Genomic DNA, 243,793 nt, shown 5'->3' on the forward strand with positions numbered 1-243,793 from the left:
CGACGTCTAGATCGTCACTCTCCTGTTGCCCGCTTCCGAGACTGATGAACATCTTCACGTAAGCTCCAGACTTGTCCTTTTGAACAATGTCAAAAGGCTTGGTTTTACCTTTGCTGCAATACAAAGGTACAAATTTAAGAAGTTTAAAAACTACACTTAAAAAAGAAATTGTTTTCATTATACGTAAAGATTCAGTTTTCATGGTTGTCAGTTCATCTCTCGAAGTAATGAAAGGCACAGACAATATTTCGTTCCATTTTCTACATGTTTTATTTACTGCTATGTTGATTTTGTTAAAATTAGCAAAATACCATGCTTGCAATTACTAAACCCTACTTAAACATGTATAAATAATGTCTTACTTTAAAGTGTATCTTTACCCCTAAATTATTAAGAATAAGTGAAAGAACTGCAATTCAGTATTCTATTCACTAACACTCTGAATAAATAGGTTAATAAGTAAAAATATAATGCATATTTAATGTTCTGGAATAGGAGTGAATCAGCAGTTCTGGAAGAAAGCATAATAAACTTTTTTTTTTCTTTTGGTTACGAACCTCCGGCAGATTAAGGAACCAACAGACTGAGCAGCCGGAGAACAATAGCTTTATTAAAGTATTTTGTCAGACCCATTGATTCCATTGATCCTATTGAGCATTTTCAGAATTTTTAATGTATTTTTCCTTTATGTACGTGTAACTCTTTTCTCTGAGCATTATAAATTTATTTTGAGTAACATGTAACTGAATCGCTACTCTTTCAAATATATATACATATATATATGAACCACATGACCAAGGACAAGCTTTCATGAGAGGACTTCTGCAAATTCTACTTAGCATTTCACGTACCGATAAAATGCTGAGGTAAAATCACATCCGGTGAAAGCGTGGAATGCTGGGAGTGCCCGGGAAAGGCCCATGGAGATCTCATCTAAGTTGACAGCAATATTGGACACATTGATGTATCTGCGACTGTTTCCCATGCCGCAGTCCATTACTACATTCTTTCTGGTGCTGACCTCTGGACGCTGTTGGCCAATGTAACCAATCAAGATGACAAGGATGTCTGTGTCCGAGGCTCGGACCACAATGTTTTCTTCAGTGATGTGAGCCACGTGGAAAACAACGAGGGTGTCGGCTTCCTCGTGGTCCCCTTGAAGATGCAATGGTTTGGTAACATCTACACAACTGCCTTCTCCTGATGAGTACTTGTAGCATTCGCCACCGAAAGAGGCGTACAATGTCTTGCCATTGAAGAAGGGCAAGTAGTGATCTTTGCCCCACTCCTTCAAGAGAAACTGTGCCAGTTCATTCTTGAACACTCCATTTGTGAGGAGCTTTTGTCCACTTTGCCTCAGAGTCTGCTCTGCACCACGGATTACAAATGAAGCGTCAACGGCTCCCCGCAGCTTCCTTTCGCTGTCCTTGATGGAATTCTCAACGTACTTGTCTAAGCACACATGAACTTCATCAGCTCTACAGGAAAGTGCCACCGAAAGCAAGGTTCGGGCAATGGATCCATACGACACACCTGTGTTCATTTGCGAAAGGACAGAATGCAACAGAAGTCCACCGTCATACACCCTGGCGTAATTTCCTTGTAGATCTGCGTCGGTGATTTTCTCTGTCTGAATGGATTCCAGCTTCTTCTGTAAGGCAGATTTGTCAGTTTTTACGAGCATCCCATCACAGTGTGCCAACGCCAGCGGGTAGGTCGTAATCGGATTTGATACGACGTGTAGAAGGTCAAACGATGTTTTCTCCGCAATAGCCACAATCAAACGAACGAACACATCTCTCAGACTTTCAGCTTTCAAGATGGCTTTTTTGGATGCCGGAAGCCTTGTTTTGCTACGTGCATTCTGAGAAGCGAAATTTTGGACACGAATCCGTTTTAGTGGTTGAAGGAAACGACAGCTGTTATCAGTCCACTCCTCTTGGAATCTGTCTCTTTGATCCTCACCCCGTTTGAGTGTATTCAGAAGATATTGCTCGGTCTCCTTTGACGCTGCCTGGCCGGTGGCTATGTTGACTAATGAAGAAGGAGGATCACTCCCGAACGGGTTACAGTATTCATCCACCCTGGCGCTCAGCTCACCCATATCCTTATGGTCACGCTTCACCCGAGGGAGGCTGCACTGAGCTGATGCTGATTGCCCATTTTCCAGTCCAGCGAATGTCTTAAGTTCCGTGACGGCCATTGATCGCTGAGTCATGGCCAGTGCCCAACGACGGACTGTGTTCTCAGAGTTCCTGAATGGTACAATGCCCCTCGTGATAGATGCGGCATCACGGTTTACACTCTGTTCGAGAGAAAGGTCGACGGCCGATCTACTGTAGCTGTTTTTGGTCCTTCGTATGGAGAATGCACCTTTTCCGAGAAGTTCACGGATTCTGGGATCTGACGTCTTGAGCTGTTGTAGATACAGCATTCCCCATCTAGCATAATTTGGTCTGTTCAACGAGAAAAATACAGACAGCATCATTGGGAAGATCCTGATGTATCCATCTACATCATTCGTTTTCACACACCTCTGGATCTCTCTACGCAGCCGATTGATGAAAAAGATGTAGATGGTCCAAAATTGAGCCGTTGGTCCAAGACTCCCGCCAAGGACAGACTTGAAGTAAGTATTGTACATGGCAAGGTGTCTGGTTACTGTGGAGTCTGAGAGTCTTGCATTAGCTGATTCTGGTTGAGCAAGAATCGTGACCATCACCTCTTGGAAGGCATCCCTGTCTTTCTCGGAGAGGTCTTGAAGGAAGCGATCGTACAACTTCTGTTCAAGGACAGTGGCAAGTATCTCATGGATCCGTGTGCATCTATTGTAGAATTTACCCTTGATGAAACCGACCATGGAACCTTCTGCTAAGACACCAGCATCTGAGATGATAAATTCTACTCCACTGTCATTTATAAATGAACCAACAGCCCCGTAGAAAGCTAACTCGATGTGAAAATTTCCCAGCATTATTAACAGCTTGTCAAAGACCGGTCTTTCAAGAGCTTGAATGCTGTATGCTTTCAGTGCAACTGCCAAGTCATACGTAACGACGGCAAAATCCTGGCCGGTTGCCTTGGCGACATTCAGTGTTCTGACCATCGTCTCTCGCACAATATCATTGTTGGTTGGGGATCTCGGGATTGGGTCCATATAACAGATTCGTTGCAATGGTAAAGGGTCGTCAGTGTACTTGCTCATGAACCCAGCGAAAAGAGGTGCGTTGTCATCTTTAAGTTTCAAAAACCAGTATAGCTCAAGGGGGCTAAGGCGAAGTTCACTGCCATCAAAGCTTTCAGGGGTTGCTTGATTTTCTGTGCAAGAAGAGGATGATTGAAGATGATTGAGAGTTTTGCCATGGGATGTTTGAGCTGATGACGTGGGTGATTGACTAGGGGAAGACACTCCGTCTGTTGACTGAGACCCTTGCCTCGTTTGCTGAAGAGGTAGCTTTCTTTTGATTGATGTCTGAGATTCTGACGTGGTTGACTGACTAGGGGAAGACACTCTTCCTGTTGACCGAGAATCTTGCCTTGTTCGCCGAAAGGGTTTTCTTCCAATTGATGCCTGAGTTTCTGACGTGGTTGACTGAGACACACCGTCTGTTGACTGCGAAGCCGAACTGGATCGCTGAAGAGGGGCTGTCTCTCCATCTAACGTCTGAGATGATGACACGGATGACTGGATCGAGGAAGGTAACTCATCTATCGACTCTGTAGACCGAGATGTGGTCCTTGATTCCTGAAATAAAACTGTTCCTCCTCGTGATGTCTGAGATCCTGACGTTGTTGGCTGATAAAGGAGAGACGTTCCATCTGTTGACGCCGACCTTGATTGCTGAAGAGAAAAGGTCTCTCCAACTGATGGCTGAGATGCCGACGGAGAAACAGACTCTTGACTAGGGCAGGAAAACAGGGCGCTCTTAAGAGATTTTCTGAATGGCGGTATATCTTGGTTCTGCCCGACAAATGCACGTCGATTCTTCTGTTCCCGATAGTTGAATGGTGTGGGACTGATTGGAAGTTTCTCACCTTGCTCCACATTCTGGTAAGTATGCCCAACCGTCGAATGAAAGGTTGACTTCCCGTCCAGTGTTTCAACATTGGCGTCGTTGTTGTCCCATACACAGCCAGTTGCCAAGTCAGGTTGGAGTCTGATCCCATCTGGAGTGTCTCGCTGATCTCCTACGACCGAATACGCAAATTCAGTTTCAAGGCCTTTCACCTCACTGTAACTGATACAATGGCCGGATCTGTTCAGAATCTGCATTGTCTGTTTGGATCCTGTCAGTGACGATAAGCCCAGACCAACGACTGTGTGCTTCCAAGGTTTAACGTTTCCATGAGTGACGTTGAAAATGGCATCTGAAGACATAGAAGCCACCTTTCGCTCCAATCCCTCACTGCATCCATCATCAATGTTACCAGTTGATGTGCCACCAAGGAGGGTCCTGAAGAACAAATCAAATTGCGTTGGTATGTCTGGGGCACTTTCCTTCAGATTTGGAACCGTTGCCGGGTTCGGGGTTTTTGTCTTAGGCAATTTTAAGATTTGAGATCTCAGATGAAGCGCGGCCCATCGTAGCTTGTTTTCCTCTTGACTTGTAACAGCATTTTCTTGTAGGCGACCCTTGGCTTCATCTTCAGTGATTGCTGAACTATAAAGGAAGTTCCCCTTCCTGAAATCGTAGAGTCCGACAGCAATTCTGTCTTCAAAGTGATCTTTCACTTTTCTCGTCAAATTTTGGGACGTGTAGGTTTTGATACTTTCCTTGTCGCCTCCTGCAGTGACATACTCATTTCTGTACATGCTCAGTAGATCACCCACTATCAGGGGTTGCTCCCTTTCAATCAACTCCTTCTGGATGTACGAGATTACAGACTTGAATGCTTTTTTATGAGTCAAGACTGAGCTCCCTGTTTTTCATCATGTTCCTCTGTCTCCTTCATGAATTGGACACGACATGATTTGTGATACTCTGCTTCTTTGGCGATCAAATCAACTCCAGTGCGAATTAAACTTTTGATGCGCTCGTTCAATGACCGTTCAGCCCTCTGGGCGAGGTTCTCACAACCGGCAAGTGTGGCTATCTTCAGTCTTGGCTCCTCTTTCCCTGATTTTTTCTTCCTGCTTTTTCCACAGAAAATACAAGTTCCTTTCATCAAGCCAAGTGCATCGGACTTCAGCATGATACTGCATCGTCTCGTTCTGATACATGTTTCTTTGGGGGTTGGCTCATCATCATTTGGAGTCTTGGTTTCCTTTGAACGCTTTACCGCGGTAAATTTTCTGAGACAAGAAGGATGATATCTGTACGACGGATCACAGTCACTTTCACTTAATACTCGTTGTGTGACACGAGAGTATTTGTCGTTGGTCAACAGTTTCTTCCGCAGAGAAGCAGCACGTGTTAGGCTATTCCATGTCATATCAGAGATTGCTTTCAGTTTGTTGTCTTCTGTTGACTCATCACAGATGAAGCAATGTGGAACGTCTTCACTGTACGTCTTAAAACAAAAATAATAAGATAATAAGCTTTTATTTTTTGAAAGCCTGAAATGCAAGTCTTTCGGTACAGAAATTTGTCTTAAAGAATAAAACGAGTAAATCTTTATCAAATGCATAAACATTTAATGCGCCTTCTACATAGGTGTTGACATTCCACACCTGTTAGTCATAGAGTTCTCTCATTACCGTATACATTTCCATTTTGTACCACAGTACCAGTGTATATTACACTGTTGTACGCTTTTCATGTCAATGAAATAATTCGGTCGAACATTATGACAGTTGCTCTGGGTTTTTTTATTATTGTTGTTATAGCAAGAGATGTACAAAAAATGTACAAGTAACTGCGTTTCTGCGTAAATCAGCTCGACATGAGTGCCAGCGCCTTTTTGCTAATCAAGATATTTCACCTGATTTTCAGCCATGAACGAATCATCTGGATCCATTGCTCCCCCTCCCTGACTGTCCTCTTCAGTAGACATTGGCTCTTCTCTGTCATCCATACTTGTGATTGCCGCTTTTTAACCGGAAGATCAAGCAATACATGTATTAAGCTTAAAGATGATGATGGGCATGCGGATTTTCTTGTACTCTTGCACTCTAGTGAATGACTAATTCTAAGACACTAATCACAAATAGCCTGATAACGATTATCATCTCAAAATAAGACTTAATATCTTGTCTTCACACAAAAGCTTTCTGTGCGTTTGTGTATGTGCGTTTTGTGGGGATAATATTTTTTTTAAACTTTATTTACTATAATCCAGACTCGGGTAAATGGAAAAAATTGAAGCACATAAAACACTTGCCTGAGAACATTACACTGTCCTCAGTTTGATTAAGTTAAGTTTAGGTTTTTGGGGTGGTTTTTTGTTAGGTGTCTTGACAATTTCCTACTCTTCTATAATCGAATGAATGTGAAGTGTGAACAACAGGGTAGCGTGCTGTTGGATGAGCATTTCCTACTACCTACATTTCTTATTCCACTTTGTTTTATGTATAACGAATGTACTACTGTATGTATGAAAACACTTCAGTAAGTACAAAACATTATTTTCGTTATTATAGTTGTCTTTGTATAATTATCATCGTCTTCATGTATGCACAGAGCTGCCGACATTGGGATGATAAAATCCAGTAGATTTCGCGGAGGTATGATTTTTCGAGGGAGCGACGGAATGTTGTCCCACGGCGGGGAGTTTTGTGTAGCACGACACATGTTTCAGAAACATTAAATAGTAACTGTCAGTTGTCTATAAACCATCAACACTGTTTGCTGATAAATTAAACGCATATATACCTGCCAACATTTTGAAATGAAAAATCTTACTCTGATTGCGCGACCGCGATATGCGAGCGCAGAAGGGTGGGGTCCAGGGGCCCGCCATAGGGCCCCTGACGGGGTCCAGCGCCCCCTGCCCTGAAGCTCCTAGGTTTATGGTAGTTTGAACTGGTTTAGCACGCTAAATTCAAGGGTCAATGCCCCTTTAAAGCTCCATAGGGTATAAGGTTTGAAATCACTAGAAATGGACAATAAACATGGAAGACAATTGTATGGGTCTCTAATCTCAATTCTAAATAGCGCAATTGATCAGCTATATGAATTTGGTAAACATATGCATGTATCATCTGCCGACATATTTTATCATTATTTAAAGGGCACAAAAGGTAGGTACTAGGATTGGAACAAGTTCAGATCTGGTGTTTGTCAGAGAATCTCACATGAAAATGTAATTGTAGGACTATGTCTATGTAAAATGTAGACACCAGACAGAAGATTCACAGAGACTTAAATTTTCAAGCTCATGGGATAGGCCATTCTGTCAGTCTATTTTCACACTATGTTGACATTTCTTAGTAATCAAAATACACCGGGAAAATGAGGGGGATGCGTTACAACATTTACATGTACAGGTCTACCAATAACAGGGAACACAAAATAACTGGAGCACAGTATAAAGTTGTGCACCTTCCCTATCGTTGCGGCCACCACCAGTAAATGGACCTGACCTTGCTTGCTTTCTCAACATAAGAATTGGTGAAGTTTGCTTGGAAAACTCACTTACATCATAGTGCATAATAATGGAAGGTCTAGATCTACTGCAGATCTCAGTACGTAAATTTAGGCCTACTGGTTTTGATTCTATCAAGCACAACTATGTAAAACTTGCGCTTGCTGGCAATTTTGAGTCCAGAAATATCTTCTCGAAGAGGGGTCCTGCATGGTCTGTGTGGTTGCAACGGGAAGATTATGCTCCCAAACAAATCCTGTGAATAAAAATTCTGTTTTGCTCACATCTTCTTCCTCCTGTCCAGCAGCAATGCACTACCCATCCAGGCAACAGTCACCAGATTACGATCAACGAAACATAAACACATGCACGTGCTTTCACGTGTTGGCAAAGACCGGTCGACCCTTCACACTGCAAACTTAATCTTTGGCGGTGTTGGTAAAAGCCCCTTGAATAAGCTGCTTACTTCAGACTAAGCTCACCATGTATTAAGCCATGGAAGATCGCTCACTAGCGCTGTGCAACTCATGTGCTTTTCTATGGGAAAAAGTCCCTGTTCTTTCAAGCGATACACTAAAGTTAGCTCCTGAATTCCTGATTTTGCTAACCAATTTGAAAATCGTATATTGTAATTTTGAACAGGATAATATGATAGTCGATACGCAGTCAGTAGTAGTGCTCGCAATATGCATTAGAAGAGTGATCAGTACACCATTCTTTTCTCGTCAAGTTGGCAATTGTTTTCAATAAAAAAAGAAGAAAACAATATCGTTCATATTATAACCTTCAAAAATGTAAGAATCCGGGAGATTTTGAGCATGTGTCAGGAGATCGGGAGATGGGTTGATTTTTCGGGAGTCTTCCAGCAAATCCGGGAGACTTGGCAGCTCCAATTCAATCAAATTCAGATTTATTTCTGCTTTCAGGTTTTCAAAAGGAAAACGTTGTAAAGCTGCGAAACAAATTGCAAAGCATAATTCATAAAAATGAACTTTTTTTTTTTCAAACAAGATAATCAAAAATAGAAGACACAGTAAAATCAAACGTACGCATTTCATGTGTTTTATTATTAGATTCTTACCTCGTCAGTTAGCAGACATAATCAAGAAGATGACTTCAGCACGTGAAGCAATTCTTGAGAAAATCAGTTAATGCTTCTGCTATGTCTATCCATTCCGGAGAACAAGCATGTTGAGAACAAACTGCGGGTTAACCAGAATATAACGCTCCAGCAACACTTTAAAGTTACATTCCCGCTCTTGTTTCTTGCATTGTCTGGTGGGTAGGGGCATCAAGAAAGTGCCCTCATCAATACTAGAGAGTGGCAATTTCCTTTACGAAGATGACATACATTTGTACTCATATCTCATTTAACTTGGCGATAAATAAAGTGTTCATCGTCGTTACGTACCATAATTCATGTATTGTGATGGTAGTTTTGATAATTTTGGTGTTGGCGAGTGTTTGTGTGTGTGTGTGTGTGTATGTGCTTTTTTAAGTATAGATAAAGCTCATTCATGCAACTGTTGAGTATAAAGAACAAGTTCTAGTGGGTTTCACGGGGTAACTCTTCAGATAAACTAGCCAAACTGAAAATTGGGTCTTTGAAGGCGTCTGGCGGCTGTGCCCCACCACTTAAAACGTCTGGCAACGGTCATGCACATATCCTGTAAGTGTAAAGAACAAGTTCCAGTGGATATCAGGAGGTTACTTTTCCAGCTAGGCTAGCCTAGCTGGAAAAAAGTTGGGTCTTTAAGGGCGTCTGGCGGCTACCCCCCACCACTTAAAACGTCTGGCAATGGTCATTCATTTATCCTGAAAGTGTAACGAACAAGTTCCAGTGGGTTTCAGGAGGTTACTTTTCCAGCTAGGCTAGCCTAGCTGGAAAAAGTTGGGTCTTTAAGGGCGTCTGGCGGCTACCCCCCACCACTTAAAACGTCTGGCAATGGTCATTCATTTATCCTGAAAGTGTAACGAACGAGTTCCAGTGGTTTTCATGGGGTTACTTTTTCAGCTAGGCTAGCCTAGCTGGAGTTGGGCCTTTAAGGGCGTCTGGCGGCTACCCCCCACCACTTAAAACGTCTGGCAATGGTCATTCATTTATCCTGTGAGTGTAACGAACAAGTTCCAGTTGTTTTCATGGGGTTACTTTTCCAGCTAGGCTAGCCTAATTCTGGGGGGTCCTTTTTTTGGCCCTCCTGGCCACACCCACCACCGATGACCAGCCAGACGTGCATTTCCATACTCAGGGGCACATGTACTAAATTGCTATATACATAAAAATTGGTAACCTTTTCAGCTAGGCTGACCCCCGCTGGCTCCCGGACTAAATGTTAGTTATTCCGAGACACACCCAATCCATATCCCTATGGATGTTCGTCAATCCAAAATGATGTAATGTCCGTTATATTCCGAAGGATTGTTAATCCGGAAATGAAAAGATGGTGGCTACTAACTAACCGTCGGAATTACGAATTCCTTTTCGGATTAACGGAATGTAAAATCTTAAGCTCTCTAAAGTGTGTCAAGAAGAGTTGATATGGATGGAGGAGAGATTGCGTGGAATAAAACTGGAATTCAAACCTTTTTCATGGTTACTATGCGTAAATTTTTGGTTGCATTTATGCCATCAGTTTCCGCGCTCGAAGTTCAATTGTCTGGTTTGCATCAAGCTTTGACTCTGTCATTAATCTCATAACTATGCCTCAACACACACACACACACACACACACACACACACACACACACACACACACACACACACACAAACACACACACGCACACAAATAATGATAAAGTATTTAACAATAACAATAATGACAATGAGGACATTGATATTGATGATGATAAAAATAATGATAATGATAACGATAACGATAATGATAATGATAATGATAACGATAATGATAATAATAACGATAATGATAATGATAACTAACAGATTTTAATTCCCTCTCCCCTCTCTCACTATCTCTTTTTTTTTCTTGTTTTATGCTTAGATTCATGATATCCTGATGCGTCCCACCATGCAGGATAATTAACTTAACTGAGGAGAAACACAAAAAGCACGTTATTAACCGCCACAGTTTCCAATCGAAACACAGCTCCGTCAATGCTTCTCGGATGATTGCCATGAAACAAAAGGAAGAAGTTGCAAAGGACAGTGTGATGCCAAGATAATCAGAATCCTATATCTAACATAAACGTATTGTATTTCCGAAGTTGTGCAAGACGAATACGTATCTATCACAATTGAGTGGAAGTGCATTTCTAACTAAAAGGGAATGAAATATGTTAAGGGTTTCTGGCATGAGGCAGTATAGGTCAGTTACACCGCAGTCCTTTTTGTTGCTGCTATTCTCTGCTCTTTCCTTACTTCGTGGCATTTTGGTTTTCAATCTAACTGCTACGAGTAATCATATTTCACAACAGGTAAGTAATCACACCTGCCTATGTTATGTACAGCATCATTTAAGATGAAATTGTATGTCAATTATTAAGTTGGTTGAAGGAGGTGCTCTGCGGTGCGTATGGACGGGGGTTCCGGGCCTATTCGTGAAAGTTTCAGACTTGGTCATGATATTGTTTTTTTTTTCAAAGTTTATTACATTTAAAACTGAGATTTAAAAATTGATTAAATTACTATTATGATGGACAAGGTTGAACCCCCCTTTTTTTCATAGTATGCCTTTTTCAATTTAGCTACATGAATGCTACAATCCACTTCATTAGTAACTTGTATTTCAATGTTTGTTGCGTGATCTTTAGTCTTGTTTTGAGCGTTGTGTATGCCTCTGTTGGTTTGTTCATGTTTTGTAGTTTGTTTTCATCGTTATATTGTCGCTTGTCATGCATGTACTTATGTTCTCAATCAGCCGTTATCTCCACCCGTTTATCGCGTCCCGCTTTGCATTTTAATAAATGGCAATATAATATTTCCCACACTGGAGCTGGTGCTCCATGTTTCATACTTACGGCAGTTACCTGGGACCTCTTCCGTTCATTACGTTCATAAATGCCTTAGAAATGCATCCAATAGTCTATCTTTTCTACTGTTTGCGGAAGACTCAAACCTATTTTTTTTTCGCATTCAGATCCTCACACTTTAATATGAAATATGCTTCATTTTGGTGAGGTCAAACAAACTATCATGAAACCTGCATGTTTGTTAACTTTTTAAATAGTCTGTCTAATAACATAGTATGTATTAAATGATATACATTGTAGTTATAAATGAAGTTACATCAATGCAGTTTTCAGATCTGATAATCGGTAATAAGCTTCAGTGGCAGCCACATATTGATAGTGTTGTCACACAGTATCTCGTAAAATTAGTGTTATCAAAGTTATATCTTATTTTTACACCCACAACCTCTCACCCCTCTTGCTTATATTATACTCAGCTTTAATTCTACCCTATCTTAATTATATAGCTTGGGAAACACTCATTCAACTTATTTCGAAAGACTGCATCTCTCCAGAAAAAAAAAAAACAAAAACTTTGCACAATTTGCAACGTATCTTGGAGATCTCTCAGAAATGTTTTATTCTCCGAAAACAAGATTGAAAGACCACTGATCTTTATCATCATCATCTTGGCCAATGATGTACAAACTCAGCAATAACTCATATCCTGTACCATTTTCACTAGCATGTTTGCGAGAAAGTACTCCTTCCTAAGATACCCAACTCGCGCGTCACGTTAACGGTTAATGAATTTCATTTGCCCGTAACTACAGGACTACATGTATAAATGATTTACTCAATCTACATTTCAGTTATCTCTGTGATAGTTTAAAAGCGGGTCCATGTCTAACTCCTTTCAAAATCAATTTGAAGAAAAATTACCTACAGAAATTCGTCTGAATCTTATTATTAAAAGATAACGTTTTATATTTCAACATTATGAAATCGTAAAGTTTTGCTGATTCTTTATTAGTTGCATAAGAATGGGAACATCAAACTTCTTTTTTTTTTTTTTACATCGACCATCCATTAATTCTTGCCTTGTTATTGTCATCTACCTTTTAACTTCACATCACATAACAAGTCTCTCTCTTTCTCTCCTTCTCTCTCTCTCTCTCTCTTCCTTCTTTTCTGCATGACAGCGACCTACATAGTGTAGGGATTTGTCCAGGGTTTGCTAGTTAATTTGCTACCTTGGTTACTTCATGTAATGGAGATTTGTAATTCCTCGTTTTATGTTTAAAGGTCAAGATAGTACTAGTATATCAGTGATGTAATTTGTTTTATCACCTTATAGGGATGGCAACCTACAAGTATTGCTTTATAAGTACACTGTATTCCTCCCAATTTTAAGCATTGTTATTATCATATTCAGATTGTTTTGCAAACATTGTATAAATGTTGTTTACTGTACAATTTAATGGTAATCTATGCGCTCAATTTCTGTAACGTATGCTTCTGTGGAAATGGGAAAAAATAAATGAATGAATTATATGATTTTTAAAATGGAATGTTGGTCATTGTTCAGGGTCTTGTATACAAACTTTTGCAACTCTGATATATTGTCTCATAAAGTGATATTCTTGGAGAACATGATTAGATGTTCTTCAGACATAATGTTGCATATGTGGTGTCACTAATTCTGTGTTAAAGACATGAATCAGAAAAAACTATTCAGCATTAGTAAGATTGATTTATACAGGAAGCGTCTAGATCAGCCTCGACCATGGTGTCAACAAACGTATATGGGCACACGATGTAAATGGCGTTCTACGAAAAAGCGAACCCTTAGAGCGACCATATCGTTTCATGCAACCATAAAGATTAATGGCAATTTTCACGAGTCATGTTCGTTATTCCGAATGTTCGTTTAATAGTCCGAAAATGTTATTCTGAGAAGGTGCGTACTTAACGAACATTCAGAATTACGAACCTATTATTCATTTTCGGATTAACAAATCTTCGGAATAACGAACTGTAATATATATATATATATATATATATATATATATATATATATATACATACATATATACATATAACGAAGAATAAACCGGTAATGCAATATTTCGCCAATATAGAGTTTATTGAGCAACTCAAATTTTCTGTGGCTTCCATCCACCTTCTTCAGGAGTCTCGACGCGGAATGTCAATGTCAAAAAAAAAATACATATACATATACATATATGTATATATATAATATGTGTATGTATATTTATGAATATACTGAGTAGCATATAAAATTATGTACACTAGTTGATTAGGTATACATTATAGATCGTACCACGCTGAAAGTCATAATGAACAGGCCAAAAATGATGCTGACTCAAAGTTTGATGAGATCATTCGTGATAAAAAGTGCCTATTGTATTAACAAGCTTTAGTGAGTGATCATAATGTATTGAATGAACAGATGCTTTACCATGAGACAAATAGAAAACAGTGGATTCCCGTTATAACGAAGTCCTCGGGACCGACTGTTTTCTTTCCTTATATCGAAATTTCGTTATAGATGCCCGAACAAATAAACAGTAAATAAAAACATGGATTGTGTTGCGGCCTGAATTTTCTCTTCGTTGTAACCGGAATTTCGTTATAACTGTGTTCGGCAGTGCACTGTATATACCTCAATAAAGAGAGGAAAGGTGTGAGTATGCCTCTCTAAAGAAGAAATTATGTCAACTGTGAGAACAGTGTTTCTTACTGAATGACGACATGGTCAGATACTTCATCTTGTCAAGTCGACTTGATGTTCATATTATGTCGACTTGTCAAGATATGTGATCACCGTGTCGACTTATCAACATTTGAAAAGTCAACATAGCGATACAGATTATCACGCCTAGTCGACTTTTCAAAAAGCTAGTGTATGTCGATATGTCAGAATATGTAGGCCTAACTCATTATATTGTTAACTCATCAACTTTAACAAGTTGGCATGGTGACATACATTATCTTGCCAAGTAGACTTCCTAAAAGTGTATGTCAACATGCCGATATACATTATCTCGCCAATAATACGCTAAACAAAATATGTCGGGTCGACATAGCGACATGAATTAACTTGCCAAGTCAGCTTCCCCAAAAGTACTGTATGTCGACACAGTATGTCGACATAGCGATTTTACATTTATGGACCTGCGGAAGCTTCTACATTACCGTATGTCCCCCCCCCAAAAAAAAAAAAAAAAAAAAATTAATAATAATAATAATAATAAATAAATAAATAAATAAATAAATAAAAAAAATAAAAAAATAAAAAATACTACGGGACCCTCCGCAATGATATCTTTAAAAATACTGAATCGATCTAAATACAAATTCAGGATATGAAACTAACTCATTGTCCACATCTCACAGAAAACCCCATTCGATTTACTTCTGTGGTCACAGAGAAATATGGAATTTTGTAGAGGATGCCGGGAATCTCTTCCCTCCAAAAGTGCTAAACTTGGAAGAATCAGACTCATGACATGCTTTACAATTAAATATCCATATTTCTCTGTGACTGCTTGTCCAAATCGAATGGGGTTTTCTGCAAAATAGAGCTAAAATGTTATATCTTAAGACCCTGAAATAACATTTACACAATATAATCATATTGGGTGTTATCAATGCGAAAATCTGATTGTAATTCTTTTGGGACATACTGTATAGTAGTAAGTGCCATTCGGCTTCAGGCCCGAAACTAGGATTTTTTTTTCTCCTTTGGGTGGGGGGGGGGGGGGGGGGGGGGGTCAGAATTAGAAAAAGTGAACCACTTCCCGGTTTAATCACCTGACAAGCATAAAAAGAAAAAAAAAAAAAAAAGGTGGAACCCCTGAACACGCCCCCCCCCCCCCCCCCCCCCCCGTAGTTACAGGCTTGTTCGATGGTTCGATGTTCCGAAGGTTCGTTATCCGAATAGATCCTACACGACTTTTTGATTCGGATTATATTACATTTTCGATGGTAGGATATCACAGGTCGAGATCACTGGGGTGACAAAGCATACCACCGTGATAAAAACAACGTCTGGGACAGCCCTGGGATCGAGGGCCCTAATAAGAGTAGTAGGGGGGGGGGGGGGGGTGCGTGCGTGGTGGGGTGGTACCGTAACAGTTGTGCCTTTTTAACAGGAAACAGGCGCTGGTCGCTACTTTCCAGCTGATCCAAGCCGGTGTACATCTCACGCCCACCAAATTGGTAAGTCGAAAATATGGCATAATATTGAACCCTCATATACGCAGAGGTCTTTTGTAATCACTTGCATCGTGTCACAAACGGTGGCAATTCTATGACTAGCTGAACAGACTTGAAAATTTTGAGACGTGTAGTCCCATACCTAGCAAAAAGTAGATGTATAGTCCCATACCTAGCGATTAGTGTAGGGTAACCAAAAACCCACGAGTCTCGTCTCGATAGTCTCATATATAAAACCATGATCAAAGTTGTAAATAGTTGATCGTTAATGAAAAAATCAAAAATATGTGGGGAACACTGAGTTCAACCTGTGATGACAATGTCAATGAATCGGCAATAAGTTCAATACTGCTGGATAGGTAGCCCGACCTGACGGCACGTGACGCTATACTAATATGGAAATTTATATGCTGTACGAACAGACTACTAGGCTACATACAGCGACTGGGCTGTGTATAGTTAGGCAATAGGTAGATCTAATTTACTACTAGGCCTCTGCAATCTATGTTAGGAATAGGTCCTATTAACCCCGGCGCGGGGCGCTGTATCGACTATCGTTCGGGTTGGGGTCGCTGTATAAGTGTAACTATACACAGCCCAGTCGCTGTATTCGCACAGCGTAATAACACTGACAGCGTCTGGTCGGGCTAGGGTCACTGGTGCGGTTAAGGTCCTATGAAAGTTGGGAAAGAGATTCTTTTGCTCCTGCTAAGTGCTAGGGTGCATATATGTATATTTTTTGTGTGTGTTATGATTTATTTGTAAAATATATATTTGTGTGCATACGTACATGTCGCATGAAATCTATCGTAACCTCTATTCTACATAAATACACACCCACATTGTAATTACATATGTACAGTGTGAAGGAGCACCCCGGGGTTAGTTATCCCAGGCTCGGGATGCTCCTTGTACCAGTATACAGTTTTATGGAATGCTTTGTGTTAGGGCTGGTCGCAGTTAGTATTTATTATGTTTGATTTGTCTTATCATCCCACAACAGTCATTAGACCACAGCACTCTTTAGAAGTCATCACAGCCATGGAGAGATGGGTAGGTAAAGTCGCCTTGGTGACAGGTGCTTCGGTGGGCATCGGAGCAGCAACAGCTAGAGCTCTTGTCAGGCAGGGTATGACAGTCGTTGGATGTGCCCGCAATGTGGACCAGATCAAGGTATGACTTGTTATTTTGCAACAAAGACACAGTGACAACCAAAGCAACCACAAAACCATTAACAACTGCTATAATGCAACCACAGTCAACAAAACAATATTGTAACAACATCATATAATTCTTGGTTTACCAGTTAGCTGGATTCTAAAACCAAAACTTATAGTTTTGAAATGATGTGTAACTTATCAAATTTGGGTGATCCAAACCAAGTGAAAGAAGTGATATAAAGTGTAGATTCTGTAACCCTTGAATGTTTCTTCAGACAAAAAGGGGTTTTGATGTGTCGGGACCAGTTGTTGAACTGCACAGACTAACTCTTTATCTTTGATACAAACTCACACACACTCAAAAGTCATATGAAGCTGTGAATAGCGACTAATGCTGAGAGATTATTAGCTTTGCATAGCCATCGGTGAAAGCTACATTGTTTTTTTATACGACACCTTTGTCGCAATCAGGAAATTGTAGGTGCAAATCCCACCCCATTGCATATGCCCATGGTTTTTGTCATGGCATTTACTGTAAACACTGAATAATTGGTGATTATTTATGCTGATGAAGGGCTATTTGTCAATCAGTTGCAATAAAGGGAACTCAATGCAAAAATGATTATTTTTCAAATTGACACAATTGAATCATATTGAAAGTTTTTTTTTATCATTGTGATTATTATTATTACTTTTATTTTCAAATTAGACAAGTACAACAGACCAAAGAAATTACATAAGCATAAAGGACATTATCTTGGGCATGAAAATAGAATGATACACAACTGTTTAAGATGGTGAATTTTTCTTTTTGGGTGATGTTTTTTCTAGGGGTATCTCAGACATACTTTTTAAGGTTAATATTACGTAAGTGAGTACAGTGCACTCCCGTTACAACGAACATGGTAATAACGAAATTTCGTTATAACGAAGTAAAACTTCTGGTCCAAAAATTATCGCCATTAAAGTTGATGGTTCAAAATTCGCTTATAACGAACACGGTTATATTGTAACAAAGTCTTTTCCGAGCCCCACTGACAAAGAAAAAGAAAAGAAATGCACTTCGTTATAATGAAATGCCGATCGCTTTAGAAAATATGTAGTGGAACAACCATTTTTATAGCGTCTCTGCATGGGAGAACACTTCACATCACCGTGTGTTTGCTCCGTGTGTCACGCACAGTTTTAAATGTAATATTTAAACAAAACTAAAAAGGTACCATGCCATTTCACATTGTTTTCCAGTGTATGATGAGTATTCAACAGACGGAATATACTACGCGTGGTTTCCTTGTTTTTGTTACATATTGTATTTGTTCGGTTATAGCGAAATTTCGTTATAGCGAAAGAACACTGCCGGTCCCGAGCATTTCGTTATAACGGGAGTGCACTGTACTGTAAAACCAGCAACATTTGCGGCATGAAAATTTCGCAAATTGGAGCTGACAGCCTTTTTCGCGTCACAAAACTTTCACAAATTGGCAACTAGAATTCAATGCACTGTGAAGACAAAAACTTTTGCGTACATTGCATTTTCGTGAATATTTGATCCTTGCAAAATTGTGAATATTTTGTGCGCCCGAACATTTCTAGTTTTGCAGTGAAGGCAAATAAATGAGTGTTGAATGTGTCACACTGTCATTCTTTTTGTGCAAACAGGCGATCCAGAAAGAACTGGAGGCGGAGTCTGCCACGGGCCGGTTGCATCCCATCCAATGTGACCTCACCAAAAGGGATCAGATCTCTGCCATGTTTGAGGAAATTCGGCGGGAGCACAAGCTCGTTCATGTTTGCATCAACAATGCTGGTCTGAGTTTTGATGGTTCCCTCATCAGTGGAAGCCCTGAAGATTGGCAGACCATGCTAGATGTATGTCATCTGATCTTGATAGATCCCAAAGCTATTGTCATTGCTAATAGTGTCATTTCACATGCATGTTTTATTTTTTTTATACCAGAGGAAGACTCTGCATCGATTTTTCCCTTTTTAATTTAGCCCTGATTTACCATTTTGCATTAAAAAAGTACTTATTCTCGAGATTGTACATATTTATCATAGAACTTCTTTATTTTTAACTTTAATATTTGGCACATGCAAGTATGTATTATTTTGAAGTGTTTTTGAGCAAACTCAAGCTTACAAGTGAGGTTCGATGATTATCCTTTTCCTGTTGGTTTCATTACAGTACAAAATATATACTAGCATACAAAAAAAATAATCAGTACAAAAGAGTATAACATAGAGGATGGAATAATGACTCCATTCCGTTAATATGCTAGGCACTACAATCGTCCAACAGACAAACATTGACTTGTTTCCTCTTACCACATAAACTCACACCAGAAATCCTTTCTTTTTCAGGTGTTTATACTTTCTGTGCATGAAGAACTTTGTCAAAGTTGTCTGAAGCATGAACATAATCAAATTAATTAATGTCTATGTGGCTTTGTAGCTGCTCGTTAAAATGAAACCAGAACAGAATTCTAAGTGTGTGTGTAAAGACTTGAATGCCTCGTTTGGTTATCTCCCCCTCCCCCTTTTCTTTATGTTAGTGTATAGTCTGTGATCCAAATCTGGTTGTTGCTTTAATACTTAGGTCAATGTCATGGCTCTCTGCATCTGTACTCAAGAATCAATCAAGATGATGAAAGAAAACGGATTCGATGAAGGACACATCATACACCTCAGCAGGTAGAAGTCTTGCCTCATATTTAAGAATTATATTGTCTCCCGAATTAACATGATTTTTAGAAGACACATTTACATGCCACAACCATCAGTAAATTAGGTGAATGCTCACTTGTTCTTTCGTAGAGTCATTCTCATGAAATTAATACATATCTCAGCTTTCAGGGGTTGTTGTAAACAAAACCTCATATAGCCTGAAAGATTGTTATACACTCAAGTCACATTATTTTGTTTCTCTTTACGTTGGCATTCATGTTTGAGTCTTTCACAGTGAGACATTTCTGAAATCTCAAACAGACTGATGTCCTGTGAGCAATTAACCATCAAGACTTTCAACCTTATTATGCTGACAGAGTTTAATGGAAATTGACTTCTTTTATGAATGAAACATGATTACAGTCTTTGCCATGCGTTTTCTGAATTACATGTTTATCCTGATGCTAAAGAAATGCATTCAACCAAAAGTAACCTGCCTCTTATATTAACTTGCCTTGATTTCACTCAGTATGTCAGGTCACAGAGTGTCTGGCCAACACTTCTACTCTGGCACCAAGTTCATGGTGAGGGCGTTGACAGAAGGGCTTCGAAAAGATCTGCGAGCGATGAAGAGCAACATTCGTGTCACTGTAAGTGGTGATATGTATTGCGTTTGACATTGCAGAACTACATGTATTTCAAATTGCTACTCAAGATTGTTTTACCAGTGTATTACAGGATCCACAGTATATCACCCTAACACTATTGTTTTTGTATCAGAAGTGCAAAGCAAAATCATCTGAAAAAATAAATAAAAGGGGGGCTAAATAGGCCCCCCTCAAATTTTCATAGTACTTTTAAAATGCAAAGTCTTTTGCTGAAGTTTCACGATTTTTTTCTTTCACATCTTGTGCATATTTGAGACCCTATTTGCAAAAATCGAGGAATGCTTGCCAACATACAACACATTTTGGTTACCAATTTCACCAAAAATGACAGTTCCAATGATCTGATCATACAATGTATAGGTTTTACAAAAAGTGTCGTCAGATGAATGTTTTCTCCTGGTTTTTCTCAGATACCATCCCTTTTAGTTATTACATGTACAGTCAAACCTGTCTATAGCGGCCACCCAAGGGATATGGAAAAAGTGGCCGTTATAGACAGGTGGCCGCTATAGACACTTAATCCAACTTTGTGTGCATTGCCTACATGTACGTGTACATGTATCATGATCATCGTTGTGTACATCTATAAATACTTACATGTACATGTATGTGTGTACGTATGCACACGTATGTATCATGCATAGAACAATGCCGGTGTTTATGAAATTGTTGCACAGTATAGCATGTGCACAGTCATGAAGAAAGCTTAACACTAGTGCATTATTATGACTGAATGAGTGATGAATACAACGGTGGCGATCACTGAACGTTGCCCAGGAATGACTGGCACGGCTAAAAAGCAGAAAAACATGCTGAATTATCGGCTCGGCTACGGCTCCATCGGGTTTTTGGCCGCTATAGACAGGTTAAAATCTACCGCGGGAAACAAAATTTGTAGCCGCTGGCCGCGTTAGACAGGTGGCTGCTGCTAAGGCAGGTTTGACTGTATTAGCTTTTCTAGATAAAAAGAAACAATGAAACACAACAATACACCAAGAAATATGCAACGAATAATCATGCAAGGATCGAGATCTGTTGGGGTGTGGCTATACAATTTTACAATAGCATGGGCTAATTGCAACCTTATCGATCATTTTATGTGGCATGACATTTCTATTGCAGTCACTGCAGACTGTTTTTCATACATTTAGGAACCAGACACCTTGCTTTGATTGCATGAGATTTTGAATGATTCTGTAATGTCATCACAGAAAGAGAGAGGGATAAGGCTTCCCTCAACCAAGGACAGGCCTTCTGTCTTTTGAGTGATGAGATTAACATAAAAATTATGTTGAATTGTATCTGACATGACATTCTTCGGACTTGTCAGCCCTGATTTAAAGAATTTAAAGCTCAGTAACAACAGAAGCATTTCAAATGTTTTTTGTGTGTGCTTGTTAGCTACAGTGTATCTCCTTTGTAGTTTCTGTTAGATGCCTCATCCTTGTTTTTTTTTTTTTTCTTGTGCAGGAGATTTCCCCAGGTCTTGTGGAAACGGAATTCAGCCCCCGACTTAGGAGGGAGGACCCAGCAACCCACGACTTTTACAAGAAGCATCAGGTAAAATGTCCAAACATACACCTGCAATAGTCAGCCGTAGAAAGCACAGTACATGTGGTGTTAATGTCAGTCAAAGTAAAATAGGTCAGAATATGTTCAACTGTGACAAAATTTTGAACTTTGCATGATTGGCCTATGCTCTTCAGCATCCAGCTAACCACTTTTTATTGATCGTTATATTATGTTTTAATGTAGATGATTTTGTAACTCAAAAATGTTTGTGTTGTATGCCACATTTGAGTGAGAATGTCTGTGCATGTGACAGGACAGGAAGTGGTCTCAGCACTTGGAGGGTATTGAAAGGAAGAGTTCTTCTCTTCACAGATATGATATTGTAATTGTCCTAGAGAACAAAACCAACCATTTAATTGTGCCTAAACTAATGATACTTGTCTCAGATAGATACTTGTAGTTTCTTTAACCTTTGTTGTTGATGAATACAAGTTGTATTTCAAAGGTACTGGTCATCAAATTGGTTGACAGCATTCATGTTTTACTTGACTGATGACAGTGAAATAGAATTCTACATCAAATGAGAAAAATGAAAGTTGAAAGAACTTTGATCTGTCAAAAATATCTTCAGTGCCAATCAAAATAAAATCATAATTTCATTGCTATTGAAAGGCCATTGAAGTTAAGTCATCACTTTGCAATCACTGTAACTTGCAAGTTAATGTTGGTTGAATGTTTGTTTTTTTTTTCAGTCATTGAAAGCTGAGGACATTGCCAATGAAGTGGTTCACGTCTTGCAGCGACCTCAAAATGTTGAGGTTAGTCACGCCAAGGAGGCATTCCTTTTGAATCTACTAATACCCATGACAATCAATCTTCACTCCATGTTCAATCTGACTGTTTTCGATAATGGTAAAATTAAGCTGACGCAATAATGAATGTCTTTATCAAATTCCGGGGGGAATGTAGGAAAGAAATATTAAAGAAGTGAGATGTTTTGGAAGCTTCACATTTGTCGCAAAACAGAGATTTGCCTTGTACAGATCAGATGCGGTGATATCATTTCCTCATTATTCCCCATCCACTTATCCACAAATCTCCATCATTTTTATGTCTCCGTCACAAAGTGTTGCTGGAGGCATTTTGTTTTGGGATTATCGGTCTGTCCACCTTGAATTGATTTTGTGGATGCCCGTAACTATGTCTACAAGGAGCAAGATTGCATGCCATGATTATTGTAGGCTACATATTTTGTATCCCTGTATTGATTGATTTTCCCCCTCTTATAGCTTAGTGTAGCGATTTGTTCATGGTGTTTGTTTCGGGTTAGTTAGAAGTTATAGGTATCCATGTCTTAGTGTCTTTTATTTGTTTGTTTTTTTCACTCTTTATGGATATTAGTCAATCAATCATTTAATTTGTTGTATTATGTGTGGGGAGAATGCACCCTACAATCACTGCTTTTTAGCATTCCTCCCCATTTCCAGCATTTCTGTATACGTGTACTTACAATATTGTGTAAACTTATCCTTTATCTTGTATTATGATGATATTTATGCGATCAATTTCTGTAAAATATTTATATGTTTCTGTTGGAAATGTAAAAATGAATGAATGAATCTTCCTCTTCTCTTCTCTTTCTGTTTTATACTCAGATTCATGATATCCTGATCCGTCCCACCACACAAGTTATGTAACCTGGCTGAGGAGAAAACACCAAAAAGCTCAAATTCCACTTGCCTTAATGTTAATAGCTTCAGCCCCTCATTGCAGTTGTGATGTTGATGAGGACATTGTCATTTAGACAAAAGGAAGAAATTGCCAAAGCAGCATGACATTATGATGATTAGAATCCTATCAAGCAGCAATATGCTGTGTTTCCAACACAATCCTATATAAGTGCATTATCATCAAACAAGGAATGAAATAGGTGTATGGGTATTAACCAAAGAGATTATACCACAAGAGGGCGTAGTCCAGTGGCAAAGGCAGCCGCGAAGGAGAGCTGCCATTTTGGGTTCTGGGAGCTGCCATTGCACGGATCTTGTTCGTTTATTGAACAGTAGATGGCAGCACACTGTTAAAATGCACTCGACTTGAATATTCGACGTAGTGACCTTGCGCTGCTTTATAGTTACATCACAATGGTCAAGTAATCGTAATGTTTAAACATCATAATGTTAATGATGTTGTTTGATTTTATGGCGTGAGTTGGTATGCACGCGAAACAAACGTCATAATGCTCAAACTGCTCTTTGAGTCTACACTCAATTTCCCATTGTTTATTTTGTGAATAACAAATAGGTCTGGACTCTATGAAATGGTTCAAATGATATGATATCATTGTAGAAACTTATATCTAAACATTTAACCACATTGCTTTTCTGAAAATTAAAATATGTTATGAAGAATAAAAAATAACTCCAGATATAATATGAGAAGATATGACTTGAACGAAGACTGAAATCAGATGCTTGAATGTGAGGGTGCGCTCCCTATTCAATTTTGGATGCCTCATTTGTATGCACGCATGTGGCGACTGCCAACTGTATAATAAAAATCTCTTTGATAATAACCAATAAGTCTTCAGAGTGGAATCAAGTAACAAAGTAATTTCCAGGATATGATCAATAAAGTTGATTCATTCTATAAGACTGTATTGCTATTCTATGTTATGGTAATTTCAGTTCTATGTATAGTGGACTCTCACCATGTACTGTATAACACTGATATATCAAATCTAGTCATAGCAGAGTATATTTGCAGAGTAGTCATAACAGATTCCATAATTTCACTGTTTAATGCATTTTATTGTTTATGCCACCATGATGTAACAAATCGGAACACCATGAACGAAGATTTTCCTCTCATATTGTTTGTTCCAACAAACTTCCAATGTATAATACTTCATATATGTGTCGTTTTATGCAGGCTTTTCTTTTTGGTAGACTTTTTCAGTAACCCCTTTCATGGATTTTTGTAATGGGTAAGAATTGAGGCAATGCCTGTAAGGAAAACATGGAGTAGATGATATGCTCCGAGTCATCAATTTTCCACATCTGTTGAAAGACTAATTTTTCTTTTCATATGAATAAGCAATAATTTGAGGCGGATGGAATGAATATATCAGTTGTTGGATAGGCAGATGAACTAAGGTATCATGGTGCATTGCATTATCACACAATAATGCCAATACTGATTCTGATGAAAAATCTAAAGAAAACATTCATCGCAAAAGTGGATGCCCTATTAAGCAGATTGAGTAAGTGATAATTGTGTTTGAATGGACAGATCACTTATCATGTGATATTCAATAATTATGACTATGTTGACATGGATTTCTAATGACTAAGGAAATACAATTAGACCCATAATACTTGAATCAGCAACAAATAAACATGTACATGTACTTCCAGAAAAAGCAAAACAAAACATTTTGCTGCAAGAATATGAAGTGCAGATAGCACAAAGTGCTTGGTCATGTTGGATGTCGCATTTGTGAATTACATCATTTCAAATATCTTATGAAATGACATTCAAGATACAATGTGATTTTTAAAATGGATTGTCCAAACTTTTGGAACTTTGATATGTGTAAGGAGATGGATCTTTTGAAAAAAAAAACAGTAGATGAAAGTAAGACTGTTTTAAAAATGATTTGTGTACATGTATGTTTGTGATACAGCTGTCATAGTATTTTCTCATAAAAGGCTTTAGAATAAAATACTTCAAAAGGAAGGGAAAGAAATAGTATGACTTTAAAGAAAAATTATTTCAGTTGTGAGTACAGTGTTTCTACATTATTTTTGGACAACGATTTAAAATACACAACTTTTAATACAGTGTACATTATGCAGCATAGCCCCTGTAAACTACAAATGCATTGAAGACATTATATCAGGCTACTTTGAAGCACGTCTGTTGGACACAAAACTGTAGGGCATTTCATTTAAGTACTAGAATTGATATGCACATTGTGTTTTATTGTCCCCGCCGAACGAGTTCGAGCAGGGGACTATCAAACGGGCTCCGTACGTGTGTGTGTCCGTCCGTCTGTCCGTCCGTCTGTCCGTGTGTCCGTCCGTGTGTGCGTCCGTGTGTGATCAAAATGTTCAAAATGCTACTCCTTCGCCATTTCTAACCCGATTTTGATTCTGTTTGCTTTATATGATAGCACTACATGGGAGCTTTGAAACTTCTATACAGAATTTCAATTGTGACGTTTGACCTTGACCTTTGACCTATATTGTACATTTTGCTTCAAAATGCTACTCCTTCGCCATTTCTAACCCGATTTTGATTCCGTTTGCTTTATATGATGGCACTAGGTGAGGGCTTCAAAACTTCTACACAGAATTTTGACCTTTGACTTCTTTGACCTTTGACCTTGATTTTTGACCTATATTGTACATTTTGCTACAAAATGCTACTCCTTCGCCATTTGTAACCCGATTTCAATTCCGTTTGCTTTAAGTGATGGCACTAGGTGAGGGCTTCAAAACTTCTACACAGAATTTTGACCTTTGACTTCTTTGACCTTTGACCTTGATTTTTGACCTATATTGTACATTGCCTACAAAATGCTACTCCTTCGCCATTTCTAACCCGATTTTAATTCCGTTTGCTTTATGCGATGGCACTAGGTGAGGGCTTCAAAACTTCTACACAGAATTTTGACCTTTGACTTCTTTGACCTTTGACCTTGATTTTTGACCTATATTGTACATTTTGCTACAAAATGCTACTCCTTTGCCATTTGTGACCCGATTTTGATTCCGTTTGCTTTAAGTGATGGCACTAGGTGAGGGCTTCAAAACTTCTACACAGAATTTTGACCTTTGACTTCTTTGACCTTTGACCTTGATTTTTTTTTACCTATATTGTACATTGGCTACAAAATGCTACTCCTTCGCCATTTCTAACCCGATTTCGATTCCGTTTGCTTTATGTGATGGCACTAGGTGAGGGCTTCAAAACTTCTACATAGAATTTTGACCTTTGACTTCTTTGACCTTTGACCTTCATCTTTTTACCTATATTGTACAATTTGCTACTAAATGCTACTTCCGGCGGGGACATATATTACGCACCGCGTAATTTCTACTTTTCCTTGTTTTGATTGTGTTTTATCGTTTTCAGTACATATACAAACCCACACTTGCTCTAACAAAACAATATGAAATCATTAACAAATCACAAACATTGTTGCATATGGAATGAAAACAATAGTGTATTGCATTGCATACATTTACAGAGTGCTAAAATATATTTAAAACAAGCACGTCTTTGAAAAAGTATCATAAATCAGTAGTCAAAACCTTGACGTTCAAAATCAAATAGAGTTGAAAATTAAGTACATGTATCAGAAAGGATGAAATTAGTTTGAGAGAAGAATGTATGTATGTCTATGCATTGTTCTATTTATGAATCACATGCACACACATAAAACAAATACAGTTCAAACTATTTTTGTTGTTTTTTGTATGATGTACCTTGCGGTATACAATGTTGCCAAAAAATGTGTTTGTGTGATGTGCCTCTACATAAGTTTGTGTTTGTGTGTGTGTCATGCACAGGCGTGTCTGTAACATCTTTTTTCCCTCGTACTGCAATATGTTTTGACAACATAATTCAAAATTTGATTATGATATCAACCTTGGTATGAAGAACTTTGATAGAAGAATGAATACACGCCTGCGGCCAGCATCATTATTGCAACAATATCTTTGTCAAGAGATGACGTACTTGCGATTCAGCTCCTTTGTTTCTACATTGTATTTATTTTTCTTGTTGCCCAATTCCTCTTACACTCGCCCAGTTATTATAATATTATATGAAAATTCATATTCCCCGAGTCCTCAGCAAGCTGCAGCAGGTTATCGTGATTCGTTACCATGGCATCCATTATTCCACGGTGCCCAGGTGACAAACTTGACTGTGACCCGTTGGCACGCTTTCGTGGAGAATAGCTGGCGGAAATCCCGAGGTTATACGGAAGCAGATGCCCTACTGCATTCAGATGAACTTAATATGAAAGCGAACAGGAGTAAACTGAAAGAGATTTCCTTTTAACAAAAGAGAGAGAGAGCGAGAGAGAGAAATGATGTATATATATATATATATATATATATATATATATATATATACGTATATATACATACATACATGGGTGAGAATTTTGAACGATGTACAATTGCCAATTTTCGCACCTTATGACATTCTTTCCCTTAGAACACGCCAGGATGATCTAAGAAACCAGATTTTTTCATGTCATCTCAAAGATTGGCAAATTTCCTTTCAGGAAATATATGGTTTGGTTGACTTTTGCCTGATATTTTTCATTTGACAAGGACTTACAGCGTAAAAATACGGTAAAAACGCTATTTTCACAATAATTTTTGTTTTTCAATCCAATGATGTGCATTTTTAAGCGCACGTGGCATCTAATATCTGACCATGTTCTGGATCTGACATATCATGGGTATGAACCATAAAATTATAAGAACTTTATGAGCACGTATAAAATCACAGAGAACAATTGAAATATCAAAGTCCTAAACAGACGAACGTCCGTGGTGCTTTTATTTCTATCGCTGCTGCAAATTCTACTTTGTTTTCCCAACTGTAAAGTATACGAAAATTAGGTGTTCCACCTAATGAACATATCCTGCAAAAATTGTTCGTCTGCTGGCTGTACATGGGACGTAATATTCTTTTATGCAAAATTATACTCAGTTTTCGTCACGGACGTGCTTCCGCTATTTTCTAATAAAGATCGTATCCCATTAAATGCTATTGGTGATATTGTTCTGAGTCGTAATCAACTAAGATCTACCCACACGATAATATGTTTGTTTTGAGTTTCTGTCCATCCTTTGTCAAATAGGAACCGAAATTATATTTTTAGACGAACCTCCGAGAAAAAAAGAACGTCCGTGATGATTAAAACGTTTTCGAGTGGGACACCATCTTGCTTTGATGACGAAGATGCATTTTGCCTTTGGCTCTCTAGCCGAGGAGCTGTATGTTATTTTTGGAGCGGACTGAGGCTTGTCCGCAGTTTTTGGACCATGCAATTCACCGAAAACCAAGCAAATAATTAATATTTTCTCTGAAAATTCACCTCCTGATCCCCTCTGAGCAATACATATGTTGTAAGGATGTCAAATTTCTTATAATTTGCATTGACAATACCTTTTCGAATTTTTGAAAGAGTTAGGAAGGCTAGGTACTCTCTGCCAATTAGTTATTCGTCCGGGAACATGACCCTATCAGTAGAACGAACGTCCGTGACAATTCCAGCGAACGTCCGTGACGTATGCAATCCCTTCGATAGGGATAACTTGTCCCGAAAGTGTCCTGTATTCTTTAAAACTTTTAGCTCCAATAGCCACAAATAAAGTTTTACAAAGTTAATAATGAGTTTAGGGCAGTAGTTTCAGAATTTTTAAGGCGTTATGTAATCATGATGAAGAAACAGTTGAAAATTTACTCACAATTTTACGCTTGTTTTCCCTCTAATTATACAAAAACAGCTAAACACTGAAAACAAAGTTATAGGAAAATGGAATTTTGCGTAATCTGTAATTTCTGTGCATTTAAATTTCTTTCTAATGAGGATCTGGAGACAATTTGTACTGTTACAGGTTCTGAAAGTTTCGCTCACGGACGTTCTGTCCGAGAAAGGAAATTGCTGATAATTACAAATATATCACTGCACATAAAGTTAATGTTAGTCGAAAATATTACCAAATCACCGAGCCGCTCATACCCAAAAGTGAATAATGTTCAGCACTCAATTTACTTGTAATAACAAAAGGAAAACGTTTTGGTCACGGATGTTCGTTGGTAGAATAAGTCAATGGATTACATAGTAGGAGAAAGAGGATCAGTGCCACTTTTAAGCGACAGGTGCGCCAAGTGTTTATCTTTTGAGTATGGTAGCTGCCGTCTCAAACAGAACACATCCAGTTTTGGCCTCCATAACGGACGTTCGCTGTAATTGTCATGATATTAAATGCCTTAATTCATTCTTATTTTTCTCTTCATGACGATTTTTCTCTCATTCCCTCAATAGCCTGGACATAGCCTGACCAAACAGAAAACAGAAACAAAACAAAACAAACCAAAACAAATCCGAAAAGTGCTACGTAATCACATGCGGGATAATGACGGAAGAAGTCTGTAATGGGCATGTGTTGAATAAAAAATGGAAAAGTTTCAAAAGGACGTGGAAGCAGTTGAATAAAAATGACTGAGAAACAGAGAAGGGATCGAGCTCCAACACACAGAGAAAAGAATTGCCAGTGCACTCCCGTTGTTCTTGTTTGTTTATGTTTTTTTATTCATCGAAATGCCGTCACAAGCGAACAAAAATAATGCAGTATACAGTTATTGTCTGATGAAAACAAACAAATCCTCCGCTTATCATCACATGGTGTTGTTTTATACTCATCAATGAAAAGCAATGTTCATTTGTAATTCTTTCCAAGATTTTTTTTTTCATTTTACATTTAAGAGACAGAGAGATCGTCAATTTGCTTGTGCTTTTGTGCTTACTTTGAAAACACATGTTAAAAAAAGTAATGATTAGGAATAAGTTTAAGGTTGCACTTTGATACGTTCGCTCTTCCTAAGATTCGTTACTCCGATGTCCAAAGGTTTGTTATTCCGAAAATTAAAAAAAAAGTTTGTAGTTAATCAAGGAGGTGTGTTATTAAAAATTTTCTTATTCCGAAAGTTTGTTAGTCCGAAAAATAAATATTAAGGATCATTATTTTAGGTCCGTTCTTCTAAAAGTGGAAAGGGCCTGATATTCGTTTAGGTGAAAACGGTTATTATGAGGTTTTGAAATTTGGAGGATTTCAGTTGTTAACTTGTTTCTCCACATTTGGATGCTAAAGCGAACATGATTTTTCATGTTCCAATTAATAAACCTTTCGATTAACCTTCGGAGATTCCTATCATTTACCGAATAAAAAAGCTTCATAATTATACGAACTCTATCAATTTTCGTATTGACAAACTGTATGAATAACGAGCCTCCGAAATGACGCGCTACAATATGTTTGTTATAACAAACCATATTGTATAATATTGAAGTCACAAACATCCATCCAAGTAATATGGACTTATTGTGTCTTGTTATGACGAAACCTCGCAGTACGAACCTATTATCATTTCTGACTAATATAATAATACAAATTCTCCTCGGTAACTGTGTGTAACACAAGGAGCAAACATAGAGGGATTTCTTCCCAACGTATTCGTTTGCCCTCCCCAGCTAAACTTCGTATTTCTATAACGGAGCACATTTCTGTTGTCTTTCTATGTTAATTCTTTGTCATAATTTTAGCTGGGACCATGTTCGTTATAAGCAAATTTTGCATTGTAGACTTTAGATAACAAATTTAGGACCTGAATCTTTACTTTATGATAACGAAATTTTGATATATATTCGTTCTCAAGGATGGACTACGTCACTGAGATTACATGTACGTTTGTACGTTCATTTACGAGAGATGGAAAAATTGTTTTCTTTGATTCCTCAGTATGAGAACATAAACAAGCTTATATAATTGAGAATTGGTAATATCTGTTCAGGATTTTGCAGAGGAGTTTGTTCTCGACATGAAATTGCTGTTTGTTGTGAGTAGAATGCGTTTCCAACTCAAGAGAGCTGCATCTTGTTTGTTCCGAACGTCCGTGAGCTGCATGCGAACCTCCGTAATGAAAACTATGCTACATTCGTTGGGTTATAGAGACTGCCTAGATCAGATACATCTTAAAAAGGTATGTTATTATTTGGGAGTGGGGATTGAAGTATGGGATAGTGAAATAAGAGGTCAAGATATTGAGTTTCTGTAAAATGCGCGTAAAGTGGAGAAAGTGTTTAGCGGAAGAGCAATATTTCAACAGAAACGACGAATTTAGTTAAATCATCAGTTGTCTACCATTACGTACAGGTTAAGAGTACAAGCTTAATATTCTGCAAGCACGTACACATGTCCCTTAAGATATTTTGTTAGGATTTTGAACTGAATCAGATCTTTGCAAACTATGTTAAATGGTATTCAAGTGTATGTGCTGTACTATTCCTCACGGACGTTCGCTGCTCTGGACATGGTAAACTTCAGCGGTGAATAAAAACTTGTTCCTCTGGGAAAATCTTAGTATAATTGGGTTCATATTAAAGCTTGAGTTATACTCTTTCAGGTAAGACGAATAATTTGGAGAATTTCCTACTTTTTAAATTTTGCCTTGTTTTGGCTCAATTGTACATCGTTCAAAATTCTGACCCACATACATGTATATAATTATGCATTGACATACATATACATTATTATACCAATTCTAGATGAGCAAGAAGAAGAATTTTAATTCTTATACAAATACAAAGGTCCCTCGCTTGGGAGAGGGATCCCCCTGACACACCCTCCCCTCGCTTGCCTGTTACCTAAAATGTTGAACGTATTCTTGCACTCCCATGAAAACATTTCTGTAAAAAAATTGACGTAAAAGCGTCTCTCCCCTCCTTCACATTCATGGCCAGGTATAGTGATCAACCTGAAAGATGTGGTTGACATCTCCAGCAACACAAATTCGAGAAGGATGATGCTGAACTGCTATAGATAACATTTAAAAACAATACCGCAGATGCGCAAAGAAGAATAGAAACTTTTTTGCTTGGCTAGCCTGTGTCTATAGCCTAAGTCAGACTAAACTAACAAAGGTTAAAGAAAAGAAATCAATTGATTTCTACATATGAAAATATAACACTACCAGACCGCACCCCGCAGTGGGATAGGGTCTGGGAACGGTATGTTTTCACAGGAAGGTCCACTATTTCCAATTTGACCAACAACAACAGCAAATCCTACTACGAGTCTTTGATGTATTACCTGGGCCTTGTGCGCGTGTACGTCTGATATCGACTTAAATGTACATCGACGTCTAGTTATGCCACTGTATATACTCGTCTCTTATATTATGCAAGGGGGAAAAATCGATACAGCCATTTGGTGAACTGAATAGCGCTACCCGTGCTTTCCATTAAGCGACCTCGAAATTGAGTGGTCGTTACTAGAGATCAACTCAAATCAAGAGAAACTCGTTATTTTTCGTTAGATTTGGAAAGAATTTTGCAGCAACTTTGTATGTCACGTCACTACACACACCCAATCTGCATTTTTCATAAACATGTAGCTGATGAGCAAAAGTTGCAGCCTAAATCAACGGGCCTATAAATGTATGTCTTTTGGGGTCTTGGTTTAATGCGTCATTGAGATGGTACTCATTAGGAGGCAGATTTAAGCGATATGTATCAGTTTGAACTCAAAATACGAAATATATTTTTCATATGTTATTTTGTTGCCCGTGCATATCGGCGGCGGCACCGCGAGTCGTACGAAAAAGAGACCCTGGCGTCTGTTGCTATGGGAACACGTCAAGCGGACTCGCCGTTTCCTCTCGATCTCCACTATTTTTCCGTGCGCGCACGCACCGACGGTGCTGGCGTACGTAACGTACAGCGTCAATTTTTTAGTGTGCGTTCTGTATGGCCTTTACCACTACTAACGCATTGCATTCCATGCAATGAATGAATACAAATATGCATGCAAAACGTACAATGTTAGTTGTATGCGAGGCATGCAGCATAGCAGCTACATGTAGCTAACGAAAATACGGTGATCGATTGATTAACGACCCAAAACTACTCCGTTCCGGCAAGTACTTTGCAAGTGTCATGTTACTTCCTGTAATCAATTAGGCAGCACGAAGATGTAAACTAAGGTGAGTGAGTTAACGCATTGGAGACGGTTAGCGTTAGGTACAAATGCAATAATTTTCCATCGTCAAAAGTCGAGTCGCTAGTCGCCGGCCGGCTGCTACCCACCCACATACTGGCCCGACCACGTACAAAATTGTACCTACGTACAGCGACTGGGCTGTGTATAGTTACCTACATACATAACCACGATATTAACCAGAGTGAGCAGTGTCAGAGTGTCAGTGATATTCAGTATCCATCTCATCTGTGACTGTTGGTGTTGGCAATCTACATATGTGTCTGTTGCTGTCTGTGCAATGCCAATGGCTTGGTAATGCAGGTGGTTGGTACTAGCGACTGGTTGCTGTCTACCCAAAGTCCCAATATTAAATGTCTTGTTTTATTCTGATAGCCATATTAGTCCAAGCTCTAATCCCAGAGCCTACACTAATGTACCCCTAACATTACACTCCAGAGGTCTCACTATCATTAGGAGAGAGACAAATTTTGGCCTGCTATCACTAACAACAGTGTAACACATCATTTGCCTCAATGTTTTGATATAACATTATGACATTGTGCTTGTTCTGCCTGTTTTTATTCAGCGTCAAGTGATTGGAATTTATGTGACAGTGTAGATGACTACGAGCTGCAGCACAATGTTCTGTTTCAACTTCAAGCGGCGTCACAAGCTTTGAGGAGCCATACCTTGCCAAAGTCAAAGGTCAAACATGGGATCAAATGGGAGACCCTCTTCAATTCTCGATTCCCCTGGAAGGATAGGTATGTTTACATTCAATGTAATGTACAATCTTAACCAGAGTTATCCGTTAGGACTGGAAAAGGTGGTGTTGTTTCTTCTTCTCCTTTAATTAGCAGGTAATCAAATTGTCCAATGCCCCAATAGACTGGCTCACTGGACGGTGACATCTGTCCTTATCCAATAAATGGTGTTTGTTGCTATAATTTCAGCACAGTTTGCACTTCTACAGCTCTCACTATTGCAAGGTTGTCTGTATGTTATTAATGTGTTTGTTTAAATTGTTCTTTGATGTTTGATTATTGTGCTCTTCCATCGAAATGTCTTTCACGTACATTTGTATGTATTACTACCTGAAATAACATAAGATTTAAAACAGAGGACTAAAAGTGACTGATGAGATATAATGTAAATACAAGACAGTTTGATTTGTCCATTCAAAATTGATAGCATGTTGACAATCAGTTTATATGCATATTCTTGCACCAAATATTCAAAGACGTACAGTACATAAAATTAAAAAAAAAAAAATGAGAGGAGGTCATAGGTTCATGAATATGTGTAGCATTTGCCACAGTGTTTGTCATTTATTGTGTTCCATTAGAGAAAGTATTGTAAATACATTGTAGCTGTTCAAAATGTTAAAGCCTATCAGAGAAATGGCAATCCTGAACCAAGATATCTCTTTCTGTTGCAGTGCTTTACTTTGCTGTTTTGCATTGTAAGCAATGATTCCCAGTCTTGTCTAGGCCTACAAGATGGTGTGCTTATAGCTTGTGTTTAACAGCAGAAAGATACAGGTACTAGAATCATGCTCCAGTTTTGTGCTTTCAGAGGGGACCCAAATGTAATGATCAGTCCCTTTTTAAATCAGAGTAGGTCATATCAATCAGATCAGATTAATCAGATCAAAGCAGTTTGCTCTGTGCTTTTGACATCTCACATCACTTTGGAAGAAAGATAGAAAGCTAAGATATGAGACTGAATGCCTTCCCTGGGACTAGAAGAGATACAGCTGTACATGTACATGTACAGCAGAGCTGTAACCCATCTCGGTGTAATGATGGCAGTACCCTATCTCACACAGGTGTGCCTACCCCTTCAAGTACCAGGAAGGCGATGTTCAGTGGGTATAGTGAGGAGACACGCCCCACCACAAATGCACGTAAGAAGCGCAGGAAAAAACCCATCAGTCTCAATGTGACTGCCACCAAATATGAAATCGGTAAGTGACCTGTTTCTCTAACCTTTAAAGGCATAATTTACCACTTACAAATGAAACAGAAACCTGGCATTAGTGCTTTAAATGTAACTTTCTAAAATGTGAGTTAGGGAAAGAAACAACCACTGTAAAAATTTGAATCAGTAAAATTGATGTGAAGTATTGTTAAATATACAAAATGTGAACAATAGTTATCATAAAAATGTTTCCAGACTGAACTGTCTACTGTTACGGTTTATTGAAAAAAAAATTACTGATATCTCCTTAATATATTTTAGGCTTTATTGTGAAAATTTTATATGGTAGAATGTTTTGTGGTACAATAGACCTATTGTATGCATGAATGTGATATCTTGAACATTATTTAAATCACTGCTCCCAAAGGTAAACAGAACCTTTAAGATAAGATGTCATAAAATGTGAGTGCTGGCATGGCACTTTGTAGGTTGCAAGATTTGTTATGCCGTCAATGGTGCAATTTTCATCACATCTCAAATTTGGATCGACTATGTGGTCCTTTTGATATTATAGTCTGATTAATATTTGTATCTTGTGGTCACCTCAAAATTTGGCGGGAAAAAATGATGGTGTTGGAATGTGCCGTCATTTGCATAAAAGAGTCCTGAACCATTGCGAGAATGAACTCTCTGAGAAGTTTGCCAACATTTTTCTGTAGTTCATCAGAATACAGTAGGTGAATACCATACAAATCTCCTGAAAGTAGTTCAGATTCTCCCTTGAAGTTTGCCAACATTTTAATGTAGGTCATCAGAATACAATGGGTAATTACCATAAAAATCTCTTGAAAGTAGTTCAAATTCTCCTTTGAAATCAAAGAATAAACTTGTTTGAACAATTTATAACACTGTCCGTCAATACTTTCTCCTTCCACAGTGAGGACAGTCGCCCAGCAGTACGGAACACTGACCATCAAGGATGATGACCCAAATTGGTAAGTCTGACAGTTGGCAAGCTGACCAAATGTTCATGCCATGTCATTTCATGCACCTGAAATGAATTCATGTATTATGATGATAGAGATGTGTTTGTTAAAGAGTGGCCATGAAACAAATGTGGACACATGACTGTAAATGTTGAAAATTCTGTGGTGCAGAAATTGTGCACCCCATTGAAACTAGCATGAGAATTACTTACAACACGACAAGTTTTGGTTGATATCAATTAGATTTCATATGCAGATATGCTGTCATTTGCAAAAGCACAAATAATGGACCTAACTGATGTTTTCCTGGTGAGAACATAAGAAGCTTCATATTTGTCTTTTGTTGAGACTCATATGTTGACTAAATGTGGAGTCTGCATCTTTCTTTCCTTGTACTCAGTTTCATGTTCTGGAATGACACAGCCATCCCCCCTGACAGAATTGCAGAGTTGAAGCCCTATCAGGTGAGTTTTGATTGCAAACACTTGTACTACAAAATAAGACAATTTATTGTTAGATAATTCTTTGAGATACATGTATGCACAACCTTGAAGACGTTCTTGATAGACGACTGGAGTAAGAAGAGGCGGCTGCAGCAAGCCTAACTTGAGTTTGAATACAAAATACTTTGCAGAGGCATTGAAGCATTGAATCTAATCTTAAGAGTCTAGTTGTTGCCTTTGATAATGTTTTGAAGATTTGCTAAGTACAAAGCTAGACAGTGGCTTTAATAAATATTAGTCTTGTATGGACAGCAAGTGATCTCTTTTACTTCACATTAAGATAAACATGACATATTGCATTTTATAAGGGAGATCCAATAGTTGATATCTGTGTTGTCACTAACTTTATGCTGTTTTGCCTTTGATTGCTATGAAAGGATTTGTTTTTATGACACATCACTGCTGCAAGCAATAACAGGATTTCAGATGATGCTTTCATTGAGTCCAAGTGAACATATTTGATGTTCTACTCTTTCCTTGTTTACATCTTGGTTGTAGCGAATCAACCATTTCCCAGGAATGGGCGAGATATGCCGCAAAGATTGCCTGGCGAGGAACATGTTGAAGTGAGTAAAATTACGTCCAGGGCAACAGAAATTTAACAAAATAAATGTTGCATAAACTTGGCAAAGTAGATCCATTCTAAACGTACATGTACGGCATTGTAAGTGTCATTGATTCTGAAAGCTCTCTGTGATGTTAGGATGAAGTAAGAAAAACTTGAATATGCATTTGTGTTAAATGCCCATTCCACAATTTGTGTGGAAGTATCATTTTTGCATCTACTGCCCTTTTTGTTCTGATTCATTCTGGTTTATGATTTGGTTTCAATGGTGCAGTCAATATATTCCATTTGTCCATGAATGATAATGAATGCAATTGAATCAGCATTTCTCATTCCAAGGATATACATGTATGCATGCTTATGAAAGGATTGCATGAATGCCAATTCAACCTGCACTATTTTTCCTCAATTGACATAATTATGTATCACCCGTTGCATTCAGTCTGTAACAATCCTGAACATGACCTGGTTTTGTTTGGCATTAGATGCTGTCTACACCATATCATCAATGCTTCTTTACCCCTGAGTCTCTATATCCTTCCAGCACTGCTCCTGGTTGATGTATGTATTTGTATGGTGTATGGTATATGTTTTATTGTTCATTGTCCTGCACAGAATGTACAAGAGGCACCCAGATGACTTCAGCTTTGTGCCCAAGACCTGGATCTTCCCAGCTGAGTATTCCTCTTTCCAGAACCATGTCCACGACCTGAAGAGGAAAAAGAAGTCCAGGACCTACATTGTCAAGCCGGCGAATGGATCCATGGGTCAGGGGTATGTTGTTGAAAAATGAAACAAACAAACAAAACAAACAAAGTAAAGTTAAGCCCATCTTGTCATGTACCAGTGATAGTTTCCCTCCATGGCATGCCCACAAATTTTCCATATTCTTTCTCTGGAGAATATAGGAAGGCATTCAAGTGGCTTAAGATAAGTTTCATCTCACTTTAACTGTGTAACTGTTTTTGTCTATGATATGTTGAATGCCAGGGAATATTTATTTATGTATTTATTCAGTTTTCTTTACCCAGGGTAGCCCCATCAGTGGTTTACACACTGTTATCCTAGGGGGCCCTGCAACAAAATGACAAAATATAACAGTTCAACAAACACAAAATAGTGGTCATTCAAACACAAAAACAAACACAATAGTGGTCATTCAAACATGACTGCTAAAACTCAAACAACTTATGCATGTTCCAATTGCCTTGCTGAAATAATCCGGTCTCACAGTTTCTCAGTCCAGAGCCTATGGGAGGCCACGTTAGACTTCGCCTCCAAACTATTCACATCTGTCTGTGTCACCCTCTCTGTTTCCAGAATAATGCTGTTCAGGAACGGCGAGAAGATACCCCCTCAGGATCACATGATCGTCCAGGAATACATGGATAAACCCTTCCTGCTTGAGGGCTTCAAGTTTGACCTTCGAGTCTACGTTCTGGTCACCTCGTGCGATCCACTGAGGATCTTCCTCTACCCGGATGGACTGGTACGAATGGGCACAGAGCAATACGTGGCCCCAACAGACAGCAATATCGTGAGTCATTCCTGAGTTGTCGTACACTTTTGAATAGAGCTGAGTTTAACAAAACTTTCTTTTGAACAACAATATAACTTAACAAATATAACTACATAAAACTACATAAATGTACTACTAGTCACAGACCACTACACACACAATTATGTGAAATATTTTTGTAGCTTTGTTGGTGAACCACTTTGGTCTCTGCCTATAAATTTTAACTCTTTATGTGCCATAGTGCAGACCCCCTGTGCGCCACATTGTTCTGAGACCACAACAACCCATATGTGCTTTTGGAAAACTTTCTGTCTTGTAAAGCCATGTAACTTTTTTATGGAAGCGCTCAAGCTAGAAATGCAGTCAGCAAATTGTAGACAAATATGTTAGCTGTGCTGTGATGTAATGTGACAAAGCTATAGATATGATGCTTTCAATGAACTGTGGCGTATTGCAATTTATCAATCAGTTTGTGGATGATTGTGCATTTGAGCAAAATATGAAAAGTTGGCAAATGGTTGACTGAGTTAGGCATGGCATGTGGATATGGCACACAAAGGGTTGAATAAAGCCAAGTGCAGCAGTTTCAGAGACAGAGAGACACACAAATGAGAGATATAACTTGTGCGTCTTTGTGAGTCTACCATTTATGCACAGGTGTCAAGGTTTACATTGCAAATCAGCAACTGAAGACCTTTTACAGTACGCGCAATAGAAAACGCCCGACGAAAGTGCGTCCAAATTTCGTCCCAACGCTTTTTTCGTTGTTGATTTCGTCGGGGACGTTTTCAACGCTTTTTGCGTCCAGACTTCATGGACGGATTTTGGACGAATTCAACGAATTCAACGAAATCCCCGAACGCTTTTCCGAAGCTGTGGACGCATTCAACGCTTTCAGCGCTTTCAACGCTTTCAACCCTTTACACGCGATCACACACACACAGGAAAGTTAGCTCTGGGTAAATCGCGAATTGCTAGCTCTTCTTTCGTCGAAGTTCTCTAGGTTTCCCGTCCATTTCTCTCATTTTCTCTCTTTTGCTTTCGTATCATTGTATCCCTTTCTTTTCAGAGTACAATCATACTTTAGAGAGTATTTTTTCTCATTTTTATTAAGTGATTACCGTGTTTGCCACAATTTGGGGTGAGTTTTTGTTCGAGTGTTTGTTGAGTTTTTCGATTGAACGATGTGTCGATTATCTTCGTGTGTGCGAGAATATCGTACCCACTCGTTTGTTTCCGTGTAAGTATTTTTACCGTAAAGTGTCTTCATCGTTCGTCTTCACGCATCGGGTTTTCACCCTAGTTTTCCTCATCGTAGTTTTCCACATCCATTTTTTTTCCCGGTCCAAGATACTCTGTGTATTTTCTGCTACGGTAAAATGCCATCGTCGATATTTTTTGTGTATTCATCGTAGTTTTCCACCTCCATTTCATTTTTGTGTGCAAGATGTGTAGCTAGGTCTGCGATGTCTGAATCGTTTACAGATGTGTTTTGTGAGAGTATTAACCACGATGATTTTGAGGATTTTGAGGGTTTCGCGGTGGATGAGATCGACTGGAATGATAGTGATAATGATAATGAATCTACACTATCTAGTGGTGTTGATATAAGAGCTCTTATGATGATGCAATTTATTTCGTGTGACCGACCATCATGACGTTGGCGATGACGAGTACGAAACGAGTAGCCTATACATGTACAATGTAGGCCTGTAATGATCTAAGACGAGAGTGACACTGACGACATGGCCTGGCCCTGGGGGCTGTTTTAGTGTTGCCTGCTGAGTAGGTGTTCCATTCTATCCTTTCAGTTATCTTTCTATCACTTTCTTCTTTTGACCCTGGATGGAAAAAAAACCCTATCTTGCCATGTAAAGACAGAACACATACCATCATGAAATATCATGACATTACTAAAGTAATAAAAGAAATAAGTAAGCGATGAAAATTCTTGTTTGTAAAATCATAAATCAAAGGTGATTTCATATGAACCAGCTCTTTGAAACGTATTTAATTTGCCTATTGATACTTGCTTTGCAAGTATACATTTTCTCTCCCATGGACTTTGTGTCCCCCCTTTTTTTATGTGCTTTAATGATTATTCTAATTTGTTTTGTCAATATCATCATTATTGCTGTATTAATATTACCATACTTTGATATGGTTAATTGCATTTGTTGATTGACTCTAACTTTCATTTTGTTGCCTCCTCTTGGTGCTTGTACAGATCCTTTCTAGGGCTTGCTGTTTGCTCACCCCCCCCCCCCCCCCCCCCCGCCCCCCTTTGCTGTTGCTATTTCACTCTTTACCTTTCTTTGTCTCTCTGTTGTTCCTTATCTTGTTTGATGTTGCCTCCATATTCATCCTTTTCCTTCAATGGTTGCCCCCTGGCCCTCACGACCATTACTAACCTTCCCCTGCCTTTTGTCTGTCCATCCTCCTGCTCTAATCCCCCTCCCTTTACCTGTTGGGCTCCTTGCCCATGACATCCTACCCTCTCCTTTTGTTTTCTTTGTTCCTTGTCCCTTGCCTGTTCCTGACTGTTCTTGTTGTGTGAAGTCGCTTTACATGTGTGTGGTTGCTTTTTCTGCCTATTTGCCATTTTGCTTCTGACGAAGATTCTGCTATGATCGAAAACTTAGGTCCCTTTTGACTCTATCCTAAAAACATTCATGTACACTCCCAAAACTTGCTGGGCTAGTAATGAAAACTTCCATTATCTAGCAGGGGAGAGGGAATGCTTTCATTTTCTCAAGAGAGCTTTTGTGTGAGAGAATGCAAAACTTGATTGAGTGTTGCCAAGTTGTTTTCAAACTTCTTCATTTTATTTGATCTTAAGCATAATCACTTTCGTAAGTACATGTACAGTATTACGATTTCTTCTCCCCTGACTGTAATCGGAAAGTTTGCCATAAGGACGATCGCTAATGTGTTTGGATGTGCCGATATGCGAAACACGTGGTTCAAAAGAATGCACCATGTGCTACTTACAGTTGTACTGCCTTAAAGGTTACTGCAAGTTGAATGGATCGAATGCGCCATAGGCTTAGTTACGGTAAACAGTTTACGTTCGATGCGAATAATTATTACGTCTTTCAGGATCGAGGAATAATACACACAAAACATGCAAACAAACAAATCCACGAACGAGTGTTGATAACCAAAATTCATATGAAAAGTAATAGGCAGTTTTGATGAGCGTGAAATTTTATTGTCATGATTTTGCCGTTTAATCGGGTGGTGGCTGCATCACATAGGACATCTCAGTGAATTTGTCTAGGCATATGAGACTTTTCATATAAATCTGTGATTGCATTTTTGAGTGATTAATCAATTCCTTTTTACAGTTCGGGAACCAGAACATCAGAACATCTTTGCAATGATTCCTTTAACTCAACTCACCCGCGAGTTCTTCGATCGATATACTACACCAAATGCGCGCATTCTTTCGTCTGGCACCTGGGGTCTGGCACGCACCTGGTTTTGTGGAAATTTCCACAAAGGGAGAGGGTGGGGTTTTTCCAATCCCAAGAGACCGCATTATACACAAGAAGACAATCTCGTCGCTTCTATCATTTTCCGTCACTCGTGTTTTCCCCTTATTCTTTGCTAATAATGAACATTTCGATTGAACTTAACGATGGTTGTTCACACGTGGTTCCTTTTGTTGTGAGGTGTAGGTATTTTCTTTTTTTATCATTCTTGGGAGGGGAAAGAAGAGTAAAAGAGGGAAAACTTATTTAAATAAACGAAGGGCACGTACGCTCAGCATCCACAGCAAGCCGTCTTTTACATCAGCATCGTTGATTATCATCACTTGCACTATCATCAGGCATCACTCGGATAATTTTGTCCTTTTTTTTATAAACATTTAGAAACACGATCACCATCACTCGAGATAAACACGTAACAGTGGCAGATCCAGAGGGGGCGCATGAGGCGCACGCCCCCTTTATTTATCGTGGAAAAAAAAAATAGAAGTGAAACCCGGAAGTGGCACCAGAAATATTAGTTGCGCCCCTCCCCCCTCCTGTACAGAATTCCTGGATCCGCCCATGCCTGTACGAAAATAAATGTCAACAGACAAAGTATCAACAACCTCCCTGACAACCACATAAACATTACCACAGAGCACACCGAAGCGGCTGGCATCAAACACCCTTCGAAATACTGCAGCAAAGCGCGAAATCGCCGTTACGAAAATGCATGTATATATACACAGTGCGAGGCAATTGAAAGATTACCTTTAAATATTTCAGAATATGAAAGGAACAAATAAAGTGATATGAAACGAAAGAAATCGTACACCAAACGAAAGGTATAACGACCTCCAATAGGCCCTTAGCCGCAGCATATCAATAAACATGACGTATAAGCACACGGAATATGCGTGTTTCGGATTCCTCCCTTCTATATTTCTTTCCTGAACTATTCCCAATGCCCGAATAAAATAATGACTAGTTTGTTACACTGATTTCTTCTTCTGAGGTAAGGAAGTTCGTTCGTCCGAAAACAAAAGGATTGACACTCCGAAGGTTTGCTAATCGGGCAATGCCCCCCCCCCCCCCCCCAAAAAAAAAACAAAAAAAAACAAAAAAAAAAAAAACAGCCCACAAAATGCTCGTTAATCAAAACATTGGTTAATAATGTTAAAGACGATAATAATAATAATAATAAAAATAATGATAATAATAATAATGATAATAATAATAATAATAATAATGATAATAATGATAATAATGATAATAATAATATAACAATAGACAGAAATAAAACAATATATGGCCCCCTATAGCAGTTACCCGCAGCATGATTACATTTTCGAATCAACAAACATGGATAGGCACAAGGAATATGCGTGTTTCGGATTCGAAATAACGCCGTAACCATCGGAATAGCGCACCCGTTTTCTTTTTTTCGGAATAATGAACACCACGGAAATGAATAAATGATTTCAAACTAAGAATCCATCGTAATTCTTGCCTTAAAGATTTTCCTCCCTTCTATATTTTATTCCTGAACTATTCCCAATGCCCGAATAAAATAATGACTAGTTTGTTACTCTGAAACATGGTGTTGTGAGTTAAGGAAGTTCGTTTATCCGAAAACGAAAGGATTGACACTCCGAAGGTTTGCTATACCCATCGAACAATGGGGGAAACAAAATAATAGTAATACATTTTATTTTCACACTAGGTACGAACATCTGTACAAGGTGTAGGGAATTTGCGTGTTACGGAACATTTTATCACTTTCGCATCAGCGAACTTTACGTGCATTGGGTACTACAAAAATGCCTCCCCCCCAAAAAAAAAAAAAAAAAAATTGTATATATAATTACACCAACGCTTGAGCATAACAACAAACAAGCAATCAAACAAACAAATAAACAACTTAAGATTTAATCTCATAGCTGCTTTGAATATTTCACGTTCCGTCTGCATGACTGTATACTTCTTTTCAGAATTATCTCTCGCTTCCCGCTTCACAACTAGGAAATAAACGATGTCAAACTACAGGTATATAAGAATTAAACTTATTGTCTTACTCTGAATATAAAATTCATTATTTCAAAAGTTCGTTTATCCTTGAATACAACAGGCTCGATACTACAGTACTCCGAAGGTTTGCTAATTCGACAATAACGCACCTATCCAATCACAAACATTCGTGCATTTTCGAATTATGAATCATAATTTGACTATCACATTTACGAACATCTATTTTTCGTGTAGGGAAGTCGCGTGTATCTGAATGTTTCATTTTCGTCCTAATGAACCTTATGGGTGCATGGGTACAACGAACATGAACCTCAAACCCCCCCCCCCCCCAAAAAAAAATAAAATAAAAAAAGAAAGAAAGAAAGAGCCAAGTCAAACTAAGAATCAGTCTGAATTAGTCGCTTTGAAAATTCCACGTACCGTCTGAATTATCTCTCTGTCCAATAAAGAAATAAACGATATCAAACTATAAATTGTCTTGTTTTGAATATTATTTTTTTTTTTTTGCTTTTCTGGGGCCCGTTGCATAAAACTTACCATTGAATTTCAATAGTAACTACCGTCAGCATCAATGATTATAAAATTTACCGCTGATTTAAGACTTACCGCATAGAAAGGAGCGGTAAGTCCAGCGGTAAGGGTTTTATGCAACAGGGCCCTGATTCAATAAAAAAAACGGGCAATGTAACGCGCAATTGCTGAAGAAAGAAAATATATTTAATGACCAAATAACGGCGAACAAATCCTTCTAATTTCTTTTTTCCTCTTTTTGGGGGTTAATTTTCTTTCTATACTCAAATGGATTTTACGTACACGCAATTTTAGTGAAACCATTTTCTTTTTGGTCGGCATTCTACGATAAGGTTCCTGTGGGTTCCTGTGGGTTCACCCTCGCCAAAATTGCGTGATTTCTCTTAAATACTATGAACCCGAATGATCTCTGATTGGTAATTTAGTCTATTTCATGATCAACAGTTGTTTATTTTCTGCTTGTAAAAAAAAAACAACAACAACACGTGAACAATTAGTAGGCCTTATACTGGGTCTTGTCATGTATCGTACATCTCTGTTTCGTTCAGCCGAGCGAGCCATGCCATGGCAATTGCGACGCACATACGGCGCACTCGCCTTTCCCACACGTGCACATTCCCTAGTTACATGCAGCCCGCATACCAACATGTGATGTATCAGGTGACTTACAAATGCAGTGAATAATCTGCTAACGGTGCCGTACTTACAGCTAGGGTAAGGGAAACTAATAAAACTTTTACAAATTGCTTCAATGAAAACGGCATCGATGTATGTATACATGTTACCATTCTTAATAGTATTATGTGAATCAGGTGAATTCCACGCCTGTCTACTGTTCTCATTCCCGACCGCTGTGCTACTACTAGTACTTGTTGAGTCTAATCTTGCAGTGATTCTTGCCGGCTAGCGGCTGTGGATGTGGCCACTACACACACACGTGTGTACTGTATTCCATGTGCGCCTTGGATCACGGACGCTTTTAACGAAATTTGGACGAAACTGCCGAGCTCCGAACACGCATTTTCCGAACGAGTAACGCATTTGCCGAACGAAATTGAGCGGGCGGTCGTGCGTGAAATGCGTCCACAAAGCGTCAGAATCGTTGCTACTGGATCGATAACGAAATTTCGTCCAAATTTCGTCCAAATTTCGTTGCTACTCGATCGATAACGAACTTTCGTTGGAAAACGAAATTGACGGAGGCGTTTCTTATTGCGCGTACTGTATGTACATACATTATGTATTAAAAAAGACTTTCTCCTTGGTCCTTGGGCTCCAAAACTTACACACTCAAATAAAAGTTAATATCAGAAATAATGCTATAAATGTCAATTTTATTTCAGATTTTGGATTTCTGTGAGGTAGGACACTGGTTGACATGTTCTTTCCAATCCCATGTGCATCCACCAAATGCAATAGTGCAGTGATAGCTAATGGTGAAAGACATTAGGGGACAGCTCACTTTGAAAAATGCATGTACATTGCGTTAACTTCATTATTTCATTCTATGTCTGCAGGATCAGCTCTTTATGCATCTCACCAACTACTCCATCAACAAGAAGAATGCTAATTTCCAGCGCAGTGCCGATGTGAGTACAGGCAGTAAGCGTTCCATCTCCTACCTCACAGACTACCTGCGGCGGAAGGACTACGATGTTGCTGCAATGTGGAAAAATATAGCTGTAAGTCAAAGGCTAGTCTTCTTATGGCATCCTTGTGAAATTTATAATGATAATTGCAATGATGATGTGATTTATTAAGGGTGGCCTCATTTGCCTTTCTGTAGGTTCCCCCATGCATTACCTTATAGCTGACTGACATGCCATTGAAATACCTGATTGACTCTTTGTTTTGTTTTGTTTTTTCAAGGTTTTTTTTCCTTCATTTCCCTTTTCTTCTTTTTTTCTTTCTTCTACTCTTCAATGATGCTCTTTTGGAAGGATCATTTCATTAAAGCGAACTAAGGAATGGTTGAGCATCCCTATTATGGTTATCAACATGACTCAAGTTTCAGTGATAAATAAAGTGATACATGTTTAAGTATTGTTTACCATTGGGAGCAGTAATTTAAAAGAGTTTAGATTTATCACTTTTGATGCATATGTGTAGGTCAGTTGTATCACAAAACATCCTACCATATAAAAATTTTTCAATAGAGCTTAAAATATAAGAAGATATCACTATTTTTCTCAATAAACCATAACTGTAGATGGTTTATTCTAGAAAAAAAAAATTATCAAAACTATTGTTCACATTATGTATATTTAACAATACTTAACATTGATTATTTTGACTAACATTTTCACATTGGTTGTTTCTATCCCTAACTCGCATGTTAGAACTATTTTGAAGCACTAAAGCTGGGTTTTTGTTTCACCTGCAAGTGGTACATAATGTCTTTAACCATTGAACCTTTCTTGTCTTTCAAAACACAACAGGACGTGCTGGTGAAGACTATCATTGTAGCGGAGCCTCACGTGCTCCATGCCTACCGCAACTGCCGACCGGGAGTCAACGCAGGTCACGACAGCGTGTGCTTTGAGGTCCTCGGCTTTGATGTGCTGCTTGATCGGAAGTTGAAGCCATGGGTTCTTGAAGTAAGTCACAGGCTCTGTTGTGTTTAGTTTGCTCCATGTGAAAAGGAAGCTGGGAATTTATATTTGAATAGAAGGTGGGGAATTCGGATGGAAAAGATAGATATGCTTTTGTCTCATTCACATGGTCTAACTTTAAAGCTGCTGTATAAAACCAGAAATAAGGTGTAAGCTACATATCGTACAAGATTTTTTTTTTACACTGAAAGAGTTGTTTCTTTGTTAGAAAAAGGTATTATTTTATTCCTTGCTCTTTTTCAATGTGTGCATCATCATGTTCTGAAGACCATTTTCCCATGGTCTAATTGGAAGAATTGTGCAAGTGTGTGGTGTATTAAATGAGAAAGTTTGTGTTAGCTTTTTGTCTTTGTGTGCTGCGTGAGTATAGTGGACATGTTGTTTTGTAACATCCTGCGCTGCTATTTGAAGTGAAATTGTGTTCAGTCTTCTTTCATATACCCTTTCACCCCTCAGATACTCTTATCCAGCATTTGCATGTAATAGATGATGTTTAATTTGCCCCAGGAGCTTTGACGATGAAGAATTGATAAACTGAGTTACATCTTGTTTTGCCCCCCGCTGTAGATCAACCGCGCACCGAGCTTCGGCACTGATGAGAAGATTGACCTGGACATCAAAGGAGGCCTCCTGAATGACTCATTCCGACTGGTCAACATGAGGGCCTCGGACAAGAGGCGTGGCATGGCCGCACAGAAGGCGGAGTCCCAAAAGAGGTTACTGCGCCCCACCAAAAGGCTGTCCACTGAACAGAGCGTGAGTTCCTCGATCTCCGTGTGGTCTGTGTCTCTACCCCTTTATGTCCTTTGAGTGTTAATTGGCACAGAAAACCCCGTAGCATTGTGTACACTGTCCAAAGTCCCTGGCAAATAAAAGGTTAAGTTGGTTGCCAAACTTGTCATAGCCGTAAAGTAAACCATGGTGTAGGGTTGTAATGAAGTACTAGTTTGGTTCTTTGACAAAGACTACTACTTTCCTCTTGACTTAAGTCAGCTATTACCTGTCATCTATGTATGATGGAAGGAAAATGTGATAACTGTGATAAAGAGAAAAAAAACAACATAAAGTCTGTGCTTTCCAGTTGACCAAATATCTAACAAGTAAACTATGATGCCGTATTCAGACCCTAAGTGTTGAACCAAATTTTCAAGTACCATCCTCTAGTGCTTTAGGCACTCTTTGAGAATTGAGGCCACAGGTCACTTTTGTTTTTAGATTTTTAAAACATGAGCACAAAGACTTGAAACTCAGTTTAGGATTCAGCTAGGTGAGGTTCCCTTGTCTGCTGTGTGGTATTGTAAATGCAGAATTTTTTGCGCAACTTTAAGCTGGCGTGAGTTCTAACACCCATGAAAATATCTTCATAATTTTCTCTACGCATTTTGAATGTTTTGACAATTGCGCAGTGTTATTAAAAAAACCACGAATATGTTTTTTTAGCCACTCATTGCGAAATATCAATCGCGCAGTTGTATTGATGTTTAGAGGAAGCCACAACTGAGCCCTCAAGTTTACTCACACACCAAATATGTGAGGATGTAATTGAAAGGATCTGTTGTTATGTGTGTCATGTTATGTTTTGAGGAACGTAAAATAAAACCAGCATTAAACAATTATATTTCTCAGCTTCAGGCCAGCATCAGATCATTTTATATAACGCCTGAAGAGATCCTTGTCATTTGATTGGTTGTTTGACATTGATCATTTGGCCCATTTCACTATGACGTCATCATCCGTGCAATTGCGACTCCATTTACCGTGCAATTTTGGATCCATACGATTTGCTCCATTGCACGCTGGCTGAGAGCCAGACACACTACGCGTGTAAAATGCTTGCGTTTGCGGTGTGTGTATGCGGCAGCGCGCTAGCGTAAAGTGCTCAGTGAGCACTCTCGCCATCTCAGATTCTCTCTTGTTTCTAAATTACTAAAACATCAAATGACAAGGATCTATTTTAGGCATTATATAAAACAAATAATAAATGTTTTTCATTTGTGCAATGGACAGAATATTTCATTCCGTGAAAGATGAAGCGCCTCGTTGAATGAATCATTTCATCTTTCACCTCGTGAAATATTCTGTCCATTGCACTCATAAACATTCATTATTTGTATACTAATCATCTCACATAGAACCTGGTCTGGTGCTTGTGATGGGATGATTTCTTTTAAATCTAATTTGACAAGCTAGTCCCACAAATTATACCAATCATCAGCTTTCAGATATCATATCATGCACTTCAATTTGTCAATAGAGGGCACCATTTACAAATGTCCTCAAAGTCTCACATGTGTAAATCTAATAGAGCTGCCTGAGTCCCATCATTTTTGTCATACCAAAGATACTCAACTATATTTGGGGAAAAAATTATGAAAAATTATCAATACAAGCCTATTAAAAACTAATTAAGTTTGATTGATAAAGGTGAATCCCTGTACAAAATACACCCCATTTGGAGGGTAGATATGCTTTCTTTTAAGTGATTACAGCAGGTCTACATTTGTCTTTGCGTACATACAGGAGACACATTAATTTTTTTGACTGATAAAATTGTAGTTTTCCTTTAAGTGTTCCCTGCATTGGGTTTGACAGGGTAAACTGCCCTAACAAATTTTAGGACTGGAGTTAGAAAGTTGGTCTACTTAGATATTAAAGATTAAAGACACTGTACTTATGTGTATTTCATTAAAAAAAAAAAAAATTGACCTAAAACATGTCTATTGAGAATTATTGACAGGTGTAAGCCCTCAGATGATATGTGTATGCTTTATCTTCATTGATATGTCAATACAGGAAACAGAGAGGCGGAGGCTAGATGTGGAGCAGCGAAAGATTGAGATTCGGGCGAAGCTGGCCCAAGTGCGGCGAGAGAACGCCCGCGAGGACTACGAGAACCGCAACATGGGGCGCTTCAGGCGGATCTACCCTCCCCAGGACCGGTTCCTGAAGGAGAAGTATGACCAGCTGATTGCGGAAGCCTTTGAGGTCTTCCTGTCGGGGCGTGCTGCCACCCTGCAGAGGGATGCCTGCCATCTCATGTCTGGCCAAGTTCAGGTAAAACATGACTGACTGCATTCAGCAAATTATCAGTGAATATCAGATGCATTATTTTCTGACCATTGTAATGGTCAAAGTCAAAGTATATTGTCCAAAATAATCTCAGTATTGCATGGTGATGATAATCCAAAGATCTTATAATGAGTAGGTGCTAGAGTACGTAGTATGCATATGCCCTGTACCTTGTTTTGTGAGCGCACAGGGAGGCGTTAGGTGGTAGGCTTGCCCCTAATGCTAACACGCTAGCATACGAGCAACAGAGGAGCAGCCAAATCTAGAATTGCGCACTCAGGTAAAAGTTCAGATACGCGCTGTAAAAATGATACTTGAGGGCGCAAAGTCTGTTATTATTACTAAGTGGGTAATAGCAGCATTACACGAAATCTCAGACACCATTCAATTGTTCACCCTCTAGTGGTGGTGAGGAGAAAAATCTCTTTGTGAAAATCATGCAAGAAATACTGATAATACGACATTTGACAAAAGGTACCAGGAAGAAGCATTATGCTAATCAGACCTGATAGCTGTCAGAGCTTACACTGTTTCACAGTAAGTGAACAGTGATGATGAGATATAATTTGTGTAAATTACACCTACATATCTCAGGAGTATAAAAGATCACATTTGACTGCTTAAACAAGTTTAGATTCTTACAAAAAGAATTACTTGAAGTGCATATGGTCAGCATGGATAACAGTGATAGTAACCTAGGCAATGATGATGATGATAATGACAGGGTGTACTGATGATGATGATGGTAATGATGATTGTGATAATGTTGAAGTAAACAGCAATGCTGAGGGTGATGATGACTAAAGCATGTCTTCTCAGTTTTGCTATTAAACAAGTTGTGTGGAATTGAAAGGAAATTACAATTTTAGAAAGAAGTATGATAACTTGATACACTGTTGCTCTCTCCATACAAGGAAACACTGGAGAAATTATTTCAAATGTTTTGATTTTCATGCAAATCACTCCCCCCCCCCCCCCCCCCCCCCCCTTCATGCACCTACAGGAAGATGAGCTTCTGGACATGTTACACCAATGTGACATCACAGACTCAAGTCCAACTGGAAGTAGCAAGGGCTTCAGAGGACCCAAGGTATGGAACTAAGTCTGGTGTCGTATTCAAGAATTGCGTTAACGTCATTTATGGCTCTCATAATCGCACATGATTACCAATAATCACAAAATCAGTAAATTCTTGCCCAAGATTAGAAATGATAAATGCCGTAGAAACCAAATCAATGAAATACATTTTGATGTAGCAAGAGGTAGAAAGATTGATCATTGACTCTCTTATCTTTACAGCCATTGTCATCCATGCCAACCGTTGTTAGCCATGAGCAGGCTGAAGACGATGATGATGAGGATGATGAAGAGGATAACGATGAGGAAGAGGAATACGGCGAGTATTCTCCCCCCGGGACTCCGCCCTCTGTGCAAAATGGCATGGAGACCAGGGCGAGGGATTCTGTGTCCCTAGACGGCCGACCACCCATCATGCCACATGCCCCGCCCCCAGGAACAAGGCCACCCTCGGCGAGATCACGCCCCGCCTCCCGTACGTCGATGACGTCGTTGTCGCAGAGGCCGCATTCGGCCCAGCGACCGAGATCCGCCAGACCCCTCTCTGCTTCCAACAGCGGCAGGAACACAGCCTCATCACAGAGATCGAGGTCTCTGACGAGACCCAAATCGTCCACCAATAGAATCCCTTCTTCAGGGCTTAGTGGCTCAATGGTAAGATTTCAGTCACAGATTTCTCTACTTTATGTAGCCTTTGACATGTGCCCAACCACACCCATTCCAAATCATGAAGCCTGTGAGGCATTTATTGTTGTCTCAGAGAATCTCTATTAAAGATTTTAAAAGTCATAGGTTATGTACAATGTAGGTAACTTTACTCAGAAATTTTGCATTTGTTTGTCGTGTATTTCTTGTTTTCTGCTACATGAAAAGTTGCTCATGATTACAAATTAAAAACATCATGTGCAGCTCAAATGTCTAACCATCAGAATATCAGTTGCAATGCGTATGTTTGCAATTCATGACACTTCTTTATCCAAAAGGTTTTGACAGGAATGGAATTATCATCAAAAGGTCTAGTCCCAGAATACGTAAATGACTTCCCACAGGCTGGCCAAGCAGTGCACTCAATGACTGCTAGACGTTCTTCAAGTCACCAATAGATGCGATGATCCAGTGAAATATAGGATATCCCAATAAATTCATCTGGGCTGGACTCTGTTGACTGCAGGCTGAGCATTGTACAATCTCTTTAAACTCTACAAATTGTAATTATGCTAAAGCTGGGCAGTGTCTACTTCATTCATTTCCTTTTTGTCATAGGACGAGAATATGCTGTCAGCTGCATTCCAGCAGAAGCAGGAGGACCACACCAAGAAGATGCTGCTATCACTCACAGACATGCGCATCAAGTTTCCCGGAAAGACTGATGAGGAAGCAGCGGTAATCCTCGGCCAGGTCAGTGAACTACTCTTTTCCAATGAGATGATGTGTGTTTACAAAGAGTATATCAATGTCATTTTTTATTCATCCACATAGTGTGATAGTGACCTGTAATTAAATCTGTTTGACTGGACATACTGGTGAAAATCACAAAAGAGGACAGCTTCATGGCTTGTCCGAGTCACTTCTGTCTCTGACTGGCTGGCGAGCATTTAGCTGTGATGGATGAGTGGGCAATGTTACTTCCAGTCATAGCTAAAAAGTGACTCTGACAAGTCAGTAAACTTCACTCTGAGATTTTTACTAGTAAGTCCAGTTGAACAGATTGGATTCCATGTTGTTATTCACAAGGATCTACGAGTAAAAAAATAAAAGTTATGTAAAATCTACAAGGAAATTCTAGGTATGAAGCCTAATTACACAAAAAAAAAAAAATTGTGTCACATGGGCGAGGGAAATTGATGCAAGATATTCATTTAACTAAGTAGAAAGAAAATCAAAGGGATGGAATGGTAGAGGCTTCATCAGAATCAGAAATGAAGTAAACAAGTTTTGGAGTTCTCAGAGTTTCACATGTTTTCACTTCATTTTCATGTTTGCAGTATAACCTGGTCCCCGTTTCATAAAACTTGTTATCAGTGACAACTGCCACATTTCTATGACAAATTTGCTCTAAGTCTATCAGATGCAAGGATTTCTGTAGCTTATAATAACAACTACCACAACTTGTAACTGATAGCAAGCTTTATGAAACGGAGCCCAGATCTGCTGAGTAGCTTTGAGGATGATATTATCAATTCACAAGTCTCCCCTGAATTTGTGCAGGAAAGCATGGTAAAATCTGTTTTTGATGAGATAATTCCCAACTGTTATTTCATTTCATTTCATTTCGTTAATACACCCTATATGTGACCCTGCACCACAAAACCAACAAAAAGGTGCCAGACATGGATTTTTAGTTAAGGGCAGATTCTGAAAGAGCACACTCTAAGCTTTAAAATGATGTATAACTCAATTCAAATGGCCACCCCTAACCTACCTAAATACTGGAAAGAAAGCACACATTCTTGAAAAGTGTGAACTGAGAAAAGAGGCTCTGAAGTACACGGTCTATTCAAGCGCTTAATCTTTACCAAGCCGTGCTAGCTGTGCCATGAAAGGGACAAAACACAGAATGTAAACCACCAGAACAATAACAATGAAGAGATTATCAGATTAAGCTGAAATTGAGCACATTCTATTGACACATTCTGCCCATGATTAATGCTAACTTTCAAAGCAGTAGCGTCATCCTTTCTGAAGTTATCAGACTTGAAAGTGAAGAGTGTGCAAAGGATTTCAAGAGATGAAAAGTGGCCTCTAAGACATACCTGATCATTCTACTCTTACCCCAAAAAGGGTTGTAGAAAAACTGCTAAAAACTCACTTTCCCATTCACGTTTAGATCCCAAACTGAAGAATAATGTAAAAGAAGGATAGCTCTTTCAGAAAATATGAAAAACTCAAGATTGACTTGGTTGAACCATTTCACCTTTTCTGAGTCATTTCGTAAAATCAAGGGGTGAGACTTTTTATTTGTTTTGTGATGCACGGTCACATTATATCCTTTACTCCCACAACTAGTCAGTGGTTGGATATAGTGGCACAAGAAATGTTACTGATTTCATGTCAAAAAGTGATATTTAATGAAGATTTATGTGTAGGTCACTGGGAGGATTATGAGGATTTTGACATCATCAACTCCCTATATTTGGCTAATTTGTGATTGCAACTTTGATGACTGTTGTGTGAAAACATGTGAGACTATGAAATGCTATGACTTTCTCATACTTGGTCATTTCTCGTGATGAAACCCGATCCATTCAGTTTCATTGTGTTTGACTTTAAAGCCGACTGGAGGATGATGTGGTATTGCACAACTGAGCCAAATGTTTAAATGCTGTTTATCCTCAGGCTATTTTTAGCTTTCCGTTGTTCCTTGATATTTTTCTACATTGTCATCTTTTTGGTGCACAGATCCACGAAAGCTGGAAGTACCACAAACCACGGATAGCCTCTTACTGGCTGGTCAAACTGGATTCCATCAAGCGGCGCAAGGTCATCGACATCGTGCGCTCCAACGTCAAGGCGCTGATCCAGCGCGTCTGGCGCTGCGCAGATGCGGAGAACGTCCGACTCTACCGCATCGTGACCAAGGTCTTTAACCGGCTCCTGTGGAGCCACGGGCAGGGCCTTTGGAATTGTTTTTCTACCTCTGGGTGAGTTGTGGGTGTACAATTGTATGATGGTTACCAAGTGGAGTAAAGTCTTTCCTACCAAATTCACATGAAATCTGAGGTTTGGCCCACAAACTTTTCCACAACCACAACCACAACCCAAGGCTGATACTCCTTTTATAAACAGGACCTGGTCCACTTTACTTTAGAAATTTGAAAACACATTATAAATATTAGCTTGGTTGAACTAGCCAGAACTAGCTGAATTTCGCAAGACTTCCCTTTCGTTCAGGATAACTCACACTGGTCTCTACAAAATGTGGGATTCCATTCTTTAGACCTAGTTTCTCTTCCTCTCTGTTCTTCATTGTTTGTCCTGTGTCAACCAGCATGAGTTCATTATACTTTATTACTTGGCCAGAGAAAGGGAATCGTGACAGATACCTGGTAATCATAATGATTACACAGATGATTTTCAAGAACACAACCATGGGATTTTTGTAACATAACATATCTGCTTTAAACCGCGTGCTGTAATTCTATATGCACGGTCAAAGTTTACAATGCCTTTTCTGGGTGCTCATGTGTGCACCATTGTTGAACCAGTTCTGGTTGAACATGCTGTTATTCTTTGCTTCCTGTGTATCATTCATGTTTAGTTTCACTCATTGCATTGTATATTCTGTTGACAAAAATGAAAACATAGTAACTGCTTGAATTGAATTGAAGAGAATTTGCAACATTCCTGCAGCCAAGGAATAAAAAAAACCAATGAGTTCACTGTAGTGGATTATGATTTCATTCTATGGCTGCATTTTTTAATCTCTTTATGTACCCCGACACTTTGCTTCACTTGCCAATTGTTTACATCAGTATTCAGTAAAGCCTTTCAAGTTTTTGACCTACAAACCTGTTGTAATTGTAGAAGCCCACTGAGATGTAACAATATGCCTCAGTCCAATAGCAGGCCATGGTGACACAATAGAGAATAGGAGGATTAGGTAATCTCTGTTCATTGACAATTAGTTTCCAGACATCTGTGCCATGTGGCAAATGGAGCGCTCTAGTGAACATGCCAATCAGCGAACAAAATAATAATGATAGTAATTATAGGGGGTATTTATATTGCCCTTTACCACTCAGGCAGTAAGGATTAAAGCAATGTACAATTTATAACAAATGGTTAACGGAGGATGCAAGCACAATACATGATGTGGATTATACAGAAAGATTTCTCTTCATAACATTGGCTTGATTCATTGATTCTTTTCAAAGAAAAAAAAGGTATATCTTGAGTGATTTGTATGCTCTGTGAGTGGAGAACATGTTTCATTTTTCAGTTTCAGTTTGATTGTACTTCTGCATTTTCTGTGAAAATCATGCATTGATTAAAGATACATGTTTGTGACAAAAATCTACATAATATATGTTCACAGTGTAATAATCAAGGAAATATTTAAAGTAATTGACCACACATACAATGATATCATTGAAGTCAACAATGCACTTATTTCCAGTTTTTGAGAGAATAGAAATGAATGAAAAATATAGGAGTCTTTAGAATTTTGTCTTAATGTTCATGGAGACAAAAATAGAATTACGCAAGAAGACTTTGTGACTTTTGCATAGCCGTGTACATGCAGTCCAAACAGATCAACTTGGAGTCATGCCAACTTCCTCAATTCCTCAATTCCTACCCTCACCACACACTAAAAAACAAAACTCCCAAAAAACCATTAAAGAAAAAATGATGTCTCGATAAGAAGAACTCAAGAGGAAGTAGAGATTTGTCATGACAGAAACTAACAGGAGTTACAGTGCACTCCCGTTATAACGAACACGGTTATAACGAAATTCCGGTTACAACGAAGTAATATTTAGGGCCACAACATTGTCAACTCTATGTATTTTTATTGTTTATTCATTCGGTTATAACGAAATTTCGATATAACGAAAGAAAATAGCCGGTCCCGAGCACTTCGTTATAACGGGAGTCCACTGTATAAGGAAATGTGCTGAAGCTAACACCCCCTTTTATTGCTACACAAGGAAACCATATGTAATAACATGCAACATTGGTGTGGCTTTTTTTAAACAGAAATATAACATGCATCCAGTATGAGGTTAATGTTATGAAAGCTCATGTCATGATCCCTGATCTACATACAATGTTCTTTTCTCTCTCTCTGTGTTCAGCTAAAGAAAAAAAGAAAAAGAGAAAACACTCTCTGTAGTTGGTGAAAGAACAAAGTTAGCAAGTTCAGAAATGACAAGTATTGCCATTACCGGTAAATGGCATTTGATATGTGGTTTAAAAAAAAAATAAACAGTGACTTTGTGACATGGAAAGACTAAGGAAAAACATGTGATGTAGAATAAAGCAGCTGTTTAACAAATAGGAAATAGAAATGTTAAAGAAATGGAAGAGAGAGATTGGAAGAAAGTAAAAGAAAGTAGAAGCAGTAGATAGATAGATAGATAGATAGACAGATAAACAAAGAGAAAGAAAGAGAAAGAAAGAGAGGTGAATGTTCATGATATTCTCCCTAATTTCAAAATGTTACATCTTTGATATGCCAAATTCACCTAAACCAAAAATGGGAAAACAAAAATCACTATCTTGCATGCACACATTTGAAGTATATGTTTAGTTCAGTTGTACCACAAAACACTCTACCATACAAAAATTTTGCAATAAAGCCACCAATACAAACATATAATTAGATGTCACTAATTTTCTCAAATCGTCACGGTGGCGGTTTATTTTAGAAACAGTTTTTAATGAAATTGTTGTTCATAGTTTGTTTACTTAACAACACATAACGTGGATTATACTGATTAACATTTTCATGTTGGTTCTTTTTATCCCTAACTCACATTTTAGAACTATTTTGAAGCACTAAAGCTGTGGGGTTTTTTTTCATCTGCAAATGGTAACAAGAGGCTTTAAGATTGAAGTTTGAAAGAATATTTAAGCCCTGTTGCAAGTTTTGTTGGCTGCTGGAGTAAAATAATACTATCTTTTCTGCCACGCGGCACCTTTACGTATTTGGTCATATGAAATCTTTAGATGCTTTAGGTTCATTTATCATTGATTGTTTTGTTGTTGTCTTTTAAAACCTGCAGGTCATCGTGGGAAACCATCTTCAGCAAGAGCACGGATGCGGTGACCGAGATGGAGCTGGAATGCTGTCGGAGAGTCGTGAAGCTCTGTCAGGACTGCCTGCTCATCGTCTACCAGTTTGCTGCTGAGACCAAGAGCAGCCAGCAGGGAGGTCCGCCGTCGTCAGCTGCGGGAGAGGGCCGGACCCCCCACCAAAGGTAGGCAGTCCCATTCAATCAGACTGTTTTTGTTTTTTCAGGAGAAAAAACAGAGACATATGAACTCCTCTCCAATCTGTGAAGTGTTCTCAGTTCTAGTGGCATTTTTGGATTGAATGAGGTAACAATAAGGACTTTGCATCAGCTGAATTTCACTGGTAGATATCACTGCTCATTTGATAGGACATTGTTCATTTGTTAGTGCTTGTATTTATAAGAGCTTTTGAGACATTTTGGAATCACATGAGGACTGCTTGAGTCATATCAAGGAATGTTTTCGCTATACTAAACTTGTCAGATACACCTCTAATCTCAACGTCCGAGACTAAAAAGAGAACAATAAGATTTCATGCGTGCAATAAAAGATGCAGGAGGGAAGAGTTCAGAATTCTATTCAAATTGTCCATGACCATTCTACCTTCAAGGTCTGGTTCATCGTGGGGCCCACCGACGAAGATTGGAACGTGGAACACATCCAGCCCCACTGCCATGGTCCCCATCAGTCAGCGAATGTCCAGACTCTACCCAAGCAACTCACTGGAGAAACTGTAGAGTTGAAGAGAGGGGGCCACATGGCAGTTTTCTGCGTCACTTCTGGTTCATGCACAGTAAGCGGGGTAAGGAGTGAAATGACTTCTGCTACCGGCAAATTGTGTCTTCATCTTATTTGACTTGGAAGTCTTGACAAACTTTGCCCCCCCCCCCCCATCCTCTCAAACTGCAGACATCTATGTATGATGGGGCACATGTATGAGTGTGTGTCTGTATGCACTGCTTGAGTTAATGCTAAATAGAGCTACAGAGGGCAGGCTACATCAACTTACAGTGCCATTCTAGGATGCAAGATGCCATTACCAAGACATGGCAAGCGACCTACCTCCATCAAAAGGGCGTGGTACACTAACCAGTTGGCCATGAGAATGACCTTTTGCATCTCATGGAAAAAACACAAAGCTGTAAATGTTTCTGCTTTGATGTATTTGTCTTTTCATGCTGTAGCAAAATGCCTTAATTCTAGATAGGAACTGATGATTCCGTGTGAAAAATGAGGTTTTACATCGCTTTCTAGCATAGTGTCATCGAAGGGAACATCATAATGATCACCACGGTCTTGTTTCTCTTTGCAATGGCGCAATGTGCTCGATGCTTGCACATTTGATAGCCTGTATGCTGGAGAGTGGTCGTAAGTCGCTCCTGTTGATGTTCTGTTATAAATCTCTATGGCTGGGAATCATTCAGCAACTCATCATGGCATGATGCCACGGTATCTTCAAAGTATGAAAACAGAAGGGAAAATAGAAGAGGTGCAGATATTTATATCTATTTCCCTTCAAAGTTATCATTTGTAGAATTGAGGTGAATGCTGGGTTCTCGTTTGCTCTAGATGTCTTCTTCGTTTCACCAAACTCAAATCGCGCATTGAATTTTTTTTGTGTCTAAAAATTTAGTAGTGGAAGCATTTGTATAGTGCCTAAGTGTGTGTGAGCTCAATCATTTTCAGTCTTTCAGCTGCTCATCAAAATTGTGCTTCCGAAATCAGTAAAAGAAAGGAGAGTTGGGAGGGGAAAGAGAGGAGAAATGTATGTGTAGGATGTATTGTAGGATTGAGAATACTGTTGTTTAATGCCCAAGCTGTATAAAGATATAGAATGCCAAAGTGTGATGTCATAATTACCATTCATCGCCATGGAAACTGGTTCTAAGCAACCTCACTTGGCCCGAGTGTTTATGTGTGCAGATGGTTCCAACCCCAAGCTATAACAAGACTGTGACATCATCACTTTGGTACTCTATTGCAAGAGACATTATCTGTTGAGTCTTGCCTTCATTGTCGTCAAAACAGAGAGCCCAGGTGATATACTGTATGTGTGGTGTTTTCCACAGAAGTTAGTGTTTTTCTTGGTTTTTTTTCCTCAAGTTACTCGTTATTTGTGAAATTAAAGGGTAAATCCAGTCCAAATATAAGTTAAGTCTGATAAAAAGAGTAAAATCTTATGAATTCAACAGTAGAAATTTGACTGAAATCAGATGAAAAATACGGAAGTTATGACATTTTGAAGTTTTGCTAATTTCTTCAGAACAGTTCTTGTACAGTGGATATGAATATGCAGATGAGTGAGCTAGCCATGTCATACCCACACAATTTTCCATTGATTGTGTACATAAAAAATAATGAAAATTCAATGTTTCTGTCATTTAAGTCTGAAGTATGGTGTTATTCCTGGTTGAATAACTTCAGAATAGTGATCAGTTAGATATATGAGGATTTGAGCCTCGGGCATAATTGCGTTCGAGTGAAAAACTAAATTTTGAAATTTTATGTAATAACTATATGGTAAGTTGTGAGGGAATGCCATGCTCACTTTGCCATTTGCATATTCATATTGACCGTTCAAGAACTGTTTCCCCCCCCCAAAAAAAAAAAAAAAAAAAAAAATAGCAAAACTTCAAAATGTCATAACTTCCTTATTTTTATCCGATTTTGATCAAAATTATACCGTTGAACTCGTAAGATTTTACTCTTTCTTATTAGACTAACATATATTTGGACTGGATTTCCCCTTTAATAGGACATGAAAACACTGCCTCCCATAAACACAAATCCCGTGCGAATTGTCTCCTAGGTTGGAAACTGCAACCTGATCTTGTGAAAAGAGGTGATGCCTCTTTCTCATTTCATCTGTGTTCTCAGCTGTGCATTCAGCCACTTGAAAGTATCTAAAAGTCACAATTAGCAAAATATTATACTCGCGCAATATATGGAATATGCAGTAGTACCCTAGAATTAGCTGATTCTGTTTCATGATAACTTTATCTTTGTGTTTGTTATACTGCACTGCAAAAGTATAATTAGTGTTTGTTTGTTTGTTTGTTTGTTTGTTTATTTGTTTCTGATTGTGTGTTGTGTCCTAGATTTGATTTGATTTTGTTTTGCTGGTATGGCTTTTTAGGCAGTAATTTGCATATGTGAGTTTCATGTCCTCAAAGTTTTTAGAAATGTTGGAGGGCTTTGTTTTATTTTCATTTGTACTGAACATTTCTTTGTGATAAACCATTATTATATGAACCAAGCACCTCCAACTTTACCATGCTTAGTCTCATGCGGTCAGGCATATTTCACCTTTCTACTGAAAATCTTTTACCCCCTTGATTTCTAGTGACATAATAATTTGAATATCCCCACGGTACTGCATTGAAGGAGACTGGTAGAATTATCAAATTTTTAGTGCTATTTGATATAATGCATACAGAATGCTCCAGTGATGTAGGTGTGATCACTGTAGCTTCTTGTGTCACAAGGTCCTGTGTGAAACCGATCACCAATAGACTGGTGACTGAAGAAAATGTGATGTTAACTCTTTATGTGCCATGGTGGAAACCCTGTGTGTGCCACATTATTCTGAGACACCAACGTAGTCATGCTTTGTGAAAACAATTTTTTTTTTAAAATCCATGTACCTTTTATAGATTTCTGTTGAATTGGAGATGTAGTGAGCAAAGTTGTAGAGAAAATGCCAAGCTTTTCTTTGATGTAAATTGTAGGGCAAATCTATGATTGTTTTTCTTTCGAATGCCCAGGAGCTACATTACTGTAAAGGCATGACTTTTGCACACAAAACAGTGACAGAAACTTGGAATTTACACGCAAATCCAGTATGGAACACCACTTGCTAGTCAAGCATCACATAAAATGCAAGCAATATGTGAGAGGAAGGGAATCGCAAGAAACACTTTCATTGTGGTGTAGCATTTTGCGATTTATCACTTTGTTTGGGCGGGTTTGTGTATTTGAGCAGAATATGTGAAGTTGGCACGCCATCGATTGAGTCGGCCGTGCGAACGTGGCACATAAAGAGTTAACGGACCAAGGTGTGCCAAGAAAACTAGTGTGTGAGTGAATGGAGCAGGTTGGCGAACTACCGTATGTTAAGAGTATAGAGACTCTGGTCAGGTTCTCATATGTCTACATACTATCAGCTCTGCTGATTAGAGTTTAATGCGCTGTGTTGGGGTTTGGAGACTTTACCGGAATGTCTGAAGGAGTTGAGCAGAAGTGAGGGGCCAATGTGATGCCCCGAGTACAGGTACTATACACGTGTATATTATGAGTGAATGTTACCTCAAGGGAGAAAAGTGAAATCTGAAGCATGGTGTGGATTCCAGAATCTTTCATACATGATGTAGGTGTGTGAAATCGTCAAGCTCTAGCTGTATGGGTTCGATATGCAGTAATGGTGTACCTCAATTTCTGATGTTATGCATGAAGATGAGATTCTATAAATTTGTACGTAAATGTATTTTAACCTGTATGTTAGATTAATATCTATAACATACGCTAATATTGTGTTACTCTTGTGGAGCAAGTGGTCCCTTCTGTGACTATGCAATATATGTCATTTGAGGTCAGTAATTTTGTGGGCTGATTTGTTGATCTCTTCCAACTTTTGTGAGTTTTTTGTGTGAGTTGTAGTATGTTAAAATCTGGTCGTTGCATTCACTTCAGTGTGCAATCTCACACCGTGTTTAAATCGGCTTTGAGAGATCAAAGAACAGCATACAAAAAAAACTTTGACTAGCAGAGGTTTCATGAACTTAAACCTGAAATAACAAATTAATGTACTTTTAAAGGTTCATGTGTTTTCCAACAATGATTGTAGTAGCTACCACATATCAGGGCCGGCGCAATGGGAGGGGGCTGGCCTGCTCCCCCCCCCCCCCCCACCCCCGCCCCCGTGACATTTTTGCATAATACATATAAGTCCTTACCACTTGGTCCCCCCCCCCCCCCCCCACTTTTGCACAAGAAGTGGCACCAGAAAATTGCGGTTGAACTTATTTTATTGTTTTATTTTATTCTTCTTTTTTTTTGCTTGTCAGCTGATTAAGCCCGGAAGTGGCACGAGAAAAATGTTATCTGAAGTGTCTTTCCCTTCCATGCTCAACATGAATACATGTCCCTGTTCCCATAAACTGGGCCCCCCTCACTTTCAAAAACGTAGCACCAGCCCTGCATTATATGCAAATGAGATGAGGTAATAATGTCATTGCCTCACAAGTTTCCCTTTGACCTTATTACAAATCTTCACCAGAATTCTCTTTCTGACATGAAGTCGAGAAGGAAAATTTGTATTCATTCCATCGGTTACTTGGTGGTGTTGCAAATGACTCTGAGATCATTGCTCCATGGTGGAAAGAGTTGCAGTTTCTGGACTTTTGACCAATAATATGATTTTTGTAGTAATTTTGTAGACAAACTAGTAGGAGAGTTGATGACTTACCAGTGTGGTAGGCCTTATAAAACAAGATTGTCACAAATTGTCTATTAACTTTCGGAAGCAAAAGGCAGCAGTACGGGGCATGAGGAGACATGCCATGTGGGACTAGGATAAATGTTAAAGCTACCTGATATTTTGTGAATATGAATCAAGTGTGAACAGGTCCTGATTACCTCTGCAATGGATTGGCATAGTCGTGTTGTTTGGGTCTCTACTGCATACGGATCAGTATTGCAGAAAGTAGCGACCAAGATGATATTATTTGGTCTCTACTGCTTACGGATCAGTATTGCAGAAAATTGCGCCCAAGATGATACAGTTGGAGTAGACAGCAAACACAGTCTTGAGGAAAGGTATTAATAGTAAGTCTTTCACTTTCAATATCACAGAAAGCCACATGTGCAGGACATATTTGTTATTTCTGAAGATTTATCGCTAACTTAACAAGAGAGTTTGGAAAATCCCTACTGTTGGATTTCCATCAGATTAGAGGTCCACAGAGTTGTTGTTTTTTCCTTGACGTAGTCAGCCAAAGCAAACGTGCCAACATCCCTGTCGTACGGCGGCTCCTATTGCGCAAGCCAGATGCAAGAACGGAGATAATGATGCAATGCAAGACCACTTGTCCACAGTGTGGTTATGTCAGTGTCATGTAAAAACATCTGAGTGTGCTTTTCCAAGTAAGAAGGCTTTTGTGGCATATGGGTAATCTTTGTGACCACATTTTGTTTTGTGAAGAGTGTAATTGAGATGTTTCTCATGATTTGGTTTTTGTTACCTTTTCCTCCATTATTTACAGAGGGTCCAATTGGTAGTTAATCCACTGTGCGGGACAATTTTAGTTGTATAAAAATGATTTTAATAAAGGATGGTCACCAAACAATTTTTAAGGTTGCAAACTGTATAAATGAGGGTGAATTAACCAGACAATGAGCAGCATCTATCATAAACAAAATGACAGTTGCTGCAAAGCTGCTCATAAAACATACAACTGGTTTGCAGTTTCCTTTCAACCCGTATTTAGTTGCATGTAGGTCAGTTAAAGGAACATAGGAGGCCTTGATGGTAATAGAAAATGTGTCAGTGAAAACCACATTGAGCGATCAGACCTAATGTCAATCTTTCTGCTATGAGCAGACTTTGGACATGGATGCTTTGCACGGAGGTGAGCAGTCAGTCAAGCAGTGTGGCAGTGAAAACACTTCAGCCGATGTGAAAATCATGTTGTTGTTGTTTTTTAATTGCTTTCCTATGTCACTGCAATAGGAAATTAAAAAAAGGAGGAAGGTCGTATGACATTTAGAAGTAGCTAAACCTGCATTTTTTTCGTGAAAACAAACTTTAACCCCCAAAAATGTGTAGCAAGCTTCTTGCAGTGTGAGTGTTTTGTTAAAATTGCAATGTTTAGTTGAATGATGCAGGATATGAAGTGGCAAATTGTGCATGTGTTACATAAAGGTGGTTTTAGTGTTGCTCAGTCCTCCATAGGATTTGCACTCGTATTTGCTTTGAACTTAAAAAAAAATGACCTTGTAACCTCTGTACTGCTACTAACAGCTCTATAAATCTGCAATACACATTTGCGTTGTCACTTTGTTCTTGACAACACAGTGGAAAGGTATCAAAAATGACATCTAAGCTTGACATACTGGCACAATCCAGGGGTGTACAGGAAAATTTTTGTACCACTACTTCCCGACACAGGAAATGACATTTGCCTCCACAAACCCACAAATGTCAGCAGTGCACACTGGCAAAGTGGTGCAGTGGTGTATCGTACCATGTAGTTGCCACAACCCTCAATTGATGCATTCTCTTTATTCTGCTTTATTCAACATACAATATTGTCACAAAGCTTTAATGCAGTTGTTGAAGCAGAAATATTATCTATGATAGTAGATGTATACTTTTTTAGCATTTTAATGTGGATGAAAAATTGTTCAACATAGCTTGCCTTTCAGTTTTGATATTCCATATGATGACACATTAGTACTTAAAATCAAAGCTGTGAGGATCTTGTATCAGATTGTGTATTGATAATGTGATATTTCTTTTCCTTTTTATTTGTGCAGCTTGTGTATTTCTTCCACTAACTTAGATAGAGGTGGAAGGAATTCTGCCATTTAGTTCAATTATGGAATTCTTTGCATTTGTCATGGTATTTTGGTAAAACAAGGTACAAGTATATGTAGCTGAACCTATATGATTCTGTTGGAATCAACTTTTAAGAAACTTTTAAGAAAGTGCTGTGTTTGAATATAAGGGTATTTCTTATCAAACTGTTTCATATTTGTGTACTTTGTAAATTAAGATGTGGATAGATTTATATATATATATTGATAGGCTGACTTTAAATTTTTCTGAAATGTGATGTTGAAATTATATTAGATTTTAGGGCCTGTATGATAGCCTACATGAATAATGTGGTAAAATTCCACACTAATAAGATGTTAGACAAGTATTTGGTGATATTTGTTTACTCTTTATAAAGATGTTTTCATATTTTCAATACTGTGTATCTCTGTGGAATTATACTAACTATGCACTGATACGGCTACACAGCGTCAGATAGACTTATGTTGTGATAACTAGAGATGCATTGTTATATTGAGAACACCTCTTTGTGCACTGTACACAGGTCAATGTTAAAGCTGCACCATAATTCCCCCCTCTCTCTGTATCCACTTTTTGATTTGTTTTTCTCATTTACGTGGCAGTCTCTTGCCTTTAGATTGACTTTGTAATTTTACTCTGAAAGCAATGTGTATTGTTCTCCTGTAGTATGGTTCTTGATATGTTGAATTATCAGTAATAGGGATATATTCTCATGTCACTCACTGTCAACCTACTTGGAGAAAAAACAAAACCACCAACAATATCGCTCACTTTTTGTAGAAAAAAAAATAGATATGCTGCAATACCATACTTTATCCTCTCTGGTTCCATTCAACATTTTAACCAGTTGTCTTTCTTTCCAATAAAAGCAAGCAAGCTGTTTTATAGAATTTGCCATTACTGCCTACCTGCTGTTGTTTGTTATTGCCTGTTTTTTTCAGCCATGATTTATGGTTCCAGAGTTTCCATACAAAAAAAAAAAAAAATTGTTTCTGCAAGATATGATATACACTCAGCAAAAAAAAAAGAAAGAAAGTAAAGGCCTTTTCAAATTCAGATTTCTCATAGAATATTTGGCTGAAAGCTAATGTATTATATACCATATTGAAGGTAATTTAATTGGCTATCAACCTGGTAGGTCAACAAAAAAGGGAAACTTTACACATGGGTGAACATCATTGTTTTTCTTTTCCAGGGCACAAAAGTAAAAATTGCAAAACTGAACAAGTTGTCATTCATGCGTATGTGCTCTTCCATAGAACAATAAGAACAAACAACAAATTTCACACAAAAGAAGCATAAATTAAGTTGCCAAAATAAACCTTTGATCTCTATATCTTTAAAGCCCAAAAGAACAAGGAAGGCTAAAAATAATGGAGGAAAATAAAACATCTTATGTCAAATCTAAATTCAAATGATATAAGAGAAGAAGTAAAAATTAACAAAAATGGTAGAAATTTAAGCTTTTTTTCAAATTAGGAAATTGTAAATAATGTTTGGTTCTTGAAATTGTCACATGGACTCTTAAATCACTAGATTAAAAGAAATAAATAAAGAGATTCTGCTCATTTAATCACCTTTATGCTTATTATTCCCTATGTCATTTGAAGTTTGACTTGACAGAAAATTCTTATTTTTCCCTTTAGTTTCCCACTTTGTTTTTCTTAGAGGTTATGAAGAAATAGAACAAAAACTTATTTTTCCTATTCCATTCATGTCTCTCATTGTGTTAAACTGGTCTTTTGTTGTCAATGTTATCGTGAAGGGCATTTGCAAATGAAAGAGAACATGTCAATTTTTGCAATTTTTGATTTCGTGCCTTGGAGGACAAAAACGAATGTGCTCACTCATGCGTAAAAGTTTTCTTTTTAATTAACCTATTAGCTTAATAGCCAATTAAATTACCTCTAACATGGTATATAATACATTGGTTTTCATAAAATTCTTCTATGAAAAATATGAGCTCGAAAAAGTGTTTACTTTCTTTTTTTGCTGAGTGTACAATGTACGTATCTATATCTATATCTATATCTATATCTATATCTATATATACTGATATTGTATTTTTGAATTTATTTATTTGTTTGCATTTGATACATTTGTGAACATACACACACATACAAATATGTACATTATATTACGTTCCTTTATTTATATGTACATACAGTATAATTATGTATACATAGAGTGCAAGGAAGAGCATGTACCTTGTGCAAATGCAGTGCTGTTTTTTTTTTTTTTTTCAGAACAACCATGTACTATAGAGAAGGAAGAAGAAATAGGTGTTACAACTAGATTTTAACAGGTGTTCACACGCCCACGAACACCCAGCTCAGCGGCAACTCAACTCAAGCTATGATCAAGCTAAAGACTGGTCAAGCTTTCGGGCTAATTAAATTTAGATTAATGGACCAGGGCCCTGTTTTATCAAAAGATAAAATCGATTTTGAATTTCCTTATCACACAGTCTGCTATAGATGTAAAGTTGAAATCAACTATATATCACTTTTAACTGTTCATAGAACAGGGCCCTGGGCCCTGTTTTATGAAGAGTTAAAATTGATTATAAAGTTGATTTCAACTGTAAGTCTATTGCAGCCTGTGTAGTAAGGAAATCTAAAATCGATTTTATCTTTTGATAAAACAGGGCCCTGGTCCATTAATCTAAATTTAATTAGCCCGAAAGCTTGACCAATAACATGCTTGTTGAAATCTCTGCTGTTACTGTTCCTTCCTTTTTCTCAATAATGTACGTCATACAGAAACTTACAAACATGACATTATTTCAAATTTTGCTACAAGAAAAAATGCTACCCCACCCTTTGGAGAACGTAGTCACGCATAAAATGCCGTCTAGACAAGAGCAAGTGTATTCAACAGATGGCACTGTTTGTAGGTGACATCACATCTACTCTTAGGTCCAAATAGTCCATCATATACATAACTATCATTCAAGCTATCATGGCATTTTTTCTTCTTAAGCTCACCAGACTGAGCCAACTTGAAGACTCGTGTGAGCTACGGGGATCATTCATCTTCCAGCGTCCGGCATGCGCTGGGCGTGAACTTTGCTTGTTTGTCTGTGCTACTGAAAACCTCATCACCAATTTTCATCAAACCTGGCAGGGAGCATTATATAGGGTGATACAGAATCTTAATTTGTTCAGATTGGCACCATACCCCCCCCCCCCCCCCCCCCCACCCCATACCGAGAGTACTAAGGGTGTCCAAATCCCCCAAATTAACGAATCTTTTTAAAAATCTTCTCTAGAATCAGAGGTGATAGAGCTAAGATACACATGACTGTAGAGTAGTTTCAAGATTCTTCTTGACAGGTCGAGCCCCCCCCCCCCCCCACACACACACACACACTCACACACACATACACAGTCTGGTCGTCGTTCTGTTGCATATACTTCTCCAGGTTTCCAGCAATTCACACACACAAAAAATTGCACACATTAAAAACTTGATGTAACATTATGCACAACACATTTTCACAAGTATTGGACTGTGTGTTGCCATAATGACTGTACATGATTGTCCCATATCAGGAAAAAGCTTTCAGTTGCAAATTGAAATTTTTCTCCAGTCGTGGGTGACTGTCATTAGAAATTATTGTAAAACGAGGAATGTTCACGTGCATTTTAATTTCGCGAATTTCGCGAGAGCGGAAATTAAAATTCACGTGAAAGTTCTTGTCTACACTGTAAGCATTGAATGTATAGATGCCGTGAAAAGGGCCGTCGGCTCCAATTCGTGAAAATTTCATGCCGTGAAAATATCGTGTTTTTACAGAAGTTCCTTGTTATGGCAACAGTGCATATGGCCCTCGATCAGGAAAGAGCCTTTTAGATGATCTTTTTTCAATTTTGTGAGCAGTTCAAATCAACTTTGATACCCTTGTTGAGTTTGATGCAAATTGGAACAGAACAAAGCTGTATTGTACGAGTATTGGAAAGTGCGTTTCCAAGGCAACAGCACAGTAAGGCCCCCACGTCAGGAAAAAAAAAATCGCCTGTGTCTATGCGTGTAAACTATAGGTTATTGGATACGGAAATTGAATACCGAAATCAGGAAAAGGTTAGGTTATTGGATACAAATGCCAGTCAAAAAAAAAAATGCAACCATGTATTGGCATATACTTGTACTGACAAATGAATAGAGGAAAGAAAACTGTAAGCATGGTAAGGCTCTTGAAAAAATACTTTATGGCATTCGTAGTATTCCCAAATCTCACACATGCAGACTGCACAAAACACACACACACACACACACACACACACACACACACACACACACACACACACACACACACACACACACACAAATGCACATGAACGCGCTGCACAAAAACAAACAACAGCAAAAAAAAAAGCACATAAATCCACACAATCACTAGTAAATCACTGGACCTGGTTTTGTGCAATGATTGTTGCTTTCTCTTACAAATTTTGAATTGTATTTGGTTTGAATAACGTTAATAGATACGAAAGATAACAAACTAATGTGACCAAGAGTATCACGTAACAACATGTTTATCTGGATTGAAATAGGATGTTTATGAACTCGACAACCCAGCACATTCGTGAAACAAAAGGCGTTTTCACATCAGCCCGATGTTTCGAAATAGCGCGCTATTTGATAATGTGAACACAAATTAGCGCGCTATATAATTTCTCGAGAAAATTTCTCGAGTCCAACTCGGGAAATTTTCGAAATAGCAGGATAATTAATGCGAACTAGCTCGCTATTTGATAATGTTCGGGCTGATGTAAATAGGAAATGAAATAGCGCGCTAATTTGGGATCGCGAAAAATATCTCGAGCTTGGATTTTTATCGGGCTGATGTGAAAACGCCTAGTGAGGTCGTTTTCAGTGTCATCTGTAGACCTATTCAGTTTTGAAACACTGTAATTCATGTTCATCAGAATGGGGGGGGGGGGGGGAGGGGCTTCCAAAATAAGAAGAAAGATGATTCAATTGGATATGCAATGGATGACTCATGGGCTTTGCTCTGTCAGTGCATAAATCAGTCACTGTATTGCTTTGTATAGGCATACTGAAGTTGTTATTCTTGAACAGCGCCAACATGTGTTCAGCTTGCTTGATTGCTTGTGCACGACGCGATTCACGTCTCACACCTTCAAATATTCGCGTGCTGTTCGTTAGCCCCTGTTCCACTATCCCGTTCTCGCTATGATTTGACAATTTTCTCAGATCGGGAAGGATCGGGTAAAACCTCAGCCGATCTGGACACAGTACGATGTTAGAACGCTCTAAGTACGCTGCAGTTACGACTAACACGTGCTTGCTACGCTCTTACAACGATGATCGGGAATGGGGCATTACGATCTCTGCGGCTGCAGCTATACGCTTTAGAACGATGTATAGCTACGCTGTCAGTGCGATGTTGCCGATGTTATCCGATCGATGCACGTTGTATCTACGCTCTGAACGATCTATACGATCTTATCACGCTGTCACCCCGTTCAGAGAGCTGAAAAGTGCCCGATGTGCCCCGATGTACCCCGATTCGACTGTCGATCTGCAGTCAGTCAACTTATTAGCATGCAGATCCGAAGAAATATACTGTTGACCACCTCGAAGAGGTTCCTCAACTACCGGTTCTTTTGCACCGCATTGTTATAAACAAAGACGTGCTGATTTTTCCAAGGCTTTTTCTTGATGTCCTTGCTTTTATAGTCCGTCTTCCTCCAGTTGTAGATGATTTCATATTCTTCAAAATTCTGCTATGTCCTCTTCCTCCTCTTTAAGCATCACGTGCAGTCTCTCTTTCTTCGCCTTTTGTGTAGCTGCTTTGCTGCTTTCTTCTCTTCTTTTTCTTCATCTCTTCTCCTTCTTGAGTTCCTTCTTCTTCTTCATGTTCTGCCCTGACAGGTGCAGCGACAATGCCATCCTCCTCCTCAACAGTTCTGCCTCTCGATCTCCTTGATCTTCTTCTCGCAGACATTTTTGTGTAAGTTTTCTTTCCGTTCTTGTGCCCATGTTACTACGCTCAGAAAGACCTTGTTACGCTCATCCCGCTGCGTTTACGCTGTCACTACGCTCTCCCCGCTGCGTTTACTCTGTCACTATACGCTCTCCCCGCTTGCCGTACGATTAAAAATAGGTCAGTTTTGGTCGGGGGGATCGGGAAGAAATTTTAAACAGGTTCAAAATTTCTTCCCGATCTGAAAAAATGCCCGCTCCAACCCCGACCTCCACACGCTGCTGCTACGATGCTTCCGATCCCCATACGCTTTTGCCGCTCTCTCCCGATCTGCTAGATCGGGACAGATCGGGGTCCAGATCGTGATAGTGGAACGGGGGCTTTATTCCGAAGGTTCGTTATTCCGAAGCTTCGTTAATCCGAAACACACAAATTCCCTATACCTATTAGAGGTTTGTTAATCCGAAAATGAAAAATGATTCGTTAATGCAAACATTTGTGGAATTATCCCGAAGGTTCATTATCCGAAAATGAAAGAGGGTTCGCTATTCCGAAGGCTCGTTTATCCGAAAATGAAATAGGGTTTGTTGTTCCGAAGGTTCGTTAACCCGAAAATGAAAAAGGGTTCGTTATTCCGAAGGTTCGTTGATCCGTCAATGAAATAGGGTCCGTAACGAACCTTCGGAATAACGACCTCTGTTTCATTTTCGGATTAACTAACCTTATTTCATTTTCGGATTAATGAACCTTCGGAATAACAAACCTTATCACATTTTCGGATTAACGAACCTTCGGTATAACGGATCTTCAGAATAACGAACCTTCGGAATAACGAACCTTCGGACTAAAGAACCTTCAGAATAACGAACCTTTGGAATAACGAACTGTAACCAAATATTCGGGTGTTGTTCGTTATTCCGAAGGTTCGCTATTCCGAAGGTTCGTTATTCCGAAGGGTCGTTAATCCGAAACACGCAAATTCCCTATAGCTACCTAGAGGTTCGTTAATTCGAAAATGAAAAAGGGTTCGTTAATCCGAAAATTGTGGCGTTATTCCGAAGGTTCGTAATTTCGAAGATTGGTTAATCCGAAAATGAAATTCGGAAGAATGAACCTTCGGAATAACGAATCTTAGGAATAAAGAGCCTTCGGAATAACGAACCTTCGGAATAAGGAGCTGTAACCAAATATTCTACCTCCATCCATGTGCTAAGAATTTAAAGAAAAAAACAAAAATTATGAAACACACGAAAGATTGGATGTCTTTAGTGTTCCTTCTATGTAGACCAACTAATTTCACTCCAGTCCTAAAATTTGCATAGGATTCTCCTCTCCCCTTCTCTGCCCCCCCCCCTTTCTCTCTCTCTCTCTCTCTCTCTGCTCAAACTACGCTCGGAGGTCTTAAAGGGGAAATCCAGTCCAAATATAAGTTTGTCTGATTAAAAAAAAAACAACAACTTTCGAGTTTAACGGTAACAATTTGACTGAAATCGGATGAAAAATGAGGATGTTATGACATTTTGAAGTTTTTATAATTTCTGCAAACAGTTCTTGTACAGTGGATATGAATATGCAAATGAGTGAGCTAATCATGTTATATAATTCACCCTCACAATTTTCCATTGATTATGCACAAGAAAAAATGACGAAAATTCATTTTTTTTTTTGTCATTGAAGTATGAAACATGATGTTATTCCAGGTTGATAACTTCAGAATAGTGATCAGATAGATATACCAGGATTTCAGCCAAGACCATAATTGCGTTTGAATGAAAACTAGACATTTTAACGTTTTATGTACAAACTATGTGGCAAGTTGTGAGGTAATGATATGCTCACTTTGCCATTTACATAATAATCACTCGTATTGACTGTTCAAGAACTGTTTCCCCCAAAATAACAAAACTTCAAAATGTCATAACTTCCTCATTTTTCATCAGATTTCGACCAAAGTTACCGTTGAACTTGTAATATTTTACTCTTTCTTATCAGATTAACTTATATTTGGACTGGATTTCCCCTTTAAAGACAGACTACGGTTTCACCACTCCAAACTTTAACGTGTTTTCTGAATTTACGCTGAAGCAAATGTATTAGATTATATTCATTTAGTGAATGAACCAAATTAAACCAGAGCTACTTAGATTTAAAGCTCGTATGACAATTTTTAGACATTTTTACACCTTGAATCCCGATTCTTTTGTCTGTAAGTGAAAGATTATTTCTCAAAGAAATTTGTGGTTGTGACCGGATGCTTGAGGCCAATTGGCCTTTTGCTACTTCCGCTGCGTCCATTAATTACATGCTTGTCTCTCACGTGTTATCCAAATGCCTAATACCATGTACGGTCCATACGTCACGTCTGTGTGTGTGTGTGTGTGTGTGTGTGTGTGTGTGTGTGCATGTGTGTGTGCGTGTGTGTGTGCGTGTGTGATAATATTAAAAAAAGTGTAAAGTGAAATGCGACTGCAGTATCGATGATGAAATCGATTCTCACACATTAAATAAAATAATACATTTATACCATGGATGACTTGGGATTGTAAAGACAGTATTTATTCAGATAATAATACTTATACAAATAAGGGTCAATATACAGTAAACGGATAAAGATATCAGATATACCCTTTAGGAATTAAGACGTCTCGTGGAATAATATTGTGGCGAAGCGCTCATGCATTGCATTTTGATCAACTGGTAAACCTTAGAAAACCTGAATAGAACTGAGCTAAGTTTAAATGTAACATTCATTTATTCAAATGACTTACTCATTCCATATTTCGATTTATATACATACTGAATTAATGCAGTAAACTCCAAGAGACTTTTTTTCTCATTTTGTTGAGAATTTTGCAGCCTTGGATGCTTTTGTAAGACACTCATACAGGTTGGTCATACACATCCATACGCACGTGCACTCTTTCCATAACGTCATAATAACAATTTTGATGATAATAATAATGATATTAATTATCATTAACATTGTTATTATTACTATTATTATCATTATTATTATTATTATTATTATTATTATTATTATTATCATCATCATCATCATCATCATCATCATCATTTTTATCATTATCATTATAGCATGATGATGATGAAAAAGATAAAGAACAACACGTACTGCACATACGCCGACCAGCTTCGAAAGGATTAACGTTAACCCCACATCAAGAAATTCGGTGTTCTGTCCGTCATTTAGGGCTTAGGCCGTCATACCAGTCGATGCTAAGAAAGACTTATGATTTCGTATATTTTTCTTACAGGTTTAAGGGAATTTAAATAAAAAAAAAACGAAAGCAAGACGAGGGCTATGTGTTTTTCTGTGTGGATACAAAGGCGAGATCAGGTTCGTGTGGTATGAAATATGTGTTTGGAAGTTCTCTTACGTTGGATGAAATAACTTTGTTTTCAACACCTTTCACTGCATCGTTACCCTAGAATAAAGCACGTGCTTGATTATAGAATGATGATAGTGTACAACGTGTTTGAGGAGGCATAACCAATATTCAACCCAAAATTTTCGTACAATTAAATGTATAGCTCTTATATACAAATAAAAAACCTAATAGTTATTAAATCTATGTACAATTAACATAGAATTACTGTTCAATTACACTCATACAGGCACCCCGCTCCATTGAGGGGTGACAAAAAAGGCAGTTTCAGTAGCCAGGTTGACACACATTATCTCCCGGTCATATATGCACATTACACGTATGCATTATACGTATGTGTGTTTACTATACGTCATCCTTACGGATATACAGGATATATTTAATCAATCTTTTATTTACAAAGTACACTATACTACACCGTATTTACAAGTTGCATAGAACATCGCGATACTGATGACGATCACACCTACTCTGTAAGCGGCGATCACCATCTTCGATCAATATGGCAGTTATGATCGTTAGCTGATTGTCCATTCATTTAATCGTTCAACCAACAACCTTGCGGTCAAACAGATCGAATGAATCAACTTACTCTAAAGTAATTATTATGCATATTCTAAATACTAGTAATCACAAACATTTGATATACACACATTCACAGACAACATATACATAAACTATAAATCCCAATTTGAAATCAACGACAAACAGAATATTCGCACATCCGCATGTAATAGAGAGATACATAAAGAAAGAAAGAAAGAAAGAAATATGTATAGATAGATCTGATGATATAGAACGATATAAGATAGGTAAGTAGATAGATAGACAGACAGACAGATATAGTACCTGCAGTACAGACAGACGGGGAGCTGAAAGATAGGCACACGGATAGGTAAAGCGATCAACAGATAAATCGACTGATTGGCAGATAGATTGATAGATAGATAGTAGGATAGGTAGATAGAGAGATAGACAGATAGATAGATAGATAGATAGATAGACAGATGGATAGATAGTAGGATAGGTAGGTAGATAGATAGACAGATATATAGATAGATAGACAGATAGATAGATAGACAGATAGATAGATAGATACATAGATACATAGATAGATAGATAGATAGATAGATAGATAGATAGATAGATAGATAAATAAATAGAGACAAGGAAGATAAGAGAGAGAACTTAATAACTTCAATGATCCGACATGCTTAAAGATTGCACAATGCTACATGTACCTACAAAATAGGATGTATAGGTATCATCTGACGACAAAAGACAATCATTGAGTTAATAATGGTCAATAACGTAACGCAGTGAGTTTTCAGAAGAGGTAAGATAGCTTCAGTAGACCTGCAGGCCAAGATATTCCTGTACGCATTTGTATTGCACTCACAAATTTAAGGCCAAACATGTCAAAGCTGATGCGTAAAAAGCTACATCGTCATGCAAAAAAAAAAAAAAAAACACACCATGTATTGTCATTGATTGATTGACGTCGTGGTCGTTGGTTGTTTTCATGTCAAACACATCTTGCTGTAATGATATACACTCCAGAGTGACGGAGCCAAAGTGATTTTCTCTTTGAACCAAGCTTATGACACCGACGCACTCCCACGCGCATGCGCACGCAATATCCATTTGTTTTGTATCTTAGGAACTGTTTGTCCAAAATGTTCCCAAATTTTGTGTGAACTTGACCAGATAGACGTATCTCAAGATGAATTCAAGTCCATATGATGTCACCCCCTCAGTAAAGTAAACTTAGCAATTTATATCTCACCGTCGTTCAGACTATGGTACCTTTCGGCACTGCCTTATTTTGTCCAATTTCAACTTAAATATTTAGAGAGCCTAATTTTGATGTGAAGTGGGATCATCTTATCATATTATCAAATTGATAAGAAGTGGTTTGTCCCCCCCCCCCCCCCCCCGAAGCTGCAGTGCCCTTATCCTGGATGTAATTCCCACGAAGGTATTGTGTTTTGACAGGCTTGTCTGACAACGACCAGGTTAAGAAAACACAGTTTGATACTGACAGGAAGACTACAAAATGCTTTCACACGGGGTGAAAAAAAAACATCGACAGTGAAGGGATGTGAAAGTATTCGAGGCAGACTTGAATCTCCACCACCCCCCCCCTGCTCTCAAATAGAATTGAAATACACTTATTGTTATAATTATATATATTGTATATATACGATGTGTATTCTTTCAAAAATGTGACATTCAACTGTAAATTTACACCACCACAGTGATATCTTCTCAGATACTGTGAGCAGATACCCAAGGGAGATGCTTTTCACGTTTTATGATAAAAAAGGAATTTGAAAATAATTGCATAGATGATACAAAAAGATTAAAATCCTTTAAATGGCCTCAACAATCCTCAATAAACAACACATTCATAAGCCACACAAGCACACACGCCCCTCCCACACACACACACACACACATACACGTAGACACATACATATAGACACACGAACACACGCACACACTAAACTATTTCCTGCTCAAAGGCTAAATATCACATGGAAGGCACTATGACATTAAATCAGTTTTTGAAGTATACAATGTATACAATATATCTCGAATCAATATGACAAAATATACCTCTGTAAAGAAACGAAAATAGACGCTAAATGCTATTTGATACCAGTTCTACAGTGAAAGACGAATACTTTGTAATTTACTATTCATGTAGTTATTAGCACGCGCACCCGATTCTTATCAGGAAGCACATAATGTGACTGCCGATAGAGCCTCGACATGTGGTAGCCGTCGATCATACCACACCGCTGCTACCGCTCTTGTTGCCACCTCCACAGCAGCATTTCCTGAAGCAGCAGTAGCAGCAGCAACAGCAGATAAGGTTGACGAGGAGGATGCCACCGACGACGCCGACGATGATGACGAGCCAGACCTGGCCGGTGCTGAGGGCGCCGAAGGTCGACTTGCAGCACGATGGCTCGTTGCAGCACGTCTCAGGGCACGTGTTGTTGGCGACCATGCAGCGGTCGTTCTCGTGCGCGCAGCAGTCCGTCGGGCAGGTCTGCCTAGACTCCGTCCCGTCGCAACGCCCATCGCCGCAGAAGGCCGCGTCCGCTGCCGACCTGGCCGTGACAAATAGTCAAAATTGGAACGGATGAGTTTATCGAGGGAACATTTTATGTCATGAATAAAGATATTGATGTTTGGATTCTGATAATCATGATGTGAGCTTTACAAACGACTTAGTGGATTCATAATTATTATAGTAATCGCCAGTGCTTCCCCGTATTATTCTTTAATTCACTCATTTAGTATTGTCAAAGCTCAGTCCAGCACCCCTTTAAAGGTATTATTTACCATTTGCAGAGGTAACAAAAACCCTAGCATGGTTCAAAAAGTTCTAAAATGTGAGTCAGGGATAGGAACCACCAATGTAATAATATAAATCAGTATAATCAATGGTAAGTATTGTGAAATATACAAAATGTGAACAACAGTTATAATAAAAACTGTTTCCTAGAATAAACCGTCTACAGTTATTGTTTATTGACAAGAATAGTGAAATCTCCTTATATTTCAGAATTACTGCTATTTGTTTTTTTTTTTTTTTTGGTGAGTGCAGATCTTATAACCTTTAATCGGAAACGAATGAAAATATAACTAGCATATTTAGCATCTGCAACAATATCATCAACATCTTGGTCCGTTACCATATTCGTCAGCACTGCTATGCTAGTATGGACACATTACCATAAAGACTGTAAAATATTTTACCACTCTGAGCATCATCATCATCATCATCATCACCATCATCATTACCATCATCATCATCATCATCATCAGCAGCAGCAGCAGTAATATCATTGCCATCATCGTCAGCAGCAGAAACAGCAAGAATACCATCATCATCATCATCGTCATCGTCATCATGCACCATCATCATAATAATGATCATCACCACCAATCTTGCACGATCAAGAGCCTTACCATCAACATTACGATCACCCTAATGGTAACTGATACTACCACCGTTGCTTCGGTTTTACGTAATCCACAATGCGGTTGATCATAAGAATTCTTCATTTGGTGTTCACTCGGAAAAAAAAAAATTGATGGTCCAAAAACAGAGGAATTTCTGCGGTTTTTCTTACCCTCTCTTCTCGGCTTCAAAAGGACAGACTCCCTTGAAACATTCCGTCCACTTGAAGCAGGACTCAGAAGTCAACCAGCGCCATCTATCGTCACATCTGTGCGAAAGAAAAAGCGAGAACATACAGATTAAAACTTAATATCCAACATAGATCATTCTTTCATAATTCATAACCAGGCCGCTGTAGGCCAGCCATCTTCACTTATGAAAATAAATCTGATGTTTGACGCCATTTAGCGACAGATCATGGGAGAGATAGTAGAAAGCATTGATTATAACATTTAGTCAGAATACGTTAATCATGCCGTCTGTGAAGACTTAGGCCTGCCACACAACCACCTGCTCGAAAAGTCACAGAAAAGGTAATATTGAGAAGAAGTTCGCGCACGTAATAACTCAGAATGCCTGTGCCAAGGTGCATGATACATACGCTCGATCACGTAAGAGCCACAAAGGTATCGTAAGCGAAAGTTAGCTGTCGCTTTGCTAGAGATTTGCAAAGTCCATTCCTATCTTCTACCGCGTCCAATTCCTTGCTTTTCAAAACTATTAAAAAGAAAAGTAAGGCTTCTCGAGAACCTCACCCTGTGTATAGGTGTGAACACTGTCACTCTCCCACTGACTCTGACGCTCGAGTAATTGCGGCCTAGCGTTTTTTCGTCCAAAAGAAAAGAAAAAAAAAAAGACAGACTTAATTCGTGCAAGAGTTCAGTTCCCGGGCTCTATCACTACCAAAATCGATTTCCTTATTCGGTATCGGAAGTCTGTCAATCGCTGACAATGCTAATTTGTCCGACCTGACCTGGATTCTTCCGATCTGAGCCTAGCTGTCAAAACAAATAGAATCCCAAGGATAATATAAAAAAAAACAATGGAAGAAGATAAAAGGTCGGAAAACAAAAAGAAAAGAAAAGCAAGGAGCAGAAGGTGATCGCTTTGTTTCGATAGCACCAGAAAAAAAAAATGATAAGGATGACTAATCTGATATAGTTCGAAAAGAAGTGAACGTCTCAAGGCAACACGTGAGGTATTTGACTTTCACAACAAAAATTGAACTGGATCTTCCAAGTTCCAAGTGAAGAAAAGAACAAACTTGGATTCTCTTGGTTTGTTTATTCGTTTGTTTGTTTGTGTGTGTGTCAGTGTATACTGTTTCTCATTAGGGCTTTTACATGGCAACATACATTTTCGTGTATGTGCCATTATGGCCGTAGATCAACATGTCTAAACAATCATGACAATGCTTCGAATATAATAACCTCAAAGTGTATTGATGATGAATTCGAACATCACCTACACACGAATCGGTCTCTTAGTATTTTAAACTATATTCTTGCCACAATATATATGATTTCGACTTTCTCTCGATTAGCGAGAGTGGTCAAAATACTGGTTGACGGAGTTCTCCTTTGCATCAATGTTTCCTTTGGTTAATTTGTTAATGTTTGATCTAAGTTGTTATTTTTTCTGATAATAACTTATACATATATGACCTGTCACTTTGGTTGAACCTATAAATCGGTGTTTGGATTTATGGCTTTCGTATTTCATTCAAAATAATTTGTACGCCATGCGGATCACATGATCCCTCATATACAAGTACCTTTATCAATTTGTTTGTTGATGTATGTATTTATTCATTCTTTTATTTATTTATCTATTTACACTTTACACTTTTCTTTATTCATTGATACATGGAGCTGATTAGCAATGTTTCTACTGTAATATTCTCTTTTAAATGGTATATCTATTTATCAATTAATTCATTTTTGCATTTATTATTATCATTTCTTTTTTGCATGCACTGACTTATTTATAATCATATCGTTTGATCTTCTGATGGAGTTGGGGCAAAAAATGTGGCCTGTTAGGTGTGAGAGGTATGCATTCTTAGTGAGAATAGGATAATAAGATATCAACTTGTCTCATCCAACTCCAAGGCATATGTGGCTGTAGCAAATATTATTCTGATCACACTGACTGAAAGAAAACACACACACACACACACACACACACACACACACACACACACGCACGCACAACGACAAACCCTTTCTGTGCCAGGAACTTTGGACAGTGTGTACAATGCTATGGGGTTTTCTGTGCTAATCTGCACTGAAAGCACAGAAATGATTAAAAAAAAAAAAGAAGACAACTTCGGAGGACACGCCGATTCATCTGACCGGTCTTCCGTGGTCGTTTATACCGTCATCAATCTGCGATGAATTGCTCGTTTGTACGGTATCATTACACAAACATGGCAATTTCATTCCTTCCTAAGCCCAAAGGTGACCAAAAAAGTCGCCCTCACTGATAAACCAAAAGTTACTAACGCTGCATTGACTTCAGGAAAAATGGTGACGCAAACATTTAGATAAGCCAAAAGTGTTGCTTCCGTTCGGAAGGCATTGCTCTAGGATTACCACATTTGAACGGACAGGTGACCAGGATAAAGGCAAGCATACGCCTACAGAGCAAAAAGTTTAAAAAGGATTTTTTTTTCTTCAAGAAAACGGATAATTGAACGGACTCAAAATCAGGAAAAAATTACACAAAGGAAACATCATATTCAAAATAAACCAAGAAATGTCAGGTAATATCCTCTTTACTTCAAACATGACGAAGTAATGCTGGCATCACTGAAAACCTATTAAGCAAACTAAACAAGGCTAGTCTGATTTATATTCTTTAGTTTGCATTTCGCTGAAACTTTGAAGCAAGTTCAGTATTACAAAAACTGCTGTCAGTCGAAAAAAAGAGGGGTGAGAAAGAATGCTTTTAGTAGTTTTTGGAACCATGCACGCTGCGAATTTTCAAAGAACATTAAAACAGCCGGTGCAAATGAAACCAGTTGCATGATCTCGTTTAACAGGAATACCGCTTCAAGTACGTTGGCCAACTATATCGCATGTCAGCTTGTTTTTATTCAAAACATTTCATTGACAAGCGGAAACTTCAAATGGCAAGCCCTATATGCTAACTTTATGGGTTGACCTTTTTTCAGTTCGGCAGCTCGGAAAATCGCCAAGACAGATTAACCGACTACCTGGGAAGAAAACAGCTGGATTTTTTATGTTGTTGGTTAGCTTTTTGTTCATTTGGTGTATTTCTGAGCAGCTGGTAGTTACGGGGAGGAATTTGAAATCAGGACAGATCGGACAATGGCCATCATCTGAGATTTTTTGGCTGGGATGGAACAGGCGATCTGGGATATGTGTCCAAGTCGAAGTAATACAAAGACTGCTAACTAAGCAGACAGACGAGAGAGGGCGGTATTTCTTCAATGTATACGAGTAGGTCGAAAGCGCGCCATCTTGTCACTTACTCTCTACTTTAATTGAGATTGAGATATCAAATACATCACGACAGTGAATCGAAGCACACCCTTTTCCTGCCAGCTCACGCCGCGGGAGCGGTTGACATTTAACGTTGCCATGGCTACAGACAAGCTAAACAGCGACCAACGAAAGATACACGTCAGGCGTGACGGGAACACGTAAAAAACAAAACAAATCGAAACAAAAACAACAAAATAAAAAGTTCTTTACAGTCTCAGAACAGCGCCCAAAGTCATTCCATTCGCAGGATGAATATGAAACATGCATGTTGTTAGAACATGTATTGAATGTAATGTATTCACTCATCAGCGATCGCTTTTGCAAAACTGTGACAAAAATTTCATGTCCTCGAACGATTAGTCACGTTACGGGCCTAGAAATGTTGAGATGTTCATGAAAACTCGTATATTCTCTCAAGCAACCCTACTGATATTTCCACTCGCTCATCACGTTTTCTCTGTAAGTTTAGATACCTCTCAAACAAAGTCAGAAATTGATTCATATGACAACAGAACGGGCAACCGAATCAAATACAATGTATACGTCACTATACGTTAAAAGATCCAGCGACGGAAAATTGATAGTCTCTAAGATATTCACAGCCATGGTATATACATGGGATTTAACCGTTTGACTTTTGTCAAATTAAGGAATCTGTTTTGTGCCATGGATATCCGTGACACACCTCATTTCGGTCAGACAGATATCACAGGTGCATGTTGTACGGAAAGGATATCGACATGCTCACAATATACAAGCAGTCTGCCAGAACATGTTAAATCCAATTGCCCACTTAAATCCACTTCGTTCTCATTAGCTATACGTTCATTAAATTATGTGCATTGGTTGTAAGTTCGAAGTACAGAACTGTAATTAGTAATCCCATTGACCATGCATTAATACCATTACCTTCAGATTCCCAGACACTCCACAGCTCCGTTTGTGAAAATGGAGGCCCATATCTAGTTGTAATTAAAATACCTCCACAGTGCCTTGTTTGTGACAACACACACACCAGGGCCCTGTTTTATGAAGAGTTAAAATTGATTATAAAGTTAATTTCTATCATAAGTCTATGGCAGCCTGTGTATTAAGGAAATTTAAAATCGATTACATCTTTTGACAAAACAGGGCCCAGGGCGATAGAATTAAAATGGCTGCAAATACCAAGCTTGACTGCACCAAGCCTATAGCTACACAAATCCCTGTATACTAGCCTGACTGGAGACCACAGGCCTATACCAAGCCTAGCTAAACAAACCCACACCAAACCTAGCTAAACAAAGTCTATACCAAGCCTAGCTTTAAAGCCTATACCAAGCCTATCTAAAGACGACATACACCAAACCCTGAATAAAGACAGTTTACACCAAGTCTCGCTAAACAAAGCCTTATATCAAGCCTATAGCTGAAGACAGGATCCGCTAAGCTATACATAGACTGATTTAAGACAGTTCATACCAAATCTAGCGAAACAGAGCATTACCAACTAACCGAAGATTGCCTATACCATGGAGCTACAAACGTTCGTTTGTAGCTCCATGCCTATACCAAGCCTGAGTAAAGACAACGTATATTAAGCCTACACTGCAAAAAGGAAACTAAACACCGAGCTGGTGTTAAATTTCCGGTGCTTATTCATGGTGTTAGACTAACACCTCCGGGTGTCATTTCAAAATTTAAAATTGTTTTTTGAATAGTTTCTTAGTTACTGCACTTCTTGTTAATTTTGAACTTCAACAAGACGATAAAGAATTTTCCGATAAAGTACTTGATTTTTGAAAAAAAAAAATCTGTAAATACATTTACACCACAGTAACACCAGTTGGTGTGGTCCCCTATTGAAGATGGACGGGTGTTATACCATTGAAATTAACACCACCAATATCAAATCAACACCATGCGGTGTCATTATTGAATTAACTCTAGCGCAGTGTCAAAAATATCACCAGCCACAGTGTCAAATTAACACCACGAAGTGCCAGGCGAGCACTTTTTAACACCGTCACAATACATTTTCTACACCTGTGGGTGTGGTCCTCTATTGAAGTTTGATCGGTTTAGATTTAATACCCATGGTGTTAAATCTAACACCGATGTTTTTACAGTGTAGTTGAGCAGACAACTTAAATAAAACCTTACTTATTCTCCGCTAAAGACCTCTTACACCAAGCCTTGCCAGAGATATAGAATTCATCAACCTTAACTAAAGACCATTAGCGAGCACAATTAATTTTTTCTTCTGTTAGAATAAGTCACTATGAACGCTAAGTCTCGTGCATGACAATAAATTAATTTGAGTATACCACCTACAGACATTATTTGATTGGCAAATGTTGCATCGAATCTTCGTTGGCTTCGCCAGACATATCCGACGGAAATCAAAAACAATCTAAAAGTTGACCTGGGGATTCTTCTGATTCACAAATTTGAAGCCTAGATACTTTGAAGGAATGTTATGTCATCACGTTCTCTACTCTGTTTGATAACGCAAATAAAGATAGCAATAAGGATACAACAGCAATATCTATTATGCTACCATGAATTGCTTATAATTTATGTATATCAGCCAATTATGACGCAACTGAAATTAAGGTAATGATAATGATTTATGAATATAACATTGATAATGATAACATAGCATGTAATTTCCCTAGGGTAGGCTCTCCCTATAGTAGGCATTGCTCTAGAGAGCCGTGATCACTCATGAAATGCCAGGTACCTGCGGAACCCATTTTGTACACTTGGGTGAAGACAGGGACCCTGTCATTTCCGCTAAACCACATAGGGCCTAGCTCGATTCCCCCCCCCCCCCCCCCCCCCACACACACACACACAAACACAAACACACGTTCTGGTCTGTCTGTTTGTCTGTCTGTTTGTCTGTCTGTCTGTCTACCCCCCCCCCCTCTCTCTCTCTCTCTCTCTCTCTCTCTGAGTTACTGATTACATTTTCATTTTCCTTTGCAAAAAGAGGGGCGATACATGGTTGACACCAGGATTGACTGACACAATAAACGACGTCCCTATACAACATCCATTGGAAACCGAGAAGAACCAAATGAAGAGTTTGTTCGCAAAAGCCGATAAGTCCATATTTGACAAATGGAGATATTTGCGATTAAAGGTCAAGAAAAATAAAGAGAATAATAAGAAAAGTGTTGCTTCTTTTGACCATAACTTCAAAAATGTACCTTTATATGTAGTGACCAATATATCATTTAAAAGGTATTATTTTGCACTTTATGTCAGAGACCGTAGTTCAAAATCTTCAAAAATGGACATATCGGTTTTTGCGAACAAACTCTTCAAATATATATCAAGATAGTAAACACCATATAATTCCTAAGATGGATAGATATATGGAGTGTTCGAGACTACTATGATGAATATTTTCTTTCTTAGTTTTACAGAGATTTACTGGAATATAATAAAAAGGTGATAGTGAGGTATTGAAGCATGCAGAACTTCCTTTTACACTCATTCGAAATGATCGGCTTTTTAAAATCCCGCGATGCAACACGTGCTACACAGTTCAGTGGCACATCAGATCGAACGCTTTTAACTTGCAGCCGAATTGTTGTTGTTGTTGTTGTTGCTGCTGCTGCTGCTGTTGTTGTATTTGCCATGTGTGGACCGTGACAAATAAAACTAACTCTTGCAAAGGGATGCAAAAACCGATGACTCCTGCCTGTTTATGGGCCTGAGAATAAAAACGTTCTATTTTCTGGTACCTCACGAAGATTTCTGTCATATTCCATTCCGTTCTATTCCATGTTATTCTATTTCATTCCATTCTGTTCTGTTCTCTTCTCTTCTCTTCTATTCAATTATTTCTCTATATTTTATACTTCATTCTGGACCTCAAAAATTGTTACTGTAAACAACTACGAGTAGCTAATTAATCACATTGTGAGGTTAAAACAACTGTCACGTAAAAGTACTTCCATGGTTGTAGGCATGTTTTGTGTTCTGTATCCGCCCATGCGCGTCGTATCATTCACATTAAAGTCACATTTTTTTTTTTACTTAATTGACCCATACGGAGTCAAGGTCCCAAGATGCCATGAACATCATATGCAAACGGATCGTTCATGGTAGTGACAGGGATAATGCTGATTCTACCACTTTGATGAGTTTTTTTGACGCCGGTTTCCGGCCTTGCCGGTATACCGCGATGGCCCCATGATAGATTATGTTATCGTCCTCAAAAGAGGTCGAGCGAAACTAAGATAGTCCGTTTCCTGTCTAGGTATAATACCGAAAGTGCATGATGACGGATTCCCAGGGCAACAGAACCCTTCATCTTGGGGGGAGGGGGGGGGGGTGTTTCATCAGCGTTTGTCGGCGCTGACAACTGTCGGCGCTGACCAATTTCAGCAAAATCCTTGGTTTTGATTGGCTGAGATGCTCTGGTCACTGACTGTTACTATGGTGATTCAAGTTGTCGGCGCCGACAAACGTTGATGAAACACCCCCCTGGAATCACACAATTGCCAAGGTACATTATTTGTAGCTAATCAGCTGGATGTGTGTGAGTGTGGTTGTTAAGGTGTGTGTGTCTGTGTGTGTGACACGATTACAGCTATTACTCATTTCAGTAAGAGCATTGACATACTCAGATGTTGCTTGGCTTTTTTGTTCGATCGTCACATTCAGTCACAGTTTTCAAGTCTGAGTACAATTTTCGGTCAAAATTAGCATGGATATACAGATCATCGAAAAAAACTTCATATCGATGTCATCAGAAAAATTCAAGGCACAAAAGAGCTCTGGGTGTTAAACGTCTGCTACAGAGATTGAAATGCGATATAGAGCACGGCCATAGTTGTCTTCTGTTGACGAACATAATGTGAAACAGACTTATGAGAATATTTTTTTGTTATTTTCTGAATTTTGGATTTGGCGTTACTTTGATGAGTGCTTAAAAAATGATTACTAGTTGCAAATACATGTTTACTTGGTTCAGACATAATTGACTCTATTTGCCAAAGCACAAACAAACACACCAAAATAGAGATACAGGTTCTGTTTAAGGAGCTGCAACATTTCTTTTGACAATCCTCCTCCCCCTCCCCCCCCCCAAAAAAAAAAAATACGCTCAAAATCCTCATTGATGCATAGTTCAAAAGCTTATTAATGCGGTGGTTTGTTTTTTTTTTTTAAAGATGAATAGCTGTGAAAGTTGAAGAATTAGGGAATCGAAAAGACTACAAAGCAGAATATAATCATATGTTTAGTGTGTAAGAAACAGAAATTACCGATCCTTCCAGACACCTTTGGAAGTCGGCCATCTTAGCCGTGCGCGGTGCGTGCGTGCGTGAATGGCATGCATGTGTGTGATGTGTCGGTTTCGCTACTGCGAACATAGCCACGTGAGGGCGCTTGTCATATCGAATGAAATATGGCGAACATATATGGCACTGCGGATAGCTGAAAAAGACTTTTTTTCTTTTTTTTATCACGTCGGTAATGAAGTGAGAATTACATTGATAAACTTCGGAAGTGAGAGTGTAAAGTTTCCTATGTTTCTTTACAGCTTCCGTGATAGATAACTCAGTATCGCTGTATGATATGTAGCTCTTATTCATTCTTTTTAAATACCGGTTTTCCGTGATAACGATTATGCGTCAAGCAAGAACGATTAAATTGCCATAAATATTACCAAAATGTTCCGTCTGCAGTTTTGGCTCAAATTTGGTTGTTTCTCGTTTGGGTCCATACAGATTCAAGAACAGCTTCAACGCAATGTTTGCTTAAACATCGAATTCATGATACACCATCTGCAGAAAAGAACAGGGGAAAGACTGAAGAGGACTGTAAAGCGCAAAGCAATGGGCGCAAAAGATAAAGGTGGCAATACAATGAAGGGAGAAATCTCCACTAACAAACTCATCTAGAATAACCGAAATTTAAGCTGCATTTTCTTGCTATCCTGCAGTTTTATTATCTTGCAAGTTATCATGGATTTCTACATGGAACAAGGATATGAACGAGGACTACCAAGAAAAACTCGATTGTACAATATTTGTGCAAAATCATACATGGCATGCATTACAAAGATAACGCCATTTTTGCGACAATACAATATTTCTATTTTTCAGACATTCTTCAGGGGCAGATCACGGCGGACCGGTCAATTGGTCAATGTCCTTTGTTCCTTATGCAAGCGAGAGTGTAATAGTTCCGGTTGGCGGATTAACCTTCAAACTTTGAAGCACACCGGAAGTCGCGGAAGAGAAGAAGTTCTTACTTGTCACGTTTTTTGTTTTGGGTTTGTTTGTTTTTTACCGTTCACTGCCATTGTGATCATCTTTTTTTTTAATCTTTTTGGTTTTATTTTTGTATACATACACGATTCAAACTGATTTGATGTTGAAACCTGCCACCGTTGAATTCTATGATTCCGCTGATTAACTTTCCGCGCAGTCATCATATTGGCTGTAAGCGTGGCTCTCTTGTCTACGACACCGAGTCCCTTTATACCATGTTATTATGTCTCCGTCAAATCTTCATTCGACTGTAGAAGACCCACACTCGCAGACTCGTAGTTGCATAATAATCATTAACACCACAATTATCATCGTAAGGAATATACTTCATGTGACCATCTACAGACAAAATACCTTCTCCTGGTCAATTATCAATCCTTATACCTTCCGCCATATCAGCTGGCGTTCTATATGGACCGCAGTTAACCCATAGAGGCCCTATGTATAACAAAAAGTAGGCGAGATATATGAAATCGCTTCAAATTAACGGGGTGAATTGCGTTTCACATTATTGACATCTTCACCACTACGGTGTCAAATGAGACTTCCGGGTATTTGCCGGTGTTTTGCCCATTAAAGGCATAATTCACCATTTGCAGATGAAACAAAAACCTAGAATTAGTGCTTGAAAATAGCTCTAAAATGTGAGTTAGGGATAGAAACAACCAATGTAAAAATTTGAACCAGTGTTTATCGATGTTAATTATTGTAAAATATGCAAAATGTGAACAAGAGTCATAATGAAAATGTTTCCAGACTAAACCGTCTACAGTTATGGTTTGATGAGAAAAGTAGTGATATCTCCTTATGTTTTAGGCTTTATTGCAAAATATTTGTATGGTAGGATGTTCTGTGATACAACTGACCTACACATATGCATCAAAAGTGATATCTTGAACATTTTTAAAATCACTGCTCCCAAAGGTAAACAGGACCTTTAAGTATCTCTTGACAATGGTGAGCATGTGCTCCCTGCCCAGACGGAACCTTTTATGGGAGCGAATTGCCACTCTCGTCATTGTGGTATATTACATAAATATCTATGTTTTGACACTCTGCGACTGTCACCAGCTGGTTTATAATTACACAAGCGACAGAACGCTCGTCAGCATCCGTTCATTGTTTTCAGTCAATGCATAATCGCACCAAGGAGGTGTCATACACTCCTTGATCGCACTGACCCTGCTCTTCGAGTATACTCAGTAACTCCGGTCCAGCCCACTTGAATCTACAAGATGCGGATCGGACGTGCGGCTCGCGTACAGGATGAGTCGCAAATTAGCATGATGATTAGCGTAGCTTCAGTGTGAGGTCTGCAACGGTGAGAGGATGGTTAAAAGCTGTTTGTGAACATTCACCCTCAGTCATCCCTAAAAAAGGTACGGTATAAGAGAAATGTTTTCCACCCGTCTTACGAAAGTTGGTTACGGTTTTACCTTCTCAAAGAAAATAGATCAGAGCTAGGTTATCGGGGACAGTGTTCGGTTACATGGGTTTTTTTTTTTCGTTTTGTTTTGTTTTTGTTTTTATCATTTGAAACAACAAAGATTTTCTCTTAACTGTATTCATAGCGGTTTCCTCAATGATATGACAATCATGCAAACAAAACAATGCTCATACTCAATCACAGGTAGTTTGAAGGTCATTATAATTAATATAAGAGATATCATGTATCTTATTGGGGGAGGTTGGTGTACCGGATTAGGTTCATGATATTGGAATCAAACCAGGAAAAAGAGAAAATGCACGCCACTGTTATAGGAAGTACTTTTCCAAAACATTTACTCGACGTCATAGAAGCGCATTTCGCCCCGTACCTATCAATTTCTGGGTACGCCACCATTAAGGATGTTCGTCAGGATTTCCACCATGTCGCGATCTTGACCCTCGATAACGAAGACATAGTGTCAACCACGCGGAAGCGTAAGAATCACAGTGACAGAGTGTTTTGGGAAAGATGCGAAAGTTTAGACAGGAAACCTGGACGTGTTGCGTAACGGACTTCGTATCATAGCAGCTCATATATTTAACGACAAAAGCAAAAAACAAAACGAAATAAACACAAAACAAAGAAAACAAATACAAACAACGTTTACAACAACAACAACAAACCAAAACACTGGTAACAAAACCAAGCTTAACACACAGGTAAAGGTAAAACAAAAAGAAAACAATTATCAATAAAATCATTAACAACCAAGCAAAAGAAATAAAAAGAGGAAAACCTATAAAACACGATAGAATAGTAAAGAACACCCCCTAAATAAACAAATACACAAAACAATGCCGGTAGCTGTTGTGTCGTATGAAGTGATGATTTATGTCCATGGTCTTCTAGATCAACAAGCGTCTATTGTATCAATTAGCAGTTTTGACAAAACTAATGGATGCTAAACAGATGATCAGTACATCATTATCAATTGATTAAAACATCAAAACAAACTAAGGGTGCCTGACAAATAGATTGGGCATGTAAGAAGCAGATGTCATACTGTTATATTCCCCAATATTTGCTTTTTATACTACAACCGTATGCTATGAATTGTGTAACTTTATTACAAACATGTTTTGTTTTGTTTTGTTTTGTCTTTGTTTAGGTTAAATAAAAAACAAATAAGATGCGAACTAAATCGAGAGTATATATATCATAATAATTATGATCTGGAATGATTCATGGTAATGTGGTTTCCCGTGTCATTGCATGACAGTGATTATGCAAAACGAGAGTGGATGAAAATAGACCTGGACCCCCCCGCGAATGGTACAAAACATGATTTCATTTTCATGTTCCGAGGATGAGTTAAACCGGAAATGACTCTTTGCAGCATATTATGACAAATTGTCAGTCGTTGAATTATAGTCTTTCAAACATACAAACAAACAAATAAAAAACAAACCAGCAAACAAACAAACACAAAAACTAATTTTAGCTAATGGACAATTGCAACAAAATCTGCGTATATCACAAATTGTTTTAATACCGGTACTAATGATCATGATTACTGTTAGGCCTGTACGCAAGTTCGTGATTATTTTCTTTAAGAAGCACTGAACTGTTGACTGACCCATGAAATTGGATTTTTTTTAAACACGTTAATGAAAATATAATTTCTGATAAAGTAAAGTAAAGTACAGGCATCCAATCACGGACTGCCTCAGAAAAGAAAGTAAGAAATTCGTAAACTGTGAATGTGACGACAAAATATAATTTTAGTATGTACAGCACAGACCCAATCTACATTGATGAAGTGAAATATGTATATCCTTCAGTCTTTTGACATCTCCATCATCTTACTTTGGATATGCACAAATCAGAAGACGCCCAATCATCTGACTTTATTTTGCTTAAATCAGAATCTCATGATTTAGATGAAGAATGTCATCTGTCATTTCAGGTTAGATCATAAATTCGCTATTAAAGAAAACCACGGAAGTATTTCCGGCTATATGGTTTTCTTTTTGTTTTTGTTTTGTTTGTTTTTTTCCAGCTTTTTTCCCTTTTGATTAGCCCAACAGGAAACTTGCAAGAATCACTTCCTATCAGGCAACAAGATTTTGCTGTTTAATTGTTAGTCTATTTGTCTTATTCTGTTATTTGGCGCTGCTAACACACACACAAAATGTTTTTCTTTTCTCCTCATGTAATACACTCGCCTTATTGTTAGACACATGTTGACTCATATAGAGGGGAAGTATTCAACATGGTATTAGAACACTTTATTCTGCCAAAGACCATTTTGTCTATTATTAGCCATTTTTTATACTGCACTTTATTATTTACATTTAGGTCTTGTCCTCGGCTATATAATTGGGTTATAGTGCTGGTGTACCAGCGTTCATGCCTCGGGCACAGTGTGGTTGGAACGTAGGATCTGACTAACAATGGTATTATTTAAGTGGTGATTTGATTCATAACGAGCAGCTGACCAAACCGGCGTCTTTCCTGTGAGTAAGAAGATGTAGGCCCTACTCATTGTTATCTTTTACCCAAATTGGTCACATATAATGTAATTAGAATATAGGAAATTGGGCAAAAAAAAAGGAGGGGGAGATAAACTTCTTTCTAATGAGGTATAAATGTCAAGAAAGACCGAAAAGCTTTTTGCGTGGGGAAACGCAATTAAACATGTTACACAAAGTAAAAGAGCAGAAAAACAACACAACTTTTCGTTCTCAACATTGCTTTCACATGCATTCCATGCAATTGTTCACTAAAAATTGATTTGTAAATCCTCGTAAATTTTCTTATTCAATAATTATATTCTTTTAACCCAAATGTCCTCTTTCATATATGTACATTTGTACGTATGCATGGATGTACATGCTGTGTCTGGCAGAATAGTATTTAAACGCTATCTTTCAGACGAAATTATTATGTAAGGCAACTGAAATAACAATTATCAAATATTAAACGTATAAACTACTCGTTTGCACGATTTTTTCCTCTTTTTTTTTGTTTGTTCTACTGGGGTCTATGTATGAAATGAATATCGGAAAAGTGGCCCCCAACATGAATGCGGCCATATTGGGCTGTTGTAGAAATGACAACCATGAATGTATGTTCCCCATTGACAGTCATACGAGAGCGTGTTGAGTGCGTGATGGGTCTTGTGCATAGTAGTCCTTCATGCTGTGGGCGACATGAGCTGCTGTAAGTCGTGATAATTTTGTTTTGTCACTAGCAAACGGGAAATATCTATTAAGCGCTGATTCGGTGGCTTAGTACGATGCTCCTACATCGAGTGCCCTGCTCTTCCGCACTTAAAGTCTAGGTATAGTCAGCCCCGTAGTCAGCAAGTTTCGCATGGAAGCGATAATACGTACAGACTGTTCTACGCAGCATCATGACAAGTGCCTGACCTTGCGAGTAAAGAGATCTCACACGTTTTTGCATTAATACACGGTAGACTGCTGCAAGATACTTTAATGGTTTGGTACACTGAAAGTTCACGATTTGGCCCTTTTTAGTAATTAAGTAAGATCCATAAAAGAGTAGATGACTGTGAAGTCTATATATGTGAATACTCTGAGCATTCATTAGTGACATTACAATATTAAAATGCAAAATTGAATCATTGAAACACGGGAAATATTGAGGACGGAATAAGTTCCAAACGTTATTGTTGTAACGACGTTGCTACCATAGAGTTGAACATATTTTTGCACCTTTGTATAAATTTCCAAGTTAGATCAAACTTCATTTACGAACAGAACATACATTCCTAACTTCAATAATGATGATCTTATTCGACGGGGTAACCTCGTCAATGCCAGCACTAACTCAACATTTCTAGATGCCCATTCTTACACCTCTTTGTCAAGACAGACCGAACGAGATTCGAACTCGGGACGTCCACTTTAAGAGCACAGGGTCTGAACCTCTGTACCACGATGTCTCCCCAAACAATGATGAAGTTTATAGTCTATAGTCACTTTCAGGTGATATGAGTAAATTTGAAATTTCTACATCTGTTCATTTTGGGTGGTCTTTGTTTTAAGTTTTACAGTTTAGTTGAAACTCTGTACTAGCCGAATTAGCGTCATTAGTTGTTTACAAAATGTATAGGGCAAGATTGGACAAGTTAGTATTCTCTGTTCAAGTTTTTTGGATGTCTTCCTTTTTTTTGTAGCTCCTAGTTTGCGCAAAATTTGAATACAATATGCAACTATCTAATGAGAAACAAATGTAGCTACTCCTGTACTTACACCCATTCATACTTTGCGAGAGTGCATGTTTTGTTGTTGTTCTTCTCTTGTATCTTTTTTTTTTTGCCGGGGGAGAGAGAAAGAGAGGGGGGGGGGGGGGGTTCAAGGAACCCTTTGACGGGAAACTTTACAGTAACCGATTGTGTCATTGTGGTTTAACCCCACGAACCGCCATTCTAAAAGTTCATAAACATAATACTCAATCAAGTTGCCGGAAGTACGTATATGACAGAGTTCGACCTTTATGTTTATAATGTAAGTCATGGTGTCCTACATGTAGGCCTATATTTGCGATGCATATATGGTGACACGACATTTGCTCCTACCGTGAGAGTAATTGCCCCCGTCTTATCTTCTCCAACGACCTAGCTAGGTTTATTAGGGTTCGGATTATATGCTTGTGGGTAAAATTTGTTTGGCTTATAGCGTACAGATATTTCATGGGAGCAACCAATACTTGTCGCAGGAGCAAATGTCATGTAACCGTATAGATATCTACGAATTCAAATACACACATACTCATGCATTCACATGCATATACACACAAGAAAGAAAAAAAAAACTCTTTGTATTTCGTTTTTTTGTAGGTTGTTTTGTTTTGCTTTGTTTTGCTTTGTTTTGTGTTGTTGTGTCGTGTTGTGTTGTGTTCTGTTCTGTTCTTTTTTGTTTAGTGGAGGTCACAGGAAGCACCCGTGGGCTTCACTGAGTGCTACCGGACACGGAATGACGATATATCGTGGGAGAAAGGAAGAACGTTACTTTTATTTTTTTTCAGGAAAGCTGCTGGCATTTCATGTCTGGTCTTGAAACTAATCATTCAGAAGGAACATATAGAAATAACAAGCCTTAATGTCGATACTGAGGAAAAACAGGAACAAATATTTCCTCGTAATTTGAACTCAGAGATGAAAATGCTGTCATAGATATTCTTCTTTTTATTGTTATTTGGTTGGCTTGCGGTTTTCTATCGGCATGCCTGACTGAAGCAGAATTACAACACTCTAATCGCATTGTTAAATCTCAATTCAGAGATATTATGTGTTAAAGCGTATAAAACGTCTGATAATAGAGATCAGTGTTTCCTTTCACGAAAAGCAAGATGTCGTTATCACTTCAGCGTGTCTCTGTGGACAAATCATTGATCACACTCTAAGAAAAAAATAGGTTCAACTTTGCACCCTATGCCACACTATAGAAGCACCTATACGGGTTCAATTTTACACCTTTCTGAGCAGAAAGATGCAAAATTGTACCTTTAAACGTGTTCCTAGTGTTGCACTGGCACGGGTGCAAAGTTAAACCTAACAATTTTTCTTTCTTTTAACAAGCTATCATCTTCTTATAAGTCACCTCGTGTTAATGACTCATAAATTGGACCTTTATGATCCTATAGGGCAATCGGTATGTGAAATTACGACCATTGTGTTGATTCGAGAGATGGGAAAGCAAAATATCCATCGTCTCTGAATTCCAAAGGTAGCGGAGAGATGATGCACGATACAATCGTCAGCCCGTGTTGTTGCTTGTAAAACGCGATAGCAGCAGAATAAGGAATGCGAGTTGGGGAAAATTGGCGAACTTATAAGAAAGATTAATACAACATAACATTACATGAAAGTAAGAGAAAGCGCCCCCTCACCATATACGCAGAGCCTGTGACATTTGATATCTTCTGTTAATTATGATATCAAGAGGAACATTATAAATTCAACAAATCGCAGGCCTCAATGTCGACCTTCGGCTGGCATGCTAATAACGCCATGCTGTACGTGGGAGGATGATTAGAGATTGGTCACATGAAAGCTGGCATGTTGCACCCGATGTCGACAGATACCGCTCGCGGTTACCATGGCGACTCAGCTATTGATACGGAAAGGGGGAGGAGGAGGAAGAAGAAGAGGGCGAGGGGAGGAAGAGGGTGCGAGTTATTATTTAAAAAGATACATTTCGACAACACCTTTAGCAGCGAAGCCTCAGTGAAATAATCAGGGAACAGTGTTGCTTGCCTGTTGTTGGTGGATGGTATGGTTTACATTGAAGGACATGAAAGTTGAGGAAAATGATAAGTATGTTTAGAACCAGACTCATTCCAGTCTGGTGATTTTAACTTATTTGACAAGAAAAAAACAAAAACATTAATGGTAGCATGCTTTGGTCTGTCGTTGAACCTTTCATCTTTTGCAAGCGTAAACTACAATTCCTGAAACATAACCGAAAAGTCTATCGCGTTGCTGTTTGATCGTAAGATAAACATTTCTTTTTCGACGTATATATACTCTAAAAGTCTACCAAGGATTCAAGCAAGAGGAGGAAGAAGAGCCGATTAATACCGAAAGCAACACTAACCGTTGCCATGGTGACCGAAACAGATGACTCACACCGTCTTGATAGGGCATGGTCAAACTAGAAAAGGAGATTCATTTGTTTCTTTTTTTTATTACTTATGGATAAATCCTTTTCTTTTTCATTTTTCCCGCAGCCGAAGAGAGAGAGAGAGAGAGAGAGAGAGAGAGAGAGAGAGGAAGAGACGATCTAACGCCCGCCGCTCAGTGTTCAGTCCTATGCGTTTGAGTACGGGATCACAGGACGATGCAGGATCGAATCTTCGCTCGAATGTCTTGTTTTGCTGTGTCTTTCTTCACTCTGGTGAATAAAATGGGTTCTAGCAACGCTTGGATATTTCAGATCGTGCAGGTGGGACAACAGCGCAAACACATTGAGAGTCTACCCTAGGCTTTTTTTTTTTTTTTGCAGAAAAGCAAAATTATGGTAGTGCTTGAAGTGTCCACCCTCAAGTAGTCGCTAGAGCAAGGAGGGCAAGCGCGCAACTCCAATAAGTGCGATTTCGTTCGATTTTGTTCTCCGCGTACACTGACGCGCAGCGCAGAAAATCGATTGAATTCGTCGCGCTTGCGCACTAGTGACCATGGAATTTGTGTGAGGGTATTTGTAGTAGAAACTGTAGAAGCAGTTTACAATGCAAGTGTGAGAATGGTAAGGTAAAAAGAAAATAGTCAATTTTAGAGCTCCATGTTGAAGTAAAGTGTCAGTAGGTCTCATGAAATTAATGAGCGAGCGACAAGAGCAAAGTTGTGGACGCGCCATGCGCAGTTTGGCATCAGGTGTGTGGCAAAATGACGATACAGTTCGAAGGCGATGCCGCACCCAACGGTCCCAACCACACCAGGTCCTTGTACAGGCGTGCATGTGTGTGTGCTGCAAACTGTCAATACACATGCACAAACATACACGCAAACTAAAGGCAACCTGCAGTGAGCCCTTGGAAGCACGTATGATTATGTGCCATGTTACCCTCGTGCCCCCAGTCTAGAAAATAATAACAACAACAGAAACAAACAAACCGGAAATCCAGACAAGTCATCCCAAGAACCCTCTACCCACACTCCAAGTCCGGCCGGAAACACTGTCATTTAAGTGAGTTACAGTAGTTTCCTTCCCATGTAACATGTCACTTTTTGGCAGGAGCGATAATTTGGCTGGGTGCACAGGTGCACTGTTTGATATCCCATTACGTTGGGATTTTTTATTGCTAACATTACATTCAATGAGAAAGAAAAAAAGACCCACAGTGAGAAATTCAGCCTTAGAAATATAACGATCTTCAATTGTCCGAAAAAAGGAGGAACGCGGTTGACATACACCACATATATTTTATTGAGCTCGTCGAATTATTTCTTTTTACACTTGTTTCATGTTGCATTGTTCCACTGAAGCCTCAGGTCAAAATGAGACATTCTTCGCTGGTAGCTTCACAAGGAATAGGGTCAAATCGTATCTCACAAAGCTTTAATCAAGACGGTTTCATTGCTAAATCCGCCAGTGCTTAGCTTTTACCTTTTCCTTGCGTTCTCCTCCCCCGACAGGCCTCCGCAATAAAATGGACGCGTCTCATTAATGCGGGCGTAGGTTTTCCTCGCTGGGTCACAATCCCAGTTTACGACGTTCTGCCATTGAAAGATGAAAACGAAGAATATCCACAATCTTCCCCATTACTCAAAAAGTTCTCAGAAATGGATTGTGGGCATTGTAACATTTTTTTTTTTTGTAGATTCAAGTTTCCCTGTGGTTCGTAACGCCTATCATAATGATTTAGTGAGACCAAATATAGACAAATTAATTGTTTCCACAGAAGTTTTGATAAAGACATGACCCCGTATTTCACAACCGGCTAATTATCATCTTATGGAGAATTTGCTTTAAAAACACGATTGTTGGTATGTTCCCACCATTATTGCCATCGGCTCAATCCTGGTGAGTTTTCTATCAGTTCCGTATTTGACTGAGACCCCCCAAAAAGAAGTGTCACGAAGTTATTGCTTCACTACAAAGGATTATGGCAATATGGTGAAAATGAAAACAAGGTCAACAAATTCAAGCAAAGAAATAGGCATGCAAACAAAAGACTTAACCAATCACACGGCAGTTATAAGACTCAACAGTTAAACACATTATAGGGTTAAACAGGGGGGGGGGGGAGGAGACAAGGAATGGGGGAAACTGTACCAGTGGACTTGTGATTGTCGTTCCTTCGCAGCAAGCATAGTAATATACGTCCGTGTCTGAAAGGGACAATTCCGATATCTTGCAGGTTGGATTGGCCGGCGTTGTTGACCCTGTTCCCGTTCCCTGTATGGCTAGCGCTGTCCCCATACGCTCTGTTCCCGCACCCCTCTTCTCCACTTCCGCTCCATATTCCGTCGCGTCTAGAAGGCTAAATTCAGATGTCAAAAACACCACAAGATTGACGATAAAAGTCGATGTCCGGATATACATTTTCATTTTCTTGTTCCCCTCCCTTTCTCACACACTCCGTGTTTCACTGTCAGCGGGTAAAGTTCGATTTGTCAATCAAATCAGATGAATGTGTTTCGATGCCAAGTGCGACTTTGACACTCCGATGCTCAGAAAGAAAAATAAACGATTAAATATCAGTCAATGACATAGAACACGGTTGCGTGCATTAATTCCACATCACTTTTATTAGCTGCTGGTCAGCATGTACAACAATGTACCACAGTTTTGTTCTGCACCACACTCAACTTCTACCGTGGTTAAGTAGGCTTTCCGCAGACGGCGGCTGTGAACGGAACAGACAGAGGAGTGAGTCAACTTTTTCCACCAATCAGCATTCAGCATGATAGAGCACTGCTAGCTCTGCGCCTGGCTCGGAAGTCAGAGGGTGCGTAACTGACACGGGACAACTTACGGTAGGGAACGCTGCTTTTATGAATATTATATAAAGTGTAATCGGCATTTTGTTCATGTATTTCAATGAAAGCTGCATATGGTAAAGACTTCTAGGATTACAGAGAAAACATTGTGGCCTTGGTAATACCGACGGATGATAAGTCACCATAATCGCAAACTTGCGGATTAAGATTTCTCCGTTTTTTGTGATACGTAATCAAACATCGCACAATCGTAGAAATCTTTTTCTGATAATCTGTCGATTTACTTGCAATGAACAGTACGTCGGGAGTTAATCGCCAATATCATCATGAATAGATAGACGCCAAAACTAAGAAATTCTGGTGCGTGGCTCAGAGTCATGGTCTCGAGAAGTGTTTACAATACTGTAATAATAGTGTCACTATAGGCACTTATATGTAAATAAAACCAAGTCAAGATGTTTCGGTTTCAGTTTCAGTTTCAGTTTCAGTTTAGTTTATTTGCACCAAGCATTAAAAATATACAGAGCATACAATAAAACATGAATGTACAAAATGAGATACAAAAAGAGAAAATTCATAGGACATACAACATACAATAAGAAATAATGTGGCGGTATGACTACATACAAAGACAATGCCATTGGTGGGGGAAGCAGCAAGAAAGGAAAAGTCCTTGTGAGTAGCTGACCCGTGTACTGTAACATACATACCTTTGACAGATTTAAAAAAAAATGTCAGTTAAGTTGACAAAACAGAACAAGTCAAAAAATGCAATCATTACAAAACAAAGCTACGGAGGTATGGACGATAACAACACAGAAAACAGCAACAACAAAATATGCCTTGGACTAGCTATGTTTGTAATCTCCCAATAAAAAAAAAAATATATTTGATTTTGAAATTATTCAAAGATTTTGAAACCTGAAGATAGGTCTCTTCAAAAACTATACGATCCCTTTAACTATCTCTGGATGTTAACCCGAGTATGGATAGGCCTACAAAGTAACAAACCTCCGACGGTAAAGACAGGCTTACTCCTTTCTCTACCATGTATGTTGGACAGTTTGTACAACCCTAATGGGTTTCTGTGCCAAATTGATACTCAAAGCACACACACAGGGTTAACCGATACCGACATGTCATAGTTTACCCGTTGCTGAGTCTAGTAGGAGCAAGACGATATGCGATCTCTATAATGTAAAGTCATATGTCATGCGTAGGTCCCACTCATCAGCGAGTTTATTATTCACTTCTGTCTGAGATCTCTGGCGTCTCAAAGGTTAGGAAAACACAAACTTGGCACTCTGTCTTGGCAAACCTTTAGTACTGTCCATGACTACGATAAGCATGGCCGGTAACACATCTTAGCAGTGCAAGAGAGCACGTTGCTTCCATACTTCGTGCATTGTAATTAAACTCGGGGAATCCCCGTTATTAATAATTGTGTGAGTCAGGTCTTTATGTATCTTTCATATCTGAAAACTATTGTTGTTTGATTAGAAAAATGAAAACGTTAATCTACCGCTATTGATACTACTACTACTACTACCACGTCTACTACTACTACTACTACTACTACTACTGTACTACTACTACAACTACTACTACTACTACAGTAACTACTGCTACTACTGACTACTATACTCAATATCAATTTAATCAGCAACGCATCTTGGTTAATAAAAACATGTACAAAGCGGAGGTTTGTAGATAGATTAAATTCTCAGGTTGCAAGCCATTTTTTCCACTGTTAGTGATGACTTGTTATGTGTTTCACATCATTACTGACTAATATACGGTAATCACTTAAATAACGTCCATTTACAGAAACCCTTCTAGTACTGTATCATTCTTACCCAAGTAATCCTGAAATGACTCGTAACTGGAGTGATTGCATAGTTAAGATATTACGTAAAGGAATTTTGGAAGACCTAGGTTATCATTGTGAATACTCCTGGCTTAGCAACTAATAATGTATGCACAATATATCAGTTTCATCGCCTTAAAGGGGATGGCTAGTAACCGATCAGTAGGAATGCTGAGGGATGATTGTTCTAATCCTTGTGGGATTCATTTAAGAGTACATTATATATCTACTGTTGTGTGAAAATTATTTGCTTCAGAATGGTCTCATATTCGAGTAATGTGCAGATTAATGCCCCGTCATTGACCAGGCACGCTAACCTGGAAACATTAAACTGCACATTACATGAATATGATACCATTCTGAAGCAAATAATTTTCACACAACAATAGATACATTCTGTACTCTTAAATGAATCCCCACAAGGATTGGAACAATCATCCTCCAGCATTCCCACTGATCAGTCACTAGCCATCCCCTTTAATTAGGAAAATTTACAACTGGCTAAATAAAAAGTAAGGATTAACATCAAACAATGCATAGAAACTGGATAAGACGAAGAAGACAATCACATCACAGTGACGAAAGTATTTGATGATTTCTGTTGTCGTTACAGCTACACTGAGAATAAAGAGAAGAGAAAGAAAGACATAAATTGCACGTTGATAGTCCACATATGGTTACATATTGACCATCATTTACCACTTCAGCATGTGCAGTAGGCTGAGACGAGACGAAATCGTGACTAACGCGAAGCGACGGGTTGTTGACGAGAGCCCAATGGGGTGTCCTGTCTCAAGACTGACCTAAACACGAATACGGAGGGCGCTCTGACTGTTAAAGGGAAGCAGTCCTGAGATTGTCACTGTACTGATAATTAAGAAGAGTAAAAAATATAACCTTTCACCAATTTATACGCGTGGACATAAAAAATTGTCTCCGTACGCGATTTTTAAAGAATAATTTCTGCAAGCTATCGTGTAAGAGCCTGCCAAAAGGTGCAACGTCATTGATGCCCTACTCTCAAGTTGACAGCCGTGCCTCAGAAAACCAATTTAAGTGTTCAAAATGATCATATCTGATTTTTTCATAAAATGTGACAATATGTGGTTTTATTATTTTGCTGCATTGCTGCATTGCTGCATTGCTGCCACATTGCTGCTCTCCATCCAGGAGTATAAATGGGTACCCGGTAGGATGAGAAAGCTTATGTTGGTTGATAAGCATGTGCGCGCCTGTAAAAATGGCTGCGACTGGCTGGAATGCTCCCCAGGGAGTGGAGAATGAGCACTGTTAGTGCTGGTTGGAAATAATGTATCCAGTGACCGGGGTAATGATAGTCTGTAAAGCGCATTGAAACCCTGAAGTGTGTGAAATGCGCTATATAAAAACCAGCTATTATTATTATTATTATTTCAAACAAAATATTTCAAGCCTATTTATATATACAATTAATATAAAAATAAATAGTAAACATGTATTTATAAATAACTAGGGATGACGAGCAGAACACCGCTGGAAAGAGATGTGCATTGATGACGTATGACTCTCCGCCAAGACTTGCTCATTTGCAGAGTCACACTTTTTTAACCGAAATGTACGAGCTTATTTAGTGATTTGAAAGTTTGTTTTTGATGAAAGTAGTTCATTGGAGGTACCAACAACAACATATTTTTTTTTTTTTTTTAATTTCGCGAGGACTGCGTCCCTTTAATCATCAGACCGGTCCGTTCGATTTGTCCTTGATGCGGCCGCGGCGGCAGCAACACTTCTTGCAGCAACAACAACAGCACAAGCAACAGATGAGATTGATGAGGAAAATTCCGCCTGCGACAACAGAGAGAACGATCAGCCAGAACTGGCCGGAGCTGATGTCACCTACAGACGAACTGCAGCACGATTTGTCGTTGCAGCAACGCTCGGGGCACGTGTTGTTGGTGACGACACAGAGGTCGCTTATGAGCGGGCAGCAGTCCGTCGGGCAGGATTCGCTGGACTCCTTTTCGTCGCATCGCCCATCGCCGCAGAAAGCCGCATCAGCTGCAGACCTGATCAAGTGAAGTCAAAACATATATCAATAAAGCATTATTATCTTTCAAAATTAGACATTCCTACACATTCATTAGTTATTTGAATTAATCAACATAATGATGGGCCACTTCTGCTGTCGCATTTATTAAATCAATACAGAAACAGATAAACACACATTTTGAAACAAAATTTGTATAAACACACACACGGACACACACATAGCCCTTTACCATTCCTATTTGTGTATGTGTCTATGTATGATTTAATTTTCGATGCAAGATGGTGTTTCGGTTTACGGATATATGCCAATCGGCATTGTCTCTAATAAACTTAAAAAAAAGAATGATCTGGACCTATAGCTCACTCTCCTATCTTTACACAAAAGGAGGAACATTTGGCACCTACCGAATGCACCCCCTTTATGTTTTGTTCATGTTTTCTGCCTTAGAATAATCTGCTGGCTTGAAAAAAAAAATGATACAAAATCCAAAATTTCTCACCCTTCCTCGACAGCTTCAAACTCGCAAACACCCTTGAAGCATTCCGTCCACTTGAAGCACGAGTCTGAAGTCAACCAGCGCCATCTCTCGTCGCATCTGTGCCAGTATTGAGAAAACAAAGAGCTAACTGATGAGCGAGTGACCATGGGTTTGTGCCATGTTGCGTCATTGGGGAAAAAAGTACAGTCATTGAGAAACAAAGTGGAGTCACATCCGAATGTTCACAATAGTCATTCCGTATTTTGCTGTTTACATTTCCACAACGCTGTGTCACAATTTTAATTAGTAAACATTGGAGGGAAATTATTCGACATTTTCTGTAAACTAAAATATTTTTCCATGAAATCAGATAATTTAACAATTCTAATTGGCACTTTTCGTTGAGTCACTTTCCCTGTCTTTGGGGTTTTCAAAGAATATTATTGAAATGATCAAGTCTTACATATGCAGAATTATTTACCAAACCGTCAGCACAACGATTCATCACATCCTTATGATTATAGCATAAATCTAACTTGTATAGCGCCAAATCCACTCTGTACTCGTATCTTATATAATAGTAATACAGTGTATAGCAAAAGCCGTAGCATCAGATAATTCAAACAGTGTAGTTCAATACCAAAAATGCTCCCCTGTAAGTGCGCTATTCCAAATCTTCTGCTTCATGATAATATTTTTTTCTCATTTCTTATGCTCATGTAGACTTTGATTCTTAATAGAGTAGAATCAGACGAATAGAACCATAAAAACTTTTATCAAAATCGGTCGGGATACAATGAGAGATTTGTGGAAGTTTCCATGTTTTATCCATTAAAAGAAAAAAAAACCCCGCATGTTTGAAGATAAGATGAAATCGTCATCTCTTCATACTCTCCGATCGCTTTGCCAAGATATTGCTATCATCGTGTTTTTGGTATAGAGTCCAGCACGTGAAAGCTCGTTTTCACCTTAAAGTCGTACCTGATAGGTTATTACGAGCGACAAGAATGCAAAAGTTTGGCGAGAAGAATATATTTGTTCTAATTGTCATGTCCAAAATACAAGGATAATTCAAGATTTGTGTATATTCAAACAAATTGATGATAAGATCATTTCTGCGTATTTGAGTATATAATTACAATCAAAATCTTTGGGATCCAATAATTTTCGTACTTTATTTTGATATACAACCTTTCTCCATAAAGCAACAGCCAGCAGACTTCAAAATATCGACGTACTTTGTATTTTGTATGTTTCCTTGTTTCAGTTATTCTTTCTTTCTTTCTTTGTTTTGTTTTCTTACACATGCTGGCGTCTATACGATGAATCAAATGGAACGTTGCAAAGTTTGCAAATTGTTACTAGTTTGTACTCCAAGTCAGATCCAAAGGCATGCGGGGGGGGGGGGGGAGGGGGAGGGGGGGGGGGGGTGACTGATAATCATACCTTCTCCGTGCGTTCCTTTCTCCCGAGATTCCACCACAATAGAACGCCCGACTCTCATCAGTAATCTCTGAAAAGGATTTCCTTTCTGGGTCACAGTCCCAGTTAACCACTTCCTGCAGATTGTAGAAAAGAAACAAGTAATGATGATGATGATGATGATGATGATGATGATGATGATGAGATAGTAATAGTTCTTAAAATAATCATAAAAGTAATGATGTCATGATTACTAATGATTACATCATCCCTTTTGGGATACTGCTTCAGTTCAGATAGCATTATCGTTTCTTGTATCAGAAAGCTTTGTTACATAATTCAAATATGCTAACATCGGTATGAATAGTTACCCATTTTCACAGCTTGACCCACGAGGGACATTGCGGATTAGGTATCTTGCTGTTCAACTGTAAGAATTCAACGGTCTGGATTCGAACCAAAGAACCCGACATTTCAGCGTGCTGACCCTTGTCCATTGCACCAAAGTGCTCCTACTATGGGAAGCCTGTTTTCGCTATCTATCCCTTCCCTTCGGTATCTAGTACGTACCGGTTAACCCTTTCTGTGCCAGGCACTTTGGACAGTGTGTATAAAGCTATTGGGTTTTCTCTGTCAGTTGGGACTCTTAGGACACAAAGGGTTAAAGCGAATCTTTTACCGACTGGAGGTTCGCCATCTTGTCCCGCACTGCCGACAGGTGCTCGCGGATCCTCCCCACTCTGAATAGTTGTATAAGTGGGCGGTGTTTTACGTGTCAAACGGGGCAAAGTCATTGGCTTATATTATTACTAAGATCATTTTTAACCAGTTAATTAGTTTAAGGGGATGGTATAGCAATGGTGGAGACGAGGATTGGGATTTGAACTTTTTGTGAGATATAAAAAAAAACCACCTACTTATAAAAATTAGTACAGAGCTGAGCATGTACCATTTTAAGAGGAGTTCAAAGTTTATTTGATGAAAATCGTTTTTGGAATAGCTGAGACATCCAAAAACAAAGTAAAACAAAGTGATCATAATAAAAGGTGGGTCCCATCTTTTATTAGGATCGCTCTTTGTGGATATCTCAGCCATATCAAAACTGATTCTCGTCAAATAAACATTGAAATCCTTTTGAAATTACATACTCTTTATTATATTACATAATTTATAAGAGGTTTCTCATCATCTCACAGAAAAATGACGGAAACCGGAGCTTAGGTCTCAACCAAAAACTATACAATCCTTTTCAAATAGATGAAGCGTTATAACTGTTGGAAAATAAAGCTTTCATGAAATCTAACGATGCAAACACAACATCCAGAAAGAAAAAAAACGATCAAGAATTCATCGAAATAGACTTAAACAAAAGCAATCCCAGTGGGGCATTTCATCAAGCATTTTGTCAGATATTTTCTTTTCCACCGAACTGTAATAAGCTACAAAAAATCCTTGCATCTGATTGGTTAAGAGCAGATTTGTCAGAAAAAAAGAAAATATCTGACGAAACGTCTGATGAAAATAACGCCAGCATCGTCAACAGCAACAACAGCAACGACCAACATTCCAAACAAAAATGACAAACACCCCCACCCTCACCCCACCCCACCCCATTTCATAGGCATACCTCTGGACTTGCCCTTGTGGTTCCTTCGCAGCAAGCGTAGTAGTAGTGTTGGTTCGAGAATGATAACTCTGAGACTTTGCAAGTGCCACGGGCTGGCGGAGCGGCCAATAGCTGCGTCGCTCCGTCCGCTGCGAGGCGCCGCGGGACGAGCAGGAGCACGTGTACGAAAGGAACAACGGCCACTCGCAGCATGACGAGATAACTTGGTCTGTTTTTCTTTGCCTGAAAACTATTCCGTGCACAAATGATGAAGTGCAAACAATCAAACAAGCAAGACGTATAGAGAGGGTGAGAGATCCAAGATGGAACGATTGATAATGATAATTGAAGTCGGAATTCACTATGTCTCAAACATTCAGAATGCGCGGTATAAATATTTAATCATCGCTCTGCCTATTCAAGATCCGGGGGAAAAATGATAATTTACTGACGTGGGGAGGACTTTTAAAATGATCCTTTTATATCATCCAAAACGGAAAGAGAAATGAAATTACATCAGATGTAGAACGACGACAGGAAAAAATAATGACGAACAGTTTAATGGCAACTTTCACTTTGGACCAATGAGCACATGACAAAGTTTTACTTATATTGGTTTAATTTAATTTAATTTTTTTGTTGTTTCTTTATGAGCGAAAATCCCGATAATTGGCTCTAAACTGGTTGGTTTTAGACAAAATTCTGTTAATCTATTCATGATATTCATTTGCTAATTTTGTATAATATGTTTGAAATTCATTTGTTAGCCTACACTGTCATAATAGGTGTCCGTGCGTGACAAAGTTTTGCTTATGTTGGATCAATTTAATTTAATGTTTTGTTTCTTTGTGAGCGAAAATCCCGATAACTGGCTCCAAACAACGCTAAACGGGTTGGTTTTAGACAAAATTCTATCAATCTATTCATGATATTAATTTGTTAATTTTGTATAATATGTTTATTCATTTATTAGCCTACACAGTCATATATATTTGTGTGTCCATGTGAGTGCATGTGTGGGAAGAAGGTTTCAGCACCTAGCAATCCCCCTTTGTTTATTACTATAGGTACACTCGCTTATGAACACGTAAAATATAAAAATATTCATATCAAGTAGTTGGCTAGTTTCCATGAGAGTTACCCATTATTCTACCAATTAACAGTACACATACATAATCATGCCAAAGAGACGTCTTTACTACTCGTTCTTCTGTGATGTGCGACCTATGGGCGTCCGTTTTAACGAGATTTCGTTGTAACGTTGAGAATTCTCGCTTTCCCCGAGTATCTCGTTATAACGAGGAAACCTGAAAACTGTACGTCCTTCGTACGCAAAGAATATCTGCAGCAGCTTACTGTTACACTCTACAGATGCGACATAAATATGTTCAACAATTTTATAATTTATCGAGTTAATAACATCAAGAGAAAACAATGTTGTCTGCTCACATCACTGTAATCTTTACTCATGAATATGCCTCTCACACGCTCCTAGCCCATAGATCACAAAACGATGCTAGCAAACGGAGATCTACGCATGATGCCTGACGACAACAAGCACGATTTAATTTTTCACTCACATGATTTTTTTTTTGTATGGATAGAAAGACACGCACGACTGAATATCAAATTCACAGTCTAGAAAACAGCAATAAATACATCATATCCATGATAGCAAACTCGTATAAAATACAATGATATGAATTTTCTTGATTGATACAGAGAAATCAGGTGAAGACTAGAAGACTACAATAAACAATGCACTAATGAGAGACTTACAATCCGATCGCCACTAAAGATAAATTCAAGCTGATAAATTCCCCCACAAATTCAAGGTGACGCTTGTAATAAAAACACACGCTGTCCTGCAACGATATAAAATACTGCAATCCCTCATCAGCGCCACCTTCAGAACCGAGCGATATAAAGGAATTAATTCTTTTGATTTAAAAGAAAAAAAAAGTTTACTCATACTGTCAAGAATACCCACTGGTATAATAAACATTTCATAGTCAAATTCCTGTTACACAAAGCACTGCAAAATAAAACTTTTATCAACCAAGTACATTAATAAGAAAGCAGTTTAGATCAACATCTTCAAAGACATCACGTCATAGTACTGAGTTTAAAAAGTGTGACCACACAATGCCCCCATACCAGGAGTACCGACCTTTATGAATATGATACAGGTTCTAGGATTGACTCTCTATTCATAGCAACGGTGCAGTTATCTTAATTAATTATCCACTCATCGATTCACACATTTGCTTAATTATATATTCATTAAATCAATCAATCATTTAATTCTCAATCATGTTCATCAATATACTTACTATCAATCAATCTATCTATTCATGACGTATGTACGTATATGTTCATTTCTTTCTTTATCTGTTATCATAGAAATCCACAGAACAACAAAGTCGGCTTTACACTTTTGTCCCTGGAACAATAATAACAAAAACAAAGCCCTGATTAATGCACCACTTCTGTTCTTTGCTTTTTCTCATTTTCTTACCAGAAGAAAGACACAAACAAACCAACAAATGGAAAAAAGGGCGCCATAAAAGCAGAAAGATTTCATCACTCCAACGCACGATGCTGATGCAATATTAGGTCCAAAACATTGTAAACGGCTAGTGTTTCAATTTGGCATATTACGTGTACTTGTACAAAGCATCTTGGTTACAATGTAAAATCATGGTTCTACCAAGGAGGTTTAAGAGTTGAAGTTCCAACTGGCTGTAATTATTCAAACAGTTGCCAGATTTCTATTGATGTACAAAAGAATTTCACAGGTGCATTAGTGCCTTTGATGATCGATGTTCGAAGCCGCCGTCTTGCTGAGCAATCTGAAGATTCATATTGGCCATATTTTGCTTATTCATTTATTAAATGAAATGAAATTTCACTTAATGATAAAGCATGTAAAACAAAAATCAATCCCGTGCAGAAATTTGTTCAAAAGGGTAAATCAGAGCTGTATCATGTGAAAATGTTTAAAACTGTACCATCCTGGAAAGCCAGTTTTATCACTTTTCCACTTAATTCCGACAAATAAAACTAGCATGGAATAATCTTCAAGTATAATTCTTTATTGATAGATATATCAGATTAGTGCCCGGGTATGCCCAGTCGAGTAATTTTCATCTTTATTTCAGCATTTTCTGCGCAATTTCTATTCGCACATCCTCGTGTCTGTACCACCTATCTTTTATAAGAAGGGATAGCGAAAAAGTAATAACCATCACAAAGACATATCTTCCTTAGAAAGTGGCTGGTGATTATGCAATGAGACACGAGTCAATTGTCTTCCTATCTGCGTGGCAGATCTTGTTTGGCACATGCTTCAAATATTCTTGAGCAGCGGCATTGAACATCTAGTAAAGGAAATAAGACGGTTGTGACTCCATTCTCTAGAACCTCCTTGGTTCTACTGAGTATCGCCTGTACATGGTATCTATGGATTGTGGTCTTTTGCATCTCAGAAGAAATGCTCTGCTGGAGAAATCGATATGAAACGTGAAGAGTACAGGCTAAACATCTTCAAAATCGAGCAAGGAAACATTTTGTCTGCTGAGTAGTCTTTTATATTGAACTTCATTTTCATGAAAATGCATTGAGAACTCATGATTTTCACTTTGGGCTCAAAGTATGATGTCTTCAAAATCTGGAAGACAAAACTCATCTGTTGGATAAGAAAGAGAAAGACAGAAAGACAGATGAGAAAATGCCAACTTCACTGCAACCTCTTAAACCAATGTCATGTTTGTATCCATTACCTGGCAAGTCTTACAGTAAATGGGATAAATGTTTCTTGGGTACTCATTAGCCGTGGCCACACTGGCAAAATATCGGGAAGTTTGGGGAGGGGGAAATATCCCTAGTTTGAGTGGGAAATTATGCGGGAAGTTTTGCAGGAAGTTTGCAGTCACGCTAGCAAAACTTTGAGATCTTAAAGATTGCGATCTTAAACTTCTTGATCTTTTGTCTGTGTGACTAGGGATAATGAGTCTCTTTCAAAGACAGGAAAATCTTTAATCTCTTTGTGGATAAAACTGACAAACATTACTTTGGAATTCTGCTCATTTGAAGGAATTACACGACCGTACAATACTGATGTTTAGCTTTAAAAAAATACAAATGCGTAAGTAGATGTACAGTGGTACATAAAAAAAGATATATCAAGGCACTCTCTAATACAATGCTTAACAAGTTAAACTGTATTATAAAATTTTAAATGTATTTCTTGCATTAATTAACTCTTGGTGCAGTGGATGTATCTTCAAGGTGACAGAGTCGTAAGCAAGGTAATAACTTGATTCTGCTCTCTTAAGATTGTCTAGTACTTTTTTGTTTCTCATGTACATTTGGCTAATTGGATGGTATCTTCAACATGACAAACTTGCATTCAAGGTGACATCTTTATTTTTCTTCTCACGAATATGAAAAAAGGGCTTTTGAACATGCCATAAATATCATATGAAAGAACTTTCTCTTACTTACACGAGGTGCATTTCATAAGGAGTATATTCAAGGTAAAAAACTGGACGGCACCCTAGTATTTCGACAAAAGGACCCTGACATGCTGACTAAAGGAACATGGAAAATACTATTAAAACACCTATTCAGCCTCTATAATAATTCTGAAAGACATTCACGCAGCACTTAACCTCCTTCACGATACAGTATGTCACAATGGGCTGCATGATCTAGTGATGTCATAACAAATATGTCAAATTACTTAATGCTCATCCTCTCATCTTGAAATTGTCCTGAATCATGACAATATCACGTTGCGAAGCATCGGCATATGGGTATACCATGGTCAACTACATTGTATTACAGCTGACAGTTTACTTTATAGCATCCAAACACCTACAGCTGTGGTTTCAAATCTGAAAAGTCAATATTCAAGCCAAGAGTCCTGACATCCACAGTGTTGCTTCAAGACGGAACATCAATTGATACATTTGTCATATCTAAATTCAAAGATTGCGTAGACTTTAAAGCATGGTAAATTCCTTGGCGATGTGTTCTCAGGTTTGTCTTTTGTCCTAAACCCGTCCTATTCTTACCTACCACACATTCAACATTTGCTGCTAAAAATATATGCATATACACATTGGATGACACAGTATTTTGCAGTTGCGATCAAAGTGATCAAATGCTACATCAGTAAAGTAACAGAAAAGCGATATGAAAAAGGAGAACCCAACACAACTAATAACATCCTGTGGAAAAAATACACCCCCCCAAAAAACAACAACAACAACAACAACATACTGTCCATGAAACATTTTGTCACAGTCAATATTGATATGATTGTGCGGGAGTAACTGCCATAGATGGTAGTATTTATTTCCCTACACTTTTCACCTCTGCAAGGGTAATTTCCACTCGGAACACAATAGATCAAAACTGTAAAGTTACTTACAAATGATTTCCTATAGGCTCTACTAATTTTCCCCAAAGGAAACAGACATATTTTGTTTTCATATTCGGAAGATCAGTTTCACTATAACGCTTCCTAACAATAAGATGGAGTCCACACTCTTTTTAAAAATGTGGCTCTATCATTATTATCATTGTTATTGTTATTGTTATCATTATCATTATTATCATTGTTATTGTTATCATTATCATTATTATCATTATTATTATTACTACTACTACTATCACTATAATCATCATCATCATCATTACTATTATTATCACTACTATAAATATTATTATTATTATCATTATTATTATTATTATTATTATCATCATTATTATTATTATCATTATTATCATCATCATCATTAGTAGTAGTAGTACAATATGTAGTAGTAGTATCACCATAGTTGTGGCCAATTTCATACAATTGTCATTTGTTTTCATTTAATGTGTATTCAATTTCACATGTTTGAAGCAGTGGAGCAACTTTGGTCAAACAATTTCATGTTGAGTGCATAAATTTGTTTTTAGGCGTGTAAATCAATGGTCACAAGTACAAATTTGGAAGAAAGCATTCAATTTTGTGCTTGGGCATGAATTTCCAAATTTGGGCATTCAAATTAGGGCAATGGGCAGGGTAAGCACTTCAAAGCACTTTCAATTTCATTTCTGAGTGATTGATTTCCACGAGTGGGAATTCAATTTCATAATATACATATATAAACAAGAGTGGTTTTGTTCAGTTAATCACTGAATGCGACTTGTACATTTTATATAAAAATTCATCATGATCAGCATTTCTTCAATTGAACATCCAGATATTTTCTTTTGCTCAACATTTTATGTGAACTGCAATCTACATATTTCTTTTTCATCATGAACATCAAATTTTTTGTAAATCTTTACTTTACATCTTTATTTTCATAATGATCATCTTATTGACCTTATAATCTTCATTAAGATCTTTATTTTATAATGATCATATTGTTTTTGTGAGCTTCATTTTACATAATTATTTTCCTCATGTGTGATTCACATACTAGATGCTTTTAACATTCAATTTAGAATACAGTAGTAATGTACTTTTATATGGACATCATACTGGTTTAATATGAATGCTATTTTATGAACTTGTTTGCCCATCTGTGAATTTGAATATTGCGAATAAGCTGGAGACATGTTGCAACAAAGTTGAATAACCATTGCAAAAATTGTATGAACATTCAATGAACTGGAATGCGCAAATGCAAAATTGGTTGCTGCATGAGTTGATTTGAATGAAAAAAAAAAAATCAAATGATGACATTTTGATGCCTGAGCTTATTTGACAAAAAGTAAATGCTTGTAATTTGAAATTGAATGACAACACAATGAATTTGGCCAGGAAAACCTATATTGCCACTACTATTACTACTACTACTACTACTACTACTACTACTACTACTACTACTACTACTACTACTACTTCTACTACTACTACTACGATCTTGTTCTTCTGTAGAGATATCAGTGATTTCCACCCATACGTACATATAGCATTGTGTGCTGAAAGTCGCCCGATTTCCCAATATAGAAGCCTTTGTTACGTCATAAACCCTCAGCTGTACGGCGCGCCTTGCCCTAGCAGAAACTAGAGCATGCACTTTAGTGCGCGTATGCAAACCTCAAATATGCGCAGCCTGAACTCCCAAGTTCATTGACCCTACCTGCCAAAATATCAAAAATCCTTCACAAATTCCCCCAAAATTCTTGGATCACTACCAAAAGTTAATCGTCTGTTACTTGTGTCATTCTAAACCTTTCCTGCAAGTTTCATCCAAATCCGTTGACTACTTTTTGAGTTATTTTGCACACGGACAAACTAACTAACTAACCAACGAACAAACATACAAACGGTAACAAAAACATAACCTCCTCCCTTGGCGGAGGTAACAACAATAAAATGATAGTAATTCTAATACATGTACTATGATTATGACTACACTGTACTATCATTATTATCATGATTCATGTATCACTAAGTAAAATCCAACAAGCAGAAAAAGTGAACTTTGGACTTCTGATCTGCAGATTTCCTAAAATAATTATTATTATCATTCTCATCATTATCAGTTCATCTTCAATTCTATGCATTTTAAATTCTATGGTCAGCCTCTTTAGTGGTAAATCAAAAGTAGGGCAGACATTATTACGGGGAAAAATGGCAGTTTCTGGGGGTTTTTTTTAAACATCAGAATGGCATAATTATTCTAGGGAAGATATTTCCTTCCTCATGGGATTAAAAGAAAAAAAATGCAGCCCGGAAGCTCTTCCTCCCTTTAAGCAGGAAGAGTGAAAATGTTGTAACCACCATGTGACACCTACTGGCCTTCCTGTTATCCCCGCAAGGTATTACTACGTTGATAAGTCACCCATACAGTCATCATGTCTTGCATCTCGTAGGTGGAAGTTTCCATAATCACCCCACCTTTTTTTTTCTTTCTAATATTGCCATGCAATGCTGATGAAATTACTTATTGATGACTTTTTGCCACATGCATAATACTTTTTGCATTCATTACGCAAACCGTGAAACTGCTGAATTTGATATTATACTCGAGACTCCCCTGACCATCATATTGCCCAAAGTCTTAAATTACTGCCCTACTTCCTTAGTATGCCATCTGTCAAGTACGATGAACTTACTTATACCAAACACTTCTGGAGTCTGTGCATAAATAGTATCATTTCAGAATGTCACCTGGACTTATTTATTGATTTGCAGTGCAGTTTGCTTAAAATTCAATGCTGAAGTTTTGCCACAAAATGATATTGAATATCAATTCATATTTCTTGAATTGTGGCATAAATATTTGTTTGTTTTTTTAACGCCACTTTTTTTTTGGTGGGGGGGGGGGGGGGGGGGTGGGGAGGAGTCTGATTGAAAATAAACCCTTACTTTGAACAATGACCATTAAACACTCGACTTTGCCAAAAGTCTAATCAGTGAATGTATTGCCCAGCCATACATGAGCAATGTAGTGATCAGGATGTGATCACTCTATATATTTCTGATGTAATGGCTTAAAAGAAGAAATTACTGCAATTTTGACCTTGACCACAAAACAAAACCTTTGTGCAGATGTACCATACACAGAAACTAATGACAAATAGATATTTATTTCCAGTTGAAAAGCATACCTCTCCCAAAGACAAAAAGATAGCAAAAGAGCCAAATAATAGAAAAAATTGACATGAAAATATGTTTTTTCTAGTGCTTTCCTGGTGATGAGAATGAGCAAAGAGGGAAGTCTCCCTAAACACATTATGCGAATTCAACAACACACCAAGAGGGATCAGTGAAATATTCATTGCGATTTCGAGGTGTATCCCAGGATCTGTTCAAAAGTTATGAATTTTGTACATAGTGCTCAATGCCATATGCTGTCCTCCCTGGCTTAGAATGCTATGACAAGTCTTGATGTCACAAGAGTATGGCAATACAGTGCACTCCCATTATAACGAACACGGTTATAACAAAATTCTAGTTACAACGAGGTAAAAATTCAGGCCGCAGCATTATCTGGTCTATGTATTCTTATTGCTTATGTGTTCGGTTATAACAAAATTTTGATAAATGTAGAAAACTGGCGGTCCTGAGGAATTCGTCTTAATGGGAGTCCACTGTGTTATTAAAAAAATATTGAAGGAATTTTACAAAACTTCATTTTTCTGCACCATTGAAGAAGAACTTGACCATACTTCTTCAGAAGGAATGGAGAACAGTATGACCTTGGCATGTCACAGCAAAAGGGCAGAGAAAATGTGCACTTTTCATACATAAGACAGGTTTGTGTGAAATATGAATGGTTGTTACAGTTTGTAAAAGATATATCAGGTAGTAATTAGAAAAATCATCTCTTCAAAAATTGTCATACCAAAGAAAACTCTGCATATATGACAGACAAACAGGAAGGAGACATAAACATCATAATGTTTTTCTATGAAAAATCAGCAATACTTGCAGAAATGTCTAGCTGATAAAAAAGTATGTTCACATGTGCTTTGCTGCATTGACGTGGAGCGCAGCGATGGTTCTTATTGCTCGATTTTTGGTCCTGGACTTTAAGGTGAGCTGGACGTGTTTGGCAGTGGATGGAAGGAAGGTCAGAGGTTACAGTTCTGCACGTCAAGTCCGCCCGTCCTCTGAGTGACCAGATTGACCACTTGTAGGTTGCCTGATGGGTTGAGGGCGGTCAAGAACTGGCCAACGCAGCCTTGGAAGCCCGACAAAAAGTAGCCATTGGTCAGCTCAGTGATGTCATCTGGATGACCACCTGTGGTTTCAAAAGAAAAAAAAAATCAATTAATTTGCTATGTTTACATGTACATTCCAGCAGAAACCAAGGTTTGCTTTGTTTTTCGATTTGTCGAAAATCTACTTACAATTATTCAGTCAAATTTGTTACATAGACATGGAAAGAATTAGTGATGAAAAAAAAGCAAGTGAATACATGTATATGCATATATACACTGTATATATATATGTACAGGTACATCTCTTTATTAATCTCCCCCCCCCCCCCCTTTCCCATCTCTTTATACAAATATATGATATAAAGAGTGAGTGGGGAGAGAAAGGTAAATATGTGTATGTGTGTGTGATAATAAGTGTGCATAATCTATAAGCAATGTACATACTAGACATACACATAAATGCACATTATAACTTCAGTGCTTGAGAATGACATGGAACAAACTTCATACTATACACTCACCCAGATAGACTGGTAGGTCAAAAGTGGCCAGGCCAGACTGAGTCCCAGGGCTGGATCCTGTCACTGTCTGTGTTCGGCTTGGGCTCAGTGACTGGACTGTCATTGTGGCTTGGGTTCCTGCCCTGTGTGGTCCACAAGAAAAATTGTATTAAGAGAGTGAAAAAGAATGACAATGAAGTGCATACTACCAAGCTTGAGTCCCTGGTTTGAAAAATATTGAAATCAACTCAGCCAATGGTTATCTCATATTTTTTTTTCTTATAACATCATCAGGTACAGTGTTCTCTGAATGACTATACATTGGCAGCATGGCAGTAGTGTGCGTGGGAGAGGTTGGACCTATGAATAGACTTCCTTTCTCTTGAAGAACAAGGAAAAAACCCTGTGTCGAGGTGCATTTCACACTCGATTTGGAAAATGACTGGATGATACCAATAGCTTACTGTAAAAGTGGACATTTTCGCGCTGTTGAAATTTTCATGCAATAAGAAACTAGCGCAAAAACAAAAGTACGCAAATATGTCCGCTTGCCAATTATCTGCTTTTACAGTAAGGTTTGCCCATGTGACTTGATACACTACAGAAATGTTATTTACACCGTACTAGAAGGACATTACAAAATAGAAAAGGTCATAACAAGAAAACAGAACAGAAAGTTTGTTTTTGTAAATCTAGTTGATCCTGACCTGTTGACGTCCACGCTGTACCAGAGGCCACTCGAAATCTCGATGTCGTCGACCTCCAGGAGGCCCAGGCCGCTGCCGAGGTTGAAGAGAAGCGTCAGGCGCTGGCGCTGAATTCCTAGGGCCATGAAGTCACTGTGAACTGATTCTCCGTGCCAGAGCAAGAGCGCATCCTCTGAGGCGTCCAAGGGACGTAAAACGATGCGGAACACGTTGGAGGAGAAGACGCTGGGGGGGAGGGGAGGAGGAAATTCATGTAAACCAACCTAGTTAGATCTATCAGTAGCAGATATAAACATGGCAACAATGAAGTGACCTTGAAATGTATTGCAATCCATTCCATTTTTTTTCCCCAGTGACACACAAATGACAAAATTGAAATAAAAAGAAATGAAATGATATACATATCTCCCTCTAATCAAATTAATTAGTGACATATGAACGGCATGATGATAATAGCAAAAAGACGTGAAATGTACCACTATCCATGTATTGATAACTCGTAAAATAAATGTACCACTAGTGGGCAGTAATAAACCTCAATATCATTACTGTTCATCAATATCCTCTACATTATTTATCGATTTTTCTTCAAATATATGTACAAGTAACCACATCCATGCAAAACTCCTGTTTACAAATGCAAAAAGGTCATAGCTATACAAGCCTGTCTCACTTTACAAATGCAAAAAGGTCATAGCTGTACAATCCTGTCTCATTTTACAAATGCAAAAAGGTCATAACTGTACAAACACAAGAAATGCAGTCTCACCTTGCAAGAATTTCCCTGCTGAAGGACAGATAGCTCCTACCGCTGAACATTGGGATACTGTATGATGCAACTGTGTAAGAAAACAACAGAGGGAAATGAGTCCTTGCTTTTGAAACACTGTTTGCCTGAGGTAACATACTGGTTAAAGGGACTGTACAGTGCTGAGATATCTAAAAACCTGGTAAGACAATGAGATTCTAATAAAAGTCGTGGCCTGTCAATTTTATTAGGATCAGTTTTTTTTAATATCCCAGCCATTTCAAGATCAATTTTCATCAAATAAACACTGATTCCTCCTTTAAATTACATGTTCTTTCATATTTCATAAGAGGTCTCTCATTATCTCACTAAAAAATGTTATAAGCCTGACCTTAGGTCTCGACAAAAACTACACAATCCCTTTAACTCATTATAGGGTGTATAGGGACGACTTGTTGGTCAAGTGGCTTTAAATGACAGAGCAAATTCAAACAAAATAGCATAAGTTTTATCAATCAACATTACTTATTATAAGACAGTTAGGGAATATCAAATCTTGATATTTTTTCACCAAACAATAATATCAGTTGCGACCATACACAGGAACCAAGAATGGGGGGGGGGGGGGGGGGGGGGAGGGGTAACAGAGATTGTTCCTGTCAAAGTGAGAGTTGACGCTTGACCCAATCACTAGCACTACCCTTGACCACCCCCCACCCCACTTCAATAAGTTAGTCAAAATAGGACATTTAATGAAGAATTCAATACAATCCGGTTGAAGACTTGTGAGGTGATAACGTCATCACCTTCGCCAGCTTTAATAGTAATTGCAGTATCACTAATTGGTGAAAACAAGGAAAAACTTTAGAATTTCTTGCAACAAGCACATTCTGCATTTGAAAAAAAAATTAACTACAATAAAATCATGATTTTAAAAGTTCATAGAGTTTGTACCTGCAGTGCAGTCGGTTCCTCCTAATCCTGCCCTGCACAGGCATGAGGCTTGGCCATCGGAATTCACGTAACACTCTCCATTGTTTTGGCACTGTTGATTGGCTGGCAGCAGGTCACATGATGAGATATTACACAGAAAACCTGCAAGAGAATAAAGCGATGATGTCATCAACAGTCATAGAACAATTCATTACAATGCACTCCCATTATAACTAACACGGTTATAACGAAATTCTGGTTACAACGGAGTAAAAATTTAGGCCGCAACATCACCCATTCTATGAATCTTTATTCTTAATTTGTTCGGTTATAACGAAATTTGATATAACGAAAGAAAATTGCCGGTCCCGAGGACTTCGTTATAATGGGAGTCCACTGTACTTGCATCTCAGAAGCATTAATCTCTCCTACCAGAGATTTGCTTCATTTCACTTGCAGAAGATTCAGTCAAAGAAGGATCAATAAACAACAAGAAGAAACCCTTGAGTACTGTCTAGGACTGTTTGTTCACAAAAAAAAAGTCTACCAGAAAAATAACAAAAACACAAACAAATATTAAGGTATGTGAAGAATGTTCTTTGGCTAAAACAAGGGCCCATGTGGAAATAAAATGAAATATGATTGACAGAATGGCCCGTTGAGGACGAGTCCGGAGTATACTCAGGCAGGTGTCTATGGGAAATACATGTTGTAGCAAAATCAAACCGTCCTCAATGGGTTAATGATGATGAAATACAAATTTTATATGCATCTGAGAGAGCTAATGCATGCAAGGCCTACAATGACTTCAAAAGACTGCCACGGAGAATACCGGTAGATCAATTCCTCACCGGAGTAGCCTGGGTTGCATTGGCACTGGTATCCCAGTGAGGAGGAGCCTGTTGCTAGGCAACCGCCTCCATTCTCACAGCCGTGGTTGAGGTTGCAGATGCTGTCCTGGCACTGCGAGATGCCGGAAGACGCCACAACGTCTGTGAGATCCACCTCAAGCTGGTTGACGGTCACGCGTCGCATACAGCCAGAGAATCCTGGAAATCATCACACAAGACTCGATTTTTCAATCATTAAAAAGTACAAGAAAAGAAATATTATATTCTTTTTTCAGCATGGGGAAAGAGCACTTGACTATGTCAAAGTCTCTTAATATTTTCTTTGTAGCACTGTCCATGCATGACATCACAAAAAGTTGTACATTGTAGTCTTTTCATCCAGCAATTTCGGCACTTAATTTTAAAAAATTCATAACTTTTGAACGAATGGTCCGCTCTTTCTCAATCGTTGCTGATGTGTTCTACCAATATTGCTGCACTCAATTACATTGTGTATTTGGAGAAACTTTCCCTTTAATATTGAATGACAACTACAACTTAAACATTTCTTGATGAAACAGTCCGTGCTCTGAAAATTTTCCTCCTAAACAAAATTGTCTAATATATGATGGCACTTAACATCAGAATTCACACAGCCCACATGAATTCCCAAACTAACTGCACACAAAACTCCCAATACACCAGATTCTTAATCGCAATGAGATAGATAAAGTGAACTGAATTGGAAGGGTCCTTACCTCCACTAATTCCAGCCCTACTGGGCACGTCAACTCCCTGTGCCACGCCTCCTAGATTCGTCGTCGTGCCCATGCTGAGACCGACACTACTCCCGGAAGAATCCCCGACCACCGGGCTCTCTGCGTCGTCCAGCCACAGTCTCCCCTCGCCGTTTATTCTTGCAACCGTCACGGTGTGCCACTGACCGACGACAATCTCTTCATCACTGACAATAGTGGACGGGCCTGTTGAAAACATGACGTTAACGATGAACACAATATCTATCATATTTTTCTTCGACTAGATGCACAACAATTATAACATGATACAAAACAATTCAGACTGATTTTGAAATTGATTTACTGTAAAACGAGGAATGTTTGCGTGCATTTTAATTTTGTGAATTTCGCGAGAGCCAAAATTCGCGAAATTAAAATGCACGCGAAAATTCTTGTCTACACTATATGCATTGAATGTTAGAGGCAACTCGCGAAAATTTCATGCCACAAAAAAGGCCGTCGGCTCCAATTCGCGAAAATTTCATGCCGCGAAAATATCATGTTTTACCGTTTATTCCCGAAAGCACATGAAGTAGTGTGGTCATGAAGGAATCTATGAAATAACTTTCGATATTGTACTTATGTCTAGATTTTGAGACCATGCATGAAGACTTTTATCTGACTAAGGTGAAGTCACTCCAACTCATGTTCCTATCCATGTCAATGTGTGTGAGTGTATAGTGTGTATGTTTGTGTGCATATGCATTTGTCTGTGTCTATGTGTTTCTTTTGTATATGGTGTATGCGTGAATGGTGTGTACCTCAGCAAAGACAAATGTCATGAAAACTTAAAGGCAGCCGATCGCCATCCCTTATGGTACGTAAACTCCGAATGACCGAAGTTTGTCCATGCAATTGCGCAATGCCAGACTCGGTGCTATATCCATAAACGTGTGGGACAATGCTGCCACTGAGACATGTGTGTGTGTGTGTGCGTGTGTGTGTACGCATCATACACAAACATTGTCACCGCGAGCTGCGGTGATTGGAGGAGAGAGGCTAGAAGACGCGTGGCTCTTTTGGCCTCTCTTCATGCGCATGCGCACTGAGAGTGTGCGTCCATTCGGAAGCTCTCGTGGCTCGCTCGGACAGCCATTTTGGGTTAGGAGATTTGTAGCATAGAGCTCTTGTAGGTTAGCGTGTTGTTCGCTGACCCATTGAGCCAGCGCTATTCTCATTCCGGGTCACTACATTTGATACAGAATGGGGAAGGCAGCATGTTGCGTTCGTCTCCGTGCCGCACAAACCACTCGCCACGATTGAGTGCCTTTAAGCAATTGCCGCAACACTTATTACATAATGCATAACTGATCTGCAATCTGGTGTCACTGGCAAACAACATGAAGTTGTTTGTACAATTTTGAATGAGAAATATGATATAAAAAGTTAAAAGTGGAATCACATATAAATGCAAACAATTGGTTCATTCCTTAGACAACAGTTTCTCCAATCATCTGCCATAGATAACTGATGGCACAAGGTGTCGCCAACTATGCACCTGTTCCGAGGTCAAAGGTGAAGTGAACCCTTCCAGCCGCCAGCCCGACCCCAAAGAAGTCACGGCCTTCCGAATTCCAGAAGAGGATGCCCTCCCTCCCATCCGGCCGTATCTCCATGGTAACGGAGGAGAAGTACTGGACTTGCGAGGAGGAGTTGAAGGCGAGGTAGGAGGAGGGGGAGAAGTGAGGCACGGTGAAGGTTTCGGCTGTGAAAATGAGTGGAGAGGAAAGAAATCACATTTTATCAAATGCCAGCAAAGTTTGGTAAGATGTACTGTATGTCCCTTGTCTTCACCACAATGTAGCGCTGCACACAGATCCCAACACTGTTTCACTTTTTGTGTGTACAAACTGATAGATGGAACATATACATGATGGAACACTTTCTCTCTGAAATAACTAAAGAGAATCTTGAAAGAATGGTTTACTTTGTAAAATCAAAAATTACAAAAGTCTTGTTGACTGAACAAATGATGAGTTGTATTGAAATGACTTTACAGTCATGTGATCCAACTGTTTAGAGGTTGTCATGGAAATCTATGTAAAAGGTATAACTAACAATGAAATGATGATTACCTGTGTTTTAACATTATTTGTCTAACTCTACAGTACCCATTTCTGGTAATTATTTCGCTACTTTTACATCCTCTGCTGCAATTAGATGGTCAATTCTGCAAAAAGTTTAAACAAAAGAAATGGAAGGTTCGAACAATTTAGTAACATTATTACCCACCTTCTTCACATGTGGCACCTCTCCATCCAGACGTACACAGACACTGGAATGTGAACGCATCCACCGACTGGCATGTGGCACCATTCAGACAGGCCTCAGAGGTGCATGCGCTGTGTTCACACTGGGAGATGTCTGCACCAGATACAGCCATTGAAGGAATGAGTGGGGACACTGATGCTCCACCAATCTAGAATGAGGAGAGACCACAAGATGAAGGACCAGTTGGCAGTTTGTGAGTCTGAACAGGACTTCCTATACACGAGTCTGATTCGACAGTGTAATCTACAATTATTGACATGATGACATAAATGGTATCCCAGGGTACCAAATAAAAATCAGCCATTTTGTTGAATTACTTTTTTTTTTTTTTAAGGTTGTACCCTGGGTGCCAAAAAGTGGGAAATTATTTTGGTGCTGGAGCTAGAGTGTGCTAGCCACTGCACTGGACTGAGACACACGCTATTGCTAGCACAGCGTACCATGCATGCATAGTATAACATGCAGTGGCATGGGAATGACTATGTACACGCACACACAGAGCATGCATTTCTCTGTGGCTGTCCTCGAGTGAACGTGAGGTGGCGCTACACAACGTGGTACCCCAGGGTACAACGGTACCCCGGGGTAATGCGTGATGCATCACATGTCCCATGTGTATACGGACAGTAAAATTCAGAGAGCTAAAAAACATGGCAGCCAAAGCAATACAATGTATAGCAATTATAACTGCCTTTTCACTGAAATGATTTAGTGGCTTCATTTTGGGGGTAATAAAAAGACAGCTAGGGTTTGAACAGGACATTACCTAACTGGTTATCTGACAACCGATCCAAAAAAGTGATTTTCACCAAAATTTAACATACAGGGTTTTGTCAACCCAGTGACGATATCCAACTTCTCAATTATTTCCTTATAAGTGTGAGTGAATTACCCATGTGCATCAACTTTTGATCTTGAAGAGGGTTTCTTCCCCTGCATCTTGTACATGTATACAGGGGCAGATCCAGGAATTTCATAAAGAGGGGGTGCCTTAACAAAATTAAAGGGGGCATGTGTACCCCTCTCCCATTTTTTCTTTTTATTTCTTTTGTTTTAATAAAAAATAAAGGAGGGGAGGGTGCGCCCGCACCCAGTGCGCTCCCTCCTGGATCCGCCACTGGTATAATACAATCGTTTAATATCATTCCTGTTCTGCAGACAATTAAGCATTCCAGTATTCTGAAGGCTGCAAAGGCACATTTTTGTTGGAAAAACAGACATACCTTTCCTGCAAAATAGAGATGTGTAGTAATACACTTTGGGGAAAAACAAGTAGTTTCCATGAAACCCGCAGTATTTTTGGCAAAAAGCACAAAATAGAGTAATAGCTGGAATCTCTGTACGGAGCAAAGAGCACATGGATGGGAAGAAGAAACATATTTTTGACACGCCCTTACCTCAAGGTGCTCCATACAGCCTTGGAATCCACTGAGAAATCCTACATCACTGTGAAGCAGGGAGTATTCATCCACGCCTCCGACGTACACAGGACTGTTGACTGTGAGGCCAACCGATCCGCTCCCAACAAAGTCCGTGGTGACTCCGTCAACGGTCAGCCGGGCAGTGTTACCAGAACGGACCACAGTGACGTTGTGCCACTGACCAGCTGAGACCACCTCGCTGGTGACTACAGCTGTGCCACTTCCTGTGGGGTAAGACATGAACATTTAAATAGGTGGGGAGACATTTAAAGGGATGGTAAAGTATTGGTGAAGGTGAGGATAGGGCTTTTAACTTTTTGCGAGATACCAAGAAAACACTTATGAAATAGTACATACAACTGTACCTTGCTATTTTAAGGGGAATTCAAAGTTTATTTAGTGAAAATCGGTTTTGGAATGGCTGAGATATCCAAACACAAAGTAAAACAAAGTGATCGTAATAAAAGGTGAGTCCCACCTTCTATTACGATTGCTTTGTTTTGGATATCTCGGATATCTAAAAATCAATTTTCATCAAATAAAAGTTGAATTCCTCTTAGAATTACATGCTATTTCATATTTCATGCGAGGTTTCTCATTATCTCACCCCAAAAAATGTTAGAAGTCTGAAGTTAGGTCTCAACCAAAACTATATGATCCCTTTAACTTTTTCTTAGGTGAAGATGCACATTACAGAGTGTGTAGCTAGAAATGGAAATAAACTCAAGTGAACTGCATCAACTGAAAATGTACACATTTTTGAAATTCTGATCGTGTTTATTGACTGCAGACTACAATTGCAATACTGTAAAACGAGAAATTTTCGCGTGCATTTTAATTTCGCGAATTTCGCGAGCGCCAAAATTCGCGAAATTAAAATGCACGCGAAAGCTTTTGTCTACACTACATGCATTGAATGCCAGTAGCAATTCGCGAAAATTTCATGCCACGAAAAAGACTTTCGGCTCCAATTCGCGAAAATTTCATGCCGTGAATATTTCATGTTTTACAGTAATGTGGATTTATCAACCCGTGCATGATCTGTAGCACTCTCAACGTATTGGCAAGTGAAAAAAAAAAACCCCAAAACATTTATTTTTGCTTTACCTGTTGAGGACGAGTCCCGAGTATACTCGGGCAGGTGTCTATGGGAAATACATGTTGTAGCAAAATCAGCCCGTCCTCAATGAAACCCCCTAAAAAAACGGAACACCTGCAACTATACAAAAAGCATCCATAATCTGCAAAAAAGGACCCATAATACATTCACACTAAAATTAAAGGTTTTCTGGATTTAATGCTCTAGACCCTCCTACTCCCCTCATTTAAAAGACATCGTGAGGGCTAACATAATTTTTCCCCAAGGTTTTAACAAAGTTTTAAATGTAAGTCTGCCTAAATGTATGCGAGGAATAGATGTAACTTGCAGCATTTCCTTTTAACAGGATGGTTGATGTCATAAAACTCACCAAGATTAAAACGAAGCTGAAGGGCTCCATCAGAAACACCAAGGGCCAGATAGTCACCACTGGAAGATAGCGAGTCTTCCACATAGAGAATGAGGGCGCTGTCCAAAACAGATGCTGGACGTATGCGCACATTTACCATCATCTCCTGCGAGACTCCGACCAAGGGAGGATAGGTCAGGTAGGAAAGTCCGCTGAAACTTGGGACAAGGTTATCCAGGTCTGCAGTAGCAGAGAAAGTAAAAACAGAAGAGAAAATGACACGTCTCATTTGGTTTGGTATTCTGAGTGTTTATGAGTGGTTTATGCTTTGCCGGAGGTCTCAAACACATTGGGCACAAGCCCCTTTGAAAGATAAGAGAATATTAAAACTTTGCACAAGATCTGCTGAGTTTGTAGTATTCACTAAATTAATCCATCCAAAAGAAAAAAAAAAACACATTCCGCAGAAATACAAGTGGATGAGGGATTTTGTCCCACAAGCCACAGCTAACGTCAGAGAGGTAGAGCAAATACTTTCTAATATCTGTGATTTACATGCAGTGATTTCTGTACTCCACCAGAGGAATCATTTCTGAATTATTAGAAACAATCCATGAGTTAAGTACATTTCAAAGATAGCATACAAGTGTAATTTCATTCCATTGCAAAAATCTCTCTCAAGGAATTTTATTCTTTTTGGGTGATACAGCACATTCTCATAAAATATAAACCTTAACATTCAAGTATTAAATCATTTCCTAACAAGTGTGGGTGTGTAAGTGTATGTGCATCAACTTTTGATCCTGAAGAGATTTTTTCTCCCCTACACTTTGTACATGTATATAATCACCCCTGTTCTATAGACAATTAAGACTGTCAGCAAAAATGAAACAGAAACGTATCGACTTAGCTTTCCTTGTTTATTTTGGTGAGAGTTCGGGGATTACTATCCTGTTTTTCCACACCCATGCGCATTTCTCAAATAGAAGCAAAATCTTACCTTGGTCATCCTCGCACAAAGTCCCCATCTTTCCAAGAGGGCACAGGCACCTAAAGCTGCCACCGTCCAGCACACAGGTTGACCCCTCTCCACACTGGGCCTCTCCGGACATGCAGGCATCCACCTCCTCCCCGCAGTCGTCGCCACGGTAACCGGGAGGACACTCACAGAAAAAGGTGGATCCCGGCTGAGATTGGCACGTAGCTCCGTTGAGGCAGGGCTGGGTTTCGCAGACATCGCTGCTGCACTGAGCAACGTCGACGACCTCAATGGCAGCAGACCGGTTAAAACTTAAGATGCATAATGAAAAGGAGAACAAATAAAATGTATGTAAAACAGCTTGACAATTTACATTGCATTTGTTGAGAGATGAATTTCAATTGCTGTTTCAATAACAATTTCACAAACTGTAAGTGATAGTTTGATGCAATGGTAATGTTTCTTCTTTTTGACATCATTTACAACAAGGAAATGTGGTACAGACTAGTTGGCAAGTCAATTGGAGACTTTTGGGGGGAAGGAATGATGAAGGCTCTTCCTTACCTCATCTGACTTGCTTTTGAGACTATTTCTGTTAATACTGCTGTGTGGAAAACATACAATTTTGAAATTCCCACTCTTCTTATTCTTTATCCGATGTTTGATGTGAGTTTCAATCCTTCAATAGTCTATATATCAAAGTCAGCTCACACGTGGAGCAGGGTGAAACTTTGATAAGAACCAGGCCATTAACCCGTTCAGGACGAGTCCCGAGAAAACTCGGTCAGGCATCTATGGGAAATATGTGTTATAGCAAAATCAGTCTGTCCTCAACGGGTTAACTTAGACCTCCAGCATAGACCTTTAATTAGAGGCAATAGAATAAGTCAAGTAAAGCATACAATAGCGTGCACAATGAGATTGAGGGAACACTTTGATGCATTGTCTAGAAAAATACAAAAATGCAGCTCAAGTCCATGTTGGACACATGCCATTCTGAGCTGAAGTGAACTTAAAATCAAATACAGCAGGAATTTGAGCAGTTTGATCAAGAGAGTTATTGTATTTTTTTGTCACTGAAAAAAAAAAATCCCTTCGCACCTTAACTCTCACAAACAATAGCACAGTTGTAGTCAGAGTTAGTCACATGCTATGCTCCATAACCAAGTCCAGATCAAATATGGTAGGAATGCAAATGGTTTGACAAACAGTGCTGCAATATCACACACAAGCCGCTATGTTGTACCTGAATTCCACGCCCTGAATGCTAAGCGAAAGAATGCACCCACTAAGCCCCTCAGAGACACCAATCCGAGATGATAGCGTGGAGAAGTCATCCACTCCACCGACGAAGACTTCAGGTTGGACATGGAGCGACTGGAGAGAGCCAGTTGCTTCAGCAGTCTTTGTGCTGGTGGAGAAATCATTAACATGACAAGTCTTTCAATACAAAGTTATAGTTTATTCATTTTACACTCACTAGTGAAGTATGTACACTATGAGATGAAAGCAAATGTATTGCTTGTCTCGTGCATCAGTGAAATATTTACGATGTCAGGTCTGATTCGGAACAGAAGCTAAGAGAGAAATACCTTTCCAGATATTCTCATGGTCGGACATCCGGGTATTTTGCGTGTCACGGGGTCATGGATAGCGGTGGAGTGAAAACAAACAGTCGCGTGAGCCTGGAGTGGTAACACTGTACGTGTTTTCTGCCGGGGCGCCCCGCGAGCATAGAGCTAGCGCAAGCTGTACTACTGTAGCTGTGCGGGCGGCAGGATTAGGCCCTAGGCCTACCCTAAATTAGACCCTACCCTAAAGCCTACTACAGTACTAACGTTAGGCCTATAGACCTACCTGAAGTTTCTATGAGGTACTAAGTAAGCGTAGATATCGGGGAAGGGCCTACTCAAAGAGGTTCTACTGCACATCTGGCCATTTTGTCGGGTCGTTGATCCAGAGTCCTGCCGCAATTTCATACGGGCACAGGTCCAGTCTGACTGCCTTCAACTTGGCAAAATACCGGGACCGATCGATCGACAGGATCCAGATTTTTAGAATATTGCTGGCAAGACATGATGCATGTATCTCATGAATGATGGCACAAATGACAAAATGAATAATGAAAAACAGTCCCCATGTCTGCGTAGAGTTGCACATAAATTATACGCGCCGCACATGCACAGCATGCAGTATGCGCATTATGCAGGCTTAGCACTTGCAAGCTGTTTGTTTTCACTCCAGTCAACCGGAAGTGACGTGTAGCCGACCGCAAGAATACTTTGTACTTTAGTATTATTTGTCCTTGTTGTAGCTGCTCTGACTTCCTTGCATTCATTTCACGTTCGATTCAAACACAAGTGTCATCTCTTGTTCATCTAATGGAAAATCATTTAAACACATCAGCGTTATAAAGGATGAAGCAAGCTACAACATGTACATTGTACTTCACAGGGCCGGCGCAGTGTTTTCAAAAGTGTGGGGGCCCACTTCCGGGTGTCATGATCTAACAAGCAAAAAAAAAAAAAAAAAGTCCTCAGCTCATCTCTCCCCGTCCCCGTCCACTTCCGGATTTCTTCAGCTAACAAGCAAACAAACAAAAAAAAAAGGTCCTCAGCTCATCATATCCCGTCCACTTCCAGGTTTCTTCAGCTAACAAGCAAAAAAAAAATGCCCAGTTTAGTGCCACTTACGTACTTCCGGGTTGAAAAAAGTGTGAGGGCCCAAAGTGATGACACCTTATGTATTCCTTTGTATGGTGCACAAAAAGTGTGGGGGCCCGAGCCCCCACGGCCGCGCCGCCCCTGCTTCAAATGACATTCCAGCAAGATACTTCAAAACTGGTCTTGATGCACTTTTCAAAAGGATTTCTTCTTTGTAAAAATTAACCAGTGTTTTGACAAACACTTAACAAACCTTGATCAACTCTTAAAAATCTAATTCAGTATCATAACAACTACAACAAAAACTCGTATAAAAATTGCACCTAGAGATTTTTGTAGCATTTCTTGAAGCACGTTGGCTGAAAAGTTGTTGAAAAGTTGTTGAAAAGTTGTTGGATAAATATCCCACAATAACCAAGTAGGTTTGATGTCTCAAAAGCAACTGCCCTTCATTATCCATTCATTTAACATTGATTCATTACTCATAATAAGCAATGAAACTGACCTTTGACCTGTGACATTCATCTGAGCTGACCTCCCAGTGCGTCTGACACTGACCTCTGTCCATGTGTCCAGGGGGACGGGGTCACTGGACACAGTGGTCACTCCTCCACCTGTATGTGTATTTAGTGTAGGCAAATTGGTAGGTATAGTATGTGTGGTAGCCAAATTCGAAGGACAAAGTTGCGGCAGTTCCACAACCTCACAAGTGTCAAGAATTTTTGTACGCCCATGTTGCAGGTTTAACATCATGATGCTTTTTAAAAAAATTGAGATGAATTTGATCATGGTGCTGCCTATATCTCTCACATCAAATGCTGAGTGGCTTCATGCAATCAGAACCACTGAGTGAGGAATTCATTCATGCTGTGTCATGTTTCAGTTGATGGATGTAAAGAGAAGCCAACAAAGCACTGCATTGCGCCTCTTTGTAACAACAACACAGTATTACTCAATTCTGTTTGATGAAGTTGCCAGTCGGAGAAACCTTCATAATCCAATTTTTTTAAATTGAAATGTTAAATACTCCTTGACACTTGAAGCATTGATTTAAATACATTGAATCATCCTCTATACTGTGGGGGAGACCCATATTTCTTTGCAATTTTCAGGCATTTTAAGACAGTACTCAGATTTTTTGTTGGTCCCTCTCATACTTACCAAGATCAAACTCAAATTCTACCCGGCCAAATTTCAGAGAGAGAGCAAAGAAGTCTCCCTGGCCACTGGCCTGTTCACTGTAGAGCAGCAACCCGTCTGGGACCTGGGCCCGAAACTGTAAGTCCAGGACCAGTTCATTCAGGACCGGGCTCGAAGAGGGGAGTTCATATCTCATGTAGGATGTTCCAGCAAAGTGTGGCACAAAGCTATCAACAACTGAAACAAGAAATGGGAACCAATGCATTTAGGTATCAAAATGTATCCTAAGCACATGGTATGAGCATATAAATGTATTAAATACTTTGCAGCAAAAAGGGCATTGTTTCAAAACATTGCTAAGTCTTCCTTTTTATTTGTATCTAATAGCAAATTTGTTGTATCTTTTTAAGTACAGTATTCATCGCATAATCGGGCATCTGATAATCGGGAACCTCGCTTAAATGACATACGCTTCTCAGAAACATTTCCAATGCATGTTATTTTCACTGGATAATCGATCTTTGATTTTGTTGATATTTTACACAAGAAATCGACCAAAATACCACAACAATGTCTCAAAGATTCCCTATCAGTTGTCGTTGACATCGAACTTAAAAAGCAAGCTTCGGACTGGTGTGTTTTGACCTCCGTCCATCCAGTACACGTATATGCATAGCCGAGGGGTACGGTAGCGTGGTTGTGTATTCATTTACATGTACAGTGCTCAGTATGCATGTGTGTGTGTGTGTGTGTGTGTGTGTGTGTGTGTGTGCGTGTGTGTGCACTACATGTACATCTCGTATGCCGTTAGTGTATGGTGAGTGCTCATCGTGAAATCGGGCACCCGCTTAAAGGGGCCGTGTTTGCTACTCCCAACCTGTCCCGATTATGCGATGAGTACTGTACTCATGCTTACCTACAAACATCAGTAGCATAACAAGATATTAATCTCATGCTTAAATCTGAAACACTCATGAAAAGCTAGAAAGGAGGGATGGGGGGGGGGGGGGAGACCAATCAAAGTTCCTCTGCTCGAGTTTCCCCACAATTATTCTTATACTGCATTTTAAATCAACTTTCTGAAATTTTATCACACAACAGGATCAGAAACCAGATTTCCACAACATCATAAAGGTAAAAAACATTGCTTGAGCACATCTTTGTGTGATTAAACAATAGTTGACGCTGTCAACGACCAAAGCATCAGTTGGGTTCAAACTCACAGATGTTGCAGCCAGTGCCCGCCACTCCAAGCTCACATCTGCAGACTGCGTCGCCGTCGTCTTCCACCAAGCACGTCCCAACTCCGCAGACCAGCCCATCACAACTGCTGATCTCGCATTCATCCCCGCTGTAGCCAGGATCGCAGACACAGCTATAGCCACTGGAGGCCTACGGAAGATCAAAATACAGTACTCTACTCCAATATTCTCTACCTGGGATGCAAACATTCCCACATAAAAAATCAGGGAGGTTCTTAACCCATTGAGGACGGTATGATTTTGCTACAACACGCATTTCCCATAGACACCTGCCCGAGTATACTCAGGACTTGTCCTCAATGGGTTAACTCTTTATGTGTCATATGGTGGAAACCCCTATGTGCTACATTATTCTGAGACACCAACATAGTCATGTTTTGAGAAAATATTCTGTTGTTCAAATTTATGTAACTTCTTTGGATTTCTGTTAAGCTGGACATGTAGTGAGCAAACATGTAGAGAAAATGCCAAGCTTTGCTTTGATGAAAATTGTATGACAAGTCAATGATTGTTTTTCTTTGAAATGACCAGTAGCTACATTACTGTAAAGGGATGACTTTTCCACACAAAACAGTGACAGAAACTTATAGAATTTACATGCAAATCTATTAGGAAACATGGCTTGATAGTCCATCACCACATGAAATACAAGCTATATGTGAGACGAATGGAAGCGAAAGAAAAGCTTTCATTGTACTGCGGCATTTGGTGATTTATTGATTGGTTTGGGCAGGTTTGTGGGTGTGAGTAGAAAATGCAAAGTTGGCATGCCGTCGACCGAGTCGGATGTGCAAACGTGGCACATAAAGAGTTAAAGACCAAGAAGTGTGGGGAGCCATGGGTAGCCTGACTGAATCGATCCTTCATTCACTGCCCTTCAGGGTACATTTGAAAACCACACATATGCCCTGATAGAATAGAATTGCTTATCTGCCAATCTGTACACTCGTCGGTCATGTTTGATTGTAGTCAACATTCTTTGGCTTTATGTGTACTGGTACTTTACAATGGTATCAGTGATAAAGTTGTACGCAGTTCGTTGCGGGAATTCTTGAATATATCCATGCCTGGCCAGCCTTCCCACTCCAATTAATCAATATTTATTTGCTTTCAAGATCCTTCTTTCATTAAAACAGACCTCTGCCCAAGCTCAACTTTTGTATCTTTGATCCAGTGCATTTTCATCTTAAATATGAAATAATTACCTTACTACAGTACTTCCTAGATTGGTGACATAAAGAAGCTTTTACTCCATAATGCTGTGATATCACATAAGTAAATTGAGCGATATACTGTACTGTACCTTCATTGTAGCAGAATTAAATCTGATGTTGTAAATGATCTTCAACAAGAAAGGGACAGGAACCAATCTTACATTGACAATACGGTTCCATATTTCAAAAGTGATAACCCCCCAAAAGGGCAATATGAAACCAAAATTTAAGCCACAAGAATGAAACACATTACTTGGCTTTGAAAGATTATCTCCCAAGAAATCCAACTGTCACAAATTTCCATGACTCTCAATTCATTTACAAGCATGATTGAAGAAGTGAACCACTTGGCACATCTCACCAAATTCGAACAGGAACCTCTTCCAGAGCAAGAGGTCGGCAGGCATTCATCGACCTCCACGGAGCAGTCCTGCCCAGTGAAACCAAGCGGGCACACGCACTCGTAGCCCACTGATGAAGACGCAGCCAGCATACAGGTTGCTCCGTTATCACACACATCATCTGCATTGGAAAATAATAGCAAGTTTTTTGACAAAGTTTATGAAACTATACTGGAACTTCACTGCAGCGCCTGTATAACGAACAACATTACATCACCTTCTTATAAAGTTCCAGTAACACTTTTAGCAGATAGAGGAATTTCAGGCAATGCTGATACAGAAAGTTCTTTTACTCGGTAACAACATCAATTCTTAATATTCATCTTAGATTTACAGATCTTATATATATTACTATGTTATCTGTACATTAAAGCAACATTTTCTGGTAATGAAATTATGATTAATTTCAAAAAAATACCACTGTTTAGGCAGTGAAATTTTCAAGACTAAAGGATGATTCTCAGTTGCATTATGGCAAAATTCCAAAATTTCAGCCTAATGTTTTCTAAGAATATAATATCTACATCTAGGTATTAGAAAAACTTATAGGAAACTTTTTCAACTTAATATCTAGTTGATTCTTCCCCCCCCCCAACTTTAATACTTCTTAACCCATTCCATGCTGAATTCTGAAATGCCCGCAGACTTAATACTCGGGCCACCAGTTCCCGTACAGAACGGGTTAACTGCATGTCACATGACTCGGGCAGAAACTATAATGATGGTAACACTCACTGGAACAGAAGTCGCACTCAAACGTGTCCTGCAGATTGAGGCAGGGGACACCAGGGGGACACGGGCTCGCCCCGCAGAAGTCCTGCACCTCACAAAGGGCGCCCCCAAAGTCCTGCGGACAGATGCAGGTGAACGCCGTGCCGCTGGCAGAGTTCGGAGTGTTCTGGCACGTGGCTCCGTTAAAGCAAGGGCCGCTGCCGCAAGGCACGAAGAACTCACACAAAGGACCGCTGAATGTTGCAGTGCAGACACAGCTGCATATTGGGAGAAAAGAGGGCAAGGTGTTATAAATACACAGACGCAGGTAGTGGCCTTTACTTTATAAAATTATTGCCACTTGGGTTCAAGCAGATATTGATTTTGACAACCAAGAATATCTTGGCAAAGATTTTCATCACAAGACAAGATGATCAAGTATTAAAAGACAGACATGACAACAGAAAAAAAAATTATGAATGACATCGGTTTGATTACACATACAGCTATAACTGTAATCAAGTGTTTCAATTGTAGATATATCTCAGATCACAGATTACAAATCATCACTGCAAAATGTGACTGCTACACTTTTCTTGTAAAACATGGTATTGTGATGTAACAAGTGTATTTTTGAGTCACACAAATTTCATTCTTCCTTCTCTAAGTTTGATTCCCAAATCTAACTGAGCAATGGTTGTGTGTAATTTATACCATCTACTCTGATAAGAGGCAAAACACTCTGTGCCTCGGATGGAACATAAAATGGAGGTTCAGTGTGTGAGAGAGTCACAACTCATGCACGTTAAAGATCCTGCTTCATTCATTCATTGCAAAGAGCAGGGTGTTTAACCCAATGAAGTGGTCCTGCCTTACATCTAACTGGACCCCATGGAAGACCAGCTATTGCAGCTGAATATGGGCTATCCAGCCATCTTCTCAGACGGAAAAATTAAACAAAATGAAATGAATAAGGCAGAAAATTTCCTACGTCTCTTCTGATAGTGACAGAAGGGAACAAACATAAGAAAATGGCCCGAAAACATTACTTGAATCCACCGTCAAGATTCTGGCAGCTAGCTCCGTTCTGGCAAGGTTGGCTGCTACACTCATCAATGTCTGTCTCACAGTCGCTTCCGGTGTAGCCTGAGAAAAAACATATGACATTGAAAGATATGCTATGTTGAATCTTATGGCCCAGTTTCTACAAAAAAGTAAAAGAAAAAAGTGCACAGCATAAGAGAAAAACAAACAAGAATAAAGCAAGCAAACTTGGAATGGATTTAGATATTTCATATCATATTCAAGTACACTTGTACATGTAAGCCATTCAAAAGTATTATGTTTAAAGTAATCACTTGGCAAAAATCTGCAGTTGTAGGAAATTCCCATGTCATGATAGATAAAACAAGCTACAATGCAAAACAAATATAGACCAACAGGAGTTCTCCCTTATACTCTATTTGACAGGATTTGAGCAATATCGTGCGCTAATTTTCAACTCTTATACAAATCTCTTTGTCATCTAATATGGCACAAGTTTGTTCCTGGGATTTACTATCTCTTTGCTGACTTGTCTTTTTTTTCTTTCTTAAGTGGAGGTGGAGGTGGGGGTGGAGGTGGGGGTGGGAAAAGGGGCAGGGGGAGCCTTTTTACTGATCAATAAGTTATCTAACATTACATATTGTAGTTACCACTGTGTGGAGCTTGGACCATAAAGTGATACTGAAATGAATAGATACTAAGATGCTTTAGCTACAATTTATAGTCATGAGCACTAGATGAGTCAACACAAATGCATGAAAAATATTTATACAACACATGCATACAAGAGTAGATCCTTGACATCTGATTGGATGAATACAAGTCACGAATCCGCTATCCCATGCTCACTCTCAATGGCAGTGCAATAGACGACTATTGAACTGTAAATCAAGTGGGCCAGCAGTACAATAGATCCTAGGATACACTGCACTTGTGTATCATAAAGCATTACTGCATACGCGCACACCTGTTTGCACTGCCAGCAAGACCTACAGCCAGATCTAGATCTAGGCCTAACTGTTAGTCCTCCCCCTAGATAGGCTTAACGTTAGATCTATTTTGGTCGCCAGATCTACTCTGTATATTGTGTGTTGTATAAAACAAATATTCAATGTTTTGTCATTCGACAGTTCAAATATTACATTAGGTGCAAGTTTACCTGTTCTTTTCAACTCCACTTCGCGTTGTTAAATAGAATGGTTAAACGTGCACGCTCATGTAATATTCAGAACCATCGCACTCATAAACATTGAATATTGTTTTGCTAGAGCTGTACTACCTGAGCTGCATGTGCATGTGTAGCTGTTGTCCCCAACATCTGAACAGGTAGCTCCATTCTGACAGGGCAGACTGGCACAGCCCAGGAGCTCTGTGACCTCACACAGTGTGCCAGAGAATCCCTCCAGGCAGACACAGGAAAAGGAGCCGTCTGCATCACTTGGGACACAGGGGGCGCTGTTCTGGCACGGGTCGATGGTGCAGGGGTTGGGGAACTCGCAGCGGCTGCCAACGTAGTTTGCTGGGCATCTGGATTATAAGAAAATGATTTGTAGAGATTACATTTCTGTCATGAGATGAAAAGAATTTTCCTACACACGACACTGGCTGGCTTTGAGGGATATATTAAAAAATGTTGCCCAGCTACATAATATCATACAATTCAAAGATGAGGACAAATCAGGGCAATATCAGATGACTGCCCATTAACAAACAGAACGGCTTGGGGGTGCAATATACTAACAATGCGCTGTCTGATATGACTATTCAAAAAAAATCTTCCTTTTGTGTCTGCTACCTGACCATTTCTTTTGACGTACCTGCATTCAAATCCACCATCGAGCCCTGTCACACAGTCCCCATTGACGCATGGACCACATTCAACTTCCGTCTGCTCGCAAAAGTCTCCAAAGAAACCAGGCTGACACTGACAGTAAGCCTAAATGGAATCAAACAAATGCTGTCATGTTTTAGCATTTCCTAGTCTGGGCTCAAGACATTTGAAATTCCGCTACCTCAATCACATATTCACTATCACCTTGAATTTTACATACCTGGGTACATTGAGTATAATTGTAACAATTTTGCCACAAGTTGCAAAATTCTTTAGTTTTATCCCCTGCAGAAAATCATCCACATGGAAATTATAACAGACTTTATCAGAGAAACATGAATCATGACTATATCATAGAAATAATGTATCTGGAGACCAGGGTAATGATAGTAACATATTTGCTTTGAGCACTCTTACGGAGTTGATTTGGCGCAATATAAATTCATATTATTATCGTTATTATTAAACCATACAATCACTGATTACACCATTAAAAAACATGCAATCACTGACTGCGCCATGGAAACCATGTAATCACTTACTACAAATTTCATTGAGTGCTGCTTATATGGACATGGGTAGTGTTGGTGCTAATCTTCCATTCTTTGCTAGTGTGAACATCATGACATGACATCGTAATCTGATCATATCATAACTTGGAAATCATATCTTGGCTTAAAGTTAAAGTTGATGGCACACAAAAGTATATATGTATGTTGTTTTCTACGGACCAGGATGTTAAAATAGTCAGCATTGAGGTAGCAAAGTAGAGATGTCAACTTTAATAAAGAACTTTATAAGCATCATGTTACGACATTTATTTCAATTATTGGAACTCTTCTACCTAATGTACAGTTTAGCTTTAAAAAGAAATATCTACGCCAAATGAGTGGTAAAATGTGTAGTGAGAAACCTGGTAAAAAAACAACAACAACTTTAATTTGTAATTTACATGGAATCATAATCTGTATCAAGCACCCTACTGGTTCAGAACAATCCAAAGCTTCGGGATGAATACTATACTTTGCTTCCATGTTCCATGTACACCATACTTTGCAACATGTTAAAACTTTAAAAATTTGCCATTAGAAAGCCAAAGATTGATCTGTCTTGCTTACTCTGTCACCATCCGGCCAGCAGATGCCGCCGTTCTGGCAGGGGTTGACTGGGTAGCACACACCAGGGGCAAATTCACACCATAGTCCACTAACCCCATCGGGGCAGAAGCAGAATGGGCCTTGTGAAAAGATGAATGAAAAAAAAATATATGATAAATAAAATGATCTTCATATACATTGTACATTGTCAGAAGTGACCACAAAAACAAAGTAAATCAAGTGAGGAATGACACAAGGTGTCACCAATTAATTGAAGCACATAACAAATAAAAATCATTCAGCATATCTGGCAGAATAACTTAGGACAGTTACATTCCCTTAATTGAGAAAAAAAATACAAAAATATTGACTGCACTTTGAGGAAGCTGATGCCTACAACTGTACATACAAATTGTGTCAATATAGATTCATCGCAACATGTCTAGGAACAAAGGTCTCTTAATGCTTTGTAAAAACAGAGGCTCACCAAAACTGTCTTCGAAACATTCGCCGCCATTTCGGCACGGCTCTTGATCACATGAAGTCACTGCATCCCCACAGAAGGTGCCTGTGTATCCAGCCACACATTCACACTGTGCATCGTCTCCGTCGCTGCGACACATGGCGCCATTCTGGCACGGGTCGCTGTCGCAGGGGTCGTTCAGCTCGATCTCGCACATCTCTCCGAAGAATCCCGGCGGGCAGTCGCAGGAGAAGGACTCAAACCCATTCTCCACGCAGGTAGCCCCGTTGGAGCACGGATCGCTGAGGCAGGGTGGAGGGATCTCATTCTCGCATCTCTCGCCCTCAAACCCCGGCTGGCAGATGCAGGTGTACGATTCCAAACTGTTGTCTTGACAAGATGCAGAGTTCAGACATGGATTGCTGTCACATGGTGTTGGGATGACAACGGCACATGTGGGTCCATCGAAACCCACAGGGCAGGTGCAGGAGAAAGATTCCAGTCCATTATCAGTGCAGGAGCCTCCATTAAGACAGGGGTTGCTCTCACAGGGCTGTGGTATCTCATTCTCACACCTCGTTCCTCCAAATCCGGGGACACAATCGCAGGCGAAAGAGGCAAAATCATTGTTGGTGCATGTGGCTCCATTAAGACAGGGGTCACTCAAACAAGGAGCGGGGATCTCACAACGTAGTCCTGTGTAGTCAGCAGGGCACTGGCAGCTGTAGGACTGAAAGGCATTGTTGACACAGGTACCACCACTCTGGCATGGACTGCTGAGACAAGGGCTCGGTGTTTCGCAGAATTGCCCGGTGAAATCGGATGTGCACTGGCAGGTGAAGGGCTCATCAGATGGGCCATCATTGTTGACGCACGTTGCCCCATTCCTGCACGGAGAATTGAAACAGGGCAAAGGAGTTTCACAAAAAGTGCCCGTAAAGTCTGGCTGGCATTGGCATATGAAGGCCTCAAATCCATTGTTGATGCACCCTGCTCCATTGGTGCAGGGGTCACTTTCGCAAGGGAAGGGTGACCGAGTTTCGCATCTTGTGCCCTCGTATCCCTCTGGGCATGTGCACGTGAAGGACTCGAATCCATTGTTTTGGCACGTGGCTCCATTCAAGCACGGATCACTCTGACAAGGTATTGGAATGACTTCCTCGCAACGGGCACCCCGAAATCCCGCAGGACAATCGCAACCAAAAGATTCAAATCCGTTGTTGATGCAGGGGGCTCCGTTTTGGCAGGGATTACTGGCACAGGGACGAGGTATTGCATTCTCGCAGAGGGTGCCCCCGAATCCATCCAAGCACAAGCACACGAAGGACTCAAAGCCGTCGTTTGTGCAGGTTGCTCCATTCTCACAGGGATCACTTTCGCAGGGTGGCGGAATCTCGGTCTGACACAGGTTTCCCTCAAAACCCTCAGAGCATTGGCAAGAGAAGGAAGTGTAGCCATCATTGAGACAAGTCGCTCCATTCATGCAGGGGTCACTGTCACAGGGCAGTGGGATGGTCAATGCACAGTTAGGGCCAGTGAATCCAACATCACAAACACATCTGTACAGGTCAAAGCCATTGTTGTAGCACGTGGCACCGTTCTGGCACGGGAAGCTCTCGCAGGGAAACGGGATTCGGTTTCCGCAGGTGGTGCCATTGTAGCCGAATGCACACAGGCAGGTGAAGGACTCGAAGCCGTTGTTGGAGCAGAGACCCCCATTCTCACACGGATCGCTCTGGCAGGGAGGCGGAATCACAACCTCGCATGTGTCTCCTCCAAAGCCGGCGGGGCAAGTGCACACAAAAGACTCAAAACCCCTATTTTCGCATGCCCCACCATTCATGCACGGATTGCTATCACACGGAAGTGGTGGGATGGTAAAGTCACAATTACCTCCCGTGTATCCACCATCACACATGCAGCTGTAGTGGGTGTCATTCACATTCATGCAGGTCCCAAAACCACACGGTTGGGCATCACAGGGAAGGATTTTCGTTGAGCAGTTTCTGTCACGGAATCCCTCGTCACAATCGCACCTGTAAGTGTTCACGAGATTCACGCAGACACCGTTCTCACAAGGCTCAATGTCACAGGGGAGGATGCGCCTTTCGCACTGCATTCCGGTGAAACCTTCATAGCAGTTGCACACATACACCACGTTATCAATGTTGTTGCAGAGACCGTTGAGGCACGGGTTGCTGTCACAAGGGGTGATAAGGGTTTCACAGAACTGGCCGGTGTAGAACTGTGGGCAGTTGCAGGTAAAGCTGTCACCATCCGAAACGCACTCCCCACCCTGAAGGCACGGTGAACTGTCACACGGCTGAATCTCGACGTCACAATTGATTCCAGTGTAGCCTTCATCACACAGGCACTGGTAGTCACTGCCCACAGTCTGGCAGCTCCCAAACACACATGGGTCCGGGGTGCAGGGAATGTTGATCTCGCACCTGCTCCCCGTGTAGCCGACGGCACACTCGCACTCGAAGCTGTTCAGGGTGTTGATGCACCGCCCGTTCTCGGCGCACTGCGGGAACGAGCACAGATCCACCTCCGTCTGGCAGAAGCTGCCGGTGTAGCCATTGTCACAGAAGCACCTGAACTGCCCTGCTGGGATGTTGGGAGGGCAGCTTGTGGTGCCCAGCTGGCAGCAGTAGGCATTGTTCTTGCACGGGTTGGAGTCACAAACTTGAAGAATCTACACAATGGCAAGCAGAAATACCCAATACCTAAGTTGATGTACCACTTTCAACATGCACATCTCACTTAAGACAATAATTGATTGTGAGTTCATATCCATCCTGTGCCATAATCTTTAAATACTGACATAAGAAAAGTTCCATACTGTATGTCACAGATCGATGACAGGGAATAACATAATTAATAAGAGATCCTTGCTACATGTGTACATTGTTTTGTATGTGTGTTGGGAAAAGGGATTCTATCTTACTGGTACATGTGTTGCATGACTTTATTGTCACAACATGTAATGAGTACCTAGGGTGAAACACCATCCCCTAAAACATCCCCTTAAACATTCTCCTGTAATTAGTAACACCCTGCCTTGAAAAGGGCATTTAACTTGAGCAATTCAAGATTTTGACATCAATAGAGCAGACACAGGAAATAGAGGTATCGCCACAATATGATAGTCACAAGTAAATTGATGATATGACAACATAATCATAAAAAGCATACAAGAAAAGAATTTACCTCATTGCACAATGTTCCAGTGTATCCAAATTCACAGGAGCATGTAAAACTGTCCACTCCATCCACACAAGTACCTTATAATATGGAATGAAATGATACACAAGTTGCTTATTCTCACTGATAGGTTGGTTGACTGATTGATTGATTGATTGATTTACCAATTCATCTATCTATCTATTCATTTTGTCACAATTTTTTAAATGCACGCTTAGAGAAACAGAGCTTGACATTAATGGGGAATACTTACAGTAGGCCTATATGTAATGTCACAATGAATGTCATATTGTTTTCACAATCTGTGTTGCAGTTTACACTTGAATTCCAATTCCAAGATTAATGTCTGATTCCCCCAAACTCTTCCACCGTCCACCACAAAAAAGAAGAAAAGTGAACATTGCAAGAACATTTCAGCCATACAATCTATCAACTGCAATATCATTCCCAAAGAACAACTGAAATACAAGAACTTAGATGATGTTATGCTTGGCTAGCCATCTGGTGAAGTGGACAAAATCAGAGTGAAGAATTGCCAAGAAAAATGATGATCCCCTCTCTATCCTCTTCCCCATAGAAAGGTTAAAAAAAAAAAAAAAGTGTCAATTTGACACATAAGTTAATAAGACTAAACTCACCAAACTGCCCACAGGGATTTGAGGCACACTCATTGATGTTCACCTCACACAGAGACCCTTCAAACCCAAGGATACAGTCACATATCGGGTCTCCCTGGCCGGTGGGTGGGTCGCTGCAGCGGGCCCCGTTTTGGCACGGGTTGTTGATGCACGTCGACTCAAACTCGCAGCGAAGTCCCGCACGATCCTCGCCGCACTCACAGGTGTAGCCATTGACGTTGTCATTACATGTTCCACCAGCCTGGCAGGGACTCGACTGACATTCATCTATATTTATCTCACAATTTACACCTATTGAAAAGAAAATTAGCAAAAACAGATTTCACTCAACAGTTACTACATTGCTAGATTTATTAATTTATTGTTAAACAAGGACCACTTTCTTTTTTTGATGTTCTTTGCATTTATTGTGCTCCTTGTATTTCTCTAAAATTGTTCACATTCATCTATTCCCCTGGTACACATGCTAACATCATTTGCACTTCATGCTAGATTGGGATAGGATATAATTATCCCTGAAATTTCAGAATACTGGTAGAGAAGAGAAACAAAAATCTGTTTCATATATCTGTGCATACACGTAAAGTGAAAGCATTTTCATCACTTTGAGCTATCAAATTGTTTACATTATAGATTACATGCCTGATTATGTTTCTATTCATGAAATGTCAATGCAGTTAATCACTGGTACTCCAAGCTACACTTTGGTGAACATTTACAACTCATGAAATCTGCCCTATCGTAAGTAATATCTCTTCAGTGCTCTGATTGCACAATGAAGAGTTCTGGCAGAGAAGCCAAACATGTGTAGTGTGCATTGTGCTGCTTAAAGGACAAGTCCACCTTCATAGACATGTGGATTGAGTGAATGCAGCATTATTAGTAAAACACATCCGTGAAAGTTTGCGAAAAATCGGACAATCCATTCAAAAGTTATACATTTTTAAAGTTTCTGCTCAGTCACTGCTGGATGAGAAGACTACTACAGCTTGTGATGTCACATGTGTAGAACGATAATAAAGAAAATATAAAGAAAGTTCAATATATTTTCACTTTTCTCGCATAAGAAAAGAATGCTTGACTTGCCTCTTTCAGAAGACAAGGGGAATGATATTACTTTTAATATACCTCCAGTGAAAAGTCAAGGAAATGTGCACTTTTTCCAAAAAATAAATTTTGTGAAATTCTCTTTATATTTTCCTTACGTTTTGTATATCGTTCTATGCATGTGACATCATACACTGTATAGTCTTCTCATCCAGCAGTGACTGCGTAGATACTTCAAAAATTCATAACTTTTGAACGGAATGTCCGATTTTCCCCAAACTTTCACTGATGTGTTTTACTGATATTGCTGCATTCACTCAATCCACATTGATACAAAGGTGAACTTGTCCTTTAAGGCAAAACATAAGTACAAAACATAAACAAAATTTTTTAGCAGATTAAGAGTTGATTTTTTCTCTTTCTTTTTTTCATTATTTCCTTCTCTGTTGGTACAATGTACCTATCCAAAAAATTCAGCTCTTGGCATTTAGCTGCAATCACCCTTTTTTTTTCCACCAAGGAAGCTTAAGGTATCAGAAAAGAAAGAGTGATCTTTACCAGTGAATCCAGCTACACAGAGGCAGTCGTAGCCGTTGACCAGATCTTCGCACGTGCCTCCATTCTGACACGGATTACTGGCACATTCAATGATCTCCTCTTCACATAGGTTACTGGTGTAACCTGGGCGGCAGGTGCAGGTGAACTGACCATCGCCGGTGTTGGTGCAGGCTGCTCCGTGTCGACACGGGTTTGAGGAACAGGCATCGATGAAGACCTCACATTGGTCTCCGCTGTATCGCTCACTGCAGTCACAGCGGTAACCATTGAAGAGGTCTACACAAGTGGCTGCATGTTTTAGAGAGAAAGAGTCCACACATATTTTAAGTACAGAATTAAACTTGAGTGAGCATAAGCAGTATCAAATATGAATTTCTTTCATGGAAAAAAAAAATTAACCTTCAGCACAATCTATGTGTGCATAAAATACACTGGAGCAACAAAAAATTAGATTCTCAGCTCATTTTAACATTTCATCTGTCTACACAACAAGAGTTCCTCTTGCAAAAGTGGTTGTGGGCCTAGGTATTTTTCAATTTATTACATATGATCATACCATTGTTACATTTATAAACATAACGAAAAACTTAAGTTTTAAAATTTGACTATTTTTTTCCCACAGTGACTGTTTATTTTTCCCCTTGAAACCTCTTCATGGCATTTACAGATGAATTTTAGTGAGCTGGAAAAATTACATTTCTTGACATCACACTAGATTAACTCTTGTTGCAGGTGCATATTCAAAATGTTTTTTACATTGTATGAGGCAAAAATCTATCTGGCATTGGAAGGGATGAACGAGTAAAGGTACATTACAAAATCTTTGCATTGGTAATCTTTATAAAGGATGATCAGATCTAGGCACTGTACATGCAGTCCTTTGAAAACTATACAAAAAAAAAACCAAACTGGACAGAATCACAAGAATGCTAACAAAATACCTTCATTCAAGCAGGGATTACTTTCGCATTCGTTTATTTCCATCTCACAGTTTTGGCCTTCGTAGCCCGCTGAGCAGTTGCAAAAGTAGGCACCGATGAGGTCGATGCATGGTGCTGAGTTCTGGCAAGGATCACTGGCGCATTCCCTGATTTCAGACTCGCAGCGGACTCCATAGTAACCGAGAGCACAGGTGCAATTGAAGCTGTTGACTAGATCAACGCACTCTCCCCCGAACAGGCACGGGCTGCTGCTGCACTCGTCGATTTCTACGCCACACGTGACGCCCTCGAAGCCCGGAGCGCATTCACAGAAATACCCATCAGGCGCGTCTGTGCAGGTACCCCCGTTCCGGCAGGGATTTGAGGCGCACTCGTCGATGTCGATCTCGCACGTCGTGCCATTGTAGCCCGAGGGGCAGTCACAGTAGAATCCGTTGGGCATGTCGATGCATGGAGCGCCATTAACACAGGGGTCACTGATGCACTCATCCAGATCTGTCTCGCAGAGGGGACCAGTGAAACCCGGCTGACAGAGACACATGTACGTCTGGATTCCGTCCATACACATGGCGCCATTCATGCACTCGTGCATCTCACAATCATCAATGTTGATCCCACAATTGACTCCAGTATAGCCTCCGGTGCAGTTACACTCATATCCATTGACTAGGTCAATACACATCCCATCATTCACGCAGGGTAAGCTCTGGCATTCATCAATATCTGTCTCACACAGCGTTCCTGTGTACCCTGCTACACAGTCGCAGGTAAACCTGTTGAACAAATCATTACAGGTTGCTCCATTCTGGCAGGGTTGGCTGGCACACTCATCAATCTCTCTTTCACACAAAGTTCCTAGGAAGAAAGAAGAGTGACATACACATGTTGAAAGACACATAATCACACACACTGCTGCATGCCAAATTGGCAATTTTCATCATTCATCTCCCTTTAAAAAAAAATAAGATGGTCTGGTGTTTAATAGAGAAGGAAAAGATAAAACATGGTATGCATATCCCTTAAAAACTGTTATAAAATGGGTTCAAGAATGTAGCCAATTGGAAGCGCTGAAATGAGTCACGTGTGCGTGCATTAATTTCTCACTAACACGTTCGGCCTGACGTCACAATGTTTACACTAGCAGTGCGCACTCAATCAGTTGTTACAAGTGCGTCGCGCGCTACTATATGCGCTGTCAATCCTGTAAACAACTTCTAGTTCGGGCTGCCGGCCGGCCTTTCTTGTGTGCATAACATGTGTGGCGTACGTATACTCTTATACGTACAGTAGGCCTACTTATATGTGTGGGATTTCCGAGTGCGACGTGCGTAAATGTTTGGGATGAACATCTTCGGACATCGATTCTTGAGCGAGTGCTACATGTAGCTGACTGGTATTAACCAACAAAGGTACGTGAAAAATGCTGTTAGTTTTCGACCCATTTTATAAAACAAATGATGCACAGGATTATTTCGTGGTGTTAGTGGAGATGCAGCTCACTCTTGGGTATTTACAATGTAGTGCAACATGCACTCGGCTTCGCCTCGTGCATGTTTCACAATTGTAAGTACCCTCGAGTGCGCTACATCTCCACTAACGCACTTTATCCTGTGCATCATTTGTATATAACTAAAGCAAATCTCAATGCTGGCAGTCACATTTAAAAAAGCATGAACAGATGTTTGACTGCAGAAAACTACTTGAAATTGACAGCTGTGACTGATGTGCTACCTTCTTGCAAACTTTCCAACAAAATACCATCATTACATTTGTAGACTTGTATACAGGGAAGATAGCATGTCAACAGAGTATAAAATAATAAGAGTCTTTCCCCTGTAGAGCTGTATACTTGGAAATGTCAAAGGTCATGTACTTTTAGGCGCTTACAAGGCTTAGTAGGATGTAGTAAAAAGCTCACAATCCGTTAGTACTTGCTGGCAGAGAAACTCTTTGGATGTACTTAGTGGTACATTAGTGCATTTCACAAACATGTTCATTTATGTATTTGGTGCATTCCAGAGGACTTGGGAGCAGTGTCTGCGGACCATTGTCACTAAAGTTATCTCTTTCCCCCCTCCCCCTGGTAGCTTCTTGAGTGCACACACACAAAAAAACAACGACATGGTTATGCATCTAGGTAATATTAACTTGTTTGCCCTGCATAGGTCTCCTATATCTTTTTGCACATTATGTGATAATACCAAAGAAAAGTAATGACAGCAATAACAGTAAAGTAATTGTAAAGGGATTACAGTCTGAACTCTATTATCCAGCCCTCTCTCATGCAGACTTCTCTATCATCCAGATGCCTCCAAGCAGTGAGTGCCAGGAAAAAGTGATTTCAAACGCAATTAAAACTCCCACAAACTCATAGAATTTATCTATAATGTTCCAATATTCCCCACAGAAATATGTGATGAATTTTACAGTAGGATATTCCAATTTCATGACTATGATTTTTAGTAGACAAGCAAGGCTTAGTATAAATTACATTTCTGTTGCTATGTACACTACCTACGTAGCTACTACTGGGTTGGCAGCCTACTTGTATTCATTGTTTCCACCATATCTGGCCAAATCGCTTATCTAGATGGGCGGTGGTCCCGACATGGCCAGGTAACAGAGGTTGGACTGTATTGGCATATGGAAAAGTGCATACCCAGTCATGTTCATATCATACTGGCACAGTGATTTCAGTTTACCTTCATAGCCATGCACACATCTGCAGGTGAACTGGAGGATCTGATCCTGACAGGTGGCCCCATTCTGACACGGAGATGAGGCACACTGGTCACCGTCCAGCTCACAGTGGACACCAAACCACGGGCCAGTGCAATTACATTCATAGCCACCAACAAGATTGATGCAGGCTCCTGTCAAAGCAGTGCAAATGCAAAATATTTATCTTTTCATGTAAATCACTTAAAAAACAGAGCCATTGTCACAAACTGTTCAAAGACACAGCTATTCTTTTAATAATAATGGCTGGATGCACTACAGTGAAAGTGGCAAAGAACTATAGAAAGAGATATTTCAAAATTGTAAATCATGAACTGCAAATTAAAAGCTATACCATTCACACAACAATAGAATAAATATTCACATATTCACCATGAGGCAATCAACCTTGATGTCAATTACCAAATACATAAAGACCTCTGTAAGAGCATACTTGTATTTGAAACTTGCAATAAACCACTCTGAGAGCTTTTACTTGGTAAGATGGAACTACATAACACAGCTCTGACCATGAGTACCATTTTGATATGAATCAAATGTGATCATCACTATTACTGTACGTGGTAATCATTTACACTTTCAAAAAACCCCAAAAAACACTAAAGTAAATACATGTATTTTACCTCCATTTTGACAAGGGTCACTGTCACATTCATCTATCAGGTCAATCTCACAGTTGATTCCTGCAAGTCCCTCTGGACAGCTGCATTGATAGCCCAGGACCAGGTCGGTACAGGTGCCTCCATTGAGACAGGGGTTGCTTGCACACTGGTCCCCGTCCAGCTCGCAGTGCACCCCAAAGAAGCCCCCTGTGCAGTTACATTGGTAGCCATCCACCTGGTCTATGCAGCTCCCTATATGAGATTAGAATAACATCGAAGAAAACCTTGATGGGTACAAACATAAAATGCATATAGCAAGCTATGAGCATGAGTGTGTTTGCATCGGTATGAGTTTATGCATGCATACATATGATATGAAAATGATACAATTGTGTATATTGTTGTTGTTATTGTTTTCTCATATTAACGAAGGTGTATCATTTCTATATTGATTAAACAATGACAAATTACACACTTCAGCATACTGTATTTACACTTGTACCATCCTTTGATGTTAAAATTGAGAGAGTAGGTTTCATTACATCTTTGTCAGCGAACATTTACATTTGCATGTAGAACCACTGATAGGTTTGTACTATTACATAATAATACATGCTGTCAGGTCACTTTTGGTTGTAAACAGCAATATGAATATTTGCCTTATGTTCTGCCGAGAAAGACATTCTTCTTCAAACATTAGAGGCACCTTCAAAATCTTGGTATAACGTCTTGAACACACACCTTCACCAGATAGGCCCTACTGGGAAAACAAATGTGAAAGAGTGTAGTCAGTGTTGTTGTTTTTAGTCCTTTACGTGTTGTATTTCATCATATATCATTAGTTAATCACTTTACCATCATATATTTCTGTATGTAAACTTATGAATCATATCATCACTTACCTCCATTCTGACAAGGAAGACTGGCGCATTCATCGATGTTTGTCTCGCAGTCCACGCCCTCGTATCCCATCACACAGGTACAGTTGTAGGACCCGACGAAATCGGAGCACGTGGCTCCGTTCTGGCAGGGACTGCTGCCGCACTCGTCAATCTCCCTTTCACAGTTCGTACCCTCGTAGCCAAGGGTGCAGTTGCACTGGTAACCATTGATTCTGTCCACACACTGGGCCCCGTTAGCACACGGATCAGGCGAGCAATCGTCAATGTTGATTTCACAGTGCACCCCTAGTGTGTAGACAGTGTTGAGTACCATTGGGTGATGTCATCATTACCAGGGAAAATGGTTTGAAACATCCTCACGTAACCACAATATCTGTGAACACAACAGTTGCTAATCATGCTCATACCCAATTCCAACCCACTGCCAGAAGCCTTGTGTAAGAATATTTTGTGTGGAACCAGCACTAAGCTACAAAAAAGATTGTGACATTATCACTTTGGTACACTAAGTGAGGAGATGGATTCCAGAATCTAAATCCATAAAGTTTATGGTAAAATATTGGTTATTAAGCTGCCTGTGTTCCTAGAGTTGTTGTTGTTGTTGTTGTTTTTTTACAGTCTAATTGCCTGTACAATATGCACTGTGTTTCTACGGAAAGCTTTGTAAGGCTACAGTGTTAACATTCCCTTCTTGCATCCCACCGTATGTCTTCTTTAATTTGACTAAGATACATCAACGAAATGATAAATGACTGCAACCAATTTGATTTGAATTTATGCCATACATCACAAGACAGTGTATTTTCCCTTTCTTTTGTTTCCCAACATTCTCATCAATAAAAAAAAAAATCTTTTAAAAATCTCTAAAAACAAAACAAAAACCCAAACAAAACAAGTTGTGAGTTTGGAATCACCATAATTATTTCCACAAGTAATCAAATAAAATCATTTGGATTGGATCTCTCCCAGTTTGATTCTTTGAAGTCTTCTTCAAGGTTGTCATTAACCTGTCGAAGACGAGTCCTAAGAATACTCCGGCAAGTGTCCATGGGTAATGCGTATTATAGCAAAATCAATCCTTCCTCAATGGGTTGAAAAGAAAACTTACCTTCAAAGCCAAGTACACAGGAGCATGTGTAGCCATTGATCAAGTCTGTGCAAGTCCCCCCATTTTGACAAGGGTCACTCGAGCACTCTGTAATTTCTGATTCGCAGCGAAGACCGGTGTAACCTCCAGCACACTGGCACACATAGCGTCCAGCCTGATCATTACACGTAGCACCATTCTGGCAAGGGTCGCTGCTACACTCATTAATGTCTGTTTCACAGTGAGTGCCTGCACAACGTACAGAGAGGGAAAAAAGAACATATGGAAAGTATGAGACACCCAAATTACTCTAGCCAAGGCCAGTTACGCACAACAATCTATTGTTCAGAATAGAATCGCTTTAGTGAAAGCATAATTTATGGCCAGTGGTATACTTTTATGCCTCAGTTTGAAAAAAAAAAAAATCTTTTTCAAGACTTCTAGCCATAAAATTAGCCAGTGAAGACAAGTTTCTGCTTAACTTCTGCATGGACATCTACACGCAATAAACTAGAACTTCAGTGGTTCTATGACACTGTTGTCTGTGACCCCAAAGGCAAATTATCCCTCCACACCCCAAAAGTCACCCCTACGGATAATCATTACAGCTAAGCTTTGGAGGAGAGGGGTATAACATTCATGGAGGAAATAGCTTTGTGCAAACAAAACTGATATTTGGCCTTAATTCTCAAGCACTTGAATGTGGAAAGCCTTACAACAGAATGATTAGTGGAAACTTTCACTTTGCAAGTTCAGTGTACAAAAGTCATAATATCTAGATACTGTAATGGATAATTACACATGCAACATTAACATAATGAATATACATGTATGAAAGAAATGAAACTTTGGTTGGCATATGTGTGTTAATTTTGTCCTTGGTATATGTGCAAAAGCAATGTAATGTGCTCCTTGCATGTGTGTGGCATGCAACGCTGAATCAGTATATGACAGAAAGAATGCAATCAGTGAAAAAAAAAACACTAAGGTAAACATAATTCATTCACATGCTGGTTTGGCAAACATACACATACATCCACCACCGTATCTCATGCATTTTCAATGAATGGAACTCATCAACTGTGAAATTTGCTCAAAACCAGCAACATTTGGTTCATTTTGCATCTCAACAGCATTCACATATATGTGGATTTATATCTCAAAATGAACAAGCCCATAACAGTGGCAATATTGATTATCTCATAACAGCATAACTTAGAAATTACAAAAACAATTCAACTGTCATATCAATTTCTGGGATTTTAGTTTGGTTGAATAACAATATATCATTTTCTGTTGCCTGAAATTGAATTTCATCCAATCATCCAATCAAGTCATATACAACTGTCTTCTATATCTGTAATGCAGTTCTCTTGAAAGACACAAAATTCATATAATGTTAATAGCACAAACAATTAAGAAAACATGTTAAATGCAATGTACATAAATGGCTAGCATTGATGAAAATTAGTAAAAATGGACATTTGAAATCAACATAGATTTATAATTGTAGATTCTGACTGGATACAAGATAATTGTGAAGATGAGACAAAAGATGAAAAAGCAGAGTGACAAAGGCAAAAACGGTGTGAGTTTAGCAAGCATTAATAGTTATTTGCACATGTTGCTAATTTGACCATTACTAATACAGACCGCAAGCATGCTCATAAATATATGATATCATTATGGTAATTATAAACACAATGCGTTAGAAGTAGCCCATGAGACAAACTTTGAAGCCGATGACATAACATGCATTAAATATATCATGTGTTAATGAAAGAGCACATGGACCAAGCCTAACATTGATCACTGCCACGAAAGAGTACAAAGGCACCACTGGAAGTGTTAGGAGCTCACACAAAATGACATGTATGGTTACCACGGATGGGTTTAGTGGCATGCTCTATAAAGACATTTCACCTGTGTATCCGGGAGGACACTCGCATTCATAGAAGTTGATCCTGTCCAAGCATATGGCAAAATTCCTGCACGGGCCACTGGCGCATTCTGGAATGTCGATCTGACATTCATCCCCTTCAAACCCAGGAGGACATAAGCACTGGTACCCATTGAAAAGATCAACGCAGGTTCCATTGTTCTGGCACGGGACACTCTCGCATTCATCTGCCTCTAGTTCGCACAGTTCCCCTGCATAACCAGGGCTGCAGCGGCAGGTGAAACTGTTGTCACCATCGAGACAGAGCGCTCCATTCTGGCATGGATCACTCTCACATTCGTCAATGTTGACTTCGCAGTTGGTGCCCCGAAACCCTTCTGCACAGTTGCACTGATAGCCATTCAAGAGATCATGGCAAGAAGCACCATTCTGACAGGGTTCGCTTTGGCACTCGTCGATCTCAACCTCGCAATGTGCACGTTGGTACCCAGAAGGACAGCTGCAGATGTAACTGTTGGCACTGTCGATGCATGTGGCATTGTTTTGGCATGGATCTGAAAGACACTCGTCTATGTTGACTTCGCAGAAATCTCCAAGAAAACCTGGTCTACACAGGCAAGCAAAGCCTGCAAGGCCTTCCTGGCAGAAGGCCTCATTCTGACAAGGGTTACTAGCACATTCATCAATCTCCCTCTCACAGAGTGACCCAGTGTAGCCAGGCTCACAGGTGCAGGAATATCCATTAATACCATCAACGCATGCTGCTCCATTAAGACATGGCTCAGAATTGCATTCATCAATATCTTCTGCACATAGTCTTCCAGCAAAGCCCGGTGCACACTGGCAGGTGAAACTAGCCAGGGCATCTATACAAGTTGCTGCATTTAAGCAAGGTGCACTTGCGCATTCATCAAGCTCTTCTGCACACAGTGTGCCTGTGTAACCTTCAGGACATAAGCAGAGGAATCCATTGACTTGGTCCTGACAACTTGCTCCATTAACACAAGGTTCACTGATGCACTCATTGATGTTGTCCTCACAGAAGATGCCCTGGAAACCAGCAGCACAGAGACACTGGTAGCCATTCAAGATATCCTGACAGGTGGCGCCATTCTGGCATGGATCAGATTCACACTCATCAGCGTCTAACTCGCAATTATCACCTTCATAACCCATTGGACAGTCGCAGACATAACCAGCAACTGCATCAGTGCAAGATGCACCGTTTTGACATGGGGAACTGCCACATTCATCGATTTCATTGGCACACGTTATCCCAAAGTATCCCGGAGCACAAGAGCAGCGGTATGCATTCACTAGATCTTCGCAGGTGGCCCCATTCTGACAAGGACTACTGGAACACTCATTCACTTCTCGGTCACAGTTTCTACCTGAGTAGCCCGCTTCACACAGGCACTCATATCGCCCAATCAAATCAATGCATGTCCCTTGCAGGCAAGGGTTGGACATGCATTCATCAATTTCATTCTCGCATTGTGGTCCACTGTAGCCAAGTGTACAGTTGCAAGAGTACTGAGCAATCTTGTCTAGACACTCAGCACCATTTTCACAAGGATCGCTGGCACATTCATCGATCTCAGTGTCACAGTTCTCCCCTAAGAATCCATCCAAACAAAGACAGTTATAGCGGTTGATCAAATCCTGGCACTCTGCTCCGTTCCTGCAAGGGGCACTGCTGCATTCGTTGATGTCAATTTCACATCTGCTGCCGAGAAAACCTGGCAGGCATTCACATGTGTAGCCATCCAGAATGTCTGTGCAAGCGGCTCCATTTTGGCATGGATTGCTGGAACACTCATTAATTTCAACTTCGCAGTGAATTCCTGTGTATCCGGGAGCACACGCACAGATGTAGCTAGCCACCTGTTCAAGGCAGGTGCCGCCATTCTGGCAAGGATCGCTTGAACATTCCTGGATGTCATCGCTGCACTCTGAACCCTGGAAGCCCGCTGGGCACAGGCACCTGTAGGAGTTTACCAGGTCGTTGCAGGTTGCCCCATTGGAGCACGGATTACTTGCACATTCATTGATGTTGATCTCACAGTGGGTACCATTGAATCCGGCGAGGCATGAGCAAGAAAAGCCATCGATGCCCTCGTTGCAGGTAGCGCCATTCCGACAGGGGTTGCTGGAACATTCTAGAATATCACTCCCGCAGTTTGCGCCCTGAAAGCCTGGAATGCAGTCACAGGCATATGAATTGACAAGGTCTCTGCATGTGGCACCGTTAAGGCAGGGGTCACTTGAGCACTCATCAAGGTCTGTGCCGCATGTGTTGCCAGTATATCCCGGAAGGCAGATGCACATAAACCCATTCACAAGGTCCAAACAAGCTGCCCCATTTTCACATGGGTCGTGCTCACATTCGTCGATTTCTGTCTCGCAATTTCCCCCTGTGTAACCAGCAACGCAGCTGCACTGATAACCATTAACGACATCAACGCATGAAGCACCGTTTTGGCAGGGACTACTGCTACATTCATCAATATCCATTTGGCAGTCTATTCCCTGGAAGCCAGGAGCACAGACACAGCGGTATCGCCCAATGAGGTCCTCGCAAGTGGCTCCATTCTGGCAAGGGTCACTGTCGCATTCCGGAATATCCACCTCACAGTTGATACCTGAAAATCCATCAGCACAAGAGCAATCATATCTACCAACGAGGTCAGAGCACTGCGCTCCGTTCTGACATGGAGAGCTTGCACACTCATCAAGTTCTGTCTCACAGTGGGTACCTGTGTAACCTTGCAGACATGTGCAAGTGTACATAGCGATTCCCTCGTTGCAAATGGCCTCGTTGCGGCAGGGTTCACTGGCACACTCTAAGATTTCGGTCTCGCATCTGGCACCCATGTAGCCAGGAGCGCAAGCACAGGTGTATCCTGCCACGCGGTCATTACAGGTAGCTCCGTTCTCGCAAGGGTCGCTTGCGCACTCGTCGATCTGACTCTCACAATTGGCACCCTCGTACCCTTCCAGGCACCTGCAAATGTATCCATTGACCTCTTCTTGGCAGGCTGCTCCATTCCTGCAGGGACTGCTGAGGCACTCCAGGACATCTTCCTCACATCGCGATCCCTGAAAGCCGGGAAGACACTCACAGCGGAATCCATTCATGAGGTCAACACAGGTGGCGCCATTCTGGCAGTCGTCGTCCACACAGTCATCAATGTCAGTCTCGCAGTCAACGCCGGCGTAACCTTCCACACAATCACAGACGTAAGCATCAAAGGCATCACGGCAGGTAGCATCATTCTGGCACGGATCACTCTGGCATTCATCGGTTTCGATCTGGCACAGCTCTCCTTCATACCCTGAGACACACTGGCAAAAATACTCATTGATCCGGTCGAGACACGAAGCACCATTTTCGCACGGGTCGCTGCTACATTCATTGATGTCTGTTTCACAGTACTCTCCAGTGAACCCTGGAAAGCAGTTGCACACAAAGCCATTGATAACGTCTACACATGTTGCATCATTGCTGCATGGTAGACTAGCACACTCATCAATTTCCTGCTCGCATGTAGTGTTTGTGAAACCAGGAGCACAGATGCAAATGTAGGCATTGATGTTGTTCTGACATGTTGCTCCATTTTTGCAGGGATTGCTGGAACACTCATCGATATCAACCTCACAATGATCTCCTTCGAATCCTGGCGGGCAGAGGCAGGTGTAACCATTAACTTGGTCCAAACACGTAGCCTCTCCACTGCATGGGTTGCTGGCACAGTCATCAATATTTGTCTCACAATTTATACCTACAGGTAGAAGAAGATATTACACAATGCAAGAATTTCTTTAGAAATTATTTATAAACATAACATAAACATAAGTAAATTTGGTGAGAAGATTTGCTGATGTGTCATTTCATCTATTCAATTTTACTACGTGCGGGAAAAATTTTCTGGCAACAAGCATTTTTTTTTCTCTTCTCTTCAAAATGCCAAAGTAGTACTCACCTTTAAATCAGGAGCTGCCTATGAAACACAATGAATGAAGTCAGTGTGACAAACTGTGAGGGATATCAGGAAATCCATGGTACATCAACTCAGGCATCTTTTGTGCTAAAGACTTGCATTGAAAATTTTTTACAAGAGTTTCCTACAAGAATCTTACAATCTGGAGACTAGATCAATCACAATACCTGTTAAAGTCTACCTACATTGACTTATTATGGTTATTTTGAAGAAATTGCACAGAGGAATACAGCCAAGCTAAATCTACACATTTCGGATAGGACATTGCACCTCACTTTCTTTGGCTTTGATTAAAAAAGAGCAAACTCTATCAGCTGCAATGATTAAAGTTACATTCAAACTAGCCATAATGAAAAAGTAACAGAAATGCAACATACCATGTGTTATTGCGATAGAGTCAAATTTAAAGTTCAAGAGAAACTGATTAAAGCGCTACTACAAGTTTAACTTTTTGTTTCCACTGCAAAATACCTGGAGGTTGAAGCAGCAAGTTTGTCTCTGAAAATAAAGAAAATTCCTACCTAAGCAGCAGTACAAATTCTTGTAAACTGTGACACTAATGATGGGCTTACCCTTGCAAGTGCATGACAATGAAAGGAATTCCGTTCATGGATTGTTGTCACTGACAAAAATATTTTCGGCTCTTTTTGCCAGAATATCTGTGATTTAGCCCATTTGTAAACCTTTGGGCTTAAAGGACAATTCCACCTTCACATACATTAGGATTGAGAGAATGCAGCAATATTAGTTGAACACATCAGTGAAAGTTTGAGGTAAATCGGACAATCCGTTCAAAAGTTATGAATATTTTAAGTATCTGCGCAGTCACTGCTGGATGAGAAGACTACTACAGTGCATGATGTCACATGCATACAACTATTTAGGGAAAATAAAAAGAGAATTTCACAGAACTTTACTTTTTGAATAAAGTGCACATTTCTTCGACTTGCTACTGATGTATATGTTAAGGGTAATATTTTTCCCTCTGCCCTCTGAAAGAGAGAAGTCGAGTGTTATTTTGTTTTGCGAGAAAAATGGAAATATGTTGAATTTTCTTTATTCTTTCTTTATATCGTTGTACTCATGTGACATCACAAACTTACTTAGTCTTTTCATCCAGCTGTGACTGAGCAGAAACTTCAAAAATTCATAACTTTTGAACGGATTGTCCGATTTTCCTCAAACTCTCACTGATGTGTTCTACTAATATTGCTGCATTCACTCAACCCACATGTCTCTGAAGGTGAACTTGTCCTTTAATATCAGGCAAGTAGGAGCAATAGTTGCTTTTGGCATTCTAGTATTTCCAAAGAGAACTTACAACTACTGCAAGGCATAAGTGTCAGACTGTCTAATGCTACTGACTTATCTGCAACGATATACAACTGCCTCTATAAGGTGCGATACATAGATTGAAGGTGCAGCGTGTAAGCTGTCAAGAATGAAATTGAAACTACAATGTGTACACTACTGAAAAGGAGATGTCACACAGAACATTGAGATAGACTATGCGAGTAAAGTCTCTATCAATATGAGTATGATGTGCAATGATCTGCCATATTCCTATGGAAATGGTATTAAATCAGCCATTGAAACTGACTCTGTCTAAATCACTTTCGAACGTATGGCAGTCGCAACACTAGATTCGTTCATCCCCCACATACCGGAAAAGCCCTCCACACATTCACAGGTATAAGACATGATGCCATCGACGCACGTTGCACCATTCTGACAGGGAGCTGCCTCGCATTGGTCGCCGTCTTCATCGCAATTAGTCCCAAACCATCCCCCGCTGCAGGCACAGGTGTAGCGGCTGATGCCATTAATGCAAGTTGCTGTAGGGAACAAACAGAGCATACATACCAGTAGTTTGTTACGATCAGACCTATAGGACCCTGATTGGTTGATAAGCTGACTGATCACTGGTCCAACTTCAGATGCAACTTTACTTACAACAATCAAGCACTCACATTTGCTGGAGATTTTGCAGTTGCGTTCCCAAAAAGCAAGAGCATAGGTCAGTTACCTTCTCCTATGAAGACATTCAATCATGTTTATTTATCAATTTATGCATTCTTTCATCCATTCATTCTTTCATTCATTCATCCATCCATCTATCCACCCATCCATTCATTCATTCATTCATTCATTCATTCATTCATTCATTCATTCATTCATTTGTTCGTTCATTCATTCATTCATTCATTCATTCATTCATTCATTCATTCATTCATTCATTCATTCATTCATTCATTAATTAATTAATTCATTCATTCATTCATTCATTCATTCATTCACTTCCTCATTCACAATGTGACCTTGCTTCTAGAGTTCATTTTATGGATGGGGGTCTCAAAGTAAAAGGGAAGCCACAGTAGTTTGTTTGAATTCAAGACTACAATATATCATAAATTTTTTGGTGCTTCAACAAAAATTAGACAGCTGTAAAAAGGTACAGTGTAAGTAAGGATATGTCAAATAAATCTGCAGAAAATCTTTCCTGTCGTTTTTATTCTAGTTATTGAAAATTAAGGATATGTCAAATAAAGCTGCAGAAAATCTTTCCTGTCGTGTTTATTCTAGTTATTGAAAATTATTTATCTTTGGGCTTTTTTTTTTGTAACCTCTTTTCTGCGAGAGACAGCGTGGGAACATTATCATATCTCTTATGCTTGTTAATATTATGATTATTCTTTGGTGTGTGTGTGTGTGTGTGTGGTGTGTATGTGTGTGTGCGCGCATGTGTGTGTATGTGAGTGTGTGTGTGTGTGTGCGCACGTGTGTGTGAGTATGTGAGTGTGTGTGTGTGTGTGTGTGTATGTGTGTGTGTGTGTGTGTGTGTGTGTGTGTGTGTGTGAGTGTGTATGTGTATGTGTATGTGTGTATGTGAGTGTGTGTGTGTGAGTGAGAGATTGGGTGGATATGAGTACTCTACTGTCATGTGCTCCCTTTGAAAAGAGTGACATGTATGCCGGCATTTATGCCAATATGAATTCTAATGCTCAGTCCAGATTTGTTTTTCTTTGTCTTTCTCTGCAGTCTTCTCGCCAAAGGAGTTGCAAAGTGAATTTTAGAACATGAATTTTATATTGTTAATAATTAACTATTCATCTGATTTGATATTTTAATTACTGCAGCTGACTTGGATTTTATACTGATGACAATTCATTGTAATGACCGAATTTTTGTTTGTATTTTTATGTTTTATCTCAGGACCTTGATGAAAAACAGCTCATGCTGATCAAGCTATCCTGAATAAATATGTTTCAATAAAATAAATAAAATAAATAAAATAAATAAAATAAAATAACAGTGATTTGAGTTATATTTAGGGTTCCAATGTGCCTGTAATGAGAATGTGCTCAAACTCAGAAGAAAACTATCTCATACCTGCATTCTGGCACGGATCACTGCTGCACTCGTCAAATTCATCCACTTCGCAGTTGGGGCCCACACTGCCAAGAATACAGACACACTGGTAGGCCTGTACGTGATCAAGACAGGTGGCTCCGTTCTGGCAGGGGTTGCTGGCACACTGGTCCCCGTCCTCTTCGCAGTTGACCCCCGAGAATCCGGCCACACACTGGCAACTGTAGCCATTTATCAGATCCGTGCATCCAGCTAGGATAGGACAGAACATACAAGTACAACGTACCATAAAATCATTATTACGGAATTCAATCCCAAGCAGAGTATCACAGGCCACTTGCATCTTTGAAAGGATGCCTTATCATGAAAAATGTAGCAAAGTTACGCTAGTATCAGCAACTGAATGGTTTCTCCTTGAATACAAATGCAGAGCTTCTGCAAAATATACACCAAGCCATGGACAATTACCCAATCAATCCTTTGCTGCAAAGCTGTACAACCTTTGATGGGAAAATATGGTGCATCATATTTAATAGTGTCTATCATCCACCATGCACTAACACCCATATGTTGAAGTGTTCTGCTTGTGCAGTTTGCTGCCAGTTTCCATAAATAGACATCAATACACCTGACTGGTATGTCATTTGAATCTGGGAGTAATGTTACAGGGTTAGGATCCGGGCGCATTGCACTCTCTGATTTCAACTAAAGGTCAAGGGTTTGATATCTGCAACAGTAATCTGATCTTTAAGCACAAAACTTTGAATCTACATTATTTGTCTCTATCTGGGTATAATAATGACACTCAAGTGGGAACAGAATCTTATAGTTGTTGGATTTTTCCTGTCTGCATGGCAAAAACAAAAAGAAAAGAAAAGAAATAGAAAATGATGACCTGGCAGAAACATTCCTAAGAGATCAGTGTGAGTGCACTGTACACTGTATACGTACTGCTTTGATTTCAGTGACAAAGAGTGTAACGCATAGCAAGGAATTATCACTACACATATTACTGTGTTTTCCAGCTCTGGGGCGGATCCAGAAATTCTGTAAAAGGGAGGTGCCTTTGCAAAATTAAAGGGGAGCGCACCCCCCTCCATTTTCTTTCTTTTTCTTTCTTTTGTTTTAACTAAAAATAAAGAGGGGGCACGCGCCCGGTGTGCCCCCTCTGGATCGCCAATGCAGCTTGAGCTTGTTTTAAAAGCCTTAGTTCTATTAAAAATAAACATCTGCTTAAAAAAAGAATCAGTCCTGAATAGCAGTTCCTTTCTTTCTTTAATAACCTTCAATCACTAATCATGCCAGAATGCCACATGGTGTCTTCCATTTGCATCTAGATCCATCATCTCGTACATCCAGTCGACACAAAGTGCACTTTGTATTTACAAAAGTGCTTTCATATCAACTACTGTACTTTCTCTCTAAGTAAGACCAGGGGCCTGCTGCATGAAATGTTTTACCCGAGAAAAACTCTGGTAAGAACTGAAAACTCGGGTTAGTATGATTCTGCAATTGATTTTAAAACAGAAAAGAACTTTGTTAAAAAGGTCTCCTGAGTTTTCTCAGGTAAAAAATTCTATGCAACAAGCCCAAGCTATATAGCTATGCTATTGAATTACCTCCATTTTTGCATGGTGTGCTGGCACACTCGTCCGCGTTCACCTCGCAATGCTGCCCTTCGTATCCAGGGGGACACTGACAGAAGTATCCAGCCACGCGATCCTCGCACGAGGCCCCATTCTGGCACGGATTGGGGTCGCACTCGTCGATCTCGAAGCTGCACAGGGTGCCATAGTAGCCCGGAGCACAGTCGCAGGTGAAGGAACCGGCATCGCTGCGACAGGTGGCGCCATTGGCACACGGAAGACTGGCACATGCTCCAATGACAGTTTCACACCTCTCACCTGCATAGAGCAAATTTAAAACACATCAACTCGAATTTTGTCTTTCTTTTGAAATTTACAGAAAAAGTAATCAATGAGCACAGAAAAGAAATTATCTTAGGACCCAGATCACTCTTATCTGCAGTAAGTGGATGTCCAATGAGAGTGGGGTGTTCAATACGTCCATTGGAGAGAAGTTTCGCACTTACAAAAGAGCATTACTGTAGTCACATTTTTTAACGTGTTTAACAGTTACAGTGTTCACACACAGAGATAAGTCTCCTTGCCTTTCTACTTCCACAGACAATCCAGAGAACAGCTGCATCAAAAACTCTGTAGTACGGATCAAATCCATAATTCTCAGTATGCAAAAGTATACTTATATTTAATATGCACACACCATTGTGAATGTGATTACAAGGTCAAGCTAGGCAAAAACCTTGATAATGAAAAACAGCTCCAGACCGTAATTGGCTGCACTTGATTTGAGACAATTGTTTAGGAGAAATGTAATCCAAGTTTGCATTCAGACTTGAACATGACTATGTTCTTTTAGCATGAGACATGTATTGAATACATTTTGCACACAAATTCAGTACCAAAAGTGTGAAAGCCTTTTGAGTCACACTGGCAATTACAATCGCAAACTTAAATGATGAAATTTTGGGATTTGTTGCTTTTTTGTTGTTGTTGCAGAAATAGGACAGGTACAGTCATATGACCATTGGTTACAATACCTTGAAACCCTGCAGCACAGATACATGTGGCAATATTCCCCACTTCTTCACAGGTTGCTCCATTTTCACATCCAAGTAGGTCACAAGGCTCTACAGGAGTTGTCTGATCTGATGGCACCAAAGTTGTTCCAACTGCTGGAAGTGTGGTCACTAATAAAGTATTTGCTGAAGTGCTCGATAAAGTTGTAGTGGTTTCTGACAGCACAGTTGTGGCTGCAGTAGTCCGCATCTGAGTGGTTGATGCAGTCGTTGCGGGATGCGTAGTGAGTGCGCCTTGCGTGGTAGTTGGCGGTACCGTGGTGATCTGTGGTTGCGTTGTTGTCACTGAGGTTGTTGCTGCAGTTGTCAGTGGTTCTGTGGTTTCTGCGGTTGGGCTTGTTGTGCCAGTGGGAGGGAGTGTGGTGAGAACAGTTTCACATTGGTTGCCAATTGTGTTGGCAGGACAGGTGCAGTTGTAGTAAGCCACATTGCTGCTACTTCTGTCCGTTGCAAGGCAAGTACCACCATTCAAGCATGGGTCACTATCGCAGGCTGAAACTACAAATAATAAATGAAAAATGGCAAACAAAACAAAAGAAGATATCATCAGAAATCAAGCTGACATAAATGTTACTTTTCAAAAAAAAAATGGAAAAAAAATGAAAATATACAATATACAGCAAATATGTGTCACCATTTGAACCTAATGAGTATTGAGAATAAATCAAAAATTCTCAGCACTCAACCAACCATGTTTTTAATAATGGAACTACATCAATGATAAAATGTTGGCATTAATTTATTTCCATTTCAAGTTTTTCAACTACCATACACTCTTTGACATTTCTAGAATTTGTAGCCAAATATGATTCAACTGTGCACAAATTATACTTGTACATGTATATGAAATTAGGTTGTGTGTACGAGGAGATAACAATGGCGGCTTTACCATGTAACTTGCTCCCCAGCAGCATAAAGATTCAATCCATTGTTTGGTTGGACATGGCTACCACAAAGTTTTCCTGGATAATGTCAACAATGCTTCTTTATTATTATTATCATTATTATTATTACTATTATTTATTTATTTATTTATTATTATTATTATAATTATTATTATCATTGTTATTATTATTATTAATTATTATCATTATTATCATTATTATCACCATTATTATTATTATCATATTTCTATCTAACTGTGAACAGTTGATTACTTAAGGTCAAATGAAATTTCATTGGAGAGCACTATAGGAACATAAAGAAAAGATTATTTTTACCAATAAGCATGGGTCAATGCGATCAACTGATTTTAAATGGTCCATTGTATGGAAGTTGCTTCTAGATGGCACACAAACATGTGTACTATACAATATACACATAATCAATAACATACAATGTAATTGTGAGATGACTGGCCTAGCTGTTTTGAATGTGACTGACAACAAAACAACTGTTTCACAGAAAAATATGACACTAAATAATGTTAATGATATACTTACTCTTCTTCTTTTCTGATCTGAGTGTTAGCATTGATCTTCCAGACAGCTCTGCCATTATCAATATCATTAACCCAGCATTGTCAGTACTCACAGATACACCTAGGTTGAGAAGGAGACTGGGGTTGGGGTAAAAATATCTCGTCCAAGGATGTACAAAATATAAGCATATGTGCTGTCAAGATTCAAACTTGGGAGATCAGTCTGAAAGAAGAACTTCGCCTCCTAAGTTTGGTCTTAATATCTACGATACTGCCCCTTTCCTGTTTGTTTAACCTCAATACTCTTTTATATGCTTGACATCTCATACATTGAGTATGCTTTTCCTTTAAGAAACTCATCATAGATGTAGTACTTTGCTCACCAGCGGCATTGCAAGTGGCCTCTGTCTCATCAGAACCATCAGGACAGTCCTGGTGGCCATCACAGAGGAAGAAAGAGAAGATGCAGCTCCCATCAGCACACTGCACTTGGTTTATGATCAGAGAGCAGGATTGAGCTGGAGTGGAGGGAAATGATTCAACATGAAAAAAATTAGTAAATAGATCAAGAGAAACTATTTTACCGTACTTCTCTGGGTATCGTTTAGTTATTGCAAATACTTTGCTATGAGTGTATATGACTAGAATCTAGATCTACTCAAATTATGGTTATTCAGAGCAGTAAATAAGGCAGATGAGTTAGATCCAATTCAGCCGAACTTGTGGTGTCTGCATGATTGATGGTTCACCCTGGTTTCAAGACTGTACTAGCTCCACGGTTTTTACCATTGTTTACATTAAAGATAAATAGCCAGGTGATGCAGAATTGATGAAATCCGATACTAATATACAATTCACACTTTACAGGGAGTAGTAAGTTAGTAGAAAACATAACATACAGGCCGCACAGTGCAGTTCTGCCACTACACTATAGCACAGAGGTAGAGCACTGCAGTTGTTGTTTGTCATTGTTTAAATACCTGTTGTCATCTTTTCTTGGTTGTGGGCAATTCCTGAAACAACCTCAAACTTAACTCAAAATGAAAATGTGCCCCAACACAGGCAAACGAGACTGCAGCAGTTTGTTTACCCTAATTTTGATATGATACTGGTTTCTGCCTTAAATAATGTTGTATTTATAACTCGAGTGCACATACCTTTGATCGGTGGAGTGACGATCCAGAGAAGGACCACCACAGCCAGATACAACAGCACACCAATACGCATGGGTGGGACTGAGCCTTTCATCTTCACCAAAACGGCGTCACTGGTAGCTAGGCGAAGGATGACGCTTTCTAATCACCTCAGCAGGAATTTGACCTCACTTCTGCGTCAGGACGGTAACATCTTTGAGTGAATTTGTTCCTCAATCCGCCTGACCTTACAGTAAAATCACAAAACTTGAAGAAAAGAATACTAGGCTCGAGTACGATGTCCAACGTCAGATATTACGGGGAAAATTACGACACGCTGGACTGCTTCAGCAGACGGAATTTGAAAAATCGATGGCAGGTGGAATGCACCCAACGATTTTTGAGGTTATCAAAATGACTAATCGCTTATGGAAAGCCTATACAAATTCTCCGCGTTTAAAGGGAAACGCCCAATGAGCATGGTCTTTCCCGACTATTATTGCGCCTGCCTCTATTATTGTGTTGTCGATTTGAATTTTGTTTAGATTGCTGTTTTCTCGTAGATCAGATTGATCCAGCCATAAGCGAAATGGTCTAAAATTGGTCTAAGGACTGTCGATTACAAGAAACTAATAACAGTGTTAACACCCTGTAGATGATAAAACGACAAAGAAATATAAAGAGAATCATAATATACCTTGAGATAGATAGATAGACAGCTCAATAGATAGATAATTAGATACATAGATAGAATAGATAGACATATCTCAATAGACCTATAATTAGATAGATAGATAGATAAATAGATAGATGGATAGACAGATACATAGAGATAGACAGCTCAATAGATAGATAATGAGATAGATGGATAGATATAGATACATATAGATACATGGATAGATAGATAGATAGATAGATAGATAGATAGATAGATAGATAGATAGATAGATAGATAGATAGCCCATAGATAGATAGGTATAGGTAGATAGATAGATAAATAGATAGATAGATAGATCAGATAGATAGATAGATAGATAGATAGATAGATTAATAGATAGATAGATGGATCATAGAGATAGACAGCTCAATGGATAGATAATGAAATAGACAGATAGATAGATAGATAAATACATGTAGATAGATAGACAGATGATAAAGATTGATTGATTGATTGATTGATTGATTGATTGATTGATTCATAGATAGAGAGAAGAAGCGAGATGAAGAGAAAATTAGGTACTGAAATAGATTCACTGAGATGAATGAATGGCCAATAAAGAAATGAAAGAATGGAAAATACATTCATTCAAAAATTAATGAATGTACATGTTAAAATGAATCAAAAAAGGAAGCTATCACACTTTGTAATCAGGAACGTGGTGGATGGAAAACACAGCATGATGCCCCATTTCAATAACTTTTCCTTTGCAGAAGCGTTAAGGGCCACTTTATATACGTTCCAATATTATTGTTGGGGTTATAGCCACTAATTCCCCAAATATTCGAAAACCAAAATGTCACCTATATACCCGGAAATGAAGTGGCCCACATCTCTACAAGCTTGCCTATACGATCTCTCTTTTCCAATATGTACAATGATTTTGATCAATAATGGTTTCATATAATTCAGTATGACATCGTATATAGTAATAACTATATTTATGTTTATACTATTTTGTATTCGCTACATTTTAAATATATAATTGGAAGAATGTGCTGTTGGAAATAAAATTGATTTGAATTTGATTGAGTCGAATAAGATTTGGTGTTCAGCGCGTCATCGACATTGAATACATAAACAACCTATTTACCAAAAAAAAACAAGAATAAAAAGCCTAATTTAAAATCAGGAATCAACTCAACTGCACCCCCTGAAATTAAGAAAGTGATCGAGCAAAGGCTGGCCCTCTTCCCCCGAGAGTTACCACTATACTGGTTAGCTGCCGTTTGCCCAAACAAAGGTCTCTTTCAAATTGTAACAAAAGACGCTGTTACATTATACAGTCAGGAGGTCGTTAAAACCCACGCAGTCGTGTCGTCATCTTTCGCTTGCCAGTGTTGTTACTAGTATTATAGACCTATACACTTCGCTGGAATGATAGGCCTTATGTATTCCCGTCATGTAACAAAACACTGAAATGCACATACACACACTGATACGTTGACTTTAAGATTCTCTTTCTCTTTGTAATTTCAACCCGCAGTCATGTAATGTTTTGCTTCTGATGTTACATCAGAAGATGGGGGGGGGGGGGGGGGGGGGGGGGAGGGGAGGAGGAGGAGGAAGAGGAAGTGTCAAATAGCTATGGAATGCCAAGTGATTTTGTATTAATTTTTAAAATGTTTTTCTTTTCATTTTTGTTTTCATTTTTTACACTAAGAGTCAGCTCTCGGAATCGACCTAGTAAATAGATACGAAATGAATGATTTCGATTTTTGTTCAAAAAGGATGTTCCAATCAAGTCTTGCAACAGGAGAACGTGCGAAAACTTCAGTTCTGCAATGGATTGTATATTGGAGCTCACAATCATTTTTCGAGATCAAAATCCTCGTGGCGACTCCTTTCGTAGGGGTAACTGAGTTTCTGCAGCATCTCAGAGGAGCTGGTGGCATTAGGAAAATTTCAATAATCATTCCCTCAGGAAAATCAGATTAAAAACAACATAAAAAATAATTCCTTAACTACATATATCATTCAAATTATCATTTTTTTTTAATTGTAATTGATTAACGAATTGCCCTTCATCGACCTAAACACCAATGATTCAGTGTCAGAGTAACAAACATGATAAGATTATCTTTGGCATAGAAATTGTGTCAATCAATAGATATTGTCAATCAGTTACAATGAAAACAGCTCGGCACAAGAATCATTAATTTGAATTAAACGCAGTACCAGCACCTGCAAGGGATCCGCAGAACCATCTCTGGCTGACATATCGGGCGGAGACGCTGTCTGCAGCAATCAGGGATCGTGAGTTGTAGGCCTATCCAGACCGAGTAGGCCTATCGTGCCCGCAAGATTATTTTTTATCATCATAATATGCAAAAACTGAGCAATCGGCGTTTATTTACGATTGCATTGTATTGTATTATTTATTTTTCCCATAGAATGAACATAATACAGGGGCGGATCCAGGAATTCTGTAAAGGGGGGGGGGGCGTGACTAATATTTCTGATGGCACTTCCGGGTTTCATTTCTTTTTTTTTCTTTTTATTTCTTTTGTTTTTCAGGAAAAATAAAGGGGGGGGGGGCGTGCGCCGGTTGCGCCCCCCTCTGGATCCGCCACTGTGATAAGGAACACATATACAATCTAACCAAATATAGTAGTGTCAACTCGAATGCGACATTATTGCCATACTACAATGAACTGCAATACAACATACGATAAAACAACTCGACCCTATAGATTCATTGATTAATAATTTCAATAAAGAGATTGCAAAAGAGCTATAAGCACCATTCTTTTTTTAAATTTCAAAGTAAGTCTATCATCAGAGAGTATATACCTCACTTGTAGCATAACAAGGAATATTCTAGAAGTTATGATTAGAAATACCCTTTATTTTCTTATTTCTTTATCTTTTAGCAGCTTTAATCACAAATATCTCAACTTAACAAGAATGGAGTAAACTCGTTTTGCGATGAAAATCCTCAATTGTATTACCAGTATTCAATAAGTTGAAAACAGTTGCTATATAATACTTGGTATCCTGTGCAGAAAAATATCATGTTTATAGGTCTCAACTATTACAGTGATTAAACAAGACTATAATGTACACAGTAACCACCTCATGTAGTTCATCCAATATAAATGCATCAAAGCAGGAAATCATTTTTTTTCCATGCATACTTCAACAACTATAACTCTTGTATGACCTTTATGAGCATCCTAACGTCGAATCATTAGCAACTGAAGAGTTTGTTCGCAAACACCGATAAGTCCATTTTTAAAGATTTTGAAGTACGGTCTCTATCATAAAGTACAAAATGATACCTTTTAAATGATATTATTATATTGGTCACTACATATAAAGGTACATTTTTGAAGTTATAGTCAAAAGAAGCAAAAATTTTCTTATTATTCTCTTTATTTTTCTTGACCTTTAATCGCAAATATTTCAATTTGGCAAATGGACTTATCGGTTTTTGTGAACAATTTCTTCAACTGTACAAATGCAAACCTTTTCACTTTTACGTATGCAGACATAAAAACAAATATATAAAAAAAGAAAACCAACATAATGAATTTGTTTGTATAGGTATGAAGAAGACAACGGGTAAACATTATTTGACCCTGAAAAGCAATTAAACCTTTCTTATTTGTCTCAAAAGAAATTCCACGTAGATCTTACTAAATCTACGAAAAACTACTAGTATGTTAACTTTGACTTTCCAACTCTGTTGCTTTTACAGTGATCCGGGGATTGTCTTCATACTGTAATAGGTATAAACACTCTCTCGTAGACTACGTTCACCAAATTAACACAGACAAGCATAAAGAAATCAAATCAAACTTTGAAGATTATAATGAACTTAACTTCATAGGAGAGTATTTTACGTCTGAAAACGAGGTATCATAAGCCTAAGGGTGTTTTTCCCCTAAAGTGGAAAGCAAATGTACAGAACGATTTCGACAGTGGTCGTCCCTAAGCCACTCGACTATTCCCAAGTAGACTTTAGAGGGCGTGGTATCTGTTCCCTTACCAGTGCCGCATACGGCACTGTCCCTTATCAGAGCCGTACTTGCCTAGTTTGCAGGCACAAACACTTGTTGGTCGTAAAGGAGTCTGCGCTAAGACTACTACATGCACCACTCCGGCCTGTTGTTTCTCCCTGCAATGCAGTGGTGCGTGTAGTAGTCTTGGCGCACGCAGACTCCTTTACGACCAACAAGGGGTTTGTGCCTGCAAACTATACTTGCCCTTATCGGTGACCCTCATAAATGTGTATTTCGGACGTATTATAACTTGAAAAATGGGACACAGAGGGTATGCATGTTTTTCTTATTTGTTCCTATAAACGATGTCTCATTACAATATAGAAACTAGAGGTAAACACGCACTTTTTAGCAAATCGAGATTTTTATATTGATCTAGTTTTAGGTTTAGAGATTTAGGTAAAGGGGGAGGGGGACGACCAGGGACCCCTTGTTTTGCATAATACATAGGAATACACAGAATCTTACCACTTGAGCCCCCTCCCTTTGTTTTAATCCAGAAGTGGCACCAAAAAATGTCAAAGGTTAGTGTTTTTGTTTTTGTTTTTGTTTTTGCTTGTCAGCCGATGAACCCCGGAAGTCAAAAATTATATCATCTAAAATGTCTTTCCCCTTCCATCCTCAAAATAAATCGACGTCCCTGTTCTTATAAACTGGGCCCCCTCACTTTTAATAACGTAGCGCCGGCCCTGACTTCAGTTTTTGAATTTCTTTGGTTCAACCAAGTATAGGCCCTTTATACACAGTGAAGAGGGAAGAGATTAGGAGAACTATAGTATATTGCTCCATAGAAAAGACAACGACAATAAAGTCTTATTTACCCGGGGCAGCCTCTTCAGTGTTGCCACTGCTCTTACCCAGAGGGCCCTGCCATTATCATTACCCCATACCGCTGCCAGGTACCCATTTATACACCTATAGGTCGAGAGGGACATGGTGGGTATAAAACATCTTGTGATCCAAGGACGTGATAAGCGCTGGGATTCGAACTCGGGTCCTCTGATCGGAAGTCGACAGACTTATACGGCACTGTTATTCACTATGTCACAGCGCCCCCAATACAAAGTATTATCTGCCCTGAAAATGACCGCGTATGATCAAGAGAGTCATATGGGGCAAAGATATCATCACGTCCCATAATTTTCATATGTTGTTGTGAAGGACTCAATATAGTGTTTCGTGAAGGCATGGGGAAATTGGATTAATCAAAACTTTCTTGTTTTACATAACTTATGTCGTATTTAAGGACACTTAAGTACTGATATTCTGTTTTGAGTGTTGTAACTCTGTTAAACAATAATATACTATTATATCCATTATGTTTTGCAAGCATATTTCTCCTTATTTCATTTTATTCACTTTTATTTTCAACAAAATAAAATTCAGTTGAATGTCTGTCATGACCATTTTGTATACACATACAAAACAACAATATATTCTAAATATGTCAAAATAGGATTTATATTTAGTCAATATGGGACTTTGAACATTGTGTTGAAGGTATTTACTCCTAATAGAGAAATGAGCTATTCAAATTTGCCGGGAAAATGAGCTTTTGCTCGCAATGGTCCGTTTATCTGCTCTGCCAAAGCCTCAAATTCACACTGCAAAAAGTCCGGTGTTAAAATAATAGTGAACACCGAGCTGGTGTTAAATTTTCGGTGCTCATTTATGGTGTTAAATTAACACCCCCGGGTGTCATTTCCAAATTTTAAAACTGTTTTTTGAAGAGTTTCTTTATAGTAACTGCACTTCTTGTTGATTTTTAATTTAAACAAGACGATCAAGAATTTTACATTAAAATACTAGATTTTTGAAAAAATGTGAAAATAAATTTACACCAAAGTAACACCAGCTGGTGTGGACCCTTATTGAAGCTGGACGGGTGTTAAACCATTGATATTAACACCAACAAATATCAAATCAACACCATGTGGTGTCATTTTTAAATTAACACCAGTACAGTGTCAAAATAACACCAGATACAGTGTCAAATTAACACCACGAAGTGTCAGGTGAACACTTTTCAACACCATCACAGTGCATTTCTAACACCTGTGGGTGTGGTCCTTTATTGAAGTTTGATCGGTGTTAGATTTAACACCCGTGGTGTTAAATCTAACACCGATGTTTTTGCAGTGTATAATGCCCTGAGTACGTGCAACTTAGTTGTTTTTACAGTGCAATAACGGCATGCAGTGATATAAAAAGTGATAAAATCGGTTGTCGACTTTTTGCTTTATATTTAATCATTCGGAGATGCTCCCCAGAGACCACTGAGAGACCTAAAATGGTAAGGTCCCTCACAATCTCCAAGACCAGATAAGAATACTCTCCACTAATGGAATGACTTATACCTTGGAAGATCATCGAAAAGCACACAAAAAGTAATTTTCCAATGAATTTCCCAGTGGAACCAAGAAGATTGCCCCACGTTCACATAAGAGATCAACAGGCCTAAGACTATAATATTGAGAGGTTCAAGATCATTTGAACATACCCCCTTTTATAGACATGTTAGATCTTCAAGAGATCCATCAAGATCTCTGAGAGATCAGTCTTTCATAATGATCCCTCGCTATCTTTCAGTGATTTTCCCCCCCAAAAGAATGTGGCAATCCTTGAGAGACTGTCGAAAGACAATTGAAAGACTATAAGACCCTTGAGCATGTAATCATTGAGAGGTTGTTGAAAGACTGCTACCTTGACAGATCACTTTCTTGAAAGACCAATAGTTTCTTGAAAAAAAAAAAACACCCGCCGAAAGACTATTTTGAAACGTTTAAGAAAATGGAGACCACGGAGACCATGAGATTCACTAAAAGATCACTATGGAATCGCAAAGGACCTCATAGAAGATCAGTGCAAGTTCACTAAAAGATCCTTGAGAAATCTGCTAATTTTACGGTCTTTAAAGTGATATCTCAGAGGTATTGCTATATGTGCAATGGGCGTAGGCATATAAACAAACATATTATACCCGCATGCAAAGTCGACATTGAAAATGAAACTTCAGATTGTTCAGAAAGACGGCGGCTTCGAACCTCGATTATCGAAGGCACAAATGCACCAGTGAGTTTTTTTTTTATCCTTTTTTTTTTCTTTGTCCATCTATAGAAAACTGACAGCTGTTCGAATAATGTAATACTTGTATCCCCAACTATTTCCAAGAACCTCACATTATTGAGTCAGGACGCTGCATTTGCGATATACATACTCGCACTCCCATAAAACTACATGTACAAACTTATGAATATTTATTATTCTTAATGAATATTTACTCTGTGTGTGGTTGGTGTGCGCGCGCACTCATCTCAACACTGAAGGAAAATGGCGCAGGTTCAACCCGTCGCTTCTGCTGGTAAGACCTACAAAAATTTCCATGTTTTAAGGGCCAGTAGTTGTACTTTTTTACACTCTTGACTTGGCTTTGTGACTTAAACTGCAGAATTTACTCAATCATATAACGCGTGTGGTAAACCAGCATATTTCTGTGAGTGTATTCTTTCAGTTACGCTCTGTTTATCTGCCCGTAAACTTGAAATACCGCCAATTTCTGTAGATCCTGGCTAGACCACGGCGGCCACATCCAGTCCATCGTATTGCCATCAGGCATCCAGCGCTCGTCCGGTGCGGTACGTGCGAAATTTAGGAGCACTGCTCCTAAAGCTATCCCTGATCGGCTATCGTGTGAATTGTCTATCATAATCGGGGCTTTAGTGCAAAGCCAATAGTGTTTAGATTTCTACATGTATTAACTGGCCTATTTACTATTAACCTGTACAAGGGATAAGTAACGGTTATAAGGCGCAGTATTAACGTTATATTTTTTACTACTTGGTCATTAGTGGGCGCTAGTGTAGTGAGTAGTGTACTTTTGCACCTGTTTGTCAAATGACCTCCAGGCTCCAAACATGCACAAACTCACCCTTGTTATTCAGTAACCTAAAATACTTGCACCTGAGCCTCCAAAGTCGAATAAACTTCTAGACATTAAGTTTTAACACTTTTAGTATTTACAAGTCTCGGAAAATGGTTGGAAAATCTTGATCGCTTGAAATGCCGCTCTTGTACACGCATACAAGGACTGTACGAATACGTTCAGCGCAGCGCATGGTCTGAATGTAGTAACACAATGTCTTTTGTCCAGGATAGATCTATATGTAATGGCGTCGTTGAAAAGCTAACATTTATTTTTCTCTTTTCCTCAACCAAGTCTTGCGTTAGTGGTGTAGCTTCAAAGGGGTTGAGCGCGTGTGCGAGTGTGTGCTGCCACTTATATTTTTCTCTTTCTTTTCTATCTTGTCTTCTTTCAGTTTCAGGTAGGGGTCTATAGGCGTTCTACCTTAATTTTCCTTCCCTTCCTATCAATCATTCCTCTGGTTTTCCTCTTGTCGAACTTTCTCAATTTCATATTTTTAAGTGTACTTTCTCTCTAATCCTTTGCTTCCTTCATTCATGGGTTGTTTTTCCCTGCAACTACAGTTGCACAAGGGTCTTTCCTTTCTATCCTCTCCACTATCTTTTTCTTATGTGTCGTTCTAATGAATCCTTTTCTTCATTTCCCTTTCAACCTGTATATTCAGTATAATTCTTTCTTTCCTTCCTAATCTTTGCTTTCATCCAGTTTTGATTCGTCTCTAAAATTTTCTAATTTCTGTATAGTCTATCTAGTGCTTTTCTGTTTTCAATCTACACCAAATTTATTTTCCTCTTCTAATGGTTTCCTCTTTTCTTTTCAAACATATCCATCCCTCCCTTTGCTTTCCTTTATAATTCAATTTTTTCTTCTTTATGTCTTTCCATTATTATCTTTTAGTGAACTCTCTATTTTGTAAACCTTTTGTTTCATTTTTTCCAGGTTTTTTTTTTCAATGTCTTTTCTCTCATTTCCTTTTCCGCCTTTTCCTAGCCTTTTTTTTTTGAAAAGTTTTTTTTTTCATTTTTTCACCCTTGTCTTAAAACCACATTTTTCCACAATCTTCTTTCATGCACACACACACACACACACACACACACACTTTTTTGTTTTTGTCAATCTTTTAGTTGTCTTTCTTTTTCATATTTATAAACAATATATATACAAATTTATTCTTGACAAAATAACACAAATATCATTACAACAACATCAATTCAACATTGTCAATATTACGAATGAAAAAGAACACACACACACACACACGCGCGCGTGCGCACACTCACACACACACACACATACAACACGAACAACCCCAATCCTCATCAATTGCTGCTGCGACTTGGTCCAAGCCGAGAGAAAGGTGGAAAAAGTCTTTTTAAGGATACCATAGAAGAACTTGCTCTGATCGCTGTGAGATAGCTACATTCAGATCAATCGCGTTGCTTGCTGCCGTGAAGATGTTTTGTACACCGTGCATGCTGTGCTGTCTACTCCTGTGCAACGCAGTTATCACAGAGCAAACTATCTGCGATTGACATATCCCGACAAGTTTAAAAGTGTCAAAACGGTGGAAAATTCCTTTTCTGCTGGACTCAGATGCAAATATTCAAGGCTGTTGGATTTTCAGAGTGAGTTTGTGCATGTTTGGAGGTCATTTGACAAACGGGTGCGAAAGTACACTAGCGCCCTTTAGTGGGTACTACCGGTACACGCAGGTATCTTGTTTGGTTTGGATGGGTGAGCATGGTGAGTGTTTGGCAAGTCAACCTCGGGTAAAGGACTGCGAGGGTTTTGAGCCATAATGCGCTGAACACATGCTGAATTAGAATTTCGTTCATGGTAAAATAGTCAAGGACTCGGCTGCTTAGGCAGTAACGTTAGTCCTAATTGTTAATCCAGAACTAGCTGAACAAGTCAAAGTGGTCAAAGAATACACAAATAGTACACCTAAAAACTTAACAACAACAATAATACTGGCAGCCAATCACGGATAGCGCAAGTGAAATTGGTCTTAAAAGAGCGTAATTATGCTTGCAGATAGCAACCATCTAAAATATGACTTTGTGATACAGTCTGTGATACGGTCCATGATTCGGCTGTCGATGATTGTATTTGTTTAAAATGTGTATTTTTAAAATGATGTTGTGTACTGAAACGCTGGAAAAAATAATTAACAATAGCAACAGCAAAACAGTGATACCATATATTATTGATACACACGTGGGGTATTACCGGTACGTGCACTTCACACATATTGCCAATGGAGGGTAGGAGTGTCAGTTTCAAAGCAAAGTGCCACTGAGTGCGGCGAAAATAAAAACCTCCACGTTGAAGCAGTTAACTGAAAGCGCGTATCCATCTCAAATCGCATTTCCAATAAGTGCTTGCAAATGTGGAGTATTTTCTCCACCTTTGAGTAAAATTTCAGGCAAATTGTGTATTATTCTAAGTTTCTATTGATAGAAAAACGTGAGGGTGCTGATGTATTAGACTCTCAACCATACCAGTCGTACTAAAGTAGTAGAAATTATATTGTAGGCATGCTGTTCCTTCTACTTTTAGTCAGTACTACTGAACTTCATCATGTAGAATTAGAAATGCACAGTACACCATGCACACACCTACCTTTAATAATCATTCCCTTCCATAATTTGTCAATAAAAATTTCTTGTGGCTATCAGAAATGTAATTCAGTTAAGATGGATCATATGTGATGGTTTCATGAAGTTTAAAACCGGAATGAGCAATTAAGGAAGAAAAGTAGATAATTCTGAGTCCTCTGACTCTCAAGAGTCATTGTCTGGGCTAACTAGTGTAGTGATTTCACTGAAGCCAAGGAGGTTTTCGAAAGAGTGAACTGCATTGTATAATTTTGTAGTTTCATCCTCCGTGCATGCTTTCTGATTTTACCCGCTCAGAGCCCTGCACTTCTAGTCCTGACGTGTCAAATGGAAATGCTGTGACTGACGCCCCAGCCATGGACGAAGAAGCCACAGGAAAGCAAGGAGTCAAGGTGAGTTGGTACCAGGTGTTCACTTTTCCCCTCAGAATCCCTTCTTCTTCTTCTATGTTACTGTCCAACACCCCTAAGTATGGGCCAACCGGACAGGGGGTGCACTGGTGTTTATTACGCGGAGAGAGAAGTTTAGAGACTTGTTGCTTTGCTCTTGGATGTAATGAAGGATTGCTGCATTGAAGGAGTCTTTGTTTATGATGCCGGTGACTGTCGGTGGGAGTGGTGCGTTCCAATTTGTAACAGCTCTAGGGATGAATGAGTACTTATAACTTTTTTTGTTTGTGGCGATTGGGATAACTTGTAGATAATGACTTCCGGAGAACCCTTCGGACGGGACGTAGGGCTTTTCGAAGTGGTATAGATAGGCGACCCGCAAGTGCTTCACGGAATGTGGTGATGTGACCTCCTGTGCATCGGTGTGTCAGCAGATCCCAGCCCAGCTCACGCTTCATATTTGTTACGCTGCTGTGCCTAGAGTAGTTGCCTCTAACAAATTGCGCTGCTCTGTTTTGCACAGCTTCCAACCTGTCTATCAAAGTCTGAGTGTGGGGGTCTCAAACTGTTGAACAGTAATCAAGTGGTGGTCTTCAGATCTCCATGTTGAGTGATTGCTTGATTATTATAAAGGCTGATTTATTTATTCAGTAATGATCAGTAAACTCCAATATGCATTGCAATCTTCCATATAATGACTAATTTGTTGCAGCTATGTAAACATTATGGTTTTGAATACCTTTTGATAACCCTTTTTGCCTCTCATTATTACCTCCGCCAAGGGAGGAGGTTATGTTTTATTCGACGTTTGTTTGTTTGTTTGTTTGTCCGTGTGCAAAATGACTCAAAAAGTAGTAAACAGTTTTCGATAAAATTTACAGGAAAGGTTGAGAATGATACAAGTAACACTTAGAGACATTAATAATTTTGGTAGTGATCCAGGAATTTTTATGGATTTTAAGAAGAATTTTTGATATTTTGGCAGGTAGGGTCAATGAATTTGGGGGTTCAAGCTGTGCATATTTGAGGTTTGCATGCATGCACGAAAGTGCGTTCTCTAGTTTCTGCAAGGGCTAGAGTGAGGCGCCACGCAGCTGAAAGTTGATGTCGTAATAGAAGGCTTCTATTGGGAAAGTGGACTATTTTCAACATGCATGACATCTTATGAGTGGAAATCATCTCTATGGAAGAACAAGATCAGTGGTGAAAAACCCCCCCAAAAAACCCTGCTTGGCAGAGATCTGTACTCTCAGAGTGCTTGATATTTCAAGAGTCCTGATATTTCGGCTGTCTCAAAGTTTTTGCTTTTTGGTGATGTAGCACAGTGACACCTACATAGTACAGACATTGGCGGGGTGCTACATGTATAAGCACTTGTCCTATTACCCAGGGCAAGTGAAAATCGAAGACGGGCAAGTGTTGTGGAACAATAATAAAAAAAAAATAGTTGCCTGCACAAGCAAAAAGTTCTGAAGCCACTTGTTTTCACACTTTTCACCCTTTAAACCCACAAAGTCAACTACACAGAAGCCCAAAGATAATGAGTGTTAGATACCCCTTTTATACTGGGGGTTAGCTCGCTTTCCCAGTATACAAGGTCGAAAAATGTTTCGCCCAAGCTAAAGTTAGTCTGCTCTCGGGAGGTAGATCAGGTCCGCTTCAGGTCCAAGTTTAGCTCAAGCTACTAGTTAGTATTAAAATTCATTGACCCGTGACCAGAGATCATGGACGGTGCTTCCTGGTTACCAATAATGTACATTTACTGCTGTACTAATAGCATTTTATGCTGTCACTGTTTGCTGTTTGGTAAAACTCGCAGGGGTCTCTTTGAACTAGCAGATGACATGATTATGATCAAATCATAGAATCAGGGTGGACCACAAGGGGGTTTGACCATGTCACTGCAACATGCTCAAATTCTTGTGCAACATCCTGAAAAGCCGGCAATATGCTATGCAACATCCTCAAAGCAAAATGTGATTTAACATAGTGCAAAACTTGAGAAAAATGAAACTACGTAGAAAATTTGTGCTCAAAACATGAGACAGAACATTGGACATTAAGCAGGGTGCTACATAACTTTATTTTACCACTTGCTCGGTTGGGCAAGCAGATGTTCAAATTTGCTGCGAAACACTTGCCTGAACATTAATTTTACTTGCCTGAAAAGAAAGTCCAAAATATAAGGAAAGGATATAGAATTTTACATGTGTTAGTCAAGGGCTTCATGAAACACAATCATTTGAAAAAACAGCAAACATTGATTCGCATGCTTAAACACACTGGAGTAACAAACCAGGTCCGATCTAATGTTCCCATTGCAGTGCATTGAGGCTTCTTCATGTACATACAGTTGTATGTAAGTGTTGGAAAGTTGCTGAAATGAAGTAAAAAAAGGTGGCTTCAAAACTTGTTGCTTACCCCACTCAGGCAAGCATTTGTTATCATTGTTCAAAAACACATGCCCAAATTTGATTTTCACTTGCCCCGGGCAATCAGGCAAGTGCTTAATGTAGCGCCCTGTATTTTTAAGCAAAAACTTAAAATTGTATACAGTCACTCATCTCATCTAGTTTGCAGTATCAAAGGAGGGTACAATATGTTTACAACATACAGAGCATTTGGGAAAATAGCCAAAGATCTAATCTCATTTAGCTAAAGCAGAATCGTGTACAGCTGTACATCCCCAGAAGTTTTCCAACGAATGTGCATGTTTTCCTACAAAATAGGAAGCAAAGTATCAAAACGCTCTTTGAACTGTCGTCCTTACAACAATACAGGAATGAAATAGAATCGAATTCATCTAACCCGTTTAGGACGGGCTAATTTTGCTACAACACTCATTTCCCATACATCCCTGCCCGAGTAAATTCAGGACTCGTCCTCAACAGGTTTAATGTACTATCGTTGGGAATATTTTTCTCCCAGCAATCAGCTGCTCATCAATCTTGACTGTAATGTTGTTTCTATTTCTTTTTTTATGCCTCCACCACGAAGTGGTGCCGGAGGCATTATGCTTTCGGGTTGTCCGTCCGTCCTTCCATCCGTCCATCCGTCCATCCTTCCATCCTTCCGTCCGTCGGTAATGAATTTTGTGGACAGCGTAACTAAAAAACCTTTTGAGGTAGCCTATTCCTAATGAAACTTGGCATGCATGTGTATTAGGGGGTGAACTTGTGCCTTTCAACTTTTGGGTGCACATGCTCAAGGTCAAAGGTCAAGATCAAATACATAAAATTTCACTATTTCCAACATATCTATGCAATGACTGAAGATATTTTCTTGAAACTTAGTGTGTACATGTATTACCCAATTAAGATTATCTGGTGAAAGTTTGGGGTCATGGGGTCAAAGGTCAAAAGGTCAAGTAGAAATATTAAAACTTCAATTTTTTCTCTGTACCTTGGAAATTGTTCACGGTATCTTCATGGAACATAATGTATATACATATACTGACTGGCAGTGATTATCTAGAGAATTTAGGGTTCATGGGTCAAAGGTCAGGAGTCAAAGGTCAAGGGCAACACTTCAAAATTTTACTATTTCCCTCATAAGTTTATGCAATACCAGCAGGATTCATTTTTTTTTACACTTGTTGTATGCATATAACCTAATAGAGATTCTCTGGAAACTTTCTTTTTTTTCTTTTTTTGTTTGCCTCAAAGGTCAAAAGGTCAAAGATCAAGGGAAAGTACTGAACTAACTTTTTCCTCCATATCTCGGAAGTGGCTCAAGTTAACTTGAAACTTACTACATATTTTATGCATGTTCTGTCAGACAGTGATTATCTTTTGAATTTTAGGGTCAAAGGCCAGATGAAAATGGTAACAATGTACTTTTCAATACAGAAATTGCACTTTTTCTCCGTACCTTGAAAATTACTCAATGCATTAAACTTACGAATGGGTCGAAGTCATGGTAAAAGTCCTTAAATCCCCAAATACATGCTCTCCTATTCATCCAATTAAACCTAGGTCAAGGAAGGTGAACATTCAACACATTTGTGACAAACTTGTCATTTATATTATTTTATATTTAATTCTGATGTGCAGATATAATGAATGTAAACACCTTTAATATCCATCTTTTTCTTCTAATCTCCACTTTCTATTGTAAGATATGAAGTGAAATTCAGGGGTATCAATTTAGTTATGGCAAAATAATTTCTGCTGCAAAACTCCCCCAGGGTTTGATGATTGGTAAAGATGATTAAGATTTAGGATATGATGGTACAGTAAAATCTCTTCATCAATTTGTTTTGTTTTTTTTTCCTTTCAGAGGCCTGCTGATGACCAGCTTGGACCAGATAATTTCAACAAAGGTATTTATGCTATCATAAATTTTACAATGATGATGATGTCGATGATGATTATAATGATAATCATAATTGAAATGATATTGAATGATGATGATAATAATGACTATGATAACAAAATGTTCATCCTAATTTCATAAATGAATATATCCCTCTGTCCTATTAAATTAGGTAAAGGGAATCACAATAAAAGATGCAAAGAATAATAAACTGAACTGATTATGCACATACACATACTATGTCACAGGTGTAATGTATATTACACTACAGACATGGGGATGTGTTTGAATTTTCCTCACATTAGAGCTGAAAGATAGAACATAGATGCAACTCTGGTTTGTTTTTGCATAATCATGTACATTAATAGCATACACCTTTAATTCATATACAATACTGGTACATGTTTAGATCTAACGATGTCACATTGTTCTTTGCATGTTCGATTAAAAATTTTTTTTTTTTATCATAGTGCAAAAATGTTTGGCCTTTAGATGTGTAATCATATAGCATGGTGTAACTGCTTTCATAGTGCAGGGTACTTTTAATATATGATTCAGTAAGTATGTTCTGCCACAACCCTGAGCCACCACAGCTACACTATTAGCTGCCTGAATCACTTACTCGGTATCTTGGACAGTCTACAAAAAATTAAACGCATACAAAATTCATCTGGCTCAGCTGCGTGCCAAAGATTGATGGAGCCCAAGTTTTCTGCTCATGGAGCAATGTTTAATAGGGCTTGAAACTATTCACCTTCTGTCTTGGTGATCAAATGCCAACTTGTTGGCACTCGTAAACACTAGTTTCAGGCAGTAGGACTGTATGTACCAGTTATTATCAAAAGCACAAGAAGTACTCAAAAATACCCAGCTCGTAATCAGCTCTCATGTTCATATTTAGATAAATGACCTTTTATTTTTCTCAGTTGGTTAGATACTTCACTTGTTGTCAAGGCGACATAATGCATAGCCTTGTCAGACATAACAATTTATGGCACTCATGTTCAAACAAAGAATGAACCTGCGTAGACCAGATGACTACAGTGGCCCTTCAATTTACACTTGGGAGAGGATCATTTTGATTTTTTCACATTGAATGTATTATCAGACCTTTTGTATTGAAATATTACCAAACACTAAGCTTCAGTGAACACTTCATTGCTGTCAGATGGATATGTGGCAAGCACCATTTGCAAGGATTATGTCATTCATCATTACAATGTGTACATATGAACATCACAAATTTTTATCTTAGTGAAGTTAAAAAGATGACATGCCTGTTAATATCACAAATGACCTTTTGCTCATGCACAGAGTGGAACTGTGAACTTGCATTCACTTCAATGTACAATGTGTAGGTTGATTGCAAGTCTTTGCAAACACATCCAAAACAAAATATATTTTAAGCTGTATATTATCATAATCTAAATAATTTGGAAGGAAAATAGAAATGTGACATTACCATTTTCCTTACTGCTTTGTACGTGGTGTAAATGCATGGCTGACTTTTCCTTGCACTAGACAATACATTTTACACCAAGTAGGCATTTTTAAAGCAGTAATGCAAGTGGTAAGTTAATTAAAGCCTGAATTTCCACAATGTGCAGTGAAAAGTGATTGCAGTTGCGGATCCAGAGGGGGGCACACCGGGCGCTAGCCCCCTCTTTATTTTTTCTTAAAACAAAGAAATAAAAAGAAAAAAATGAAACGAAACCCAAAAGTACCACCAGAAATATTTTTGCGCCCCATCTTTACGGAATTCCTGGATCCGCCCCTGGATTGTGCATGATTACTTAATTCTATTGTCTGTTGTGTACAAGGTAATATTTTTTCTCACTATCTTAGTTAGAGAATTAACATGGATAATGGCTCTAGTTTTAGAGCTTGTACGTGACTGAGTAAAGCAAACTTCTTTCAAGTCTTTAATTAAAGCTGATTAAAAAACCACAAAGTGTTCTTTGATGGTTTGAGAATGAGTTTTGTCAGTAAGATTAATTTACTAAATTGCATCGCACCACTAAGATCAAGCATTTGCTTATCACTGTATGGCTTTTTAAAGGCATCCTCTGTCAGTATAGGGGCAATATACACTTCATGACATTAGTTATTACGTGTACCCTCATTAGCCTGATGTGTTATTAGTAGAGTGTGGGCTTTCAAAGGAGCCAGTCGTAAAACTAATATGTACATTGTAAAATGTATAATGTACATGTGCATTGGATGACCAACAATGAACAAATAACAAAATTTATCAGAAGATATCTACACGGTGTATCGTCGCTGGGTTGACAATACCTTGTATCTGCAATTTTGGTGAAAATTACTTTTTTTTATTAATGGTCAAAAAATCGGATAAGTGATGTCCTGTCCAAATCCTAAGTGTCTTAACCCAAAAATGAAGCCCCCACGACATTTCAAAGGAAAGGCTATCCCATTCGCTGTAGTGCTTTGGCTGCCATGTTTTTTGGCTCCCCTTAACATTTGACACTTTGTAGATACGAGGTCTTGTCTCCCCAGCGACGCTATACAACTGTAAAAGACTAAGGGGGAACAGCTTTTACATGTATAAATGACAAGAAAAGAAGGAGTTGTAAATCTATTTTAGTTTTAAGCAATATCAACTCATCTTTACCCTAAGAAATATTAGTTGTATCATATAATCGGCACACAGACCACAATGTTTTAAAAGGAAACAATATATTATTTCACTTTAGTGAAATACACCCCTCACCAAGCTGGTTATGGTGAAAAACTTGCAGTATAAATTAACTATAAGAAACAGTGTGTATGTGTATGTGTGTGTGTCTGTGTGTTTGTGTGTGTGTGTGTGTGAGTGTCTTTAATGATACTCTTAAAGGTCCTATAAGATCCCTTTTGCAACCTTCACAAAACTTTGCATGGTTGAAGAATAATGTCTCCCAACATCATGAAATCTTCTGGTAATAAACCTTAGAGTTTCTAAAATAAAAATGAAAAACAAAAACAAAACAAAAACCAAAGCCCCCACTCGAGAATACGCTTCCCTTTTGTACCGAGAATAATGATCAGATTTCCTTTTTTTTTGGGGGGGGGGGAGGGGTGTCAGAGTATATTCATTGGAAATCCACAGTATTGTTTTCCCCTTCATCAGAAAGACGTTCCCAGGTTTATTATTCTGAGGAAAGGGCTATTTACCTACCTCTACAATATGCCAGATATTTAAAGATAATAAAAAGTTTTGGTACCTCAAAAGTTTCCTTGAATTTCCTTGTCTTAGTTTGTGTTTCAGGTTAAAGTACCTTTCATATAACTAACACTGTGAGACTTACTCGCCCCAAAGTGCTCTCATGTCTTAGTAATCATGCAATTAACTGCGCCCAGCAGCCTTATACGCATAGCGACCAGCAGTCCCATATGCATAGCGTAATCGGGCTTCGCATTGTAGCATTCAGGATCATGACAGATTTAGTATCGCAGGATAAATGTCAACTTAAAATCCCAAAAATTCTTCAATTTGAAGACTTACCAATTAAGGTGAAGTATTGAAAACAGGCTTCGGGCAACGTTTGGTTCTGCCTATAGTCCCTTTCTGTTCGAATTGATGACTGAATGTGACTCGGTCGAGAGGACCTTGGGAGAGCTACCATACACTGAATACTACAGCCAGTGCATGCGAACACATCACATGCGCACAAATTTCAAATCCATCAACGGATAAGATGTTTGTGTGCGCATGCGCTGGCCATAGTAGTCAGTGTAGTAGCTCTCCCAAGGTCCTCTCGATCGAGTCACATTCAGTCATCAATTCGAAAAGAAAGGGACTATTGGCAGAACCAAACGTTGTTCGAAGCCTGTTTTCAATACTTCAACTTAATTGGTAAGTCTTCAAATTGAAGAAATTTTTGGATTTTAAGTTGCCATTTACCCGCGATACTAATTCTGTCATGATCCTGAATACTACAATGCGAAGCCCCATTACGCTATGCGTATGGGGCTGCTGGTCGCAGTTAGCTATGCGTACAATGGGCTGCACGCTGCTGGTCGCAGTCAGTGGTTTCGTACAATATTTATCGACGCCGTACGGCGACGGCTCTAGTACGAAATCATTATTGCATGATTACTAAGACATGAGAGCACTTTGGGGCAAGTAATTCTCACAGACAACGTACTTTAACGTGAAACACAAACCAAGACAAGGAAATTCAGGGAAACTTTTGAGGTACCAGAACTTTTTATTATCTTTAAGGAATTTAATTTTCAGGTTAGCAAAAGGGACACCTATGGACTTCAAACAACAATTAATAGCAGCATTGTTCTCATCAGCTTAAAATTAGTTGATGGAAGGGATGAGTCATTCTTCTCTGCTCTTATCCAAACATCAGGAGAGTTTCATTCTCTAATGCAGACCTGACACCAAGAGTATCAGGTGTTCTACATTTTTTTTTTTTTTTTAATGTATATTTTTTGAAGTTTAAATTGAAAATTGCTTATTCCTTATTCAAAGAAGAGAGAAAAAAAAATCAGTGATACTCAAAACAAAATATAAAACGTATAATGCCGTTGGGGGGGGGGGGGATTGGGACAGAAAGAAAGGTTTGAGACTTTGAGTGCATGTGAATGCAGCATACATTTTTTTTTTCTTTTTAATTTGATGTTTATGTATTTGGTTGATATCAATAGTGGTTATATTTTGTGTTTATAATGTTTAGATGAAGCTGAAGAGCCAGGGGAATTCCCCAAAGCACCAGGCAGTGTGATGGCTCAGAGAACGGTCCTTACTCCCGGTAGGTATTGTTTTCACTTTAATAGTTCATATAATGTTACTCATGTTTTGTGTGTACTGTAAACCTCTGTGTATTCAGTACACTTGTGTACAAGGTGCAACCCTAAGTTAAGTTGAGGGACTTTTAAACTTTCACCTGTCTTCATAGAGGTGTAATAAATGGAAGCTACTATGCAAATTAGATGAGATGTTGATATCATCAGCCTCACAAGTTTCTGAAGACACACACACACATTGAAAAAAAAAAAAAAATCTAATGTCCTTTATAATGTGATGTCCAAAAGAAAAATGCGTATCTTTTGCATCAAAATACTGGTGTGTTGTAATATACACTGTATTACTCATGACATTGTAGGGAAGCAGTTTCAGTTGCTAAGTAATTGATCAAAAGCATTTTGTCATAGTATTTTTTATTTTTTGCGCCAACTTTGTCAAAATTGTCATGGATGTTGGTATTATGATTAATTTATCATTGATTGTGTCATTGGCATTGAAATTGTCATCAGTGGGTAATTGCCATTGCTGTTGTTATGACAGATATTTCTTATTCTTGTTTTGTTTGCAGCTTCAACAATGGAGGAAGAGGAAGAGGAGGAGGAGGAGGAGAATGATGAAGGTAACAACAGACCAGACAATGACCTTAAAATGAAATTTGATTTTGATCAGCTCAGTTAAGTCCCCAAACTGACCTCCCTTTCGAGTGATGCTTTATCATTTATTTTGGTTTTACTGTTCTTTGATAGTGATTTTATAAGATAGAATTGACATAATTTTCTTTTTGTTGTGCTGTTGTTATTCTTTCTTTTGGTTGTATGTAATTGTTTACTCTGGTTGCAGCATTATCAAAGGAGCTAAATTGGAAAAAAAAAAACATATATTAATGTTCCTTAAATTTGCAACATATGAATGATTAAACTTGATGTTTGCAGTTTCTGTCTGAAATCGCTATGTTTTTGTATTGTGTAATAATCTTTCTTTTTTTTTTTGCCAAATTTATTTATTATGTATTGATTTTTATATAGTAATGAATTCATAAATCAGTTGTTCTTTCTTTTTTTTTGTGTAGGGTATGTCCCAAATGCTAAGCCAGTGTTCAAGCTCAACCCACCAACCCTAATACATGGACAGGCAAAATCAGCTCCAATATCAGGTAAGCATTAAAGGGAAATATACCCCGAATGCATCGGATTCAGTGAATGCAGAAAGTATCAGTGAAGTTTTGAGAAAATTGGATAATCAGTTCAAAATTTGCACATTTTAAACAGTTTTGGTTAGAATTCAGGGGGCATGGATGCTGGATAAGAACACAACAATAAAATTGTGAAATCACAGAAGGGCAATGCTATGCAGAAATATGGCAAAAAATTCGGCATAATTTTCACTTTTCTGTCATGATAAAAGAGCACATGACCTACCCCTCAGTGTTTCAGAAAGCAGGGTGAATGATGTCACCCTGAACATATGTCAGTAACAAGTCGAAGGAAAGTGTATATAATAGAATCAAATTTTGTGAAGTTCATCTCAACCAATAAACAGAGTCAACTGTGACATACATTGTATGCTGAGAGTTTGCTGTTAAGACATCATTGTCAGATTGGACTGAGAATTATGCCTTGTTCATAACTTAACAAAAATGTGTTAAATATGACTGCTTTATAATGTTATAGAGTTTATCCTGTCCTATGATTTTGATTTTTTTTTCCTTCAAAATATGATATTGCTTAAAGTCGAAATGAAAATGAGCTGAAATAGATTTTCAGTTAGCTGTGTCAGTATTTTGATTAAAGTTTACCATTCATGTCTACTCCCTTTTGCTGTAAACAGAAGACAAGGAAGATGATGAGCAAGTTAAGCCCTTGTTGCGCCCCTCAGCTCTGAACCATTACACCAAAGGTACATACAGTCCTCCCTGCTATTACACAGTTTGTCTCTTCTGGCAAGCAGAGGTGCCAACTGTTACTTTTTGTTGTTGTTGTATTTTGTATTGGTTTTCTTTTTGCCAAAAGTACTTCAGGGGGATGTTTCATCAATGAGTTCGTCGGAGGTTTTCACTGACAAATTTGCTATCAGCCAATCAGACGCAAGGATTTCAGTAGCTTTTAACAATTGTCAGTGTAAATCACTGACAAAAAGTTTCATGAAACGGTATCCTGGTTTCATGGAAAATACTGTTTTTCCTGAATTGAAATGCTAGACTGTTACAGGAATGGCTAAAGTACAGTTTTTGCATGTAAAGTGTGTCTCTTCAGCCCTCAGAATACTGCAGTGCTGTGTACAAAGTTTATATCCCTGGACGAGTCATTTACTGAGGTCTCTTACAAACTTTCATTTTTCACCTCTACCTTTATTATGAAAGTTTGCAAGAGACCTCAATAGTCACACAGGGATTGATCAGAATGTTGCCTCTAGAATGTCTCTTTCTCAAAGTTTAAGTCCTCCTTTGCCAGAAAGTGTATTCCAAATGAAGGCTACTGGTACTTACTTTTTCTTTACACTTTTATACACCCCTTAGTCTTCCCGTGCAAACATGAATTCAACGTTTTTTTCTTGCACTATTCAGAATGCATGATTTAGCTAAAGGGTAGATATACATTGCACAGGAATGTATATACCTCCCAAGCATGATGCAAATTAGGACTTGTAAGAACATTGCCGACATGGTTGAATTCAGTATCAGATAGCACAGCATACACGTAGGAATCAGTATCATCCCTTTACAATGAGAAGAATAGAGTGATTTCTCACCATAGAGATGATGTACATGTTGCAGTTGTGTTATTGGTAAAATTATAGTGGTGTGTTTTCTTAATATCCAGAACATCAGTTGACTCACAGAATTTATGGAAAGTAAAACCACTGCGAAACAGATGGCAGTAGTTACCTTTGTTTTATATTCTGCTATCTTTATGTTTTTGTTATGTATTTTTTAATCAGGCGAAGAGGAAGGGGAGGAATGCACCAAAGGGAAAGAAGAAGTGGCACCCAAGGTTGAAGGAAATGGTGGAGCGCAAGCGAAACCAGAGCACAATGAAGAGTCAGAAAGCAGTGCAAGCAAACGAACAAATTACTTTTTACGCTTGACGACGGGGGACAATGAGAGGGACACGGGTTTCGGGGTGTTTGGGAAGTTCCGCGACCATAGCGGGTACCGGATCGGTTTCGAGGACAGTCGCGGCGCAAGCGGGAACTCGGGCGACAAGAACTCGGATTCCGGCAACCACGACGGGACCACGCACGAAAACTACTTCATGCAGTTTGCCAGAGACAAGTCAGTATTTCCACATTCAAAATCTCCTGTCTCCTTTAAGACTTTTCATCCCTTACCCCCTCCCCCATTGCCTGTCATTCCCATCGAATGCACAAAATAATGATAACATTGAGCATTTCTGTTTACCCAAAAGTGTTGACTTTTTTTGTTCAAGTTGTTTACAAAGTTTCTTTTAGAGTATTTACATAATTGAGCATGCATAGAGCTTTGTATCTGTCTATCTATCTGTCTATCTATCTATCTATCTATCTATCTATCCATCCTTATCTAATCCTTCATTGTATCCATCCGTGTAACTATCTTTCTATCTAAGTATCTTTTGATCTATCTGTCTGTCAATCTATCTGCATATCTATCAAACTATTCATCTATCTGTCCATCTAGCTAGCCTGCTGGCTGGCCATGTATGAATACATTTTTCGTTATTAGCATTGCTTATTGAGCAAATATTTAGACTGTTGCAATAGAAATAATACAGCTGTTTCATCGGTATACTGGAGAAGCTGTCATAATACCCTCATAATTATAGATGGCTTGAGTTTGCTTTGGTAATCAAATGCGAGCATGTTCTTGCTGATCGAGCGTATTGACACAAGAGCATTCTGGCTTTCCTTCCTTCCATAAACTCTCATGCAAAATCTTTAACTGACTTCCTGAGTGGGGAGCATGAGTTCACTTCGATATCAGATTGTGCAATCTTCCCTGTACGGTCTGACTAATCTCTCTCGAGTGATGAAATATAATTTGAGATCCTCCTCCTGTTCCTCAGAGCCTTCAGTGATATCAGATGTCTGATTTCTTGATTGTTCAGTATTGAGCATTTAAAAGACAACTAAAACCTCACTCATACAAGAAGATTATATATTTGTAGCTGTGATGAAGTCAGTTGTGTTTATGTAGATTGATGTAATCAGTTTTTATTTAGAATTTATCTATTTATTTAGAAAACAAGGAAGAAATGTTGAGTATGAACGAAACTGTACACATTTAGTTACAACCAATCGTCCAATGTTGCATTCTCTTGATATATGTTTCTTCAGATCCATCAGTTGGCAAAATAGATAATGTTGTATTTCCTTCTTTTGCTGAAGGTCAGTGAACAAATCCATGAGTTTATCCTAATGGTGATATTTTTGTCCCACTCTGTTTCTGATCGGCATGGTTCAGGGATCTGAACAGCTCTGGTGACAGCCCCAGTAGCCTCTCCAGCTCGTCGGGTTCCTCCTTCCTCTTCGGCCAGAACATGAATGAGAGAGTAACGGTGAGTACAAAGAACTCCTCCCCACTCCCACCCCAATCACTGGCTCATTTTTAATTTAATTTAATTATTTTATTTGTGGCTCGGGGGGCTTCTCTCAAAATTGAAGTGCTAGGTTAAGGTAGTGCTATGAGTATATAAGATTAGTGACTGTAGTTTCAAGTTTGTGGCAGTTTGGAGGAGGGATGGGGGTGGGGAGACTAAATTGGGGCCAGTTCTCACATTTACGTGTTCTTGAAAAGGCATGATCAGTTTTTAACCAAACTTGGCGAGGATTATTGCTAGGGTGACATAATGTACAATGTATATCTGTGAAAATGGGCACCATTCCCCACATGGGGGTTCCAAGGGCCCGATGCCCCTGGAGTTTGGGGGGGGGGGGGGGGGAGGAGGAGGAGGAGGCAAAGCCCCAAATTTATAAAATTCTTTATGAATTGTCTTCTCTAGAACCAGAAGAGATAAGCCAGGTTAGTGCTATGAGTAAGTGGATTGGTGACTGTAGTTTCTAGTTTGTTCATGGCAGATCCAGGGATGGCTGGGGGACTCAAATTAGAGCCCTGTTTTCATATTTTCATCTTCTTTTTGAAAAAGCATGCCTATTGAAAGAGATAAGTCAAGCGCTCATTCATTTTGCTGTTTATATTTTCTTTGTAATATTGTCCGGCAGTGATGTCAGAAACTGTTGTAGTCCTCTCATGCAGCGATGACTGAAACCTCAAACAAATTCTTAGCTTTCTAATCAATTGTCTGATTTTCCTCAAACTTTCACTGATGTGTTCTACTGATATTGCTGCTTTCACTCAGTCCATACATATACTTTGGTGAATGTGTCTTTCAAATAGGGATATGTAGAGATTGACAGCTCTGCTATTGTTAACAAGGATACAAGGATACAAGGAAAGGATACAAGGAACTTTATTGTCTGTTAAAAATACAGAAATTCGACGTCCGCTGGCATAACAAAGGAAAAGGAGCAGACAACATATATTGCACGTATTATAATAGTGGTATACAAACAGACAAACAAAAGCATTGAACGGACAGTGTCTTGAATGATTTCATTAAAAATCTCTGTAATTTATATAAAAGAATATGTACACAAACTCCCGCACGAAGGTACACATACACATGTGCACACTCGCACCAGGGAGGTGTCATCTCCCTGCTCACACACACATGAATACCCGCATACACGCACTCACACACCCGCCCACACACGTAAGCTGTCTAAAAATACCCTACCAAACTTGTTAAGTTTTTAAGCTATGAATGATTCCTTACAGAGTCCCAACAGGCAAGAAGGGGAGCTACAGTCTGTAGGGGAGCTGGTGTTTGGCCAGAATCTGTCCAGCAGAATTAAGGTGAGTACTAGTAGACCCACATGGGCCCCATTTTTGTTCATGCGAGGAATTCAATGCATTGTCATTGCAAAGCTGTTATGAAATATTGCCTGAATGTAACATCCTCCACTTAAGGGTGGGATTTCACGGAGCACGCGAACGATTTGCGAAGGACGCGAATGACAAAATCCAACATTCGGAAAAGTTTTTCTCCGAATGTTTTCCGACAATGAAGCCGAAAACTATTCTTGCGCAATTTGTGCGAAGTTTTCACGACGTATGTGCGAATGTCGTGTGTATCATTGCTAAAGTACAGCATGTTACGTACACGAAGAACACGCGACGGAAATGCGAACAACGAAGAATTTTAAACAATCATGGGAGAAAATGTACCCAAGGAGAGGTGGAAGCTGTCTTGAGTTGAATTTTTTTCTTTCCTCTATTTCTCCTTTCTTTTTCTCTCATTTCTCTATCGTGTGCTTGCCTCCATTTTTTCCCTAGGACATATCTCCACTAGTAAAGCATTTGATCTTCTTTTTTTTTTTTTGCAGTTCCTCCAACACATAATCTCTATAGTTCAAATGAAATTTTACATACTTTAGATCAATTTTAAGTGTATTCTGCGATTTTTTTTTATATCAAATATTTATTTCTCTTTGCTAGTCTTTAATTTCTTTTGTTACTGTAGTTGTTAATAATTCTTTGATGTTTAGATGTATGTTACGATTTTTATTTGTAGAAAACGTATAGGTCATACATCCCCCAAACGTGCGCTAAACGTTCGCGAGAGTGTCTCAAAAGGTACGCGAACAGTTTGCGATTACGTCGTAAAATGATCGGAAAAACTTCGCACATTTCGCGTAACATACGCGAGACATTCTCCAAAGTTTCGGAGTCTGTTTGGGGTTTCACGAACATTTTGCGAACATCGCGCGTGTCTTGCGAAGGTCTTGCGCATATGACGAGGCTTTAAAGACACTTTCGAGAACAATTCACAAGCAAATCACGACCAAGTGTGCGGAAAAGGTTCGCAAAAGATTTCAAACTTTTTTGAAATTCTTGCCGAAGTAAAAACGACATTCGCGAACAACTGACGACGCTTCCGAACCCTCACATTCGTTTGGCGAACTTTTGCAGACTAAAATACGAATGCTGGATTTTGCCATTCGCGTCCTTCGCAAATCGTTCGCGTGCTCCGTGAAATCCCACCCTAACTCAGCACTGCTGGTCAGAGCAATATTGGTCTTTTGAAGCGAGTGGCACAGTTAAGTGTGGAACTAGATGTGAATAATGTACTCAGCTTTGAAGCTTTTTAGTGTGGGGCATTTTCTGCATTCCTTTGATGTCCATGCCAATTAGTTTTCACAGGGTATTGGGTATTAAACTTTTCAGTACTTACAATTCCATTTCCTGGAAAGCACTGTCTACAAGTTTCTGTTTCAATAATGTTGAGGCTAAGTCATGTGCTTGCAGCCTGGGAGCCTTGTTGTCCATTTCTGTCAAATGAATGTAAATGTTGTGTGAAAGTAAAATACTGTGCAGAAAACACTTCCAGGTTTTCGTTCAGTGTGTTTGTATACAAAGCAGGGAATTATCTTCTGAATCAATATGATACTTGTTCATTTCTATGAATATAGAATCTTCAAATACATGTAAGAATGCTCTGTAGCAGTTCTAGAAACTACTTACCACTTTCCTCACATACTGCGTGAAATTCACCCTGATAGAAGACAATTTCACTCCACTGCAACTATTTAATTGTTGTAGATTATTGAAAGACAGCTTCTTACATGATATGATACAATGAACAATATCGGTAAATCTAGTCAACTGGACTTACTTGTAATTTGGAGTAGCGACGTTTCGCGTCCGCTCCGGGACGCTTCATCAGGCCGACTGATCTTTGGCGGCAATTGGTTGTAAGCGCCGAGGAATCTTCCGAACCGCCGGGTTGTATACAACTCGGCGGTTCGGAAGATTCCTCGGCGCTTTCCGAAATTCCCCGACCCTGTTACGCGTCAACAACCAATTGCTGCCAAAGATCAGTCGGCCGGATGAAGCGTCCCGGAGCGGACGCGAAACGTCGCTACTCCAAATTACAAGTAAGTCCAGTTGACTAGGTTTACCGATATTGTTCATGTGATACTTTACCTGGATGACTGAGAACATTCACAGAGATATGATACAATGTATGTCCATTTTGTTTTTCCTCAGAATGATGGCTTCAGTGAAACATCACCGGAGAAGTCCAAAGGTGAGTTTATACCAACTTCACCATGTTTTCCATTTGATGGCCAAGGACAGATATATTGATGTTTTTCTATTTGACTATAATTGTACATTAATTATATTGGCTGCAGATTCTAATTGATAAGTTCGTAGCTAATAATGTCTTATCTCCTGCTGGCTTACAGGCTTTATGATTGATTAAAAGATAAGATTATTGCAACCACATTGTTGACAATTGGATTGTTAAAGTCTTTTAGCTGATCTTTGAATGAACGAAGACATCGGTGTTGATATGTTCACAAATGTCGACAACACTATGTACCCTCTCTCTTTTCTTTAGAGCAAACGCTGGCTGAAAATGCGTTGGCGCTAGAAGAAGCGAGGCAGAGGATGAGGAGAAAGTTTGAGGATGTTGAGAGCGTTACGGGTGAAGAAGACGAGGAGAATGTGGTGCAGGTACTTGTATATACCAAGATTTCTGTTTCCTTGCTTTTTCACTGATGTATGAAGTTAATGTATCCCACAACTCACCTTCACAGCATATTTTAATTATTCACATATGCATTTCAGAAAATGTCATCAGGTACTTTCTTTGATCTTGCTTGAAGTGTTTGTGATGTGAGTAATATGCATTTCACGCAGTATACATTGAAGAACTTCTGGTCATTAGCAACAAGTTCATGATTTAAAATTATCTGATGATCATCAAATCCAGTTATGGATTCTGAACAACAAAGTCTAATGCCTTTGATAGTTACTAGGAAAAGTAGTTCTTATGTGACATTTCCATGAAGTAAGTAATTTTCTTTTTTTTTGGGGGGGGGGATGGGAGGGGGGAGTGTGAGTAATTATGATCCCTGTATTTTATTTACACCAGTATTTTCTGCATTAAGTCGTGCAAAGATTGTTATTTTACGCAAGTGCCATGACCAAGGCTACAAGACAAATGCTAGAATCTGTTTCACTCTCTTGTATTACAGTTCTTGAAAGTGTATAGGCATTCTGTAAGTTTAGGGCCTATGTACAGTCAACCTTGCATACCTCGAATCAGTCGGGACTGAAGAAAATGGTTTGACGTACGTAAACTTCGAGGTATGTGAGCGTGAGTTTAATAGGAGGGGATACACCAGGAAAAATCAGGACTTTTATTTTGCCTCCGAGTTAAGCGATATTCGGCTAATCCGACGTCGAGGTATGTGAGGTTGACTGTACAATGATACTGAAATATGTGCATTCCTTAACTTCTGTAAACTTATTAACATTATCCATTCTTCACTTGCACAGCAAAGATATTCTTGTTTGACCCAGCTGAACAGAACTCTGTGAGCAAAAGTGACTTTTCTATTGAATTGATTCCGAATAGAGTGAGTGATGATATTCCGATGTAAACTATAAATACATACATGTATGAATGATTTTATGAATGGCATCCACTCTACAGTCGCACTGCAAGCTGTTCATGTTTGACCCCACCAAACGGAGCTGGCTGGAAAAGGGGCGCGGTCAGATCAGGGTGAATGACATGCGCCAGACGTCCAGCGACTCTTCCTTCCAGTCCAGATTAGGTGAGTCTAGGGCACTCAGGCCACTCTGATGATGACCGCATGACCATTTGTCCCACCTTCCTGATCGGCATCCTCAGTATCATTTCACTCTAGTAGGAATGATTTGAGAGTGAAGAGCAAATCATGAGCCTGATTGTCCTCTTACAGTTCACAAATTGTTGGCATTCATAAATACAGTCAACATTTACAGGAAACAGCAATTTCTCCCCCCCCCCCCAAAAAAAAAAGAAAGTGGTTTGAAGTAAGTTTATTAGCTGTTAATATATTAGCTGTTAATCACAACCCTTCAGAGAATTGCATTGTAGAGATTTTCCCCCTTGTTGTCCCCGCCGAACGAGTTCGAGCAGGGGACTATGAAATGGGCTCCGTACGTGTGTGTGTCCGTGTGTCCGTGTGTCCGTCCGTGTGTCCGTCCGTGTGTCCGTGTGTGCGTCCGTGTGTGATCAAAATTTTCAATTTGCTACTTCTCTGTCATTTATGAGCCGATTTTGATTCTGTTTGCTTTATATGAGAGCACTACATGGGAGCTTTGAAACTTCTACACAGAATTTCAGTTGTGACTTTTGACCTTTGACCTTTGACCTATATTGTACATTTTGCTACAAAATGCTACTCCTTTGCCATTTCTAACCCGATTTCGATTCCGTTTGCTTTATGTGATGGCACTAGTTGAGGGCTTCAAAACTTCTACACAGAATTTTGACCGTTGACTTCTTTGACCTTTGACCTTGATTTTTGACCTATATTGTACATTAGCTACAAAATGCTACTCCTTCGCCATTTCTAACCCGATTTCGATTCTGTTTGCTTTATGTGATGGCACTAGGTGAGGGCTTCAAAACTTGTACACAGAATTTTGACCTTTGACTTCTTTGACCTTTGACCTTGATTTTTGACCTATATTGTACATTGCATGGCTACAAAATGCTACTCCTTCGCCATTTCTAACCCGATTTCGATTCCGTTTGCTTTATGTGATGGCACTAGGTGAGGGCTTCAAAACTTGTACACAGAATTTTGATCTTTGACTTCTCTGACCTTTGACCTTGATTTTTGACCTGTATTGTACATTTTGCTACAAAATGCTACTCCTTCGCCATTTCTAACCCGATTTCGATTCCGTTTGCTTTATGTGATGGCACTAGGTGAGGGCTTCAAAATTTCAACACAGAATTTTGACCTTTGACTTCTTTGACCTTTGACCTTGATTTTTGACCTGTATTGTACATTTTGCTACAAAATGCTACTTCCGGCGGGGACATATATTATGCACCGCGTAATTTCTACTTTTCCTTGTCTTTTGATGGGATGGGGGTTGGGGAATTGGGTGCATTGCTTTTGCTGGTGCACGGTCTTATTTTTAGGAAAGTAGCATGCGAGGTCGAAAGACTCTTTTATCCATACTTAATATAATTGTAGTTTCAAGCTCAAGCAGTTGCATTCTGGCAAGTTTCAAGCAAAGTGTTTGTCAAATTTTTTGATTTCACCGTTGCACTTGCCTGCGTTTCTTATAGATACCATATAATTTATATTTCAGGCCAAGGCACAAAGGTAATGCATAATAATTCTCGGGAAGCATTGTATTGACCAAAGAAGTAGGACATCCTTAATCATAAATCAGTCTACTGGTTTGGATCTTGAATGATTCTTGGATGTAGATTGACTGGTGCTGGTTCTTTTAATGTCATTGTCATGTGCTTAGAACACAGCCAAGCATTTGATTATTGGCAACAAGAAAAGCTGAAGAAACATTTTAAGTGACCTCCGTCATGGCATTAAGAGATTCAGTCACATGTTAAGTAGTCATTGAGCAACACTTTACCTTACAGGTATTTGATTAGTGGGAGTTTGAGAAGTACCACTTCAAGTGGCTATTAATTACTCCAAGTGTCAGTCGTATCAGCAATTCACTTAGAAAATTCCCCTCCTGTCAAAAATGCAAGTTGTGATTCCTGAAGGTGGTTGTTTTTGTTTTCATTTCAGTAATGAGGACGCAGGGAAGTCTGCGACTGATTCTGAACACCAAGATCTGGAGTGGTATGAGCGTGGAGAGGGCCAGCACGAAGAGTCTGCGCATCTCGGCCATGGATGCAGAGACGGAGAAGATTAAAGTCTTTCTGATATCGGTATGTCGTCACGAGCAAGCGTAAATCACCCAATCACAGCTCATTATATGAAGGGCGCTTAAACACTCTGTGCAGAATCTAGAAATTCCTAAATTTCATGTTTATTCTCTCAAACTTACCCACTGTGTTTCATATCCTTTGTATTATGAGATTTATTTTATTTGTATTAATTTATTATTTATTATTTATCATGAAAAAGAAATCTACGTCACCCCTTCAATTTGATGGTGTTATCCGCTTCTTATGGAACCATTGTATTCACTGTTGTTAGATTAGATTTAGATTAGATTAGATTATTCTAGCAGTTAGTAGGATAGGACTCATTCTACTTCGTGACAGATTCTCCGCATGCTTGTTGAAAGGCTTCTGTGGATACAATAAACCTTAAGATCTCTTTGGATGATCATGCTTTTGAAGTTAGTAGATGCAAGGGACCATGCAACGGAATGAGATAGAGAAAGAAAGAATTTGAAATATAGCTGTAATCATGTAAACACTTCGGTAGTGATATGCGCTATATAAGCATTGTATTATTATTAACATTATGTTCCTTTGAAAGTTGTGAAACACCATTCACATCAGGGACGTTGCATAAATGGCAAGCTTGAATTAACAGAATTGATGTGAGCCATATTTATGGGAGCTTTTGCTCACATTTTTGCTTGCTTTCCTCCAGGGTACCCCCAAAGACATCGAGCAGCTGTACTGCGCCATCGAGTACCGCATCCAGGCCCTGAAACAGGTGGAGGAGGAACAGCAGAGACTGGAGGCGGAGGGCACGGAGGGCCAGGCCAGCGCACAGGACTCCAAGGGTGATGCCAACGAGGAAGAGGAGGAGGAGGAGGATGGCGAGGATGACGATGACGATGACGAAGACAGTGAGGTGGCCAAGATCAACTCGCGGGACAGGAGTAAACCTCGTGAGTCTTTGCAAAGTTTGCAACAAGTGCCAGAGACCACAACTACAAATTTTCTTAATCTCTACTTCATCTTGATCAAGTCAAAAACTGCCTACTGTGAGACCTTTTCACCAAATCAAGTCAGACTCTTTACTTCATTCCCTGTATATTTATCTATACTGTAAACGTCGATATTTTTGCATGATTAATTTTTAGTGCAGAGCTGCTCAAAAACATATTCATGGGTTGTTGAATTTGCACTGCGCAATTGTCAACCCATTTTACAATGTGCAGAAAAAATTGTGATGATATTTTCGTAGGTTTTAGATGTCGCGCTTGCCAAAAGTAGCGTGAAATATGCAAAAATTAATGTACCGCAAACATTTTTGAGTTTACAGTTCAATTTAACAAAAAATTCTATTCATCTAGTTATTTTTCAGCTAGATGGCTGTAGTATAGGATATCTATGTAGCATGCAAAACTGCTTTTGAGTTTTTTTTTCATTTATTCACTTTGGTAAGTAGAGTATCAAATCTAGTGCTTTGGTATGGTGGTGATGTGACTCAGTTGGTAGCATGTCTGCCTTTCAGTCAAATGGCTTGGGTTCAATTCCCATCAAGTACAGCTGAGCAATATTTGGTGCAATCATACCATCCCCTCTACTTGATAGATTAAACGAGAACTTACCTGTTTGTAGTTTGATCTCAATTATATGAGTAATATTACGGAAGGAATTACGTTGACAAGAGAGAGACCCGCTGACGCATGCGCAGATTCCCCAATATTCGTAGAAAAACCGGTCATGGCTAACGAAAACATAGATCAACGAGAACTTTCCACTGTAGCTTGAATACACAGGGAGGGAAGGGAGGGACGTAATCCCTTCCGTAATATTACTCATATAAGTGAGATCAAACTACAAACAGGTAAGTTCTCGTTTAATCTATCAATTATACTTCGTAATTCCGTCAGGGATTACGTTGACAAGAGCCGTTAGCCATGAACGGCCTATGTAAATTAATGGCTTATCTATGCAGTAGGTATTTACCTGCATTAAATGGCCCTGTAGTCAATGTGGGGCTGGCTGCCATTAATTCTGGTGGTTCAGCTGTGGATTGCTTTTGCTCAGGATCACAGCTGCAGCATAACTTCTCCTCGTTTCCAGTGGTTTGTTGTAGAAATTTCTAAATGTCCTTTCTCCAGCCCAGCCTGCTTGTGCCAGAATTTGACTGATGGGCAAATCCGCACACCTTGCGGCTGATGTCGTAGCTGCTCGGGTAGAGTGGGCTGCATAAACCTGAGTATTTATCCCGCAGCTGAAAGTGTGCTCTTGATCCACCTGGCTATGGTTTGTGATGTCACGCGATGATGAGGCTTCTTGAAGCTAATGAACAGGTAGCGCTCCTTGCCTCGTAATGTGCTTGTTCGCTTGATGTAGTGCTGCAGATAGTTCACCACACACAGTCGTCTGTCTGGTGGGAAGGCCCTCATCGACAAATTGAGGTTAGCGTTTCCTGGCCTGCTGTGCTTTAAGAGGTCCTTGAAAACAAATTGCGCACCGCTGGTTTTTAGCTGCATGTGGTCGAGGTGCAGATTGTGCAGCGACTGTACTCTCTGCGCAGAAATTAAGGCCATTAATGTGCACAGTTTCCAGGTCAACACTTTCAAAGAAAGTGTCTTTGCAGGTGCCCACCTACGAAGTTTATTAAACACTATGTTCACATCCCAAATCTCACGATATCTGGGTAACGGTGGGCGAAGATGAAAAACACCTTTAACGAAATGCGAAATGAGTGGATGTTTTCCAACTGGACAATTATCCTCCAATATCAAAAACGAAGAAAGTGCACTACGTGCACTGTTGATAACACTGTAACTACAACTTTCATCATAAAAAAGAACACTTTAAAATTCCAGCACGTCCTTTGCTTGTGCTGTTAGATAGTTCAAACTATGCTTTGTACAAAAGGACTTCCATTTCCTGATGTAAACCCCATACTGCTTTTTTGTAGATTTTCGCCACGATGCTGCGATGATGTCAACTGTTCTTGAATTCAGTCCACCTCTGCTTAGGGGTTTTCGCAGCACCTGAAACAGAGCAGATCAAGTCTGTCATGCAGGGGATGAGGTTCTCCCGTTCCCGGGAGCGTAAGCAACTCTGCACTATGCCTTAATAACATTGGTCTTTCAGTGGTCAGGGACATTAATACAGTGAACCATGGTTGGGTGGGCCAGTTTGGTACAACTACGATGCCTTTTGCTTTGTCCTGCCTAATTTTTTGTAGGCATCTTGAGATAAGACAGAAGGGAGGAAAGGCATAGAAATCCAATGGACCCCAATCGAGTGTGAAGGCATCTACATTTTCTGCCTCTGGGTCTGGCTGCCATGCTACATATCTTTCTACTTGTTTATTTAGCCTTGATGCAAACAAGTCGATTTCTGGGGTACCATAGTGACTGGCAATTTCCTGGAATTTCGCTGGATTTAGCATCCATTCAGACCCATCATTAAACTGTCTTGACCTGTGGTCCGCTTCTACATTTAATTTTCCAGGAATGTGGGACGCAGTGATCCAAATGTGCTTATGTATGCACCATTTCCAAATTTCTTTTGCGGCATCATTACAGTTAGGGGACTTAACGCCTCCCATGTTGTTTAGGTATGCTACAGCTGTAGTGTTGTCTACACGCAGCAAAACATGCACATCTCTTAGTTCTTTGCAGTACGACTTGAGACCATGCCCAACTAATTCAAGATAATTGATGCCACTATGCTTTGCATTATGTAGTTCCTTCTCACTCCATCTTCCCCCAGTACTACTGTGGAGGTTTGTGGTGCCCCATCCTGCCCCACTGGCATCTGAGCGCAATTCTAGATCTGCTTTCTTTCTTTGGATTGGTGCGAAGGCAGTGTGAATGTTCTCTACCCACCACTGAAGCTCCTGTTTTGCTTCGGTGGATAGTTCCATTTTTCTATCGAAATGACTTTTGTTTGCCTTCAGAGCTTGAATTTTGTCCTTTTCCAGTTCACGATAGAACAATGGACCATACTGTACTGCCGGAAAGCTTGCTACAATCTTTCCGATCACTCGTGCTACTTGCCTAATTGAAGGTCTATTCATATGTAGCAAGTTAGCACACAGATCTCTGATTTCTGTCATTTTTTCTTCTGGCAGACTGATAGACATTTCTACAGTGTCAAGCATAAAACCAAGGAATTTTATTTTCCTGGTCGGATAGAGCACTGATTTTTCTGGGTGCACCACAAACCCAAGATGTGTGAGAAGGCTTACTGTTGTAGCTATGGATTCCTTCAGTTTCGCTTCACTTTCACTGATCAGTATGGTATCGTCAAGATATCCAATAACGATGTGGCCCAATCTTCTCAGTGTTGCAAACACTGGTTTCAGTATTTTCGTGAACAAACGGGGGGCTGAGCTAAGCCCATTTGGCATTGCTTTGAATTGCCAACACTGGTCACTGAAAGTGAAACGTAGGAATTTTCTGTCTCCATCATGTACTGGGACTGAATAGTAGGCATCTCGAAGGTCGACTGAGGTTAAGAAATTGTTTGGAGATATCAATTCCAGTACTTTGTGAATATTGTCCATCTTGAAATGACGATACACAAGGTACTTGTTTAACTCTGACAAGTCCAGAATTAACCGTATGCCCCCATTCTTTTTGGGGCGTGGGAATACATTGGAGATGAACTCTCCTTCCACATGACTGCACTGCTCAATAACATTTTTTGTCTGCAGATTTCTGATTTCTTCATGCACACGAGCATTGTCAATTGAATTTCTCCGAAAGGAGTGAGGATTTCTTGTGCTTGTAGGGGGGGATTTTCCCTCCTTAAATTCCAATTTCATGCCAGAAATTGAGTTCAGAATGAATTGATCATGTGTCACTGTCCTCCAGTTATTTCTAAATAGCCTCAGTCGACCTCCAATAGGCCTATCATGTTTCAATGTACTACTAGATCTAGTGCCAAGTCTAGTGTGATTAGGTAAGCAGAGATTACTCACCGTTTCGGCGGTATCAGCTCCTACTTCCTCCGATGGGAGTGCCCACCTCGCTGGGCTGTCTGTTGAGTTGCCTGGCTCGACGAGCTCAGCGTTTGTGTGTGAGGTGGCTGCCTGCCCCTCCTGTTGTAATTCTGGCCTAAAAAAGGTCCAGCAGTAGATCCAGCTACCGGTCTGTTATATGCAGCATGCTGAAACCCGCGTCCTCTCTGTGGATACGGCCTACTGAGAGAGCGCTGATACGCCGCGATTGGTCTCGCCCTCCCTTGCGATTTCATGACTCCAGCTGCCGCTAGCTGTTGATCTTTCAAGTCCTTGACTTGTTTTCCTAGATCGTCTCCAAACAGTAGACGGGTAGCAGGGAGGGATGGCTTACACAAATGTGCAAATCTAGAGTTTATGTCTGGTTTGATCAGCTCCTTACGGAGACAGTTGAGCTCGAAATTCGCGTTGCAAATCAGAGCGAGGGTATCTTGCTGTGTATCAGACAAGCGACCTGCTGAGAGCGATCTTGTGAACGCATTTAATCCCTTTGTAAGTGATTTTTGCACCCATTGTAGCTTTAGATCCCGACTCTTGGTCGCTGGTGGCAGAAAATCCCAGATAGGCGGATTCACTTTGGGCACATCGATGAGCTGACAATTGTTTGGAGAGGGATACTTTCCAACGACATCCTCCAGAACTTTCAGTTCGAGTTGGTGAGTCATGAGATAGGTAGTCGACTTTGCCACTTCATCGTCTATTGGATCCCCAATGTCAGTGGGCATCGCGAATTTAGCTGCTATGGTGGGGATCTCAAACTGTTCCACTTGGGACTGCGGGATCTGCTCTGCGTGGTCGAATCCAGACGCAGTATCGTCGTCATGATCTATCATGTACATATCCAGTTGCCCAGTGGGCGAGTTATCCGGCAAGTTCATGTCCGCGTGTGGCGCGGTTGGATAGTATGCACCCCGCGTACTCATATCTAGCTCGCCACTACCACTGCCCGTGGCGGTCGCCATGTTGGCCGGCGAACGCGATGAATTTGCGGTCGCTTGTGGGAGAGCTTCGATCACTTTGGAAAGCAAACTTTCCATTTTGTCAAGCCTTTCGGCGAATTCAGTCATATGAGCAGAAGTTTTTTGTTGTGAAGATCCCGCTACGGTTTTGGCAGTGCCTTTCTTCACCTTCGTATTACTGACCGACGAAGCGATCGTCTTCTTCGCGGTGTTACTGATACAATAGCTACTGCGGCCTTGCCGCTTGCGTGTTTTTCTACCGGGATACCGACCTTGCCGGTGCCCGGAACCAGCGGGCCAGCTTTAGCGGACGCCGCTGGGGTTTTGGGAGAGGCAGCCGTGCTTGCCTCCATACCGATCGTTAATATTTTGATAACGGAAACGTGAAATATAGTCTCTAAAGTGACTTACACTTCGACTAAGAGACTTTATGTTTCAATATTCCACTAAAGCGCTAACCTATTCTTGAGGATCGCTCCAATATTTTCAGGGGAAAAAACGGGCATCCGAAGCCGTGCTTCAGTACAAATGCGCCGTCAACGAATTGGGGAATCTGCGCATGCGTCAGCGGGTCTCTCTCTTGTCAACATAATCCCTGACGGAATTACGAAGTATAATCTGTAGTTTGAGGCAAAAGCATTCTGTACCTCAGATTGGACATTACTTGGAGGTCCTGTGTGTGAGTCACCATTTATGCGTGTGAAAGATCCCACTTCATTTATTCATCATATATAAAGAAGCAGGATGCTAACCTGATGAAGTGGTCTACTCGCCTTTCCACGCTTGAAAATGATGCTGACCCCTCGTGGTTCATCCTTGGTGACTATCAATAGTCAGCAGTGGTATCAACCAGGCACATTGCTCCATGCTACTACTACTGCTTAACTACTACGACAACAAAGAAGAATTGTGTGGGTTGTTCTGCACTGTAGCGTAATTGATATCGTGAGTGTGAGTCTCTACGGTTTGCTGTTGGCAAGCAGTGAAGTTGAAGGAAGTTGATCCTTTACCTGATGTGTGTTATGCAGGGAACACTGCAGACACCCTGTTAGATGGTGAGGGCTGTTTTAAAGGACCTTCTTTTTTATGTCTCTACATTTGAATTGACGTATTAGAGTACATTTATCTTGAATCTTGATGAACTCTTTTTCATTGATCTTACATCTTTCTTTCATTTTCTTTGGCTTACAGCATCACCGAGAAGTACGGAGGGGAACAGTGCATCGGCTTCACCCTCCCTGAATCAGGAGGAGTCATGAAAAGAGCTCTGGAAGTTGCAAGAAGCATCCGAGCCTCGGAGTGATGTATCCCAGGAAATAGAGGCCAATGAAGGACTCCAGAAAAGACCAAACCTTACTGCAAACACCCAGGGGTACTTTGTATGTAGCAGGGCTCCCCTGATTCACGTAATTCACAGTTCGTAGACAACAATTCGATGAAAGCCAGATTTCGGCTTCGACCAACTTGTACAGTATCAGTGATGCATCCGTGCTACACGTTCGTGTTCGCTTTTTTTTATGTCAGTGGGTTGGATTCAGGATGACAAGGAGTGGAGTTATCCCAAGCTCAGCTCGGGAAAAAACAGTGTGAAGGATCCGTGCAGGTCGAACGTTTGTGCTTTCTCAAGACAGCATTAGTCTAGCGAGCCGTCCAAGTTTTTTGTTAGCTGTCCCTTTCTGATCTAGGAATGTATCGCCACTGTAAACAGCCTTGCCACCATCGAAAGGTTTCCGATGAAGTATTCGGCTGGGCATTTCGTGGAGTACTTTGACGAGAACAGCTCAAAGCGAGTTGATTGTATGATGCTCTTGAGGTATGACCGCAGGAAGAGAGCCAGCGGGATGGTACCAGAAAGGACAGCTGTGGGCGTTGTGTCCCCGAGCGGTAAAAAGCCCCATTGGTGCTGCCTCGCTGATTGGCCCACCATCGGTGAATGTTAAAATGCATTTTTTTGTAAACATTTAATTTATTCCTATTTGAAAAAAAAAATGAATATCATTTCTTGAATTTAATTGCCTGGTTGTTGCTAACATATTAAGTTCCAGTGCTTTATGCCTCTAGACATTCCGTGCAAGCTTGTAGATATTGTAGGAGCTGGGTATCAGCAGATAGCAGATGTCCGAACATTTGTAGCTTCTGTAGAAGAAAAGTATTACTCCCATTACTGTAGTGATTTGGGAAGCCACGTTGTGTTGCCCACCAAACCCCAAAATTGCTCAGTACACAAGAATGTAAAATAATTAGGTACAGAGCTGTGTATTTTGGTATTAAAGGAATGTCAAATGATGACCTGGTTTTTGTTTAGAAACGTTCATATCACCTTGCTCTCCCTGTAAAAGACTATACAAAAATATTTAACACAAGCGTACTGTCTTGATGAAAACTTTGTAGGAAAATGGCTGTCATTAGGATATTTTGTCTGCTTCCGGCAAGCATGCATTGTGTTCATGATAGATAAGTAGAATAAAAAAGGTGTAGGTTTATTATGGCCCCAGGGCATAACAAAGACATATTTCCCTCTTCTTCTTTTTTAATACAATGAACAAGTGCTCATTCTTGTTACTTAGGTAACATTGCATTTTTTTTCCCTCATCACAAAATACATTTGCTGCACTTTCTCAAATGGACATTGTGGGTGAGTGTCATGTAAATGTGACAAGCCAATGCCCATTTACTTCTGCTTGTCCAACACTGGATTTTAGTTACCCTGGGTGAGTTGTAGCACTGTGTTTGAAAGCGTAACCATGCTGTGCACTCAACCCGAACGTGAAAAAATGCGGGGAGAAAAGTAAATAGTTAGGAATGTGGGAATTCTTTGAAGTCAATCAAAGGTCCTGCTATTGTTTGGTGGGGTGATCAAGGAAAAGAATACTTGCAATGTCCATTTTGGTTTCTCTGTCATGAAAAAAAAAAGTGAAGACATTGATTGTGCCATTGTTGGTGTTTAAGAGAGGGCAACTGCTGTGAGACAAAGCTTGTTGCTTGGGTGCTTAGAAGTGACCTATAGTGTTTGAGTACAGCTCAGTCTCCCTGCATTCTTGACTGTCTAAAGGTTGAAATGCATTTTCTCAGAACTGTATTTTGTGGCCATACTGATCCTTGTGGTTTTGTTTTACGTTGAATAAAGGGGGACAGATTCTATTACTATTTGAAACTATAGGGTCTTAAAAATTCAGCACTACAAAACTTGAGAAATCAATATTCAATATTTGACAACTACATTATGGTGATGAGTTACACACATGTAATTAGTATGTGAGTTTCCCAATGTGAATGCAACTCCCAAGGTCATTCATTCAGTCTGAAATTCATTCATGTTGGTCAGGAGGTTGTATGTTACTTTTGAATGATGCCATTTAGTTTTCAGTTGGAAAACTTTATGTAGTATTGTACCGATATTTTCTTTTCATTTTCAAATGACAGTGGATTGAGAGATGGAATCAAATCAGGAGCTCACTGCATTGCCACCCGATATTGTGGCATTATGGAGAAGGTTGGACATTGGGGATATTCATTGTTATCTGCACAAACTGAATGGCTGCATCTGGCATCAGTTTGGGGTCTTTTTCACCTGGATTCATACTGCATGTTCATGCATTACTTTGAGGGTCATGGTTTCACAGTAGCTCGGCTGAAATTTGCTACTGGTAATGTGAATGAAGCAGGGCCATGAAGAGGGTCCTTACAAAGATTTCAGGAAGTGATGTGTAACTTGAATGAAAAATATGGAAGAGATCAAATTCTCATGTTTTGCTATTTCCCAATCCTTTTCTCACCTGGTCAAATTCACGAGGAAGATGTCCCGATTAATTCTGCCCTTGATTTTCTACGTGATTTCATATTAGCCATGTTGACAAGGGGGCATAATTGTACATTTTTGTCATGCATGAGACTAAATTGTGCCATTGCACTAGGGATTTCTTAGTGACCTGGTTCTTTTCTGTATTCCTGAAGCATTGCAAAATATATTTTACAGTGTACTTTTTTTTTCACTTAACACCTATGACTTTATATTATTTGTGTGTGGATTTGTTATTATGCATTTGTCTTTAATGTAAGGAGGGGACAATGAAAAACATTGACTATTGACATTGACATTCACCTGCATATTTACTACAATTTTACCTATGCAGCATGGAAGTGGATTTGTATTTCTGTGTTTGCTCTGAGTAGACCCAAATTAGGACCTTAGCGGCTTTATCACTATAGTTCTTTAGGCAATCAAGTTTCATTAATTTTATCCCTCTCAGCATGGCCGAGTAGGTAGTTATGCAAAGACCCCCCATGTCTTCGGAGGCAAGCAGCAATTGATTTCACTTGGGTAGACAGCGAGTTCTCATTGCCCTTGGCAAGTGGGCAGAGGGGTTGATCGAAGGAATTTTACACTTGCAGGCAGACTTATGTTTTGCCTTTTAATATTTCCATTGTGTTCCACTTCCATGATGTGCTATAGGCAATAACCCAAAGTTTTGTTTGTAGTCATTGAATTATATCCCCAAGAATCCTGTTCTGAAAATGAGATAAAAGGCTATTGCATGTGATGCCTGTGATATTCAGGCTTAAGGTTTATCAGTGTCATAACCAACAGCAGCAGCAGCAACAACAACAACAAAACATGAGGAGGTACTTTTTGAGTAATTTGCTAACTTGTGAAGTTCCGTAATGTAAAGAAAAAAATAACATATTGCCCATAGTTTCATCATCACATATAAGATGTGCAAAAGAAAAAACAACAATACTAGAGTCAAGTTCTCTATTGGGTGATTATTTGTATGTGTTTTGAAGACAGCATAGAAATATGATGGTATTCCTCACTCATAAATACTAAATACTAATTTTGTATAAGGGATTGCTATTTTAAAGTTTTCATTGTCACCCCAAATCATTAGGTCATGCATTTGGTAATGAGATTGCCTGGGCCCCTGTTGCTCTGTTCCACATATGTCTATAAGATGTCTGTGAATTGATTATTTTGCATGTAAGATGTGGGAAAAACAAAAACAAAAACGTAAGAGTCTGCTGTTCAGCCAATCGCCAGTCTGTATTTCCAGCAGCTACTGAGCATGCCACATATTTTTCAGTGCGGTTTTATTGTCATAAATTTTGTGAGTCGATTGAGCGTACCGTCCCAGAGTCATACCCACAATACATGAATGCAGTGTATATAGGTATTGCATATGCAATAATGCAATAGACATTTGGTATTGGAGTCGGTAACACTGGTTCATTCTTGTCCAATGCAGTGGCTCTCAATTGTGATTTATCATTTTGGCCACTTGTGAAATGATGGTACAGGTCCTGATCCACAAAAAATTATGCGAAACGTCAATGGCTTTAATATACAGCAACTCTCCTGAATCCTATATGCATTTTGAGTACCAAGGTGTGTATTGAAAGACACATAGTCTAAAGTTGAGAGAAACCTGTGAAAATTTAATGACATATGATCTCATCTGCTATGAATTAATTGTGGTAATGTGGTGGCCCATGCCAGGTACAGCTTGGGCATTTTTTTTTTTAATTTTCAAGATAGAGTGATGGAGATGTGACTGTAAACCTAGTCATGGAAATGCTTCACATTACTGAGATAAGGGAAATCAACAATTTGTATTACCTATTGTATTGTAAAGACCAGTTTTTATATGTGTTCTGGGCAGCGTGTCATGAAACTTGTCAGTCTCTGACAACTGTTTGAAGCTACTGAAATCCTTGCATCTGGTTGGCTGAGAGCAAATTTGTCAGTGAAAATCTCTGACGAAACACTTAATGAAATGTGACTCGTCCCAACATTCAAAATGTTGAGATTGTATACATCTCAATTGACGCCCTATACACTGCTATTCGAAGGAACTTCAATGCTTTTGCCGTACACAAGCTGAGAAAGAAACTATCCCTGTAATGGGTCACTGGAATGGTCTATTCACATTTGTCGATGTGTCATACAGGGAAAAAACCATGGTATGTCTTACTGGTGCCAAGTTGACTTCTACTTTGGGAATTTGCTTGTTTTGTATGTATCAGTAGCTGTAAGGTTTGGATACCTGTGGGTCCATGGTCAACAGTTTTTGATTATTAGGAGAGAAAACAAGTGATTCAGAATAAATTCTCTGCCAATCCAGCAGTGGAGAAAGAGAAGCAAGTCCCCCCCCCCCCCCCCCCCCCCCATTTTACATCATCCTGCTGTTAGGGCGACATAGCCTCGTATCTCAAAACTGTCAAATGTTCAGGAGAGAGAAAACAACAACAACAACAACAACAAGCAAACAAACAGAAAATGGCAGCCAAAGCACTGACTATAACGAATAGGATCACCTTTTCTGCACATGCCCTGGTGGCTAGACTTTAGACAGAATATCACTCAAATGATCATCTGATAGTTGTCCCCCCCCCCCCCCCCCCCCAAAAAAAAAAATCTCCAAAATTTGAGATACGAGGTCTTGTCACTGCAGTGATGATTTGCATTACACATGCACATTGCAGCGTCAGTCTTGATAGTGTAATACATGAATGCATTGTGAAACTGTCCTCCCCCCCCCCAAGAAAAAAAAAGAAAAAAGAAAAAAAAAAAGACGTGTAAGTGGAGCACTTTTCTAATGTTAAAATCGTCGGGTGCCCGTGCATTGGCCGTTAATGCAATACAATTTGTATTGCGTTAATGGCCAATGCACGGGCACCAGACGAAATGAAGTACTTATAGTAAGTCTCTTTGTGCGATATTGGCCCCTGGTCTTGTCAGTTTTGATATCATGGCAGCTACGTGTTCATGAACAAGGCTGTGACATAATGGACCGTCTACCAGTGTTCAAGGGAAGTATTTTCCTTTTCGTTTTTGTATTTCAATGCTGCAATAGTGTCCTTATTTCTGAAATAATGCACAAAGCAGAAAAAGGAAAAAAAAAATGTCTGAAACAAATCGATACTAAAAAAACAAAATGTGTGCCTACATAGATGTTCCCTTCGCTGCTTTTGATGATTATACTCTTTCTTTGAAGAATGTCAGCATTTGGCATTTACTGTCACCTTTACTTCATTGAAGACACGATTGTTTTCAAAAGGTAGACGGTATGTGTGTTTTTGTTCAGGAATATATGTATTTATTTCAACCAACCAACCACACAAACGAACACATTGTGAATATGAAAAAAGGTGATACAGTGATTGTGTTAGTACATTTGTACCTATATACATATATTTCCTTAATGATTTTGTTGAAAAAGAAAAAGAAGCAATACATAATTTTATCCCCTTGCAAGGTAGATAGTTAATGCTACATTATCAGCAGCAATTTTCTTGTCAATGATATTGTGAAAATTTTGAGGGAAGACTATACTAATGGGTTTGGGCCTTAGCTAGAACTGCAAAATAATGATGAATGTGTAGGTGGAATGGTAAGGATAATGTATGACGAAAGGCTACGTTCAGATCAAAACAGTGTAAGTGAAAGTGTGAAAGCTTGACTATAAAAACACATAGTGACATTTTATGGCAGTTTTTTTTCCTGTTCTGTACTCAAGTCGGCCAAATATGTGTCATGCTTAATTGGATGGGACATGATTGTATGACGACCTTTTAATTTGTAGCCAGACCATGGGAAGCACAGAATCCTGTCAAGTTATTGTCCGACAAAAACACTCTTTGTTGAATTCATACGATGCAATGTTGTCCCTTAGCCACAGCAGTTTCTGCATCTGAAATTGCCATTGATACAGAGTGCATTCAGGTTGCCAGAAGTACAAGTACTGTAGAGACAGTTAAACAGATGGAACCACACTGCATGTATTTACAGTCATGAACTTCTTTGTAGGATTGTAGCTAGTCGCTGCAGAACTGCAAAGAAAATGTCGAATTCAGTGCTTTCGTGATATATTGGGTTGTACATGTTCATTTCCCTGTGTTGCCTCTTCTCATTACAAACCACAAATGGCATTACTTGAGGGTCTCCTTTAGGTTCTAACAAATGATTTATGACTTTTCCTGTATTCAGCTACATTCTGTAGAGCCAATGTAAAACCATTAATATATGTATATGTAGAAGTGTTGATTTTTTCCCCCATGACCTATAGATAAGGTCTCATACTTTTTGTTTGTGTAATGCATTTAATTATTTTTTGCCCCATGATACAAAAGATTATGTATCGAAGAAAGTGTTTGATCGGAACAGAGAACACTACCAGGCTTGGTGATTTGTAGTTGTTTTTATTGTCACATGGCATGTGCAAAAAATGAACATGTTTTGATATTTGTAAATAAATAAAACTTGTATCAATGGCTGCATGTCTTCCTTTTTGGTACTTTGTAAATCTTTTGGACTTCATGGTGGGTGTGAGCCATTTTGTGATGATTTGTCATTTGTGTGAGTTTGTAGGAACATGTTATAATGACATGCATAGTACACCATAAGACTTCACTCAGATACACTACATTAAACATAACTGCACTAACCAGGTGTATGCTATTCTGTTCGTAGTTACAAAAAACAAACAAAAAAGAAAAAAGAACTCAAAAAATATAAAAAAGACCAGCAAAATGTGTATATAAAAAAAGGATTTTAGTCTGTTTCAAGGATTCAAAATTGAAATGGTAAAAAAGATTACCTGAAGAAATTCTCACTAATTTTCATTGTCCTATTGATATCTCCTGTACCATTGACACAAACCTCAAAAGATGAATTTAATCACAATTTATCATATTGTATAACGTTTATTTCTCATAGAAAAGTATGCACAAGTACAGTGTACTAACAAGAACAGAATGATACAAACATTGAACAGCTCTGCTTTAAATCATTATAAGGGTGTTGGCTAGAAAAGGCACTAAAAGTTTTGTATGCAAGTGCTAATGAGGTGGTGACATTGTCGCCTCATCTACTGTATACGCCAAATACTTTGCGAGTCAATCTTTTTGCAAATCGGGACTTCCCGACAATTTCGTTAGTGGTTAAATTCGCAATCATGGAGTATGATAATGAATGGAACAATGTGCACCTGCACATCACATTCATGTCTGACTCAGATGTAATATTTCAGCGTGTTGTAAAATTTGCAATAATCGCCAGACTCGCCAAATTTGTGAAACTGAAAACCTCGCGAAATACCGTATATGGCGTGTACAGTAGTTTGGATATGTAGTTGTGACAAACATGCATGTTTTGGGAAAGTTTCATAACTTTCTTATCTTATATCCGGTTTTGTAGTTGGTCCTTCAGTTCTGCTCTCTCGAGCCAGTAATCACGATATCGAGCTTTGTATGTTATGTTTGCACAAGGGAAAATGATCTTTCTTGAAATCGTTATCTGAAAAGTTGTAGGGGTCGGAAGCTGTAATGAATTCTAGCAGGTATAAGATACTAAAATAAAGTGTTGTAGGAAACGAAATGAATTAGTTGGGTTGAATACTAGGACAGCACAAGAAAGAATATTCCACTTCAGAATCATTATTGATAGCACTTGTATATTTTCTTACAACTTTTCTCAACCAATATCAGAGCATTCACAGTTCATTAATCATAATACATGTAATCATAATCATAGAGCATCAAAACTATACATAGGAATACATATTCTAAAGTGCTGCAAGAGCTCCTGATATGAACTGAAATTGGTGTTTAACTTTTGATCTCAATGCAAGATATTCACCTCCGGGATTTTCAGCTGTTAATGCTACAGCCTTCATCAGCGGAATGACCTGTCTTTGTCATAATCACGTTTAACACTAATTTCAGTTGAATTTCCAATACAAATAAGCTTCTACTCTAAAAAGCTCTGATATGTTTGAGGTAATACAACCAAAGTAACAGACAAAAAGATGTGTCTTGAGTTCAGTTTTTTAAATACTCAGGTTGACTTTCTTATCTCCAAGCAAGGGTAACTTGTTCCAAAATATAGGGGCTACAAATGCACATGCTTGATTTAATATTCATTTAGTTTTGTTTGATGGAATTTCCAATAAAAGAGTACCTTGTGCACTCTGAAGATTAGTATGGCCATGTTTTTCAGATTTCAAGTGTAAGAGTTTTGTAATGTAAGTTGGAGTTTGACCAGAAAGAGCTTTATACACAATAAGGAGAACTTTGAATGTAATTTTTAGATATACTTGGAGCTAGTGCAAGTGTTTTAAGAGGTTAATCTATGAAAATTTGGACCAAACACTTACAGTGTAATAAGTCTGGCACAAATGTTTTACATCCACAACAGTCTTAATACTTAGGATTTAGGGAGTCCATACAACAGACATTTGCAATAACTGAGCAGCTCAGTGATGCTTGCATGAACAACCCTGTTGGGTCTGGCATGATCTAAATATTTACGAACTGTTTTAATTTTCCACCTGACAAGATAGCTGGATAGCCCATGTTTGGCTGCACTAGCTGGTCTTCTGTAGGGTCCAGTTGCTTGAACTTGGAGCCAAATAACTTCAAATGCATAGGTGTAGTTCCAAACCAACTGATCTGAGATCCTTTATGTTGGTATTCAAGAAAGACAAAGAGAAGATTGAATGAGTCCTCTCTTGGAGTCGTCATCCCTTGTCGCTGGTTCTCCATAAAGCATCTCATGCACAGTGCGGTAGCATCCGCGATCCATCTCCATGGCGACGGCCTGGAAGCACTGCCTGGCCAGGTCTTGCTGCTGGGAATCCTCCGAAGCCATCAGTTCCCCGTACAAATACACTCCCATGGCCTGGTGAAGAGGAGGAAGGATGATTCTATTCTGTATCAGTAATTTGACTTAAATTGATTTTCTTTCAGGGATATATATATATTTTTAAAATCAATCACAGCATACATGTACATGTACATGTACATGTACATGTACATCATGGAGGTGCTTATCGGAGTGTATTTTTGTTTGAAATGACACATAAGAACAAGGGCAGCGTACAATGTAGCATTAGATTTACTCACAACCATATTTAAGAAGAACTGGTATTGATTAAACAAAATGCAACTTGATTTCCAGATTGAGGTTGCTTTTTATCACCAAAGTGGCATACAGAGACCAAAGGGAAGAGGAAAGATGAGATCGTTTATCTTAAAGTGGGCAGCATTTCCTTCAAAACCATCAAATGAAGTACTAAAGAGAAATCCATCACACATATCTTAACCTTTTGCCTCCAAAACTTTAAAACCAGAAATTATCACACGAATGAAACTTTCGTGAATTCCCGAGGACCCAAGATTCACGAGAGTAATTTTAAAATGCATGTGAAAGTTTTTGTCTACCCAATGCACCGAATGCTGGTCGCACATTCATGAAAGTTTCATTCCGCAAAAAAGGCAGATGGCTCCAATTCACATGGGTTTCATACCACAAATGTGTCTGGTTTTGCAGCATACAATTTTTCATCTAATTAACAGGTCAAACATTGGGTGTCTGTGAGCAGTGATGTAACCCTTTCTGTACCACGGAATATGTACAATGCTATGAGGTTTTCTATGTTAATCAGCACTCACGACACACAATGGGTTAACACACACCTGATCTTCCCGTAGGAATGTGGCTACATCGTCGTAGGACTCCTTGTGTTTGTGCTTCACAACCAGCTCACACCATCTGTGGCGAACCTCTGCGTTCTGCCTCATCAGGTGGTATGTGCCCTTGAGCTCCGCCAGAGTCCTGGGCGCCACGGCAACAACATCCAACAGATATTCCAGGAGGAGGATGAGTTGGTCTGCTGTCAACTGTGAGGGATTGCAATTTAATGTGAAATTCTGCTCCAAATATGTTAATGAAAAAATAATCATTCTCAAGTAACCATGCCATGCAAAAGCAGTATCTGCCATAATTCATGATATGAATTGTTGGCCCAGTGACACATCAAATAGTATGCCTTTAGTCTATTTCACCTGTTTTTTGACACCAGATGACACCAGACACCTGGGCCCCATTTCATAAAAGTTGATATGGTAGCAACTCTTGCTGGAATGGCTAATGTCATAGTAATGACAAGAATCTAGCTTCCTGATTGGCTGTTGCTGTGGGAAGTTGCTATGCAAGCGAGAGTTGCTATCCTAACATCTTTTATGAAGTGGGACCCAAATGAATGTCTCTGCATGCCTATCATATCACAGTGGTCTTCATGTCGGAGTTTGAATCACTACATCAGAGAGGGTTGAAATATTTACCTAAACTTATCTGATGGTCGCATTTTGCAAGGAATGGGTTAAATACCAATACAGCAGAGCAATTAATTATCAACAATAGTTGGGGCACACAATGGCTTCATACACGATACTGTAGCCAGGTGAATACACTTTGACATCAGATTTTACATTTGCAAAATCTCTAAGACTGACACCAAGGTTTTAACTGATTATGAGTTAAGTGCCTTCTAACCGTCTTATATTATAGGAAATACACCATCTTCTTTTGTCACTGTGCCATTACTATTACTAGAACACAGCAAAATTATTTATCACAAGAGTTGATTGATTGGACCATACTGGCCCAAAAGAAGTAACAATGTTGTATCAAACAGCACCTACTTGTATGTAATAACAGCATTCTACTTTTGAGAACTAATCAGATGCAATGCACACACATTACACTCCAATTTTGAAACTGACAGACTTAAACACAGTTTCAAACATTTGGCCTTATTGTTTGTGTGAATTTCTAACAGCCATTGTAAATCCAACATGAAGCTCATACACATAATACTATGCATGTATCAATTTCTGATGTTTGCTAAAATTTTTGAATATTGTTTCTATTTTTGTTTGTGCTGTTTTCCCCAAGGAATAGACACTCTCTAAAAAGCACCAAGATTTTTAAAGAGGTACGAACAACATTTATAGGTATGGATTAATGGTCTTGATTGTAGCCTCATGACATAACAATTAGTCTATGGACTTGAACAGTTTCTTACGTTTGAGGATGGTACTTCTCCTGAATGTGCTAGCTTCCTCTTCTTCTTCCTGCTCTTGGATTTCAGATGACTTCTGTTGATAGCCGCCCATTTATCAAACTGTAGAAAGTATATGAGGCAAGAAGTAAGGGGGAAAAATTTAACTGAAATTCAAAAGAAAAAACAATAAAAAAGAGGGAGGAATTAATTTAGAGTATACTCCTTCCCCTCTGCATGAGGTCCATACATTCTTCCATTTTTGCAGCTTATCATTTTTGCAGTAGAAGGTCCCTAAGTCAGCTAGAAGAATTGTTTAATATCATCACCAAATCTCAGACACCTGATTTTCATATTTGATTGTAGCGTGCTCATAGCTCTGGAAAAGTAAGTAGAACTGTTTTAGACTGTTTGATTTCAGCATAGATTCAACCAGGAATGAATTTACATACTGTGAGAAATTAATGATATACCAGTAATGCTAATTAATACTAGTTTTGAACATTCTGAAACTTAAGGTTGTTCCTATCTCTGTCACTATCATGGTAGAACCTGTCTGCATGATCTATCAGAGGCATTTCGATATTGTTGCCAAAAGAGGGTTACAGGCACCTGACACAGGATACTGCGAATCTCCCAACCTTTGTGACTGAAAAACAGGGATGATTTGGCTCAAACGTACATTGTATGAAAGAAAGAGCAGCTCCCATAGGAGTGTGTAGTAAAATTATCAAGAATGATAGGAAACTCCTATTGAAGCAAGAGCTGGGAATGGTCAAAATTCAGATTCTTTCCTCCAAATTCAGTATGGTTGGGAAGTCTGATACTGGTATGTGGTATGAGTTAAGTGGTGTATGCATACCTCTTGCTTGACTTGTGCAATGAGGGCGTTACTTTCACTGAACATCTCTGCCTTCAAACTGGTAGGCATGCCAGGTTTATCCAACCAATTGGAGTAGATATTCTCCATGGTGATGCCATGACAACTGTATTGCAGAACGTACAAAAGAAACAAAAATAGAGGTAATCTCACATCTGATGCAATATGATTTACATATACAAGGTAGCTTTGTACTCAATGATCATCTATCAGTGCTCTTGTAATGTTGCTCTCACAAGAACTCACTTGCTGAGTATGCACTAAGAGCACATTTAAACTGTTTATGTGCCATGACGGAAACACCCTGTGTGCCACCAATGTTGCCATGCTTAGAGAAAACATTCTGTTTTTCAAATCTATATGTTACTTCTATAGATTTCTGTTACAAGGTTAACATAATAGTGAGAAAAGTTGTAGAGAAAATGACAAGCTTTGCTTTGATGTAAAATGTATGACAAATCCATGATTGATTTTGTTTCAATAGTCTTCGAGCTAAACTACTGTAAAGGCATGACTTTGCACCCAAACAGTGACAGAAACTTAGAATTTACACGCAAATCCTGTAGGGAATGCCACTTGTTAGTCAATCACAACATAAAATGCAAGCTATATGTGAGAGGAACGGAAGCACGAGAAAACGCTTTCACTGTACTGCGGCATTTGGCGATTTATCGATTGGTTTTGGCGGGTTTGTGTGTTTGAGCGGAATATACGAAGTTGGCACGCCGTCGACTGAGTCGAACGTGCGAATGTGGCACATAAAAGAGTTAAAAGTAGCGCACTAACCCCACCTATCCTTTAAAAAGTGGTTATGTAGATCTTCTTGTAGGCCTTAAATTTTGGGACAGAAAATTAATCTCAATATGCAGTTCAAACCCTTGGGATGGAACATTTGGTATGTTCCAACCTCCGCCAGTCCCCATCTGTGTAGTGAAGGCCACACAAAAGGGTGGTCCAGAGAGTCAATACATGTTGAAAGGAAAGATTCTGTACTCACGTCAGCTCAGGGTACGTCTCAAAGAGTAACTGGAAAATATCCCTGGAGAGCACAAGCTGCCCATGGTAACGGTGAACATAGAGAGAGATGAACCTCAGCATCTTGTCGAAGGAGAGATACTTGGCAAGGTGACATAGGAGGAAGTAGCCCTGTTGGTTTTCAGGAGACAGATGCCAACCAAGTCAAAGCATATAAAATCATTTGGAAAAACCTATCTTAAGAAACAAGTAAAAAATGAAAGAATTCAAAAAATCTGATAATATTACAAAGCTCAGGTTTAGCTATCTAATTTGTTTATATTGTTACTGTTGTGAATGAAGGCAGCAGGAAATTACCATTTTTCTTTTATTTGACTAAGAAACAGACAATACAAATACAACAATACAAAATTCAATACAAGTATATTACACATAAGAATGGCACAAGAAATACTGTATAAGCTGTTATTTTCGCAAATTTCGTGAATCACAGTTGGATCGCGAATTTAACAACACAAGAAAATGTCTCCATGTGCTAGGGTAGTAGTACATTTACATTAGCATCGGCATAAATTTGCGAAAACAACGTCTCGCAAAAATGTCTATGACTTCCCTTGTTCATGAAAATGTCTGCACATGAAAATAACAGCGTATACAGTAAATAAGGAAGGGAGTATGATGTTACATGCTGGTCTGGGCTGACAAAAAAAGGCAATATGGATAGCTGCTGTTCAGAAGAATGTCACCCTAAACATACAGCACTGTAAACGCCATGTATGTAGAGAGTTTAATTTTTTTGCAAATCGGGAATCCCTGACAATTTCGCGAGTGGTCACATTCGTGATCATGAAGTACAGGTTCCGAAAGGAGAAATGTACCATGCATGTCACATTCATGTTGGAATGACAGTTAATATTTTCATGTGTTTTTAAATTCGCAAACATCATCCCACTTGGGAAATTCATGAAAACAAAAACCTCACGAATTACTCGGGGTATACAGTATGTTGTCGGTATGGGTAAGAAATCAACAACAATACTCTTATATTAAGATATTATCTAAATTGAAACCAACATATCATATGGGAAAGTGTACCTTGAGGTAGTGTACTTGAAGGAACCACTTGTCTGGGTTAAGGCCATTCTTCACATAGCTAACCTCACTTCCCTCTTGACTGGAAGTGGATGGAGTCTCACCAGCCATGGGCCTCATGATCTGAAGCTCCGCCTCCGTGTTTTCCAGCTCCGCCTTCAGGGACCGGTAGCGGATCAAGGCTCTCAGGTCTGAGTGGTCCTGGTACTCCTTTCTGGTCCACTGTTCAATTGGGGAAATATGTTTCAATGAAATATTGAGAAAAACTCAACCAGCATTTGTTTTTCAAGTTGGCAGCAAAAATGAAAACATTAACACTGAAACAATATGAATAGATTCAAAGATTCAAGATTCAAATTTATTTTCATTTCCATCAAATAACCAGAGAAATTATATACAATGTATAAGCAGAATATATTTGTAATAATTGCAAAAAAACAAACAAAATGTGATTTAACAAAGTACATGTGAAAATGAGTAACAGATGAAGAAAACACAATTGTAGTTTTTTAATATATACATATGCATATAGTACAATCTAATTAAGGATGAGGATAGAAATGGAGGGTCCAACTAAGAAGCAGAGCTTGTACGATATGGGACCCTCAGAACATGCATAAGACAGCGAATAACGAATTAAGCTACAAACCGATATAAAACAAAAAGAATAGAGGTATCTGTCAAGCACACCATTTCTTTTTCTAATCTCTCATTTCTTGTGCATATATACTTATGTGAGCCCAACTACAAGCTTCCGATTACTAAACCAGATTAACTGTAATAGACGTCTTCCGCATGTAGCTGAGAAAGTGAATGGAAAACAAGACTCACATTCTTAGCCAGAGCATGTACAGGGTCCTCCATGAAAGTGGCGAATCCCTCGCTCAGCCACTCTTCCGTCCAATCCAGCGCACCGATGAGAATACCAAACCAGGAGTGGCTGATCTCATGGGCCAGTCGAGGCTGGAAGTTTCCATCCCCAGCGAGGAGAGATTGAGAGAGGAAGATCAGACTAGGACTGAAAGGGTTAAAAAAATGAATCAACAAAATGCAATGTACAGTGTTGACTACCACATAAGCAGCGTAAGAGCATTTTTCTTTTATGTCTATGTCTGGTGGCCAATTCAGAAATAAATATTTTGTTTTTCATTTTCTCTGTATTCTCAAAGACACCACACAACCAAGATAATTTTCTTTTTACCCACCTTACATAAGTGTGGAGATATCAAAGGCATGTAACACAATTTTTTAATGAATCTAAATGTTTTAAATCTGTCTAGTCTGTTCATTCATTTTTCATTTCATTTCATTTATTTCATTTCCAACAACATTTTCATACACAAAATAACACAACATCAATACAATGTCGTAACAAAGAAAAATACATGAAGTTAACAATAATACGCATGAAAAAAAGCAAGAGAATATTGTATCAAAACTAAAGTTGCAGGAAATGGAGGAGACATGCTAAAAAGCTAAGCTTGTATTTTGCAGTCTCCTCGTGGACAAAAAGACTAAATAACATCAAAAGGCAATTAGCTGGACATAAACGGTGCGCAACACATACAATCCTATACAAATAAACAAACAGCAAACAAACAAACAAACAGACGGACAAACAAACACAAGCAACCTCTCTTGTAAAGAGAAAGATAGAGAGAGAAAAACAAAACACAGTGAGGGAAAAGGAGGAGAAGAGGAAATTATTTTGAAGGAAGAAACAGAAGGAGACAAGAGGACAGGAAAAGGCGAGAAAGGAGAAGAGATGAAGATGATGAAGGGTCTATACCAGCACACGCGAGGTACATGGTGCGATGGATCACCGAGGTATATGTACATTTTGTAGGAAGGAATAGATTAAAGAAAAGAATGAGTATAACGAATAAAAAAGGAAGCTCAAAATTAAGGGTAACTAAGATATAACTCATTCAACTATATAGGAATTTATGAACAACTTCTTCAATTTAAATGTAAATGTATTTAAACTTAGAACTTGTTTCATACTATCATCGAGAGAGTTCCAGAATTTGGGGCCAGTAAAAGTAAATATAGATTTAGCAAACATAGTCCTAGTTAATGGCAAATGAAATGAGTTGGATTGCCGGGTAGGATACAGATGAACAGTTCTATTTTTAGTGAACATGGACTCAAACACAATTGGGAGAGAATTATTGATAAATTTGTACATGAATTGTCCGAGGTGTAGAAAATACAAATCCTTTACCTTTAAGATTTTGTTTTCTTGAAATAACACATCAGTGTGACTTCTCCACGATTCATTGCAAAGAATACGAAGAGCTTTCTTCTGTAACAAAAGTAGTCTTTCCAAATGAGAAGAATGTGTGTTTCCCCAGGCGAGTATACCATAATTCAAATAAGGTAAAATCAAAGATGAATATAACATTAAAAGAGCGTTTTTGGGTAAATAAAATTTAACTTTATTTATAACACCTATATTTCTTGAAATAATACGGCTTATGGAATCAATATGTACATGTAAATTCCAAGTGAGTTTACGGTCAATAGTCAAACCTAAAAATTTGATTGAAAAAACTTCTTCAATAACTGTGTCATTCAGATAAACATTCCTTGGCACATTTTCCAAAGAGTTACTAAAAATCACACATTTAGTTTTTTTTGATATTTATTGACAATTTATTTGCTCTTATCCATTGAAGTAATTTATCCAATTCAACATTTAAAACATCAATTAACATGTTAGGATCAGAATGTGATAAAAAAACATTAGAATCATCAGCAAATAATAGAAAAGAAAGAATACTTGATGAATTCGGCATGTCGTTAATGTAAAGGATAAATAAAAGAGGGCCAAGCAAACTTCCTTGAGGCACTCCACAGCTGACATTTTGCATGACTGATGTATGTCCGTTAACATACACAAATTGCTTTCGGCTAGAAAGGTAACTCCTGAACCACTCCAAGGCCTTTCCTCGGATACCATAATGTGATAACTTATAAAGGAGTATATTATGGTCAATGGTATCAAAGGCCTTGGAGTAGTCCAGGAAAACGCCGATTGTATGATGAAAATGATCAATAGCTTTTGAAACTTTATCTAGAAAGGTAAGTATTGCATGGGATGTATTGTGGTTTTGTCGAAAACCAAACTGATAATCAGAAATTATTTTATGAATATCCAAAAACTTTAATAATCTAGAATGAACAACTTTTTCAAGTAATTTCGATATAGAAGTCAACAAAGATATAGGTCGATAGTTACGAACATCTTCCCTATCCCCATTTTTATAAATGGGAATTACTTTAGAAATTTTCATATCCTCAGGGACAACTCCATTACACAAAGACAAATTAAAAACGTGTACCAATGGATCAACAATAAAATTGATAATATTTTTCAAAAGAACATTGTCAATACTGTCGTGCCCGGCACTTTTCTTGTTTTTCAAATTCTGAGCAATATCTAACAATTCATTTCTCTCTAAAGGAACAAAAAAAAAATGAGTTGGGATTTCGAGTTTGTAAAAAATCAGAAAAATTCTTTTGACTATCCGGAATATTGCGAGCAAGATTATTGCCAATTTGTGAGAAATACTGATTAAAAATGTTTGAAATGGATGTGGCGTCATTAATAGTCAAATTATTATGTTTGATTGTGGTAATACGTGGTTTCTCCATATTTTTATTAATAGCTGTATTAATAGTTTTCCACGTATTTTGAATATCATGTTTAAACAAAGATAACTGATTAATAAAATATTTACGTTTCTCACACCGTATTACTTGCGTGAGAACATTCTTATATGAAGTATATTTATGATGAGATTGCTGGGTGCGTTTAATCTTATCAACATAATACAAATTATTCTTACGGTTAATCGATCGCAACAAAGATTTAGATATCCAAGGCAACCTAGGATATCTTTTGTAATTGTTACATTTTTTTCTAATAATGGGAACATATTTATCCAAAATAGGAATTAACGTTTGCATGAACAAATCATAATCATTACCCACAGACCTTCAGCAACAACTGAAGTTTTCTAGAAATGGCTTGTAATTTCTTACTTTCTTTATATTGCAAAGCAAACCTCCCATTTCCTGGAATGAATCCAATCATAAGTAGCGGTAGTTTTAATACCTCATTATACCTCATCATATAAACAAATTTTTAAAATAAGGAGGGATGGACAACAAGACTGAGATGAAAATTAAACCTTATTAGCAGCTTTATCAATCCTACAGCAATCTGTTGTGTATCATATCACTGCCCAATATAAGATGAAAATCAGCTCTGATTATGATAAGTGATAATGAAATTGATGATGAAGATCATGATGTTGATGATGATAAAAAGAATGATGATGATGATGATGGTAGTGATGATGATGATGGTGGTGATGACTAGGATGATGGCATGTGGTCACAGCTGTAACCTATAAATCTGTTTGGTTTTTTTTTTGTTATGCTTCTCAGTTTTGGATTGAAATACAATGAAAGATTACCTTGCTAGACCAAGACTTGCGAAGCAGCGTGGCAAGAAGAGGAGATCCAGACGAGAGAACGGGTGTGCTCCCAGGAGGTTGAAGACTGCCTCCAGACACTGGGGCAAGTAGTCTGCAAACTCTGATACCGCCGATTGGAAGAGAGAGGGCGGGGCAATGATGCGGGATGGGAGAACGGGTTGGTCAGTACGCTGGATGCGACACGGCCACTCCTCATGCCTGCACACCACATCTTGTGGGCTAATTGTGATAAGAATGAAAGCAGCACTTTGAATGAAAATTTCTATGCTTCGCTCTGTAAGTCTCAGATGCTGCTCACCATTATATAGCTGGCCTTGTTACCTCCGCCAAGGGGGGAGGTTATGTTTTCGTTACCATGGTTTGTTTGTTAGTTGGTTCATTTGTCCGTGTGCAAAATATCTCAAAAAGTAGAGAACGGATTGGGATGAAACTTGCAGGAAAGGTTGAGAATGACACAAGTACCAAACGAGTAAACTTTTGGTAGTGATCCGAGAATTTTTGGGGAATTTATGAAGGATTTTTGACATTTTGGCAGGTAGGGTCAATGAACTTGGGAGTTCAGGCTGTGCATATTTGAGGTTTGCCTGCGCGCATTTGAGGTTTGCCTGCGCGCACTGAAGTGCGTGCTCTAGTTTCTGCTGGGGTGAGGCGCGCCGTGCAGCTGAGTGTTTATGACGTAACAAAGGCTTCTATATTGGGAAATCTGGCAACTTTCAGCACACAATGCTATAAGTACGTATGGGTGAAAATGATTTGCATGCTTGGCGGAGGTCTGCGCTCTCAGAGTGCTTTTCTAGTACAAAAATGAAATCAATCTGATGCAAGAAAGCTTAAAACTATCTCATGTTTTGAGGGAACAATTTTAAAGGGAAACATTTTGGGAACACAAATAAACAGACTAATATTCACCTTTCCCAGATTTGAGGTAGATGAAAAGGAGATTGCTTCTTTTCTTCATCTTCGCATTCAAGCAAAGGCACGGAGACCGGTATAAAGTGGCACTTCCACCTGCCGATTGCTATGGCAACAATGGAACTAGGCTGCAGCATGTCCGTGTAGTGGATGGTGGACACCAGTCCTGCATATTGGAAGATCAAAACTTGTGAAAGTTTTGTTTGTGGGTGCATTCACATCCTACACAGCTTCCCTTCACAACTGGTTTCCACTGCAATTTCAAAGTTTGCATAAAGCATGCCTGAAATAGCTAGAGTACAACTTCAGAGTCATTGCTGTAAGAGTTTTAAAGAAAAACATGGTGGAAATTTGTTTACATGTATTAAAGAATTGGTGCATTACGGGAACATCCCAGAATTGGCAATCAGTTAAATCTGTAGAATCTGTACAGGAGCTGGAAAGGGAAACCTCTCCACATGTACTCCATTTCATCCATGCAGACAAAGCATATATTGATAGAATAATGTATAGAACATCCCTGGTAAATAAACTTAATAATCGTCTTTCCTGAATAAAAAAACAGTTTACCTGTAACTTAGGAAGATTCCATCCATATATGAAGATTTTTTTTCCCATCTGAAATGATGTCCTAGATTAAGACCACAAACTGGAAAGCCTAGACTAACGTCATCTTGTTGGGGAAGCCACCTCCGCCCAACCCCTTTGAATTTTTTGCTCTGACTTACCATCTCTGTGGTCGATGACTCTGCCAACCTCATCACCACTCATCACCACTGTGAGATCCTCCGGTGCCTGGATGATAGCTTGCCAGGTTGCCATGGCGCCGGGAGGCTCCTGGCATGGAAACAGTGACCGGTTGTTGATCCATGCACCCTGAGTGAATACACAAGGGCTTTAATGAAAGAGAAGAGAAATATGTATGGAAGAATAATTATACAGAAAAAGAATGAAAAAATGGGAAATTAAAAGGAGAAAACCATCTACTGCAATAATTGCATTGAATAAGAACACATGGTAATAAACAATCAATGAACTCTATTTTTTTCCCCAAAAATCACCACGATATTTGAAGTGAGTGAATTCACATGTCACAGAATGCGAAGACTGACTGAGATGGTCATGACTTTTATTGGTCTGCAATTCTTCAAAAGCACTTACTGTCTTATGATTTTGCTTGGAATGATAATGTCCCCTTTTGCTGCAGATAAGCCCTGCAAGTGTAGACATGAATTGATGATAAATTCCAGAATATGGAAGTGGAAATAAAGTGTTCATATATATTATGCCTTGATGTCTACCAATACCAGCTCCCATATCTTCTTATATCAATAGAAAAACTTTGAAATGTTTGCAGTTGCTGCTTATACTTTGTCCATTCACTCCCATCTTGCATTTCTTGCCCTTTATTTTGATGGAAACTTACTTGCAATCTTGATCAATCGCCCATGTGAGGGATTTTCCACAGGGTCGTGTGTTGTACTGAATATTGATGACTGCTGGGAAGTCGTTAACATCTTTGACACCAGATTTCCAAATTCTGACACACCAGGGTTGAACCTCAAAGTTTATGTCTCTCTTGGTCATCAGACGGCTGGTTAGGAATTGCTCCCTCCTTGATTTGAAGTTAGATGATTTGTAACAAAATATATTGCACAATGAGTGACGTACTGTAGAACTTGAGTTTGTAGTTGTTTGGCTATTTTGATCTATTTCTCCATCTCCATCATCTCCTTCATGTGTTTCATGATCAAGAGATGTTGTCTTGAAAGGAGTGCAGTTATTGCCAGAGAATTTTTCAGGTTCCAGTTTGCTTTGGTTCACAATAACTTCCGTCACCGACTGCAAATCGATATCGCAGCTGTCAAGGATAAGAACAAACTCCTCTGGCAATGATGCCAACCTCTTCTTTTCTTTCAGCGGCGTGGAGTTCAAGTAATCCTGACCTTGAGAGTGGTTGTCATACTCTGCTGATTGGTGTGACTTAAAATTACGGTGGTGGCCAGTCTCCTCAACTTTCTCCACACAATCCTTAGACATTGAAACTTCTTCAGTTGATGAGTGGGAATATGTTTCAGGAGTTAAAATGCCAACTTGGAAACAATCTTTGTTTTCAGTGTCGCATGAATCTGTTCCTGTTTGTGAAGATGTTCTAGCAGCAGCAGGGCAGCCTTCATTTTGCTTAGTCTCCTTCAAATTACAGGCTGAGCTGGTGGTGGGCCGACCCACTGTGCTGATTGACAAATCATTTTCATTTGTCACAGGTACACCTTCCCCACTCATTGATTCTGCTTTTCGACATCTTGCAAGCTCCGCTTCACTTGGCTTCTCAAGGAATAAGGTGACGCTGCCAGAAAAAATTCTCTGGGAGAGATCGACCTTGAGTTCCATCAGATAGTGTCGTACCCTGATGTCCTTGATGTTCGACATCAGGGGTAGATCATTGGAGGAAGGCTCCATTCCACCAGGGTCAAAATTCCACATTGCCAATAAATCTCATTCTCAGATTAATCTGCACTTATAGTAATACTTTCGGTCTTTTCTGTTTCATTAATAACGATTAGAGTCTAAATGTGCAAAAACATAACAAAGCCAATGCTGGTAAGTTACATTTTTTTTTTCTTTTGCTAATGGATCTAATTTTAAGTCTTGATCAAAGAAATATCCGCATCCTCGCTTTCATAAACACCATCTTCACAGTGTCCATCACATAGGATCAAGCATCTCGAGCTGGACTTCTGCGGGTAACATGTGCAGCACGCATGCAGTCATCCATACTAAATAATTACTAGATCTACCTAAAAACTGCGACGCTACGCCCGTACCGCGGTGCGACGCCGACTTCCCGGGGCAAAGTCACAGCAAGTTGGTGGTGTGGTACATCCTTGAATGGTCCTCTCATCAACTCATCCACTGCATGCACTGCATGCCACTGCTGGCACTGTGCACTGGGACACTGAATGTCACTGGTGATATGTTCAGCTGCAGTGAGTGCATCGTGCAGTTTTGTCAGATGTCTAACGTGCAGTTATATAGTTCCATTTGACTGCTTCACCTGCTAATACCGTACGATTTTCTTCTAGCTCACACCTTCTGTTGGGTGCTGATTGATCTCCAGTAGCCCCGCCCCCTCTTTTGTACCACGTTAAATCGGGTTTGTTTTTGTTTTTGAGGATACCATAGTGTTCGCGTCGTTTGCCAAGACAACGCTTTTTTTCTCGATTGCAAGGTCCTCTCATTTTACCCTCTACCAGCGGTCTTTCTGCATTGAGCTTCGAGCTAGGTGGCTGGAATGAACCAGAACCAATGAGCATTTCAATCTGACCATTATGCCTCGCAATTCGTTACGAATCATCGTAGATCTTAGCATCGAAGCGGTAAGTAAAGTTGAGTTTTGTACCCTTCTTGTTAGTCAGTCCAACCTACTCAAAATGGTGTTACACACAGGATACAACGTTGAATTGAAAGTTAATTTATGCATTTAGGATCCTAAATATCACCCACTGTAAAATGGTGTAAGCATGGTAAAGATGAGTAAAATGGGCCTGTAATTGTATGTATGAGATTATTACATCCAACAAAATTTAGTCAGTAGCTAGATACCTTAACTTAGCTTCTTTTGCTGTGATTGTATTTGTATTCCACAATTGTCAATACAATAGCAATGACCAATACTTATCTACTTCTACTTCTATGGTGCTTCTCATCAAAGCCTGTTCAGCAACTGGATGAATCTAACGTTAGATTCTAATCACATGCACATCCATGACTCATGAGGCATGAATCCATGATGATAAGTGTGAAAGACTCGAGTCAAAGTGATGATGACTTTGCAGCTTTGTCAACTAACAATACCCCTATTGAATTCTAGATCTAGGATTAGGAAACTAGAAGTACGGTACTTGGAGAGCGTAGACCTCTGCCAAGCAACTCATTTCCACTCACGCAGTCCTACACGCATGCTGAAAACAGCCCAATTTAAAAAGAAGTCTTTTGTTTATGTCATCAAATCGACAGTTCCGGATCCTGCTGCGCAGCGCTGAATTGACTCTTGAGCAGAACATGCGCCTTTACTAGGGTTATAATGCATTTAGAAGGTCTACATTGTTTAAGCCTTTGATTTCATAACTTTTTTACTTTCATGTGCCAATGAAAGTAGCCCATATGCTTTGTTTAGAATTAAATGTGAAGCTAAATGGAGTAACCCTTTACTGTGTAATTATACTTTGATTCATGTTCAGGTTACCTGCCCTGGTGTTATACTGAAAGACCGTGAAGATGTCTACCTCAGCATCTGCATGCTTGGCTACCAGAAGAGGACCTTGTGTCTTCCGCCATTCTTTCCACTCCTGTTTCATCAAAAGTTCCGATTTGAGAGGGTAAGTCTGCAAGTGTAGAGAGCTGCTAGCATCTATTTTGTATTGATCATTGTCATTCATAGATCAGTGATACTGAGTTTTTAGAAACTTGGAAAAAGTTGGATTACCCAAAATGTGCAACATTTTGTCCTTCCTCATGTGCCGTATTTGACCATTTCGCTAAGTTGGTGTGATAAGTTTCTTGGAGAATGATGTTGTGGACCAAAGCAACCTGAAAAGGAATATCGTCAGTCTAATAAGGACAAGGAAGAAGCATGCTTTGTTTAATTTTACTTGGTTTTTCATTTTCTTTTTCTTTCATGACTACCATTTCACGAATGTGTCATGCCCATTTGTCATAGAAAAGTCTGTTCTCATGGATACAGCATAATATGCATAATTTTGAAGTGAACTAGAATTGGCACATGATTCATGACAACTTATCATCAATGTTTCAGACTTTTATGAACTGTGGAGATCCAGCCCATCTGGTACACCTGCTCCAGTATGAAGATGTCTTGATCGAGCTCATACAGCTGAATGAAGACTACAGCCAGGATGGGACGGTCCTAGCCCTCTACCAAGTCTCCGCCCGAGATTTCCTCTACCCGGAGGACTCGTTGCTTCCATCCTATGCTGAGTCTGATCGAGAAATACTCATGCAGAAGAAAATTTGGTTCAGTGTAAGTGAATACGATTCCCGGTATTTGTAGCTTTTTCTTTTTCTATTCTGCAAATTGTAGAGCAATGGTCCCCCCCCCCAAAAAAAAATAAATAAATAAAAAAAATAAAAAAAATAAAAAAAAATTAAAAAAAATAAATAAAGAGAGAGAGAGAGAGAAAAGAGAAATCCTTTTGTTTTGTTCAAATTTTGATTTTTAAAAAAAAAGTATATTGAATTCCTTTACTTCCTTTTTATATCATTATCTCGCTATCAACATGTAGGACCTTATTACGCATCCAACTTGAGAAAATGCTGCTCATTTGTCTGCTCTGTTTTCAATCTGTTGATAAAAAGAAGTAGCCATCTGCAAGATATGCAGTGCTACCATGAGCGTACCCACCTCCACTAGTTGTTTGAAAGGAGTATCAACACATATGCCCACCTTGGTACCAGTCCATGGATTTCCAGTATATATCTTTAAAAAAAAAAAAGGGAAAAAAAAGATATTATGAAATTATCTTTCATCATTTCTAATCTCTTCCCATTGCATTCTTTGTCTTTCCTTGATGTGTCATTGTGTATTTCAGGGCATTTCACCCAAACTTGAGTTTTCTTGCAAGACAAGCATAGTGGACACATCCACTCCAGCCATAGACTTCTACCGAGATCGGGTGGCTGAGAGGCAAGACTTGGCTGAAGACTTTGTCACTGTAACCCCTCTCAGGAGATCCTTGAGGAAAAAGAAGAAAAGGTATTTTTTAATGAATGTCTCTGTAGCATTGCAATAACAAAGAAAATTGATGCTTATGGAGTCTTTCAGTCCTTTCTATTTTTCTCCCTCTCATGTGTCTCTTTGATGAAAGTTTGATAAAACTTTATATGAGTAAAATTGTCATTTAGTGGTAAACATTTTGTGGTGAATTCCACACAGGGAGATGTTTCAGTGGTGTTCATTAGCTCAGTCTACGACCATCACTAGACTAAAATTATATGTGTTCTTCAAGAGTTGTCATGTCAGTGAACATGGAATCCATTTCCTTTCAAATCTCAGCCCCTCCCCCAAAGGTGGGCATGTTAGGTTGATAGATGCTGCACTATTGATGAAACCTGAACTGTACAGCTTTCCGGGGTCACTTACTTTGTTTTGCTGTATCCAGTTCTTTGTCCGTAATTTATAGTACGTTTCCTTGTTCCTTGTGAAGGGAAATGGGTTGTATAATACACTAGATTGTTTGATGTTTCTGTGCTTCTATTAAATTGTTATTTCAAATTTGTTTTAATGTTTAAAACAGTGTGGATAAATGGAGATGAATATTAAAGTTATCAATAGGATTGCAAGCCTCTGTGCCTCAGTTCCAGGAAGGACATGATTTAATTGCTGTTGTCAGGACAAGCATTCTTTGACAATTTCACTGCACATATTCATCTCCTGTTACCACCTTTCCAGATTTACCTTGCATGCTCCATTGATGTGAAATTTTGTCTGCTTATAGAAACAAGAGTTACGAGGCACCCACGATATCTTCCACCATGAAAGCCAGTCGCCTCAGCTCCGGGGACTTGGAGGATCGTCCGCCATTCATCGTGAAGAGGGTGAGGACGGCTGATGTTTTCTTGATGTTGCGCTCTGTAGCAGGCATCACAGTACATGACGAATGCTGGATATTGATAACATATTGGCCTTGAAGGAGACACCAGAATTTATTGCCCAAGATAGGACCACATTACATGAATTGAAGAGGAGGGCAATGCAGTTTTGAGTCTTTTGAAAATGGCCAGCCATTATCATTCGCCATTCTCCATTATCACTCTTACTTGTGCAAGTACACCTGACATACTGACCTGAGTTTGCTGCTTCCTGTCTTATTTACCGCACTCACACAGTTCATCTTCACTCTGATGCCCTGTTGAGGCGTTATATCATTATCACATGTTATGTGCAAAGTGTGATTGCCTCCATCGTTAGAATAAAAAGATTTGCGCTCATAAAATGTACTACTGACAGTGTATCTTTTCATCACAAATTAATGTTGGTTAACCCAGCCCACTATCGAGACATTTTCCTTCTGTTATCGTTATTTATAGAAAGACTCCCACAACCGCGCTACCTCACCATCCAGAGCCTCATCTCCGTCACCACGGCGACCTGCATCAGCCCCACCCACACGTCCCCGTACTCCCATCTCCTTCAGGACAGGTCCCCCAGGGATTACAGGAAATACTTCTGGTATTGTTCTTGGTCTCTCTATACTTACCCTTTTAATCTATCTTTCTTTTTTCTTTTTTTTTATGCCTCCGCCACGAAGTGGTGCCGGAGGCATTATGTTTTCGGGTTGTCCGTCCGTCGGTCCGTCCGTCCTTCCGTCCGTCCGTAATGAATTTTGTGGACAAGGTAACTATCAAAACCTGTTGAGGTATCCTAATGAAACTTGGCATGTATGTGTATTAAGGGGTGAAGTTGTGCCTATCAACTTTTGGGTGCACATGCTCAAGGTCAAAGGACAAAAGGTCAAGGTCAAATACATAAAATTTCACTATTTCCACCATATCTATAGAATGCCTGAAGATATTTTCTTGAAACTTAGTGTATACATGTATTACCCAATTAAGATTCTCTGGTGAAAGTTTGGGTCATGAGGTCAAAGGTCAAAGGTCAAAAGGTCAGGGTCAAATACATAAAATTTCACTATTTCCACCATATCTGTTGAATGCCTGAAGATATTTTCTTGAAACTAAGTGTATACATGTATTACCCAATTAAGATTCTCTGGTGAAAGTTTGGGTCATGAGGTCATAGGTCAAAGGTCAAAAGGTCAAGTAAAAATATTAAAACTTCTTTTTTTTCTCCGTACATTTACCGTGGAGAATTGTTCAAGGTATCTTCATGGAACATATGTACTGACTGGAAGTGATTATCTAGAGAATGTAGGGTTCATGGGGTCAAAGGTCAGGGGTCAAAGGTCAAGTGCAACACTTCAAAATTTTACTATTTCCCTCATATTTATGCAATGCCAGCAGGGTTATGTTTTTTTTTACACTTGGTGTATGCATGTGTAACCTAATAGAAATTCTCTGGAAAGTTTTTTTTTCTTCTTTTTTTGCCTCAAAGGTCAAAAGGTCAAAGATCAAGTGAAAGTGCTGAACTAACTTTTTCCTCCATATCTCGGAAGTGGCTCAAGTTATCTTGAAACTTAGTACATATTATGCATGTTCTACCTGAAAGTGATTATCTTGTGAATTTTAGGATCAAGGGCCAGACGAAAATGGTAACAATTTACTATTCAATTCAGAAATTGCACTTTTTCTCCACACCTGTACCTTGAAAATTACTCAATGCCTAAATGTATGAATGGGTCAAAGTCAAGTTAAAGTCCTTAAATCCCTAGATACATGCTCTCCTATTCATCCAATTAAACCTAGGTCAAGGAAGGTGAACATTCAACACATTTGTGACAAACTTGTCATTTCAATATTTTGCCAATTTTGTGAAAATGTAATCACACATTGTCCACATGTACTATCTAGACCTCTTGGGAAAATCATGCATTATGGCGGAGGCATACCAGTCGCCAAAGCGACATTTCTAGTTTTGTTTTTTTTTTGGGGGGGGGGGAGGCATCACTGGCGTAGCCAGGGGGGGGGGCGATGGGGGCGGTTGCCCCCCCTAAGATTTGGACCGGGGATTTGGGAGGCGGAAAAAAAAAATGCGTGTATACTGTATGCATGCACATGAAGCGGGTCTCCTTTGCAACCTTTCATCAAATAAGATATTTTTTTGAATATTTCACTCAAAGTGTGCACCAGATCGTTGAATTTCAATTCAAAATATGCAAAATCTCTCGTGCTTGGGAGGGGGATACCCCCTCCCAAACCCTCCCCCTCTGTGCCTCTTTCCCTAGCTTAGTACACTTTTTAGATTTGCAAAAAAATTATGAATAATTCTGAGTGCACAAGACTTATCACTTATATTCCGAAAACTCAAGGTTACCTCATATATAAGGGGAGTTTCCCCTTTTAATCGACCCTTTCCTCCCTCAGTCCCCCCCCCCCATCAGTTTTTTTTTTTTTTTTTTGTGATTTCCCAAATGTTGATTCCATTAAATATGCGTATACGAGATATCTCAATTTCAACCTTAAAAAGGCAAAAGCTCCATCGGAAGGGAAGGGCGGAGATAACACTCGCCCACGCCTTCTTCCTGCTCGCCCGCCCCTCCCCCCCCCCCCCCCCCTCCCCTTCCGCCATGCATAGAAGTAGACTGTGGCTATATACCCAGATCGCTTTATTTCAATTCTAAAAACGCAAAAGCTCCGCGAGCGGGAGGGGAAATCCCCCTTCCCCTAAGCTCTACCTCACTAGACTTTATACATACACACAGATGGTGCACATTCGGAATAAGAGCTAAATTCCGTGATTGTAACACTTCGATGAAAAAGTATTGCACCAAAAATGTGCACCAGATCGCTGAATTTCAGGTCTGAAAACGCAAAATCACGTTCGTGTGGGAGGGGATATGCCCCTATCTACACCCTCGTGTGCATGCTTTTTCTGTTTGATTGCTGAACAGACAGCGTTCATGATATTCAGTGTAAGAATTAATACAAGAAGATTATTTAAATGATACCATTTTATAGGCAAATTGTTCAATAATAATCTACATCAAAATACACTGCTACCAAACAAATGTTACTGTTTCACGTCGATAAAACGTGCAAAAACATGCATCAAATTGCACCATTTGCAACATCAAAATGCAAAAAGTTCTTACCGTGGGAGGGGGGACACCCCCCTCCCACACCCTCCCCTCCCCCTCGCTCGCTCCGGTCGCTCGGGTTCAGTCGCGTTCATGATATTCAGTGAAAAGAATTGATACTAGAGTGTATTTAAATGATACCATTTTATAGGCAAATTGTTCAATAATAATCTACACTAAAATATGCTGCAACCTTAAACAAGTGGGACTGTTTCACGTCGATAAAACGCGCAAAAACATGCATCAAATTGCACCATTTACAACATCATAATACAAAAAGTTCTTACCGTGGGAGGGGGGACACCCCCCTCCCACACCCTCCCCCCCTCGCTCGCTCCTCTCGCTCGGGCTCGGTCGCTTCGCTCCCTCGCAGACTAACCGCCCCCCCTAAGATGAAATCCTGGCTACGCCGTTGGGAGGCATACATGTTGGCATTATACTTCATGAGTCATATTTCTGTTCTTTCTATTCTCCATCAGTGACTGATGAAGAGATAAAGTTTCTATGTTGCGTGCCTTTTTTTATATCATTTGTAAATTGCAGATATTGTCACAGTGATGGTCCATGTTCAAAGAGATTAAAGGGACTGTACAGTAATGGTTGAGGTGTGGATTCATGTTTTGAACATTCCTAAGTGAGATAATGAGAAACCTCTTATGAAATATGAAAGAGCATGTAATTTTAAGAAGGATTCAACGTTTATTTGATGAAAATTGGTTTTCAAATGGCTGAGATACCCAAAAAAGTAATAATGATAAAAGGTGACAGGCCACGCCTTTTATTATGATTTCTTTTTTTCACCTTGTTTTTGGATATCTCAGCCATTTCAAAACCGAATTTCATCAAATAAACTTTTGATACCCCTTAGAATTGCATGCTCTTTGACATTTGATAGAGTGGTTTCTGAATATCTCGCAAAACGTTAAAAGCTAAATCCTTACCTCAACCAGAACTGTACACACTCTTTAAGGAAGAGAAGGAAAGAAAGAAATACAAAGGGAAACAATGTGTGTGTGTGTGTGGGGGGGGGGGGGGGGGTGGGGGGAGGTGAATTTGAGCATATCGGGGCAAATCTATCCCTTATGATCAGTGAGCAGCACTTACTGATGCGTGTGATGAGGAATATTCATATTTTAAAAGTATTTCATAGGATTATGTGAAATGTTCCATGCACATAATCCAACACTTAGCGTGTTTATTGGAAGTGTTGTGTTCATATTCTTTTCTACTCAAATGACTCACAGGGTAATGATTGGATGAGATCAACAATTTTAACTGATTGACTGATGGCTTTGCCTCTTTTGTTCTTCATCTCTCAACTATAAAAGTTTGACTCCATTGTCAAGTCATTTTCAAAATTTTACCTATATTTCTTTTACTTGCAGAATATATCTCTGAGGCTGACTGCAGAATATGCAGGATCTACCAGCGCTACTTTGGACGTCGCTACTGGGGCCACAAGAAGTATTATCACCCGCATAATGGAATAAAGTTCCAAACTTCTGAGGTATATACATTTCAATTTCAATTTCAATTTCAATTTTATTTTTGTATTTCTCGATGGAAAATATCTGGTATATAACAAAATATAATAATACAGAATGTCCAGCTTGGATATACATGAAGAGATAGGAATACAAAAATAATACATTACGGTCGATGTGTCATTTTCAATCAAGGTAAAGGATGCAAAGAGAAATACGATGGAACCTACTAAAAAGCAAAGTTTGTTGAGTGTAGTCCCAACAAAGGCCTAGTGAGGGGAACAGGATGAGGAGCATGGGTACAATTAAGACCAAAAGTAAGGATAAACAAAAGAGAATGACTATTAATACTCGGGGCACAGAAGATTCTTCTCACATGTATTTATGTGTGTGATAAAATGAGAACAAGTATAAAAACCTCATGTAATATACTGCAAGCAAGTAACAGTTTTTGTATTCTATCAGAGATTGCTTGATCTGTAGATGTAATTGGAGTGTGAAGAAGAAAAAAAATACATATATATTTGCCAAAGAGAACCCCACTGAAGAACTATTCTTTTGATGGTCATTAAAAGGTGTAGTTTGGGTGAAAAGGAGGAGAAGGGAGGTTTGCATTTGATAGGTATTTTAGGCCCATTGGGTGTCCTTTGTTTTAAGTTGTTTATATCAATTTTTGTTGTTTCCTTGTGTGTTTCATGATAATTTTATACATGTACAATGTAAGAAGTGATATGATATCAAATTAAACAAACTAGAAAAAAAAAAAGGAAAAGCATTTAAGTGTTTTTATGAACTGTTATGCATTTTAACTTTATTTCTGCCCTAAATTAAATTTTATTGCCTTTGTTCTGTGGCAGGAGTTATGCCTACATTTGTATCATATATATATATATATACAACTCTTTTAAAAAATTTTCATCTTTAACCCATTGAGGATGATTCCTGAGTATACTCAGGCAGGTGTCTATGGGAAATGCGTGTTGTAGCAAAAACAGCCCATCCTCCACGGGTTAAGCAGTCATCCAGTCACATGACTAGGTATCACATGCCTGATGTCTTTTCATTGTTCTTTTATCCTGTCTTCTGATCCGTTGTCGTTTTTCGAATCAGCCTGTAAGGGATGATGTCAGGGATGAAGAACTTGAAAGGATCCTCAATGAAAGAGCAGCGGCAAATGACTTCAGTGACAGCACAGATGGTGAGAGCTTCTCTGTTGTGCATGTCATTTTAATGTCCTTGTATATCTGTTGTAAAAAAATTAGCGCTGTATTCTTGACATTATTGCCTGCTAGTATCAAAGTTTTGTTTTGTCACAATTGTTGTTGTTGCTTTTTTAAGGGTGAGGGGAGAGGATTATAGTACTCTCAATGTACTTCATAGCATGATCTACTCAGACATTATTGCATTCTTTTTATTTGAAAACATGGCAATATTAAACAAAATAGATGTATACAGGCTATACCACAAAACAGAAATGTCTTCTCTTTTTTTTTAAAAATCTTACCTTTAATAGCATGTTTTAACAATTTTACTGCCGGTAAATGTACAGGAGACATTTTGCTGATTATGACTCTACTAAGATAGCTACATGTTTAACATGATTTGAGCATGTCCAAAGAATCAATGTTATTTAAACAACTCTCTGCTGGGTTCTGTTGAAATACAGATCTCATAGATACCATGAATGGGCTTTCAGTGGTCGGCCATGTTATTCCGGGGTCTGAGGTGGAATACGCCCGCCTGCCACACTCTCCTCGACTCTCCCGCTCACGCTCCAGAACCCGCTCTCGCTCTGCCAGTCCCTCGAGGCGATACAGCAGCCCCCGTTCCCGTTCCCTGAGCCCCGTGCTGGTGAAGTCACCGCTCCGAGAGAGGGTGGGGTCACGACCCGGCTCCCCCACCCATGCTGATGTTATCCACCATCGCGTCCGCAGGGCTCTGCATAAAAATTATGTGAGTTCCATCTTAATAAGTTATTATTGTCCCAGAGTCAAAGGATCTGTTTTTATATCATCTGGCAGCAATTAGTCCTTAAGCACTGATGGATTTGTTTCAATATCAACCTTTACTCACTAAAAAAAAGATAAAAACAAAATAAAATGTAAGTTTCACACAATACTTTATACTTTGGTACAAAGCTTTGTTATAAAAAGTAGTCATGTATTCATGGAGATTAACCCATTTAGGACGGTTTGATTTTGCTACAATACACATTTCCCATAGACAACTACCTGAGTATACTCAGGACTCGTCCTCAATGGGTTAAGAGACTGAGAAACAAACATACATTGTAGGTCCCACACATTATTACCACATGCCATACTCCACATCACAAAAACACACGGACCCAAACATGCAAGGGTTGCAATTATGATGGGATTAGATTTAACCCTAACTAGGCTGGGCTAGGTAGTTGATAGAGCCGGGGGGGGGGGGGGGGGGCCCTCCCAGCCCCCCCCTCCAGATCTCGGCCGTCGACCGCGCGATCGCAACGAAAATTGGCACACACATTGCCTGTGATGTAATCTAATATACCATGAAGTTAATTTTTCAAAAAATCATCATTTATGCTAAATTATGCTAATTTATGCATGATGATGCATAAAATCAGACTATTTGGTTTAAATCACAAAATAAAGCTCAAAACAGGCACATTTTTTGTGTAAATATTCTTTTTAGTGTCCTTTGCAAATGTAGTAAAAAAAATTGTGATATCAGAAAAAAATTCTTAAGTATTTTATTGTTTTTTTGAATTTCTTACGTATTTCTTTGTTTTTTCGACTTTATGTTTTTCATTGTTTTTTCGATGAAATTTGTCCGCGACATCGCTCCAAACAAGAAAGTATGTTATTCATTGATTTTAATCAATAAAACACCAAAATAATCATGCTTTTATGAAATTTGCCAGTATAAGCACAGTTTGCATTGAAATTGTACACGAATTAACGTTTTTGAGCAATTTTTGGTCTGACATGCATGTACATATTTATGCGTAACTTCAGAACCGGGTGTCGCAAATTTGGTGTCAAAAGATGCGGGAGACTCGACAGAAAAAAGTCATGAAACGTCGCGGCGATAGCTTTTTGCGATTGCGATTCATCGCGCGGAACGTCGACGGGGGGGGGGGGGGGGGGGGGGGAGCCTCGGAGGCCCCCCCGGCCTAGTTAGGGTTAAAGGGTTTTGATAGGAAATATGGCATTGGAGGGTGAACGCTCACAAATTCATGTCACTGTGCAGTCCATTGTAACAATGTCTATTAAAATTCTCCTTCATTGCATCACCCTTTTGATTATTTTCTTGATATTTTGGTCAGGGAAATTTGAAAATATCAACCAATAAATGAACGTATGACTGTTGTTTTCACAAATATGATAAGGATGCATTCCTGACAATGCAAATATTTGCATTTCTTCAGTTGAAATTAACAAAGGAAGATTTGTCTTGCTTTTATTTTTTGTTTTGTTTGTTTTTGCTGTATTTTCTTGTTCATGTAGACACAAGGTGCATTGCTTTAATTTGAATATCCGTCTTTGTAAGGTTGACAAATTCTTCGAGTGAATTGGCAGACTTTAAGAGACACCTAATGTCCTTGTGCATAGTCTATAGTGGGCAACTTTGGTTAAGAATACTCTGAGGGAAGGATTCCTTTATGTATCAGTGCTGTATGAATCTGCCTTGCAATCATATTGAATGGAGTAGTTGTTGAGTTGAATAAAATCTATCCTTTTGCTTGCCTGATAATTGATTGACTGCCTAGAACACATCGCTTACCGTGATAAATGCTGATGATTCTCTCCAATCGGTTTGTTTTTAATAACTGATAGAAAATATGCAAATCTGCTGTCTGTAATTCATTTTTCCTCCAAATGAAATATTACTCCTATCTTTGTGTTATGCATTAGTTCCATCACTGAAAACAATTGGTTTTTTGTTTTTTTTGAAGTTTTTTTTCTTCAAACTTTAGATGATTGTTCTAGTAATGCTTATGGCCCAGTTGTAAGTTTTACTCACACCCTTGTTCAAGTTTGTCCCATCAAAGCAGCTAAAAAAACTCAAAGTAGCAACTTTACAACCCATCCCCAGGCTGAATGGGAATAATGTAGAACAATGTGGGAGGGGGGGGGGGGGGGGCTGGAGGCAAGATTAACGTTTTCTGTGCCAGGGGCATTGGACAGTTTGTACAATGCTACGGGGTTTTTGTGCCAATCAATACTCAAAGTACCTACACAAAGGGTTAATGGGTTAATGGCTGGCTCGGTGCTTTTATGATGTTATGCTATAAAAGCAGCTTTATTCCATCATTTTCTTTAAATTGCATGTGAATATTTCAGTTATCTGATGACTCTGATGATTCTGTGACCTCGGAGGAAGCACTTGGTGCCCTCAGGTCATCTCTTAATGGTGGCTCCCTTCGAAACCTTGACTCGAGGTACAGCTCCCTCTATTGACCAACGTTGGTTCATGCACGTTTCTTTGAGGTTTGTTTTCACTTATGAGTTTTGTCTTCTTTGTGTTACTAAATTTTGTTTTTTATCATTCCTTCTTTACTTTCTCTGTTATTGAATTCACTCAATTTTCTTCTGTACTTCCTGTTCACGTTAAAAGAATATTCAGCATGTTATTTCCATTGTATTATATGCCACTTAACAAATACTAAACAGCTTTGGAATTTGGTGTTGCTTGCACAATACTTAATTTCATATTATAACTGTTATTACAAAATCAACACCTATATCAGTAACATTTGTTTACCTATATGTACCACCACACATTTAACATAAAATATCAATTCAAGTGCATCTGTGCATGTAAGATCACAACAGGTTAATTGTCCAGCTAAAGTTGACATATTCACTTGTCAGTATATGCTATTTCATAGATTTGTTTTGAAGCCGTCTCAAATTTAACTTTCTCAAACTGATTCTCAAAGTTCTTTGATGTCAAGCACTTTGTTATAATTTGTGTTCAACCCTGTATCAGAACCACGTGAAGTGTCCCTTATAGATTGTTTCTATGCACACACCCATCCCTTTCTCAATTGACTTATTTTGTGCTAGAATGAAAAGGCTTTTCATAATTGAGTACATGCATTGTGTATTTATATGTATCACAAATTTTGTTTGTCTTTGCATTTCAATTCTTTTGCCATGGAGAAATATTAGAGCAATCTTGTCCTTGCTTTGCAAGTCTGTCCAATCATGTACAGATATTCCATTTATACATCAGAGTGCTGTGTCTGGCATATCACCACTTGGTTAGAGTAGGTGATTGAAGATAGTCAAATTAGGGATCAGGCGTCTTTGTTGATTATGAAAGAATGGGGTATAACACCACTTGAAATCACCAAATACTAGCAAAGCAGAAAAAAAACCCTGAAAACTGAAAACACCACCATGAATGATGAAGTTAGCATAACAGACATGTCAAGATGAAATATGACATAAGCGGCGAGCAACTGACCAAGACATATCCATACCTCCCAACCATTCTGAAATTGGGGGAAAGAATCTGAATTTTGACCATTGCCAGCTTTTGTTTCAATGGGAAATTCCTATTTTTCTTGATAACTTTACAACACACTCCTGTGGGAACTGCTCTTTCTTTCCTTCTTTTGAGCCAAATCATCCCTATTTCTCGATCAGTCAGAAAGGTTGGGAGGTCTGCATATCTATCTACATTTGGATATCTGATTTTAATGTGTGTAGATTTTAGATTGTTTTTAATATAATGCCAATATTTTGGGAGGAAACTTGGCAATCAACCTGTATGTGTCTGCACATTGCAAATGATAACCCTGATTCTTGAGCCACCGGCAAAACATTGCTTTTGTGTTTTTTTTAAGGCTTTTTTTTTCTATATAAGTTCAAATCTTCCTTGATACAACCGGCATGATAGACATATAAAACAGACTCCTTCCAATCCACCATCTTTGTTTCTAGATGTGTCTCACGGCCGTTGTTCAGGACAGTGGCGGATCCAGAGGGGGGCGCAACCGGCGCACGCCCCCCCCTTTATTTTTCGTTAAAAACAAAAGAAATAAAAAGACAAAATATGAAATGAAACCTGGAAGTGGCACCAGAAATATTAGTCACGCCCCCCTTTACAGAATTCCTGGATCCGCCCCTGCAGGAGAAGTGTCTGATTGGGATACTGTATACGCTATATATTTCGCGGGGGTTTTATTTTCGCGAATTTCGCGAGTCGGGAGCTATTCGCGAAATTAACAACACGCGAAAATATTACCTTCCAAAATGAATCCCTTGCCTTGATGATACGAACATTTCAGTACTAGAATACCATGTCATGGCTTACCGAACGGACCATACTGGCTAAGCTTGTTTACGCATGTCCACGTCTACTTACGAATACTGTAGAGAGCCAATCCATTATCGCAAGGGGACCACTCGTCAGAAATCTAGCGCGATGGACTTAACCACTTAAAAAATGTTGAACTTTAACTTACTAGTTCGCAGAGTTTGGCAAGTCTTTTTCATGCAGTGTATAACTATCATTCTTATATGCTAGTAAGTTGAAAATTCACACTTTCATTGCCACTTCATATTTTCTCTGGTCCCCCAATCGCGAATTTAACCACTCGCGAAAATGTGTGAGAGCGGCAATTCGCGAAAATTTATGTACGCGAAAATTATAGCGTATACAGTATCTTTTTTGTATTTTGTGTGTTTCTGACACAGCGTGACCTCTCACCTCGACGACGGCCACTACTTGTCTAACAGGAGTGCGGAGCTGACGGGAAAGAGCCACCGGGAACTGTTTGAGGACTCCATGTCCAGGATCTATCGCAGGCTGCACAGAAACCTCAAGGCAAAGCCGCATTTATGACATAAAAATTCCACATCATGATATTACACAAAGGCATTATTTTGGTGCTTGACATATCTGAGTGGCATCTCTCAAATTTCTGATATTATGCTAGCAGGTAAAAAACAAGAAGAAGAGAACATCAGCAACCACAAGACAATGAAAGGGCGATGTGATCAATGTAATCGTTATCCCAGGCAAGACAAGGATTTAGGCAAACCAAAGTATTTTCGGAACTCTACGTTTTCTTTCGTAGCCACTT

General features: G+C 39.2%; 10 protein-coding genes and 1 long non-coding RNA gene across 11 annotated transcripts; 5 read left to right on the forward strand and 6 right to left on the reverse strand.

Annotated features, from left to right (window-relative positions):
- The first annotated feature begins 15,579 nt into the window (after window positions 1-15,579).
- Window positions 15,580-25,408, forward strand: LOC139741542 (dehydrogenase/reductase SDR family member 11-like). Its single transcript, XM_071652121.1, has 8 exons — window positions 15,580-15,675; window positions 16,676-16,845; window positions 18,492-18,701; window positions 19,429-19,523; window positions 20,026-20,146; window positions 21,635-21,724; window positions 22,429-22,494; window positions 23,332-25,408. The coding sequence occupies exons 2-8, from the start codon at window positions 16,714-16,716 to the stop codon at window positions 23,371-23,373; spliced, it is 756 nt and encodes a 251-aa protein (XP_071508222.1). The 5' UTR covers window positions 15,580-15,675; window positions 16,676-16,713; the 3' UTR covers window positions 23,374-25,408.
- Window positions 25,409-34,114: 8,706 nt separating this feature from the next.
- Window positions 34,115-59,220, forward strand: LOC139741543 (tubulin polyglutamylase TTLL7-like). The gene is made up of 17 exons (XM_071652122.1): window positions 34,115-34,229; window positions 35,294-35,431; window positions 36,323-36,380; window positions 36,772-36,835; window positions 37,373-37,440; window positions 38,055-38,213; window positions 38,760-38,976; window positions 46,508-46,672; window positions 47,429-47,587; window positions 48,170-48,358; window positions 50,396-50,656; window positions 51,675-51,761; window positions 51,971-52,402; window positions 53,018-53,146; window positions 55,148-55,389; window positions 58,474-58,668; window positions 59,094-59,220. Exons 1-17 carry the CDS (start codon window positions 34,178-34,180, stop codon window positions 59,218-59,220), a joined length of 2,742 nt encoding a protein of 913 aa, XP_071508223.1. The 5' UTR covers window positions 34,115-34,177.
- Window positions 59,221-76,726: 17,506 nt separating this feature from the next.
- LOC139741544 (uncharacterized) lies at window positions 76,727-99,911 on the reverse strand. Its single transcript, XM_071652123.1, has 4 exons — window positions 99,404-99,911; window positions 98,735-98,844; window positions 79,565-79,660; window positions 76,727-78,535 (listed from the first exon to the last, which is right to left on the reverse strand). The coding sequence occupies exons 1-4, from the start codon at window positions 99,677-99,679 to the stop codon at window positions 78,208-78,210; spliced, it is 810 nt and encodes a 269-aa protein (XP_071508224.1). The 5' UTR covers window positions 99,680-99,911; the 3' UTR covers window positions 76,727-78,207.
- Window positions 99,912-103,652: 3,741 nt separating this feature from the next.
- Window positions 103,653-107,686, reverse strand: LOC139741492 (uncharacterized). The gene is made up of 4 exons (XM_071652075.1): window positions 107,495-107,686; window positions 105,892-106,004; window positions 104,467-104,562; window positions 103,653-103,983 (listed from the first exon to the last, which is right to left on the reverse strand). The coding sequence occupies exons 1-4, from the start codon at window positions 107,684-107,686 to the stop codon at window positions 103,653-103,655; spliced, it is 732 nt and encodes a 243-aa protein (XP_071508176.1).
- Window positions 107,687-117,058: 9,372 nt separating this feature from the next.
- On the reverse strand, window positions 117,059-145,121 carry LOC139741494 (uncharacterized). The gene is made up of 25 exons (XM_071652077.1): window positions 145,112-145,121; window positions 143,454-143,744; window positions 139,633-142,296; window positions 139,167-139,285; window positions 138,035-138,153; window positions 137,497-137,744; window positions 136,223-136,319; window positions 135,198-135,451; window positions 134,409-134,583; window positions 132,809-132,969; window positions 131,607-131,822; window positions 130,951-131,059; window positions 129,029-129,193; window positions 127,804-128,093; window positions 126,825-127,043; window positions 125,332-125,579; window positions 123,896-124,082; window positions 123,162-123,368; window positions 121,625-121,849; window positions 120,888-121,085; window positions 120,058-120,198; window positions 119,125-119,194; window positions 118,356-118,580; window positions 117,670-117,791; window positions 117,059-117,228 (listed from the first exon to the last, which is right to left on the reverse strand). The coding sequence occupies exons 1-25, from the start codon at window positions 145,119-145,121 to the stop codon at window positions 117,059-117,061; spliced, it is 6,930 nt and encodes a 2,309-aa protein (XP_071508178.1).
- Window positions 145,122-146,151: 1,030 nt separating this feature from the next.
- LOC139741495 (uncharacterized) lies at window positions 146,152-166,084 on the reverse strand. The gene is made up of 13 exons (XM_071652078.1): window positions 165,836-166,084; window positions 165,062-165,196; window positions 163,220-163,756; window positions 162,219-162,503; window positions 160,621-160,851; window positions 158,895-159,065; window positions 153,253-157,011; window positions 151,351-151,578; window positions 150,243-150,527; window positions 149,362-149,592; window positions 148,702-148,872; window positions 146,224-146,854; window positions 146,152-146,167 (listed from the first exon to the last, which is right to left on the reverse strand). The coding sequence occupies exons 1-13, from the start codon at window positions 165,924-165,926 to the stop codon at window positions 146,152-146,154; spliced, it is 6,771 nt and encodes a 2,256-aa protein (XP_071508179.1). The 5' UTR covers window positions 165,927-166,084.
- Window positions 166,085-173,858: 7,774 nt separating this feature from the next.
- LOC139741530 (uncharacterized) lies at window positions 173,859-181,787 on the forward strand. Its single transcript, XR_011711625.1, has 3 exons — window positions 173,859-173,894; window positions 177,371-177,465; window positions 181,741-181,787. It is a non-coding gene; the product is annotated as an uncharacterized lncRNA (long non-coding RNA).
- A 5,321-nt stretch (window positions 181,788-187,108) lies between these two features.
- LOC139741525 (ran-binding protein 3-like) lies at window positions 187,109-205,667 on the forward strand. Its single transcript, XM_071652106.1, has 12 exons — window positions 187,109-187,154; window positions 187,605-187,688; window positions 188,363-188,431; window positions 189,473-189,806; window positions 190,974-191,067; window positions 192,348-192,425; window positions 194,619-194,658; window positions 194,974-195,089; window positions 196,075-196,198; window positions 198,182-198,324; window positions 199,001-199,244; window positions 205,441-205,667. Exons 1-12 carry the CDS (start codon window positions 187,112-187,114, stop codon window positions 205,506-205,508), a joined length of 1,437 nt encoding a protein of 478 aa, XP_071508207.1. The 5' UTR covers window positions 187,109-187,111; the 3' UTR covers window positions 205,509-205,667.
- Window positions 202,982-204,252, reverse strand: LOC139741536 (uncharacterized). Its single transcript, XM_071652114.1, has one exon. The coding sequence runs from the start codon at window positions 204,250-204,252 to the stop codon at window positions 203,272-203,274; it is 981 nt and encodes a 326-aa protein (XP_071508215.1). The 3' UTR covers window positions 202,982-203,271.
- A 9,050-nt stretch (window positions 205,668-214,717) lies between the features above and the next one.
- Window positions 214,718-227,912, reverse strand: LOC139741496 (aminopeptidase O-like). The gene is made up of 11 exons (XM_071652079.1): window positions 226,879-227,912; window positions 226,181-226,347; window positions 225,504-225,618; window positions 224,520-224,813; window positions 220,867-221,053; window positions 220,039-220,257; window positions 218,966-219,114; window positions 217,951-218,074; window positions 217,113-217,211; window positions 215,722-215,925; window positions 214,718-214,924 (listed from the first exon to the last, which is right to left on the reverse strand). Exons 1-11 carry the CDS (start codon window positions 227,910-227,912, stop codon window positions 214,718-214,720), a joined length of 2,799 nt encoding a protein of 932 aa, XP_071508180.1.
- Window positions 227,913-228,781: 869 nt separating this feature from the next.
- Window positions 228,782-243,552, forward strand: LOC139741497 (spermatogenesis-associated protein 6-like). The gene is made up of 11 exons (XM_071652080.1): window positions 228,782-228,829; window positions 229,694-229,831; window positions 230,269-230,493; window positions 231,062-231,225; window positions 231,968-232,067; window positions 232,560-232,701; window positions 236,611-236,732; window positions 237,820-237,907; window positions 238,376-238,662; window positions 241,041-241,138; window positions 243,405-243,552. The coding sequence occupies exons 1-11, from the start codon at window positions 228,782-228,784 to the stop codon at window positions 243,550-243,552; spliced, it is 1,560 nt and encodes a 519-aa protein (XP_071508181.1).
- The last annotated feature ends 241 nt before the right edge of the window (window positions 243,553-243,793 follow it).

Source organism: Diadema antillarum, unplaced genomic scaffold, assembly GCF_040938485.1.
Source record: "Diadema antillarum isolate AM-2024a unplaced genomic scaffold, OU_Dant_1.0 seq00000932_RagTag, whole genome shotgun sequence".
In the NCBI taxonomy this organism is placed as follows: Eukaryota; Metazoa; Echinodermata; class Echinoidea; order Diadematoida; family Diadematidae; genus Diadema; species Diadema antillarum.

Bases quoted from the DNA above. Each gene is read 5' to 3' on its own strand.
- LOC139741495 (XM_071652078.1), bottom strand. From the start codon at position 165,926: ATGAAAGGCTCAGTCCCACCCATGCGTATTGGTGTGCTGTTGTATCTG. The intron at 163,757-165,061 runs GTGAGCAAAGTA...TATTATTTGTAG, and splicing joins GGCCACTTGCAATGCCGCTG to TTTCAGCCTGCGATAGTGAC. The intron at 157,012-158,894 runs GTATGTGGGGGA...TTCTACCTGTAG, and splicing joins ATGTGTGGAGGGCTTTTCCG to GTATAAATTGTGAGACAAAT.
- LOC139741536 (XM_071652114.1), bottom strand. From the start codon at position 204,252: ATGGCGACCGCCACGGGCAGTGGTAGTGGCGAGCTAGATATGAGTACG.
- LOC139741544 (XM_071652123.1), bottom strand. From the start codon at position 99,679: ATGAAAATGTATATCCGGACATCGACTTTTATCGTCAATCTTGTGGTG. The intron at 98,845-99,403 runs GTACAGTTTCCC...TTTCAATGGCAG, and splicing joins CGACAATCACAAGTCCACTG to AACGTCGTAAACTGGGATTG. The intron at 78,536-79,564 runs GTAAGAAAAACC...TGTCACGGCCAG, and splicing joins TTTGAAGCCGAGAAGAGAGG to GTCGGCAGCGGACGCGGCCT.
- LOC139741525 (XM_071652106.1), top strand. From the start codon at position 187,112: ATGGAGGAAGAGGAAGAGGAGGAGGAGGAGGAGAATGATGAAG. The intron at 188,432-189,472 runs GTACATACAGTC...TTTTTTAATCAG, and splicing joins TCTGAACCATTACACCAAAG to GCGAAGAGGAAGGGGAGGAA. The intron at 194,659-194,973 runs GTGAGTTTATAC...TCTTTTCTTTAG, and splicing joins ATCACCGGAGAAGTCCAAAG to AGCAAACGCTGGCTGAAAAT.
- LOC139741497 (XM_071652080.1), top strand. From the start codon at position 228,782: ATGCCTCGCAATTCGTTACGAATCATCGTAGATCTTAGCATCGAAGCG. The intron at 237,908-238,375 runs GTGAGAGCTTCT...GTTGAAATACAG, and splicing joins CTTCAGTGACAGCACAGATG to ATCTCATAGATACCATGAAT. The intron at 241,139-243,404 runs GTACAGCTCCCT...TTTCTGACACAG, and splicing joins CTTCGAAACCTTGACTCGAG to CGTGACCTCTCACCTCGACG.
- LOC139741492 (XM_071652075.1), bottom strand. From the start codon at position 107,686: ATGCTGCGAGTGGCCGTTGTTCCTTTCGTACACGTGCTCCTGCTCGTC. The intron at 104,563-105,891 runs GTATGATTATCA...ATACTGGCACAG, and splicing joins GAAAGGAACGCACGGAGAAG to ATGCGACGAGAGATGGCGCT. The intron at 103,984-104,466 runs GTGAGAAATTTT...TCACTTGATCAG, and splicing joins TTTGAAGCTGTCGAGGAAGG to GTCTGCAGCTGATGCGGCTT.
- LOC139741542 (XM_071652121.1), top strand. From the start codon at position 16,714: ATGGAGAGATGGGTAGGTAAAGTCGCCTTGGTGACAGGTGCTTCGGTG. The intron at 19,524-20,025 runs GTAGAAGTCTTG...GATTTCACTCAG, and splicing joins CACATCATACACCTCAGCAG to TATGTCAGGTCACAGAGTGT. The intron at 22,495-23,331 runs GTTAGTCACGCC...TTTTATACTCAG, and splicing joins AGCGACCTCAAAATGTTGAG to ATTCATGATATCCTGATCCG.
- LOC139741496 (XM_071652079.1), bottom strand. From the start codon at position 227,912: ATGGAGCCTTCCTCCAATGATCTACCCCTGATGTCGAACATCAAGGAC. The intron at 226,348-226,878 runs GTAAGTTTCCAT...CTTTCATTAAAG, and splicing joins GCGATTGATCAAGATTGCAA to CCCTTGTGTATTCACTCAGG. The intron at 217,212-217,950 runs GTATGCATACAC...TACTTTCTACAG, and splicing joins TTGCACAAGTCAAGCAAGAG to TTTGATAAATGGGCGGCTAT.
- LOC139741494 (XM_071652077.1), bottom strand. The intron at 138,154-139,166 runs GTAAGCAAGACA...GATTCCATTTAG, and splicing joins GCTGGCCGGATGGTGACAGA to GCTTACTGTCAGTGTCAGCC. The intron at 123,369-123,895 runs GTGGGTAATAAT...TCATTTTCACAG, and splicing joins AGGTGCCACATGTGAAGAAG to CCGAAACCTTCACCGTGCCT.
- LOC139741543 (XM_071652122.1), top strand. From the start codon at position 34,178: ATGGGATCAAATGGGAGACCCTCTTCAATTCTCGATTCCCCTGGAAGG. The intron at 36,836-37,372 runs GTGAGTTTTGAT...TCTTGGTTGTAG, and splicing joins CAGAGTTGAAGCCCTATCAG to CGAATCAACCATTTCCCAGG. The intron at 46,673-47,428 runs GTAAGTCAAAGG...AAAACACAACAG, and splicing joins CAATGTGGAAAAATATAGCT to GACGTGCTGGTGAAGACTAT.